The 278,278-nt window shown below is 45.3% G+C and overlaps 3 protein-coding genes across 4 annotated transcripts in view; 1 reads left to right on the forward strand and 2 right to left on the reverse strand.

The window, feature by feature from the left end:
- Positions 1 to 55,190: 55,190 nt before the first annotated feature.
- Positions 55,191 to 114,981, forward strand: TRIM3 (tripartite motif containing 3). The gene is made up of 12 exons (XM_077451301.1): positions 55,191 to 55,282; positions 60,923 to 61,067; positions 77,095 to 77,329; positions 77,420 to 77,571; positions 78,459 to 78,639; positions 80,286 to 81,009; positions 82,347 to 82,450; positions 82,537 to 82,704; positions 82,861 to 83,041; positions 90,640 to 90,710; positions 97,241 to 97,381; positions 100,506 to 114,981. The coding sequence occupies exons 2-12, from the start codon at positions 60,955 to 60,957 to the stop codon at positions 100,656 to 100,658; spliced, it is 2,223 nt and encodes a 740-aa protein (XP_077307427.1). The 5' UTR covers positions 55,191 to 55,282; positions 60,923 to 60,954; the 3' UTR covers positions 100,659 to 114,981.
- Positions 114,982 to 125,747: 10,766 nt separating this feature from the next.
- Positions 125,748 to 235,263, reverse strand: LOC143927298 (FH2 domain-containing protein 1-like). Of its 2 annotated transcripts, none has more exons than XM_077451302.1 (12): positions 234,007 to 235,263; positions 161,969 to 162,574; positions 156,533 to 156,594; positions 156,303 to 156,405; positions 156,140 to 156,225; positions 154,953 to 155,053; positions 145,678 to 145,748; positions 144,423 to 144,530; positions 144,055 to 144,125; positions 143,213 to 143,330; positions 142,927 to 143,091; positions 125,748 to 126,696 (listed from the first exon to the last, which is right to left on the reverse strand). In XM_077451302.1, the coding sequence occupies exons 2-12, from the start codon at positions 162,479 to 162,481 to the stop codon at positions 125,935 to 125,937; spliced, it is 2,160 nt and encodes a 719-aa protein (XP_077307428.1). In that variant the 5' UTR covers positions 162,482 to 162,574; positions 234,007 to 235,263; the 3' UTR covers positions 125,748 to 125,934. The 2 variants fall into 2 exon arrangements, with proteins under 2 accessions (XP_077307428.1, XP_077307429.1); XM_077451303.1 differs by lacking the exon at positions 234,007 to 235,263 and adding an exon at positions 180,094 to 180,147.
- An 18,530-nt stretch (positions 235,264 to 253,793) lies between these two features.
- The window catches only part of ARFIP2 (ARF interacting protein 2), a 141,370-nt gene continuing 116,885 nt past the window's right edge, over positions 253,794 to 278,278 (reverse strand). The window contains 6 exon segments of the mRNA XM_077451304.1: positions 253,794 to 258,430; positions 260,242 to 260,416; positions 267,746 to 267,903; positions 277,728 to 277,883; positions 277,885 to 277,920; positions 277,922 to 277,951. Of these exon segments, the coding sequence (XP_077307430.1) occupies positions 258,275 to 258,430; positions 260,242 to 260,416; positions 267,746 to 267,903; positions 277,728 to 277,883; positions 277,885 to 277,920; positions 277,922 to 277,951 (711 nt within the window). The 3' untranslated portion in view covers positions 253,794 to 258,274.

Genomic DNA, 278,278 nt, shown 5'->3' on the forward strand with positions numbered 1-278,278 from the left:
GACTGTCTAGGAGGAGAGAGAGATTGTGTTCATCGCACCCACCGAGCACTCGCATCGGCTCCGGGGTCTTGTTTTATTGTTCTCTCTCTATTTTCTCTTAACTGCAATGTTTTATTGTTACTATGTTTTATCATGTTTGCTTTTCAGTTATGTAATTATTTTATACTTTACTGTGTTTTATTGTTAACCATTATTTTCTTTTCAGGTACGCCGTTCAGCTGCAGCACTGGTTTAATTATCATGACAGCAACAGCGTTTGCTCTCATAATACACAACTCCATCACTGTAGGAGGTGATTTCACCACCACAGTTTACTATTGTTATTATTATACAGGATTTATAATAGCGCTAACAGTTTACGCAGTGCTTTACAACTTGAGGGTAGACAGTACAAATACAATACACTTTAATATAGTAGGAATCAGAGGGCCCTGCTCCTTAGAACTTACAATCGAAGCCCTTGTACACACGGTCGGACATTCCGACCACAAAATCCGTCAGATTTTTTCCAGACGGATTTTGTCCAAAACTGGTGTTGCATACACACGGTCGGACAAAGTTGTCGGAAAATCCAATCGTTCGGAACGTGATGACGTTCGTTTGCTATGATGGGACTACGTTCAGGCTAGTAGCCAATAGCTTTGGTCTCGTAATTCTCTACAAACGATCGAACAAAGTCTGATCGGATCATGTTGTCGGAAAATTTTATATCCAGCTCTCAAACTTTGTTGGTCGGACATTCCGACGGAAAAAGTCCGATGGAACCAACACACGGTCGGATTATCCGACAACACGGTCCGATTGGACATTTTCCGTTTGAATGTCCGACAGTGTGTACGGGGACTAAGGGGGAGGGTTAAGAGATACAAGAGTTAATAACTGTGGGGGATGTGCTGAAGGCGAAGATAAATGTACAGTTGTTAGGTGGGGGCAGGATAGGCTTCTCTGAAGAGATGAGTTTTCAGGGATCGTCTGAAAGTGGATAAAGTAGGAGAAAATCGGACAGATTGTGGTAGAGCATTCCAGAGGATGGAAGCGGCTCTGGAGAAGTCCTGAAGGCGAGCATGGGAGGAGGTGACAAGGGAGTTTGAGAGCAGGAGGTCTTAGGAGGAGCAAAGAGAACGATTAGGCTAGTATTTTGATACTAGATTGTGATATAATTGGGGGCCAGGTTGTGGATGGCTTTTTGGTGACATTGGTTAGGAAAGGGCATATCTTGGAAATGTTACAGAGGTTGAGGCGCCAAATTTTCAAAGATGGTTGTGTATATATATATATATATTATTTATTTGTATGTTCTATTGTTTTTCTATGCTAACCTTTTCTATTATTTTCTATTCTAATCTTTTCTATTCGAATTCATTCTAGAATGAATTTGAATAGAAAACATTAGAATAGAAAATAATAGAAAATAATAAAATAAAATATATATATTATTGTTTTATTGTATTCTCTTATTTTTTATTCTATTATGTTCTATTCTATTGTAATCTTTTCTATTTAAATTAATTCTATGCGAAATTCGAATTTTGGAAGCCATCTTCCGAAATTCGAATTTCGTATAGAATGAATTCAAATGCGAGCAGAAAATATTAGAATAGAATAGACAATAATAGAATAGAAAAAAAAATAGAAAAAAATTATTTTTTTCTATTTTGTCCTATTGTTTTTCTATGCTATTCTTTTCTATTCTTTTCTATTCTATTCTAATTCGATTTCATTCCATATGAAATTCGAATTTCGGAAGATGGCTTTCGAAAATTGAATTTCGGATAGAATGAATTTGAATACAAAAGATTAGAATAGATTAGAAAAAAACAATAGAACAGAATAATAAAAAATATATATATATATATATATATATATATATATATATATATATTTATTATTTTTTTTCAATTTTGTCCTATTGTTTTTCTATGCTAGTCTTTTCTATTCATATTCAATTTAATTCTGTACGGAATTTGAATTTTGGAAGATGATAATATATATATATATATATATATATATATATATATAATTCGGAATATATATATATATATATATTTTTTTTTTTCTATTCCGTCTATTCTATTTTCTATGCTATTCTTTTCTATTGTAATCTTTTCTATTCAAATTCATACTTTACGAAATTCGAATTTCGGAAAGCCATTTTCTGGAATTTGAATTTTGTATAGAATGAAATCGAATTAGAATAGAAAAGATTAGAATAGCATAGAAAAACAATAGAACATTCTATTCTATTGTTTTTATAGTCTATTTTTTTCTATTTTCTATTCTATTCTTTTCTATTGAATTCATTCTATATGAAATTCGAATTTCGGAAGATGTTATGTATATATATTATATTTTATTCTGTTCTATTATTTTTCTATTGTATTCTTTTCTATTCTATTTATTCTATAGGTAATTCAAATTGCGGAAGCCATCTTCTGAAATTCAAATTTCTCATAGAATGAATTCAAATTCAAATAGAAAAGATTAAAATAGAACATAAAATAATAGAATAGAAAAACAAAAGAATAGAACAGAATAAAATAGAATATATATATAATTTTTTTTCTATTCTGTCCTATTGTTTTTTCTATGCTATTCTTTTCTATTGTAATCTATTCTATTCGAATTCAATTTCATTCTATACAAAATTAGTATTTTGGAAAATGGTTTACTTTTTCGAATGCGGTACATATTTTTTAGAATGCAGAATGTTCCACACGAACATAACAAATGCAACAAATTTAACTAAACAAATTTAGTTAAATAACTAATCGAAACAAATCTAAACTAAACACATTTTTTCATCCTGCACATGTCTACCAGCAGAACATGATTCTTATGCCTTGTACACAAGGTTGGACATTCCGACCACAAAATCCGTCAGATTTTTTCCAAAGAATTTTGTCCTAAACTGGTTTTGCATACACTCTGTCGGACAAAGTTGTCGGAAAATCCGATCGTTCGGAATGTGATGACGTTTGCTCGTTCTGACGGGACTACGTTGAGGCTAGTAGCCAATAGCTTTGGTCTCGTAATTTGATCTGAGCATGCATGGCACTTTTTCTGAATGGAATTCTCTACAAACGATGGGAAAAAGTTCAGATCTGATTTTTTTGTCGGAAAATTTGGGATCCTGCTTTCAAATTTTTTCCGTCGGAATTTCCGACTGAAAAATTCTGATAGAGCCCACAAACACGATCGGATTTTCCAACAATATAATCTGATTGGACCTTTTCCGTCTGAATTTCCGACCGTGTGTACAAGGCATTAGTCTCAATTTCCAGGTAGTTAAAATCCCCAATTATTATTACTGTCCCGGCCTTTTCCATCTGTGTAAGGAGCCGAGTCTCTACCTCCTCATTAACACTCCATATCAACTACTCTGGAACGGAATGTGTATTACTCCAGAACATTTTTAGTTTTTATTGCATCTTAACTGTCTATAGCTCTAGGCCAGTGATGGCAAACCTTGGCACCCCAGATGTTTTTGAACTACATTTCCCATGATGCTCATGTACTCTGCAGTGTAGTTGAGCATCATAGGAAATGTAGTTCCACAAAATCTGAGATGCCAAGGTTCACCATCACTGATCTAGGCTATCTATGGATTATTTTAATGTGATGTTTTTAAAAATGGAAGTAGCGTGCATGGCTTCTGTCCATCAATTTTCACCTAAGCTGGAAAATCTGGTAAATACAGCAAAATTGGGGGGGGGGGGGGGTTGCCACAAGATCTACATATTATAATTTACTTTCTGCCACTCCAAACCCAGTGGCATACTGTATATGGAATTCCACCTCCAATATGCAAAGAGATGCACAATTCCATACAGTCCTGTCGGGGGGGGGGGGGGGGGAGCAGCAGCTAAGGTCTTTGGGAGTCCCGAGTCTTTATTTAAGACTCAGTTCAGTATCCTTTTGGGAAGGGTATTTAGGTAACCAACAGCGCCTGCAAAATCTTTGCTTCACTTTTTGTTGTATATGTAGCGGCGACACTTTTGCCAAAGTGTCCACTATGTGCAAATTTAGTTTTTCCTCAGAACAGTAAAGGGGTTCTGAGGGTTAATAGGGCAGGTTTAAGTTTGGCCTCAGTTTGGCTGGGCTGTGTTAGAGTTCTGTCTGGTCATGTGTACAGTTAGGTGCACATGACAGGACCAGAACTAGGCCTGGTTGGAAGTTTTGGGTATCAGCGTTCCTCTGAGCCAATCAGTGGGTGTGTCTGGCCCTGCTGAGGAGTCTGGGGAAGGGTACTTAAGAGGCTGAAGTCACTTGTTGGAGGTTTGTTCGTTAGGCGAGAGCTGCTTGTTCCTGAAGCTGGACCGTGGTAGCCCCGCGAAGGGTCCCGGGACCGTATGCCACTCCACAACATGGTCAGTTTGACTAGCCCCATTGGACCCGCATGGTCTGGGGTGAGGATCCATCTGTTCCTGAGTCTCGGAAACTGGGTGGTCCAAGGCGCAGTAACTGAGGGAGGATTCAAGATGTCCAGGTGTGCTCTCGCGTTAGAGGGGCACCGCAGCCTGTGTAAGCGATCGGGGGAGGACTCTTTGGAGGAGGGCCAACAAGCTGGCATCCCAAGAAGTGCCTGGTTGCTGGGTTGTCAAGGACATTAACGGATCCACCTTGTCCAGTACTGCCAAGGAGACAGAGAATGTTGCAGGTACTAAGGAAAGGTTCCTGTTCACTTTAGGTTGCAACATGTTCAAGGATAGAGACTTTGCAAGTTCTGGATTAAAGTGCTGACTGCCATGATCTCTGGCTAGAGATTTGTTAAGCTTTGAAATGCCCAGCTGCAAGTGGCTACTCTCTGGTTTGTATTAGAGACTTTCTAGTGACTAGCAGTTCAAGGTGCCCGAGTTTCTTCACCCTTGCCCTCTGTTCCTATACGGGACTGTGTTTGTTGGATGTTACCCCTGCAAATAAAAACCTTTCTAAAGGACTTTTTTGGTGTCAGCGTCCAAGGTTGTTGGGTACTAACTCTGGGAACCCCTAGACATGGAAGAACAAGCCAAGCGGAGGTGACCGGTAAGTCCAAAAGTCAAGGCCGCCCCATTGAGGGTTATGGCCGCTACACATAGAAGTAATAAGATAACTCTGAGATAAGATAAGATTGCTAATTGGTATTGGTAGATTACTTGTTGTAGCAGCTTGGGATTCTATCATGTTATGCCCAGGTTGGCTTTAAGCATTTTGGGAACGCTGTAGAAGAGTTTTGGCAATGCAGTGGAAACGTGTACACACCCATTGGAAGCTTGGTGCTTGTGGGAATAAAGGTGATCGATCAGGTAGGTAGGAATTTTTGTCAGAAATAGGGACAAAGTAAATTAGAAATTTTCCCTTGCTTATATCCAAATATTGTGAGAGTGGTGAGTACTTTTGTATGTATGTTCATATAATCTGCTAAATTTTCTTTAAAGAATGAAAGAAGGTATGGGGAAAATTCAAGTGTGTGTATGTCTTAACTCACAAGTTGCTGAACGACCAAGATCCTCCAATGATTAACAATGAAAACATTGGGAGTACTAGCTACAACAATATGAGCATATACATTGGGTATAGAAAATAATCACATTTTGTTGCTTTGCAGCCTGAAATGAAAACAAAGAAGAAATTGGCCGCCCACCACCACAGAACTGATGCAACTAAAATCTTTTATTGTCCTCACAGACAGAGAAGCAAAGAAGAACAAGCTGTTGATGCGTTTCACACTCAGATCGCATGCTTAACCATAACCATGGGAGAGTCAGAAATATAACTATTTAAATAGTTAGTCCAATGACCACACACCTATGACTACCTAATTATATTAGACACCCTCCTGCTGATCATTTGTAAACAATTATATAAAACCATTCATTTGGACACATAAAACAGATACGAATATGATACAAAATAGAGTTGGCAATCATGCAAAAAATATATATATATTTATAGTGAAAATACAAACATTAATGAAAGACCAAAAAGAACCAAAAAAGAAAAAAGCAAAGAAAACATCCTTACATAAAAAAAAACATAAGTAATATATAAACAAAAGATATCCAAAAATATCAAGAAAATGATATAAAGGAAAATGTCAAAAAGAAAAATTCTGTATAAATAAATAATAATGGAAATAAGTGAAAATGTAGATCCATAATAAAAGCAATAACTGTATATTGTATATGTATACCAAAACACCTAGATGTTGCTGCAAAGTCTTAGCCCTTGTACACACGGTCGGATAATCCGTCGGAATGTGTCCTATCGGACCGTGTCGTTGGATAATCCGACTGTGTGTGGTATACATCGGACTGATTCCGTCCGAATATCCGTCGGACCCAATTTTCCAACATGTTGGAAATATTTCCCGACCAACTGGGCCGGTCGGACATACTCCGATCATGTGTAGCGAATTTTGATCGGACCAAGTGCCACGCATGCTCAGATCAAATTCCTACATCAAAGCTATTGGCTACTAGCCTGAATGTAGTCCCATCGTAACGAAATTACGTCATCACGTTCTGAAAGATCGGATTTTTCGACAACTTAGTCTGACCGTGTGTATGCAAGAGTTTCGGACACAATCCGTCAGACTAAATCCAATGGACAAAATCCGATGGATTTGGTTGGCAGAATCTCCGACCGTGTGTACAGGGGCTAACACTGCTGTCCAATGTCAATAGCGATTCACACTTTTCCATAATAAGAACAAATTCCTCTATCAATATATAAAAATTAAAGATCGAATACACATATGGGTAGTGTGTGCCACAGGCAATGGGCAAGACTGTATGTCACCATCGGACATAAATATAGAGAAAAACTTCGAACTATTGTTAAAATAGAATCTGGAGCAATAACAGAGAATGCTTACATTGGGCATCCAGGAAAAGTGTAATCGAAATAAGTACCAAATAAATGAATAAATGCACTACCCGTCAATCAAACAATTGTGTGGTTCAATCCATGTGGAATATGGGTTTTCAGATTAAAAGTCCAATAAACGTCTGTCACCGCTGTCCCTAGTAAATCACACTTCCCATAATAGGAACAAGTTCCTCTATTAATATATAAAAAGATATATAGATAAAAATTAAAGATCAAATACACATATGGGAAGTGGTTGCCACCAGCAATGGGCAAGACTGTATGTTACCACCGGACTTAAATATAGAGGTAAAATTCGAACCATTGTTAAAATAGAATCTGAAGCAATAACAGGGAATGCTTACAGTGGGCATCCAGGAAACGTATAACCAAAATAAATACCAAATAAATGAATAAATGTATTACCTGTCATTAATACAATGGGTGATATCCCACTCATGGTTCAATACATGTGGAATACGGGTTTTCAGATTAAAAATCCAATAAACTTCTTTCTTACATAATAAACAGAACACCTCTCCCCCTCTCTTTAGTGGTCAAATTTTTTCTATAACCTGGTGTAATATCAACCGGATGTTTGTTATTAAAGTGACATGCAACATTAGTGGATTGTTCCTTCTCTATGCCGTGTAGGTGTTCACAAAAACAATCTCTTAATCACCTGGTTGTTCATCCCACATATTGTGCCTGGCAGATTCTGCAGGAGATAACTTAAATGACGTAGGTGGTGCTGCAATTAAAGAACTCATTTATTTTAAATTCCTTGCCATTTGAATGCCAGTGAATGATATCACCTTTTATTACCTGTGCACATCAGGGACATTGGGAACTATCACAATGATAGTTATCCTTGAAATGAAGCCCTGTGAGGGATTGTACAACTGTTGGGTTAAAATAGCTGGGAGACGAAGTTTGTCCCAATGTGGGGGCAGATTTGGTGAAATCAAGAAAATTATCAATAGACACCTGCCAGTCCTCTTTGGGGATCAGACATGTGCAGAGCTGCTTAAAGATGGGATTGACATTGTCTCTATAAGGGCCCCCACATTGGGACAAACTTCATCTCCAGCCTTTTTTAACCTGACAGGTGTACGATCCTTCACATGGCTCCATTTCAAGAGTAACTACCATTGTGGTAGTTCCCAATGTCCCTGTTGTGCACATGTAATAAAAGGTGATATCATTCCCTCGCATTCAAATGGCAAGGAATATAAAATAAATTAGTTCTTTATTTGCAACACCAATATATAATTTATGTTATCACCTGCAGAATCTGTCAGGCATAATTTGTGGGATGAACAACCAGGCAATTAAGAGATGATTTTTACGAACACCTACACAGCATAGAGAAGGAACAATTCACTAATGTTGCACTTCACTTTAAACATGCGGGTGATATTACAGCAGTAGGGGTTCAGGTTGTAGAGACGATTTGACCACCAAAGAGACGGGGAGATGTGTTTTGTTTATTTTGCAAAAAAAGACGTTTATTGGACTTTTAATCTGAAAACCCGTATTCCACATGGATTGAACCATGAGTTGGAATATTACACAATTGTTTAAGTGACGGGTAGTGCATTTATTAATTTATTTGGTACTTATTTTGATTACACTTTTCCTGGATGCCCACTGTAAGCATTCTCTGTTATTGCTCCAGATTCTATTTTAACAATGGTTCGAAGTTTTTCTCTATATTTATGTCCGATGGTGACATACAGTCTTGCCCATTGCCTGTGGCACACACTACCCATATGTGTATTCGAGCTTTAATTTTTATATATTGATAGAGGAATTTGTTCTTATTATGGAAAGTGTGAATCGCTATCGACATTGGACAGCAGTGTAAGACTTTGCAGCAACAACTAGGTGACTTGGTATACATATATATAGTTATTGCTTTTATTATGTTATGGAGCTACATTTTCACTTATTTCCATTATGATTTCTTTATACATAATTGTTCTTTTTGACGTTTTCCTTATATAATTTTTTTGATATTTCTGCATATATTTTGTTTATACAGTATATTACATATTTTTTATGCCCCTGTGTCTGTGCCTTATTAAAAATGTAGCTATATTCCTGTTTTCAGAGCGCCAATCGGTGCTCACGTGACCCGTCGCCTTTCTTGTCTCTCGGTCTGACAGCTGCAGTGGGTGAGGCCAAGGATCCCCCGCTAATGTCAGTCATGAAGGGAGGAAGCGAGAGGCAGCGGGTCACGTGAACCCCCGATCGGTGCTTTGAAAACAGGTGTCACGTACCTGGTTGGTGAGGCTGACATTTAAAGGAAGGCCTCTTGTACAGCTTTGGCTTGAGGACTACTGATAGTGAGACAGCAGCCACTGGAGCACGGCGGGGTAAGAGTGCCTAGGATCAGTCCAGAAGTCTGTGCAAGTAGTATCCAGGAACTCGCAGGCAGGGAACCAGACTTGGCTGGTAGCAGTTAGATGAGGCAGCAGACAGGCTGGCAGACTTGGCTGATAACAGACTGTGGCTGCACAACAGGAAGCAGGAACCTGGAGGTGCTGAGCTGGACTGAAGGAGCTGTAGCAGGCTGGAGGAGCTGGAAGCAGGGTCAGGCGAGCCGGGTCGGTAACAGACAGGCAGATCAGACAAATGGCAGGCAAAAGCGTAGTCAGGTCACAGGCAGGGTTGGCAACAGATTCAGAGTAAACAGGAGCAGCAGGCAGTGACAGAGTCCATAGTTAAGCCAGAGATCAGAGCAGAAAGCAGAAAGGGGTAGTCGGGAGCAAGCCGGATCAGTATCAGAAGTCAAACACAGGAATCAAGATTCACATAAATGCTGCAGACCAAGCAGCAATTAGACCGAGCTGAAGCTCCATTTAAATAGGATGTTTAGCGCAAGTCCTGGTGACAGGCGCACGCACACGATTGTGCAGCCGCGATTGCGCATGTGTGTTCACATATGTGCCGTGGCTGTTATGCTCATCCCTTGCTGGCACTACACATGTGTGTGTCTGGAAATGGCAGCTGTACAATGCAGATGTATTTCCTGACAACAGGTATATTGCTGCATTTTATTATAACGCACAGACACAGGGGCACATTACATGAATAAACCAAGAGGATACTGTCAATTTGACCCTAATTCCAGCAGCAGGAGAGGGGAGGGCGGGCACAGACATGGAGTTGACAGGCATGTAAACTGACCACAGGCCAACTGAACATATATATAATGAGCCTTTGTCATGTTAGAAGTTATCTTTCTGATAACTGAAGAATGGGGCAGCAGAAAGACACGAGACTTAGAGCTTTAAAGAGAGATAAGAAAACACTGCAGATATATGTGCCTAGCTGAAATTTCATGAATCAGGTTTACATCCACTTGAACTCTTCACTGATTAGTCCACAAAGTATGTGCATTAAAGTGTAGGTAATATGTATAGTCAGGCCCGGACTGGGACAAAAAATAGGCCCGGGAATTTTAGACTGAGCAGACAACCTTTCCAGGGACCGGGGGGGGGGGGGGGGGTTTCGGTAGACATTAGCGGGGGTGGCTGGTGTTGGTCCTCCACACTGTAATGCAGGGACACTGTGATATAAAGGGAACTGCACTAAAAATGATTACAGTGCCCCTTTACAGGGCAGTCCCCTTTATTTTACAGTGCCCCAGTCCTATTGTGGCCATACAATGCCAGTACTGTCTGTCTCCTATTGTGTCCATGGCCCAGTGACACTGACCTGCTCTCTGGCGGTGCGGTAGAGCATGGCTCTCTCTCTGGTTGTGCAGGTACATCGTGGCTCTCTCTCTGGTGGTATGGTACAGCATGGCTCCCTCTGGTGGCGCGGGTACAGGGTGGCTCCCTCTGGTGGTGCGGGTACAGGGTGGCTCTCTCTGGTGATGCGGCTACAGCGTGGCTCTCTCTGGTGGTGCGGGTACAGCGTGGCTCTCTGGTGGTGCGGTGCAGCGTGGCTCTCTGGTGGTGCGGTGCAGCGTGGCTCTCTCTAGTGGTGCGGGTACAGCGTGGCTCTCTCTAGTGGTGCGAGTACAGCATGGCTCTCTCTAGTGGTGCGAGTACAGCGTGGTTCTCTCTGGTGGTGCGGGTACAGCGTGGCTCTCTCTGGTGGTGCGGGTACAGCGTGGCTCTCTATGGTGGTGCGGATACAGTGTGGCTCTCTATGGTGGTGCGGTGCAGCGTGACTCTCTCTGGTGGTGCGGGTACAGCGTGGCTCTCTCTGGTGGTGCGGGTACAGCGTGGCTCTCTCTGGTGGTGCGGGTACAGCGTGGCTCTGTATGGTGGTGCGGTGCAGCGTGACTCTCTCTGATGGTGCGGGTACAGCGTGGCTCTCTCTGGTGGTGCGGGTACAGCGTGGCTCTCTCTGGTGGTGCGGGTACAGCGTGGCTCTCTCTGGTGGTGTGGGTACAGCGTGGCTCTCTCTGGTGGTGCGGTACAGCGTGGCTCTCTCTGGTGGTGCATTACAGGGTGGCTCTCGTGGCTCTCTGGTGGTGCGGTACAGCGTGGCTCTCTCTGGTGGTGCGGGTGCAGCGTGGCTCTCTCTGGTGATGCGGGTACAGCGTGGGTCTCGTGGCTCTCTGGTGGTGTGGTACAGCATGGCTCTCTGGTGGTGCGGGTACAGAGTGGCTCTCTGGTGGTGCGGGTACAGAGTGGCTCTCTGGTGGTGCGGGTACAGAGTGGCTCTCTCTGGTGGTGCGGGTACAGAGTGGCTCTCTCTGGTGGTGCGGGTACAGCATAGCTCTCTCTCTGGTGGTGATGGGGCTATTAGTTCCCCAAGCACAGCCCTCTCTTTCGTTTTCCATGTCTCCTGTAGTAGCTGCTACAAGCACTCCTCAGCTTGTTTCTCGGTTTTCTCTTTCACCCCAGCAGAGTGCATGCTGGGGACTGTAGTCTGCTCCCTGCTGAGACCAATGGTGCCACCTATCTCTGGGACTACAGTTCCCATGATGCCCCTCTAGTTTCTTCTGATTGGCCCTCTGTTTTGGCCAATGGGGGAGGTAAAACGAACATACAGGAAAGGGAGCCCCGTAATGATCCGCCCCAAGGGGAGGGGTAATGGAGGGGCGGGCATGACCTGGTGCCCAAGGAACCAGGAAGATAGAAGAGGGAGTGGCAGGTAGAAAAATAGAAGAAGGGGAGGAGCGGTATAAAAGGGGGGCGGAGCTAGAGCGGGCACCAGTCCACGAGGGAACTCAGCGGAGGAGGCAGCTTTCCCACCCTCCCTCCCTACTGTGGGGTTGTTCTTTAGTGCAAGGGGTTTTTGTTATCTGGCTGGTGTCTTTTTTCGTTTCTGTTTTTCTTGCAGGGGCAGATGGCTGGTCGTCACAACAGTGGAAAACGGCCCTTTTGGGGGGCTGCAGCGGTATCTTTCTGGTGGTCTTTGACGGTGGCAGTAAACGGAGGTGATCAAAAAGGGGTGGGGGGCTCATCGGTAATATGGGCCCCTCCGGTGTATTCCTGAACGGTGGACGGAATACTGGGAGGTTGGGTATTCCTGAACGGTGGACGGAATACTGGGATGTTGTGTATTCCTGAACGGTGGACGGAATACTGGGATGTTGTGTATTCCTGAACGGTGGACGGAATACTGGGTATGTTTTTCACTGCAGGAATTGGTTGTCTCTGAGCGGTCACAGCTGGAGGCCTGGTATGTTAAAGGTACCGCAGTGAGGTTGGTGTTTTGGTTTAAAGTGGGTCACCGTCAGAGATCACCAGACTGGAATTTAGTTTAAAAATGTTGTTTATGGTTTGATATACATGTTTATAGATTTATATATTTATATATATATCTTTGGAGTGAGTAAAAGTTTGGGTTGTGTTAATAAAGGCTGTTGTGGCCAGTTTACTCCAAAGAGAAGGTGTGGTCTCATTATTATTATTAAGGTTGATAAGAAGGTCAAGGTGGCAGTGGGTCAGGAAAAGGGGACCTTTGGGCTACGCAGGTCATGCCTTCTCTTCCCCTGCTGCCGACTTGAGAAGGGGAGGGGGAGCGAGGGGGGAATAGTGACAGCAGCCTGCAGCTCTCCCCACCGTGCAGACACCCATGGCTGGAGGAGGAGAGAGGGACTGTAAGCACGGCTCTGAGGCTGAGTTGTGTGTGAGAGAGACACACAGCTCTGCCCATGCAGCCGCCAGTTCCGCATGACACAGGCACGGCCGCATGGCGGTAGGCGAGCGGTGGCCATGGCATGTGTTACCCACGATCAGGCCGCAGCCACCGCTTACCTCCTGCTGTGCGGCCTGACCATCAACAGGCCACGGGTGGCCCCGGCCCACCGGGAAAATGCCTGGTCTGCCCTATGGCCAGTCCGGGCCTGCGTACAGTATAGCCAAAAGGTTTGGCTATACTCATACACTTTTTGGATGGAATAGGGTAGGGTTGGAAACTCTGTCAGGCCTGTATAGCCACCTGCTAGAGAGATTCACTCCCTCTACTGGAACAGGAAGTGATGGAAAACCAAAATTTTTCAGCGGCCATCAGGATTTGAGGGAAAATCGTCTAATGAGGATACCTGTTCTGTTGACAACCATCTTATTCTTAACAGACGAATTCCCAATAGTGATGGACGAACATCTAACGGGATGGTTCGCGGACGCGCAGAAATGTTTGCGAACTGCGGCGGGTCCCGTTCATTTTAATGGCTGGTGAACATTAAAAACCTCCAGGTCATATTTTCAGCCCCAAAATACTTACTAGCTGTGCACACATAGTCCCACAACATGGACACTGACATACCAGAAGTATTAAGTGAATCTGCGATCGACAACGACAAGCATTCTTATTTTATCTGTGAAATTTTGTCAATTCAGGAGCGCATGAAGGCCGTGGAGGAGAGGCAAGGCCAGGCCAGGCTATGAAGGGGGTGCAGGAGATGATCCTGCTATTGGAAAAGTTGCCATAATTTTTTATTTTTTTTTATGTTATTGTAGCGGGTATCCCAAATGTAGGGGTGACCTGAGCAATAGTTGGCTCGGGTTTTCTAATTGTTTGGACTTTCACCTGGCGTGCAGTTCCCCTTAGATGTATAGGTGGTGCTGACACTTGTACCCGGGGGTTGAACCACAGGTGATGGAGTGGCTATTGGGTGTCCTCTCTCGGCAGCTGTGCAGTGGGCATGGGCTACCTGCTGTGCATCCCGGAAGAGGGTACAAAAGGGGCAGATGCCATTGTTCTGGGCGCGAATACCTGGGGACCTGTACCCGGAGGAGTGTATCCCCTCGAGGGGGGATACAAGCATTGACTGTGGGGTCTCGGGCACCTTCAGCCCGAGGGTACGGAGTTCCAGGTAGTCCCAGTACCTTTAACTGGGTCTACAAAGCCAGAAAGGAAACCCAGGGAGCCCAGGTGAGGGCGACCGCTCTGACTAAGAGGGAGCCAGGGGAGGATCGGTCCAATAACGGGAGGCAAGTGATAAAGGTTGCTGTCTCGGGAGAGGCCTGGTGACCTGTTGGAGGGAAGGATTCCTTGCTCCGCAGAATTCCTTTGCGGAGTGCTGCTAGCCTGCTACCTAAGGAGGGATCTCCTTGACTTTGTCCTTGGAGGGGACTAAGTCACTGTTTGAGCTACATGCCGGCTGCTAGTGCCATTGGGTAACTATCCGGGTGAGCTGTACCCACTCTGGACCTAGTGGCGATGAAGCCAAAAGTGAGCCTGAATCAGTTCTATCTGCTAACTGCTTTCTCTTTTCAACTCTCCGGTTACTGAAGCATAAACGGAAAATAAACTTGTGTTGGAGTTGAAGCGTGGTGTGGACATTGGCCTTCTTTGGGAAAGGTAAAGACTTGCCTCTAAACTCTAGAAGGGAGAACCAGTGGAAGGAAGCAACTCGCTGCGGGACCCAAAAATATGACACCGCTCAACCCCTTCAAACAGGAGGGTACGGGCATATAGTACGGTATGCTTTTTTTCTACAAGTGAGCCAAAGGTAGAAAAAGGGTGCGTGTGCTATATTATATAAATCGTTTATACAGTTATGCATATACATGGTCTACTGGTCACATGTGTTGAATTCCTCCGAGATCCATGCCTCATTCATTTTTATAAATGTGAGCTAGTCAACACTGTCGTGAGCTAGGCGAGTGCATCGGTCACGATCGCCCCTGCTGCGCTGAACGTCCTTTTGGACAGGACACTGGATGGGGGGGCAAGCCAACAGTTCCATTGCAAATTGTGCAAGCTCTGGCCAGAGGTCAAGCCTGCCCACCCAGTAGTCCAGGGGTTCATCACTTCTCAGAGCATCCACATCGGCCGTTAACCCGATGTAGTCGGACACCTGTCGGTCTAGGCGTTCCCTGATGCTGGATCCGGGTGACACCTGTCGATGGGTCGGCTGAAAGAATGATCTCATATCAGAAGTGACCAACACATCTTCAAACCGCCCTCTTCTTGCAGGCGCTGTTGGATTGGTACCCGCAACTGTTTCTCTGGGAGTGGAAATTCCTCTGCCAGCGCACACAAAAGCAGAATGCAGCATTTCTCGAAGCAAGGACTGGAAGTGCTCCATTCTGACAGCCCTCTGTGATGGTGGTAACATTTCCCGCATTTTTTGTTTGTACCGGGGGTCTAAGTACGTTGCCACCCAGTACTGGTCCTTGACCCTTATGCTTTTTATACGGGGGTCCCTAATAAAACACTGGAGCATGAAGGCCCCCATTTGCACTAAACTGGAAGTGGTGTGGTGGCCTGGCTCCTGCTCATCATACAGGATAATGTCGTCCTCTTCATTCTCCTCTCCCCATCCACGCACAACAACAGGGATCCCAGAAAGGTTTAAAGCATACTCTTCTTGCTCCTCCTCATCCGCCCGGCACCATCCTCCTCTGACTCCTCTTCAGACTCCTGTTGTTGACTTGTCTCAGATAGAGTAGCCCCCCTGGGAATTCATCCAGCATTGCGACTTCCTCATCTTCCTGCTCCTCGACGGCTTGATCAATGACTCGACGCAACGCACGCTCCATAGAGAAGGCGTAAGGTACAATGTCACTGATGGCGCCATGGCTGCGACTGACCAGTTTGGTGATCTCATCAAATGGCTGCAGAAGTCTGCATGCGTTGCACATGAGCAGCCACTGGCGGAGTAAAAAAACAAGCTCCCCAGAACCTGTTCTGCCGCAGAGTTCGTACAGGTAGTCATTAACTGCACGTTTCTGCTGGAGTAGCCTATCAAGCATATACAAGGTTGAGTTCCGTCACATCAGGCAGTCACAAATAAGACGTCTGACCGGCAGATTGTGTCGCCGCTGAATGTCAGCAAGGCGAGCCATGGCCGTGTAAGATCTTCTGAAATGGGGCGAGATTTTCCTTGTCTGCCGCAAGACGTCCTGGACCCCAGGGTATTTGACAACAAATCGCTGCACGACCAAGTTTAAGACGTGTGCCATGCATGGCATGTGTGTAATTTTGCCCTGTTTCAACTCGCTCAGCAGATTGGCGCCGTTGTCGCACACCACTTTACCAACTGTCAAATTGAGCAGTGTTAGCCACTGATCTTCCTGTGAACGCAAAGCTGAAAGGGCCAGTGTGGCTCTTGGCTTCCAGGCACAACAGACACAGCACAGCATGGCAACGTCTCACCTGGCATGTCGAATAGGTTCTGGGGATCTTGGGCGGTGCAGCGGAAGAGACGGTATCAGCGGAAAAGGAGGAGTCAGACGAGGAAGAGAGGGAGGAGGATGGAGTAGGAGTAAGAGGAGGAGAAGAAGAGGCAGGCCTGCATGCAATCTGTGGCGGTAAAACCAAATCTACACGGGTGCCACGCTTGACGGCCGTCAGAAGGTTCACCCAGTGGGCAGTAAAAGTTATATACCTTCCCTGCCCGTGTTTGCTAGACCACGTGTCTGTGGTCAGATGTATCTTGACACTGTGTGCCAGAGATAGTCACTTGCTGCTGAACATGGCCATATAGCTCTGGGATGCCCTTCTGTGAGAAATATTTCCTTTCTGGGACCTTCCTTTGTGGTGTTCCAATGGCCACAAATTTTTGAAAGGCCTCCGAGTCCCCCAGTTTATATGGCAGTAGCTGGCGGGCTATCAGTTCTGACAAGCCAGTGATCAACCGTTGGGCAAGAGGGTTATCCGGCATCATCATTTTTTTATGCTCAAACACTCGGTCCACAGAAGCCTGCCTTTTTCCAGAAAAACGTGAGGACGGCATGATGGAAGGTGGAGTGGAGGACAATTGTGAGGAGAGAGGAGAAGGAGAAGTAGAAGAGGCTGGATGGAGAAAGCCTGGAGTGTGGCTTTGTGGGTTCTGACGGCGTTGTTCCCACTGGGCTTGGTGATGAGAGTTCATGTGCCTTCTTAAGGCTGTCGTCCCTAGGTGAGTGTTGGGCTTACTGCGACTTATGCGTTGACTGCAAAGGCTGCAGATCACAACACTATTGTCAACAGGGGACACGTTAAAAAAAGGCCACACTGCGGAGCCATGTGCCGGCGTCCTGGGAGCACCAGATGTGACCGTACATGGTTGATGGCTCGCTTCTGACACATTAGCAGTCTGGTTTGTCCCTCCTGTGCAATGTAAGTTCAGCCTGCTTCTCCTCCCTATCTGCTGGCCCATCTCTCCCTCTGAACTCCCCTCCTCTTCCTCTCTTGTGGGTAACCACGTGACGTCCCTAGACACGTCATCATCAACATCACCTTCCCCACCACTATAATTAGAGAGTAGGCAGCAACAGCGGGGAACAACCTGCTTGGGCTGATCTGGGTACTGTTGTCAGATTGCTGAGTGGCGGTTGTTGCTACCTCCTCTTGCTGATCCAATGTCAAGAATGGCTGCGCATCGGAAATGTCTTGTGATGGATCGGAAAATAATTCCTGTGACTCAAGCGGAGGGTATATGGTGGTGGTGATGGTAGTGTCTTTGGGGGTGCACACAGCAGAGAGTGAAGAGGGTGCAGATAGAGAGGATGAGGAGGGTGCAGAAGAGTAAGCCTGAGTGAGCCACTCAACCAAGTTTGATGTGTCCTTTGACCTAATCGAACGCACCTTCTGCAACTTCCCACTTTAGCTCAAGCCTGAGGCTCCTGCCCTACCCCTACCACCCCTGCGGAAGGGCCTGCCTCTTCCTCTGCCTGTCATTTTTTAAATGACCCTGTGATAAAAGTCTCTAAAGAAGTGCCGTATATGTGGAAGAAGGTATATAACACCCCGCTTCATTCTGTCGTTTTGGGGGGCCACTGGTCTATCACACCAGTTATAATACTTTTTTCTAATTGCGTTTGTCACTCTTTGTAGTATCGCTGCAGAACCGCTCAGCAGTCACAATGCTGCACAATAGAAATGCACTATAATATGCTTTCTATATTTGAAAGTATATTATAAGTGTATTACACCCCTATATACTGCACACCAAACAATAGTACACCTATACCAGTCCTTAAAAGGACTTTTGTGGACCTAATAGCTAGTGATTACAGACTGTCCCTGCTCCACACAGCAACCTCTCCCTACGCTGAAAAAAGACAGAATGTAAAATGGCAACCAGATCAGGTCTATTTATAAGGTAGGGGGTATGTCCATGTGCTGAAATGTCTCAATTGGCTGTCCTGTACCACATGATGGATGTGTCATGGGTCAAAGTTCTTCACAATGTAAAAGAATATGTCGGCCGTGAACAGTGCCATATGTCCGCCAGTTTGGAGAATAGCAAACACGCCACGAACTGACAGCGGGGTGAACCGCAAGGCCATCAAAAATGTTTGGAATTAGAAAGAGATTTCCTCTCAATTCCATTTCAGGAATGGGAATTGAAGAGAAATCTCCTCAATGGGCGGGGGATGACAACATTTCACCCCTTTTCAAAACAAAGAGAAAAGATTTGGCTATAAGTGATTGTAATTATTTTTTTTGTATAAAATAACAAATGTCTATATTTACCTGCTCTGAGCAATGCAAGTGCACAATGCGGCCACAAATCTCCTTATTTCAGGTCCCCCACTGGCGCTCTTGGCTGTGATGACCTCGGACACCCTGACTGGGTATCTCTGCCAAGAAGTTTTGGAGCAAACCAGAATAAGAACTGTTTATTTGAACAAGAATACAGAATATATACACCACAGGAGGACATCCCACCCGATCATATTACCTTAACAATACAAACGGCACACAGGAATATAATTACAATAACCAATGTCATGCCTTTGGCCTATAAGGAAAAATAATATCTTCTGGACTTGCAATACTAACATTGTCCACTAGATGCCACTCTAACAAAACACTACTGATGGGCAGTGTTCTATGGTTATTACACATTTCCACTTATAGCACTTCCTACTACATGTCTCTTTCACCTTCTCCATTGTGACAGCCCGCATGGGAGCCAGCTAAGACTGTAATACGGGTTTCCAAGGAAAATCCCAGTCCTTCTAAGGCAGCATCGGCGTTTCACCGCGTGTACATCCTATTCTTATATGGCCACCACCTGTTCATTGTAATAAAGATCCAAAGTTACAGACAGTCTGGTTATTTTAGGATTTAAGGTTTAAGCTGTATGTTGAGCTACATACACGCCAGGGGCAAACGTGTAGCGAGAACAGAACAACCGGCATATACTATAAACATTACATTAATTAGCCATCTGGATGACTCAAATGTCTCACTGAAGGTCAGACTTGACAGTTCCAAGCTCAGAAGGTACAATATACATTATCATAATTATAAACACAGAACACGTTCAGACAATAGCAGGAGACCCCAGTAGTAGACTGTCCGGCTCGTACATTGAACAGAGGCCAATGTGACCAGCTCTTTCAATTAACGTGTATAGTTCAGAATCAAACAAACCAGGAATAGCCTTTATATAGTTCCTGGAAGATATTGTGGATAAATATTACTGGTCCATTTGAAGTAATCCAAACCCCATTCTCAGTGTCACCCTGTGCCCCTAATAGACACAGGGTTTATTAAACATAAGAGGGCATGAGGAGCTGAAATAAGGGTTTTCCAATCTCTCCAAGGGGAGCTGGGTTCCACAGGCCCCCCACCCAAAGTGGCTCCGGTCACACTGACCCCTTTCCTCTGTCCAGTGCCCCCATGGGAAGCTGCTTCCCATGGGAGCACTCGTGCATGCTCGCACCTGAGTCCCGCTGCTGAATCCATTGACACAGACCCCGCTCCCTCGTCACTGGATTTAATTGGCAACCCTGGAAGCCAGTGGATCCCAGTGCCCCAGCAAAGCCAGGGAGACCCAGAAGGGGAGAGAAGAGCTGCAGACGTGCATGGTGCTGGATTGATTGAGGGCTCAGGTAAGTAAAAGGGGGGGGGGGGGTGAGATGGGATGATGACACCTAAACATGTTTTACCTTAATGCAAGGAATGCATTAAGGTAAAAAAAATTTAGGTTTTACAACCACTTTAAACAATCTGTGCATTATTCTCCCAGGAATCAACCTTCTCTATCTGTTCCTCAAGGACCATTCTCTAATGTGCATTAACCCATCATCAACACAGTCTTTGGTGAATAGACAGAAGTGTATGTCCATGTGCTTATTGGTGAGTGGTCTACAATGTATGTACACCAATTTCTCAGTGACCAGTAGGGATGGGCTATCTGTTCGAGTCGAACACGAGTTCGACTCGAACATTGGCTGTTCGCCCGTTCCCAGAACAGCGAACAATTTGGGGTGTTCACGGCAAATTCGAAAAGCCGCGGAACACCCTTTAAAAGTCTATGGGAGAAATCTAAAGTTCTAATTTTAAAGGTTAATATGCAAATTATTGTCATAATAAGTGTTTGAGGACCTGGGTCCTGCCCCAGGGGACATGTATCAATGCAAAAAAAAAAAAAGTTTTAAAAACTGCTGTTTTTTTGGGAGCAGTGATTTTAATAATGCTTAAAGTGAAACAATAAAAGTGAAATATTCCTTTAAATTTCATACCTGGGGGTGTCTATAGTATGCATGTAAAGGGGTGCATATTTCCTGTGTTTAGAACAGTCCCAGAGCAAAATGACATTTCTAAAGGAAAAAAAAGGAAAAAAAAAAAAACACACAAGAGACAGCTTGGGACTAGTGATGGCCGAACGGTTCGCCCGGCGGTCGTTTCGCGGCGAATTTCCGACATTCGCGGTCCGCACGTTCGAACGCCTTTTTCCGTCGTTCGCCGCGGCGGACTTACGTGTTTAATGTATACAAGAACTTTAACCTTTGGTGACACGTTTATCATGTGATACAGGACAGCCAATTGAGACATGACAGCACATGGACACTTGTACATTCCCCCTAACCTATAAATACACCCGATCCGGTGGCCATTTTACATTCTTTCTTCTGTTAAGATAGGGACAGGTTCCTGTGTGGAGTAGGGAGAGATAAACCACTAGCTATTTGGTACACAAAAGTTCTTTTCAGGACTGGTATAGGTGTTAGGTGTTGATAGGTTTGCTGTGCTGCTGATTCTTGCAGCAGCCTGAGTGTCTTTTGTTAGTTTAGAGAAAGGGAAAGGACGGTGTATGCTACAGGGACAGCCAGATTAGTCTTTCATCATCATCATCATCATCATCATCATTAGCTGTTACTATCAAGGTCCACAAAAGAGCTGTTCCAGTAACCACTAATCGTTCTCTTTTTTTGCCAATTTGTATAGGGACAGGAAGGAAGCAGTGTTGTCAGGCAGTGAGGGTAATTTTAAAGACTTGCTGTTATTATTAGTTCCACAAAGGTTCTTTTCAGGACTGGTATCAGTGGTACAGTAATAGGCTTGTACATGTATAATATTCTTTCTTCCAAATATAGAAAGGATATTATACTTGACTGCTGCCCTTCTGCTGCAGTCTGCTAAACATTCACAACTCACTTGTTCCACAAAAGTTCTTATAAGGACTGGTAACTTGGTATAGGGTGCTACGGTACATAGGCTTGAGTGCGGTACAGTCTGCTGTTCTGTAAGGACCGCTATCGGTCCACAATAGATAGGGTTGACGTGCACCACTGCTGACCGCTGCCCTATACTGCAGCAGTCCTTCAGCGGTATAGGGACTGACGTACAGTCTGCTAATCACTAACACACAACCTGCTTGTTCCACAAAAGTTCTTATAAGGACTGGTAACTTGGTATAGGGTGCTACGGTACATAGGCTTGAGTGCGGTACAGTCTGCTGTTCTGTAAGGACCGCTATCGGTCCACAATAGATAGGGTTGACGTGCACCACTGCTGACCGCTGCCCTATACTGCAGCAGTCCTTCAGCGGTATAGGGACTGACGTACAGTCTGCGAAACACTAATACACAACCTGCTTGGTCCACAAAAGTTCTTATAAGGACTGGTAACTTGGTATAGGGTGCTACGGTACATAGGCTTGAGTGCGGTACAGTCTGCTGTTCTGTAAGGACCGCTATCGGTCCACAATAGATAGGGTTGACGTGCACCACTGCTGACCGCTGCCCTATACTGCAGCAGTCCTTCAGCGGTATAGGGACTGACGTACAGTCTGCTAAACACTAATACACAACCTGCTTGGTCCACAAAAGTTCTTATAAGGACTGGTAACTTGGTATAGGGTGCTACGGTACATAGGCTTGAGTGCGGTACAGTCTGCTGTTCTGTAAGGACCGCTATCGGTCCACAATAGATAGGGTTGACGTGCACCACTGCTGACCGCTCACCTATACTGCAGCAGTCCTTCAGCGGTATAGGGACTGACGTACAGTCTGCTAATCACTAACACACAACCTGCTTGTTCCACAAAAGTTCTTATAAGGACTGGTAACTTGGTATAGGGTGCTACGGTACATAGGCTTGAGTGCGGTACAGTCTGCTGTTCTGTAAGGACCGCTATCGGTCCACAATAGATAGGGTTGACGTGCACCACTGCTGACCGCTGCCCTATACTGCAGCAGTCCTTCAGCGGTATAGGGACTGACGTACAGTCTGCTAAACACTAACACACAACCTGCTTGGTCCACAAAAGTTCTTATAAGGACTGGTAACTTGGTATAGGGTGCTACGGTACATAGGCTTGAGTGCGGTACAGTCTGCTGTTCTGTAAGGACCGCTATCGGTCCACAATAGATAGGGTTGACGTGCACCACTGCTGACCGCTGCCCTATACTGCAGCAGTCCTTCAGCGGTATAGGGACTGACGTACAGTCTGCTAAACACTAATACACAACCTGCTTGGTCCACAAAAGTTCTTATAAGGACTGGTAACTTGGTATAGGGTGCTACGGTACATAGGCTTGAGTGCGGTACAGTCTGCTGTTCTGTAAGGACCGCTATCGGTCCACAATAGATAGGGTTGACGTGCACCACTGCTGACCGCTCACCTATACTGCAGCAGTCCTTCAGCGGTATAGGGACTGACGTACAGTCTGCTAATCACTAACACACAACCTGCTTGTTCCACAAAAGTTCTTATAAGGACTGGTAACTTGGTATAGGGTGCTACGGTACATAGGCTTGAGTGCGGTACAGTCTGCTGTTCTGTAAGGACCGCTATCGGTCCACAATAGATAGGGTTGACGTGCACCACTGCTGACCGCTGCCCTATACTGCAGCAGTCCTTCAGCGGTATAGGGACTGACGTACAGTCTGCTAAACACTAATACACAACCTGCTTGGTCCACAAAAGTTCTTATAAGGACTGGTAACTTGGTATAGGGTGCTACGGTACATAGGCTTGAGTGCGGTACAGTCTGCTGTTCTGTAAGGACCGCTATCGGTCCACAATAGATAGGGTTGACGTGCACCACTGCTGACCGCTCACCTATACTGCAGCAGTCCTTCAGCGGTATAGGGACTGACGTACAGTCTGCTAATCACTAACACACAACCTGCTTGTTCCACAAAAGTTCTTATAAGGACTGGTAACTTGGTATAGGGTGCTACGGTACATAGGCTTGAGTGCGGTACAGTCTGCTGTTCTGTAAGGACCGCTATCGGTCCACAATAGATAGGGTTGACGTGCACCACTGCTGACCGCTGCCCTATACTGCAGCAGTCCTTCAGCGGTATAGGGACTGACGTACAGTCTGCTAAACACTAATACACAACCTGCTTGGTCCACAAAAGTTCTTATAAGGACTGGTAACTTGGTATAGGGTGCTACGGTACATAGGCTTGAGTGCGGTACAGTCTGCTGTTCTGTAAGGACCGCTATCGGTCCACAATAGATAGGGTTGACGTGCACCACTGCTGACCGCTGCCCTATACTGCAGCAGTCCTTCAGCGGTATAGGGACTGACGTACAGTCTGCTAAACACTAATACACAACCTGCTTGGTCCACAAAAGTTCTTATAAGGACTGGTAACTTGGTATAGGGTGCTACGGTACATAGGCTTGAGTGCGGTACAGTCTGCTGTTCTGTAAGGACCGCTATCGGTCCACAATAGATAGGGTTGACGTGCACCACTGCTGACCGCTGCCCTATACTGCAGCAGTCCTTCAGCGGTATAGGGACTGACGTACAGTCTGCTAAACACTAATACACAACCTGCTTGGTCCACAAAAGTTCTTATAAGGACTGGTAACTTGGTATAGGGTGCTACGGTACATAGGCTTGAGTGCGGTACAGTCTGCTGTTCTGTAAGGACCGCTATCGGTCCACAATAGATAGGGTTGACGTGCACCACTGCTGACCGCTCACCTATACTGCAGCAGTCCTTCAGCGGTATAGGGACTGACGTACAGTCTGCTAATCACTAACACACAACCTGCTTGTTCCACAAAAGTTCTTATAAGGACTGGTAACTTGGTATAGGGTGCTACGGTACATAGGCTTGAGTGCGGTACAGTCTGCTGTTCTGTAAGGACCGCTATCGGTCCACAATAGATAGGGTTGACGTGCACCACTGCTGACCGCTGCCCTATACTGCAGCAGTCCTTCAGCGGTATAGGGACTGACGTACAGTCTGCTAAACACTAACACACAACCTGCTTGGTCCACAAAAGTTCTTATAAGGACTGGTAACTTGGTATAGGGTGCTACGGTACATAGGCTTGAGTGCGGTACAGTCTGCTGTTCTGTAAGGACCGCTATCGGTCCACAATAGATAGGGTTGACGTGCACCACTGCTGACCGCTGCCCTATACTGCAGCAGTCCTTCAGCGGTATAGGGACTGACGTACAGTCTGCTAAACACTAATACACAACCTGCTTGGTCCACAAAAGTTCTTATAAGGACTGGTAACTTGGTATAGGGTGCTACGGTACATAGGCTTGAGTGCGGTACAGTCTGCTGTTCTGTAAGGACCGCTATCGGTCCACAATAGATAGGGTTGACGTGCACCACTGCTGACCGCTCACCTATACTGCAGCAGTCCTTCAGCGGTATAGGGACTGACGTACAGTCTGCTAATCACTAACACACAACCTGCTTGTTCCACAAAAGTTCTTATAAGGACTGGTAACTTGGTATAGGGTGCTACGGTACATAGGCTTGAGTGCGGTACAGTCTGCTGTTCTGTAAGGACCGCTATCGGTCCACAATAGATAGGGTTGACGTGCACCACTGCTGACCGCTGCCCTATACTGCAGCAGTCCTTCAGCGGTATAGGGACTGACGTACAGTCTGCTAAACACTAATACACAACCTGCTTGGTCCACAAAAGTTCTTATAAGGACTGGTAACTTGGTATAGGGTGCTACGGTACATAGGCTTGAGTGCGGTACAGTCTGCTGTTCTGTAAGGACCGCTATCGGTCCACAATAGATAGGGTTGACGTGCACCACTGCTGACCGCTCACCTATACTGCAGCAGTCCTTCAGCGGTATAGGGACTGACGTACAGTCTGCTAATCACTAACACACAACCTGCTTGTTCCACAAAAGTTCTTATAAGGACTGGTAACTTGGTATAGGGTGCTACGGTACATAGGCTTGAGTGCGGTACAGTCTGCTGTTCTGTAAGGACCGCTATCGGTCCACAATAGATAGGGTTGACGTGCACCACTGCTGACCGCTGCCCTATACTGCAGCAGTCCTTCAGCGGTATAGGGACTGACGTACAGTCTGCTAAACACTAATACACAACCTGCTTGGTCCACAAAAGTTCTTATAAGGACTGGTAACTTGGTATAGGGTGCTACGGTACATAGGCTTGAGTGCGGTACAGTCTGCTGTTCTGTAAGGACCGCTATCGGTCCACAATAGATAGGGTTGACGTGCACCACTGCTGACCGCTGCCCTATACTGCAGCAGTCCTTCAGCGGTATAGGGACTGACGTACAGTCTGCTAAACACTAATACACAACCTGCTTGGTCCACAAAAGTTCTTATAAGGACTGGTAACTTGGTATAGGGTGCTACGGTACATAGGCTTGAGTGCGGTACAGTCTGCTGTTCTGTAAGGACCGCTATAGGTCCACAATAGATAGGGTTGACGTGCACCACTGCTGACCGCTCACCTATACTGCAGCAGTCCTTCAGCGGTATAGGGACTAAGAGTTTTGTCACAGGGTCATTTAAAAAATGACATGCAGAGGAAGAGGCAGGCCCTTCCGCAGGGGTGGTAGGGGTAGGGCAGGAGCAACAGGCTTGAGCCAAAGTGGGAAGTTGCAGAAGGTGCGTTCAATTACTTTAAAGGATGCACCAGACTTGGTTGAGTGGCTCGCTCAGCCTTACTCTTCTGCACCCTCCTCATCCTCTCGATCTGCACCCTCTTCTTCACTCTCTGCTATGTGCACCCCCAAAGACACTACCACCAACAACACGACCACCACCACCACCACCACATACCTTCCGCTTGAGTCACTGGAATTATTTTCCGATCCATATCAAGAGGACATTTCTGATGCGCAGCCACTCTTGGTATTGGATCAGGAAGAGGAGGTAGCAACAAGCGCTACTCAGCAGTCTGACGCCAGTACCCAGATCAGCCCAAGGAGGAGGTTGGTCCCCGGTGTTGCTGCCTACTCTACTTATAGCGGTGGGGAAGGTGACGTTGATGATGACGTGTCTAGTGATGTCACGTGGGTGCCCACAAGAGAGGAAGAGGAGGGGAGTTCAGAGGGAGATATGGACCAGCAGATAGGGAGGAGAAGCAGCAATGACTTACATTGCACAGCAGGGACAAAGCAGACTGCAAATGTATCAGGAGCGAGTCATCGACCATGTACGGTCACATCTGGCGCTCCCAGGACACCGGCACATGGCTCCGCAGTGTGGGCTTTTTTTAACGTGTCCGCTGCTGACAATAGCGTTGCCATCTGCAATCTTTGCAGTCAACGCGTTAGTCGCGGTAAGCCCAATACTCACCTAGGGACGACCGCCTTAAGAAGGCACATGAGCAGCCATCACCGAGCCCAGTGGGAGCAACGGAACACACAAAGCCACACTGCAGGCTCTCACCGTCCAGCCTCGTCTTCTACTTCTCCTTCTCCTCTCTCCTCACAATTGTCCTCCACTCCACCTTCCATCACGCCAAGCTCACATTTTTCTGCAAAAAGGCAGGCTTCCGTGGGCCTAATGTTTGAGCGTAAAAAAATGATGACGCCGGATAACCCTCTTGCCCAACGGTTGGCGGCTGGCTTGTCAGAACTCATAGCCCGCCAACTACTGCCATATAAACTGGTGGACTCGGAGGCCTTTCGCAAATTTGTGGCCATTGGAACACCACAATGGAAGGTCCCAGGAAGGAAGTATTTCTCAGAGAAGGGCATCCCAGAGCTATATGGCCATGTTCAGCGGCAAGTGAATGTATCTCTGGCACACAGTGTCGGTGCCAAGATACATCTGACCACAGACACGTGGTCTAGCAAACACGGGCAGGGAAGGTATATCAGTTTTACTGCCCACTGGGTGAACCTTCTGACGGCCGTCAAGCATGTAACCCGTGGCACCCGTGTAGATTTGGTTTTACCGCCACGGATTGCATGCAGGCCTGACTCTTCTTCTCCTCCTCCTACTCCATCCTCCTCCCTCTCCTCCTCAGCTGCCTCCTCCTTTTCCGCTGCTAGCGTCTCTTCCACTGCACCGCCCAAGCTCCCCAGAACCTATTCCACATGCCAGGTGAGACGTTGCCATGCCGTGCTGCGTCTGTTGTGCCTGGAAGCAAAGAGCCACACTGGCCCGGCACTCCTTTCAGCTTTGCGTTCACAGGCAGATGAGTGGCTAACACCGCTCAATTTGACAGTTGGTAAAGTGGTGTGTGACAACGGTGCCAATCTGCTTAGCGCATTGAAACAGGGCAAAATCACGCACGTGCCGTGCATGGCACACGTCTTAAACTTGGTCGTGCAGCGATTCCTTGTCAAATACCCTGGGGTCCAGGACATCTTGCGGCAGGCAAGGAAAATCTCGGCCCATTTCAGAAGATCTTACACGGCCATGGCTCGCCTTGCTGACATTCAGCGGCGACACCATCTGCCGGTCAGACGTCTTATTTGCGATTGCCCGACGCGATGGAACTCAACCTTCTATATGCTTGATAGGCTGCTCCAGCAGAAACGTGCAGTTAACGTCTACCTGTATGAACTCTGCGAAAGAAACGGTTCTGGGGAGCTGGGTTTTTTTTCACCGCGCCAGTGGCTGCTCATGCGCGACACATGCAGACTTCTGCGGCCATTTGAGGAGATCACCAAACTGGTCAGTCGCAGCCATGGCGCCATCAGTGACATGGTACCTTATGCCTTCTTTCTGGAGCGTGCATTGCGTCGTGTCATTGATCAGGCTGTGGAGGAGCAGGAGCGGGAAGATGAGGAAGTCGCAATGCTGGATGAATTCCCAGGGGGGGCTACTCTATCTGAGACAAGTCAACAACAGGAGTCTGATGAGGAGTCAGAGGAGGATGGTGCCGGGGCGGATGAGCAGGAGCAAGAAGAGCATGCTTTAAACCTTTCTGGGATCCCTGTTGTGCGAGGATGGGGAGAGGAGAATGAAGAGGACGACATTATCCTGGATGATGAGCAGGAGCCAGGCCACCACACCGCTTCCACTTTAGTGCAAATGGGGGCCTTCATGCTCCAGTGTTTTAATAGGGACCCCCGTATAAAAAGCATGAGGGTCAAGGACCAGTACTGGGTGGCAACGTACTTAGACCCCCGGTACAAACACAAAATGGCGGAAATGTTACCGCCGTCGCAGAGGGCTGTCAGAATGCAGCACTTCCAGGCCTTGCTTCGAGAAATGCTGCATTCTGCTTTTGCGTGCGCTGGCAGAGGAGCAATTCCCACTCCCAGAGAAGGATTTGCGGGTACCAATCCAACAGCGCCTGCAAGAAGAGGCCGGTTTGAAGATGTGTTGGTGACTTCGGATATGAGGTCATTCTTTCAGCCGACCCATCGACAGGTGTCATCCGGATCCAGCATCAGGGAACGCCTAGACCGTCAGGTGTCCGACTACATTGGGTTAACGGCCGATGTGGACGCTCTGAGGAGTGATGAACCCCTAGACTACTGGGTGGGCAGGCTTGACCTCTGGCCAGAGCTTGCCCAATTTGCAATCGAACTGTTGGCTTGCCCCTCATCCAGTGTCCTGTCCGAAAGGACGTTCAGCGCAGCAGGGGGGATTGTGACCGATAAGCGTACTCGCCTAGCTCACCACAGTGTTAACTACCTCACATTTCTAAAAATGAATGAGGCATGGATCTCGGAGGAATTCAACACATGTGATCAGTAGACCATGTATATGTCTATAAACAATTTTTGGAATCAAGCACACAGACCTTCTTAATTCATTTGGCTCACTTCCCTGACCCAAAAAAGCACACCGTACTATATGCCCCTACCCTCCTCTTTGAAGAGGTTGAGCGGTGTCATATTTCTACTGGGGCTGCTTATTATGAGGGGTTCCCACCATCCCTGTGCTGTGCTGACTTCCTCCTGGGTGTTCTTATTATGAGGGGCTCCCACCATCCCTGTGCTGTGCTGACTTCCTCCTGGGGGTTCTTATTATGAGGGGATCACACCATCCCTGTGCTGTGCTGACTTCCTCCTGGGGCTGCTTACGGTGCTGCTGTCAGCGCTGTATGTCACGGAGCTGCTGTCAGCGCTGTATGTCACGGAGCTGCTGTCAGCGCTGTATGTCACGGAGCTGCTGTCAGCGCTGTATGTCACGGAGCTGCTGTCAGCGCTGTATGTCACGGAGCTGCTGTCAGCGCTGTATGTCACGGAGCTGCTGTCAGCGCTGTATGTCACGGAGCTGCTGTCAGCGCTGTATGTCACGGAGCTGCTGTCAGCGCTGTATGTCACGGAGCTGCTGTCAGCGCTGTATGTCACGGAGCTGCTGTCAGCGCTGTATGTCACGGTGCTGCTGTCAGCGCTGTATGTCACGGAGCTGCTGTCAGCGCTGTATGTCACGGAGCTGCTGTCAGTGCTGTATGTCACGGAGCTGCTGTCAGCGCTGTATGTCACGGAGCTGCTGTCAGCGCTGTATGTCACGGAGCTGCTGTCAGCGCTGTATGTCACGGTGCTGCTGTCAGCGCTGTATGTCACGGAGCTGCTGTCAGCGCTGTATGTCACGGAGCTGCTGTCAGCGCTGTATGTCACGGAGCTGCTGTCAGCGCTGTATGTCACGGAGCTGCTGTCAGCGCTGTATGTCACGGAGCTGCTGTCAGCGCTGTATGTCACGGTGCTGATGTCAGTGCTCTGTATTACGGTGCTGCTGTCAGTGCTCTGTATCTCCTGCACCCTCTTGTTTGCCTACCCTGGTCCCTGACCTTCCCTCTCCTCCATTGCCTTCATTAGCTCCATAGTCCTGAATTGTCAGAACAATTTCCCAAATAAAAAAAAAATGCTTGTAGTTATCGATCCCAAATTCACCTCATACATGTATTATGCTATTGTCCAGGTGGTGGGACTACGTGCTACCCCCTAATAATTACCCCGTGGCCGCAAATTCGACCTAAAGGTTTGCGAAATTCGCCTCCCATTGAAGTCAATGGAGCCCGCGGCGAACGGTCGTTTTCGCGAACGTTTGTGTCCGTTCGCGTTTCGCGTTCGCGAAACGTCCCGTCGGAAGTTCGTCCATCACTACTTGGGACAAGTCCTTTATTAAAAATAAAAAAGAGATTCCAGCGATGTAATCCAATAAATCCATGCTCCTACTCCCGCGGTGTAATACAATTCTCGATCTCCAGCGATGGATGATCTCCAGCGAGGAACATTGACGCAGCACAAGCTTGACCCAGTCATGTGAGGGGTGGCCCAGATTGCGATAAGCCCCCCCGCCTTCAATGACTTTTATGTGTATTGGATAGAGAAAGAAAAGCTCTGGACAGCCGCACTCCGGATCGAATCTGGAATAGTTGATGTCTTTATTTTTCAAATAAAAATCACTACATCACACGAACCACAGCAGCAAAGAGGACATGAAACAAGAAAAAATGTTGACGCGTTTCGCCCTGAATTTAGCGCTTACTTTTTCTGCTGTGGTGCGTGTGATGTAGTGACTTTTATCTTTCTCTATCCATTGGTTTGTGCAATTAGCCTGCACCTGGGAATCCCCTTGTCTGGAAACTTCACCGTTTTTTGAGATAGACTGGCCTGGAGCGGTGGTTTTCCCCTCTCCCTACTGAATTTCTGTACTTTTTGCATACTTTTATGTGTATTGTCAGGACCGACAATTCATTAATAGCCGGCAGTAGCGCTAGTACTTTTAAATGACTTTTTGTCCCTTTAGTCACTTTGCTTTGTCACTTTTTTTGTCACTTTGCTTTGGGACTGTTGTAAACACAGTAAACATGCGCCACTTTACAGGCATACTATAGACACCTCCTGGTATGAAATTTAAAGGAATATTTCACTTTTATTGTTTCACATTAACCAGTTCCCGACCAGCGGTCGCCGATGTATGTTGGCAGAATGGCACGGGCAGGCATATTGGCGTACAGGTACGTCCGATCTTTAATGCCGCCCTGCCATCGCGAGCGCACCGCGAGTCCGTGAGTCTGGCCGCGGGTCCCGCGGACTCGATCGCCGCGGCCATACCCGCAATCGTCTCACGGGGTGGCTGAACGGAGAGATGCCGTTGTAAACAGCATCTCCCCGTTCTGCCTAGCAACTAGTGACGCTGATCTCTGCTCCATGTGATTGGAGCAGAGATCAGTGTTCAATAAATGAAAGCCCAGCCCAGTTAGTAACACACCCCTAGGAACACTTAACCCCTACACTGCCACCCACTGGTTAACCCCTTCACTACCAGTGTCATTTACACAGGAATCACTGCATTTATATAGCAGTGATTGCTGTATAAAAGACAATGGTCCCAAAAATGTGTCAAAAATGTCCGATGTGTCCGCCATAATGTCGCAGTCACAATAAAAATCGCTGATCGCCGCTATTACTAGTAAAAAAAAAATTATTAATAAAAATGCCATAAACTATCCCCTATTTTGTAAACGCTATTACTTTTGCACAAACCAATCAATAAACGCTTATTGCGATTTATTTTTACCGAAAATATGTAGAAGAATACGTATCGGCCTAAACTGAGGGAAAAAAATGTTTTTTTATATATTTTTGGGGGATATTTATTATAACAAAAAGTATAAAATAATTAGTTTTTTTTTTCAAAATTGTCGCTCTATTTTTGTTTATAGCGCAAAAAATAAAAACCGCAGGGGTGATCAAATACCACCAAAAGAAAGCTCTATTTGTGGGAAAAAAAGGACGTCAATTTTGTTTGGGAGCCACGTCGCACGACCGCGCCAATTGTCAGTTAAAGCGACGCAGTGCCGAAACGCAAAAAGTGGTCTGGTCTTTGGCCAGCAAAATGGTCCGGGGCCGAAGTGGTTAAGCATTATTAAAATCACTGCTCCTGAAAAAACTGCAGTTTTTAAAACTTTTTTTTTTTTTGCATTGATACATGTCCCCTGGGGCAGGACCCAGATCCCCAAACACTTTATTACAATAACTTGCATATAATCCATTAAAATTAGCACTTTTGATTTTGCACGTTTGTGTCCCATAGACTTTAATGGTGTTCGAATGAATTTTTTGCCTGTTCGCATGTTCTGGATGTGAACCAAACAGGGGGGTGTTTGGGTCATCCCTAGTGACCAGACTTCAGTGTATCTGCATTAACTTGATGGTGACCATACTGCAGTGTACAAACATTAATTAGGCTTTAGTAGCCAGACTCTAGAGCAGTGATGGTGAATCTGCCCCCCCCCCCCCCAGATGTTTTGGAACTACATTTCAAATGATGTTCATGCATTCTGTAATGTAGGTGAGCATTATGGGAAATGTAGTTCCAAAACATCTGGGGTGCCAAGGTTTTCCATCACTGCTCTAGAATATGTGTGTTGCCAGAATATGTGTTAACACCTTACAAAACAATCTTCGGAGTACGCTAAATTACCCCTCATAGGCTAGTCTCCAGTGTGTATAACTCTAATGCCCCATACACACTATCAGATTTTCTGCTGATTTTTTTCTTCAGGTTTACCAAAACCATGTAGTGTGAGGGCCTGCCTGATTGCATACACATTCCTAAGGTTTGACCTCATATTATAGGGTTTTGGTAAATCTGAAGACAAAACTCAGCAGAAAAACTGATAGTGTGTATGGGGCTTTACACCTCAATGTCTAGTTTCAAGAGCATGAGCATTTGCATTACAGTGAAAAGTAAGGGCCCTCAAATAGAAATCCAGGCTGCCAAAGACAAAGTAATTTTTATTCAACCACTCTTGTGATTCATACATTTCTACTCTCCCCAATATTTCTGACAAACTCCAGTTACCTCTTTCAATTTCAGTGTCCCCCATGTAACCAGTGCTGCTGACTTCCAACTACTTTCCTTTTCCCATAATAACCTGGTTCAATTTCAAAGGTCCCAGTTCTGGGACTCTGAATTTGACCACCTCTTCTTCCATAAATGAAGATTCCTAAACTGTCCTGTTCAATTTTACATTGTCTTCTGCTGTTTTCTACATCGTTTTTAAACCTTGGTTTAGATTTTCATTGACTTCAACAAGACTTTGGTTCAGAAATTCCAAAGTTCAGCCAACCCACAGCTGCAGTTACTATTTACTATGAGTCTACTTTGTAAATGGGTGCCAATTGTATTACAGACAGGGCAGGACTTAGATTGGTGGGGGCCCCTGGGCTTGAGTCACTTTCCGGCCCTACCTTCTATACATTACCGCATTTATCGACATATAACAAGCTTAGGAGGGAATTTTAAGGGAAAAAACTTTTAGGGGGGGAATGTAAAAATGACGCCGCTGAGATACAGAGTCCTGTGTATCTCCATGGCTCTCAGGTCCTCTTGGTGGCTCTTGGGTCCTCTCGGTGGCTCTTGGATCCTCTTGGCGGCTCTCGGGTCCTCTTGCAGTCCCAAGCGGAGCCGAGAGTAGCCGAGTGTACTCGGCTCGGTTCACAGTCACGCCCACTCCCTGTGTTATGTCCATTATAGGGCGGGACTGGGCGTGACTGTGAGCCGAGCCAAGCCAAGTACACTCGACTATGTATCTCGGCGGGGGGCCCTGGGGCTTGAGCTCAGTGAAGCCCAATGGTAAGTCCAGCCCTGATTACAGAGCACATATCTCTGCCCCTGTCATTTACCACAAAGGTGGTTAACCAATGAGAAGTATTCCAGAGACCATATTTCAGAATATTCTATTGTTGTAATGATTCCTGAACAACAGAAATTCAAGGTAATTTCAAGTGAAACTGAAGTAAAGAAATATACAAAATTGCTAGGAGATGAGAGTTAGTTTTTTTTGGCAGAAGAGACATGCATAGTGTAGCGTATACTCCCGACATCTGTAAAATATTACAGCCAGGTGACGGGGATGATGTAACTTCTGTGCACATGTGCAGGAGATACATAACCAGTGGCCACCCACAGTAAGAACAACACTAAACCGGGAAGAATAACCAGGGGGGATAATAATGGCAACAGCAAGCCTGGACCAATCCCCAATGGAGGGGGGTGCACTTGTAGCTAAGTCTGGCATAACACACAACATACTTGTACATTATGGCAAGAGCCCAACCAAGTGGTCTGAGATCCGCTTTAAATTAATAAACTGAAAAAAAAATACAACATTGCAGATTCCATAACTATCACCTGTGTGTAGTCCAGGGCATTCAAGTGGCTGTATTTGAAATATACTTGTATCTGGAAGGTCCAACCTTTGATGTGTCAATATCATGACTTAACCTACAACACAAAAAAAGAAAAAGAACATGTCAAGCAATATGCTATACTTAGCTATGCAAGTAAACCATACAAGAAAACGAAGCCCATGAGTGCAATGAAGAAAACAGGAGATTTATATCAAAAGACATACGTACAGTGGTGAGAACGTCTTGATGTGTTTTAGCACTTACTCATAAGAAATAAGAGTTAGTATTATGAGTAAATGCAGTGGCACGAAACACATCAAGGCCTTTTCATCACTGTGTGCTGTGGGATGAAATGTATCAAGGCATTTTCACCATGTTTGTCTTCCTTAAAGCTGAACTCCGGGAAAAATTATATTTGGTCACATAAAAGAATACAAGATATTATGACCCACCCACATAGCCTTCACTGTATGCATTATGTAGCACCAACACAGTTGCTAGTGTAGGTAAATTTAGTTTGGCTCCCCTGTAGGCAAAGGAACATGTGTTAATTGTGTTTAGGAGGCTGGGCAGTGCTTCACAGGCTGTGGCTGCCTTCTGGAACTCATCGTATGTTTCCAGAACATAGTAAGCTACTTTAAGGGACAGAGTGAGTACAAACCAGCCATCACATACAAAGGAAGGAGAGGACACTGTAATGCATTACCTCACATGTCTGGGACCAAGGGGGACAGCTTGAGTGCAGTGCAAGACAGCCAGGAGCACCCCAACATTTCTAACTTTGGGCCTAGAGCAGCCAGGTGCCATTCTCAGAGACTGTGTTTCTACCAATTAAAAACTGTTGTTGCCCATAACAACCACCTGGGGATCCAGCGGCTCCTTCGGGGGTAGCTCTACGCATAAGTATTATTATTATTATATAGGATTTATATAGTGCCAACAGTTTGCATGGGGCTTTACAACATGAGCGCACACAGTATGGTTATGGTACAATTAAATACAGGAGGAAACAGGGGGCCCTGCTCATTAGAGCTTACAATCTAAGAGGGAGGGTCAAGTCATACAAAAGTTAATAACTGTGGGGGATGAGCTGATGGAGAAAATAAATGTACAGTTGTTAGGTGGGGCAGGATAGGCTTCTCTGAAGAGGAGGGGGTTTCAGGGATCGCCAAAAAGCAGACAGGAGTAGGAGATAGCCAGATAGATTGGGGTATGGAGTCCCATGGGATGAGAGGGGCTCAGAAAAAGTCCTGGAGGCGATCGTGAGAGGAGGTGACAAGGGAGCTAGAGAGGAGATCTTGGAATAAACAAAGAGAATGATTAGGTTGGCATTTTGAGACTAGGTTAGTGATGTAGCTGGGGGCCGGGTTGTGTGTGGATTTGTCAGTTGTTAGTATTTAGAATTTTGGGTGAGCAGAAGCCAGGGGAGGGATTGGCAGAGAGGGGTAGCAGACACTAAATGGTTGATAGGGTGAATGAGTCCGGCAGCAGCATTTATGATTGACTGAAGAGGGGATAGCCTATGGAGAGGTAGGCCTATGAGAAAGAATTTGCAATAGTCAAGGGGAGAGATAGCAAGGGAGTGAATGAGTAGCTTGGTGGTTTCATGAGTTAAAAAGGGTCGCATTTTAGAGATTTTACAGAGGTGAAGTCTACAAGCTTTTCACAGCGATTGGATTTGAGACTGAAAGGAGAGGTCAGAGTCTAGGATTATACCTAGTACCCTGGCGTGAGAGGAGTGTTGTGAATTCATGAAGAAATACATTTAATATTCACTGGCAGAGATGAGAGATTTCAGTAGGCCTAAAAAAAAGTGGATGAACTATAATGTTGATATTATTGAACTGTGACCCTCTTGGAGAACTTTAAAGCAAAATACAGGATCTCACATGTTTTTCCAAATGTTCAGGGGATTAGTTATCCTTGTAAGTTTTACAAGCCTGTATTGAGACAAGATGTTGCCTGAACAAAAGGATGTTTTGTCACAGACACCAGAAAAACTCTTATCTATCTCCTTGAATGGACAAGGAAGGCTGTGCAAATATATATGGCAAGGTTTGGGCCATACTTAGGATGTACCTGTGACTAACAGTCATTAAACCTGAATGACCAGAACAAATATCCCATTGTCTCAGAAAGTGAGAGATCAACAAAACCTATTGTGTGAATTGTAGAGACTTGAAGGGCACAGCTAAGATCTAAACATTTATTGGACTGCTCCAAAGTTCATCTCAAAACATGGTGTGAGAGGTATATACAAGTCAGACATATTTCAAAAGTACTTCAAGTAATTCAAACTATATGTGTAGGTCACCAAAGAGATATTATAATTTTAGTATCTAATGATCTAAAGAACTTTGTCATAAAGAAATTATATATGAAAGTGTGATCATAAGTAGAAGTGTTTTAGCAACGAATTAGTATTATGAAAAACATATAATCGTGATTATAACTGTATAAGAATTTAACCTATGTTTAGATAAAGAAATATTGATTGGATACCCGAATTATACATGTATCCATATAGATAATAATTGTATGTGATATTGTTTTATATAGATCTAACCTGTGTCCTTTCTAAATGGACTAAAGATTTAATAGATATATATTGATATACATATATAACCATTTTATACAATGGGGATTATTCAAAATTATGTTAAGCGTATTTTATATTATACCGTTTACTGTCATTCCTGAACACTCGAGATATATTCGTTAGAACATATTTAAAAAAAAAAATACACAATATAAAATTAAATATATCACTTATAGAGATAAACCACAAAACACATGTGAGACACCTGGTGGTTGAAGGTGCAATTACCTTAAAAACATTTAGACTACTGGGAAAGGTGATCATTAAAGTGGAGGGCCGGTTATAAAAAAAAAAAAATAAAAAAAAAAAAAAAAAAGTCAGCAGCTGCAAACACTGCAGCTGCTGACTTAATAAACACACTCACCTGTCCAGGGCGCCCGCGGTGTCGGCCGCCCGAGGCCGACCCATCCCTCGGCTCTCGGGTCCCGGCGCCGCCATCCCTTGTAAGGGAAACAGGCAGCGGAGCCTTATGGCTTCACTGCCCGTTTCCTACTGCGCATGCGCGAGTCCCGCAGCTACTGCGCATGCGCGAGTCCCGCAGCGCTTTCTGAATGGGACGCGCTGTGTTCTGGAACACACAGTTCCCAGAACACAGCGCGACTCATTACCCAGAAGACGCCGCGACGAAGACAGAAGACAGAAGATCTCCGCGGAGGAGGAAGAGGAAGATTAGGAGAAAGTGCCTAGCAACAGGCATTTCTGGTAAGTAAAAAAAAAAAAAAATTTCATTTTTTTTTTTTTAGATTTTTTGTAATTTTTAACATTTTTTTGTTTTTCAGGGTGGCCCTCCCCTTTAAGTCTGCCTGCCAATAGGAAAGGGACACATACCCTCTGGGCAGAACTTAGTATAATTTTATGATCTTTTTGTTTAAGAGGATATTTAATAAACTAGAAAGATGCCATAAGGGAGAGCGCTCAGGGGAGAGCTGAGGGATACCCTAGGGGGGGGACACCTGAAGACTCCCAGACAAACTGACACTCATGCACCATGCATGAATACATATTTTTACATTCATGAAGATCCCTGCTCCTTGGAACTCAGAGGTCACATAAAGTAATTCCTCTGTAAGAGAATCTATGTTGAAAGCCACGGCAGCCATCTTAAAATTCCTGGTAACCAACAATCCACACTAGTAGCCAATTGGAATAGGTAAATAATTGTTTATTATATCTTCTATGTTCTCTTAAATATTGATGTTTGGAATATTCTATTATTGAAAATCGTTCTCCCGAATCAATAACCGCCTTTTAGATTTTCCTCTAAATTCTATTTTTCATTATAAATTTCTCTTTTTGCATAGTTACCAATTTTATTGACAAACAAACGTCTAATTTATTTCATATTGTTAACCACTTACTTACCTGCAGTATAGTAACGGTTGGACGTGTGAAATACAGACATTCTGTTTAATTGTCAATTATCAAAAGGTTATTGATTCTACCAAGAAGTGATAATGGTGATAATTAAGTCCAAAGTACGACACTCCCATGTTGTGGATGTTTCCATTAATTGTCAAGGTGTTCATGTGACGCAATCGATATTTTAATTTCATGTAAATATTTGTCTTTTGTCAACCAATAAATGTAACTATTTTGTATGATCACTTGTCTCCTTGAATACGTTTCACATGTATAGACTGTGCCATATAGATTGATTCTGTATCTTAAAAATATCTTAGTTAAAAATTACTTAATAAATATTGGGCGGGAAAATGTCCTTAAAAAGCACAACAGGAGAGACTGATAGTTGTATTATTGATCTTAATGGAAACAGTCGTGGAGGGGCACGAGCAGGAGGGAGGAAATGTTACCAGAGCGTATCTTAAAGATACCAAACAAATATTGAAGTTACTTGAAGAAAGAATATATACTGGACCATTACTGATGGCAGTAGTGGACATTTCATCTTTATACACTATTATTCTCCTCTATCAGGCATGCAAAGCTACGAAATGGGGGCTTAGGAAATTTACAAAACTCCCCTGTATGCAAAGAAAATTCCTTGTCAAATGTCTCGCTTTCTGTCTTAAACACAGTTATTTTTGGTACCGTCATCAATACTACCAACAAAAAACTGGGGTCGCCATGGGAGCCAAGTTTGCCCCTAGTGTTGCAGGACTTTTCATGGCCCAATGAGAGGGAGAAAGAATTTTTAATGATCCACCAGAAGAACTAATTTTTCACAAACATTATATTGATGATGTGTTTGTTACATAGAAAGGGGATCGAGATCATCTATAAAATTTCTTCAACTTGCTTAACGACGACAATAGGAACATGAAACTATCATGACAAATTGAAGAGGACACCATATCTTTCCTAGATTTGGAAATATCTCAAGTAAATGACAATTATATCACCAAAAACCCATTTTAAGAACGCCGAACAAAACAGCTATTTACCGATCAAAAGTTACGATCATAAAAACTGGCTGTTTAATATTCCAAAAAGACAGATTATGCGACTAAGATGTAACTGCACCAATGTAGGGGATTTTCTTATACAGGCTAATAAGATTGGTGATAAATTTGTACAGAAAGGATATGACAAGAAATGCATTAAAAGGGAAAATCATGGAAGTAACATACATGAACAGGGGAGATTTAATTAAAGATAAGAAATCAGATTGCCAACAAGATTTGGTACCCATAGTGTTGGAATACAATATCCAACACAATAAAATTGAAAAAATAATACATCATTGGCATATTTTAAAGTCGGACAGACTTCTCCAAGCTTTATAGAGACCTAAGTTTATATATAGGAGAGCCTCCACCCTTCGTGGCCAACTAGTTAAAAGTGTTGTAGATCCTTAAAAAAAAAAAGAGTTTTACATTCTTTACCGGTAAAGTTTTTTATTTGTGTAAGAGATGTTTTGCATGCACTCGGAAACTCACAACGAAACATCCTAATGAAAAGAAGTTACAGTTCAAATCTACTACTAATAGCACCACCTACGATATAAAGGAATTTATTGGGTGCAATACTGAAGGAGCAGTGTATGCCTTTGCCTACCACTCTTTTATTAATTTATTCTTAATCTTATGCGATAGTAATGATACATTGATTTTTATTGATTAGTTTGTATTAACCTTGCTATTGGCATTTGCATTTGCTATCCCCTTTATTGTTCCTTATGCCATTCCTGGTACCCCTTTGGCTCCTATCTTTTTTGTCTAAATTTTTTTTAAATATTCCATATTTTATTTATATATATATATATATATATATATATATATATATATATATATATATATATATATATATATATATATTAATTACAATTTTAGACCATAGGTGTCCTACCTCAAGTCTACTACAGTGCGTTTTGTTCCATGTCCATAACCTACCTATACATAATTTTTTTCCCCCTTTCTTGCTAAAATTCATGCTCATTTCTTATCCCCATTTCGGGGGTTTTTAAATGTCCTATATCCTTAGTGGCCTCCATGTCTCTTTACTAATGGCTATTTAGTGCTAGTACATATGGAGACCAATTGAGTATGGCTGCTGTAATGTTAATATATGCAGAAACCAAAGGAAAATGGCCATCATGTTATCATATGGGAGACCAAGGTAAAATGGCCAACGCCATATATCCCAATGGCGGACTACATGAAAATTGCCACTGCCAATCTAATTCAATACACTATTTAAGGACAGTAATGATAGCCTATTGTCATCCCCTGATGAAGTCACGTGATGCAACGATACGCGTCGGGATTGGAGCAATAGGCGATACTGTTGTAATTTTTTTCAAATTTTAAAAAGTGAGTGTATCTACTTGTTTGTTGCAATAAAGTAAATGTTTTTTTAAATGAGATTACGCTATTGCCACCTCTCTTCCCTATTTTTAATTTCCCCATACCGAGTATATTAATGAGGGAAGCTTCATTAACAACAAAGAAGGATCCCCTGAAGACTGCTGCTTGTGATCCATTCATGCTGTAACCTTACGGCAGTAAGATGAGGGGATTTTACGCACACAGGTGCTACCACAGAGGATTGGCCAGGCACCAGCTTTTATTATTCATTCACGGTGGAGGGATTTACTGTTAATTTTGGATAAAAAAATCATTAGACTGTCACAGTATTGTTTGGACTGCATCGTCTAATCGTTATGCCTTGTGCACACGGTCGGACATTCCGATGGAAAATATCCGATCGGACCATGTTGTCAGAAAATCTGACCGTGTATGGGCTCAATCTGACTTTTTCCCTTGGAATTTCCGAGCAACAAACTTTGAGAGCTGGATCTCAAATTTTTCCGCCAACATGATCCGATCGTGTCAATTCCGATCGTGTGTAGCCTAGTCCGACGGACAAAGTGCCACGCATGCTCAAATAAATTCTGAGATGGAAGCGATCGGTCAGGTAAAACTAGCATTCGTAATCGATATAGCACATTTGTCGCACTGCAATGTTAAAAGTAAAAAAATTTCTTTATAATGCTAGAAGAATGAAGTTGTTTTGCTGCTCATATTCACACAGACTTCTCCCAAACTTATTTATTTTATTCTTTTTCCTGATTTCATGAATAGAATATTTTTATTTGTCAGATCTCCCGAATCATTTTGGATTTTTATCTTTTAATTTTTTTGGTCATCTTCGTAATTATTTTGGTGTGTTTTGTGTGTCAACTTACCACAACACCATTATTATCTTTTTATTTTATTGTTTTATTTTTTAATCTCGAGGAAGTTGTTTGGTGTTGGTGGCCCTTGTTAATTTGACTTTGTATTTTTGAAATGTACCTGCCTACTCACAAATAAACTGTCCTTTTTGAAGTAAAACACATAGGCAAGTATTTCTTTAACCAAAAAACAACTTTAATAGGTGTCATAATCAAATCCCGGCTGAGGTCTTCCTGTGTATGAAAATGGGACATAGTTTTAGTTTTTTGTTCATCAATCACACAATTTTCAGCTCATGACTGTTGCAAATTGAATGTCAATAAATAGAACAGACTATCATTCTGAGCCCAGCATTTTTTATTCTTGTCCCAATCATTTTTGGTCACTACTGTCTATTGATATGTAAAACACTTTGTTAAATCAGAACTTACTGATCAATAATAACATCTAGTTAACATCATTAAATGTACGACAATAAATATGTTGAACAATGCTATACCTGTCTCAAGCTGGGCCCCTCCACATGTTGCTGCCTGGAAGGCCCAGGTTGGACATTGGAAGCCTCAGCTGGGGGGAGGAAGCCATGAAGGAAGACGGTAGAGTGGTGGCCTGGGTTCCCTCAGGTCTGCCAGAAAATGCAGCCTGTCATAGTACAGCATCCTGGGGACATAAAGGTCATCTGGATCTCCTGATCTCATGGAAACCCGGACCTTCTTGCTCACTCTCAGATATGTACTCCTCAGGGCACCAATTTTGGGTTTCGCATAGGTGATGTCTGCTGTGGGGACCATCATCTTCACCAAAGCAAGCAGTTTCTCCAGCGCTGCCTTTCTCTTTCTTAGATCCTTATAAAAAGGGTTGCTCATCTGCCACAGGCAGGGCAGCTCCCTGAGCATATCAATGACTAGCCCCAGAAAATGTGGTTCCTTGAAGGGATCCATATTCTCTGCAAGACACAACACAAGACAAACCCTAATGTCAGGCTAAACTCTTCTAATCTTGTCCCAATATAAGGCTCAATCTAGAAGCAGTATAGGCTAGTGATGTACCAAGTTAAAATTGTACCTTTGTTTGAACGATCGGCTCTTCAGTTGCTTCTTCCTCCGCTCACAGATTGTACGTACGACGCATGCGTGTTACGTTTTATATAAAGTGCGCATGCGTGAAACTCCGCTTGCCCCTGACATTCTTTCTAGACTATTCCCTGCCCCTTCTCTTTCGGCGCAGTGGGGAAAGCACATGGTGCAGACACAGCAGGTGTGAACTAATTATTCCACTAACAAGGAGGACGACGAGGAAAGCCCAGAGCCAGAAATGTCCCGATCCCAGAGGAGAAAATTTAAAGCCTCAAATATGTCTTTTGGAGAGATGTTGGATATATTGAAGAGGAACGACTATGATGGGAAGTATAGACCTTACCCAAACCCAAATGTCAGAAAGGCCAAAATCACGACTAAAGTTGTGAAGAGTCTACAGGAGAATTTTGGGGTACGATCCAAGGGTCAACTGAGGAAACACTGGTCAGACCAGAAACTGAGGGAGCACAATCAGTACAGAAGGATCAAGCGAGTTCTTCAAAAAAAGTAAGTAGTTGTTGTGTGTTCATATTATTATTGCTTGCATACTGCTCCATGTGCTTTGATTTAATGTTGTCCCATTTAAAATGGCCACTTTCATGTTCATGGGTTCAATCGTTCGTAGTTAACATAGTTCGTTCGCCCAATTCAAAGACGATGTTTTGGCAAGTTGCACTTAACTACATTTGTTCAGGCCTAGCTCTAGTCAAATGAAGTTTGTTGTCTAGAAGGGTTTGTAATAGAATGAAATGCAAACTTGATTTAGTGTAAAGGAGAGGACACTCAGTACCTATGACACCAGAACACCCTTTTTATTAGGGTGTCCCAAACACGTGCTCCAGTGGATACTATAGGGGTGTCTCCATCTGTCAAACTTGCACAAAACAGGTAAGTATTCCAGCTTTAGAAAGTGTCAAAAATAATATTTTCAGTTTTGAACTCTTTTTTTGGCAGACAATTGTACGACACTTCCAAGCAATGTTTCATATTCCTATTTCTGCCCTCAAATATAAGTGTGCTAAGTATTGTGTGCTAAGTATTCCTTTTTTACATTCTCATAGGGGAGAAAAGACTCAGGATGGCTGGAGGACACCAGGGACCCCACACCTCCCAAAGAAGGGGAAATACCAACACCAGAAGTAGAGGAGAAGGAGGAGGAGAAGGAAGGAAAGGTTGTTGAAATTGGCACCACAACAGGTAAGTGGCTGACACCACAGCTTCAGGTAATCAATGTATGCCTGCATATTTATAATACACAGTGTTTTTTTGGTTTATTTTTAGGTCATGTGGATGTTGTGGAAGAAGAATCGCATTTTACCAGTGAAAGTGCCCAGATCATCATTGGGGAGATAATGGGGTGTAATCGCGATTTAGATAATATCAAGAAAAACATCAATGATGTTCAACAAAAAATAAAGAACATCATTGATGTTTTAGGGAGAATCTGAAACACCCAAAACTAGCTAGCATCCATTTTCATTTTTAAAAAACTGTTTTATATTTTTAGAAAAGCCAAATTTGGAAGATGCACACAGTGTGTCAACATGTGCTTTCTCCCATCATGGAGGATCAATGTTCGTGTTTTGTGGGTGTAACCCCTTTCTTGCTACTAAAGTGGCTGAGATGAAGGGGATGCACCCCCAAAACACATACATTGATCCCCCATGATGGGAGATAGCACATGTTAACATTAGGCATGGGATCAGGAGGAAATGGCCAGTTTGATTCACAATTTGTGAGCATCTTCCAAATTTGGCTTTTATAGGGGTGACACCACATGTGATGAAGGCAATATCAACACAGTTTGTACATACTCATGTCTGATATTGTCTTTACTTTTCAAAGTTGAACTTTGTAAGTTCCTGTGTTCTGTATTGATACATGCCTGTTTCCACAAAAACGGCAAGTTATATTAATGTTACCAAAAATAATGTTATATACACCAAATATGTTGGTTTGTTGTAAAAACCCTTTTATAAACGCACATGTGAATGTGCTTTGAGTAAATTGTTTAATTATGAACAACGTGTGGCTTCCTTTTTCAATGCGCAAAAGCAGTATTTGGTAGTAAAGTTGTTGTTTTCTGTGACAATGGGATTTTCCCCAATTACGCCATTTTCATGACTCCACACATTTCTGTCATGGTGCTGAAAATTAGCAATATTTTTGTCAGTAATGCACTACATACATTAACAAAAACAAGGTGTGTGTGTAGCAGACCCACAACATAATAATATTATCTGAAGAAGAGACTGTCACCTCATCTCGTACAGAAATTGGGTTTGCACTGTTGAAAAAAAAATAATTAAAAAAAAAAAAGCTAGGAGACACCTAAAACAAACCCAAGCAGTAAATGAAAACAAATATTATTGCATTTTGAAATGCCTGTCAGACATTGTCTGGCATATCAATCCCTACCCACAAACAAAGTACTCCATATATCTGTTTCTGACCTCGTGGGCGCTTTGGGGGGGGGGGAAGCCAGGACGGCCAGCTTCAAGGGCCGTCAGGTAGGCATGTTCCGGTAAGTCTGCATCAGGCCCAACTGAGGCCACATAGTTCGGTAAGTATTTTTTCAAAAAATTTTGCAGAATGCAGCACGAAAGCACAATATGATAGAGTTTATATTCCGCCATGTGGATTGGAGTCAAAAATAGGTGTAACTGGCTGGCCATTATCCCGAAAGTGTTCTCTACTACTCTTTTGGCTCTGGCCAGCTGGAAATTAAAAACCCTCTGGTCCGGGGTGAGGGTCCTCATCGGGAATGGCCGCATCAGATGGTTTCCCATCGCAAATGCTTCATCCACAACGAAGATGAGTCCTTCCACATTCTCCTCTAGAGGTGGCAAGCCCAGACTGCCATTCTGAAGATGCCAGTAGAACTCCATCTGCGCGATCACTCCACCATCCGGCCATTTTTCCCCATGTCCACATACAGGAAGTCATATGTCGCCGACACCACCACCAACATCACGATACTATTATACCCCTTGTAATTATAATAGTAGGACCCCGAGTTGGGGGGTGGAATGATGCGGATGTGTTTCCCATCAATTGCACCTCCACAATTGGGAAAGTCCCAACGGGTGGCAAAGCGGGAGGCCACAGTCTGCCATTCCTGTGGCGTTGAAGAAAACTGTGGAGTCAAACAAGAAAAAAAAAATTGTCATTTTGCACATCAACATTGCAAGCACATTAGACACAAACATTTTTGGCCAAGATCAGTATAACATTTTTTGGAAATTAGTATTTAAAGCCAAAAGTATAAAGTCCCCTTAGGCCTCATGCACACGAGACGCAGTTAAACGCGCGTTCAGATGCAGTTGGACAGTTTTTTCAACTGCCCCTGAACTCATTCAATGTTATCCTATGTGTCCATGCACACAGTCTAGTTTTTTTCCGTTTTTATGCAGTTGCGTTTAATCTCGTTTTTCCAGAAGCAAAAAAATGCGCTCAGAAGCAAAAATTTCCACGTTTCAGACGCAAAACGTGGCTAAACGCGGCTAAACGCGGCACCCGCGTTTGCGTTTATATGCGTTTTTAAAGGTGACCTTTTTTTTTACATTAAAAATCTCAAAAATGATTGCAAATGATGAAAAACCATTAGAAAAATATTTTAAACAATTGCAATTGCAAGTGGACAATCCACAACTTGTGGCAAGTGACATGGCAGGTGGTAAGTGACGTGGCAAGTGGACAATCCACAACTTGTGGCAAGTGACATGGCAGGTGGCAAGTGATGTGGCAAGTGGACAATCCACAACTTGTGACAGGTGACGTGGCAAGTGATGTGGCAGGTGATGTGGCAAGTGGAAATCCACAACTTGTGGCAGGTGATGTGGCTGGTGACGTGGCAAGTGGACAATCCACAACTTGTGGCAGGTGGCATGGCAGGTGACATGGAAAGTGGACAATCCACATCTTGTGGCAGGTGATGTGGCAAGTGACGTGGCAAGTGGACAATCCACAACTTGTGGCAGGTGATGTGGCAAGTGACGTGGCAGGTAATGTGGACAGTCCCCAACTTGTGGCAGGTGACGTGGCAAGTGGACAATCCACAACTTGTGGCAGGTGACGTGGCAAGTGATGTGGCAGGTGATGTGGCAAGTCACGTGGCAAGTGGAAATCCACAACTTGTGGCAGGTGATGTGGCTGGTGACGTGGCAAGTGGACAATCCACAACTTGTGGCAGGTGGCATGGCAGATGACGTGGAAAGTGGACAATCCACATCTCGTGGCAAGTGACGTGGCAGGTGATGTGGCAAGTGACGTGGCAAGTGGACAATCCACAACTTGTGGCAGGTGACGTGGCAGGTGATGTGGCAAGTGGACAATCCCCAACTTGTGGCAAGTGACGTGGCAAGTGGACAATCCAAAACTTGTGGCAGGTGACGTGGCAAGTCACGTGGCAGGTGATGTGGCAAGTCACGTGGCAAGTGGACAATCCACAACTTGTGGCAAGTGACGTGGCAAGTGGACAATACAAAACTTGCGGCAGGTGACGTGGCAAGTGACGTGGCAGGTGATGTGGCAAGTCACGTGGCAAGTGGACAATCCACAACTTGTGGCAGGTGCCGTGGCAAGTGACACGCTAAATACAAGTACACTGCAGCTCTCACAGCTGCTGCTACTCACTCTGGTCTCACAAAATTGCTGAAATAGTTAATAATACTGTTTTTTTGAGCTGGGGAGGGTCTATGATGTTAGCTTAACTAAACGCTTCTAGACGCAAACGCGGTAAAACCCCGCTAAATCGCGGCAAAACGCGCATTTCCAACATGTGTCCAGCAGCGTTTGCATCTGCGTCTCGTGTGCATGAAGCCTTATCAGATTTCTCACCCCATCTGATGGTCCATTGCAAAACATTAGAGGGAGGGGGGATGTTTTTGACAGGTAACCCTCTCCACTTCATTGAGAGCTGAATGCATAAATAATGTGTGATACTTTGGCCAGCCCCTCCTTACTTACACTATTGGCAGCCCACTGGACAGGTAAGAAGCATCATAATAAAAAAAAAAAAACACACTGAACAAAGGGAAGCACATTTTTACATTCTGCTATTACCTATCAAGATAATAATAGGAGAAAAAACTTAAAACAGTAGCGTTTGAAAGTATTGAGGCGGGCCCTTGCACTACATGCTTTGGTGAATTCATTCATAAATCTAACCATAAAAGAGGTAGGTATAGTGTGTATTGGGTTTGGCAAAGTCAGCAGATAGAGGATTGCTATCAGCTGACCTAGCAGTTAGGGGAGGGGGGTTCCTAATGAGTTTGGCCCACCAAAAAAAAAAACCTCTCTCACTCTGCGTGAATTTAAGCACACACATAACATTTGTACACATTTTAGGAGATGTTTACGGGAAATCAATACTATGGAGCTGACAAAATACATTGCTAAGTGACTAGGCTATAGGTGTATGGGCCCAGAGGAGCATGTTGGGGAGGTTAGTGAAGGCAAATATGCATGAAGGACAAACATTAAAAACATAGAATGTGATGTTAAAGGAGAAAACTTAATATAGTCCTTCTACAGGACCTGTATGATGGCAGTACAGGTCTCTGGAATAATGATCCGCAGAGCCTGGGGGGAGATGCCTGTGGAGAACTTGAGGTCCTGAAGACTTCTCCCTGTCACCAAGTACTGCAATGTGGCAACTAGCCTATGCTCCGGAGTGATGGCTTGCTCCATGCAGGTATTCCACCAGCTGATATAAGGGGACAACAAAGCCAGCAGACAGTGAAAAATGAGGTCCATCATCCGGAGATAATTCCTGAAATCATCAGGATTATTCTCCCGGATCTCACGAAGCAAAGTCATGTGCGAGAACTGGTCACGCTGGAGCAACCAATTCTTGCTTCATGAACTCCTCCTCGCCCTGTTCATGGACTGGGCTTGTGTCAAAGCTAAAAGCCCAACACCAAGCCCCTGCACAGCACGAACTCTACGACGAGTACGTACATGAAACTTGGCTTCAAAGCGGTCGGCTGGTCAGAATGGACTAACAGAAAGCACCGATAAACAGCAATGCATGAAAGAAAAAACTGAAAACCAGAAACGAGTAGACAATAAGCACTGAACATCAAAGCGTACTATATAATAATAGGTCGCAATGACAAACAAATGCGAACTGCTTACACGCACTGATAATCAGATACGCACCGACAAGCACAAATTGTAGAGCAGTAACGATCTGAAGCACAAGTCTGAAAAGCGCGAATCGTCTCTCACCAAACTTCTACTAACATGCGATAAACACCAGATCAGCAGAAGGAGCCCAAAGGGTGCCGCATGTGGTGCTGAACTTCCCTTTTATAGTCTCATCGTACGCGGTTTAGGTCACCGCGTTCTTGACGACCGGAAATTCTGACAACTTTGTCTGACCGTGTGTAGGCAACACCAGTTTCGGACTAAATCCGTCGCAAATTATCCTACGGATTTGGTGATCGGAATGTCCGACCGTCTGTACAGGGGGCCAAGACTGTCACAGCCTTGCTTGGATCGCACTTATATATTCAAGATTTTTATATAGTGGTGCGCATGGGACTTTTGATACTTTGATTCACTTATTCACATACCTTTATTGGTTTTATGTTTATTATTAAGTTTTCACTTATGAATATTGATGTTCATTATTTTTAGCAAGTTTATTTGTGGTACTTCCCACCAGGCACTGTAACACTTTTAGTTTTATAGAGATTTTGTTTGCGGATGTAGTGTGACAGTCATGTTGGGTGAGGTGAATAGTAGAGAGATAGATTCATGATTTGGCATTCTTATTCTTATCACTTCACGTCAAGGATAAGATTGATGCAATTCCTGGGGACACCTCCACTGTATAGATATCTTCCCCACCTAACATATCCTGTCTATCTGCACATTCAACGCTTTCCTCTTTGAAACCGACTACCAAAACCGGTCTGCAGTGGTCAGGACCCACCAAAAGTGGTCCAAGGAAGGAAAACCAAAGAATCTGTGACAGGGTGATGGACAGCCAAGGCTCATTAATGGAGGTGGGGGAGGGGAGGCTCACTGATGGAGGTGGGGAGGGAAGGCTCACTGATGGAGGTGGGGGGAGGGGAGGCTCACTGATGGAGGTAGGGAGGGAAGGCTCACTGATGGAGGTGGGGAGGGAAGGCGAAGGTGGGGAGAGAAGGCTCCTTGGTGGAGGTGGGGAGGGAAGGTGAAGGTGGGGAGAGAAGTCTTGTTGGTGGAGGTGGGGAGGGAAGGTGAAGGTGGGGAGAGAAGTCTCGTTGGTGGAGGTGAGGAGGGAAGGCTCGTTGGTGGAGGTGGGGAGGGAAGTCTCGTTGGTGGAGGTGGGGAGGGAAGGCTCGTTGGTGGAGGTGGGGAGGGAAGGCTCGTTGGTGGAGGTGGGGAGTGAAGGCTCGTTGGTGGAGGTGGGGAGGGAAAGAAGGCTGTTCTGTGTAGTCCAATCCAATAGACGAGCTACTGTAGATCAAATAGCTGACAAACATAATGCTGATTCTGATAAAAAGGTGTCAAAACACACAGAGCATTGCAGTGTGTCGTTTATGGGACTGTGTGGCCACAGACTGGTCAGGGTAACAATGCTGACCCATGTCCACAGCCAAAAGAGCCTACAACATGCACATGAGCATCAGAGCTGGGCCATGGAGCAGTGGAAGAAGGTGGACTGGCCCGCTGAATTCAAGAATGGTTTGAGGAACACGGCAATGATTTTGAGGTGTTGAACTGGCCTCCAAATTCTCCAGAACAGAAGTTGAGCATCTGTGGGATGTAAAAAAAACTAGTCCGATCCATGGAGATCCCACTTCACAACTTACCCAACTTAAAGGATCTGTACTTATGGCTTGGTGCCAGATACCACAGCGTACCATCAGAGGTCTACTGGAGTCCAATGACGGGTCAGGGTAGTTCTGGTGGAAAAAGGGGGACCTACTTAATATTAGGTGGGTAATCATAAAGTAATGGTTAATGTCACCCTGGCTGGGGGGGGGTGGTCTCATTTAATCTATGGGGGGGGGGGGTTTACTTACACATTATGGATATTGGGGAGAAATCTCAGCACCTATCTTGAAGGGCACAGGGATCGCCAAACGCCTCTATATCCGGCGCTGTGTGAATTCCAAATATCATGGGCTAGTGGGGGAATGGGGTGCTAATATGTGGGGGGGATTGGGGTGCTGAGATGTGGGGGATGAGTGATTTGATGTGGGGGGTGGGGTGCTGATATGTGGGGGGATGGGATGCCGAGATGTGGGGGGGTGGGTGCTGATATGTGGGAGGGATGGGGTGCTGAGATGTTGGGGGTGGGTGCTGATATGTGGGGGGATGGGGTGCTGAGATGTGGGGGGGATGGGGTGCTGAGATGTGGGGGGGGTGGGTGCTGAGATGGGGGGATGGGGCGCTGAGATGTGGGGGGATGAGTGATTTGATGTGGGGGGTGGGGTGCAGAGATGTGGGGGGATTGGGTGTTGAGATGTGGGGGGAATGGGGGTGGGGTGCTGAGATGTGGGGGGGTGGGGTGCTGAGATGTGGGGTGGGGGGAATTGGGTGCCGAGATGTGGGGGGTGGGTGCTGATATGTGGGAGGGATGGGGTGCTGAGATGTGGGGGTGGGGTGCTGAGATGTGGGTGCTGATATGTGGGGGGGTGGGGTGCAGAGATGGGGGGTTGAGATGGGGTGCTGAGATGTGGGGGGTGAGTGATTTGATGTGGGGGGCGGGGTGCTGAGATGTGGGGGGCGGGGTGCTGAGATGTGGGGGGGTGAGTGATTTGATGTGGGGGTGGGGTGCTGAGATGTGGGGGGATTGAGTGTTGAGATGTGGGGGGAATGGGGTGGGGTGCTGAGATGTGGGGGGGGTGGGGTGCTGAGATGGGGGGGTGAGTGCTGAGATGTGGGGGGATGGGGTGCTGAGATGGGGTGCTGAGATGTGGGGGGGGGTGGGTGCTGAGATGGGGGGATGGGGCGCTGAGATGGGGGGGATTGAGTGTTGAGATGAGGGGGGGGTGGGGTGCTGAGATGGGGGGGGGTGCTGATATGTGGGGGGATGGGGTGACGAGATGTGGTGGGTGTGTGCTGATATGTGGGAGGGATGGGGTGCTGATATGTGGGGGTGGGGTGCTGATATGTGGGTGCTGATATGTGGGGGGGTGGGGTGCTGAGATGTGGGGTGGGGTGCTGAGATGTGGGGGGTGGGGTGCTGAGATGTGGGGGGTGAGTGATTTGATGTGGGGGGTGGGGTGCTGAGATGTGGGGGGATTGAGTGTTGAGATGTGGGGGGAATGGGGTGGGGTGCTGAGATGTGAGGGATAGGGTGCTGAGATGTGGGGGGATAGGGTGCTGAGATGTGGAGGGGTGGGGTGCTGAGATGTGGAGGGGTGGGGTGCTGAGATGGGGTGCTGAGATGTGGGGGGTGGGTGCTGAGATGTGGGGGGGTGGGTGCTGAGATGGGGGGATGGGGCGCTGAGATGGGGGGATTGAGTGTTGAGATGTGGGGAGGGTGGGGTGCTGAGATGGGGGGGTGGGTGCTGATATGTGGGGGGATGGGGTGACGAGATGTGGTGGGTGGGTGCTGATATGTGGGAGGGATGGGGTGCTATGTGGGGGTGGGGTGCTGAGATGTGGTGCTGATATGTGGGGGGGTGGGGTGCTGAGATGTGGGGTTGAGATGGGGAGATGGGGTGCTGATATGTGGGGGGGTGGGGTGCTGAGATGGGGGGATGGGGTGCTGAGATGGGGGTGGGTGCTGATATGTGGGGGGATTGGGTGCCGAGATGTGGGGGGCTGGGTGCTGATATGTGGGAGGGATGGGGTGCTGAGATGTTGGGGGATGGGTGCTGAGATGTGGGTGCTGATATGTGGGGGGGTGGGTGCTGAGATGGGGTGCGGGTGCTATGTGGGGGAATGGGGTTCTGATATGGGGGGAAGGGGTGCTGATATGTGGGGGGTGGGTGCTGATATGTGGGGGGATGGGGTGCGGGATGGGGTGCTGAGATGTGGGGGGGGGGGGGGGTGGGTGCTGATATGTGGGGAGATGGGGTTCTGATATGGGGGATGGGGTGCTGATGTGGGGGGGTGGGTGCTGATATGTGGTGGGGATGGGGTGCTGAGATGTGGGGGGGGTGGGTGCTGATATGTGAGGAGATGGGGTTCTGATATGGGGGATGGGGTGCTGATGTGGGGGGGGTGGGTGCTGATATGTGGTGGGGATGGGGTGCTGAGATGTGGGGGGATGGGGTGCTGAGATGTGGGGGGATGGGGTGCTGAGATGGGGGGTGGGTTGCTGAGATGTGCGGGGCTGAGGTGCTGAGATGTGGGGTGGGGTGCTGAGATGTGGGGGATGAGTGATTTGATGTGGGGGGTGGGGTGCTGAGATGTGGGGGGAATGAGTGTTGAGATGTGGGGGGGTGGGGTGCTGAGATGGGGGGTGGGTACTGATATGTGGGGGGATTGGGTGCTGAGATGGGGGGTGGGTTGCTGAGATGTGCGGGGGGGGGGTGGGTGCTGAGATGTGGGGGGCTGAGATGTGGGGTGGGGTGCTGAGATGTGGGGGATGAGTGATTTGATGTGGGGGGTGGGGTGCTGAGATGTGGGGGGAATGAGTGTTGAGATGTGGGGGGGTGGGGTGCTGAGATGGGGGGTGGGTACTGATATGTGGGGGGTGGGGTGCTGAGATGTGGGGTTGAGATGGGGAGATGGGGTGCTGATATGTGGGGGGGTGGGGTGCTGAGATGGGGGGATGGGGTGCTGAGATGTGGGGGGATGAGTGATTTGATGTGGGGGAGTGGGGTGCTGAGATGGGGGTGGGTGCTGATATGTGGGGGGATTGGGTGCCGAGATGTGGGGGGCTGGGTGCTGATATGTGGGAGGGATGGGGTGCTGAGATGTTGGGGGATGGGTGCTGAGATGTGGGTGCTGATATGTGGGGGGGTGGGTGCTGAGATGGGGTGCGGGTGCTATGTGGGGGAATGGGGTTCTGATATGGGGGGAAGGGGTGCTGATATGTGGGGGGTGGGTGCTGATATGTGGGGGGATGGGGTGCGGGATGGGGTGCTGAGATGTGGGGGGGGTGGGTGCTGATATGTGGGGAGATGGGGTTCTGATATGGGGGATGGGGTGCTGATGTGGGGGGGTGGGTGCTGATATGTGGTGGGGATGGGGTGCTGAGATGTGGGGGGATGGGGTGCTGAGATGGGGGGTGGGTTGCTGAGATGTGCGGGGGGGGTGGGTGCTGAGATGTGGGGGGCTGAGATGTGGGGTGGGGTGCTGAGATGTGGGGGGAATGAGTGTTGAGATGTGGGGGGGTGGGGTGCTGAGATGGGGGGTGGGTACTGATATGTGGGGGGATTGGGTGCAGAGATGGGGGGGGGCTGGGTGCTGATATGTGGGAGGGATGGGGTGCTGAAATGTGGGTGCTGATATGTGGGGGGGGGTGGGTGCTATGTGGGGGATGGGGTGCTGATATGTGGGGGGGTGGGTGCTGATATGTGGGGAGATGGGGTTCTGATATGGGGGATGGGGTGCTGATATGTGGGGGGGATGGGGTGCGGGATGGGGTGCTGAGATGTGGGGGGGTGGGGTGCTGAGATGGGGTGCGGGATGGGGTGCTGAGATGTGGGGGATGGGGTGCTGAGATGGGGGGTGGGTTGCTGAGATGTGCGGGGGGGGGGGTGGGTGCTGATATGTGGGGAGATGGGGTGCTGAGATGTGGGGGGATGGGGTGCTGAGATGTGGGGGGATGGGGTGCTGAGATGGGGGTGGGGATGGGTTGCTGAGATGGGGTGTGGTGGGGGATGGGGTGCTGAGATGGGGGGGGTAAGATTGGCACTGAGGGGAAATTAGGTTGTTGGGGATAAGATGAGGATGGGGGAGGGGGAGAGGTGATGAATGCCATACAGGTGACGGTAGAATGGAGGTGAGGTGAGGTGAGGTGTGGCGATGTCAAAGGGTGACGTCGCTCAAACCGGAAGTCTCGGTCCTGGAGGCGGGTCCTGTCACGGTTCTCCTATCGCAGTTCCCGCTCTCCCACCACATCCGAAGCGTCCAATGGGGGCCGAGCGGCCGAGGTCACGGCGTCTGAGGGCGGGGCCAGTGACGTAGGTGGGGTCGTGTGATGGGAGTCGCTGCACTGACGTCGCCGCTCTCAGCTGTTCGCTACAATGGCAGCCGGGGAGGCCTGAACGGAGGAGACCCACCGGTACCGACCAACCCACCCCTCCCCCACCGACCCCTCACCTACCACACCCTGCACCATCCGACTCCACCCACCTGTCACTGTTTCCATCCACCCCGATCTCCACCTGTCAGTGTGTCCTCCACCCATCACCAGCCTCCAATACCTGTGTGTGTGTCCTCCACCCATCTCCATCTATATCCGTGTCTCTTCCACCCATCATCCATATTTCTGTGTCCTCCACCCATATCCAGCTTCCACCCGTGTCTAGTGTCCTCCACCCATCTCCAGCCTCCATCCAGATCTAGTGTCCTCCACCCATCTCCAGCCTCCATCCATATCTAGTGCCTTCCACCCATCTCCAGCCTCCATCCATATCTAGTGTCCTCCACCCATCTCCAGCCTCCATCCAGATCTAGTGTCCTCCACCCATCTCCAGCCTCCATCCATATCTAGTGCCCTCCACCCATCTCCAGCCTCCATCCATATCTAGTGCCTTCCACCCATCTCCAGCCTCCATCCATATCTAGTGTCCTCCACCCATCTCCAGCCTCCATCCAGATCTAGTGTCCTCCACCCATCTCCAGCCTCCATCCATATCTAGTGCCTTCCACCCATCTCCAGCCTCCATCCATATCTAGTGTCCTCCACCCATCTCCAGCCTCCATCCAGATCTAGTGTCCTCCACCCATCTCCAGCCTCCATCCATATCTAGTGCCCTCCACCCATCTCCAGCCTCCATCCATATCTAGTGCCTTCCACCCATCTCCAGCCTCCATCCATATCTAGTGTCCTCCACCCATCTCCAGCCTCCATCCAGATCTAGTGTCCTCCACCCATCTCCAGCCTCCATCCATATCTAGTGCCTTCCACCCATCTCCAGCCTCCATCCATATCTAGTGTCCTCCACCCATCTCCAGCCTCCATCCAGATCTAGTGTCCTCCACCCATCTCCAGCCTCCATCCATATCTAGTGCCATCCACCCATCTCCAGCCTCCATCCATATCTAGTGCCCTCCACCCATCTCCAGCCTCCATCCATATCTAGTGCCCTCCACCCATCTCCAGCCTCCATCCATATCTAGTGCCTTCCACCCATCTCCAGCCTCCATCCAGATCTAGTGTCCTCCACCCATCTCCAGCCTCCATCCAGATCTAGTGTCCTCCACCCATCTCCAGCCTCCATCCAGATCTAGTGTCCTCCACCCATCTCCAGCCTCCATCCAGATCTAGTGTCCTCCACCCATCTCCAGCCTCCATCCAGATCTAGTGCCCTCCAGCCTCCATCCATATCTAGTGCCCTCCACCCATCTCCAGCCTCCATCCATATCTAGTGCCCTCCACCCATCTCCAGCCTCCATCCATATCTAGTGCCCTCCACCCATCTCCAGCCTCCATCCATATCTAGTGCCCTCCACCCATCTCCAGCCTCCATCCAGATCTAGTGCCCTCCACCCATCTCCAGCCTCCATCCAGATCTAGTGCCCTCCACCCATCTCCAGCCTCCATCCATATCTAGTGCCCTCCACCCATCTCCAGCCTCCATCCATATCTAGTGCCTTCCACCCATCTCCAGCCTCCATCCAGATCTAGTGTCCTCCACCCATCTCCAGCCTCCATCCAGATCTAGTGTCCTCCACCCATCTCCAGCCTCCATCCAGATCTAGTGCCCTCCAGCTTCCATCCATATCTAGTGCCTTCCACCCATCTCCAGCCTCCATCCAGATCTAGTGTCCTCCACCCATCTCCAGCCTCCATCCAGATCTAGTGTCCTCCACCCATCTCCAGCCTCCATCCATATCTAGTGCCCTCCACCCATCTCCAGCCTCCATCCATATCTAGTGCCCTCCAGCCTCCATCCATATCTAGTGCCCTCCATCCATATCTAGTGCCTTCCACCCATCTCCAGCCTCCATCCAGATCTAGTGTCCTCCACCCATCTCCAGCCTCCATCCAGATCTAGTGTCCTCCACCCATCTCCAGCCTTCATCCATATCTAGTGCCTTCCACCCATCTCCAGCCTCCATCCATATCTAGTGCCCTCCACCCATCTCCAGCCTCCATCCAGATCTAGTGTCCTCCAGCCTCCATCCAGATCTAGTGTCCCCCATCCATCTCCAGCCTCCATCCATATCTAGTGCCCTCCACCCATCTCCAGCCTCCATCCAGATCTAGTGTCCTCCAGCCTCCATCCAGATCTAGTGTCCCCCATCCATCTCCAGCCTCCATCCATATCTAGTGCCCTCCACCCATCTCCAGCCTCCATCCATATCTAGTGTCCTCCAGCCTCCATCCTTATCTAGTGCCCTCCACCCATCTCCAGCTTCCATCCATATCTAGTGCCCTCCACCCATCTCCAGCTTCCATCCATATCTAGTGCCCTCCACCCATCTCCAGCTTCCATCCAGATCTAGTGTCCTCCACCCATCTCCAGCCTCCATCCATATCTAGTGCCTTCCAACCATCTCCAGCCTCCATCCATATCTAGTGCCCTCCACCCATCTCCAGCCTCCATCCATATCTAGTGTCCTCCACCCATCTCCAGCCTCCATCCATATCTAGTGTCCTCCACCCATCTCCAGCCTCCATCCATATCTAGTGTCCTCCACCCATCTCCAGCCTCCATCCATATCTAGTGTCCTCCAGCCTCAATCCATATCTAGTGCCCTCCACCCATCTCCAGCCTCCATCCATATCTAGTGTCCTCCAGCCTCCATCCATATCTAGTGTCCTCCACCCATCTCCAGCCTCCATCCATATCTAGTGTCCTCCACCCATCTCCAGCCTCCATCCATATCTAGTGCCTTCCAGCCTCCATCCATATCTAGTGCCCTCCAGCCTCCATCCATATCTAGTGCCTTCCAGCCTCCATCCATATCTAGTGCCTTCCAGCCTCCATCCATATCTAGTGCCTTCCAGCCTCCATCCATATCTAGTGCCTTCCAGCCTCCATCCATATCTAGTGCCTTCCAGCCTCCATCCATATCTAGTGCCTTCCAGCCTCCATCCATATCTAGTGCCTTCCAGCCTCCATCCATATCTAGTGTCCTCCAGCCTCCATCCATATTTAGTGTCCTCCAGCCTCCATCCATATCTAGTGTCCTCTAGCCTCCATCCATATCTAGTGTCCTCTATCCTCCATCCATATCTAGTGTCCTCCAGCCTCCATCCATATCTAGTGTCCTCCAGCCTCCATCCATATCTAGTGTCCTCCAGCCTCCATCCATATCTAGTGTCCTCCAGCCTCCATCCATATCTAGTGTCCTCCAGCCTCCATCCATATCTAGTGTCCTCCAGCCTCCATCCATATCTAGTGTCCTCCACCCATCTCCAGCCTCCATCCATATCTAGTGCCTTCCACCCATCTCCAGCCTCCATCCATATCTAGTGCCCTCCACCCATCTCCAGCCTCCATCCATATCTAGTGCCCTCCACCCATCTCCAGCCTCCATCCATATCTAGTGCCCTCCACCCATCTCCAGCCTCCATCCATATCTAGTGTCCTCCACCCATCTCCAGCCTCCATCCATATCTAGTGCCCTCCAGCCTCCATCCATATCTAGTGCCTTCAAGCCTCCATCCATATCTAGTGCCTTCCAGCCTCCATCCATATCTAGTGTCCTCCAGCCTCCATCCATATCTAGTGTCCTCCAGCCTCCATCCATATCTAGTGTCCTCCAGCCTCCATCCATATCTAGTGTCCTCCAGCCTCCATCCATATCTAGTGTCCTCCAGACTCCATCCATATCTAGTGTCCTCCAGACTCCATCCATATCTAGTGTCCTCCAGACTCCATCCATATCTAGTGCCCTCCATCCATATCTAGTGCCTTCCAGCCTCCATCCATATCTAGTGTCCTCCAGCCTCCATCCATATCTAGTGTCCTCCACCCATCTCAAGCCTCCATCCATATCTAGTGTCCTCCACCCATTTCCAGCCTCCATCCATATCTAGTGTCCTCCACCCATCTCCAGCCTCCATCCATATCTAGTGTCCTCCACCCATCTCTAGCCTCCATCCATATCTAGTGTCCTCCAGCCTCCATCTGTATCTGTGTGTCCTCCACCAATCTCCAGCCTCCATCTATATCTGTGTGTCTTCCAGTCTCCATCCGTGTCTTCTACACCCATCTCCAGCCTCCATCCATATCCGTGTGTCCACCCATCTCCAGCCTCTATCTGTCTCTCCTCCAGTCTCCATCTGTGCCACTGTGTTGTCCATCCATCTTCAGCCTCCTATATATCTCACCATGCCCATCCAGCCCCCATCCATTACCAGCCTTTAAACATGTGAGTGTGTTCTCCACTCATCCCCGACCTCTAATACTTCTCACTGTGTCCTTCCACCCATATCTGTGTGTCCTCCACCCAGCTCCCACCTCCATCCATCACTAGCCTCCCATACATCTCCTGTGTGTGCGTGTAAATATTCGTTTCAATCTAGCCTCCATCCATTTCTGTCTGTCCTCCACCCTTTCAGCCTATATGTCCTATGATATCTTTGCATTTTAGAATTCTATACATCCGCCCAAAATTCTCCTTTTACTCTTTCTTATACAGCCTCCACTTCCTCTCTCCACCTGTCCTGTACAGCCTATGCTTCCTCTCTCCATCTGCCCCATAGAGCCTCCTCTTCCTCTCTCCATCTGCCCCGTAGACACTTCTCTTCCTCTCTCCATCTGCCCCGGACATCCTCCTCTTCCTCTCTCCATCTGCCCCGGACATCCTCCTCTTCCTCTCTCCATCTGCCCCGGACATCCTCCTCTTCCTCTCTCCATCTGCCCCGGACATCCTCCTCTTCCTCTCTCCATCTGCCCCGGACATCCTCCTCTTCCTCTCTCCATCTGCCCCGGACATCCTCCTCTTCCTCTCTCCATCTGCCCCGGACATTCTCCTCTTCCTCTCTCCATCTGCCCCGGACATTCTCCTCTTCCTCTCTCCATCTGCCCCGGACATTCTCCTCTTCCTCTCTCCATCTGCCCCGGACATTCTCCTCTTCCTCTCTCCATCTGCCCCGGACATTCTCCTCTTCCTCTCTCCATCTGCCCCGGACATTCTCCTCTTCCTCTCTCCATCTGCCCCGGACATTCTCCTCTTCCTCTCTCCATCTGCCCCGGACATTCTCCTCTTCCTCTCTCCATCTGCCCCGGACATTCTCCTCTTCCTCTCTCCATCTGCCCCGGACATTCTCCTCTTCCTCTCTCCATCTGCCCCGGACATTCTCCTCTTCCTCTCTCCATCTGCCCCGGACATTCTCCTCTTCCTCTCTCCATCTGCCCCGGACATTCTCCTCTTCCTCTCTCCATCTGCCCCGGACATTCTCCTCTTCCTCTCTCCATCTGCCCCGGACATTCTCCTCTTCCTCTCTCCATCTGCCCCGGACATTCTCCTCTTCCTCTCTCCATCTGCCCCGGACATTCTCCTCTTCCTCTCTCCATCTGCCCCGGACATTCTCCTCTTCCTCTCTCCATCTGCCCCGGACATCCTCCTCTTCCTCTCTCCATCAGAAAAGACTCCTTCCATCCTTCTGCCTTGTACAGCCTCCTCTCCTCTCTAGCTGTCCACCTTTCAGAACATTCTCTTCCATTCTGTCCACCGTCTACATCTGTTCTGTGTCTCATTTTTCTCAGGTGTTTCTTTCATTCTCTTGCCTCTTTGTGTTCAGGTTATTAAACAGGTCACTGTGTAAATACGGTCATGGCGAGCCCAGTGGTGCGTCAAATTGACAAGCAGTTCCTCATCTGCAGTATTTGCTTGGAGCGCTATCACATTCCTAAGGTCCTGCCATGTCTGCACACCTTCTGTGAGAGGTAAGTGTGTGTTCCTGAGTAGTAAGTAGACTGTTCCCTTTTATTTCCTGCCTAAACAGCATTCTGCATACCTCTGATGTCATGTAGTACTTAACCGATCTGGCTTGCATTGATTTATTGATGGATACTTGTACTGGGCCTATAGGCAGTGTCATAAACCATGAAATCAGACCGAGGCAGAAGCACAGTTAAATCACACTTGCTTAATAATAAAAGTAAATATAACAAACATAGTCAAAACATAACTGGAGTTCAGGAACCGGAACGGATAGTCAGACAAGCCAAATGTCAGGGAGCCGGAGATGAGCGTAGTAAAACAGCAAGCAGGATCTGGAGCTAAAAGGGATGTCAGCAAAGCAAGGAATGCAGGAGAGCGTCTGTGATGTTGACCAAGGTGAAAGCAGAGATCCTCAGGGATGGATGGCTTAAAGTGGAAGTAAACCCTCCTATCATTTTTAGTCAAGGAAGCCGCCATCTTGGCCTCTAATAATTCTTCAACTGCCATAATGCTGCACATGTGATCAGTTATGACACCAGCCATTGGATGGTTTGAAAGTTTGGTTGAGAGCACAACCAATGTGAAAGTTAGCATTTCCGGCATGCCGGGAATGTAAGTGTTTTTTTGAAACTGGGTTTACTCCCGCTTTAATTAGGCAGGACTGACGAGCAGGATATCATCAACAGCTGAGTAATTGTGGAGAGAGATGAGAGCTGGCGATTAGCCAGAGAAGGAAGGGCTGATCCCAGCCCTGACAGGCAGTTTTCATTGGTTCCTTTATGTGGCCCTCAAACTGAAGGCTGGCTCTTTGGCCAGTATGGAATGTATATGATAGACACAGGTCATGATGTTCTAAGCCAGTGGTTCTCAACTCCTGTCCTCAGGACCCGCTAACAGGCCAGGTTTTATGTATTACCTTGGGGAGATGCAGACTAGAATACTGCAATCACTGAGCAGCAAATGAGATCACCTGTCATGTATTTTGGGTATCTTGCAAACCTGGCCTGTTAGTGGGTCTTGAGGACAGGGGTTGAGAACTACTCTTCTAAGCAGTGCTTTTTTGGAAGGGTCAGACTTCGTTGTAAAGGTGTAGAGAAGGAGGCTGATTATGTCTTTATGGGCGTTTTCACCTTGGTATTGATGTGAAGTAAGACAATGATATCTTCATAGACGTGTACTAGATTATAGTTCCTCAAATACGCACCTATAATAATACACTCACATCTAAAAAGAAATATCTGTATGCAAACACCAAGTGCCAAAAAGTTCTTAACCACTTCCGTACCGCCGCACGCCGATATACGTCCTAAGTTTGAAGAGAAATATTGTTACGGCACCAGCTAGCTGCCATAACCCTGGTATCCTCTTTTTCGTCCGGTTACCGATAAGTGGTCTCTGCGGCGGATTCGATGCAAGATCACTTTTATCGGCGGCGGAAGAGGGGGGGCCTCCTGCCATGCTCCAGTGCCCTCCGCCGCTTACCGGAACCGTCGGCAGTGGCGATCGAATGTTCTTCCATGCTGGGTATGGAGACAATTGAGGGGAAGATGGCCCACCCCCACCCGTCTCCATACCATAGGAGGGCGGAAGCGACGTCATATTTTTTTATGACCATTTTTTATATATATATATATATATATATATATATATATGTGTGTGTGTGTTGCATTTTAGTGTAAATATGAGATGTGAGGTCTTTTTGACCCCCAGATCTCATATTTAAGAGGTCCTGTCGTGCTTTTTTTTTTTTTTTTTTTTTTTTTTTCTATTACAAGGGATGTTTACATTCCTTGTAAAAGGAATAAAAAGTGAACCAATTTATTTTAATTTTTTTTAAAGAACAGTGTAAAAATTAAAAAATAAAAGCTAAAATGTGAATAAAAAAAGTCTTAAACGTGCCCCGTCCCGCCAAGCTCGCGTGCAGCAGTGAACGCATACGTGAGTAGCACCTGCATATGAAAACGGTATTCAAACCACACATGTGAGATATCACTGCGATCGTTACAGCAAAAGCAATAATTCTAGCCCTAGACCTCCTCTGTAACTCGAAGCGTGCAACCTGTAGAACTTTTTAAACCGCACCTATGGAGATTTTTAAGGATAGAAGGTTTGTCTCCATTCCTCGAGCAGGCACAATTTTGAAGCGTGACGTGTTGGGTATCAACTTACTCGGCGTAACATTATCTGTCACAAAAAAAAAAAAAATTGGGCTAACTTTACTGTTTTTATTTTTTTATTCAAAAAAGGGTATTTTTTTTTTTTCAAAAAAAAGTGCGCTTGCAAGACCGCTGCGCAAATACGGTGTGACAGAAAGTATTGCAACAACCGCCATTTTATATTATTATATAGGGCAGTGATGGCGAACCTTGGCACCCCAGATGTTTTGGAACTTCATTTCCCATGATGCTCAGCTACACTGCAGAGTACATGAGCATCATGGGAAATGTAGTTCCAAAACATCTGGGGTGCCAAGGTTCGCCATCACTGATATAGGGTGTTAGAAAAAAATAGAAGAATAATGTTTGGGCGTTCTAAGTAATTTTCTAGCAAAAAAAATAACCTGTTTTTAACTTGTAAACAACATATCTCAGAAAGAGGCTCGGTCCTTAAATGGTTAATCGTACCAAGTCCTCTTTGTGCTGACCCCTCTGTGTGAAGTACTCAAGTATATAACCTTTAGGCTGGGTTCACATTGCAGCAATGTGGGAACGCTGCGAATCTACTGCGGGTTCCCGCATCGCATGCCTCCCGCCAGCAGTTCACACTGCCCTATGCGAACTGCTGGGAGTGTCAGTGAAATGTTAATGACGCCTCCAAATCAGTTCGCATATCGCAGTGCGATCTGCAAACTCGGACAGGTGTGAACACCCATGCGATCCGATTCTGCTGCGGACCAAAAAAATGGGTCCTGTGCGAGTTTGGTTTGGATGCGATTTCAGCCATACTATCTGTATGGCTGAAATGGCATTGCACAGAGATCGCATGTGATTTGCAGTGCGGTGCGAATCACATCCGATCTCGGTACACCACAGCAGTGTGAACCCAGCCTTAGCCAGCGATATAATGCGTCTCTCCTCCAACTCCAACCGTTCCAATAAGATGTCTAGTAATCACTATCCCATCTCAAACCAGCAAGCCAGCCATAGAACAATCCAAAAGGAACAAATCTCATAGGCTACTTTCACACTTTTCGCGCCACTAGTGGGGAGCTTTTGGAAAGGGTTAAAACCGCCCGTGTTGTGCCGCTTCCGAAGTGCTTTTTCAGGTGTTTCAGAAGCTCTGCCCATGCATTCAATTGAATGCATGGGCAGGGGTGGTTTAGGAGCGCTGTGTACAGAGCTGCCAAACTGCCCCAAAGATGCCGCAAGTGCACCGCCCCAGTTTGAGAGCACTCTGGCTTTCACACTGTGGTGTCATGGGAGGCGGGTTTCAGATGCTGTTTTTGTCGCTAAAACGCTTGAAAAAACGCCTTCAGTGTGAAGGTAGCCATAGTGTACTATTGTTTACTAAAATAATTATAAAATTCCCATTAAAATTACACTCTCTCATTGCCAAGCTACCTTTGTGGTACCAACCAAATCAGCCTGTAATACAATGTACAAGAAGAGACTCCTCCGCTCTCACTGGAGTAGACACGCACTCCAATTGCCGGAAGTCGTCGGCCTGGATGTGACATCACAGGAAACCTGTAGTGACGATTGTGGACTCTGTCTCAACGCGTTTCGGCCTATCTTTAGGCGTTTGTCTATTCGGATGGAGAAAAGTGGCATTTTGGTCCCATAACGTGACCGAATAATTCAGGTAGCGGACATCAGAACCGTAAAACCTTATTTGACCTCTTTATAACTCGGGGGGTCAGTCCTTCCGGTGAGTGAGTACTTTTACACCAAGGCAGCTCTTAGAAGAATTGTGATCTACAGCAATGTTTCTCAACTCCAGTCCTCAAGTACCACCAACAGGTCATGTTTTCGTGATTTCCCTCAGATGAAACAGCTGTGGTAATTACTAAGGCAGTGAAACTGATCAAATCACCTGTGCATAATAATGGAAAGCCTGAAAACATGACCTGTTTGGGGGGGAACTCGAGGACTGGAGTTGAGAAACCTTGACCTACAGCACATTGAAAAGAGAAGACGTTGTTTTTTTTTTTTTTTTTATCTATAAGGCTGGGTTCACACTGCAGCGGTGATGAGATTGGCAGTGCGGTGCAAATCACATCCGATCTCTGTGCGATGCGAGTTCAGCCATACAGATAGTATGGCTGAATTCGCATCGCATCCGGCCCAAATTCGCACAGGACCCTTTTTTTGGTCCGCAGCAGAATCGGATTGCATGGAGTGTTCACACCATGCGAATTCGATTCCTGTCCAAGTTTGCAGATCGCACTGCGATATGCGAACTGATCTGGGGGTGTCATTAACGTTTCACTGACACTCCCAGCAGTTCACATAGGGCAGTGTGAACTGCCGCCGGGAGGCATGTGATGCGGGAACCCGCAGCGTTTCCGCATCGCTGCAGTGTGAACCCAGCCTAATACTGGTAGGTATTTATTTTATTTTTTTGTGTAGCGACATTTTGGTTTCATATATTCTGGTTTAATAGGTGCGTATGCATCTCCTTAAAGGGACAGCCACAGATCATTTATCATTGTCTTCATTCACTCGTTGGTGTAACGCCGCTTTTTTGGATTATACTTAATAGATGTGTAGACCACTGTGTTGATGTGACGTAACGCATTGTTGGTTTCCCAGAAATGTACACCGTTGTGTTGATGAGACTCCTGTCTTCATGAAACTGTTGGCCCTTGTGTTAGTATGGAGGAAGACTCTTGTATCTTAACAAAAGTATTACATATTGATGTGGAATTTATTATGATTGTATTGTCACAAAATTGTCATACTTAGGCTGGGTTTACACTGCAGCGATGCGGGAACGCCGCGAATCCGCGGCGGGTTCCCGCATCGCATGCCTCCCGGCGGCAGTTCACACTGCCCTATGCGAACTGCTGGGAGTGTCAGTGAAATGTTAATGACACCCCCAGATCAGTTCGCATATCGCAGTGCGATCTACAAACTCGGACAGGAATCGGATCGCATGGTGTGAACACTCCATGCAATCCGATTCTGCTGCGGACCAAAAAAAGGGTCCTGTGCGAGTTTGGGGCGGGTGCGATGCGAATTCAGCCATACTATCTGTATGGCTGAACTCTCATCGCACAGAGATCGGATGTGATTTGCACTGCAGTGCGGTGCGAATCACATCCGGTTCTCGTAGCCGCAGCGGTGTGAACCCAGCCTAAAAGCTCAAGTCACTTATTTTAACACAAGGATAAGGATCTGTATGTACACTGTGGCTATTGTTGCATTTTATAGGATTCAGCTGAAAATAAATTAACTTGAAAATAAGAATCCGTATTCTGGTGTCCGGGCTTTGTGAATTGAGCTTATGGTGTTGACATACCTGTAAAGGTATATATATATATTTTTTTTTGTCTTAATGGAAATGCCATGTATCTTGCCAATGTGAAGGAGTCTTGTCTTTGTGTCTTGATGGAATTTTCATATAGTGTTGATGAGGAGTAGTGAGATTGCAGGGCAATAACTTCAGTGGCATGCAATGCCAAGCTGCTGCTAACAAAGAAAACAGAATATTGGCATTAAAAAGGGGATCAATTCCAGAGATAAAACGATAATTCTCCCGCTCTACAAGACTCTGGTCCTGCCGCACCTGGAGTATGCTGTCCAGTTCTGGGCACCATTCCTCAGGAAGGATGTACTGGAAATGGGGCGAGTACAAAGAAGGGCAACAAAGCTAATAAAGGGTCTGGAGGATATCAGTTATAAAGAAAGGTTGTGAGCACTGAACTTATTCTCTCTGGAGAAGAGACGCTTGAGAGGGGATATGATTTCAATTTACAAATACCGTACTGGTGACCCCACAATAGGGATGAAAATTTTTTGCGAAAGGTAGTTTAACAAGACTCGTGGCCACTCATTATAATTAGAAGAAAAGAGGTTTAACCTTAAACTACGTAGAGGGTTCTTTACTGGAAGAGCGGCAAGGATGTGAAATTCCCTTCCACAGGCGGTGGTCTCAGCGGGGGACATCGATAGTTTCAAAAAATTATTAGATAAACACCTGAACGACCGCAACATACAGGGATATACAATGTAATACTGACATATACCGTATTTATCGGTGTATATCACGCACCCCAAGTTTAGGAGGGAATATTAAGGAAAAAAACTTTTAGGATGGAAGTTTAAGGAAAAAAACTTACAGTGCCTTGCGAAAGTATTCGGCCCTCTTGAACTTTTCAACCTTTTGCCACATTTCAGGCTTCAAACATAAAGATATAAAATTTTTATTTTTTGTGAAGAATCACCAACAAGTGGGACACAATTGTGAAGTGGAACGAAATCTATTGGATTTTTGAAACTTTTTTTAACTAATAAAAAAATGAAAAGTGGGGCGTGCAAAATTATTCGGCCCCCTTGCATTAATACTTTGTAGAGCCACCTTTTGCTGCGATTACAGCTGCAAGTCGCTTGGGGTATGTCTCTATCAGTTTTGCACATCGAGAGACTGAAATTCTTGCCCATTCTTCCTTGCAAAACAGCTGGAGCTCAGTGAGGTTGGATGGAGAGCGTTTGTGAACAGCAGTTTTCAGCTCTTTCCACTAATTCTCGATTGGATTCAGGTCTGGACTTTGACTTGGCCATTCTAACACCTGGATATGTTTATTTGTGAACCATTCCTTTGTAGATTTTGCTGTACGTTTGGGATCATTGTCTTGTTGGAAGATAAATCTCCGTCCCAGTTTCAGGTCTTTTGCAGACTCCAACAGGTTTTCATCCAGAATGGTCCTGTATTTGGCTGCATCCATCTTCCCCTCAATTTTAACCATCTTCCCTGTCCCTGCTGAAGAAAAGCAGGCCCAAACCATGATGCTGCCACCACCATGTTTGACAGCAGGGATGGTGTGTTGAGGGTGATGAGCTGTGTTGCTTTTATGCCAAACATATCGTTTTGCATTGTGGACAAAAAGTTCGATTTTGGCTTCATCTGACCAGAGCACCTTCTTCCACATGTTTGGTGTGTCTCCCAGGTGGCTTGTGGCAAACTTTAGACGAGACTTTTTATGGATATCTTTGAGAAATGTCTTTCTTCTTGCCACTCTTCCATAAAGGCCAGATTTGTGCAGTGTACGACTGATTGTTATCCTATGGACAGACTCTCCCACCTCAGCTGTAGTTCTCTGCAGTTCATCCAGAGTGATCATGGGCCTCTTGGCTGCATCTCTGATCAGTCTTCTCCTTGTCTGAGCTGAAAGTTTAGAGGAACGGCCAGGTCTTGGTAGATTTGCAGTGGTCTGATACTCCTTCCTTTTCAAAATGATCGCTTGCACAGAGCTCCTTGGGATGTTTAAAGCTTGAGAAATCTTTTTGTATCCAAATCCGGCTTTAAACTTCTCCACAACAGTATTACGGACCTGCCTGGTGTGTTCCTTGGTCTTCATGATGCTCTCTGCGCTTTCAACAGAACCCTGAGACAATCACAGAGCAGGTGCATTTATACAGAGACTTGATTACACACAGGTGGATTCTATTTATCACCATCAGTCATTTATAACAACATTGGATCATTCAGAGATCCTCGCTGAACTTCTGGAGTGAGTTTGCTGCACTGAAAGTAAAGGGGCCGAATAATTTTGCACGCACCACTTTTCAGTTTTTTTATTTGCTAAAAAAGTTTAAATTATCCAATAGATTTCGTTCCACTTCACAATTGTGTCCCACTTGTTGGTGATTCTTCACAAAAAATAAAAATATTATATCTTTATGTTTGAAGCCTGAAATGTGGCAAAAGGATGAAAAGTTCAAGGGGGCCGAATACTTTCGCAAAGCACTGTACATTTAAATGCCCATCAATGCAGCCTTGTCAGTGTCCATCTGCAGCCTTGTCCATCATTGCAGCCTTGCCCAGTGCCTTTGCAACATAGTCTAGTTGCAGCACTGCCCTGATTTAAAATTGGGGCCGACTGAGCGGAGAGGAGCGAGTGCCGACAAAATCCAGAAAGCCGAGTGAACTTCGGGACTGCGAGAGGATCCGAGACTAGCCAAAGTACACTCGGCTTTCTGTATGTTGTCGGCGCTCGCTCCTCTCACAATCAGTGGAGGTGGGCGGGACTGCAAGAGGAGCCGAGTAAAGCCGAAGTACACTCTGCTTTCTGTATCTCGGCTCCGTGCGCTCCTTTCTTCAGAACCAGCGGGGATCGGCGTATAATACGCATTCCCACGATTTTCCCCTGATTTTTAGGGGGAAAAAGTGTGTGTTATACGCCAATAAATACGGTAATCACACACCTAGTTTGGATTTGTCTTTTTTCAACCTCCCCTAATAAAAATGTTATTTTTGTATTTATTGGCATATAACACTCACCTTTTCACCCTGAAAATCGGGTGCAAATAGCATGTGCGTGTTATATGGCAAAACTTCAATTTTAGCTGCCTCGGAAGGGGCAGGGAGAGCGCCGTCAGATTACATACAATGAGAATCTCCTATTTACTTGGCGGCTTCTGTAATAGGAAGTCCGGTCTCCTGGGCCACCATTGGACCTCTGTTCTGCCTATCATAAGGGATTTTCACTGTTTGGAATCTGTCGGCGCTCATGCCTCCCCCTCTCTATCACCTCTAGGCTGCACTGATGGCAATGGTGAGGCTGCTGAATTGATGGCAATGGTGAGGTTGCATTGATGGCACTTGTGAGGCTGCAGATGGGCATTGATCAGGCTGCATTGATGACAATGGTGAGGCTGCAGGTGGGCACTGAGCCATATTTTTCTTCAAAGTTTTTTTTCCTGTAACTTCCCTCGTAAAATGAATGTGTGTGTGTGTGTGTGTGTATGTATGTGTATGTGTGTGTATATGTATATATATATATATATATATATATATATATATATATATATATATATATATATATATATATATATATATATATATATATATATATATATATATAAAATATAATAATGTTTCTCCTTGGGAAAGTAGTTTGAACTTGTTTTGATGTGTATAAAGATTGTGCCTTCATGTAATTGGCATATGTGTTGATATTGAGGAGTGTTAGACATTGTGTTGATGTCGAGGTATACGGTTGTGTCTTCAAAAGGGTGTTCAGCATTGTGGTGTTGTTTGTGTAGAGTTGTGTTTTTTCATGGAAATGATTGTTGAAATGTATAGTTGTGTATTCATGGGAGTTATGGTCAATGGGTTAATGTAGCGATTGTAGTGTTTTTCTCTTCATGGCAGCATTTGGTATTGTGTTAATATTGGGCATATAGTTATTGAAATGAATAGACACTGTGTTAATGTTGCAGTATAGATTTGTGTCTTCTTGGAAGTGTTTGGACATTATCTTGAAGTGTATGGTTGTGTATTTATGGACGTGATGGCCATTGTATTGATGTTAATGTGCAGGGACATGTGCTCATGGAAGTCTTGGACATTGTGTTGATGAAGTGTAGGGTTGTGTGTTGATGTTGGGTTCGTGGAAGTGTTTGCATATTATGTTGAAGTGTATGGTTGTGTCTTCATAGAAGTGCTGGCCATTGTTTTGGTGTTGACTTGTTGGCTTATGTGTTCATGGAAGTTTTGGACATTGCTTGATGAGGTGTGTTCATGGAAGTGCTCGTTGTTGTGTTGATCTTGAGGTATAAAGTTGTGTCTTTTGTGTAAGTGTTTGGACATTATGTTGAAGTGTATGGTTGTGTCTTCACTCTTCATGGAAGCGATGGTCATTGTATTGATGTTGAAGTGTGTGGTTTCATGTTGCTGGAAGTCTTGGACATTGTGTTGATGTTGAAATGTAGGGTTATGTGTTCATGGAATTTTTGGCTGTTGTGTTCATGAGGTGTAGGGTCATGTGTTCATGGAAGTGTTCAGCGTTGTGTTTATTGTTGAAGTATAGAGTTGTGTCTTCGTGAAAATGAAGCGGCAGCGCTGCTAATGCAGAAAGCAGACGGTGGGCCTAGGTGTGGTCAGGTGTCGATTGACCAGCTATAGGTTTGATAATCAGCAGTGGCAATGCCAATACCCACACCCCCCTGCAACATCATCTTCTCCCACGCGATAATGGAAACTCTACCCCGTATTCATAATAAGATGAGCAGCGTTGTCGCTCCATCACAGGAAGCTGCTACAGGTAAACTCCACTGGCAGGATGAACGGTTATTTGTGGGGCTTTGCAGGAAATGGTTAGTGCAGACACATCTATAAATATGTACTGCAGCACTTTATTTTTAATGGGAGGTCGGAGTTCTGCTTTAAACAGGAAGCCATGTGTAGGTCACTACTGAAGTTCTGTCATCTCCTCTAACTTAAGGAACTCTCTGACCAAGGAGGTACAACGAGTATAGCATGCTTCTCCTAAACACAGGAAGTTACTAAGGGAAGTTTAGACAATGAGGGACATTTATAGATACACAGGAGGATCATCTTCAGACTTCCCTTTTTCTGGACTTTTATTTCTCATGAGTATTGATGTGTCACGAGTGCAGTGTGCACCCCTGCTATCTATACAGACTCTGCACACAAGCATTTCTCTTGTCCTATATGCTGGCAGTAATTCTCACTATCTGTTCTAGGCTTGCACCGATACTAGTATGGGTATCGGTGCCGATACCGAGTATTTTCACAGGTATCGGCACTCGTGCAAATGTACCGATACCTGAAACCGATATGTTCAGGCTCAGCTCTTTGAGCTGTCAGTGGGTCTCCCCTGTGTTAAAGAAGTCCGGTAATTGGAGCTGTCAAAAATAAAAGCAGCGGGTGTTCTGTCCAAAAATGTCCGCCTATCAGATAGTGTACGCCCCGTACTACGCAGGCGTAGCGCTTGCGCAGGACGGAGCCCAAGGAGATTTGGAAAATCTCCGAAGATGAACGGCGCCTGCGCCGTGAGTCCAGGTGCAAGCCCCACCATCCAAGTGGACATAGGGCTGCACATAGAGGGCCCCTCGTGGGCTCGCTTCGCTCGGCTCTTTTTTTTATTCTAACTCTATGTCCACTTGGATGGTGGGGCTTGAACCTGGACTCACGCCGTTCATCTTCAGATATTTTCAGAATCTGCTTGTCCCGTGTACTGTGCATGCGCAGTACACAGCGGACGATATCCGATGGGGGACAGTATTTGAAAGGACATTGGCAATGTTTATTAACAACATTACTCAGCACTGAAACACTAAAATAAAAAGAAACTGTTTCTTTTTGTATATTTCTGTTTCTTCATCTGCAGATCAAAGGGATGAACCAACGTTCCTCTGTTTAACCCCTTATTAACCCAAAATTTACTCTAATCAGCCTTAATTAACTCCCTATTCTCCTCCCATTTAAAGCGGAGGTCCACCCTAAAGTGGAGCTTCCGCTCATTGGAACCCCCCCCCCCCCTCCGGCGCCACAATTGGCACCTTTCAGGGGGGAGGGGGGTGAAGATACCTGTACAGTACAGGTATCTTCACCCACTTCCGGCGTAGATTCTGCAGAAGGTACGCCCCTTTCCGCAGAATCTACGCCCCTTTCCGAAGGTCCCCCGCTGCCTGCTGGGAAACACACGGATCCCAGAGACAGCGGGGACCAACCTTATTGCGCAGCGCGACTCGCGCATGCGCAGTAGGGAACCGGGAACTGAAGCCGCAAGGCTCCACTTCCCGATTCCCATACCCAAGATGGAGGCGGCAGCACCCAAGAGACGATCGAGAGATCGGCTTCGGGTGCCGACATCGCGGGCGCGCTGGGCGGGTAAGTGTCATTATTTTAAAAGTCAGCAGCTGCTGGCTTTTAAAAAAAAAAAAAAAAACGGCGCAACTACCGCTTTAATTATTATTTTCCTGCTTTTCTTTTCTTTTGTTCAAGTCTATTTTATAAATGATAAACAATTAAAACTTTTTTTTTTTTTTTGCTTTGTTAGTGAATATTTTTACACATAATATCTCTATCTGAAATATATATATATATATATATATATATATATATATATATATATATATATATATATATATATGAAATTTCACATTGAAAAAGTTCTAAATTAAAAAAAAAATCAATTTATCTCATTTGTAAATAACTTTTCAATGCTTTGTACTAGGGCTGCAACTAACGATAATTTTCATAATCAATTAGTTGGCCGATTATTGTTTTGATTAATCGGTTAATAGCCTTAAAAAAAACTGTAATTTTCCTGTGATTTGCATTTTTACATATTTTTTTTGCCCAATTTGTTGTTGGGCAGACTGAAAAACACAAATTGCCGCAAAAACGCATTATTACATGCTTTTCTGCAGCTTCTCCATTGAAGTATATTGAACCAAAAAAACTAAATAGCACAGTTTTGCGTAAAAAAAAAAAAAAAAAAAAAAAAAAGGCCTTGTCTTTTCCAAATACACAGCAGCTGAAAAAATCATAGATGTGAACGTGTCCCATGGGAAACCATGTAAATGAACTGTAGTGTGTTTCTGCAAAAAGCACCAAAAAACATAGAGGTGTGACCCAGGCCTGAGATGTTTAGTAACATAATGGGGTTAAAAAAACTAAAATTAGTACAAAGAGAGCAAATAATCACTACTGTAAGGGTCCTTTCACACACTGATTCACCCCATGGATATCCGCTTGCTCAGCGGGGATAGCAGGAGCGATCTCCGCTGAGCAGGAAGATGACAGGTCTGTCTGTGCACACTGCGCAGGGGACGGACCTGTCATAGCGCCGCTCTACCCCTATGGGAGATCGGGTGACGATGGACCGCAGTGTCCGTCGTCACCCGATCCGATGACTGATGGAAAAATAGGTTTTTCCTCCGTCGCGCTTTTTCGGATCGGAGCGGGTCGGATGTCAGCGGACATGTCACCGCTGACATCCGACGCTCTATGGAGCATCCGTTCAGGTCCGCCTGAAAAACTGACAGGCGGACCTGAACGGATCCTCCGTGTGAAAGGGGCCTAAGGGGTTTATTTTTTACTACTGGACAGTAAAAGTAATATTTTACAGTAGCGATTTGCTCTCTTTGTAGAATAAAGGGCTATTTTATTTATTTTTTTTAACTGTATTATGTTAGTGGCCAATTTAATCGATTATGAAAATAGTAATCAATTAATTTCATAATCGATTAGTTATTTCGGCACCTACCGTATATACTCGAGTATAGGCCGACCCGAATATAAGCCGAGGCCCCCAATTTACCCCCAAAAAAACTGGCAAACTTATTGACTCGTGTATAAGCCGAGGGTGAGACATGCCTGTCAATCCCTGTGTGTGTGTCCGTCCATCCCTGTGTGTCCGTCCATCCCTGTGTGTCCGTCCATCCCTGTGTGTCCGTCCATCCCTGTGTGTGTGTGTGTCCATCCATCCATCCATCCCTGTGTGTGTGTGTGTCCATCCATCCATCCATCCCTGTGTGTGTGTGTGTCCATCCATCCCTGTGTGTGTGTGTCTCCATCCATCCATCCATCCATCCCTGTGTGTGTGTCTCCATCCATCCATCCCTGTGTGTGTGTGTCTCCATCCATCCATCCATCCCTGTGTGTGTGTGTATCCATCCATCCCTGTGTGTGTGTGTCTCCATCCATCCATCCCTGTGTGTGTGTGTCCGTGTGTGTGTGTGTGTGTGTGTGTGTCCAGCCTACCTGTGTCCCGAGCCTGTGTCCCGAGCCTCCGTCCCTTGCCTTGCCTCCTTGCCTCCGTCCCGTGCCGTGCCTTGCCTCCTTGCCTCCGTCCCGTGTCGTGCCGTGCCTTGCCTCCTTGCCTCCGTCCCGTGTCGTGCCTTGCCTCCGTCCCGTCCCGTCCCGTGCCGTGCCTTGCCTTGCCTCCTTGCCTCCGTCCCGTGCCGTGCCTTGCCTCCGTCCCGTGTCGTGCCTTGCCTCCGTCCCGTCCCGTGCCGTGCCGTGCCTTGCCTTGCCTCCGTCCCGTGCCTTGCCAGGATCGCCGCTCTTCGTCGGCGCCTCGGCGGCCATTCTAAAATTCAAAAGCCGCGCCTCCGCCTTCGCCTGTGATAGGCGGAACACTGAATTTCCCAGCAGCCTGTGTTCCGCCTATCACGGACATCGTCTCATCCTCGTCCGTAGTACGAGGATGAGACGATGTCCGTGATAGGCGGAACACAGGCTGCTGGGAAATTCAGTGTTCCGCCTATCACAGGCGAAGGCGGAGGCGCGGCGTTTGAAGGGTAGAATGTCCGCTGTCTGTCTGCTCGACACGCTGATCGAGCAGGCAGACAGCGATGACTCGAGTATAAGCCGAGGGGGGCACTTTCAGCCTCAAAAAAGAGGCTGAAAATCTCGGCTTATACTCGAGTATATACGGTACTTTGTACCATTGACAGCTGAAGTTTAAAACGGTTACGGTAGGTATTGGCAATTGGTTATCGGTGAGTACTAAAAAAAAAAAACGTATCGGTGCATCCCTAATCTGTTTTTATTCTGTGTGTATGGACTCTGCACAGTGCCACTTCTCTTGTCCTTTCCTACTTAGAATAATAAGCTGACAGATGAGTAAAACAGCGATATCAGAACCGATTCAATCATACAGTTTGTAGTGTACAAAGATTTGCAGAACCATGGGATAAAGGAAGATTGCTGAACTTTGTTTTATCTCATGGTCACTGTGCATTATGTGAATGCATCAATGCAGCACATGCTATCTCAGCTTGGATTCATTGAATGAGTTTACCAAAAATGTAAATATTGCAGAATATACAGCCTCATGCTACATAACTAAGCTTCATTTCATGCTGAATAAACTAAATTATTAATATATCTTAAATAGAAAACTATCTTTTAGATGGCTTTTTAATCCAAAAGCATTTTTTTAAAATACATGTGATAAATTTTAAATAAATAAAAAAAAAAAATCAAATTTTTTTATTTTTTTTTTAAAGCGGGATTCCACCCTAAAGTGGAACCTCCGCTGATCGGAACCCTCCCCCCCTCCGGTGTCACAATTGACACCTTTCAGGGGGGAGGGGGGTGGAGATACCTGTCAAAGACAGGTATTTACACCCATTTCCGGGCATAGACTCCCGTGGGAGTCTACGCCATTTCCTGCCCTACCGCGCTGTCTGCTGGGACACACACGGGTCCCAGTGACAGCGCGGAGATTTCCTATTGCGCGACGCGACTCGCGCATGTGCAGTAGGGAACCGGGAAGTGAAGCCGATTCGCTTCACTTCCTGATTCCCTCACCTAGAATGGTAGCGGCAGCAGCCGAGAGCTGAGCGATCGATCGGCCTCGGCTGCCGGCATCGCTGGACCCCGGGACAGGTGAGTGTCCATTTTATTAAAAGTCAGCAGCTGTTATGCCCGCAAGGCCATTGCGCTCAGCTGGCGTAAGCCCACTCCTCCCCCTCTCTCCCTGTGGAAAAAATTGGTGAACGACAGCCTGCCTCTCTACAAGGACTGCTATGTTAATAGGGGTTGCCCGCAAAAATATGACAAGGTCTGGTCCAGCTGGCTGGCGGATGCCTCCACGGCCTCAGACCCATAGCCTACTTAACGCATTTTCGTTTGTTAATGAATAGGAATATGCACCAGTGGAAATGTTGTATATCTGAGTAGCATGGTTTAGTCCTGAGTCATCCTACTGCACATGGAGTCGGCTCTTTGTGGCCGGTGAGATGCCTTGAATTCTCCGACATGTTTTTTTATGTAATGCACTGTCTTATATTGCAACTCTTTACATGTCACGCCTGTAACACTAATCGTGACCAATGTATGTGTTTTTGTTTTTGTTTTTGTCTGTCTTGTTTTGCTTTTGGTTACTTGTTCACTGTCTGAAATTCCAATAAACAGATTTGCAAAAAAAAAAAAAAAAAGTCAGCAGCTGTAGTATTTATAGCTGCTGGCTTTTAATATTTTTTTTTTTTTGGTGGAATCCCTCTTTAATCATTGTTTATATCCACCCTGCCTCTACAGTGTATTGTTGTGTTAGATGGTTGGCAGCCTGTTTGTACACTCTCATCATTCTCTTGTTTGGTTCTACAGGTGCCTGCAGAGCTACATCCCACCGCAGAGCCTGACTCTTTCCTGCCCGGTATGCCGCCAGACTTCCATCCTTCCAGAACGGGGAGTGTCTGCCCTGCAGAACAACTTCTTCATCACAAACCTCATGGAGGTTCTCCAGCGCAGCCCGGAGAGCGGCCGCCAGGAGCAAAGTGTGCTGCCAGGAGAGGGACACCCCTCTGGTACCTCGCTTTCCTGCCCCAACCACCAGGGCAAGGTAGGTGCAGCACCCTCTGCAGATCTAACGTAGAAAAACGTTCTCCTTTTCCCCCTCTGGTCACTGAGTCTGTTTCCTATCCTCCTGCAGACCATGGAGTATTACTGCGGACCCTGCGAGACAGCCATGTGTGTAGAATGCACGGAGGGAGAACACAGAGAGCATTGCACTGTTCCACTGAAAGACGTTCTAGAGCAACACAAAGCATCGCTCCGCAGCCAGCTTGACAACATCAAGGGCAGGTAAAGGCAGAGGGTGCTCAGATCATCTCTCTGGTGGGCCGTGTCTGAGGTAGATCCACCATCTTTGGACGCAGCAGGGTCTAGCTCATAAACCTATTCACAGAAAGGTCTGTCGCTTCATTGACAAGTCTCTGGAGTGATCTTATGTGGTCACTGCACTTACCAAGACCCAGGTCCTATTTGCACCAAGTGCATTAGTCTGCACTAGGCAACCTTGCCCAGCCTAGTCCCAATGCATGGACACTATTGGTCAGTTCACACCACTTCACTGTCAAGTACTTACCAGTCCATGGAGACCAGCGCTGTCGCTGCGCAGCTCATTTTTGTCATAACTGTAAGTCCACAGTGCCACCATCCTTGATTTGGGAACTGGCTGCGTCTTCTTGATCAATTACAGCCAGGTCCCCACTTTGCATGCATAAGCAGTGAGACTTGTCCTATAGGAGGCTGCGAGCGTAAGGAGGTACCTATCAAAAAAGGTGCATGCTCCCTAGAAAAAAAAAAAAGACATACAGGAAGTAGGGAATAATCGGCAACAGGGGACACAGATAGAAATAAAAATCTGACGGGTTCTAGCTTCTCCCACTCTGCTAAAGCATTTTTTTGCTGCTGTTGGATATTTTTGCTCACCTGACTGGTGAAACGTTATGAACAGGACAGAAAGTGAGGGGAAAGCAGAGCTCTGGATAGCAGTTAAAAACATACGGGGGGGTTCTAATCCTTCCTCATTCCATCTAAACTGGAAAAAAAAAGAGTTTTGGCTGGACCTACACTTTAATGTCCAAATTCAAGTTTCAGCAGTGTGTGCGTGACAAGCTTGAAAGCGGGTAGAAACTGTTGGCATGACACGGGCTCCTTTTTAAGAAAGCTCCTCCTTTCTCTGGCAGAATCCCTCAGCTGACCTCCGCCATCGACCTTGTGACTGACATCAGTCGGCAGCTGAGCGAACGGAAAAACGCTGCCGTCAACGAGATTTGTACGACATTTGATGAGCTGGAGCGAGCCCTGCAGCACAGGAAGAATACTCTCTTGCAAGACTTGGAGGCCATTTCTATCACCAAGCAAAAGGTGGGCATGTCTTTTGGGGGGGGGGGGGGGGTGTTTATGAATGTCAGTATCCATCCAGACCATTAAGAAAGAAAAAAAAAAGTGGCCTTTAAATGTCTGACTCCACCCAGAGAGGTAGATTTACTAACACTGGTGCACTCCAGGTCTAGTGCAGCTGTGCATGGTAGCCAATCTGCTTCAAATTCCACTTTTTCAGTTAAGCTTTGGCAGTAAAACATGTAAACTGATTGGTTTCTATGCAGAGCTGCACCAGATTTTGGATGCTCCAGCTTTAGTAAATAACCTCCAGTGTTTTTAGTTTTGGATAGAGTGGGAAAGAGTTGAAGGAGGAGTGGGAAAGAGTTGAAGGAGAAGTAGGGCCAAAGCTCTGTTGGCCCTGCTTCTCCTGTGGGTCGCAGGAGGGCACTTTGTTCTGCACTCCTATGACCCACATTTAGCTGACAGTTGTCTAAAGTCCATTGTCGGTTGATGTCACTCACCTGTTCCAGGCCCTGGAGGGATCCTGACTTTAATGTCTCACATTCAGCCAGCCGCTAGCACCCCCTTCACAGCTTATCGCTCCAGTGAGTACTGGAGGGGCAGAGCGGAGAGCTGGTGACTTAACAGTCACCGGCTCTCTGCTCACTCAAGACAGAGAACATTGATCAATGGTATAAGAAGTAAGAATCAGTCTTTTTTTTTTTTTTCTATGCCACATTTCTCTTTTAAAACCTCAGCCTGGTTTCTGTTGCTGGCTGTGTCCCTACAGGAAATGAGGGCAGTAGTCCCCAAGAGGGAAAAACATTTCATTGCTCGTTTATTAAGAAACCTAGGGAGCCATCTACTGTCAGTCTGTTTCTACTGCCTTCCTGTAGTCACCTCTGGCCGCCGCCCCTACACCTAGTTCCGGTGGTTGGATTCATAGTACTTCAAGAAGTCATAAACTGTTGGGACTGGTCCCTCCTGCGTCTACAACCAGAAATGTTGCACCACAAAGTGGAAAGCATCATAGCTCAAGGTTTGGCAATGCCTTAAGTACTCACAAACCCAACCGCTAGAAGCAGGTGTAGGGACAGGATGCTAGAGGTGACCAAGTACCTGTTGACAGGCGATGAAAACGGACAAACAGTATATGACTTCTTGTGTCCTGAAAAGGAGTTGGCTACCCTAGGGGGAGACAGGAGACAGTAACTAAAGCTTGAGTATGATCCCAACACAAAAAAAAAAAAAAAAATTTACACTCAATATGTGACCCATGTCTTTGAATGACGCCACGTTTATAATCCAGCCAACTGGTTTGGGCCCATCTTTAAGTGTGACTAAGGGTGCAGACATTGGAGAATACCTGTCCAGACAGGTCACAGCTGTGAACCACCATCGGCAAGAACAGAAGCTTTGCATTTCCCGGGTTATATGGGTTCCATGTTGCAAACATACACTATATTGCCAAAAGTATTGCGTGTAAAGGCGCCTGCCTTTTACACACACATGAACTTCAATGGCATCCCAGTCTTGGTCCATAGGGTTCAATATTGAGTTGGCCCACCCTTTGCAGTTATAACAGCTTCATCTTTTCTAGGAAGGCTGTGCACAAGGTTTAGAATTTGTTATTTAATGATTAAGTTTTTTGTTTTTTCTCATCCTGCATGTTGTCTCTCCAACTCCAGGTTCTTCAGGCACAGCTTTCAGCATTAAGACAAGGCCTAGACAACATGGAGAGCAGCATGCGTTTTACTGAACAGGCTCTTGGCCACGGCTCAGAGACAGAAGTTCTCTTGGTGAGGAAGCAGATGAGTGAGCGATTGAATGAATTGGCTTCTCGTGACTTCCCTTTACACCCTCAGCAGAACCCACAGCTTGAATTCCGGGTAGAGACTGATGGCCTCCGCCGATCCCTCCAGAATTTAGGGGCCCTTCTTACTACTAGCACCGTGGCTCATTCCTCAGTTGCAACAGGGGAGGGCTTGCGCCAAGCCTTGGTGGGACAACAAACTTCTGTCACGGTCACTACTAAAGACAAAGATGGAGAGTTGTTCCGAAGTGGCAATGCCATCCTACAAGCTCAACTGACTGGTCCAGATGGAGCCACCCAGGACGGGGAGGTGACGGACAATAAGAATGGGACTTATGAGGTGCTCTATACTCCACGCCATGAAGGAGAGCACCAACTCTCCCTGCGACTTTATGGGCAACCACTACGTGGGAGTCCATTTAGGGTGAGAGCTGTAAAACCTGGGGATGTACCGGCCTCACCAGAGGATGTCAAGCGCAGAGTTAAGTCGCCCAGTGGAGGGCACATACGACAGAAGGCTGTGAGGAGACCATCAAGCATGTATAGCACCAATAAGAAGAAGGAGAACCCAATTGAAGATGAGATGATCCTGAGAGTTGGTAAGTGACTAGAGGGAGACTTTGAAGAGTGGAGGGTAGATGAGGAAATTGGTTTGGAATTTGTGAGGTGAATGGAAGATGATCTTGATCATCCCAATCTCTATCTAGCTTCCGCTTTGAAGGATTTCTCGGCTTCAAGACCTATAGATTATATGAGCTAAATGGTCCACTGAAGGGTTTTGATGATAAAGATATCTAAGTTAAAAGCCCACTAACTTTGTTTATTTTGGGCTGTCAAGCATCTTTGTCAAGTCCTCAGGCAATGCACATACAAACCAAGGAAAAGCACAGATATTTGAAAGCTTGAAATATAATTTTGCCACGATACCATGAATGCCGGAAATCTGTTCATTTGTATATATTTAATATGTACTAGGGCTGCAACTAATGATTATTTTCATAATCAATTTAGTTGGCTGATTTTATTGTTTTTGATTAATCGGATAATAACCTTAAGAAAAAGTGTGGTGTATAATTTCTAGTTAATATATAAAGATTAAAATAAAGGCCAATTTCTTTATATATATATATATATTAATTATGGTATTAAATACAAATAACAGACAGAAGAGATATACTGTATCAATTATTAGAGGTTGAATCTGGTAAATCTCATCAGACTCGGAGAGCAATTCTTTTTTTTTTTTTTATTTAAAGGAAAAAAAAAATGAAAGACATGTCAGATTTTTAGACAGAAGTGTAATATATTCTATGTATGACAGACTCCCTTGTCATAGGCAGGTGGCTTGATAAAAGCTACCTGCGCCTGCTGTCCCTTATGCTGGCCATAAAAAAAAAAAAAAAAAAAAAGAAGTCTTCCTTCAAAAAAAATTTCATTTTAAGAATGTTTTCACAGAGCAGCCCTAATGCTCCTTTTCTGGGGTCCTCCTCCTGCCTTCAGAGTGCCCCAATAGCAAGCTGCAAATTATAGTATAGAGTGCAAGGTAAAAAAAAACTTCTGCCTTTTAAAACCACTCACTTCCTGCCCAGGACTACATGTCCCATGAGGCATTGCTCCTCACAAATTCACAAGTTCTCAGGCACTGACTGACATGTATGGATGGTGTACTGAAGCTGTATGTGTGCTGCACTGTATTTCCTGATATGTAAAGAAATAATGCATTCTTTATGCAGGCCAACTAATCGGCTGGCCGATTAATCGATTATGAAAATGGTTGACAACTATTTTCATAAACGATTAGTTGTCGATTAATCGATTCATCGATTCATTGTTTCGGCCCTAATATGTACTGTATAATAGTTGTAACATTGGAGATGTATGGTGTAAGGTTGACAATATGCAGGATTTTTGGTTTCATGGCAGATGTGTCTTTCAGGAACCCGTGGTCGAGACAAAGGTGAATTCTCCAACCTGCAAGGCATCTGTGCCTCCAGTAACAATCGCATTGTGGTTGCAGACAGTAACAATCAGTGCATACAGGTGAGGTTGGATGTTACCATTTTCAGTTGGGTTTTTCCTCTCCTGTTTCATCTTTTACTAGGTCTGATGTATTTTCCTCATGGCAGGTGTTCTCCAATGAGGGCCAGTTTAAGTTGCGTTTCGGGATTCGAGGCCGGTCCCCAGGGCAGTTGCAGCGTCCAACAGGCGTGGCTGTGGATACAAATGGTGACATCATTGTGGCGGATTATGACAATCGCTGGGTCAGCATTTTCTCTCCAGAGGGGAAGTTTAAGGTATGCTTACAGGTTGAGCTTTTGTGTTGCTACTGTCCATACACAAAAAAAAAGTTTGCTTCATCGTCAGACGTTTTTCGTTTTATTTTATGCTCCAATGACTTTGTATTCCTGGCTTTTTTCCACCTGTTTCATCTGGCTTTCTTGTAACTACAGAACAAAATTGGTGTCGGCCGTCTAATGGGACCCAAAGGAGTAGCCGTAGACCGCAACGGTCATCTGATAGTTGTGGATAACAAATCCTGCTGCATCTTCATCTTCCAGTCCAATGGAAAATTAGTGGGGAGGTTTGGAGGCCGAAGTCCAGGAGACAAGCATCAGTCTGGAACACTAGACGGTAATCGTGATCAGGATAAAACAAATCGAGGTTCTTGGTGGGAAGGGGGAGGGGAGGCTTAATGGGGCTGCAGATGGGTTGGGAAGCTAGCTGAAGCGTTCTAGAGTTTAACTCTCACCTGGTATTTTCACCAATGACATGCACTTTGTCTAAGCCCTTGTACACACGGTCGGACATTCCGACAACAAAATCCGTCAGATTTTGCCCGAAACTGGTGTTGCATACACACGGTCAGACAAAGTTGTCGGAAAATCCGATCGTTCAGAACATGATGACGTTATTTCGTTACGACGGGACTACGTTCAGGCTAGTAGCCAATAGCTTTGGTCTAGGAATTTGATCTGAGCATGCGTGGCACTTTGTCCGATCGGAATTCTCTACAAATGATCGGACAAAGTCCGATCGGATCATGTTGTCGGAAAATTTATAACCCAGCTCTAAAACTTTGTCAGTTGGATATTCCGATGGAAACAGTCCGATGTAGCCCACACATGGTCAGATTATCCGACAACTCGGTCCTATCGGACGTTTTCCGTTGGAATGTCCGACCGTGTGTACAAGGGCTTGGGGTGCTAGGCTGCTTTCCTGAATCAAATTAGAAACACCTCCTGCTCTCCTCATCTCCAGAGGGGTGTTACTTTTGTAGTTTACAGAAGATGGTTGAGAAAGCTGATTGTTTCCATTTCCATTCAGTCCACATGAAGTGATTAAGTCACTGGATTGTGTTTAGCAGGATCAACGGGTGTTTTTCTGTACTTTCAGAAAATGTACTGGTCCTTGCAGCCACCGCATCTAAGGACTGGTGAGCTGCAATATAAACATTTTTGTTCTTGGGTTTAGATGTTCTTTAACCCCTTGTCCCGATCACGCGCAAATGTGCGTTCATGGCTTGGAGGGGTTAAACCAGGGGGATGCCTGCAGGTGTAAAATCCCGGGAGCGACGTCACTTCCTGTTTACTCGGCTGCCAATGGCGCAGATTTTAGGGAAAAAAATGATAGTATTCAGAATTGGCAATTTTGGCGATCTGAATACTTTTAAGTGCAAAGGAGGGATTTGGGGTCTTTAAGACCCCCCCCCCCCCCCGATCCCTCCATAATGAGTACCTGTCACATGCCTATTACTGTCACAAGGGATGTTTACATTCCTTGTGAGAGCAATAAAAGTGATCAGAATTTTTTTTTTTTAAAGGGGAAATGTAGAAAAATAGAAAATCTGGAAAAAAAAATTGTAATCACCCCCGTCCCTGCCTGCTCTCACAGCAAAGAAAGTGCATACGTAAGTCACGCCCGCAAATGTAAACTGTGTTCAAATCGCACATGGGAGGTATCGCCACGATGGTCAGAGTGAGAGCAATAATTCTAGCAAAAGACCTCCTCTGTAACTCTAACCTGGTAACCCTTTAATTTTTTTAAACCGTTGCCCAAAAAGATTTTCAGGTTCCGCAGTTTGTTGCTATTCCACGAGTGTGTGTAAGCATGACATGTTGGGTATCTGTTTAGTCTGCGTAACATCATCTTTCAATTATACAAAAAAATTGGGCTAACTTTACTGTTTTTAGTTTTTTTTTAATTCATGAAAGTGTGTTTTTTGTCAAATAATTGCTCTTGAAAGACCAGTGGGCGAATACCGCGTGACATAAAATATTGCAACAATCACCATTTCATTCTCTAGGGTTTCTGATAAAAAAAAAAAAATATATATATATATATATATATATATATATATATATATATATATATATATATATATATAACAGATTATAAGAACGTAAAAAAATTCATTCAAAATAATCTAAGCAGCGCTCCCATCAACTCTACATATTCACATAGTTGATTCCTATACTCACATAAATCTCATAAAAATTACAAAAACACATAAATAATAAGTGAAATCAATCGATTGCTGTTGCTAGAAATTACTCAAACAATTCCTATGCTCAGAGTAAAGCAAAAGCTGAGAAGGTCAACAAGTCCATAAAAGGGCCGTAGTGGGTGACTCCAGTGGGTATAGATGGAAAATAAGTGCACTTCACACAAACTCCTCCACACGGTGCTCCACACTCCCCCAGGGGGTTAAACTCACCAGAGATTCAACTATAATGAGCCTTACTCCAACTGTCATCACAATCACTTCAGATTTACATTTCCGTCCTCCGGTAATAAACAGAAGATAGTTGTGTGTGTTGAGCCCACGCTTCCACTCCAGATTTATACCTCCGTTAATCAGCAATAGCAGCAGCACATAGAAAAAAAATAAGCTCCACATCGAGTAGATCCTTTTTTGTTTCAATTTATTCTTATTCAAAACAGTTTCTTATTTGGCAAATGCAGTAGGCACTTAACATAGCCGATGAATCTCTACACAGTTAAAATTGCCAAGCACAGCGGATCCCACAGCAGATCACATAGCCAGATAGGGTACAGTAATGTCCGCCAGCCCTGCTCCACTTAAGTTATCTATTGCACTAATCCAGAAAATACCTGAATCGATATTTAGCTCGCAGCAGGGCTTCTATTACATAGCTGTTTGTCCGGGTCTCAGCGTGCATAGGTGTCACTTCTGGTCGCCGTGAAGCCAATCCCTGACCGGTTTCGTCACTACGACTTCGTCAAAAGGGCGTGGCTTAACGGCGCGGCATCCCGGCTTAAAACGTAAATTAGTCCCGCCCTCTAGCTACCACCTAACCAATCACTCATCCCAAACCCTCCAACCTATCGGATACGAGGGTGGGCGGGGACAGTGCCAGCCGTCAGGCTATGGATCCTCTGCACTGAAAATATCCGCTCCCCATGCAGTTTAAATATACAGCGCATATTTTAATATACAATGTTTCCTTCATTCCTCCTTCATGAATAAATATGATTTGTCTGTATAATGATCTAATTTTAAATTTATTTTTATTTTCACTTTATTTTTATTTTATTTTTTTATTTTATTTTTATTTTCATCTTCACTTTTTCAGTTTATTTTTTGTATTTTATTTTAAGCAGTATATTACGTTTAAAGAGTAGTATGGTAAGATGCAGGTTGGGTAGCAGTATAGTCACTTCATTGGTGAGTGTGACAGGCAGGAGGAGGACAAGGTGCAGCTTAACCACTTTCAGACCGGACCATTTTGCTGGTAAATGACCAGAGGTCTTTTTACACTTTGGCACTGCGCTGCTTTAACTGGTAATTGCGCGGTCATGCAATGTTGTACCCAAACAAAATTTGCGTCCTTTTCTTCCCACAAATAGAGCTTTCTTTTGATGGTATTTGATTGCCTCTGCGATTTTTATTTTTTGCGATATAAACGTAAAAAGACCGCAAATTTTGAAAAAAAATGATATTTTCTACTTTTTGTTATTAGAAAAATCCAATAAACTCAATTTTAGTCATACATTTAGGCCAAAATGTATTCAGCCACATGTCTTTGGTAAAAAAAAAGTCAATAATTGTATATTTATTGGTTTGCGCAAAAGTTGTCACATCTACAAACTAAGGTACGTTTTCTGGAATTTACGCAGCTTTTAGTTTACGACTGCCTATCTCATTTCTTGAGGTGCTAAAATGGCAGGGCAGTACAAAACCCCCCCAAATGACCCCATTTTGGAAAGTAGACCCCCTAAGGAAATTGATAAGAGGCATGTTGAGCCCATTGAATATTTTATTTTTTTGCCTCAAGCGATTGAATAATGACAAAAAAAAAATTTTTTTTTTTTTTTTACACAAAGTTGTCACTAAATGATATATTGCTCACACATGCTATGGGCGTATGTGAAATGACACCCCAAAATAAATTCTGCTGCTTCTCCTGAGTACGGGGATACCACATATGTGGGACTTTTTGGGAGCCTAGCCGCGTACGGGGCCCCGAAAACCAAGCACCGCCTTCAGGCTTTCTAAGGGCGTAAATTTTTGAGTTCACTTCTCACTACCTATTACAGTTTTGAAGGCCATAAAATGCCAAGATGGCACAAAACCCCCACAAATGACCCCATTTTAGAAAGTAGACACCCCAAGCTATTTGCTGAGAGGCATGTTGAGTTCATGGAATATTTTATATTTTGCCACAAGTTGCGGGAAAATTACAAACTTTTTTTTTTTTTTTTTTTTTTTCACAAAGTTGTCACTAAATGATATATTGCTCACACATGCCATGGGCATATGTGAAATGACACCCCAAAATAAATTCTGCTGCTTCTCCTGAGTACGGGGATACCACATATGTGGGACTTTTTGGGAGCCTAGCCGCGTACGGGGCCCCTAAAACCAAGCACCGCCTTCAGGCTTTCTAAGGGCGTAAATATTTGACTTCACTCCTCACTACCTATTACAGTTTTGAAGGCCATAAAATGCCAAGATGGCACAAAACCCCCACAAATGACCCCATTTTAGAAAGTAGACACCCCAAGCTATTTGCTGAGAGGCATGTTGAGTCCATGGAATATTTTATATTTTGCCACAAGTTGCGGGAAAATTACAAACTTTTTTTTTTTTTTTTTTTTTTTCACAAAGTTGTCACTAAATGATATATTGCTCACGCATGCCATGGGCATATGTGAAATGACACCCCAAAATAAATTCTGCTGCTTCTCCTGAGTACGGGGATACCACATATGTGGGACTTTTTGGGAGCCTAGCCGCGTACGGGGCCCCGAAAACCAAGCACCGCCTTCAGGCTTTCTAAGGGCGTTACAGTTTTGAAGGCCATAAAATGCCAAGATGGCACAAACCCCCCCCAAATGACCCCATTTTGGAAAGTAGACACCCCTAAATTTAGGGGTACACTAGTGAGACTAGGTAATAAATGGCGGGTGCCCTGAAACTATAAAAAAATAACTAACCAACCAGCGTCACCTGTAACAGTTATATGGTGATCACTGGTGAAAGGGTTAACTAGGGGGCAATCAGGGGGCTTTATGCGGTAGTATATGGGGGTCCCTGGCGCTATAAAAAGCTGCGGCGAACCTAAATACCTACTTGCCTAACTAGCGTCACCTGTGACACTAATACAGCGATCAGAAAAACGATCGCTTATTAGGCTGGGTTCACACTGGAGCGATGCGGGAACGCCACGAATGCGCGGCGGGTTCCCGCATCGCATGCCTCCCGGCGGCAGTTCACACTGCCCTATGCGAACTGCTGGGAGTGTCAGTGAAATGTTACTGACACCCCCAGATCAGTTCGCATATCGCAGTGCGATCTGCAAACTCGGATCGCATGGTGTGAACACCCATGCGATCCGATTCTGCTGCGGGCCAAAAAAAGGGTCCCGTGCGAATTTGCGGCGGGTGCGGCGGGTGTGGCGGGTGCGGCGAATGGCTGAACTCGAATCGCACAGAGATCGGATGTGATTTGCACTGCAGTGCGAATCACATCCGTTCTCAAACCGCTGCAATCTGAACCCAGCCTTAGTGACACTGGCGACGGGGGGTGATCACGGGGTTAAACCTTTATTGGGGGGGTTAGGGGGGTACCTTAGAACTAAAGGGGGCTAACCCTAACTGCCCTAACAGTTATTAGTCACAAATGACACCCGCCGGGTGATCAGGGGGTTAAACCTTTATTAGGTAATAAATGGCGGGTGCCCTGAAACTATAAAAAAATAACTAACCAACCAGCGTCACCTGTAACAGTTATATGGTGATCACTGGTGAAAGGGTTAACTAGGGGGCAATCAGGGGGCTTTATGCGGTAGTATATGGGGGTCCCTGGCGCTATAAAAAGCTGCGGCGAACCTAAATACCTACCTGCCTAACTAGCGTCACCTGGGACACTAATACGGCGATCAGAAAAATGATCGCTTATTAGGCTGGGTTCACACTGGAGCGATGCGGAAACGCCGCGAATCCGCGGCGGGTTCCCGCATCGCATGCCTCCCGGCGGCAGTTCACACTGCCCTATGCGAACTGCTGGGAGTGTCAGTGAAATGTTACTGACACCCCCAGATCAGTTCGCATATCGCAGTGCGATCTGCAAACTCGGATCGCATGGTGTGAACACCCATGCGATCCGATTCTGCTGCGGGCCAAAAAAAGGGTCCCGTGCGAATTTGCGGCGGGTGCGGCGGGTGTGGCGGGTGCGGCGAATGGCTGAACTCGAATCGCACAGAGATCGGATGTGATTTGCACTGCAGTGCGGTGCGAATCACATTCGTTCTCATAAACCGCTGCAATGTGAACCCAGCCTTAGTGACACTGGCGACGGGGGGTGATCACGGGGTTAAACCTTTATTGGGGGGGTTAGGGGGGTACATTAGAACTAAAGGGGGCTAACTCTAACTGCCCTAACAGTTATTACAGTCACAAATGACACCAATGCAAAAAAAAAAAAAAAAAAAAAAAAAATGACATTGGTGTCACTGTGACTGGGGGGCAGGGGTAATTGGGGGGGTGATCGGGGGGTAAAGGGGGGGTGTGAGTGTGCCTGGCATGTTCTACTGTGTGTGGGATGTGTTGGTGCAACTCACTGATCCGCTCTCCTCCGTGTCGGAACGAAAAATACCGACACGGAGGAGAGAATACATCACTTCCTCTCCTGTGTTTACATTACAGGAGAGGAAGTGATGTCACCGGGGATTTCTATTCGTCGGGAGCGATCGCGAGGGGGTGGCCATGAATGAATGGCCGTCCCCTCGTCCGGGATCGCTCCCGAACGAAAACCGACCGCCGCAGGCACCGGGCGGGGGCCCGATCGGGCCCCCGACCCGCGGGAGGCAAATCACGTACATGTACGTGCTTATGCCTGCCCGTGCCATTCTGCCGACGTACATCGGCGTTAGGCGGTCGGCAAGTGGTTAATTGTGGTCAGATTTGTGGTCATTTCAAGACTGCTTCATTATTTAACTGCCCTTATGAATATTTCCCCTTTCTGGCTGTGTTTCACCTGTGGTGATTATACGCCGGTATTATTTAATTATATTATAGTTTTACTATTGTGACTGTTGATGTTTTCTAGATGGCTCTTACTATCATTCAAAAAAATGAAGGAAACATTGTATATTAAAATATGCGCTGTATATTTAAACTGCATGGGGAGCGGATATTCTCCGTGCAGAGGATCCATAGCTGTAGTATTTATAGCTGCTGGCTTTTAATATTTTTTTTTTTTGGTGGAATCCCTCTTTAAGTAGATAAGTTCTTATAAATATGTTTATTTATTTCTTTGTATATTTTAAAGTAGCTGCTGTCTTGGGTGCAAACCAAATACTACTATAATTTTATGTTGAGTGTGAGTTTTGAAACTTTTAGCGCCGAGGTGGGAGAAATAGAGGAAGCGCAATTTTGAGGTTTTCTCCCTTATTGTTTAATTGATGGATAGGTATATATATATATAATAATTGGGGGTTTTAAGTAAATTTTCTAGCAAAAAATACGGATTTTAACTTGTAAGCAACTGATTACTGACTACTTAATCCTTTCATGCCCAAGCCTATTTCTGTAATCTATAAGACTATAGATATAGGTGTTAGGTGGAATTTTGTTAACAGGCTGCTCTGTATCTGGAGTCTGGACAAGAGAGCAAATGAAGTAGAGTCCTGGCAAAATGTATTTATTTCGTTTTTTTAAACAGCCTTTTACTTTGTTATAAATACATTTTTTTTTTTTTTCTTTAGGGCCACATTTTGTGGCAGTTAACAACAAAAATGAGATTGTGGTGACGGATTTCCACAACCATTCTGTTAAGGTAAGCAAATCCACACCCCGCTGTGCCCCCAAGGAATTATCATATCTGCTGGGTTAACCCTGTTATCATGTGTTAACGCGGTCGCGGTATGCTGCATGATAAAGTGGTAGTTAACAAATTTTGCCTATTTTTACCTACAGCTAAGCTTATAATAAAGCTTACCTGTAGGTAAAATTTTATATCTCCTAAACATGCACCGTTTTAGGAGATATTCCAGCAAGCAGCAGCCGGTGACGTCACCAGCGCATGCGCTCTGAACAGCATATCTGTGCCGCACCTGGTGCTGCCGTGCGCGGCGGCAATGTCATCGCTGCTCAGCCAGCCAGATGACCAGAGCCCACAAACCTGGGTGAAGATAGAAGCTCTGTTTGGTTAAGGTAAGTATTTGTCTTTATGTGTGTATCTCACATTTTAGCTGCTGCTTAGTTTTTTAGTTTTGTTTGTTTACAGCGCGGTATTTCCCTTTTTTTTTTTTTTCAATATCATAATGTGCAACACATACTAGCACATTATGATATTGAAAAAAAAAAGGGAAATACCGCGCTGTAAACAAACAAAACTAAAACTAAGCAGCAGCTAAAATGTGAGATATACACACATAAAGACAAATAGCTGCACTGAAAGTAGTGCTAGATACAAATTAAGACAATATAAAAAATTAGTGGTAAGTAATCAAAGCAATGACTCTCATTTACATAGTGAATGTGAAAAATGAAAATAAAAGTCCAAAGCTGAGAATGAATCAAATAAATTGAATGGTTCAAATAAATTTGAAAACCGTTTTCTTGAAATAGTACCCAAATAGGTGAATAAATAAGACTTAATCTTCCACCACCAAAAAGTGCCAAACGCCAAATGAAATGCACATTTACCAAAAGGCAAACGAATTGAGGGGAATATAATTGAATCCAGTGAGGGACACAGATTACACCGCATTGCATTTATGATCATGCTGTGATGCTGTGTCCTACAAACGGAGGCATGCTGGGTGGAGGAGGGGTTCTACTGGGCTGGCCTACAGAATTTGTTTGCCGATGTCCAAATCCTTCTGTAAGTGGCGGTATACTCCACAATATAACTTCCTGTGTCACTAAGGCTGCATTCACACCCGAGCGTAGCGTTTTCAAGCAGAAAAAAGCTTGTTTTTTACCGCGATTTTGTGCAGGGCAAAAGGTCACCAATGTTAAAAGAAGAAAAACGCCCAAATCTGCTCAATTCGAGCGACAAAAAAAGGGTCCGGAACTTGTTTGAGCTTGAGGCGTTCGGCTTCAGGCGACATGTAGTGGAGATGTGAACCATCTCCATTGAGAATAATACATTTTTTCCCCTCCAGCGTTTTGCAGCTTCAGGCTTCAAGCTACAAAACGCTCAGGTGTGAATGGGGTCTAAATGGACTCCCAAGAATTACTGCACGGAGTGTAAAATCCTATAATTTGGTACATCTCCCCGATACATGTGCATCTCCCCAAGGTTTAGCTCTAAAAACACTGCAAGGATTAATAAAAAATTAAGCTGCCAGAAATCTAGTGAGCACCTAACTTCCTGTTGCTGTCTGATGATGCTGCCGCCTCAGAAAAGGTGTTATTGGCTCTGCCCAAGTTCTACCCTGTTGAACTACTGAACACCTCCCTCTTGCCATAACTCAATGTGCAAATGCCTGTTACAAAGATACGTGTAGCATACAGTCCCTGACAAAAGTCTTGTCGCTTGTGTACAAATTGACCTGAAGTGCCTCTAAAATATATTTCTAATCAAGATTTTGTTACAAGAAATGGGTCATTTTAATCCCAACAGCTTTTGTAATAATGTTTCAGTGCAAAACGAAACTGACAAAAAGTATTCTAATATTCACAGCTTGGTAAAGCCCATTGAGTCAATTTTTGCCAAGACATAAGTGTTGTCGCCTTGTTGTTATATGAGCTTCATCTGTGACTAATAATGGATCAGTTAGGTCTCAGGTGTGTATAAAAAAAACACCAGTACACTAGACCTTCTCAACAGCAACTAGACCTCTGCAAACATGCCTAATGCCGCGTACACACGGGCGGACTGTATGGCGTACTTAGTCCGTCATACAATCCGACGGACAGTCCGTCATACTTTCCACTGAACGGACTTGACCACACACGGAGGCACAAACAGTCCGTCGAAAGCTTGCGCGATGACGTGTACAGCGCGTACGACGGGACTAGAAATAGGAAGTCCAATACACAGCAAAGCACCCTTCCGCCGTGTAAATCCTTTCTGGGCATGCGCCATTCTTAGTCCGTCGAACTAGCCTACTGACGACCGTATTGTCCGCTGAAACCAAAGTACCAAAGTACGACGGACAGAATTTCGAAAAATCCGAAATACTTAGTACGCCAGACTGCACGCTGAAAAAGTCCGCTGAAGCCCACACACGACCGGACTGTCCGCTGAAATGTGTTTCGACAGACTAAGTACGCCATACAGTCCGCCCGTGTGTACGCGGCATAAGATTCACCCGGAGACTAAAGTGTTGATTATCAAGAGGCTGAAGACCAGATCCACTGCTGATGTTGCAGACACCTTCAACGTGTCTCAGCGTCAAGTTCAGAGGATAAAAAAAAGATTTGAAGAGACTGGAGACGTTTTGGACAAGGCCAGGTCAGGCCGAGCGCGCAAGACAACTGCTCAAGAGGACCGTTTGTTGGCTCGAAAATCCAAGGCCAGACCATTTTCCACTGCAGCAGAGCTCCACGAGACCCGGTCACCTGAAGTCCCTGTGTCAACCAGAACAGTTTGTCGGATTTTCTGTCTCGAAATGGCCTCCATGGTCGAATCAGTGCCCATAAGCCAGCACTAAACAAAAGACAATTGAAAAACCGTGTGGCATTTGCCAAGGGCCACAGCCTGCCTAAAGGAAGGACTCTGGAAAAGTGGCAGAAGGTGGATTTTTTCAGACGAATCTTCTGTTGAATTACACCACAGTCGCCGCAAATATTACAGGAAACCTACTGGAACCCGCATGGAGCCGAGATTTACCCAGAAAACAGTGAAGTTTGGTGGAGGCAAATCATGGTCTGGGGTTACATCCAGTATGGGGGTGTGCGAGGGATCTGCAGGGTGGAAGGCAACATCAATAGTCTAAAATACCAAGAAATCTTGGCTACCTCCTATATTCCCAACCATAAAAAAGGCCAAATTTTGCAGCAGGATGGTGCTCCATCGCATACTTCCATCTCCACATCAAAGTTCCTTAAGGAAAAGAAGATCAAGATGCTCCAGGATTGGCCAGCTCAGTCACCAGACATGAACATCATTGAGCATATGTGGTGTAGGATGAAAGATGAAGCATGGAAGACGAAACCAAAGAATATTGATGAACTCTGGGAGGCATGCAAGACTGTTTTCTTTGCTATTCCTGATGACTTCATCAATAAATTGTATGAATCCTTGCCAAACCGCATGGATGCTGTCCTTCAAGCTCATGGAAGTCATACAAGATATTACATTTGGATCTCACAGCACCACTACTTAATTTGCTGACATATTTTTGGATTTTCAGTAAAGTTGTTCAATTTCTGTATAGGCGACAAAACTTTTGTCTTGCCAAAATTTAACCTGTCTGTCTTGATTAAATGATAAATCTTTTTTCAGTGAAACTAATTTTATTTCAGTGCATTAAACATCATTTGGGAGGGCTTTAGCTTTTCATATGAGATATTTCTAACACTAATTGATTAAAGCGGAGGTCCACCCTAAAGTGGAGCTTCCGCTCATTGGAACCCTCCCCCCCTCCGGCGCCACCATTGGCACCTTTCAGGGGGGAGGGGGGTGCAGGTACCTGTACAGTACAGGTATCTGCACCCACTTCCGGCGTAGATTCTGCAGAAGCTACGCCCCTTTCCGAAGGTCCCCCGCTGCCTGCTGGGAAACACACGGATCCCTGAGACAGTAGGGACCATCCTTATTGCGCAGCGCGACTCGCGAATGCGCAGTAGGGAACCAGGAACTGAAGCTGCAAGGCTCCACTTCCTGATTCCCATATCCAAGATGGCGGCGGCAGCACCCGAGAGACGATCGAGAGATCGGCTTCGGGTGCCGACATCGCGGGCGCGCTGGGCGGGTAAGTGTCATTATTTTAAAAGTCAGCAGCTGCAGTATTTATAGCTGCTGGCTTTTAAAAAAAAAAAAAAAAACGGTGGACTCCCGCTTTAATTAGAAGTCAGGTTAATAGCAGGAGTTTCTACAAAATAGAGAAGTGACAAGACTTCTGTCAGGGACTGTATATGCAAATAAAGTGCTATTGTGCTAATAAAATGTCTATTAAATCAATTTGGGTAATCATAACGAGCAACATTCATGGAATAAAGTGCTGTTGGGCTACTGAAACAAAACCTATGACCTAGTAAACAATGGTAATGTCCCACGTGCCTAATAAGTGCTCAATATTTAATGTCCATAGTAAATGATCTTTGCAAAGTTCCAAATGAAGTGAATAAAAGTAGATCCTTGTGATAGTGTTCCAAACCTAATAATAAGTGTCAACAGTCTCGTGCTCCCCTCCTCTTCTCTCCTTTGTAATTATCCTCACCTCAAGGAGCGTGACCGTATAATCCAGTTTGGTCAATACACCCAGCTGAACCACCCCTGGGCTCTGTGTAATGTGGACCTTGCAGGTTCCTGACCAGTTCTGAGAGTGTATCTGCAATGCATATAAGAGAAGACAACTAGATGGTGTTTTAGCATTTAAAATCACAATTTATTAAAAAAAAAAAAAAACATCCAGGGTACTCACACATTTTGAGGTGCTTATAGCGCACCAATATATATCCAGCAAAAAAGTTTATAACCCAATGGAAGCTGTAGGTCCGTTTTGATCACAGCAGGTTGTCCTAACGCTGCTGCTTCTGCATACACCATTCTGTCCCCTCCCCAGTGCGTGTCGACACAGGGAATCACGTGTCTTTCTCAGGGGGATTGCTGTGATTGTCAGGAAGATGCGTAATTCCCTGTAAAAGCCATTTGCTGCTGTCAATCACAGCCAGTGAACCAACAAGGAAAGGACGGGAGCAGGGCCGAGCTGCACTCCTTGTGTGAATGGACATCATTCACGGGAGTGAGGCTCGGGACGAGACTGCTCGTGTGCTCCCATAGCAAGAGGCTTCATAGCAAGAAGCTGGCCTCCATATATCATTTTTTTTTTTTTTTTTGCCTGTGTCCTAGGACAATGGATTTTATTTTATTTTTTCCCCTATAGCTCTGCTGAGGAAAGTCTAACCAGTCTTTGCTAGAGTCCTCATTGTTTTACATTGGTGTACTACATATTTATTTGTGTTTTTGTCTATATATACACTTTTGATTTTGAGAATTATAATGATGTTTGTTATTTATCATGCAAATTGATACATGAGAATGATGCACTTTATGGCCAAAACTCCTACAAATGGTTGGATTCAGGTGTTTCCATTGAATGGTACTGCTATACTGGTACATCGTACAAAGACATTGTAGACAATTGTGTTCTTCCAGTCTTGTGGTTAGGGTTTCGGGGGAAGGCCCTTTTCTGTGTCGGCATGACTGTGCCCCTGTGTACAAAGCCAGCTCCATAAAGACCTGGTTTGAGGAGCTTGGTGTGGTAGAACTCAAGTGTCCTGCACAGAGCCCTGACCTTAACCCTACTGAACACCTTTGTTGGAACATCAGTTGTGATTCAGGTCTTCTCATCCAATATCAATACCTGACCTCAACATTGGGCACTAAATTCCCGAAGACTAACTCCACTAGCTTGGAGAAAACTTCCCTGGGGAGCATAGGCTGTTATGGCCCCACTACATATTAACGTCCGTGACTTGCAATTAAATGCCAATTGTGAGGCAGGTCTTCTCATCCAACAACGGTATCTGACCTCGCAAATGTTCCTATGGCTGAACGGGCACAAATTCCCACAAACACATTCCAAAATCTTAAAGGAGAAGTCCAGCCTTGGTTCGTTTGGCTGGGCTTCACTCCTGTGACCCGTTTTCAGCAGAGAGTGATCTGAAGTCCACTCTCTGCTGACGTCACTGGAATCAGTCCAGGCACCGGGTCATTGCGACAATAAAGTCTGGATCCACCAGGTGCCTGGACTGATACCCGTCTTAGCCTCTCAGCGAGCCGCTGTGATCCTGAGGCGGCCACTCCCTGTCCCTCCGCAGCTCAGCGCTCGGGGGGGGGGGGGGCAGAGCGAAGAGCTGCTCACTGACAGGCAACAGCTCTCTGCTCGGGGAGCTGAGAGAACCGAGCCATCAGCGATGTTTGATCGCTCGGTTCTCAGTGTAGAGGCAGCGGGGGACAGATGCAGCATCGGACTTTGCTGGATTCACCTAGGTAAGAATGATTATGGAATAAAAAATAAATTCATGCCCATGGCTTTGGGATAGGGTGTCCAACAAGTTCATATAGGTGTGATGGTGCACAAATCTTGAAGCAGTTCATTAAATTGTATTTTCATTCCTCTTGAATAATTGCTGTTGGTCGCACATGTGGGTTTTCTCCTCCTATTTCCTTTTTCTTTGCTTTTGTAGGTTTACAATGCAGAAGGAGAGTTCCTCTTTAAGTTTGGCTCGCACGGTGAGGGAAATGGTCAGTTTAATGCTCCCACCGGTGTTGCTGTGGATTCTAATGGGAACATTATTGTGGCTGACTGGGGCAACAGCCGGATTCAGGTGCGGATCTTGTAACGGTCAGAGTGAGAGTGTTTCCTGGGAGGAAGTTTTGAAATATTGTTTTACTCCCTTTTCAGTGTTGCAACGGTTGCAGTCAAACACAGTTTGGTAGCAAACCTGCAAACAAAAGGCACACTGCATGGTCATAGAACCTCTGTAAAGTGTGGATCCTAACTTTAATATAAAAGTTTCCCTCTTGGGAGATACAAATGATAAATATGAGGGTGGGTATCTGTTTTTATATTTTGACAACATGCTGTTTTTTTTAAAAAAAAACCTGTTTAATTGCATGCAAAAATTGAACAAAAAGGTCCGGATGGCCTCTCTCCAATGAAAACGATTTGTATAATCTATGCAGCAAGGATAAAACTACTGACGCGTTTCACACCATTATAGCAGGTACTTATTCACAGCTATGAATAAGCACATGCTATAACGGTGTGAAACGCGTCAGTGGTTTTATCCTTGTTGCGTGGATTTATTATAACAATAAAGAAATTATTTTTAATTGGAGTGCTGCCATCCAGACTTTTTTTTTTTGCATATTGAGCCGCAACCCACGCCTGGAGGAGGGGAGAGATCACTGGGAAGTAGACACCTGGAGCGGGTTCTTCTTCTTTTTTTTTTTTTTTCAGTTGATGTGTCCAGATCTGTTTCATTACCTTATTCATACCCACTGACCGCATCAGGTGTCTGTGCTTCTCTATACAATAAAGTCAGATCATGGCTGGTGTGGGGGGGGGGGGGGGGGGCTGGCAGGGTGCTGTACTTTCTTCCTAAAAAAATAAAATTACAGCACCCAGCCTCAGTACTCCCCTCAATAGCCCTCAGCCCTGCTGCAAGCAGTGGTTTGGCTCTTAAAGCGGAAGTTCCCCCAAAAGAGGGGTCCACTTGTCTGCATCTTCCCCCTCCTCTGCCACATTTGCAACTTTTTTGGGTGGGGGAGCAGATGCCCGCTGCCACTTCTGGTCAGATCGCCACGGCGCTCAGAATATAAGTTGCCCCTTCCCCTGCAATCTTCTTGGACACATCACAGGTCCCAGAGGACTGCGGGACCATTCACAAAGCGCAGAGCGGCTCCCACATGTGCGGTGGGAAACCAACTGGGAGGCCGCAAGGTTTCTGCCAGTTTCCCTTAGCTAGGATGCCGGCGCCTGCACCTGAAGCTGATTGAAGAATCAGCTTGGGTGAGAACAGCGCTGGATCCCTGGACAAGTAAGTGTCTTAATATTAAAAGTCAGCACCTTCAGTATTTGTAGCTACTTACTTTTAATTTTCGGAGGGGAGACTGAAGCTCCTCTTTAGGAGGAGTTCTGCAAATTTCAAACTGCCTTGATGAATGGATATCAATTTGGGGAAGTGAGTGTTCCTAGGCAGGTCAAGGCTTTATGCCAGGGATCCTCAAACTACGGCCCTCCAGCTGTTGCGAAACTACACATCCCATGAGGCCTTGTAAAACTCTGACATTCACAGACATGACTAGGCATGATGGGAATTGTAGTTCCTGAACAAGTGGAGGGCCGTAGTTGGAAGACCCCTGCTTTATGCATACTGGGCGACAAAAATTACACTTTTAAGGGCGTTTTTTTTTTATTTATTTATTTTTCTTCCTCTAAATGCCCCTCTAAGTTAGCCTATGTGTCCTTGAACACACAGCTGTTTTTACAGGTGTTTAGAGGCAGAAAAAAATCCCAGTGGCAACGCATTTCGGAGAGGAGCGTGTTGCCGCCAAAAAAAAAAAACGTTTGACATGTCTGAAGGCAATTAAAGGGGTTGTAAAGGTAAATATTTTTTCACCTTAATGCATTCAATGCATTAAGGTGAAAAAACATCTCGCAGTGCCGGCGCCCCCAGTCCCCCCGTTTTTACTTACCTGACCCCTCGAAAGTCCCGCGCTTGCCCCCGACGTCCTCTTCGCCGCTCAGCCTGGCCGCTGATTGGATGGATTGAAAGCAGCGCAGCCATTGGCTCGCGCTGCTGTCAATCACATCCAGTGACGTGGCGCACCGGAGGCGGGGCCGAGTGATACAGTGAGCGGCTATAGCCGCCAGCTGGATCACGGGAGCGCGCCCGCAAGTGCTTCTCACCATGCGAGGGAGCTCACATGAACGTGAGAAGTACTTGCAGGAGGAAGCAGAGACAGCCGCCGAGGGACCCCAGAAGACCAGGTTCGGGGCCACTCTGTGCAAAACGAGCTGCACAGTGGAGGTAAGTATAACAAGTTTGTTGTTTAAAAAAAATATATAATAATAATAACTTTACAACACCTTTAAGTGCTGGGCACATTTTAGAGCTTGAACGCTCATTTATTCCGATGTCCAGAATAAATTAATATTTTGGCCAGTGGAATGAATGAATGCCCAGACATTTTGGTGCACTGAAACATTAGGTGCATATTTAACAGCACTTTCTTTTTCTCCCCTGGATCAAAGGAGAGAAAAAAAAATGTCCTGTGTGCACAAGGTTTAAAGTTGCATCCAGACTGTCCTAGGTAATACACACGTGTGATGTTGTGCAATCTATGATTGCAAGAACTGAAATCGCCAAAAGGGACATGGCAGGGGCAGCCAGGCTGGAGAGGAAAGGACTGAATGATGCTACGCATCCTCCAGCAAGGAAATGATGTGGGCTCTATTTTACTTGCTGGAGCACCTACTGTAGGACAGGTGAGCATTCGAGATGAGCTTGGGTTTGGTTCGAACTTGGGCTATATAATAGGTCAATGGCATTGTCCATATTGGGTCAATGATATCTGAAGCATCCCCATGTAGATGCAGCTACCGAGAGAGGATTGCCTAGGCCACAGTTGATAAGGTGGCATTGGGGGAGTGACCGCTTTCTTCTGTGTTAGGTCTATACCCAAGTTTGGACCAAAGCTGTGCTCACCTCTTCTTCTTTTATGGGGGGGGGGGGGGGGGGGGTTTGCATATTTGTTTTTTGTTTTTTTTGTTCTTTGAGTTTATCTTTTGGCTAAGTATTAGCTGCTACCCACTGTGATTGGTGCCAGGATGGGCAAAATTAAATGCTCATAAAACCTTCAAGTAGAATTTAGCTTGGAAAGGTCTGTGGATGCTACCAAGAAGCTAATAACCTCTTTTCACTTTTTCCTTCATCCTCCATGCAGGTGTTTGACAGTTCTGGCTCCTTCTTGTCCTACATAAACACCATGGCAGACCCTCTGTACGGGCCTCAAGGTCTGGCCCTCACCTCTGAAGGTCATGTGGTGGTGGCCGATTCAGGAAACCACTGTTTCAAGGTGTACCGGTATCTCCAGTAATCGAATTTAGGGACAGGAGACTCAGCTGGCACCATACCATACTGTCCTTGCCATGCCCGAGATGTCTTCAAGCTCTCTGCCCAGCGCTATATTCAGCCCGAAGTGGTGTTTCCTCTTTGTCTGTTCTAAGCCGCCAGTGCCAGCTGCTCGTCCTAGTGCCAGATGCGATGTGTACAAACGGCTGTAACCTTCTGTCCTCCTGCCAAACAGCTCCTTCTTAGCACAAATGACCTTTGCTGCCCTGCCCAGCTGTTTGTAAAACACCCAGGCTTTGTTCTGTTAATGTCCCCCCCCCCACAAAAAAAAAAACTTTTTGCTTGCTTTCTATATATCCCTGAGGGTCTTCTGCCAACTCTGCAGTTCCCTGTACTGAGAACTTTTATGGTCCCAACGAATCTGCTAAGGACCGCTGCTGAATGTCAATCGGTAACAGAGAATTATGGACTCTCTGCCATCCCTGGTCTATACTTCATTGTTTACAGGCCAAAGTGGGCACTGACCTATGGACTTTACTTATCACTGCGCTTTGCATAATGGTGGTTCAGGGCTGTTCGCTGGCTTTTTGCACTCATGGATGACTGAGGGAATCCATTGGGTCCAACAAAACTTCACCAATGGATCTCTCCCCTACGAGGACACTTTGGCCCTGGATGTCTACCGGATTGCTGCAATGGTAAAGGTGGCTGCTTATGGGGCATTTGCACTGACCGGTTATGGTTTCTGATGAACTGAGACTGAATTACCCCCAAACGTGACAGGTCCTTGCCGCAAGGTATATCGGAGCAGTCCTTCAGGGACCGGTTTCCACACATCCACCCTAATAAGACAGTAATACACACCGGTTCTGTGGCTTTATACACTTTGCATCCCATGGCATCTCCCGGTGTCTTCTAGGTAGATGGTGTTCCCTTCTTCTACCAGAAGGTACAATGGGGAGCCGGGTTTATGAATGTAAATGCCTGAAGGATAAACAGGGTCTACCCAAGATTCATTCGCTTATCATTACCCCTTCAGGGGCTTCTTCATTATTACACAAGATGGCGGCCTCTTCTGCATACGTGGTTTCTTCGAGACCAGAGACTCGGTGGTCTCTCATCCACCCCTGTAGGGAGGGGAACCTCATCTTCAGCATTTCCGAGGTGACTGTAACCCCAGGTCACTTGTACTTGTGGACTTTCATTTTTTTTTTTTTTTTTACATATTTGTTTTATTTATGTCTTAACCTTTTCAGTATGTATGTCAGTGCACAGATTGTCCTGATCTACACAAAGTTTGTGCCAAATGCTGCACCGCCACACTTTTTAAAAGTGATTTCCATGAAAAAAAAAAAAACACTCTGGGTGGATTCTTCCCCTTCCTAGCCATGGGCTTCATTCAGGTTGCCACAAAAAGTGTTCTGTCAGAACTAATGCCAGCCATAGATGGTTTGAATTTCGAGCTAGAGATTCGTACCATGTATGGGCAGGCTGAATGTAGCAAGTTAATCGAATGACCAGCCTGCCGGATTTTATTTGCGATTTATTACTAGCGGCTGTTAGCAATAATCACTGGCTTCCCCCACTGGGAGAAGACAATGGCTTGGCAGGGGAGATTCCCACATCGGCGCTGTCTGTGTTGATGGAGTAATCGAGGAAATTTTTTTTTCCCTGCAACTCGTAGTTGGGCTATCCGTGCAGTTTGTGCCCACCAGCACCACTTTACAGCACACTCATCATTTGCACATTGGCACGCATTTTAAACCAAGCCCAGAAAGTGACATTTGGTTGGTTTCTAACTAGGCTGGTGATAATGGTAGCTTGGCTGAAAAGCCAAATTTAGCATTTCACATTTGTAGTGCTAGTGGTGTAGACTATTCCCCCGGGGTGACATACTGCATTAAAGAACCATTTAGTAGCCAAAGCCTATCTCATGTTGCCAAAATTTAAGGAATGCATTTTGGGGAAAGAACAGCCCGGTAAAAAGTAACCAGATCAGAATTATTATTTTATTTTTTATTTTTATGGAAATCCTCTTTTAATTGTGCATACTGAGAATGGCTAAACTGGTGGCCTAAGCGTTACCCCATCCATCCATCCCCTGCAGTAAGCGTCATGTAATCCATTTTGCTGATGTGCATAGCGCTGGCCAGAGCCTATTAGCATTTGAGATTCCTGAATTTTCAATTTTGCATTTTAAAGTTTTGTATGTGTTATGTTTTTGGTTTTATTTTTCATTTTTTTTAGTTTTTTTACACTATGTTGCCATATAATTTTGCCACACGTCACAGTGCCACAAGTACTAGAGACTGGCGACTGTAATGAGTGATATGATATGCCCTGTCTTTATGATATGGTGACGATGTAGAGGTGGGAGGTGATCTGCCACAGGTGAGTGGTCTCTCGGCGTCAATGGCAGGTCAGTCGGTCACCGTGGAAGGATAGTGGTACCGTGTGACTTATGTCACAGAAGTGTAGATTGTGGTGGAACGTTGGATGGTGGCATGATAGATGGGGGAGTGTGTGTGTGTGCATGGCTCCAGCTGAGGGTATGAGCGGGAGTGACGATGTAGGTTAGGGTAGTGAGAAATGAGGGACGTGGGACAGTGGCAGCTTTATCATACAGAATGTAGTGCTACATGAGCAGGAAAACTTCAGTGCCTTTCAAAGAAGTGCAGCCTTTCTCCTTTAGAAGGTTCCAGTTCTGTGGATGTCATGATGATGCTTCACTTGCCTAAAGCAGAACTAAGCCCATCAATTTAACGGCTTCAAAAAAATGCTTAGAACGCTAACTCACATTTTGCTTATGTCCTCAACCAAACTGTCAAACCATCAAGTGGCTGGTGTCATAACTGATCACATGTGCAGCACCATGGCATTTGCTGATAAAACAGAAGCCAATATGGCGGCTTCCTTGTCTAAAAAGGATAGGAGAGTTTAGTTCCATTTTAAATGCTAATTCTCCTTATAGCAAAATGTTAAGCCTGAATTTAGGACAGCATGCAGGGGTTCCCCTCCCCGGCAGCCACTGTCACTTTTTGAATCAACGTGGTTTTGCTGCAATTCAAGACCCCCCCCCTTATCAGGTGCAGGCATTGTTTGGAAATTCCAGCAGGAGCAGGAGCAGCAGCTGTCTGAATACAATAGCCAACAGGGGATTTTCCTCCATCTGTGCTGTTTAGCATGATAGAGGGAAATTGATCACGTTCTCTGCTTCATCCCAATGGGGCTAACAGGGTATGACCAGCTTGCCTCTCTACTGTCAGGGCCAGTTCACACCTGTGGCTGGGGGGTGGTATAAATAGTTGGTTGAGTTACATTTTTACCACTCCCCGTATCCTAACGCAGAGGCCAGAGGGGTTGTATACATGCTGCATTAAAAATGATACCCCCCTGTTGCGGTCAGTGGGGGCAGTACTGCCTCTGCACACAACCAATTCAAGTGAATAGGACAACGCTGCAACAGTGATACAGGCTTTCAGGGTTAAAACATACACTGAGAAGGCAAGAAATAGACTCCCAGCTGCCTGTCAACCACTATGGATCACTTTTCGGAGGGGCAACAAGGGCTGCCAATAGTGTATAGCAGGGATATGCAACTAGCGGACCTCCAGCTGTTGCAGAACTACAAGTCCCATGAGACATAGCAAGACCCTGACAGTGCAAGCATGACACCCAGAGACAGAGGCATGATGGAACTTGTAGTTTTGCAACAGCTGGGAGGTTCACTAATTGCATATCCCTGGTGTATAGGAAACCCAGGAGTTGGGGATCACCTAAAACAGTGGTTCTCAACTCCTGTCCTCGGGACCCACTAACAGGCCAGGTTTGCAAGTTAACTGGAATACATGACAGGTGATATCATTTTCTGCTCAGTGATTGCAGTATTCTAGTCTCCATCCTCCCAAGGTAATACTTAAAATCTTGCCTGTTGGTGGGTCCCGAGGACAGGAGGTGAGAACCACTGACCTAAAAGTGGAAGTAAACCCATGGATTTAAACAGTTAAAAAAAAAAAAGGCATGCCGGGAATGCTAACTGCACATTGGCTGTGCTCTCAGCCAAACTATCAAACCATCCAATGGCTGGTGTCATAACGAATCACATGTGCAGCACCATAGCAATTGAAGATTAAACAGAGGCAAAGATGGCAGCTTCCTTGGCTGAAAACGATAGGGGAGTTTACTTCCACTTAAAGACTGACAAAACTGTCCCGTCTCCTAGCTGAACATATATGGTGGCATTAAATAACATCCTTTAGGTGGAACATAAACAACCATGATGACAAGTTTTATTCCCCTTGAGCTAACCTAAATCATCCTCCAAAAATGCATGCTAACCCTGATCTGACAGTTCTGCTGTTTGTTTATATTCAGCATCACAAGTCTTTAGTGTTCTGGTCGTGCCTGCATATTAATCCACCATAGACTTGGATAAGGTTGTGTCCCAAGGCCGGACATTCCTATACAAATGTATATCAGGGCGGTGAAGAATTGTGGCGCTGGATGTAAACAAAGAGGGGTCCCCTGGCTGTCCATTCGAGATAAGTATACATCTGTGGGATTGCAGGTTGGGTTCGGGAAGGAGCAAGAAGGGCACTTTGCACTTATCTATTAAAGTGCTATTAAAGGCAATTTATTATTTTTTAAATAACAAACATGTTATACTTACCTGCTCTGTGCAGCGTTTTTTGCACAGAGCAGCCCCGATTCTCCTCCTCTTAGGTTCCCCGCCGGCACTCTGGGCCCATTCCTCCTGCCCCCAGAGTAAGCAGCCTGCAGTTGGGACACCCAAACAGGCTCCCTCCTGAGCTGCTTCTCTGCGTGTCCATTTACACAGAGAGTTGTGTCTCTGCCTCGCCCCCTCTCTCTTCTCGTTGGATCACTGGATGTGATTGACAGCAGCGGGAGCCAATGCTTCAGATAATGAGGCAGCAAAGTCCTCAGAGAGATGAGGCTCTTGTACACATTGCTGGATTGTGATGGGGCACAAGTAAGTATTTGGAAGGGGCTGCTGCACGGCAAAGGTGTGTTTTTTTTTTTTTTTTTTTACCTTTAAGAAAAAAAACAACCTTAAGCCTTTAGAACCTCTTTAATGGTGGCTTCATTATTGGATGCTGCCTTAAAGTGGTTGTAAACCCTTGCAGACCACTTTTACCTTCATGCAAGCCTAGATTAAGGCTCACCTGTAGGTCCAAGTAATATCTCCTAAACCTACACGGTTTAGGAGATATTTGCAAAAGATAGGCAATGCTGTCTACGGTGCATGCGGCGTAGACAGCGGCTCGCAGGCACACTGAGTGTGCCGCTGCTAATGGCGATCGTGCCATTAGTGGCGGCTCCTGCACACATGCGCAGGAGTAACATCGTGGCTCCGACCAATCACATCGCTGGAGCCACGATACCCGGAAGGAAGATGGACGCTTCGTGGAAGAAGGGACAGCAGTGACATCGCTGGCTCCTGTGTCAGGTAAGTGGCACATAATGGGCTACTATGCGATGCACAGTAGCCCATTATGCTTTACCTTTGCAGGTAAACAAAGAGGAAGTAAAACCCATCAGGGTTTACTTCCTCTTTAAACCTGGAAGGCAGATCAGGCTTTAGCTGCCCTTTCACCCTTGACTTTCAAGCAGAAAAGTGAGGTCCCTGTGACCTCTGTACGTCACACTAAGTAAAAATACACCCCAGTGCACTAATACAGTAGGCTGCAGCACACCACAATGCATGTGCATTAATAATACAAGGTTAAATAAGGAGGCAATCATGAGCCCAGTAGTGACGCCATGGGCCGCGGTTTGATTTTCCTGCTCGTGTGACACTGCGTGGATAGGAGAGGTTGGATTAAGGAGGTGAGGGGACGGGCACAATGGGAAGAGAGACGGATCAGCTGGAGCAGAAGAGCGGGCTACAGGAACAGTTAAAGGGACACTAAACTCACAGGTCTGTGTTTGTGCTGTGTGTAGTCATGTAATTTATTGTCCTGTTTTATATGTTAATATTTATAATAGCGTTTCTATTTGGAGACGGTTTACAAATAGGAGGTTGCCTTTTCTAGAGCACAGCTCCTCCTCTTCCTCTCCGCCCCTTCCTCCTTTGCAGCGGAGGAGTCGGAGGAGAATTTTGCATGCCACTTTTTTTTTTTTATTATTATTAATATTTTTTTACAATTTTTATTTGGAATTCTTAATGGCTGTTTGCAAGTTATGTGCCAACTCACAACTCAGCCAATTGTGCGAGTTATCAGCCAAGTAATGGAATCCGGTTACTTGGGTGGGGGTGGAAGGTCTGTTTTCTAACGGTGATTCTGGACTGCAAAATGCAATCTGTGCCCTAGGCTGATAAGTAAATACAAATGAATGCGGCAGATCAGCAAAAGTGTGAAAGCTTTCAGGTAAATTTCCACCCACAACAATGAGGATATCGTAAGTCGGCAGCAGTGCCAGCCTGTACACACACTCCTGGCAGCTAAAGCAGGCAGGAGTTGGTTTACATTTTCATCGCCAACTGCTTTCTTCTGGAGGTGATTCAGCTTTACACCCCATTCACACTTGTGCGACTTGTTATGTAGCTTTTGGACATCAAAAGTTGCATGACTAGTCATACCCCATCTTTTTCATTGATAACCAGTCATATATGTATGACCTAAAGTATGTCATACTTACCTGTTCTGTGCAAGGGTTTTCCTCCTTTTCTGGGGTCCCCTGGCAGCGCTACTGGCTCCTTATCGAATGCCCCCCATGGAGAGCCTCATTCCATGGGGCACCTGTGTGGGCACGCTCCCAAGTCCTGCTGCTGCATCCATTGACACAGACAGTAGGACTCGGATCCACCCTCTGGGTCACTGGATGTGATTGGCAGCAGCAGAAGCCAATGGCTCCTGCTGCTATCAATCTGTCCGATGAGCCCGAGACCAGGTCTCGTGCTCATGGCTGGAGAGATCGGGTTCGGGTAAGAAAAAGGGGGCTGCTGCACCACAGAAGGTTTTTCACCTTAATGCATAGAATGCATTAGCCACTTTAAGACTTGGGCCTATTTTTCAAACTTGTTGTTTATAAGTTAAAAGCATGTTTTTTGGGGTGATTTTTTGATAGAAAATTACTTTAGAACCCCCAAACATTATATATTTTTATTTTCTAACACCCTAGGGCAGTGATGGCGAACCTTGGCACCCCAGATGTTTTGGAACTACATTTCCCATGATACTCGACTACACTGCAGATTGCATGAGCATCATGGGAAATGTAGTTCCAAAACATCTGGGGTGCCAAGGTTCGCCATCACGGCCCTAGGGAATAAAATGGCAGTCATTGCAATACTTTCTGTCACACCGGATTTGCGCAGCGGTCTTACAAGCACACTCTTTTTGGAAAAAATACTTTTTTTGAATTAAAAAATAATACAACAGTAAAGTTAGCCCAATTTTTTCTTTTTTTAAATATTGTGAAAGATAATTTTACACCGAGTAAATTGATACCCAACATGTCATGCTAAGTTGCGCCCACTTGTGGAATGGCAACAAACTTTTACCCTTAAAAACCTCCACAGGTGACGTCTAAAAAAATTCTACAGGTTCCATGTTTTGAGTTACAGAGGAGGTCTAGTGCTGGCATTATCACTATAACAATCGCGGTGATACATGTGTGGTTTAAAAACCGCTTTCAAATGTGGGCGCCACTCACGTATGCGTTCTCTTCTGCACGCAAGCTTGGCAGGGCACGTTTTACTTTTTTTCCCCTTATTTATTTTTACACTGTTCTTTTTTTTTTTTTTTTTAATTGTCAGTTTTATTCCTATTACAAGGAATGTAAACATTTCTTGTAATTAAAAAAAGCATGACAGGACCTCTTTAAATATGAGATCTGGGGTCAAAAAGACCTCTGCTCTCATATTTACACTAAAATGCAAAAAAAAATAAAAAGTCGTTGCTTTAAGAGCTATGACCGGAAATGTTTTCACGTCGCGTCCATCCTGCATTGGTATGGAGCCTGGTGGGGGCCATCTTCCCCTCTCCATACCAAGCAGGAGCATGGAGCCAATCGCTCACTGACTCCCTCCGGTAAATGGCAGAGAGCACGCTCCGCCACCGCCAATTAAAAGTGATCGTGTGGCGAATCCGCCACTGAGACCACTTTTATCTGAAGAAGAGGATAATCTGAGTTATGGCAGCTAGCTACCGTATAATGACGCCGGGTGGTCCGTAAGTGGTTAAGGTGAAAAACCATGAGACTTAAAAGGAGTTGTAAAGTCACAGCAACTTTTAAAGCAGTTCATGCTCTACTTTAGTCCAGCTTTCATCCAAAGTGAGGGTCACAGACTTCAATGTTAACACTGAAAAGTTGCATGAAAGTGGTACCTGAATGTTATTCATGCAACAGTGGGTCCAACTTTGCAGAGAGACAACAAGTCCCATCCAAGTTGCATGCTAAAGTCACCAAGTGTGAATGGAGCCTTACAGCCACCCAATCATTTCTGCATGTGGGATAATTTGCTTTCCCCATGTATCCTAGGCTCATGTATTCCAGGTGGTAGCTGGCAGAGCAGAGAGAGCCTACATGTTTGATGATCTCCTCTACCTAGAACAGTGATGGCGAACCTTGGCACTCCAGATGTTTTGGAACTACATTTCCCATGATGCTCTGGTACCTTGCATTGTAGTGGAGCATCATGGGAAATGTAGTTCCAAAACAGCTGGGGTGCCGAGGTTCGCCATCACTGACCTAGAATGAACCTGGAATCATTAGGCTTTGATCACTTCTGGGTTCACAGCCGTCAGTCCCTGGGATCTGGGACAGGGGAAGAACTTAATTGAGAATAATCTGTACTTGTTTAGTTTCAAAAAGAGTGCAGAGGTGACATTAGGTTATAGAATAGTGCAAGTGACAGGTTCTTCTTATTTTTTTTGTCAGCCCCCTTGTTATGGCAATAAAGTAAAAAAAAAAAGTTATTTACAGTTAAATAAAATTTAAGAAACCCCAAAAGAAAAAGTCCACGTATGCAAATTCACACTTCAATTAAACCAAATGTATTGGGTATTGCCATGCATGTCAAAGTGAGAGCACCCTTATTTTAGGGCCATTAATTGTAATTTGAGCTTAAAAATGTGCAACTTTTTTTTTTTTTTTTAAAAGCAAACCCTGTAAGGCAAAGGCATAATAAGCTAGTATGCATAGCATACTAGCTCATTATGAATAACTTACCTGAGAACGAAGCCCCCGAAGCGGTCCTCCGTCTTCCTCTTCGCCGCTGCCATGGATCCCGGAGCGACTTCCGGGTCTCGCGGCTCCGGAGCTGTGATTCGCCGGAGCTGCGATGACGTCACTCCCACGCATGTGCACGGGAGCCGACACTGGCGGCATATCGCCGCGATCTGCGGCCTGCCCCAGTGCGCCTGCGTGCTGCGGTGACTGTCTTCGGGTAAATCTCTCCTAAACCGTATAGGTTTAGGAGATATTTCTTGGACCTACAGGTAAGCCTAGATTAAGGCAAAGTTGGTTGTAAGGGTTTACAAACACTTTAACCACTTCCCACCCGGCCAATGTACATATACGGCCGGGTGGGAGCTCTCTACTTCTGAGAGGACGTTCAGGAACTTCCTTCAGAAGGAGCGGGCGGCGGTGCGATCCCGATGTACTCGTGTCACCCGGACACGGCGCATCTCGGATCGGCAGGAGGGCTCTGCGATTGGCCCTCCTGATCACATGACAGCCGTGTCCAATCACAGCCATCATGTGATGTAAACAAACAGCCGGTTGCTAGGCAATCGGCTCTCCTCTCCTCACACGGAAGTTTTCGCTGAGGAGAGGAGAGGAGAGCAGATCGCTGCAGCCGGCTGGTGATCAGTGAGTATGAGCTGTTTTTACAGCTTTTTACTAACTGATCACCAGTCTAGTGTAAACCTACAGTGTAAACACACATGTCACCACAATACACATGTCCCCAAATAATAAAAAGATGTCCCACTAAAATCACATGTTCCAATGATTATCTGCACACATCTGTACATGATCATTTGCGTACATATGTCCGTGATCACACAAACCAATTATTATACACTTAACAGAATTTTTTTTTTTTACCAAAAACATGTAGCAGAAAACATTTTGGCTTAAATTTATGACAAAATTTGATTTTATTGGATTTCTTTTAAAATAGAAAAAAGAAAATAGTTTTTTTTCCAAATTTCTGCTTTTTTTGCGCTTATATCGCAAAAAATAAAAAAACTGAGTCGTGAATAAATACCACCAAAATAAAGCTCTATTTGTGCGAACAAAATGATAAAAAATTTCATTTGGGTACAGTGTAGCATGACCGCGCAATTGTCATTGAAAGTGCGAGAGCGATGAAATCTGAAAATTGGGCTGGGAAGGAAGGTGTTTAAGTGCCCGGTATTGAAGTGGTTAATGTGTACAAAAAAAAACGGCTGTGGTGGCAAAAGGGTAACAAATGGGACTGAGTTATATACGTTGTGTTGAGGTGCCATTCATTTTAAAAACACAATCAAGTAGCACAACACACAGATGTGAAACCTCTGCATTATAGGGCTCTTTATTATTAGTGTATGTCCATTTTCCATGTGTTTAGGTGCTCTGGCAGCCCATTCAAGTGAACTGGCTGCTTCAGTTGTAAGAACACACTGTATAACGTGAATGGGGTCTAAAGGGCCGGCGTGGCACTGTCAGCGCACGATCATACTTTATAGAATAAGCGAGCATCTGTGTGCTTCCAATCACAGACTGGTGACTGAGGAGTGCTCAATAATTTTAGTAGTAAAAAGCGAGGCCACAACACTGGCTAAACTCAAACGCAAATCATCAGCCAACTGAAACGGTGTGCGTTTTAGCTGTTTGCCTGGAGTTTTGGCCCCCACCTTTGGGGGGCGCTCTTGCTGCTTGTAGCATTGATCAGACTAGGGCAGATCTTGTGCATTTTGCTTCCCCAGAAAATCACCCCCCTGCACTTACCCCGAACATAGTTTTCTGTTCCTTTTCTGAACAAAAGTTCTGTTTAAACCATTATTACTTAATACATATGATTAAGCACAAGGGAGAGTTTTTTTCTTTTTAAGAAGGGGGTTTGTGCCTTTTAGGATGGAGATAGGTTCTTACATAAAGTAACCTTAGAATGACAGAACAATGGCAACTGCCATTGTTGACTTTTTTTTTTTTTAAGGTGCAAGTTCCAGCGCTGTCCCGACTTCTCTATCTGGAAAGTCATTGACCTGGAGCCAGCATGCAGCTAGTAAATTTCCAGCCTGCATACATGCTCAAGGTCAGCAACTCCAATAGGTAACAAAGCCAAAATCAGACAGACAGCCTATGGAACCTTCAGGCAAGTCGGCAACAGCGGCTCCTGTATTTCTCTCCTAAACGCTAACTTTAAAAGCAACCCTATCACTGTATCAAAACCTTCCAACAAAGGCATTCCTTTAGACTAGTTTCACATCTATTCGGCCATTCAAGCACGTTTTGCGTTTAAAGTTTGAGTACCGTGAATTTTTTTTTTTTTTTTTTTTTTAAAGTCAGCAGCTACAAATACTTCAGCTGCTGACTTTTAAAATAAGGACTCTCACCTGTCCTAGAGTCCAGCGGTGTCGGCACCTGAGGCCGAATCGGCACTCAGATGCTGCTGCTGCCGCCGCCATCTTTGGTAAGGGAATCGGGAAATTAAGCCTTGCAGCGTCACTTCCCGGTTCCCTACTGCGCATGTGCGAGTCTGGCTGCGTAATCTGAATGCTCCCTGCTGTGTGTCCCAGCAGACAGCGCGATGGGATGGCAAAATGCGTAGACTCCCGTGGGAGTCTATGCCCGAAAGTAGGTGCAAATAGGTGTGAACCTAGGATTAAAAGATGAACATAGATAGTTGCCTTTCCTGCTGACCAATGTGGTTATGATCCTGAGAAGGGATCCCCTGAAGTTTATTGGCAAACAGACACCTGCAGGACTGATAGCTATGGGGGACCCAGGAAATTTTCACTGTTTCTTCTCCCTAAACCCCCCCATGTCACTGCTGTATCCTGTAGTAGATCAAAGGCAGAGGGGGGGAAAAAAGGCACAGAGCGCTGTGGAGAAACCCAGAAGGTAGGTAACCCTGTAAGTGTTATTTTACAATCTCCTAGATCATCCACAATTCCCTGTGGTTTCTCCCTTCGACTTACATCTACCATAAGATACAGTAGTGACGTGGAGGTCAGTAAGATGAACAAGCGAAAGCTGTAGGGCAGTGATGGCGAACCTTGGCACCCCAGATGTTTTGGACCTACATTTCCCATGATGCTCCACTACACTGAAGAATGCCTGAGCATCATGGGAAATGTAGTTCCAAAACATCTGGGGTGCCAAGGTTCGCCATCACTGCTGTAGGGGAACTTCTAGGGGACCTTTTGAGATTGGAAAGGTATCTCACTGGTTTCTCCCTCTGACTTGCATCCACCTTTTGGCTATAGCAGTGACATTGAGGTTGGAAGGACAAAAAAAAAAAAAAAAAAAAAACTGTGGCCCCCACTAAATGGAAAAAGCAATGCTTGTGGGTTTTGGTTCTTCCCATTGAACTCTGACTGTCACTGCTGTAACCGTGTAGTAGTTGGTAGAGGAAGGAATCTACAGCCAACCCAGAAGCTTGGCAATCCTGCAAATCTCGCTCTCCTATCTCATGGGTTCCCCACAGCTCTTGCTGCATTATAGTAGTTGGTAGGCAGAGGAAGTAAGACTACAAACTACTACATGATACAGTAGTGCTGTGGAGGTCTGTGTGACACTCAGGAGGCCTTCAGTCCAGTAAGTGTCAGTTTCCCAGCAGACTAATGGGGATCCCTTCTCCCGATCAGGACAGTCGGTGCTGCAGAAAAGTTGAGTATTTGCATTCTTCTTGGATAGGCATGCCTTTACTGGGACATATTGATATAGCGGGTTGCATTAAAGACAATCTGCCATCAGGAACGCTTCTATTGCTGCCTTCTTCTAGACGTGTAGATTTGGCGTTATGACTAATTTTGGATCTGCTTGTTAGTTCCAGGTCAGTTGGGAGGTATTGGTGCCATAGACAAGCAAGGAACTAGCATTTTCTAAAGGGGCTCAGCACTAGAACATCTTGTATTTCTCTACTGACAGGTTTTTCTTGAGGTAGGCTGAACAAAATATATTTAGTGCCCCTCTCGGATTTAGTTTACTGTTAGTGGGTAGCAGACTGTCTCTTGACTTGACGGTGAAGTGCCAAACACGGCACCCTTATTGGCCACTGCTTCGCCATGAAGGCAGAGAAAAGCAAGTGACAATATGAAGTCAAGTCAGAAAGGGGACACAGAAGACACATTTCTGGCTATTGGGGGGGGGGGGGACAAAAATAGTTGGAATGTACATAAAATACTGTCCAGCGATGCAACTCCCCAATTTATCTATCCTAGTGCAAGTTTACATGTCTGTGTGTACAGGCCCATTAAAAACAAGACGCTACATTTAGATAAGTTAAAACAAAAAAAATATAGCATTTTTAGGCATCTATGGGCATTAGGCCTAAAAAGGAGGCCTGTCAAGAGGGAAAAAGAGAAATAATCAGGGCCATGACTTCCTTTTGAATGTTCAAGCACTGTCTTCTTTATCCTTTGTTTCTCTGACCTGGACGAGCAGGCAGCAGACAAAACAGTGGCATATCCAGCATGAATCTATTATTGGCAGATCACCAACTTGTCAAATGATGAACCATGCCATACATATAACAATCATAAAGAACTTCAAAAATTAAATCATAGTCTGCCCTGTCAATGTCATGGTGCCACCAGAGGCCTGGCACACGGCCATAACAGCAGCCTTATGGGTATAAGTACAAAATGATACGTAGCTTAAATATATATTGGGGCTTCCATCAGTTTCTGCCTGCTGCCTCTTCTCCAATGAGCAGAGGCCCTCTGTGAGATTTACATACAAGGCGTCTGTTCTTAGGCCATTGCACAGGGGCTCTTTTATACTAGATATACGTCAAAATGGGTGCTGGGACCCCTCTCATGGCCATGAAGACCTGGACACAGCTCACAGTCGATATACAATGAATTAATTTGTTTTTTTTTTCTTGGCCGATAGTTGCTTTGGAGGCTCAAACATTGGTCTTACATGAGGGCTGCTTTGATGACTTGGGTCAGCCCAGCATCACAGACTTGCTGGACTATTATAAAGGTAGTATGAGTTGACGATGGGAAGTGCTGATGGGTGTGTGAGGAGGTGTCATGGAATGATTGGCAGATAAGATTCAGGGAGATGACGAACTTAGGCAGCTGATTAATGCACCACTGTATTATAAAATGTTATATGGAAAGACACGACTGAACAGCTCACTGCAAATAAAAACCCATATCACACCACCAAGTGTCTATTTACTGCCGACCATCTCCATTGCACACCACAAAACACCAATACGCGATATAACAAGCCAGCGGGCCCAAGAAAGACATCACAAAAGTGAGCTCCTGGGTAGGAAACTCTTGGCTTCATCACTAGATCCACCTGGAGTTGTAGCTATTTAAAAGACTAGCAACAGACACAATGTTTTAATCTAGTATGTTAATGTCATCTACATCCCTATTGGTAAGTAAAATATAAAAAAAATCTATGTATTCATCAACAAACTTCTATCAGGCACACAACTTTAAATGATGGGTTCTAAAGCAGAGGTCTCAAACTAGCGGCCCTCCAGCTGTTACAAAACTACAAGTCCCATCATGCCTCTGGCTGTGGTAACCATGATTGTAACTGTCAGCCTTGCAATGCCTCATGGGACTTGTAGTTTTGCAACAGCTGGAGGGCCGCCAGTTTGAGATCCCTGTTCTAAAGTGTTCACATAAACGAATGGCACGTCCATTAAAAAAAACAGTCTCTCTCAACTTGGGCTTCCAGAAGTTCCTTGAGTAGTGGTGGGTAAAACTACCTCCTGATGGCACTTGCATAGTTCTGGCACCAACACCACTCCACAAAGCCAGTGGAGCTTCTGCCTCTTGGAGACATAATATTGGCGATTAGTGAATTGCCTCCATATGTTGGGGGGGGGGGGGGTGTAAGTGGGAATAATGCACCTAACATAAGTGGTCACGTAAAAATGCCCCCCCCCCCCAAGATATTTGGTGGCAAATTTGGATCACCAAATATCTTGGGGGGGGTGGCATTTTTACGTGACCACTTATGTTAGGTGCATTATTCCCACTTACCACCACCCCCCCCCCCCCCAACATATGGAGGCAATTCACTAATCACCAATATAATGAGCACTCTTCCCCAACAACCACCAATGTAACAGTAGTTACAAACAAGGGTTCCTCTGTGGTCAGTAGGTAGATGTCGCCATCCCTACTTTAATGCTCAACAGCAGTTTTCGTTAGTTACACAGACTACCACCTATTTATCCAGGGTGGGACTCGGAACTATATGTTGAAAGCTCTCTCCACCACTCAGCTTTGACTCTATTCAGGCACTGCCAGATGGAGTGTTTTTTATTTTAGTTTTTTTTAATATAGTTTCAGTGGTGATGTTACTACTCAGGCAGATATGTGGGACGAGGATGTTTGCAGGCACTCTCAAACTGAGCGCCACCTCTTTAACCACGTCCAAATCACATACCTGGTGCGTCATTTGACTTCAAGTGGTTCTACCAGAAGGATGCCTGCAGCTAAACAATCGTCCTACACATGTGCGGGATCGCCGCAAACATCAGCTCATGGGCAGTAATTCTAGCACTAGACGACCCCCCCCCCCCCCCACCATAGATATAAAGTGCTAACCAAAGGCTTTTAAAGCATCGCCTATGGATAGTAAAAGTAACATCATTTGTTGCCACTGCGCAGACATGCTCAATTTTAAAGCATGACATGTTTGTTATCTATTTTCTTGACGTGATGCAAAAAAAAATTAGTTTTTTTTTGTTTCTCAAAAATTTAATTTGAAAATCCACTCCGCAAATTTCTTGTGACATTAAAAAAATAAAAATAATTGCACAACCCAACTTATTTGCTAGGGCTTCTGCTTTTAAAAAAAAAAAAAAAAAAGTTATATTATATATATAAAAAAAAAAATTATATATAAAAATATACAATACTAATATCACTGAACAATATGAACTATTCCTCACTGATCCCAGCGCCCAAAAGGAAAGCAAGTTCTCAAAATCTCATCCAATTAACAGCTGCTATCATTAATTAAATTACCACTAATATAGACATAGTATAAATCAACCCTTATCCTTCATGACATTACACTATATTGACAGCGCTAAAATAAAAATATTTTACAATCCAATGTGCATAAAAAGTATATAAAAAAACAGAAAAAAAAAAAAAAAAGAGATGACAGTTTCTCAAGGAATAGAATGCACCAGAGGAATCTGCACAACCAATCAAACCAAATGCCAATACGGTTGTCAGCACTAATAGTTTATGCTGAATGGAGTACTATTGAACCAAAGACAGAGCGAGTTTAAACTATTAGTGCCGACAACCGTATTGGCATTTGGTTTGATTGGTTGTGCAGATTCCTCGTAATAATGCTTCCAATGTGCCTGTAACCCTTTAAGTTCTGGTAAGTGCTTTACCATAAGGGGTGTCACTTAGTGTGAAGTTACTACGCACTGGTGTCTTTCACTGGGAGATGGACTATCTTTTTCATCACCTCGGGAATACTGCAGTGGATGACATTTAAACACCTGTGTTTGGACTTTCAAAAAAAACTTTTTTTGGTGCATTCTATTCCTTGAGAAACTGTCATCTCTTTTTTTCTGTTTTTTTTTTTTTATATACTTTTTATGCACATTGGATTGTAAAATATTTTTATTTTAGCGCTGTCAATATAATGTAATGTCATGAAGGATAAGGGTTGATTTATACTATATGTCTATATTATATATAAAAATATAATATTTATTGTTTTGGGGTTCCAAGCATTTAAAAAAAAAAAAAAAATAAAAAAAAAAAAAAAACCACAAAAAAAAAAAAAACTTACATGTGAAACACAGTGCCAGAAAAAGCCTGGGTCTTCAAGTGGTTAAACTGCAGATTTTTTTTTGAAGAACTACTGTTAAAGTGGAGGAGTGTCTCCTCCAATCAAAAAACGGAGAAGACTAAATTAGACATATAGGGGTTGATTTACAAAAACTGTAGCGTGCAAAATCTGGCGCAGCTGTGCATAAAAACCAAATAGGCTTCCAATTTTTTTTTTTTTTTTTTTTTTAAATCAAAGCTTTTTTTAGGCCCCTTTCACACCTACCTACAGTTTGTTTCATCTGTTCAGTCACGTTTTTTTTTTTCAAAGAAGGGGGAGGCTCATTTTTTTTTTTTATGACTATTTGGGGAGGGGGGGCTCAACAGAGTAGTATACAGTGAGGAGGAAGTCTGTACAGAGAGGCTCCATCACTTGTCAGCTTTTTTTTCTTCTATACTTCATAGAGCGAAGAAGAAGCTGTCATTCAAGCCAGACACTAAATTAAACACAGGGGCTGTATCACCCAGGGACCCCGCCCCTTCATTTAACTTATTGGCTGCTCGAATGACCGCTCCTTCTCAGCACTATAGAAGTATAGGGGGAAAAAAAAAAAAAAAAAAAAAAAAAGCTGACCATTAAAATTTAAAAGCTGACAGTCGGCATCGGTAATTGAGGGAGCCTGTCTGTACAATATCTGAACTACTAAAAAAAATAAAATAAAAATCAATTTCTCCTTACTACACAGCCTCAAAAAGGAATTTGTGACTGGTGACAACCATTCTGAAGTCCCCTCTATGTTTGAGGTTATAGCTCCTCTTGCTTTGAATTGTACCAGGAACTACAGGATCCATGTCCAGCAACTTCTGCATTCCTTAAAAGGGGTTGAAAAACCTTGAGGGTTTACACCTTAATGCAGTCCTGCTGTCTGTGTCAATAGACGACGCAGCAGGACACAGAAGCGCACCTGCAAGAAAGGGAGAGCAGCTCTCCAACGGGGCACTCGAGAGGAGGAGGAGCCGGGAGCAGCGCTGAGGGACCCCAGAAGAGGAGGACTAGGGTTGCCACCTGTCCGGGGATTCACCGGTCCGGGTTTCAGGTGGACCGAAAACCAGACACATTAATCAGACAGGAATGTGGCTCAGAGCAGGGCTTGACAGGAGGGGGAGGGGGCACTATGTACACTGCATTACTATTCGCTTTGGAGTGCCCAAAGGCGTCTGTTACAATCCTATAGTGCAGGGATCTGCAATTAGCGGAACTCCAGCTGTTGCAAAACTACACTTCCCATCATGCTCTGCCTCTGGGTGTCATGATTGTGGCTGTCAAAGTCTTGCTTTGCCTCATGGGACTTGTAGTTCTGCAACAGCTGGAGGTCCGCTAATTGCATAATATTGCATATTGCTCTAGTGTATACTAGTACAAAAACATTTTTTGCTGCGCACCGCTAAATTGTTCATGTTTGGCTTGAAGAAAAAGTGGCAACCCTAAGTGGGCACAGGAGGAGGCAATTTTTTTTTTTTTTTTTTTTTTTTTTTTAAATGAACCTTTAGTTACCCTTTAACCACTTCCCGACCAGCGCACAACGATTTACGTCGACAGAATGGCACGGGCAGACATATTGGCGTACAGGTACGTCCAATATTCGATGCCGCCCTGCCATCGGGAGCGCTGGTCGGGACCCCCGTGAGTCCGGTCGCGGGACCCGCGGACTCGATCGCCGCGGGCATTCCCGCGATCGTCTCACGGAGCAGCCGAATGGAGGAAATGCTGTGTAAACAACATTTTTCCATTCTGCCTAGCAACTAGTGACGCTGATCTCTGCTCCATGTGATTGGAGCAGAGATCAGTGTACACTAAATGAAAGCCCAACCCCCCCACAGTTAGTAACACTCCCCTAGGAACGCTTAACCCCTACACTGCCACCCACTGGTTAACCCTTTCACTGCCAGTGTCATTTACACAGGAATCACTGCATTTATATAGCAGTGATTACTGTATAAATGACAATGGTCCCAAAAATGTCCGATGTGTCTGCCATAATGTCGCAGTCACAATAAAAATCGCTGATCGCCGCCATTACTAGTAAAAAAATAAATAAAAAATTATTAATAAAAATGCTATAAAACTATCCCTATTTTGTAAACGCTATAACTTTTGCGCAAACCAATCAATAATCTCTTATTGCGATTTTTTTTACCAAAAATATGTAGAAGAATACGTATCGGCCTAAACTGAGGGAAAAAAATGTTTTTTTATATATTTTTGGGGGATATTTATTATAACAAAAAGTAAAAAATAATGCGTTTTTTTCAAAATTGTCGCTCTATTTTTGTTTATAGCGCAAAAAATAAAAACCGCAGGGGTGATCAAATACCACCAAAAGAAAGCTCTATTTGTGGGAAAAAAAGGACGTCAATTTTGTTTGGGAGCCACGTCGCACGACCGCGCAATTGTCAGTTAAAGCGGCGCAGTGCCGAATCGCAAAAAGTGGTCTGGTCTTTGACCAGCAAATTGGTCCGGTCTGAAAGTGGTTAATAATACAGTACTGAATGTGTAAGGAAATCTCTGTGCGAGTTAGTGTTTAAAATAAGATCTCAATAGCCACCTAATGGGGCCCCCTTCTAGAACCAGGCACCGTAACAGCCATATTGGCTGATGTGATGGTACACAGCATAAGGAAAATCCCATTGACACAAAAGGCCTCAAGCACAATGGACGTTTGGCGCTTGAGCGTTAAATTTTTTTTATTATGGCCAATTAAATAAATTAATGACCAACCGCTTGACATGCCTAAAATGCATTACAAGAGTTTTTTTTTTTTTTTTTTTGCCAAAACTCTGTTTCCAGGAGGAAGGGCGTCTAGGAGAATTAGCAAAATATCCAGTGTGAGGCCTAAATGACCAGCATGTACAGAAAATAAAATGAATATAATCTAAGTGATCATACAGCAAGTTCAGTTTACTATTAAACACCCTTATTGCTCACTTGCCTTCGATCTATGGGTCCCGGTCTCTTTTGTCCCATCCTGGATAGTTAGTTTATCGCCAGTCAACCATCCTGGGAAGCAAAAACACAACCAACTGGTACTTTCATGGTCTGGCATCTTCCCGTTAAGGAGTTACACCATGAAAAAAGTGCTCTCGGTGATTAGTGGACATGGCGTTAGGTGGGCAAATCTGATTTAGTACTTTTTTGGAGCTGAACGAGATTATTTTTTGCTATGTGAAAATGTGGAATTGCCTAAATAAAGCACAAATAATACACTCTTATGGTGCAACTTGTTCCGGATCCTACTACTGCAAGACCACCTACCTACTTCCCAAAATGTCATTTATCGATTAGTCTCTAAATCTACACAACGGATGTGGGCAAGAACCTGCAAAACCTCTTGCAATGTACATACCTCTCTAGGCAATGCTTATACCCACTTATATAGCAAGTGGCGGCCAGCTGATTCAGCGCTGCAGTAGACTGGCTGCCTCCTACTGAGTTCATCAGCCACTGCGGTCCTCAAAAGACTACTACTACATCATTAGACAATGGGAAGCATCCATGTTACCCATGCAGTAATGCGGACACCCAAAAAAAGGAGGATACTACTTTACTGCAAGAAGAAGACTAGGAACCCAGGCCTGTCAAATGACCACAGGTTTAGGCAAGTATTTCAGACATTAAAAAGTGTTACTAAATCCAGGACCCTACAGTCAATATATATCTGCTCTCACACAATACACAGAACATAGAAATGCAATTATTTTAAATATAAACTGATCAATACCTTTTCTCATCAGCAGCATATAGCAATCTTGTGACTTCTATCAGTTCCTGTTGAAGCTTGTATGAGTTTTCATACTGCACTGAGCTGTCCTATGAGGCTGCAGAGCTCCTGACCCTCTGTCTGGACAGTGCTGATTGGCCCTGTCTTGATCACATGCACTGTCCCAGGAGAAAAGAAAAAAAAAAAAAAAAACACACCCCTCTAGCAGTACACACACTAAACTGAGCGTGTGCAGCCTGACTCCAAAGGCTCTGTCCTATCTGGACTTACCCAGGGGGAACAGTGCAGCGAGGGGAGGATCTGTGCATACAGGATCAAGCAGCCTTTATACCAGTGATAGGGAACCTTGGCACCCCAGATGTTTTGGAACTACATTTCCTATGATGCTTAACTACACCGCAGAGTGTATGAGCATCATGGGAAATGTAGTTCCAAAACATCTGGGGTGTCAAGGTTCACCATCACGGATTTATACAATGCAGATTAACCCCTTGGGTTCCACAGTGAGTATAATAAGCATGCTTTACTGCACACAGACTGATTTTAGTGTTGTGGGTCTTTTAATACTTTAAGATTAGAGGGAGAGGAGAAAGAAAAAAAAAAAAAAAATAATAAATAAATAAAAACAACACACACACCACCCCTCCTGTGTGTATATGTGGGGGGGCCTGTAGGACCTGCCACCATCATTATACTGCAGCAGGTCGGCACGATCCCACGAGCCGTCATAACTATGGGTCATGAGTATCAGGGGTGAGCATGGGCACGAGAGGCAGAACTGACGCGTGTGTGTGTAAAACACACAAATCCCTGTTCTGGGAGGAGATGCAGATCGTGAGTTCCTAATAGCTAGGAACCAAGATCTGTCATCTCCTATAGTCAGTCCACTCTAGTTAGAGCACACAGTCAGGGAACACAGTTAACCTTTTGATCGCCCCCAAGCGTTAACCCTTTCCCTACCAGTGATATTTATACAGTAATCAGTGCATTTTTATCCACTTGCCGACCAGCGCACGACGATGTACGTCGACAGAATGGCACGGGCAGGCAAATGGGCGTACATGTACGTCCCTTTAAATTTGCCGCCCTGCCATCGGGAGCGCGCCGCCGGCGGCGGGCTCCCGCGCTGGTCGGGAACCCCGTGAGTCCGGTCGCGGGACCCGCGGACTCGATCGCCGCGGACATCCCCGCGATCGTCTCACAGAGCGGCCGAATGGAGAAGTGCCGTTCTAAACAACATTTCTCCATTCTGCCTAGCAACTAGTGACGCTGATCTCTGCTCCATGTGATTGGAGCAGAGATCAGTGTTCACTAAATGAAAGCCCAACCCCCCCCCACAGTTAGTAACACACCCCTAGGAACACTTAACCCCTACACTGCCACCCACTGGTTAACCCCTTCACTGCCAGTGTCATTTACACAGAAATCACTGCATTTATATAGCAGTGATTACTGTATAAAAGGACAATGGTCCCAAAAATGTCCGATGGGTCCCCCACAATGTCGCAGTCCCAATAAAAAAAAAAAAAAAGCTGATCGCCCCCACTACTAGTTAAAAAAAAAAAAAAAAAAAAAATTAATAAAAATGCTATAAAACTATCCCTATTTTGTAAACGCTATAACTTTTGCGCAAACCAATCAATAATCGATTATTGCGATTTTTTTTACCAAAAATATGTAGAAGAATACGTATCGGTCTAAACTGAGGGAAAAAAAAAAATTTATATATATTTTTGGGGGATATTTATTATAACAAAAAGTAAAAAATAATGCGTTTTTTTTCAAAATTATCGCTCCATTTTTGTTTATAGCGCAAAAAATAAAAACCGCAGGGGTGATCAAATACCACCAAAAGAAAGCTCTATTTGTGGGGAAAAAAAAAGGACGTCAATTTTGTTTGGGAGCCACGTCGCACGACCGCGCAATTGTCAGTTAAAGTGACACAGTGCCGAATCGCAAAAAGTGGTCTGGTCTTTGACCAGCAAATTGGTCCGGTCTGAAAGTGGTTATAGTACTGATCGCTGTATAAAATCTCAATGGTCTCAAAAAGGTGTCAAAAGTGTCCACCATAATGTCACAGTCACGATAAAGAAAATATATAAAATAAAAAACTATCCCCTATTTTGTAGACGCTATAACTTTTGCGCAAACCAATCAATATACGCTTATTGCGATTTTTATTACCAAAAATAATATGTAGAATACATATCAGCCTAAACTGACAAAAAAAAAAAAAAAGGAAGAGGAGGAGGAAGAGGCAGAAGGGCATATTTATTATAGCAAAATTTTTTCAAAATTGGCTCGCTTTTTGTTTATAGCGCAAAAATAAAAACCGCAGAGATGATCAAATGCCACCAAAAGAAAGCTCTATTTGTGGGAAAAAAAAAAAGTAGTCAATTTTGTTTGGGTACAATGTTGCACGACCGCGCAATTGTCAGTTAAAGTGACGCAGTGCAGAATCGCAAAAGTGCTCTGGACATTGAGCAGCCATATCTTCCGGGGCTGAAGTGGTGAAAATTATGGCCATGAATGTTCACCACCAAGCTTCAGGTCCAACCACCTACAGAATTAAAAGACCCGATGGGGTAATTTCACTGAAAGGTTTTTTTTGTTTGTTTTGTTTTTTCCCCACTTTGGAAATATCGCACAAGATAAAAAAAAAAAAAAAAAAAAAAAGTCAGTTCATCGAAGTAGAATATCAAATGGGAGGTTAAATACCAAACAAAAATAAATAAAAAATCCCAAAATGAGATAAACCATTAAAGTCTCTTCACTAAAAAAACTACACACATTGGTTATTTATTTATCAGCTGGTGCTTGCTGGCAGTTTTTTTTTTTATTATTTTTTTTAGAATTGTACAAAATAAGCCCCTAGTCACACCAATAGCGATATTGAAATCATGCCACTTCACCTAAAGCAACACAATTTCAAAATGTAGTGCTAATTGGAAGACACCTGCAACTTCATGCACAGATGTCTTTGCAAGTTTAGGTGCGACTTGCAAAATCAGTGCAACTCCGATTGGACCACTTTCAATGTGGACAATAGGTTGTGTCTTGTCATGCGATTTGAAACTGTCAAATTACATGAAAAGTCGCACCAGTGTGATCAGGGGCTTAGAGGAACTCTGCACTAGCCAGGAAATGAAAAGTATACAATGTATCAATGTGAAAGATTTTCTCCTCTGAGCTCAGGAATGAAAAAAAAAATAAAAAAAATAAAAAAAAAAAAATTGTAAAATTTTAGCAGAGGGAGCTCATTTTGGGAATGAAAGCCCCCCAGAATGTTTTCATAGTTTCACAATATTGCTGTGTGTATTCTGGTGCAGTGCTAGCTTGCAAACACACACACACACACACACACACACACAAAACCCCTCCCCCGAAAAGTGCCAATATGGCAGCAGAGGAAAAACACAAGCCTTTTAATATGAAATACCTCTTGTTCTGTATGGATCCAGAAGTTTTACTGACTTACGACTATAGCTCCATGTGGTAAAGGAGCTTTTTGGCCTCAATCCCCCCCCTTGGCTCAAATACTGAAAATACTTAAAAAAGTGGCTCTCCACCCAAAAAGGGAATGCTCGTGTGCACCCTTTACTGCTATAATTTGCCACTCCTAGTTTTGGGGGGGGGAGTGGGTACCTGGTTTTGACAGGTACCCACTCCCGCCTCAGATCACCATGGCAAGCTAAACTGGAAGGTCGCCCTCCCTCCTCCTTCCCCCGCAGTCTTCTAAACACACACACAGGCCCCAGAGGATTACAGGACCATTCACAAGGCACAGCGCTACTTGCACAGTAGGAAACAGGCTGCGAGACCCCAAGGCTTCACTTCCCTTAAAAGTCAGCAGCTACAGTAATTGTAATTTTTTCTGAAGGAGCCTGGACTTCCTCTTTAATGCACCAGAAGGCAAAGGTCATCAGGTTCTACCATCACTTGCCGTATACAGTAATTGCACCATCACTCCAGTGTAAATCCCCTTTATTAAATCCATTAACAAGCCATCCTGTCTGCACATTAAAACAAACATTTTGACGCTAGTTAAGTGCATGATGGGAACAGTAAGATTAAAGCAGAACAATCTGGCTTGGCCCATTAAAGAATTTCTATCACAATAGATAAAATGCTGCTTCTGCATATCTTTTCCAGTCACATCCCAGGCTCCATACAAAGTGCTTCTATCAGGGTATCAGTCCTCTAACCCACCCTTCCTTACAGCCCCACTCTGACACTATATGGGTCCAGGTCTTCTCTACTGGAGAGTGTCAAATGCCTAGCTCCTTGTATAGGAGATATGCACCATTATGAAATTTACAAGATTAAAAAAAAAAAAAAAAAAAAAAAAAAAAAATTATAAACAAAACAAAACAAAAAAAAACACACGACAGCTACATTGTGTGCCCCTCCCTCTGTGGAGACCATATCCACCAGCCTTCTCAGCCGACTGCCACAGCCAACATTTGGAGGGTTTACAACCCAGGAGATATAGTCTTTCCAGAGATCAGAAATCATCAACCCAGATGCACACATTTCTAATTAAACTTTAAAACCTTCTGAATAGAGTTAGTCTTCATTTAGGGGAGCGCAGAGCATTATCAACCCGTCTGAAAAAGGTGGCGAGGGCAGAGGCTTCACTGCCCCCTTGCGGGGAGATGTCCACTCCTTGCATTAGTAGAGATTCTGAACTTTTCAAACTTCCTCTTCTTTGAAATAGTCCTCCTAAGCGTAATGAATTTGGGGAGCCCGATGTAGGAGAAGAGTCCTTTCGCACAGGAGTGTCCGTATTTGAAGACCTCAGGATTTGGCTGAGGGAAATGCTGGTGGTTGGGGTACTTGGAGTAGAGACAGAAAGGTTGTCCGACTCCCCATCGTAGCGAGAGAACTCCTGGGAACGTCCACTGGGAGAGGTAACAAACACTGAATGAATGTCTAATTCACCCCTGTACGGAAGGCATGCCAATGTGTGCCTCCTGTTCATTTTCCCAGGAGTATCCTGTTGTCCATCACTCCCTGTGCTGTCCTCCCGTGGCCTCCTTAGCCCTTGTTGTGGCTTCTCAGGCACAGGAGATTCCTCTTCTCCGATTGGCTCTGAAACTTTGGCTGTGGTGGAAGCTGGAGATTTGATTGGGGAGGAATTAAGAACCTCAGTGGAGTGGCTACGAGGCAGAGGGCGTGGTCCTCTACTAGGACGTCTTCTGCGGGGAAGTCGAAGAAGTAAAAACTCCAACTCTACATCCTGAAGGTCTTTATCTTGTAATGAACAGCTGGCAATAGAACGTCGTTTTTCCAGGCGTTCCTTGCGGTGTTCTGCCTTCTCCCTTTCCTTGTTGTCCTGCACAAACAGAAGAGATTATTGTCTAAAATGATCCTTTGGTTCTCCAAAAGCAAATAAAAAAAAATAAAAAAGGGAGGGGGGGGGGGGGGGGGGAAGAAATTACAGGTGCATATCAAAAGATTGAAATTAACTTTTTGATAAGTCTAATCTAGTCATTCAAAAAGTGAAACTGATATAGTTCAAGCATTTCTTTTTAATTTTGACAATTATGGCTTACAGCTAATGAGAACCTAAAATTCAATATCTCAGAAAATTTGAATATTGTGAAAAAACTTGAATATTGTAGACTCATGGTGTCACACTCTAATCAGCTCAAAATAACTGTAAAAAAGGAGCCCTTAAATGCTCTCAGTCTGGTTCAGTAGGTAACAGAATCATGGGGAAGACTGTGGACTTAACAGTTGTCCAGAAGACAATCATTGACTCCCCCCACAAGAAGGGCAAGTCTCAAAAGATCATTGCTAAAGAAGCTGGCTGTTCACAGAGTGCTGAATCCAAGCATATTAATAGAAGGTTGAGTGAAAGGGGAGAGAGAAAAAAAAAAAAAAAAAAAAAAAAAAAAAGTGCGATAGCAAAAAGGTGCACAAGCAACAGGCTTGTCCACGGCAAGGTGGGAACATGATGCGATTTAGACCCCTTTCACACTGGGGCATTTTTCAGGATTTTTTTCAAGCACTTTAGCTTTAAAAAAAAAAAAGCGCCTGTAAAGCGATTGAAAGAAGCCTCATCTGCAATCCCAATGTGAAAGCCCAAGTGCTTTAAGAGCCCTTTCACAATGTCAGCGCCCGAAAAACACCGCTTAAACTAGCAGTGCTCTACCAGCGTTTTTCGAGCGCTATTGGGGGAGCTTTAAACCCCTGCTAGTGGCCAAATAAAGGGTTAAAAGTGCCCACAAAACGCTGCTGCCAAAAGAGTTTCAATGGGAAGGGGCGCTTTAGGAGCAGTGTAATACACCGCTTCAAAAGCGCTACAAAGAAGCCGCTTGCAGGACTTTGATGCCCTGCCAGCACAGCGCCTCAGTGTGAAAGCACTCGGGCTTTCACATTGGGATTGTAGTTGCGGCTTCTTTCATGCGCTTTTTTTTAACGCTAAAGCGTCTGAAAAACGCCCCAGTGTTAAAGCACTTGGGCTTTTACATTGGGATTGCAGTTGTGGCTTCTTTCAAGCGCTTTACATGCGTTTTTTTTTTTTACGCTAAAGCGCCTGAAAAATGCCCCAGTGTGAAAGGGGCCTCATGGTAAACTGTGTGCCTGCTCTATCCTTTTACAAAAGGTATATTGATGATGTACTATTTGGAGTGGGGATCCTACCTCTCTCCATTTTATGGAATTTCTTAACCATATGAATATCAAGCTGACCCACACTTTTAGTCAACATGAGATCAATTTTCTGGCTTTGACCATTATGGCAACAGATAATAGAATTGCCATAAAATCATTTTTATTTTTTTTAAATACTGATCATAAACAAAACAGTTATATGCCTCTGACTAGCTGCCATAATCCAGTCTGGCTGAACAATATCGCTAGGACAGTTTGTGAGAATGAGAAGAAATTATAGCTCACTAGATGACTTTTACACACAAAAACAGGACCCCCCCCCCCCCACAGCCTACCTGATGGGGCCCCCTTCAGTCCAACCCTCAACCCCACCCCTGGCCTCTCACCAGACCCTGCCCTGAAACAATTTTTTTTTTTTTTTTTATTTATTTTTTTTTTTTATGCACACACCACACACACAAAACTGACAGGCTGGTTGTACCTAGGTCATTCACTTGGGTACAATCAATCACCCTCTCTATAGATGCTTTGAATCTTAGTCAGTGTCTGCTAAACAGGGAAGATTCTAACCATCTATGTCTTAACTGACATCCAGTGGCGGAATTATCAGGGTCGCAACAGTCGCAGTTGCGACTGGGCCCTGGAATTCCATCACTGTGGGGGGGCCCCGGCGTGGTTGCTATCCACAGGGCTGTGAGTGGAGAGCGTGTCTCATGTAAACAGCAGCACAGAGACACCGGGACTTGGGAGTGAAGTTTCGTCCGCTCTCGCAAAGCACACAGCTGATCCTGCTCCCCCTTCGGCCCCCCTCCCCTCCTCTCTCGTGTGTTCTCTGCTCTCTGCGGGCATTCAGGTGTGAAGCGAACAAGCTCACATTTCCCGCAGAGAACACAGGAGAGAGGAGAGGAGAGGAGGGGAGGGGGGGGCCGAAGGGGGAGCAGGATCAGCTGTGTGCTTTGCGAGAGCGGACGAAACTTCACTCCCAAGTCCCGGTGTCTCTGTGCTGCTGTTTACATGAGACACGCTCTCCACTCACAGCCATGCTGACCCCTCTCCAGTGTGTGTGTGTAGACTCAGGAAGATCCCGCCGTCCATCAACATCATAGAGCTGCTGATCGCTGCCTCCCCCCAGGTGGGGGGGGGGGGGGTACAGAGATCTGCTGGGGGCCAAGGTGCACAGCAGAGTCCAGCAAGGTACAGAGAAACCTCTTTAAGGGGGGTGACTGTCTAGGGACCCTAAAGTAAGGGGGGGTATCTGGGGATCCTGATGTCCAGTACCACCGCCACCCCTCCTCCAGTACCACCACCCCCGTGCCACCCACCTCCAGGACCACCACCCCCGTGCCACCCACCTCCAGTACCACCGCCACCCCCTCTCCAGTACCACCACCATGCCACCCACCTCCAGTACCACCGCCACCCCTCTCCAGGACCACCATGCCTCTCTAGTACCTCCACCCACCTCCAGAACCACTATGCCGCTCCAGTACCATTGCCACCCACCTCCAGTACCACCGCCACCCCTCTCCAGTACCGCCACCCCTCTCCAGGACCACCATGCCTCTCCAGTACCACCACCCACCTCCAGAACCACCATGCCGCTCCAGTACCATTGCCACCCACCTCCAGTACCACCGCCACCCCTCTCCAGTACCGCCACCCCTCTCCAGGACCACCATGCCTCTCCAGTACCACCACCCACCTCCAGAACCACCATGCCTCTCCAGTACCACCACCCACCTCCAGAACCACCATGCCTCTCCAGTACCACCACCCACCTCCAGAACCACCATGCCGCTCCAGTACCATCGCCACCCACCTCCAGTACCACCGCCACCCCTCTCCAGTACCGCCACCCCTCTCCAGGACCGCCACCCCTCTCCAGGACCGCCACCCCTCTCCAGGACCGCCACCCCTCTCCAGGACCGCCACCCCTCTCCAGGACCGCCACCCCCCCTTCAGTACCACCACTGCCACCCACCTCCAGTCCCACCGCCACCCACCTCCAGTACCACCGCCACCCCTCTCCAGGACCACCATCCCCCTCCAGTACCACCACCACCCCTCTCCGGGACCACTATTCCCTCCAGTACCACTACCACCCACCTCCAGTACCACCACCACCCCTCTCCAGGACCACCATCCCCCTCCAGTACCACCACCGCCACCCACCTCCAGTACCACCACCCCTCTCCACGGCCACCACTGCACTGGTGACACAAGTTCCACTCGGGACACAGGCTGCACAGAAATGTTTTACTTTGTTGTACAGTGGAAAAAAAATATAGTATCAAAATCATGCTTTTCGGGGGGGGGCCCTTCCTGATTTCTTGCACCGGGGCCCTGAGGTTTCTAGTTACGCCTCTGCTGACATCAATAGTGACACTAATACAGTGATCAGCTAAAAATATGTACACAGTGTACAAAATATTAACGGCACTGGCTGGGTTAACATCAATGGGCAATGAAGAAGTTAACAAGTGTAATGTGTGTTGCTTTTACTAACGCATCTGGTGGGTTTTTTTTTTCCTCCCTGCTTTGTAGGGAGAAGACACAGATTGCTGATCTGTGTACGGAGCCCTGTGTTTGTGAACATAGGGACTTTAAGCTGTGATTGGCTACAGCTGATCAGTAGGTCTCTGCCAGAAATCATTGGCCAGGACCTGCTGACAAAATCCCACTGTAGCCAGTGACAGAGTGGGTTAGCAGCAGGCGCATGCATACACGTCCCTAACCTGTATGTGATCTAGTCTAAAAAACGTTTTGGAAAACAGCGCTGTCCAAACGATAACTCAATTAATCAAACCAAGGCCTAAGCCGGTGAAAACAAACTCTAAAAGTGATAATATAAATAATAACAGTATAAATTCCTGCTGCAACCCAATGTGAGATACCCACACTAGACACAAACCCAAAATATAAGGCTGCGCTAAAACTTATACATTACAGTATTAACAATGTGACGTGTTAAATTCTAGTATTAAACAATGTATACTATCAAGAAAAATTGTGTATAAAAAACATCAAACTTGAAGCACATAAAAAGTCCAAAGAGAGGGAAGTACGAAGGTATGGAATAAGTCCCTTGAAGTGACTCTTTACAAACACCCTTCAGATGTATAGCAGGTGCGCCCAAAGAGGAAGTTCTATCCACCACCTATTTCAATGAGGCTTACCAGCTGCCAAGATCTCTTTTTAGGGAGATCATACAGGCATGAAGAAAAAACGATCGTTCCTGGTCTCTCCGATGGGTTCTGCTGGCGTCTCCACCTCTTATATCTCTTTCTTACAACGTCTCACATTCCACCTAATTTTTTAGATAAGACAAGAAAGAAAGGCTCCCATAGCGTAATTCCGCATTAAAAATTTAATACGAACGAAGTAAAAGTAAAACAAACTCACAAATTCCAGTTGAGTACAAGCGTAAGTACAATCATGAGCCGGCCAGCTCTCTCCTATTATCACTGCCCGTCCTTCCTGGTCAACGGGGAATGGCGGTAACGTCAGCACGCCGCTCACCCTACGTCGTTTCGTCAAAAGTGACTTCTTCCTGGGGTACGGGCGGCGCGCTGACCCACCGCCTAAATACTCACTAGCTACAGAACGTAACTGGCTGATTAGGAGCTGTAGCCAGGAGCTCGGAAGTGGGCGGTTACGTTCTGTAGCTAGTGAGTATTTAGGCGGTGGGTCGGCGCGCCGCCCGTACCCCAGGAAGAAGTCACTTTTGACGAAACGACGTAGGGTGAGCGGCGTGCTGACGTTACCGCCATTCCCCGTTGACCAGGAAAGACGGGCAGTGATAATAGGAGAGAGCCGGCCGGCTCGTGATTGTACTTATGCTTGTACTCAACTGGAATTTGTGAGTTTGTTTTACTTTTATTTCGTTCGTATTAAATTTTTATGCGGAATTACGCTATGGGAGCCTTTCTTTCTTGTCTTATCTAAAAAATTCGGTGGAATGTGAGACGTTGTAAGAAAGAGATATAAGGAGGTGGAGACGCCAGCAGAACCCATCGGAGAGACCAGGAACGATCGTTTTTTTCTTCATGCCTGTATGATCTCCCTAAAAAGAGATCTTGGCAGCTAGTAAGCCTCATTGAAATAGGTGGTGGATAGAACTTCCTCTTTGGGCGCACCTGCTATACATCTGAAGGGTGTTTGTAAAGAGTCACTTCAAGGGACTTATTCCATACCTTCGTACTTCCCTCTCTTTGGACTTTTTATATGTGATCTAGTCTACCCATGCCACTCTGCTGCAGTAAAATGTACTGAGGGCGAGCAGCAAGCAGTTAAAGGAAAATGGTTGGCGTTGGGTTTACACGATAGGTCTGATCAGGTCCGCCTGTCCATTTTTTCAGGTGAACCTGATCTCACTACTATAGAGCGATGGATCTAAAACTGACTTGTGTCCATTTACACCTACCTACCTCCCACCAATCCGATCTGCTAGACAAAAACGTAAAGGGATCCGTTCTTCCTCCATCTAGCGGATCGGATTGGAGGGCATTTGGGTGTAAACAGACAGCAAGTTTGCTTACATTAGTTGCCCTTAGAGCAGAGTGGGCTGTGTCCTGGACTAATAGGCGTGCGCGCGGGGTGCACACCCCAATAGCCCGTGCAGTGTTTTTGTAGCGTAGCGTTTGCGCCCGGCTGTCTCCCGAGATCTGCCCGCTGGGCTGATATGAAATGTTGCTTCCAAGCAACTGCCTGCGAAACTGCTGCACACTGAGCAGATCCTGCTGTTGTAAGATCTGCTCAGTGTGTGACACATGTAATGTAACTGCATGCACAAAGAGAGGAGCTGTCAAAATTTATTGGTGATGGGTCAGGGGATGGGTGGGACCGAGCAGGTATCAAACACCAGCCAATGGAATGGGGTCTGGGCGGACTGCTACGTTATGTGGCCCCACCCCCTTTAAGCAGCCCAATCATTGGCTGGTGTCGGTCCCGTCCACCCCCGACATCACTTCTGAATTTTGACACTGTCATGTAATGTAACTGCATGCAGGGAGAAAGACCACACACCAAGCGGCTCTTACAAGTGGCATGATCTGCTCAGTGTGAAACGTCCTCCTTTGTCAGTGCTTCCAATCAGTGCCCTCTGTCAGTGCTTCCAATCAGTGTCACCCGTCACTGCCAGTCAGTAACAATAAGTGCTGCCCAAGTATCCAGCAGTGCCATCAATCAGTGCCAAGTGTCAGTAAAAGGCCTGCTGCTAATAAGCAATGTTACGTGTTCCCACACCACAAAAAAAAAAAAAAAAAAAAAAAAAAAAAAAAAAAAATAAAAAAGTTTTAAAAAGTGCAGTGCTACCTTTCTGATCAATGACTTAATAATGGTGGAACCCTCTAAAGTATGGAAATCTCAATAGACTTCAATTTTACCACAATACCAGTCTCTGCGATACACAACTTCACATATAATACAAAAAACTGAAAATAAGACATACTGTGTAAAATGAGCAGGGATGGTGGAAACCCCTCCTATAGATATTTGACATACAGATTACCTTCAAGTGCAACAACATTTTAGTTGGGAGGTTCCCACCATTATAGCACGTTGGAATTTTTTTATTTTTTAGATTGTTTCCCCTAATTTTATATGTTTTAGTTACTATGGTAAGGTGAATTTTTGCACTTAAAAGTAAATTTTCCACCACCCTTGCTCAGTCCATGTCTTTATGGACCTTGCTTTGTACACTGGTGGGCAGTCATTTTGGAACAGGAAGGGGTCATCCCCAAACTGTTCCCACAAAGTTGGGAGCATGAAAGTGTGCAAAATTGTCGTGCTCTGCTGACGCCTTAAGAGTTCCCTTCACTGGAACTAAAGGGCCAAGCCCAACCCCTGAAAAACAACCCCCACACCATAATCCCCCTTCTACCAAATGATTTGGACCAGTGCACAAAGCAAGATCCATAAAGACATGGATGAGAAAGTTTGAGGTGGAGAAACATGACTGGCCTGCACAGCCAGGCCTTCTTATCCAAATCAGTGCCTGACCTCTCAAATGTGCTTCTGGAACATTAACACCTTGTGGACAGCCTTCCTAGAAACGTTGAAGCTGTTATAGCTGCAAAGGGTGGGAAACTCAATATTGAACCCTAATGACCAAGACTAGGATGCCATTAAATTTCATGAGTGTGTAAAGGCAAATGTCCCTATACTTTTGAAATATTATAATATAATATAATATTACACACACACACACATACGTGTTTGAGCTTTGGGGTGCACACCCAAATGCCTGGACTGATGTTCTGGCAGGTGCGCTATCATGGCTGGCTCTGTCACAGTGTTTTGCATAACATGGCGGTTCGGTGCTGACCTTGTTAAAGTGGATGTTAACCCGCTGAGGTGTTTTTTCCTACCCGCAAAGGAAAAGGCAAAATGAGCTAGTATGCACCGCATACTAGCTTATTATGAAATACTTACCTTAGAACGAGGCCCCGACCTCTGGTACGATCCACGCCAAGGGAGCCGACATGTACCCTCTGTTTCTTCCGGGTATCATGGCTCCAGCGCTGTGAGTGGCCGCAGCATCGTCACTCCCATGCATGCACGTGGGAGATTTCATCCCGCAAGGGTCTGGCGTTTGCCGGGTTTTCAGCCGAGAATCCCCTGTGCGCATGCGCCGCTGCAGTCAGTGGCGCATTGCGAGGGGAATGTCTCCTAAACCGTACAGGTTTAGGAGATATTTTTATTTTTTTTACCTACAGGTAAGCCTTATTATAGGCTTTCCTGTAGGTAAAAGTCCCAAAAAGGACTATAAAACCACTTTAACTTATGACCAATAAAGTTTTCACAAAAAAAAAAAAAAAAAAAAAAAAAAACACACAGCACCCAACAGCAATGTTATGTAGAACACCGAGAGCCAGCCATGATAGAGCACCCGCCTGTATGCTGTAGATGGCGACATAGTAACGTACATTGCACTGCAGTATATAAAAGATAACATACCACCCACCCCCGGCACCTCTGTGCTGCCTGCAGCAGCCACAATGAATTCTGGCTTCCCTCTCCTCCTGGACGCTAGTAGGAGCAGCTGAGCAGGAGTATAATTTGGAAAGCACTTTTTTTTCTACACCGACTGAGGCTAGTCACACACCCACCCCCCCCCCCCATACCCCCCACGCTGAGCTGAGGATGCTGGGCCCGGTACAACAGGGTGGCTTGTACTGGTCTATCAGTGGCCCTGCACACAAAACCAAGTAATTAAAAAAATATTTTTTTACAAAAAAGGTTATGGAGGCACGTCCTTGATAGGATCAAAGACGTGGCTGAATGAGATAGGTCATAATTTTTGATGAATCCCACAAGAGAGAATACTCCAGGCATTATCTGTCTTTTCATAACCAACTTCTCCGCCACCCAACATTGGCAAATCAAAACATATTATAAAATTGCCATTGGGGCATAAAAAAAAAAAAAAAAAAAAAACACCCAACAAGACCCCATTCTTAATACTATTTTACCAAACACTCCAGCTGTTTTTTTTTTTATTTTATTTTTTTTTAACATAAAAAAAAAAATAAAAAAAAAAATTGGATTTTTCTTACAGCTTCCCTCTAAAATCTTTTTTCTTGGAGTACATCACAGGACACAGAGGCAATTAAAATAATAAACAACAACAGTTTTGGTTATACGCCACCTATAGGTGAATGGACATTGGTAGTTCAAACAGGAAGTCCTCCCCAATATAATCCCTCCTACACAGGAAGTACCTCCGTTTTATAGCAAGCAATACATTTCCCAGACAAGAGGGGAGGGACCTCTGTGTCCCATGATGTACTCCGAGAAAAGTATTTTACAGGCAAGCTGTAGGAAGAATCCAATTTTCTTAATCATACACAACGGGACACAGAGACGGTTATTATAATAACTACCATTTGGGACATCCCAAAAGCAATAACCTTGAGGGGAGGGAGACACCAGCACAGAAACTGCCACCAGAGAAGGACCTACACTGCTGTTTGTAATACGCCAAGGACAAAAAGGCAGCATCCTCCATGTTTTTTTTTCACATCTACCTGGTAAAAACCCTGTAGCTGTATAAACCAAAAGACAAAGTAGTGGTCTTCCACACCTGGGCCACTGACACCCATTGGCAGATGGTCCAAGATACTCCCACACACCTGGTAGAGGATCTCTATTTGGCCCTTTAAAACCATTCGCATCAATGAAAAACTAGCAGATCCACTTTTAATTATTCGAACTGGATACCGCCTGCCCCTCCTGGGCTCTTCTGGCAGCACAAACCAGGATTCCTGGCCTGTGCCGACAACTCAGATAGATCCCGAGCGCCTAAACTACCCCGGAGTATGTAGCAATCTTTCTCCTGCCGACTGTGGATTAGGAGACAAATAAAAGGCAAGACACTGTGCCGATTCAAGTGAAAACTAGAAACCACTCTAGGTAATAAAGATGGATGGAAGACACAACATGAACTTATGATGCAAGACCAAGAACGGCTCCTTGTATGAAAGAGCTGCCAGCTCTGACACTCCACTTAGTGAAGTGATAGCAACCAAAGAATCCACCTTCCTAGATAAAGGACTAACAGTCTTCAAGTCCCAAGGACACAAGAGTGGCCCGACAGGCGGGACTGTCTACATTACACACTGTATGAAATATGAATATAGGAGTGAGAATCTACGGCCTCTGGAATAAATAAGAAAAAAAAAAAAAAAAAAAAAAAGAAGGGGGATAGGGATGAACCTACCCTGAAATAGTACTAAAGTGGATGTAAACCAGATTTGACATTTGAGCTGGGCACATATCTGCTGTGTTTTGTTATCTCTCTCCAAAGCACTATGTCCCATAGCTGTCTCCTGCTCGGTTCCTCCGTTATCCGCCTGACACCCTTTGACAAGCTCTCTGAGACGGGAGATAGAAGTGTGTGTTGGTGGAGGTTGGTATGGTATGTAGATTAGCACACAGCTTGCCATCTAAGAACAGAGCTATGCACATGCCTTCCTTCCTTCGCCAATGAGGAGGGGGGGTGCCTTTCCTCCAATCAGCTGTCTTTGCTGTATGCACAGGCTTCACTGCAATGTTAAACATGAAGATACATTCGAACACAAACAGCAATTTCTAAAGGAGATATATATATATATATATATATATACACACGATTGAAGACAGCAGATGCACATGTAAAAGTTATATAGGGAGATTGGTTTCATTTGTGTGAAGCATCTGAGGCCGTTCATTTCACTGGGCATATGTGAGGTTTTACATCCACGTTAGAGCAAGATCCTTTCCCTTACCGATTGGAGAAAGGGAATAAAAGTCTCCCACTCATATTTCTGAGGGTGCCACTTCCTGGCTTCATCCCAAGCATAAAATATTTCCAAGTCCTGTATTTGACGTTCCAACGCCAGCTTCCAGGGGCTCAACAGTGTGGAGATACAGGACACAAGACAATTAGGTCACGCTGGACTGGGAGTGTCCAAGGAGCGACCCCCGCAAGACTCGCTAGGTCAGTGTCCCAAGCCTTCCTGGGCTAAATTCAGCTAACACTATTATCAGTGTTACCACCTCCCGGATTCTTCACAAAAGATGCATCGAAAAAGAGGAAAAGCGTCGCAGACACAACCTGTAGAACTTGGAATCTAGTAGATCCACCTGCAGAGTTCCCCCTGCCACTATCCCATACCTAGAATACGCACTGGCGATAGAGACAGCACGTTGTGCTGTCCCAGACAGAATGTGGTTCACCACCTTGAGGTGGGTGCCGCCCTGGTGATCGATAAAAATATATATATGCCCCTGCCCAGAGGCATTTCTAGATTGAACCTACAACTGTGTTGTCCCATAATCCAGAGCAAGGTGTACTGGACAAAAGTTCCAAGGATATTCATGGGCAGTATTCCCTCCTGTGGAGGCCAAGTGCACTGAACTGTAGCCACCTTCAAACCAACTGGAGAGCCTGGCATCAGTGGTTATCTTCCAAAGCCCTGAAAAGGAAGAATTTCACCTTTTCCAGATTTTGAACCATCAAACACCAAAATTTTAGCTCTGCAATACCCCAGGAACAGAAGCCCCCATGCAATCCAATGCATAGCTGCTCAAGTTTCATACAGAGAAAACGATCCTCTACAAGAGACCTGGAGTAGGACGGTACATAGAGAATGTGCTGCGACCTACTGTAGATACAACTTCCTCCTGCAGAAATGTACCAAAGGAAACCCTGGAATTGACTGCTTCCTGAACAAAGACTATTGAAGTATATGAAGATTGACACCCTGTGTCTTCACCAAGTCCAGCCCCAGAGCCATGAGCTTTGTGAACCCTCAGGTGCTGTGGCCAGCACGAAGGGCAGATTCACAAAAAAAAGAAAAAAAAGAGGATTGGGCGCCATCAGGGTGATGTGGCCGTAGGCTTTGGAGTCAGACACTGGGACGGTAGAGTTTGAACCCTTTGTTCCAAGCCGATATGCTCCGTTTCATTCGAGAAACCGTATCCTAAGAAACAACCTCGAATGAAGCCACCATCTTTCCCAACAACCTTGTGCAAAGTTGAATAGAAGAAATGCTTGCTTCAACCACCTAAATCAGTTCCTTTATGGCGCTGATCTTTGCCTGGGGTAAGAATACCCTTTTCTGGGTGTACCTATGATCGGACCCAAGTATTTTAGCCTAACTTCATGGTTTTAAAGAAGAAGATTTCTCCTAGGTTGAGAATCCGACCTAGATATTCCAGGTAGTTGAATGTGGTGACCATACTTTGGTCTCAGCGGGCTACCGACTGGTCTATCAAGAACAGATTGACTAGGTACACCAGAATCGTTTTACCTTGGGCCCTTAATCTGACTAGAAGAGGGGCCAGAACCTTTGTAAACGCTCAAGGTGCAGTAGCTGGACTGGAAAGCAGAGCTACACACTGAAAATGACGATTTTCCACCTTGAAAAAGTAGATATTACTAGTGAGCAAGGAAATGGGCATATGAAGGCATGCATCTTTGCTGTCAATTGACGCCAGAAGTTCTACTCCTTGTAGGATGGATATAACTGATTTGGATTGACTCCATACAAAACAAGAGTGGTTATATTCAGGAATTGAATTTAGATCATCATCAAGTTCCTTTTTATTTGTTTAGATGCGGCATTCTTCATTTTGGTTAATTTGCAACTAAATATAAACTCGTATTTGTTACGTTCACCAACTGCCAAATTTGAAAGGAAATTAAAAAATACCTATAATTTAATAGTCGTTTTGAAATTTCAGATTTTCCTTTTTTTATCATTTTAGAATATCCAAATAAAAACAACGTTTTTTTTTTTTTTTTTTTTTTTTTTGGCAGTGCACATGTTCATTTCATTCTATTACTAGTGTAGGACCCACTGATGAGGTACTTTGACGCAGTAAGTGGTCTTAGCACTTCATGACCATATAGTTTGAACAAATCCCCATATTTTTTGAATACGCTCAGGTGTTTTTAAATAGCCTTGCAGGATTAAAATGTAATTTTTGTATGTGTGCGCTGTAATCCATTTTGTACTGATGATTATGGACCCTGAAATCTAACTCTTACAGAGAGTTAATCACAGAACAGACCAACTATCTCAAAGGATGCCTGGCGGCTTGAGATCTTAAGATAGACCTCATGTCCCTATTTGAGAAGTACACAGAGCATTACCAACAGCACACCGCCCCCAGTGGCAACTGGGAGAAAAAATAAAAATAAAAAAATAAAATAAAAAACACCCCACACAGACAGTCAAATCTCTTTTTTTTCTTTTCTAAAGAGAAACTGCAACATGCAGACTTACCATTCCTACCGCAGTACTCCGAGTCGGTCTTAAAAGACCTTCAGGGACTGGGTTCCCCTTAATCTGGGGTCCACTCCCCTGGATCTGTATAGCACCCTGCAGGAAAGCACCTTGATCAGAACAAACAGTGCCGCAGGTTTTATTACGCAGGGTACAGCACCATAAAGCAGAGGAGCACATGTATCACACGAGTGACCACCACCTTACAGACACTGGCAAAAAAAAAAAAATCCACACACACAAAAAAGACTCGGGTACTTCCTGTGTAGGTGGGGGTTCTATAGGGGAGGACTTCCTGTTTGGGTTATATGCCACCTATAGGTGAATGGACGCTGGTAGATCAAACAGTTATAATAACCAGCTCTGTGTCCTGTTATGTACGATAAAGAAAGACTAATTTAAAAAAGGGATAGACTGGCCCCTAATGTGGTTAACCCATCCTGTAGACCTAAACTTTTTTCTAACATTAAAGGATTTCACCTGCAACAAAAATGTGCAATTTGCAATGTGAAGGGTAATAAGTGTAAGGAGATTCACCATTTTACCTCAAACAGCATAGGAAACGTTTACAATCTCAATAAATTTATATCAGTGGCAGCTGGTGCTGTATTATATTTGGGGGTGTCAACAAGACATCTTGCTGCTCACCCAGTCAGTTGATCCCACAACTACCCCATCTAGGTCCTCCTCAAAGGTTTCCCTTAGTGGGGCAGCAAATACGATCGCTTCTCCTCCCGGACAATCAGGTCTCAGGACCAGCCTCCCGATTTGTCAGGGAGGAGAATTGGGAAGACGATAGCGAATATTAATTTGCTATGGTCACACAATTGGATGGTGCTCTGCGCCCCAAGCCCAGTTGGGATTTCTGACAAAAGTACATCATATGTGTGTTGCTGCAATCAGGATGATGTGCCTTTGTCAGAAATCCCAACTCTGTCCCATCTATGATGATCGCCTGGACCATATAGCTTATGGCAAGTGCAGAGGAAGAGCTTTCATCACACCTAGCAGGGTTCAACCCACAAGAGGTGATTGGTCAAGGAGGACGATTCCATCATCACAGTGCAATTACATGCACTGTACAGTATGCTTTATATATGAAATCTTCTGTGATCATTCAACTACAAGTGACAGTGTAAGCAAAGCAGCAGGCTTGTCCTGACCAACTGACCCCTTATACAATTAGCATGCACCACTTACCTTGTGTGTCCACCCACCTTGCACGAGGGAGCAGCACGGTGTCAGCATCAGGGCAGCCATCAGAAATTGTGCAGCCCCCCCCCCTTACACAGCTTTAGGCCTGGCCCCCCCCCCTGAGCCTGACAACCAACATTCCCCAGGGGCTGCAGACTAGTCTTCCCACTAAATCCACCCACCAAGTCATTCAGTGCCTCAGCCCCCCCCCCCTCACGTGTGTGTGTTGTGTGATGTATGTATATTATAAACACACACACACACACACACACACACACACTTCTGCAACAACCCTTGTTAGGTGGTCCTCCTAGTTTCAGCTAGTTTCCACATGTGGCCGAGACACACATAGGAGCTGCAGTCCAGAATACAGTACACGGAGTACAGACAACTCACACAAGGGGTGCACATGCAGGAAATGGCCATGTGGCAGCAAAGGGCCCAATATGAGCTCAATGACACAAAGCAGCAGCTGCCGACACACACATACAGAAGCATTCGCATAGCTCCTCTGCACCTGCCTTCTCCCATCCATGCCAGTCGGTCAGGCTCATTCAGATACTCGGCCCCCTTAAAAAAAAAAAAAAAAAAAAAAAAAAAAATGTAGGCTGTAGCCCCCTGATGACCGCTCTGGTCAGCATCCCTTCCCATGGGCAAGCTGCCCAGGAGAGGAGAGCCTGCAGAGAATGTGCTACAAGCTGTCTACTATGGGGGAACTTAAAGCGTTACTGAACCCAGGACCATGCAATCACTAGATCTGGTCTCCTACAGTACACAGAACATGAAAATGTAATATTATATTATACATCAAAAAGATCTGTAGAATGCAGCATACCCACACGAGGCCAGGACCTAATGAGGACACCATTTTTGATCTGGTATACCCCTATAATACCATCTACGAGGAGCGGATTCATTTTCCACCAGGCTTCCATACTAGGAATTCTATCTACAGCCTCAGTGGGTCTGGATATCCCATGTTCAGGGGAGCCTCTTTGATGCTCCCTTGATAGACTTGCAAAACAAATTTTGTTTTTACTCAAATCCACAATATAATCTGCCTGATACTTGGAGATGAAGGAAGCATCAATTCTTTGGGGCAGTGTTCATACACGACTGACGTGATTAGAATTGCTATCTCCTAAACATGTGCAATGACAAAATTGTGAAAAAAGTATTAAATTATAGGCATTGGAATTTCCTTTCAAATTGTGAAGGTAACGAATACAAAATGTATCTGAAGTTACGAATTATCAGAAATAACGAAATGCCGCATCTAAACAAATGCAACAAATTAATAATAATGTTTCATTATTATAAGATCATTACGTTCAGTTTACATACAGCATTTGTTATTTCAAATAATTCGCAACTTTGGATAAATTCGTACTCGTTACGTTCACTAACAGCCAAATTTGAAAGGAAATTCCAATATCTATAATTTAATATTATTAGTTAGGAATTTCAGATTTTTGAATTTTCAAAATTTCGAAAATTCTAAAATTTCCAGAAATTCTAAATTCCCGAATTAAAAAATTTGTCAAAATTCGTTAAAAAACAAATTCAGAACTAAATAAAATTGCACATGTCTAATATCTTCCCTACCCCGAGGAAGGAGATAAAACAGACTGAAACGTGTCAGGTGAATGATCTCTTCTGTATTGTCAGTCATGTTACAGTTGGTACATTCTCAGTTGCTTATTGCCATGTACATTCCTTGTTATTTTTAATCATGTGTTAGTAATAAATTATTTTTCTACTCTACGATTGTTATAGGAGTTTAAGTGCCTTTAAAGTCCAATTCCAAGGGGAATTTGGTTTCTAGTTTAGGAAGCCTCACTATATAAAAAGTAATCATTGATACCCTCCATATTTCGATAAAATATTTTATGTATAGAGAGTCAAAAGAAAAATTGGCAATATTTTCTTAGATCCAAACATAATACATATAGCTATAGATTATTAACAAAAGCTTCACTTACGTGAGCGGCAGCCAAGAACTTGGCACAGAAAGTAGTGAAGATGAGGCAGAGGTCTTCCAGTCTGCACGTAGATTCATCTTCACAGAAGTAATCCATCACAGCGCACCTGGTGTCCCGCAGACTCTGCAGAGAGCACAGAACCTCGCACAGCTCCACCTCCGCTACCTGCCAGAGGGAACAGCGTTATTCTCTGGGAGTATATTATATAAAAAAAATGTATACATACATACATATATGTGTAAGGAACAGGAGTCCTTTTAGCGTGCTACACTGGGTCGCTGCTCACCTGCAGGAAGGGGGCCATCTCATGCTTCAGATCTGGCTGGTCCCGGAGGGCTTCCCTAGTACTTTGAAGCCGCTGAGTGAGAGTCTCCAGGTCACTCTCCACTTCCAGGGATGTAATGCTAGAGGCAAAAAAAAAAAAAGGGGCAGGTAGAAAAAAAACAATATGAGATGCTGAGTCTAGCTAGCAGTAGCTAGTCACATTCAACTGAACTTGTTCTGTAATGTCAAAGAGGTCTTTTTGTGTCTCCCAGCCATATCTTCAATTTAGAACTAAAGAAATGACACAATGGCTACAAAACATCTTCGACATTACAAAACAAGAACAAGTCCAATTGAATGTGAACATCTACTGCTAGCTATACCAAGACTTGGATAAATGAGAACCGTCCCAAATAGAATGACTGAGCATTACTAATTCAGACACAAAATAAAAACATAAAAAATTAATAGCAATAAAACACACAGGGCAGCCTGGAGATAAAAGTAAAAATAATATTCTTGGCTAGGTCCTCTGGTATCCAAAAAGGTAGAAATTGTACCTCACCGTGCCTTCGTGAACAGTACAATGGAAAAACATTACAGCCATTGTTCAAAGAACCTAGAAGTTTCAACCTTTTGGTCCTTCGAGCGCAAAAAAACAAAACAAAAAAAAACAAAAAAAAAAAACACAACACTTCATTTGGGGTTTAGAATGAGATGGAGAGATCTCTATATATCTATATCTAAATCTAAATCTATATCTATAGATATATAATCCTAAAATCTGAGGGTGATGAATGTGGCCATCTCCACAGTCAAGAAAGTAATAGAATATTTGAATAAGTTGATTATGGAGCTACTTACCGAGATGCCTGGCTTATGTGAGTCAGTTTCTCCGGAAAACTCATAAGTGCCTGATTATTCTTCTCAGCTTCCTGGATGGAGCAGAAAATAAATAAATAAAGTAAGTCAAAGCTTTTCCAGTCTACTGGCAGTGGTGGCCTTTCCCACACTACCCATTTCATTGCCAAAGCAGGCATCACCAATAGCCTCTCCCATCATTCTACCACCCTCTTCGGAGGGTCCAAGCGGGACTCTGCTGAGTAATCTGCTAGAGTAGTTGCATACCATGCCACCACCCAGTAATTGTCTGTCGGTGGAACTACTAGCCATGTCTTGCCTGTCATCCTGTAGTTTGGGGGGGGGGGGGGGGCCAAAGTCTCTCTTCTTACCTGGACTACAAAGTGCATAAGGTTCATTCCAGGTTTATTTGCTTTAGTGTCTGCCAGTTTCAGAAGAGATCCCATTCGAAAACCAATGGCACTCCCAGCGTAACCACCCTGTAGACAAACCAACAATATCAATAAGGTAAAACCTTCCAGACAGGGTGGAAGTAACAATATAGAAGGGTGCAGAAGAACCAGGCAACTTCACAGAAGGCGGCAAAAGAAACCAGGAAGCCATACTGAAGGAGTAAGTGCCCCGGGAAGAACAGCATCCTGCAGACCCACCTACTGTATAAGCTTAGAAAATGTACTGACTAGAGGATAAAGCAGAGGAAACTTATGAGTGATCTGCTCCTCATTTATTGTCCAGTCGGAAGAGGAGAGGACAGCTCTGTATTCTTCAACTCAAAGAGAACGTTGTGTCACCTTCACAGGTCTGCTGCCTGGTAAAGAAGTGGCTGGACAGAAGTATAAATCCTCTGGTACATAAGACCATTAACTTTGTGACTGCTCTCCTCCCTCTATTGGCCCTCCCTGATGGTTGCCTTCCTCACTTTTGCTTTCTACTCCAGTGAATCTCATCCTTCCGAGTGGCTTCACCCCTTACAATGCCCTTCCCTCAGCGACTGTTCTCTTCCCTTCATTGATCCTTCGTTTGCGTCTGCCTTGTTACCAACCCAGTGACTGCACCTTGCCCCCCCCCCACCACCACTTCTCCATCCCCAGTTTCCCACCCAAACCTCCATAAGTGACTGCTTCTTCCCTCCCCTGACCCTGCCTGGTGGCTTCCCTGCTCATCAGTATCCTAGTCATAGTCTATACGCCTCACCACCCCCCCCCCCCCCCCCCCCCCAAACATTAGCCTTCCAGTGGAGCTACGCCTCATCTGAGCACCATAAACTCAAAATGCGATTTCATTAATTTTTTATATTCAAAGCAAAACCCCGCCCCCCCATCTGTGTCTCCATGCTTTATTTTGCTGGGAAATCACTTTGAGGGCAGACGATTCACATAGCAGTTACAAATCCTGGAATCCAGTTGCCCTTAGGTCAGGCATTCAAGCAGGAGGGCATGCTTAGCCCCACCTCCATTCCTCCCCTACTGAAGACTCCTGGGATGTATGACATAATTTGACTAGGCATGGAAACCAGAAAGTAACAGCAAATACAATACACTTTTCTATCCATTTACTAAGGCTAGCAGAAGGATTAAAAATAATCAATATTGATTGAGAGAATGAAGTTCCGCTTTAACAACTCACAGCGTTCATGTAGTTCCCGGCTTTCAGCACTAAGTGGATGATGGTGTGAAGCTCCTCACACTGCAGAAGCTCTAAAAACACAAGACAATTAGATGAATCTGTGAATAGGGCAAAGATAAATACAATGATATGACAACTTAGTCATTAAAATGACATGAGCCCACTGGAATGTGTGTAGGAAGGACTGCAATGAGGCTGGGGAGTTTTTATTCCCATTTACTCCATACTAAAAATAAGATTTTTTTTTATAACAGCTTACCTGTAAAATCCTTTTCTCGGAGTACATCACGAAACACAGAGCCACAGTATTTACGGATGGGTTATATAGGCACCACTAGGTGATGGGCACTGGCACACCCTAGACAGGAAGTTTAGCCCCCTATATAACCCCTCCCCCTACTGGGAGGTACCTCAGTTTTGTAGCAAAGCAATATACGTGCATTAGAAGAGAAGAGGGACCTTTGTGTCCCCGTGATGTACTTGAAGAAAAGGATTTTACAGGCAAGCTTCTATAAAAAATCCTATTTTCTTTTTCGTACATCACGGGACACAGAGCCACAGTATTTACTGGTGGAATGTCCCAGAGCAATGCTGAGGGGAGGGAGACAACAAAAGTAGGGTGCAATCAGACCTGAGGACCTTGTACCGCTGCCTGCAGTACACTGCGCCCAAATCGATACCCTAAAAGGCTTCTCACATCCATCTGATAGAATCTAGTGAATGTATGGACTGAAGACAAAGTTGCGGCCTTGCAGATTTGAGCCATGGAGGCTTGGTGATGCACTGCCTGTGAAGAAACAACAGCCCTGGTGGAGTGCGCTTTGATTTGAAAAGGTGGAACTTTCCTCTTCAAAACCATAAGCTTGAACAATTACCTGTCTAATCCACTTAGCAATGGTAGATTTTGACGCCGCTTGTCTTATTTTATTAGGACCTTCAGGCAACACAAACATCTCTCTCATCATTCTGCTCTGTATTGGAAGCCATCTTCTTGAAATACCATCCTCCATGCCCATAGTGCTCACCCTAAGCCTGTCAGACAGCATTCCTTTCAGGAAATATCTAAGAATTAAAAAAACGGAACTGTACTTCCGAAATTGACTTCATTAAAGCATCACGTGATTTATACACAAGATTAAAAGATTGTGGATACAGCCACTCTTAAAAAGAGCTTATAACAAAAGTAAAAAAAAAAAAAAAACGAGATAGAAAAAGAACGTAATTTTTTCCAATATATCACCTGATGCTTTACAACCCGTTCGTTTAATCACTTAATTTTCAAAACATGCCCAAATTAGGGAGGTTTTGAACAAATTTTGGCCCTTACTAACGGCTGATCCAGTTATTAGTAAATACGTCAAGTCATATTCTGACCTAACTTATTGACGGTCCCCCTCCCTAAGGGACCGCCTAATAACTAGTCATCACTCTTCCCGAAAATTGCAGCCTCAGAAAGAAACATTGGCACTTTCCCCTTGTGGCCAGTGTGACGTGTCCTTTTGTCTCCAATTCCAGGGAATTTTTCCTTCCCAATGGATGTACCAACATCAGACAGACATCGAGTTAATTGCCAACAGTTGGTGTCGTATACCTAGCGTCTTGCCGATGTGGTTCCTTCTACGTCAGCAAGACCAAACGCCCCTTTCATGTGCGCATTAGGGACCATATTAAACCGATGTATAAACAAATTACAACTACAGCTATTAACAGGCATGTTGGAGCTCAACACAATCATGATCCACATGCTGTCAGCTTCGCGGCCCTGGAACATGTACCCATGCATGCAGAAGGGGGCGGAATTGACCGTAAACTACTTCAACTTTAAACCAAGTGAATCCATAATTTGGATGCGATTCACTTTCCTGGGTTAAATGAGTAAAAGTTTCAAGTCTTTTTTTATAGTTTATTGGTGAAGAATTAATTTTGTTATGAATTTATCTGCACTTCGCCCTTTTTTTGTTTCAGAGCACACATGTTCAGCAATTGTGGCAATGCTGTGGAGCCATGCCCTCACTCCCCCCTTTGATACTAGGCTGATGTTGGGGGGCATCACATGGCCCACATCTCGTTACGTGGTGGACCTTTCCCTGCCCCGACCCTTGATGCGCCCTGTTACTGGCCCCCGGGCCGTATACCTGTTTGGGATGCACGGGTTCCCTATTTCGGTTGTTCACCGTGCCGCCGTTTGCTGCATGGACACCCAAGGGCTGACGCTGATTTCTCAGTATCAGCCCGCCTTTAGCTTCTGCACATAGCCCGATCTCCTCTCATCTGACTGCTCGCCCTTCATGAGCTGGCAGTGGGGACCCATCCTAGTTGTCACATTAGCCGTTTGCGGATTGGCCGCCTGGTTGTGATAGTGTTCCGTGGTTGTCAGTCATGAGACATTTCTTCACACTGTGCAGTCTGGGGATCGCAGGCCTGCAGCCGTATGTTCACTGGCGCATGCGCAGAAGCTCTCTGTCTGCTCACTGATTGGCTTGATTGCGATCAGGTGTGGGGGGGGGGGGGAGGGGCCCTATAAAGCCAGTCAGTTCATTTTAAGTTCTGTTGGACTCAGGGTCGCTGTTATTTGTTGCTGCTTTAGGCAAGGTACTTTTTAAATTTTTGATTATATGTCACATTATTGAACTTCCATCAAAATTCTTTACAACAAACGTTTTTATTCGGTTTTGTATCTTGGCTGTCTTATAGCCCAAATATTCAGCTGTGGCATACAGCCTGGTTTTGATAACCAAAAGAACCCCCAATTAGGTGAGTCTTCTCATTTTTTCCCTTTTTGTTTTTAATTTTTATTTATTTTTTTCCTAATTTTTCTTTTCTGGTACACGTTGCATCCTCACTGTTTGGTAATTAATTGGATTTGCTCTCCTTCTCCACCCACCACCCTCCACCCCCCCCCCCCTTAGATATTTTTGCCAACTTGTGACAATTGCTGTTCTTTGCCAAATTCTTAATTACTAAACCTCCCCTCTCAGTGCCCCTGCTTTAATACCGATTTTAATCTATAAAATTGTAAGTAATTGATATGTGATATGTTAGCCCCACATATTTGGGATTTGGTTATCCCAATTATTCTGTAATATTAATTTACTCTTTAATGCTTTGATTGCTAGGTCTTTGTTCGCCCTCTGTAGCAATAGAGGCGGTACTGAGCCAGTGGTGCGTTTTTTGGGTCCCTTTCTCCCGTTCCGGTGCTAATTTGTAGATCGGGGGTAGGTGGGGGGGGGGGGGGGTATATGACCATGCCGTGCATTCTGAATTTACAAAAAAAAAAAAAAAAAAAAATTATATACAAACCTGTAAATGTATTGTAATCTTATGTTATCTTTGTGTTTTTTATTTCTAGTACAGACATATCACTTCCCTGAGGAAGCCAATGGTTTGGCAAAACATGTAGGAGTTGATATCCTGAACTATGAGCTTTTATATGATCTAGGCCTGTGTTTCTCTTATGTTTACCATCTTAAATCCATTTGCTATGTACCCATCTATATTATTGCCTGTCAAACCCTTGATGTCTTTTGTCACTTTTTGTACTGTGTATCCATAATAAAAGTATATATATATATTTTTTTTTTTAAACAAAACACTGAGCAGTCTCTTCCAAATTGAATGTAGTGAGAGCTGTAAAAAACAACCTGAGAATGTAATGACCATGCCGTGGGGGGGGGGTCTATGACCATGCCGTGCATTCTGAATTTACAAAAAAAAGAAAAAAAAAAAAAAAAAGAAGAAGAAGAAAGAAGGTAGAACCATATCCTGGTTTAGATAAAAACCTGAAACCACCTAAGGTAGAAAGCTAGGATGAGCATGCAATACTACTCGCTCCTTATGAATAATATGGCTCTTTACAAGAAAGAGCCACCAATTCTGATACCCTTCTTGCAGAAGATATGGCTACCAGATAAATTAGCTTCCTTGTCAAAAAAGGACCAAAGGGAATACATCCTATTCTCAAAAGGCTGTTTCTGTAATGCCGACAGAACTAAACCCAAGTTCCAGAGGTTCAGGGGAGCTCTAACCAGTGTATTAAGCTGCATTAACCCCTGTATAAAGCGTTGGACTAAAGAATGCAAAGCAAGCGGACGTTAAAACAATAATCGACAAGGCCAAGATCTGGCACTTGACAGTACTCAAGGCCAGCTTCATCTCTAACCCCATTTGCAGAAAAGCATGGATTCTCCCTTTGACATACTTTCTGTAATGCCAACCCCTGGATTCACACTAGGAGACATATGCCTTCCAAACGCTATAATAAATGACTCTGGAACCTGGCTTCCTTGCATTAATCAAGGTAGAAATTACGGAGTCTGAAAGACCACGACTCTTCAGAATGTGGGTTTCAATAGCCAAACCGTTAAATTTAGCATTTGTATGGTAGGATGGAACACTGGTCACTGCAATAGCAGGTCAGGATGTGATGGTAGGGTCTATGGGGACCCTACCGCCATCGTCCCCATTTATGCATACCAAGATTTTCTGGGCCACTAAAAGCACCAATTTCTTTTACCGCTTGATCCTGCAAAGAGGTCGTGGTAGTAGCAGAATGAGAGGGAATGCATAAATCAGTGAGAACTGATGCCACAGAGTCACCAATGCATCTGTCCCACATGCAAGTGGATTCCTTGTTCTTGACACAAAGTTGTCAATCTTTTGTTGAACCTGGATGCTAACAGATCTACAGCCAGGATCCCCATCTTTGGCATATAGTCAGGAAGATCTCAGGGTGAAGAGACCGTTCCCCATGGAACAACTACTGGTGACTTATGTAGTCCGCCTGCCAGTTCTCTACCCCTGGAATGAAGATTGCCGATATGCACGGCATATGCTTTTCTGCCCAGATTAGGATCTGGTTTACCTCTCCCTGGGCTGCATGACTCCTGGTGCCCCCTTGGCGATTGATATAAGCCACTGTTGTGGCATTGTTGGATTGGATCCTGACAGGACAACCCTGCAACCTGAATGTCCGGGCCTTTAGGGCTAGGTACGCCACACAAATCTCTAGAATGTTAATGGCTAAGGTCCACTCGGTTTTGGATAATTTCCTCTTCCAGAACTGCTCCTCAAACCAAAAAGGCAGATATCTGTTACCACCTTCCAGGTAACTGGTAAAAAGGATTTCACTTTCCGCAGATTCTCGGGTACCAACCACCAACTGAAGTTCTGATGTACTATTGGTGGCAAGCGCATAAAAAAAAAAAAAAAATAAAATAAAAAAAAATCTAGCACCCGGACTTTGTTCCAGGCAAACAGGATACTGTTTTGCAGCAGTCTCAAATGAAACTGAGCACCTGAAGCAGTTCCTTTATGGCACAGATTTTTACCTGGGGTAAAAACACCCTCTTCTGGGTTATATCTATGACCAGACCCAAGTACTCTAGTCTTCTTACTGGTTTTAAAGAAGACTTCTCTAGGTTGAGGACCCAACCTAGGTATTGCAAATAGCTGCCTTTGGTGACCAAGCTTTGGTCTAAGTGGGCTACCAACCGGTCTATTAAGAGCAGGTCATCTAGGTTCACTAACAGTTATACCCTGGACCCCTGATCTGGCCAGAGGAGGAGCCAGGACCTTTGTGAACACCCGAGGTGCAGTAGCTAGACTGAAAGGCAGAGCTACAAACAGAAAATGACGTTTTTTCCCACTTCGAAATGCAGATATTGCTGATGAGTGGGGAAAATGGGTACATGCAGGTATGCATCCTTGATGTCTATGAATGCCAGGTGTTCTCCTTGTAGGATGAAGACTATTGATCGGATTGATTCCATGTGAAAAGATTGAATTTTTAGGAACTGGTTTAGATCCTTGAGATGTAGGATGAATCAGACATCTCCATTTGGCTTTGGCATCGTGAAAAGGTTTGAATAAAATACCAATCCCTGCTCTTGCATAGGAACCACCATGATTACTTTTTTTGACGAAGTCTCTTTCAAGCGTTGGAGCAACTTTTTTTTTTTTTCCCCTCTGGGTCTTTGGGAACATTTGGTCTGAGGAAACAAGGAGACGGGAATTCTCGGAACTCTAGTTTGTAACCTAGAGTTATTGTGGAGACCACCGATCTGTCCTGAAAATCCTCCTGCCAGACCCTTGAGAACTGTAGTAGTCTTTCCCCCACTCGAACAATCGGGACGCCCTTTCATAAAGAGGCTTTAACGTTTGGAAATTTCCTCCCCCAGGACTTTTTGTCCCCGAGTTTGACTTCTTGAACCTGATGGTGGAGGGTGTCGCAACTGCCTGGATGCTGATGCCCCAGCACTGGAGAAAGAGCCCATTTAAATGAGGGACATTTATGCCTTTAACTGGCAAAAGGGTACTTTTCCCCACTTGAGATTTTTTTTGGATATAATTGTCCAAATCATCCCCAAACAGCCTTACACCATGGAAGGGAAAACCAGCCAGGAGCTTTTTGCATGCCGTTTCGGCTGACCAATTTTTCAACCATAAGATTCTACGCATCAACCCAAGTGGAAAGCGAGAGGTCTGAAAGATAGAATCTCTGATTGCATCAACTGCAAAACACAAAGCCGCTGGCAGGTTGGCTAACTCTCGGGCCTGATGTTCAGGGAAAACCTTGAGCACCTGCTTCAAGTGGTCTCTCAAGGATTGACATACCCCCAATTGCCGCAACTGCAGGTTGAGCTACTGGACCTGCCAAAAAGGAAAAAATGTTTAACAGGAATTCCAATTTTTTTATCAGTTGGATCCCCAAGCATTTGAGCGTTGTCAACAGGACAAGTCAGACTTTTATTCACAGAGGATATAGCGGCATCAATTGCCGGTATACACCCACATCTTTGTGAATTTTTCCTCCATAGGATAAAGCGTTGAAAACTTTAAGGATTGAAAAAAATGTTTATCTGGGTGATCCCACTCAGAATAAATAAGCTTTTCCAGCAAGAAATGAACAGGAAAAAGCATGCGCAGCTTGAGGAGGCTTCAGTGAACCCAAAGAAGTGGGTTTTTCAACCGACTCAGTTACGGGTAACTTAAATGTGGAGCGGACCACTTCAGTAAGAAAGATTGCACCAGCAATTTCTCAGCCTGTGAAACGGATTCCTTACCCACTTGATTCCTCAGAAGGAGTCATCAGTCTCATCTCGGTCCTCTGAGGGGGGGGGGGGGGGGGCGGAATTAGTCTCCCCTTTCCCAGAGTTCCTGTCTGAGGGTCCTGGGTGGTAGTTTTCTTCCACCTTGTGAAGATGTGATTAAGGCCATAAATTATTCCTCTAATCCACTTATGGTTGAGGAAATACCCCCTCAGTAACATATACAGGGGCTGAAATGCCAGGAGCAGTTGCAGCCCCTGACAGCTCACTCTGATCAGCCTCCCTTGGTCTTTCAGTGAAAGATGGTACTGCGGGCGGGGGTCCTCTGAGCATCTTTTTTTGGGGTATTTCTACCTCCCCTTCTGGCCATAGTGCCAAGCACAAATGCAGGGGTACTACCAGAAATGCACCCACTGCTGAGCAAAATGATCTAGCAACTGTCACCACTATCAAGGTGCAGTCTGATGCCTTTTAAATGATGCCTGGGAATGCCTGTGTCACTCCATCCATCTGCTCTGTGTCCCTCCTTGAGCTTAGTTCACCATCAAAAGAGTACTTTATAGCCTTGTTTAGCCAGTTTTGCGGGCGTTAAACCACGCCAATGTCGCGCTAATGCTCCGCACGCCCTCCTCTAACCACCCCTTCTGCCTCTCTCCCCCCCCCCGCCGTAATGGCAACAGTAGGAGGCGGTGTGGCCGAATGCTCTATGGCCTCTAGCCTGAAGGAAGCTGTTGGGGGTACATTCCTGAAAATAAAAAAAACCCTTCCCACATCCTACCTGGATCATGGGCTCGGAGGAGCATGCAGCTTGTACACAGAGTGAGACTGACAAGCATGGAACAGGTACGTGCTCTTGACAGCCCCCGGTTAGGCATGATAACATTTACTTATTATAATACAGTATTTATATAGCGCCGACAGCTTACGCAGCGCATTACAACATTGGGGCAGAAAGAACAATTACAATACAATTCAATACGGGGGGGGGGGGGGGGGGAGGAGAGAAGTCAGGGAGCCCTGCTCGTTAGAGCTTACAATCTAGGAGGGAGGGCCAGGTTATAGAAAAGGGTAATAGCTGTGGGGGATGAGCTAATGGAGAAAGTAGTGCAGTTGTTAGATGGAGGCAGAATAGGCGTCTCTGAAGAGTAAAGTTTTCAGGGATCGCCTAAACGTGGATACATTTGGAGACATTCTGACAGATTGGGGTAGGGAATTGCAGAGAATGGGCGAGGCTCGGGAGAAGTCCTGGAGGCGGCTATGGGAGGAGGTGATGAGGGAGCAGGAGGTCTTGGGAGGAACGAAGAGGGTAATTAGGTTGGTATTTTGAGACTAGGCTAGTGATGTAACTGGGGGCCGAGTCTGGCAGCAGCATTCATGATGGACTGAAGGGGGGGATAGTCTATTTAAAGGTAAGCCAATGAGGAGGGAGTTGCAGTAGTCAAGGCGAGAGATGACCAGGGAGTGAATCAGGAGCTTTGTGGTTTCGTTGGTTAGAAAGGGACATCGTTTAGAGATGTACTTAAAAAGGAGAAAACCCACAAGAATTAGAAAAATTCCTTAAGAACCTCCCTTACTTTATCCAGCCACAGGGTTCTGTGGTAACAGAACCAATCTTCACCTCTCACGGTGGGCTCTGTTTATAAAACCTTCGGGGACTGGGGACTTTTTATTTATTTTCCTTTTTTTATATTTATTTATTTATTTTTAAATGGGGGACCCACAGCCCTGGGCCTGTAAAGCACCCCGCCAGGAATATGGCTGAAAAAAAAACAAAAAAAACAAACAAATACTGGATCCTGGTCCAGCTCTCTAATAAAAAAAAAAAAAAAAAAAAAGAGAAGCGTTAAGGTAAAACCTTCCTTCTTCGGACACGAGGCTCAGGTACCATTCAATTCAGCCTGGAAAAGGCACTTTGAATGGATCCAGTTGCATTACTTGACCCAGTAAGGAATATCCCAGCGGAGCTCAGCACAGCACATCTTTACTCGTGACCAACACCTAAGACACTGGCAAAAAAAAAAAAAAAAAAAAAAAAACACTCCCAGTAAGGGGAGGGGTTATATAGGGGGCTAAACTTTCTGTCTAGGGTGTGGCAGTGTCCATCACCTAGTGGTGGTGCCTATATAACCCATCAGTAAATAAATACTGTGGCTCTGTGTCCCACGATGTATGAAAAAGAAAAGGTCACTTCTTCTACCAATCATCATCAGGAACACCATACACACTTACCCGTTGCTGCTACGGTCTGAATTTCTACTGAATGTTTCAACGAGTTGAGCTGTGGGAAAAATTCCTCCTTCAGTATCATGACCTGCAGCCTCTGTAAATAGCTGCAATAGAAGGAACACAAAGCATGATGATAGAGATGCTATCACTTTTGTCCTCAATTTTATAATGAGTCACAGATCACATGCATTGAATTTAGAGGAGGACAGACTAAGACCCCCATACACACTATAAAACTTTTGTGGCTGTATACAAATTGAAACTCTTAAGGTTTGACTTCATATTATATGGTTTTGGTAAATCTGAAGGGGAAAAAAAAAAAAAAAAAAAACACACCCCTACAGAAAATTGCTTAAAGCTTCAATAATAAAACTAAATAAAAAAATGTGAACATTGGGGTTAAGCCCATACAGTATATGCCATGGCTTGCATTCATGCAGGGCCGTCTTTAAGGCAGGGCAAAAGGGGCAGCTGCCCTTGGCCCTGTCGTTGTGGGGTCCAAAGCAGCTGCCTCATACTTGCCAACTATCCCAGTTTACATTCCCTTGAAGTTTTAGTCCTGTGCTGCTACTAATGCTGCCCAGCTCTGCCCTGTTGTTGTGTACAGATGACTCACCTGCAGACCTGGGTTTAGATGTAAATACTGGGATTCATATGTAAATAGCAGTGACATGCACATGTAAATAGCTGAGGCCAACTGCATTGATATGTAAATAAAGGCAGCATTCATAGGTATATCATGCCCCCTTGCAGTGAGGAGAAGATGTGCTGTAACCTATAGCAACCAGCGAGCAGTATTACTGTACAGCAATCTCTAGTAGCCAATCAACAAGCAGAAATGTACTGTAACCTCTAGCAACTAATCAGTGAGCCTTAAGGAGTGCTGTAACCTCTAGCAACCAGTCAGTAAGCAGTAATGATATGCTGTAACCACTGGCAACCAATCGCAATCGCTGACTGATCTGATACAGTGTAAAGACACATTTAAATTCTAATTATATTTGTACATATTTAACAGGCAGGTTTTGTTTTAGTAGATAGGTGGAAGATGGTGCAATCAAAAGAAAAAATCCAAAGTCAGTGACATTTAGATTGGAGATGCCATTTAAAGGTCTTTGAGTGATCCTTGATCAGTTTCCTTATTAGATTTGAAGGGTTTCACAAGCTGTTGGCGTTAATAAGCGTCTCACCTGGGAATCTCCACCAGCATCACCATGAACAGTTCCGGATCAGACAAGCGACTCCGGTCTCCTTTAAAGGCCCGTAGCCTCTTCATCTAAGTGGGATAAAGAAAATGATATTGAATACGCACACACACACACACACACACACACACAGTATGCAAAGGATTACCTCATCTTTCTCTGGAAGAAGTCTCTGCAGCTCACCCAGTTTCTCAGCTCCAAAGTTTGATCCAACTCCTCTCCTAATATCTTCTACCATCACATGTATGGGCCTAAAATAGAGAAAAGCTTTGCGTTAGAACAAGCGTTCAGAGCAAAAAAACGTAAAAGTCAATCAAAGACCCAGAAGGCTCAACAAAAGGCAAAAAAAAAAAAAATTTTAAAAAAAAAACCCCTCACCTCTTGAACTGTTTCAAGAAAATCCCCAGGTTCATATTTCTCTTGGAATCCAGTAATGTCATCTGCAAAGAAACACATTAGAACGGACAAAGCCACCATCACTATTGATCATATTTAAGTTGATTTTTGCAAGAAAGTATTGTAGCTGTACCCTCGTGAGGGCTGCTGAGTGTTGTGGTCCGTCTGTCACCCTGCCCAAGCAGGCACACAGTTCTCATTCACCCTCAGGCAGAAAACCAGTACTACTTGTTTTTGCGATTCTTGAGGGGGAATAAACTTGGATAGGGAATTCAGGAAAGTGCCCAGATTATGAACAATTTTTGCAGATCATCACTTGCTTGCAATTTCCGGAACAGCTGGCACTATATTTTAGGCCTGACACTGGCCTAAGATGAATGCCCTTTGCAGGCAGAGACAGCAAGTCCCTTTGATGTAGGTAGTTCTAGCTGTCCAAATGGCTACTGAGCCCAGTACCACATCTTCAGGCCCTGCCAACCCTCTGGGCTGCAGGTGCCTCTCTCCACAGTTCACTCCACTAGCTCTGCACCCATCCCAGACTGCAATCTCCCAGTCTGACTGCAACTCATCAGCCCTCTTGGCTGTGACTGGTTGTTCCTCCCTAGAGACTAGCCTAGCAGTACTCTGTTCTGCTGTCCTCGCCTTGCTCCCGTGCCTCCTTTACAGGACACCTCCACGTGTTCTTAGAAGGTCCCAGCCACTTCGGAGCCCAGGCATCTTTATGCGACGGGCTGTGAGGCATAGTATGTACAAGGTAGAAGTTATTGGGCATCAGACACTTCTTGAATGCAGAAGAGATGTTTAATTTCGACTACAAACTTTTGGGGGAAAGAGGGTTAGGGCCAGGACACTCGAGTAGATGCAAGTTCAATTAGAAGACTCAGACTTTAGGAGGACAACAGCCGTGCAGGGAAAGGCCTCCAGCAAGAAGCCATATCTACACATGCAGGAATGCTGTCTCCTATGGCAACAGTCTTTAACGGTTCCTAACACAAAACATAACAGTTCTTCACCTTCACTACAACTTCTCCTGAAGTTCTATGATTCACTGCCACCGAATCCCTTGAGCTCCTCCAATCTTCACGGTGGTATCTTCCTCAAGCGTCACCCCCACCTCTCTACTGGGTCTCTAGCTTGGCACTCCAGATAACCCTCAAGCTTCACCCCTGCTGGTCTGCTCAGTCCCTAGCTTGACACACAAAGCTGCTCTGCAAACGCAACATCCGCTGGCTGGGTCCCTGACTTGAACACATTCTAAAATTTCCCCAATTCTCCACCGTGCCCATTCAGTGAGAATACTAGTCCGGTACTTGCTTCAGTTGCTCATTATGGTCCCTGGTAATAAGGTGGATGGTCCCTTTGTGGCGACAGCTTCCCCTCTACCTCTGACAGGTTCTCCAGCCAGCAGAACCTTCACTTCTGGTTGGACGGCGAGCCACAATCCCAACCCTGCACTGCTCTCTTGCTTCTAGATAGGCCACCAGATAGCCTAGCAGCCAGATGCCCCCAGGATAGGCCACATCTCTGGCCTAGCAGCCTGGGGCAATATGACAAACGTCCACCCAGACAGGCATCCAGGTGGTACAGAACATAGATCACCTGACTCCACCCGGCACGCCACGGAATCCAAGAAAACCTATGCCCATTGGCTGAGATACCCCATATACCCATAACCCGACCTTGAGTTGCCCTTCTCATAGCTAGTACCACCAAGTACCTGCCCACCTAGTGGTAAAAGAGAAAAGTGAAATAAAGCCAAACTTAAGGAGAAATCAATAGATCTTTATCAACCAGGTTGACTACTCTACTGGAAAGTACATTTCTGAGGAGCCTAAACACCAGAGTGCTACACAGGTAAATTTAGGCAGGCTTGGCTGGCAGCCAAGCCAGTCTGCGTTTTGTACAGGGAGAGCTGAATGACTCACAAGCAGCATTACTAGGACCTCCCCCCATTTCTCGAATGTTCTGGTGCCTTCTAGAAGAATGGGGGGGGAGTAAGGTGGAGCTGCCCGAAGTATTCTGAGGGCCCTAACCAATCTCCAACTTGGATTGGCAGGCCTCCTGAAATACTCAAGGTCAGCCTAGCTGAGGAGTTGTGTTCGGGTGGAAGCTGGAGATGAAGTGTAACGCCACGTACACACGATCGGACTTTCCAACAACAAAACTGTGGATTTTTTTTGCATACATCCGGTCACACAAATGTTGGCCAACAATTATGAGCGTAGTGATGTACAAGACGTATGTAATATCTCCATTACGAACACCAGTTTTACAAGACCGAGAGCTTCCGGCTTGAATTCGATTCTGAGCATGCATGGACTTTTGTACACACGATTGGAAAGTTCGCCAACAAACATTTGTCGGCGGAAAATTTGAGAACCCGCTAGCCAACATTTGTTGGCGGAAATTCCGACAACAAAATGTCCGCTGAAGCATACACATGGTCGGACTTACCGCCAACAAGCTCAAATCCAACATTTCCCATTGGAAAATCCAATCGGGTGTACGCGGCTGTCATTGCCTTTGAGGGAGCTCCTCAGTCTGGGGGGGGGGGGGGGGAATGGGGGTGACCTTGGGCCTGTGCTCCATATAAAAATGGAGGCATCCTGGCCAGGAGGCACAAGAGTAAGGAGGACAGCGGAAGAACACCACCCGGCAAGTCTCCAGGAAGAACAAGGAAAAGCCAAGCTGAAAAAGATGGCTGGCAAGTGACTCAGTCAGGAGGACTGGGAGGCATGCCTGAGAGAGGACTGGGATGGAGCAGTCTGGGATGGGTGCAACTTGGAGGTGTCCAAAATGTTATGTGTAATAAACAGAGCAAGGACCAGTCTATGGTATGGCGTCCTATGGTTAATCCCAGGTAATGGTGGTTTACGGGAAGTTGTGGAAATGGAGGTGTCAGCGGAAAATTTGTATGGTCCTCGAGCCAGGGTTTTGTGACTAAGGACCCTTAAGTGGTTCTGAAGAGACAATTTCGTGTGGTTCGGTATTGCCTCCAAGGATCGACAACCTGGGGGGGGGGGGGTCATTGTCATACTATACATTTCTATTCTAAGGAATGTTTAGGGCTAATAAAATGGCCGCTATAATTTTACTCCAAAAAGAGTGTCGATCGTATCTTTTTAGTTAGAACTTGGATGTGGGGTTCAGAGATCTATAGCAGACTATGGGAGTACATTTGGCACCACGCACTTTTCAGATATTTGTAAAAAAAAAAAAAAAAAAAAAAAAGGGAGGTTGAACCATTTTCCAGTTACTTCACAATTATGTGCCACTTTGTGTTGGTCCATCATGCAATATATTTATGTTTTTGGTTGTAACATGACAAAATGTGGAAAATTAAGGGGTATGAATACTTTTTCGAGGCACTGTAAAACGCCCAGAGTTGACTTTTGCATTTTGGTTTGAATGAGAGCTCATTTCATCCAATCTACTTTCTGAGCGCCCAGGCTTTCCATGGATACACGGAGGAAGGCGATCCAAATATCTCTATATAAATCTTTGTTTATTACTAGAGGGGTCCCCAGCAGGAGGAAAGAGGTCCAGATTCCTCTATATACAGCATTTCACAGAAGTGAGTACACCCCTCCCATTTTATTATACCTTTTCATGTGACAACGCTGAAGAAATGACACTTTGCTACAATGTAAAGTAGTGAGTGTACAGCTTGTATAACAGTGTAAATTTGCTATCCCCTCAAAATAACTCAACACACAGCCATTAATGTCTAAACCGCTGACAACAAAAGCGAGTATACCTCCAAGTGAAAATGTCCAATTTGGGCCCAATTAGCCATTTTTTCTCCCCGGTGTCACTAGTGTTACAAGGTCTCAGGTGTGAATGGGGAGCAGGTGTGTTACATTTTGTGTTCTCACTCTCTCATACTGGTAACTGGAAGTTCAACATGGCACCTCATGGCAAAGAACTCTCTAAGGATCTGAAAAAAGAATTGTTGCTCTTCATAAAGATGGCCTAGGCTATAAGAAGATGCCAAGACCCTGAAACTGAGCTGCAGCACAGTGTCCAAGACCATACAGAGGTTTACCAGGATAGGCTCTACTCAGAACAGGCCTTGCCATGGTTGACCAAAGAACTTGAGTGCATGTGCTTAGCGTCATATCCAGAGGTTGTCTTTGGGAAATAGACACAAGTCCAGCCAGCGTTGCTGATGGGGTGGGGAGGTCAGCCTGTCAGTGCTCAGACCATGCGCCACACTGCATAAAATTGGTCTGCATGGCTGTCATCCCAGAAGGAAGCATCTTCTAAAGATGGTGCACAAGAAAGCCTATAAAACAGTTTGCTGAAGATAAGCAGACTAAGGACATGGATTACTGGAACCATGTCCTGTGGTCTGATGGGACCAAGAGAAACTTATTTGGTTCAGATGGTGTCAAGCGTGTGCAACCAGAGGAGTACAAAGACAAGTCTGTATTGCCTACAGTCAAGCATGGTGGTGGGGAGTCTCATGGTCGGGGGCTGCACGAGTGCTGCCAGCACTGGAGAGTCATTGAGAATGCCAACATGTACTATGACATACTGAAGCAGAGCATGATCCCTTCCCTCTGGAGACTGGGACGCAGGGCAGTATTCTAACATAACGACCCCAACACACACCTCCAAGACAACCGATGCCTTGCTAAAGAAGCTGAGGGTAAAAGTGATGGACTGGCCCAGCATGTCTCCAGACCTAAACCCCATTGAGCATCTGTGGGACATCCTCAAATGGAAGGTGGTGGAACGCAAGGTCTCCAACATCCACCAGCTCCGTGATGTCGTCATAGAGGAGTGGAAGAGGACTCCAGTGGCAACCTGTGAAGCTCTGGTGAACTCCATGCCGAATGAGTTAAGGCAGTGCTGGAAAATAATGGTGGCCACACAAAATATTGACACATTGGGTTCAATTTGAACATTTTCATCTAGGGGTGTACTCATTTTTGTTACCAGCGGTTTAGACATTAATGGCTGTGTGTTGAGTTATTTTGAGGGGACAGGAAATGTACACTGTTATACAAGCTGTACACTCACTACTTTACATTGTAGACAAGTGTCATTTCTTCAGTGTTGTCACATGAAAAGATAGAATAAAATATTTACAAAGATGTGACAGGGTCTTTTGAGAGATATGGTAGATCTTAATCTCACTAGAGGGATCACCAGCAGGAGAAAAAGAGATCCCCATGCCTCTATATAGATCTTGATCTTTATCACTAGAGGGGTCACCAGCAGAAGGAAGGAGGTCCCAATTCCTCTAGTTAGAGCTTTATATCACTAGAGGGGTCACCCTCTAAATCCCGCATGGGGTTTCAAAGAGATACGGTCCACTTCAAAAAAAAAAAAAAAAAAAAGAAGAAATACTAAGAATTTTGATCAGCAAATAATTCTACAATTATGAACTTTTAACATTTCACCACATCTCACCTCTGGTTCAGTTTCCCCTTGGACCGGTTGTGCTTTGAAGCTTCGTTGCCCCCTCAGTTTGCGTGGCTCCTCCTTCTGCCCGAACAACTCCTCCATGTGTGCGACATCTATCTGTAGGCTTGTCCCCTGAGGGCCACAGGTCCAGAGGTTGCGTCCTCCCATCACTCGCTCCACAGGCAAAGCGTCCCAGTTGAAGTTGCGCAATTTGGGTCTGCGTTGGTCTCCAAAACGTAGTGGGGCAGAAGGGATGGTGGAGGAAACTGACGTATTGTTGATGGACACAGGAATTAAGGAGCCTCGCACAGGCGGAGGGGGAGGTGGGGGCAACAAAAACCTTACCGGAGGTGGTGGAGGAGGGGGATTGGAATCTCCGGTGGATGACGAAGGAGGTGGTGGCTGTGTGGGAAGTCCACCAGGTGGAAGTGGAGGTGGACATGGAGGTGGGCATGGAGGTATTGGCGGTGAAGGAACATTTCTGGAGGTCACCATGTTTACAGGAGCTGTCTCATCCATCTGCCCCACGGCAAACAAGAGAAGGGTAACTTGGAAGCAATTGCTATAAAAACAGGGTCAATCGGGGCATTTTCATGGTAACCGAAGATCAACCTGAGAAGGAAGAAGAGGAATTGCAAGTCAGAAAACAAACCACAAACTTGTATGTTCCTGTAGGAAAGTAGAATGTACCCTGAACTCAACATGAACACCCCGATACATGTGGATTTAGTGAGAGTCACAGGACATCTCAACTCAGATTTGGGGAAAGGACACAGACCCCCCCCCCCCCCCCCCCACCCAAGTTGGTCATAATTTAAAGTCACCATCATTTCATAATTTAGTCTCCATTCATACTTTTATGACCACACACAGGCAGTGAGACATTCCCCGATCTCTGCAGCCACACATCGGGGCAATGTCTCACTGCCTGCGATTAGCGCAGCGCTGGGCCGACTTCCTGGCAGGCTCTGCACGTGTTCCATGCGAAAACGCCTGAGCTCATCCCTAGTGTTCACACATATGTGATCCGATTCATGTCCGAACTGTCAGCTCGCAGTGCGATACGCGAGCTGAAATGGGGGTGTCGTTAACATAATGACACTCCCCAGCAGTTCGCATATGGCAGTGTGAACTGCTGTGCGTGTCGGGTGCGATGCGGTAACCCAAAGTTGATTTGCAGGGTTCTTGCGTCGCACTAGTGTGAACCGGAACTCAAAGCTAAATAGAACACGCTGAAGTTAGAAGCTGATTGGCTACCATGAACAGCTGCATCAGACTCGGAGTGCTTCCGCTAAAGTAAATGTTTCCCCCCCAACACTCAATTACTGGACTGCCCCTATCAGGAGCAGGGCTGTGACCGTAGGACAGAGCACTTGATTATCTTCACCAAAAACCTTGTTGGATTTCTGGCAGGATCAAATATTTTTTGTGCTAATTAAACAAATTAAAAGCATTTTGAATACTTTCTATAACATACTAAAAAGGGAGAAAAATAAGAGGCAGTGACCTGCAATTTTATGCACAGAATACAAAATAGTTTCCTATGTGCCCCATTCATGCTACAACACTGTATGGATGTGCAGAAAAATAGCATGCGGCAAGTGTCCGTTACGGACTAAAACACACTTTTCTGCTATGATGGATTGCCGTAATACACACGTGTAGGGATGAGCTTCGTGTTCGAGTCGAACGTACGTTTGACTCGAACATTGGCTGTTCGGCCGTTCGGCGAATTCCGAACGTTTGGGCCGTTTGCGTCAAAATTCGAGTGGCGCGCGGACCACAATGCACTGCGGTGGCGCAGTGCATTGCTGGCTCATGATTGGCCAAGCATGCACTGTGGCCCCCGCATGCTTGGCCAATCGTAGCGCCAGCAGCGAGGAGAGCCATGATTGGCCACAGGCATCCTGCCTGTGGCCAATCATAGCTCAGGCTGTGTAGTGCACGCCCCACACTATATAAGGCCGCCTTTGAGGCGGCCTCGTGTAGTGTGTTGGCATCTGAAGCAGTGGGTGTTCTGTGTACCTTCAACACAGTACACACCGATCGTTTTTGGCTGATTTCCTATCTTGCTGCTGTGTAGTGGTTGTTGTCTGTGCCCTGACCGCAGTATACACCGCTATATTCACCTCACCTATATAGCTAGTGATCTAGCTTTAACCACTTAACAACTGCCCATTGCCGATTAACGGCTTCAGGGCGGTTGTTTAACTCTGAGAGGCCGTTAATTAACGGCCTCCCAGAATTCTGCTCTCACGCGCCCCCTGGGGCGCGCACTCGAGAGCATCCGTGACCGCCGGGTCCACAGGACCCGGCGCATCACGGATCACGGTAAACGGCCGCTCGTCGCGGCTGTTTACCACGTGATCGCTCCGTCAAATGACGGAGTGATCACTTGTAAACAAACCGGTGTCATGTTATGACGCCGGTTCCTCCCTCCCCCTCTCTGTACCGATCGGTACAGCGGAGGGGAAAGAGATCGGTGTCAGCAGCGATGTGGGCTGCATCTGCAGTGCCCACATCGCTGCTCACCGAATTTAACCCCTCAATTCCCTGCCAATAGTGATGGACGAACTTCCGACGGGACGTTTCGCGAACGCGAAACGCGAACGGGCACAAACGTTCGCGAAAACGACCGTTCGCCGCGGGCTCCATTGACTTCAATGGGAGGCGAATTTCGCAAACCTTTAGGTCGAATTTGCGGCCACGGGGTAATTATTAGGGGGTAGCACGTAGTCCCACCACCTGGACAATAGCATAATACATGTATGAGGTGAATTTGGGATCGATAACTACAAGCATTTTTTTTTTATTTGGGAAATTGTTCTGACAATTCAGGACTATGGAGCTAATGAAGGCAATGGAGGAGAGGGAAGGTCAGGGACCAGGGTAGGCAAACAAGAGGGTGCAGGAGATACAGAGCACTGACATCAGCACCGTGACATACAGCGCTGACAGCAGCTCCGTGACATACAGCGCTGACAGCAGCTCCGTGACATACAGCGCTGACAGCAGCTCCGTGACATACAGCGCTGACAGCAGCTCCGTGACATACAGCGCTGACAGCAGCACCGTGACATACAGCGCTGACAGCAGCTCCGTGACATACAGCGCTGACAGCAGCTCCGTGACATACAGCGCTGACAGCAGCTCCGTGACATACAGCACTGACAGCAGCTCCGTGACATACAGCGCTGACAGCAGCTCCGTGACATACAGCGCTGACAGCAGCACCGTGACATACAGCGCTGACAGCAGCTCCGTGACATACAGCGCTGACAGCAGCTCCGTGACATACAGCGCTGACAGCAGCTCCGTGACATACAGCACTGACAGCAGCTCCGTGACATACAGCGCTGACAGCAGCTCCGTGACATACAGCGCTGACAGCAGCACCGTGACATACAGCGCTGACAGCAGCTCCGTGACATACAGCGCTGACAGCAGCACCGTGACATACAGCGCTGACAGCAGCTCCGTGACATACAGCGCTGACAGCAGCTCCGTGACATACAGCGCTGACAGCAGCACCGTGACATACAGCGCTGACAGCAGCTCCGTGACATACAGCGCTGACAGCAGCTCCGTGACATACAGCGCTGACAGCAGCTCCGTGACATACAGCGCTGACAGCAGCTCCGTGACATACAGCGCTGACAGCAGCTCCGTGACATACAGCGCTGACAGCAGCACCGTGACATACAGCGCTGACAGCAGCTCCGTGACATACAGCGCTGACAGCAGCTCCGTGACATACAGCGCTGACAGCAGCTCCGTGACATACAGCGCTGACAGCAGCTCCGTGACATACAGCGCTGACAGCAGCTCCGTGACATACAGCGCTGACAGCAGCTCCGTGACATACAGCGCTGACAGCAGCTCCGTGACATACAGCGCTGACAGCAGCACCGTAAGCAGCCCCAGGAGGAAGTCAGCACAGCACAGGGATGGTGTGATCCCCTCATAATAAGAACCCCCAGGAGGAAGTCAGCACAGCACAGGGATGGTGTGATCCCCTCATAATAAGAACCCCCAGGAGGAAGTCAGCACAGCACAGGGATGGTGTGATCCCCTCATAATAAGAACCCCCAGGAGGAAGTCAGCACAGCACAGGGATGGTGGGAGCCCCTCATAATAAGAACACCCAGGAGGAAGTCAGCACAGCACAGGGATGGTGGGAACCCCTCATAATAAGCAGCCCCAGTAGAAATATGACACCGCTCAACCTCTTCAAAGAGGAGGGTAGGGGCATATAGTACGGTGTGCTTTTTTGGGTCAGGGAAGTGAGCCAAATGAATTAAGAAGGTCTGTGTGCTTGATTCCAAAAATTGTTTATAGACATATACATGGTCTACTGATCACATGTGTTGAATTCCTCCGAGATCCATGCCTCATTCATTTTTAGAAATGTGAGGTAGTTAACACTGTGGTGAGCTAGGCGAGTACGCTTATCGGTCACAATCCCCCCTGCTGCGCTGAACGTCCTTTCGGACAGGACACTGGATGAGGGGCAAGCCAACAGTTCGATTGCAAATTGGGCAAGCTCTGGCCAGAGGTCAAGCCTGCCCACCCAGTAGTCTAGGGGTTCATCACTCCTCAGAGCGTCCACATCGGCCGTTAACCCAATGTAGTCGGACACCTGACGGTCTAGGCGTTCCCTGATGCTGGATCCGGATGACACCTGTCGATGGGTCGGCTGAAAGAATGACCTCATATCCGAAGTCACCAACACATCTTCAAACCGGCCTCTTCTTGCAGGCGCTGTTGGATTGGTACCCGCAAATCCTTCTCTGGGAGTGGGAATTGCTCCTCTGCCAGCGCACGCAAAAGCAGAATGCAGCATTTCTCGAAGCAAGGCCTGGAAGTGCTGCATTCTGACAGCCCTCTGCGACGGCGGTAACATTTCCGCCATTTTGTGTTTGTACCGGGGGTCTAAGTACGTTGCCACCCAGTACTGGTCCTTGACCCTCATGCTTTTTATACGGGGGTCCCTATTAAAACACTGGAGCATGAAGGCCCCCATTTGCACTAAAGTGGAAGCGGTGTGGTGGCCTGGCTCCTGCTCATCATCCAGGATAATGTCGTCCTCTTCATTCTCCTCTCCCCATCCTCGCACAACAGGGATCCCAGAAAGGTTTAAAGCATGCTCTTCTTGCTCCTGCTCATCCGCCCCGGCACCATCCTCCTCTGACTCCTCATCAGACTCCTGTTGTTGACTTGTCTCAGATAGAGTAGCCCCCCCTGGGAATTCATCCAGCATTGCGACTTCCTCATCTTCCCGCTCCTGCTCCTCCACAGCCTGATCAATGACACGACGCAATGCACGCTCCAGAAAGAAGGCATAAGGTACCATGTCACTGATGGCGCCATGGCTGCGACTGACCAGTTTGGTGATCTCCTCAAATGGCCGCAGAAGTCTGCATGTGTCGCGCATGAGCAGCCACTGGCGCGGTGAAAAAAAACCCAGCTCCCCAGAACCGTTTCTTTCGCAGAGTTCATACAGGTAGACGTTAACTGCACGTTTCTGCTGGAGCAGCCTATCAAGCATATAGAAGGTTGAGTTCCATCGCGTCGGGCAATCGCAAATAAGACGTCTGACCGGCAGATGGTGTCGCCGCTGAATGTCAGCAAGGCGAGCCATGGCCGTGTAAGATCTTCTGAAATGGGCCGAGATTTTCCTTGCCTGCCGCAAGATGTCCTGGACCCCAGGGTATTTGACAAGGAATCGCTGCACGACCAAGTTTAAGACGTGTGCCATGCACGGCACGTGCGTGATTTTGCCCTGTTTCAATGCGCTAAGCAGATTGGCACCGTTGTCACACACCACTTTACCAACTGTCAAATTGAGCGGTGTTAGCCACTCATCTGCCTGTGAACGCAAAGCTGAAAGGAGTGCCGGGCCAGTGTGGCTCTTTGCTTCCAGGCACAACAGACGCAGCACGGCATGGCAACGTCTCACCTGGCATGTGGAATAGGTTCTGGGGAGCTTGGGCGGTGCAGTGGAAGAGACGCTAGCAGCGGAAAAGGAGGAGGCAGCTGAGGAGGAGAGGGAGGAGGATGGAGTAGGAGGAGGAGAAGAAGAGTCAGGCCTGCATGCAATCCGTGGCGGTAAAACCAAATCTACACGGGTGCCACGGGTTACATGCTTGACGGCCGTCAGAAGGTTCACCCAGTGGGCAGTAAAACTGATATACCTTCCCTGCCCGTGTTTGCTAGACCACGTGTCTGTGGTCAGATGTATCTTGGCACCGACACTGTGTGCCAGAGATACATTCACTTGCCGCTGAACATGGCCATATAGCTCTGGGATGCCCTTCTCTGAGAAATACTTCCTTCCTGGGACCTTCCATTGTGGTGTTCCAATGGCCACAAATTTGCGAAAGGCCTCCGAGTCCACCAGTTTATATGGCAGTAGTTGGCGGGCTATGAGTTCTGACAAGCCAGCCGCCAACCGTTGGGCAAGAGGGTTATCCGGCGTCATCATTTTTTTACGCTCAAACATTAGGCCCACGGAAGCCTGCCTTTTTGCAGAAAAATGTGAGCTTGGCGTGATGGAAGGTGGAGTGGAGGACAATTGTGAGGAGAGAGGAGAAGGAGAAGTAGAAGACGAGGCTGGACGGTGAGAGCCTGCAGTGTGGCTTTGTGTGTTCCGTTGCTCCCACTGGGCTCGGTGATGGCTGCTCATGTGCCTTCTTAAGGCGGTCGTCCCTAGGTGAGTATTGGGCTTACCGCGACTAACGCGTTGACTGCAAAGATTGCAGATGGCAACGCTATTGTCAGCAGCGGACACGTTAAAAAAAGCCCACACTGCGGAGCCATGTGCCGGTGTCCTGGGAGCGCCAGATGTGACCGTACATGGTCGATGACTCGCTCCTGATACATTTGCAGTCTGCTTTGTCCCTGCTGTGCAATGTAAGTCATTGCTGCTTCTCCTCCCTATCTGCTGGTCCATATCTCCCTCTGAACTCCCCTCCTCTTCCTCTCTTGTGGGCACCCACGTGACATCACTAGACACGTCATCATCAACGTCACCTTCCCCACCGCTATAAGTAGAGTAGGCAGCAACACCGGGGACCAACCTCCTCCTTGGGCTGATCTGGGTACTGGCGTCAGACTGCTGAGTAGCGCTTGTTGCTACCTCCTCTTCCTGATCCAATACCAAGAGTGGCTGCGCATCAGAAATGTCCTCTTGATATGGATCGGAAAATAATTCCAGTGACTCAAGCGGAAGGTATGTGGTGGTGGTGGTGGTGGTCGTGTTGTTGGTGGTAGTGTCTTTGGGGGTGCACATAGCAGAGAGTGAAGAAGAGGGTGCAGATCGAGAGGATGAGGAGGGTGCAGAAGAATAAGGCTGAGTGAGCCACTCAACCAAGTCTGGTGCGTCCTTTAAAGTAATTGAACGCACCTTCTGCAACTTCCCACTTTGGCTCAAGGCTGTTGCTCCTGCCCTACCCCTACCACCCCTGCGGAAGGGCCTGCCTCTTCCTCTGCCTGTCATTTTTTAAATCACCCTGTGACAAAACTCTTAGTCCCTATACCGCTGAAGGACTGCTGCAGTATAGGGCAGCGGTCAGCAGTAGTGCACGTCAACCCTATGTATTGTGGACCGATAGCGGTCCTTACAGAACAGCAGACTGTACTGCACTCAGGCCTATGTACCGTAGCACCCTATACCAAGTTACCAGTCCTTATAAAAACTTTTGTGGACCAAGCAGGTTGTGTGTTAGTGATTAGCAGACTGTACGTCAGTCCCTATACCAATGAAGGACTGCTGCAGTATAGGGCAGCGGTCAGCAGTAGTGCACGGCAACCCTATGTATTGTGGACCGATAGCGGTCCTTACAGAACAGCAGACTGTACTGCACTCAGGCCTATGTACCGTAGCACCCTATACCAAGTTACCAGTCCTTATAAAAACTTTTGTGGACCAAGCAGGTTGTGTGTTAGTGATTAGCAGACTGTACGTCAGTCCCTATACCAATGAAGGACTGCTGCAGTATAGGGCAGCGGTCAGCAGTAGTGCACGGCAACCCTATGTATTGTGGACCGATAGCGGTCCTTACAGAACAGCAGACTGTACTGCACTCAGGCCTATGTACCGTAGCACCCTATACCAAGTTACCAGTCCTTATAAAAACTTTTGTGGACCAAGCAGGTTGTGTGTTAGTGATTAGCAGACTGTACGTCAGTCCCTATACCAATGAAGGACTGCTGCAGTATAGGGCAGCGGTCAGCAGTAGTGCACGGCAACCCTATGTATTGTGGACCGATAGCGGTCCTTACAGAACAGCAGACTGTACTGCACTCAGGCCTATGTACCGTAGCACCCTATACCAAGTTACCAGTCCTTATAAAAACTTTTGTGGACCAAGCAGGTTGTGTGTTAGTGATTAGCAGACTGTACGTCAGTCCCTATACCAATGAAGGACTGCTGCAGTATAGGGCAGCGGTCAGCAGTAGTGCACGGCAACCCTATGTATTGTGGACCGATAGCGGTCCTTACAGAACAGCAGACTGTAACGCACTCAGGCCTATGTACCGTAGCACCCTATACCAAGTTACCAGTCCTTATAAGAACTTTTGTGGACCAAGCAGGTTGTGTGTTAGTGATTAGCAGACTGTACGTCAGTCCCTATACCAATGAAGGACTGCTGCAGTATAGGGCAGCGGTCAGCAGTAGTGCACGGCAACCCTATGTATTGTGGACCGATAGCGGTCCTTACAGAACAGCAGACTGTACTGCACTCAGGCCTATGTACCGTAGCACCCTATACCAAGTTACCAGTCCTTATAAGAACTTTTGTGGACCAAGCAGGTTGTGTGTTAGTGATTAGCAGACTGTACGTCAGTCCCTATACCAATGAAGGACTGCTGCAGTATAGGGCAGCGGTCAGCAGTAGTGCACGGCAACCCTATGTATTGTGGACCGATAGCGGTCCTTACAGAACAGCAGACTGTACTGCACTCAGGCCTATGTACCGTAGCACCCTATACCAAGTTACCAGTCCTTATAAGAACTTTTGTGGACCAAGCAGGTTGTGTGTTAGTGTTTAGCAGACTGTGCGTCAGTCCCTATACCGCTGAAGGACTGCTGCAGTATAGGGCAGCGGTCAGCAGTAGTGCACGTCAACCCTATGTATTGTGGACCGATAGCGGTCCTTACAGAACAGCAGACTGTACTGCACTCAGGCCTATGTACCGTAGCACCCTATACCAAGTTACCAGTCCTTATAAGAACTTTTGTGGACCAAGCAGGTTGTGTGTTAGTGATTAGCAGACTGTACGTCAGTCCCTATACCAATGAAGGACTGCTGCAGTATAGGGCAGCGGTCAGCAGTAGTGCACGGCAACCCTATGTATTGTGGACCGATAGCGGTCCTTACAGAACAGCAGACTGTAACGCACTCAGGCCTATGTACCGTAGCACCCTATACCAAGTTACCAGTCCTTATAAGAACTTTTGTGGACCAAGCAGGTTGTGTGTTAGTGATTAGCAGACTGTACGTCAGTCCCTATACCAATGAAGGACTGCTGCAGTATAGGGCAGCGGTCAGCAGTAGTGCACGGCAACCCTATGTATTGTGGACCGATAGCGGTCCTTACAGAACAGCAGACTGTACTGCACTCAGGCCTATGTACCGTAGCACCCTATACCAAGTTACCAGTCCTTATAAGAACTTTTGTGGACCAAGCAGGTTGTGTGTTAGTGTTTAGCAGACTGTGCGTCAGTCCCTATACCGCTGAAGGACTGCTGCAGTATAGGGCAGCGGTCAGCAGTAGTGCACGGCAACCCTATGTATTGTGGACCGATAGCGGTCCTTACAGAACAGCAGACTGTACTGCACTCAGGCCTATGTACCGTAGCACCCTATACCAAGTTACCAGTCCTTATAAGAACTTTTGTGGACCAAGCAGGTTGTGTGTTAGTGATTAGCAGACTGTACGTCAGTCCCTATACCAATGAAGGACTGCTGCAGTATAGGGCAGCGGTCAGCAGTAGTGCACGGCAACCCTATGTATTGTGGACCGATAGCGGTCCTTACAGAACAGCAGACTGTACTGCACTCAGGCCTATGTACCGTAGCACCCTATACCAAGTTACCAGTCCTTATAAGAACTTTTGTGGACCAAGCAGGTTGTGTGTTAGTGTTTAGCAGACTGTGCGTCAGTCCCTATACCAATGAAGGACTGCTGCAGTATAGGGCAGCGGTCAGCAGTAGTGCACGGCAACCCTATGTATTGTGGACCGATAGCGGTCCTTACAGAACAGCAGACTGTACTGCACTCAGGCCTATGTACCGTAGCACCCTATACCAAGTTACCAGTCCTTATAAGAACTTTTGTGGACCAAGCAGGTTGTGTGTTAGTGTTTAGCAGACTGTGCGTCAGTCCCTATACCGCTGAAGGACTGCTGCAGTATAGGGCAGCGGTCAGCAGTAGTGCACGGCAACCCTATGTATTGTGGACCGATAGCGGTCCTTACAGAACAGCAGACTGTACTGCACTCAGGCCTATGTACCGTAGCACCCTATACCAAGTTACCAGTCCTTATAAGAACTTTTGTGGACCAAGCAGGTTGTGTGTTAGTGATTAGCAGACTGTACGTCAGTCCCTATACCAATGAAGGACTGCTGCAGTATAGGGCAGCGGTCAGCAGTAGTGCACGGCAACCCTATGTATTGTGGACCGATAGCGGTCCTTACAGAACAGCAGACTGTAACGCACTCAGGCCTATGTACCGTAGCACCCTATACCAAGTTACCAGTCCTTATAAGAACTTTTGTGGACCAAGCAGGTTGTGTGTTAGTGATTAGCAGACTGTACGTCAGTCCCTATACCAATGAAGGACTGCTGCAGTATAGGGCAGCGGTCAGCAGTAGTGCACGGCAACCCTATGTATTGTGGACCGATAGCGGTCCTTACAGAACAGCAGACTGTAACGCACTCAGGCCTATGTACCGTAGCACCCTATACCAAGTTACCAGTCCTTATAAGAACTTTTGTGGACCAAGCAGGTTGTGTGTTAGTGATTAGCAGACTGTACGTCAGTCCCTATACCAATGAAGGACTGCTGCAGTATAGGGCAGCGGTCAGCAGTAGTGCACGGCAACCCTATGTATTGTGGACCGATAGCGGTCCTTACAGAACAGCAGACTGTACTGCACTCAGGCCTATGTACCGTAGCACCCTATACCAAGTTACCAGTCCTTATAAGAACTTTTGTGGACCAAGCAGGTTGTGTGTTAGTGTTTAGCAGACTGTGCGTCAGTCCCTATACCGCTGAAGGACTGCTGCAGTATAGGGCAGCGGTCAGCAGTAGTGCACGTCAACCCTATGTATTGTGGACCGATAGCGGTCCTTACAGAACAGCAGACTGTACTGCACTCAGGCCTATGTACCGTAGCACCCTATACCAAGTTACCAGTCCTTATAAGAACTTTTGTGGACCAAGCAGGTTGTGTGTTAGTGTTTAGCAGACTGTGCGTCAGTCCCTATACCGCTGAAGGACTGCTGCAGTATAGGGCAGCGGTCAGCAGTAGTGCACGGCAACCCTATGTATTGTGGACCGATAGCGGTCCTTACAGAACAGCAGACTGTACTGCACTCAGGCCTATGTACCGTAGCACCCTATACCAAGTTACCAGTCCTTATAAGAACTTTTGTGGACCAAGCAGGTTGTGTGTTAGTGATTAGCAGACTGTACGTCAGTCCCTATACCAATGAAGGACTGCTGCAGTATAGGGCAGCGGTCAGCAGTAGTGCACGGCAACCCTATGTATTGTGGACCGATAGCGGTCCTTACAGAACAGCAGACTGTAACGCACTCAGGCCTATGTACCGTAGCACCCTATACCAAGTTACCAGTCCTTATAAGAACTTTTGTGGACCAAGCAGGTTGTGTGTTAGTGATTAGCAGACTGTACGTCAGTCCCTATACCAATGAAGGACTGCTGCAGTATAGGGCAGCGGTCAGCAGTAGTGCACGGCAACCCTATGTATTGTGGACCGATAGCGGTCCTTACAGAACAGCAGACTGTAACGCACTCAGGCCTATGTACCGTAGCACCCTATACCAAGTTACCAGTCCTTATAAGAACTTTTGTGGACCAAGCAGGTTGTGTGTTAGTGATTAGCAGACTGTACGTCAGTCCCTATACCAATGAAGGACTGCTGCAGTATAGGGCAGCGGTCAGCAGTAGTGCACGGCAACCCTATGTATTGTGGACCGATAGCGGTCCTTACAGAACAGCAGACTGTACTGCACTCAGGCCTATGTACCGTAGCACCCTATACCAAGTTACCAGTCCTTATAAGAACTTTTGTGGACCAAGCAGGTTGTGTGTTAGTGTTTAGCAGACTGTGCGTCAGTCCCTATACCGCTGAAGGACTGCTGCAGTATAGGGCAGCGGTCAGCAGTAGTGCACGTCAACCCTATGTATTGTGGACCGATAGCGGTCCTTACAGAACAGCAGACTGTACTGCACTCAGGCCTATGTACCGTAGCACCCTATACCAAGTTACCAGTCCTTATAAGAACTTTTGTGGACCAAGCAGGTTGTGTGTTAGTGTTTAGCAGACTGTGCGTCAGTCCCTATACCGCTGAAGGACTGCTGCAGTATAGGGCAGCGGTCAGCAGTAGTGCACGGCAACCCTATGTATTGTGGACCGATAGCGGTCCTTACAGAACAGCAGACTGTACTGCACTCAGGCCTATGTACCGTAGCACCCTATACCAAGTTACCAGTCCTTATAAGAACTTTTGTGGACCAAGCAGGTTGTGTGTTAGTGATTAGCAGACTGTACGTCAGTCCCTATACCAATGAAGGACTGCTGCAGTATAGGGCAGCGGTCAGCAGTAGTGCACGGCAACCCTATGTATTGTGGACCGATAGCGGTCCTTACAGAACAGCAGACTGTACCGCACCCAAGCCTATGTACCGTAGCACCCTAGACAGACCAAGTTACCAGTCCTGATAAAGAGCTTTGTGGAACAAGTGAGTTGTGAATGATTAGCAGACTGCAGCAGAAGGGCAGCAGTCAAGTATAATATTCTTTCTATATTTGGAAGAAAGAATATTATACGTGTACAAGCCTATTACCGTACCACTGATACCAGTCCTGAAAAGAACCTTTGTGGAACTAATAGTAACAGCAAGTCTTTAAAATTATCCTCACTGCCTGACAACACTGCTTCCTGCCTGTCCCTATACAAATTGGCAAAAAAGAGTAGGCTGGAACGATTAGCTGGAACAGCTCTTTTGTGGACCTGATAGTAACAGCTAATGATGATGATGATGATGATGATGAAGAAAGACTAATCTGGCTGAGCTGTCCCTAAAATAGCAGCATACAGCGCTCTGTCCCTTTATCTAAACTGACAAAAGAAACTCAGGCTGCTGACCTAACACCTATACCAGTCCTGAAAAGAACTTTTGTGTACCAAATAGCTAGCGTTTTCTCTGTCCCTACTCCACACAGGATCCTTTCCCTACAGTGACAGAAGAAAGAATGTAAAATGGCCACCGGATCGGGTGTATTTATAGGTTAGGGGGAATGTCCAAGTGTCCATGAGCTGTCATGTCTCAATTGGTTGTCCTGTAACACATGATAAACGTGTCACGAAAGGTTAAAGTTCTTGTATACATTAAACACGTAAGTCCGCCGGGGCGAACGACGGAAAAAGGCGTTCGAACCCGCGGACGGCGAAAGTCGGAAATTCGCCGCGAAACGACCGCCGGGCGAACCGTTCGGCCATCACTACCTGCCAATACTCTGCAATACCAGTGCATACTCTGCAGTACCCCGCCAATACTCTGCAATACCAGTGCATACTCTGCAGTACCCCGCCAATACTCTGCAATACCAGTGCATACTCTGCAGTACCCCGCCAATACTCTGCAGTACCCCGCCAATACTCTGCAGTACCCCGCCAATACTCTGCAGTACCCCGCCAATACTCTGCAGTACCCCGCCAATACTCTGCAGTACCCCGCCAATACTCTGCAGTACCCCGCCAATACTCTGCAGTACCCCGCCAATACTCGGTGATACCCTGAAATACCCAGCCATAGACGCCCCCCACCCCTCACCGCCCTCCGGTGCTTCTACCAACTCGCCAGTACGATCAAAGCCAGAATCTTTTTTTTTTTTTTTTTTATTTCAGGCTTCCCAGCCTAGAGGTGAGATGTGGGGTCATATTGACCCCCAGATTTCACTGTAAAGAGGACCTGTCACCCCATATTCCTATTACAAGGGATGTTTACATTCCTTGTAATAGGAATAAAAGTGATCAAAAAAAAATTTTTGGGGAAAAAAATGTCAAACTAAAATGAACAATAAAAAAAAAAAAAAATTTTTTTTTTAAAGCGCCCATGTCCCCATGTGCTCGCATGCAGAAGCGAACGCATGCGTAAGCCCCGCCCACATATGAAAACGGTGTTCAAACCACACATGTGAGGTATCGCCGAGAACGTTAGAGCGAGAGCAATAATTCTAGTCCTAGACCTCCTCTGCAACTCAAAACATGTAACCAGTAAAAAAAAAAATTTTAAGCGTCGCCTATGGGGATTTTTTAAGTAGCGGCGTTTGGCGCCATTCCACGGGCATGTGCAATTTTGAAGAGTGACATGTTTGATATCTATTTACTCAGCATAACTTCATCTTTCACTTTATGCAAACATTGGGCTAACTTTACTGTTTTTTTTTTTGTTTTTTAAGCACAAAACTGTTTTTTCCCCCCAAAAAACGCGTTTGAAAAATTGCTGTGCAAATACCGTGCGAGATAAAAATTTGCAACGACCACCATTGTATTCTCCAGGGTCTTTTGGTATGCATATGCTGTGTGTGTGAAATAACCTGATAATATGACAATTTTGTGGAAAAAATAAATAAATAAATAAATAAAAAAAAAAAAAAAAAGGGAAATAGGCCGTCAGTACTTCAGGTGTGATCAATTTTCAGATATTGGCACCATAGCTTGTGGACTCTATAACTTTCACAAAGACCAAATAATATCCACCAATTTGTACTTATTTTTACCAAAGATATGTAGTAGTATGAATTTTGGCCAAAATTTATGAAGAAAAAATTACTAATCTGCTAAATTTTATAACAGAAACAAAGAAATATTCATTTTTTCGCAGAATTTTCGGTCTTTTTTCTTTTATAGCACAAAAAATAAAAAACTGAGAGGTGATTAAATACCACCAAAAGAAAGCTCTATTTGTGTGAAAAAAAAGGACAAACATTTCCTATAGGTCCAGTGTTGCATAACTGAGTAATTGTCATTCAAAATGTGAGGGCACCGAAAGCTGAAAATTGGTCTGGTTATTAAGGGTGTTTAAGTGCCCAGTGGTCAAGTGGTTAATAATAGAGCTTGCAGTCAGTAGTGTTAGGAGTGCGTGCTGTCTGCGTGCTCTGTACCCAGTACATACCGCTATAATATAGGGCAGGCCCCTACTTTCAAACATCCAACTTACAAACATCTCCTACTTGCAAACGCAAGGAGACAGCAGCAAGTGAGATGAAAAAAGATGGACGACAAAACAAATTATACAGGGGTGATAACCCTTCCCTATGTTTTTTTTCCAAAAAGCTTAAAAATAGTTTTTTTGACTGGAGCTACACTTTAAAAATGTACCAGTTGAAAATTACAAACAGATTCAACTTAACACAACAAACCTACACAGTCCCTGTCTTGTTTGCACCGCCTGTATACTGCTGTTCTGAGTATATAGGGCCTGGGGGCCACACGCATTTCCTTATTTTAATATGGGTACGGGGTTCCCCTTAATATGCGTACAAGACCCAAATAGGCTGGTAATGGGCAGGGAGGGCTACCCATGCCATGTTTCTCAATGATTTTCAACCATATTGCAGGAACCAGATATAACATTAAAACCACAAGCAGTTTTAAATGGTGTTATTTCCGTTTAATGTCATTTTGTGCAGGGACTGTTCTAAACACGGGAAACACGTGGCACTTCACAGGCATACTACAGACACCCCCCAGGCACCATATTTAAAGGAATATTTCACCTTTTTTTTCACTTTAATCGTCATTAAAATCAGTGCTCCCGCCAAAACGGCAGTTTTTAAAACTTTTTTTTGCAGTGACCCATGTCCCCTGAGGCAGGAGGCAGGTCCCCAAACCCTTTTTAGGACAGTATCTTGCATATTAGCCGTTAAAATTAGCACTTTCCATTTCGAACGTTCGAGTCCCATAGATTTCAATGGGGTTCTAACGTTCGTTTCGAACGCGGGGGTCGTTCGCAAGTTCTGGTGCGAACCGAACCGGGGGGTGTTCGGCTCATCCCTACACACGTGTTACTGCAACACATGTCACATGGATTTTTGAATGACACACTAAGGCAAACATGTTATGGGGCATTGCCAAAGACAGTGCATGTCCATTTTTTTGACAATTTGGCACATTGCTAGCCCATTCATTTGAATAGATTGCCTTAATGCAATTAACACATCGCACTACGACTCACCGAATGGGTTGCCAAGGGAGCCTCTGTAACACACTGACAATTAAGGCTAAAAAAAATGTCTGGTAAATAGATCCTCCCCCATCTTTGGTCCATGGGAGACCAAAGGGGGAGGGGAGGGGAGGGGAGGAATAAAAATCCTTCTTGACCCCTCAAGGATAGTCATATCCATTATCACAAGCAACCGATCGCTCTTAGTCATAGCTTCAGATATTATTAAGTTATAAGAAAACCATACAGTGATTTTATAACAAATTCCATTATTGTTCTACCTTCCGATAATGAAACATTGCACAACTTTAATGCTCTTACTGTAAAGAATCCCTTCTTAAAAATCTTCATGAAGACGATCCTGTGGCAAACTTCTTGAATAGGTCCAAGACCTAGCTGTGATGTCTGGAGCACACCAAACAGCCCCAGGGAGATAGCTGACGACATGAATGTTTAAAAAGGACCCATTTACACTATTTTGCTTTAATGCATGTGTTACAATCAAAACACATGCGTCCAGGTTCCTTATAATAATGTCTGTTCCCATCATTTTACTGTATGATGAAGCCAAAAAAAAAAAAAAAAATGTCAGGGCATTAAGGCTAGATTTCCACTATTGCGACCCCCAAAATCTCACAATTTTTGATGTGATGTCATGCAACCGGTGAGAACAAGTCCCACCTAAGTGTGCAAAAAACTTTTTCCGGCATCGCTGTGAAATTTTTCACACCAATTAGAACGAGGACCATTGAAATACATGGATTTGACATGCGACTTGACAGTTTGGATAGCGTAAGGGCGCGTTATACCCCGGTCAGATTTTAAAAATTTTGCCATCTGTGTCCCAATTTGCAGATATCCCTGCACTTCCTGTTATATAGCCAATCAGGAATTGAGAGGAAATCCCTGTCAATTTCTGGGGGACCCCCAGGTCACCAAACCTAGTGTCCCCATTGGAAGATTTCTCCCTTAATTTTCTGGGGAAAACCCAATATACTTGGGATTTTCTTAACTTTTACTTTCAATAACGGTAAACAGGACAAATAGAGGAAGGGGGGAACACCACACACACACACACACACACACACACACACACATTGATGCATGACAATGCACCTACCTCTACAACAAATGCGCATGCATAGATCTCATCCATGCCACCCAACCTGGGTTCCCCCAGATTCACCCGGGTGGCCCAACCCCTGAGCCTCAGATTCAAACAGCTGATTATTTCCCTGGAGTTCCAGGCATTATAAAAACGCATATACATACATCCCTCATCAAGTAGCTGCTGCTACAAATTGCTCCAGGCCGTTGTAACTAACCATAGTGATCAGTAGTAGACATAATACAGCAATACACATCCAGATCATAAAGTAAGAAGAAAACCCAATTAAACATGTCCTGATGTTATATAAAAGAAATAAATAAATTAGGGCACATAAATCCTGCACCGAAACCCCCAGCAACTCCAATAGAAAACAGGAGCACCTGTAGGAAGATGGGATCTAATGGCTAATCCTGGACAGAACCATCCATCTAGTTTAGAGATACATGCGGCACAGAGGAGCCTCACACAGACCTCAGATTTTGCAGTTTCATTAATGCCAAAGAGGTTCACCCCTCCTGAGTACAATCAGTACATACCTTCATCACAAGGAGTCCTCATTGTCCAGGTAAACCTGCTAAGACTTCCAGGTCTGTCCTGACCCAAACTTCAACTTTAAATGGCAGGAAACCCAGATCCAGGATCCACATTTGTCCTGTTCCACAGTCCTGATCCAGTGTCACTCCAGATCCAGGAGACCGATTCACACACCTCCTGATCCACAGTCCTAATGGTATCACTCCAGATCCAGGAGACCAGTCCATACTTATCCTGATCTACAGCCCTGATCCAGTGTAGTGCCAGATCCAGGAGACTGGTCTATGCACCTCCTGATCCAGAATCGTAGTCCAGTATTACTAAGGTGACCAGATTTTTAAAATGAAATCCGGGGACATACTTTTTTTTTTTTTTTTTTTACTAGTAATGGCAGCAATCAGCGACTCATAGCGGGACTGCGATATTGCGGTGGACAAATAGGACACTAATGCCGCATAAACACACGACTGGTTTTCCCGTCGGAATAAACTCAGAAGATTTTTCCGACAGAGTTCCAACGGAGTTCCACTGAAACTGTCTCGCCTACACACAATCACACCAAAGTCCGACCATCTAGAACGCGGTGACGTATAAAACGTACGACGGGACTAGAAAAGGGAAGTTTAATAGCCAGTAGCCAATAGCTTCCGTCTCATAGTTTCTTCAGAGCATGCGTTGTTTTTGGTCCGTTGGAACAGCATACAGATGAGCGGTTTTCCCAATAGGAAATATTTAGAACATGTTCTATTTCTAGGTCCGTCAGAATTTTCGAAAAAAAAAAAGTCAGATGAGGCACCCACATGATCGGAATATCCAATGAAAAGATTCTGTCGGACTTTTTCTGTCGGACATTCCGCTCGTGTGTACGCGGCATTAGTGACACTTTTGACACTTTGTGGGAACCAGTGACACTAATACAGTGATCAGTGCTAAAAATATGTACTGTCACTGTACTAATGACACTGGCTGGGAAGGGGATAACATCTAGGGCAATCAATGGGTTAAATGTGTGCCTAACAAGTGTTTTATCACTGTGGGGGGAGGTGTTTTTGCTAAGGAAAGACATAGATCCCTGTACTTGCTTTCCTGTACCTGCAGGAACACATGATCAATGTCTTCCACACTGACAGAATGGCGAACTGCCTTGTTTACATAGGCAGACCACTAGGCGAGTCCGCCGGATCCGCTGATTGGCTCTGATACCCAGAAATGCAGGACCACGTATATACGTGATCTTGCCCAGCGCGACCCCCCTGTAGCAGTAAATCTGCTATCAGACGATCGGCAACTGGTTAAGATCATCAGAATTTTGATAACTCACAGGCAGGGGGCGCTCTATCATGGCTCTGGCTGGCTCTGTCACAGTGTGTCGCATAACATGGCTGCTGGGTGCTGATTTTGTTAACTTATGACCAATAAGTGCCCCCCGCTGCCTGTGAGTTCTGATATCATCTGTAGCATTGACCCCCGAAGGAGCGGCTGATTTAATTGGGCTTACCGTTACCTTCTTGACCTTGTGTATGTCTAGGTTTTCATGAGGTAGATGGCCCAAGAACTGCAGAGACTGACACCAGATCCGCTTAAGGGGTTTTTATTTGCAAGAAGAATAAACAAAGCACAGTCTCTCAAAGTAGGGTAAATTGCGCATACACGCGATCCAATTGCCTGGTATACTGTGGTCCGGTGGACTCAGTCCGCCGGACAATTTGATCGTGTGTATGCGGCATTAGAGGGTTTAGGTAGAAAAGTCCAGGTACTCTTGGAACTAAGTCAAGTAGGAAAAAGTCTCTCACATTAGGAAATCCAGAGAACCCTTGTACGGTACCGGTATCTTGCAGCCGGTCCGGCGATACCATACGAGATCAGATTCGCTTGGGGTCTTTCAACTCAGCCTCCAGGCTTCTTCTGAGAAGCCAACCTTTGTGTGGCCTTCTCCCAAAGAGTCCTCCCCTGGATTCTTCTACAGTTGCTGGGCCTCTTCACAAACTGAGACAGCACCGGACCACCTCCGAATCCTTCCTTCAGTTACTTTGTCTCAGGCCAGCCAGCCCCGAGGCTTGGAATCCGGTGAATCCCCACCCCAGACCATGAGAGCCCCGGGGGCTGGCCAGGAGGACCAGGACAAAACGCTCAGAAACCACTTCTGGACCAGAACCCCGAAGCACGTGATGCCAGCACCTTAAGTACCCCCTCCCAGAATGCACAGCAAGAGTGACACTCCCACTGGGCTGGCTCCGAGAGAGAACTGGCACTCAATGCACCCAACTGGACTGCATTCTGGCACTTGCCAGAGATGACAGCGCCACCTATGGTCAAGCAGAACACAATGCAATCCAGCCAGACTGGTACTGAGACCAAAATTTCGTGTAATTGGACCCAAAACCAAACTGCGTTTCCAGGAATATTAAATGACAAAAACACATAGCGGGTGCTCTTCAGGAGCCAGCACTACACATACATTATGCCAGAGAGACAGACACAGTGCAATGTAGTCTATTCACAGACACCCCCAAAGCACACCTGTGTTGAAACCTTGAAGGCACTGGCAGCCCCACCATTGGATCTGCTTCCCCCCTATTCCTGCTGCTGGACATCATCAGCTGAGCTCAGCTCCTCTCTCTGCCCATCGCCTCCTCCGCCACCCGCCTCACAGCCTCTCAGGTCTCACTCTCCAGGCCCCGGCTACTACTGGGTGGGGAAGGCAAGGGGATAAGCAGGCAGGCGGTTGGCTGGGATTTGAGCGGAGCTGAAAAGGCCGGAAACTGAAGAAATAGTCCATCCGCTCCGACCAGCACATCATCATCAGAAAGGGACACAGATAATGGAAAAAATACACCCCTAAGCTAGTAGGAGCGGGGGGGGGGGTGTAATTCCGATTTCTGAAATGGGGGACATCTGGTCACCCTAGTATTACTCCAGATCCAGGAGACTGGCCCACGATTGTCCTGTTCCACAGACCTTATAACATGATTTTCAAGATCCAGGAGATCAGTCCACCCTTGTCCTGTTCCATAGTTCTAATCCAGTGTCACTCCGGAGCCAGGAGACTAGTCCATACTTATCCTTATCTACAACCCTAATCCAGTGTTGTGCCAGATCCAGGAGACTGGTCCACACACCTCCCAATCCACAATCGTAGTCCAGTATTACTCCAGATCCAGGAGACTGGTCCACAGACCTTATAACATGATTTTCAAGATCCAGGAGGCCAGTCCACCCTTGTCCTGTTCCATACTCCTAATCCATTGTCACTCCAGATCCAGGAGACCAGTCCCCACACCTCCTGATCTTCAGCCCTAATCTAGTGTCACTCCAGATCATAGGCATGCACAATACCCTATGCCTGGGCATACCCTAATCACCCCCATGCGGCATAGATTCCCCTTACTGCAGTAGGGGGCGTTTACCGGATGCTTCCTTTTCTGAATGAGCACAGTGAGTAATTGGTACATATCACTCATTGTGTTCATTCATAACTGAAGCCTAATAAACTGTGTTTACTAGGCTTTAGTTTGTGAATGAACATGAAGCCGCTCAGTACAGAGCACTTCCCATTCATTCACTGTCCAAAGCAGCTGGCACTGCAGAGAAAGGGGCTGGGGAATCTTTTGACGTGATCACGCATTAAGTAATTTGATTGGATGCTTCCTTGTTGATCCATGGTGTGCTGGCAAACATTTTCCTTGTCCTTCTCCCAGCGATCGTGGAGGAGAAGAGGAACAGGAGAGCCACCCGGATGATCGGAGCGCAGGGAACACCGCAATAACAGCTTTCATTTCACATTGCCGCGTTCCCCGCCGCTCGCTGTCACATACAGCCCCTCCTCCTGGTCCCGGGACTTTGATAGACAGATCACCCGTCCAATCCCGGCAGCGTAGATATAGGTCCACAGGGTGGTTCTGCAGAACCGATTTATTTTTCAGGCCAACCAATACCATGGATAATAACCAAAGTGTGACACTCCCAAGCCGATTCAGTTCTAGGCAGAGCAATACTGAAAATTACCAAAAGGTGGCACTGCAGAGGCAATTCCCTTCCAGGCAAAGAAGTACCAGTAATGACCACAGGGTGGCACTACAGAGCCTATTTAGTTCTAGGCAGAGCAGTACTTCTAAAGGCCACAGGGTGGCACCGCAGAACGGATAAATTTTTCAGGCCGAGCAACACTTATGATGACCACAGCGTGGCACTGCAAAGCCGATTCGGCTCCAGTCAGAGTAGTACCTGTAAATGGCCACAGGGTGGCACAGCAGGTCTGATTCAGTTCCAGGCAGAGCAGAACTGGCTCTGTAGAATAGAGTTAGTTCCAGGCAGAGCCGTACCGCTAGTGGCCACAGGGCGACACTGCAGAACCAATTAATTTTTTAGGTCAAACACTATCACTGATAACCACAGTGTGGCACAGCATAGCCAATTCGGTTCCATTCAGAGCAGTCTTGCTGATGGCCACAGGATGGTACTGCAGACTAATGCCCCATACACACGATGAGATTATCGGACGAATGAACGTCCGTTTTTTATTGCATGCTAATCTCAGATCGAATCTGATGAGTTTACTAAAGTCACGAAAATTCCCGCACAACATAAAAAAAATTTGTACGTGATGTCATGTGTTGTAATGCATTTGTATTGCATTTTCGAACGATAGCTGTACTGATTACACGAAAATCGTACGATCTAGCATCGTACGAAAAAAATTTCCGTGCACGTCCGATAGAATAATATCGGATGTACTGTTCGAATCGGCTCTCGAAAGCTCTGTACTAACGATCCGATTATCGTACGATCGCATCGAAAGCGGTATTTTCCGTACGATTTTCGTATCGTGTGTACGGGGCATAATGGCTACGGTGTGTCACTTCAGATTGGAATAATTTTGAGGCTGAGCAATACCACTGATGACCACCGTGTGGCACTGGAAAGCCAATTTGTGGCACTGGAAAGCCAATTTAGGCCCAGGGAGAGCAGTACCAGTAATGACCATAGGGTGGCAGCGGCACTGCATGAATTATACTAATCTAGACAGCACTGCGTTGCTTTAACTGATAATTGTGCGGTCGTGCGACACTGTACCAAAGCAAAATTTGTGTTCTTTTTTTGTTCTCACAAATAGAGCTTTCTTTTGGTGGTATTTGATCACCCCTGTGGTTTTTATTTTTTGAGCTATAAACAAAAAAAGAGCGACAATTTTGGAGAAAAAAAAACAATATTGTTTACTTTTTGCTATAATAAATATCCCCGTAAATGTTTTTAAAAAAAACTAATTTTTTCATCAGTTTAGGCCAATATGTGTTATTCTACATATGTTTGGCTAAAAAAAAAAAAGCAATAAGTGTATATTGGTTGGTTTGCGCAAAAGTTATAACATCTACAAAATAGGGAAAAGATTTATGGCATTTTTATTATGATTTTTTTTACTAGTAATGGCGGTGATCTGCGATTTTTAGCGGGATTGCGACATTGCGGCCGACAAATCAGACACTTTTGACACTTTTTTGGGACCACTGACATTTATACAGCGATCAGAGCTAAAAATAGCCACTAATTACTGTATAAATGTCACTGGCAGGGAAGAGGTTACCCCTAGGGGGCGATCAAGGGGGTTAAGTGTGTTCCCTGGGTGTGTTCTAAATGTAGGGGGGGATGGGCAACCAGGGACATGACAGAAATCGCTGTTCCCGATGACTGGGAACAGATGTCTGACAGGTCACTAGACAGAACGGGGAAATGCCTTGTTTACAGTTCCCCGCTCCGCCTCTGTATACCTTGATCGCGGGTTGCCGCTGGACATCGAGTCCACAGCCACTGTTCTGCCCCGCCCCCTCTCTCCTCATTGGTCGACGGCGCTGCTGCTGTGTCTCAGCCAATCAGGAGGGAGAATCTCAGACAGCCGAGACACACGTGGACTTTGCTGGATCGAGATGAGGCTCAGGTAAGTATTAGGGGGAGCTGCACACAGAAGGTTTTTGATCTTAATGCATTAAGATAATAAAAAAAAAACCTTCTGCCTTTACAACCACTTTAACTCCTCCAATCCATCCAGGTCTCTGTGCTTTATTTTGCTGAGAAATCACTTGCAAAAACACACCTCTAGCATTTCTGGCTGTGGCCATCTCGAATAAGGGCAGATAAGCCCTTGGCTTAGGCATGCATGCAGGAAGGTGCGCTTAGCCAAGGAAGCCCCTCCTCCCCTCCTGAAGACTCCTGGGACGTATGATATTTTTTGCTTAGGCCAGAAACCAGCAAGTACCTGAAGAAATGTAAACATGATATACTTTCCTATATATTTACTAATCCTATCAGCATAAGGATTAGAAATACGTTGTCAGTGTTGATTGAGAGAGTGAAGTTCCTCTTGTTCCCGGCAGAGTAATACCGGTAATGATCACATGGTGGCATTGCACAGTGGATTCCAGGGAGAGAAGTACCGCTAATGACCACACTGCGGCGCCAGTTCAGTTCCAGGTAGAGCAGAGAGTTGTCACTTTGCAGCAAGTCGCTAGCTGAGAGGCCGCAGCAGGGGGCTGATCTGTGTCAAACATTTGTGAACACATTTGTTTTTCCAGCCATCATCCAGGCTCACCATATATTTCCTGGACCCAGGTAAGAGTTCAGAGATGACGCAGTTATAAATCCTGGTGCTCGTGCAATTCTTGGTTGTGTTCACAAACGTCTGACATAGATCAGCCCCTCTACCATTATCTCTTCCATATATACAGCATTTAGCAGCACTGTTCTTTGCTGAGAGCAAATTCACTGACATGCTCCCAGCACAGCACCTGAGCTGTCACCCGCTCCTGATCCCTCTTTATGAGTAGGCGCTAATTGGATGGTCCCTAGATCATGTGACAACGGTGAGCCAATCACAGAGATAACAAGATTGGGAAGTCTGCCCCTGACTCCCATTAAAGAGCTACTGGCAGCAAGGGGGCAAGACCCATGTGCAATGGGAGGGAGTGCCGGACCAATCATCTACCAGCCCAAAATCTTTAATAATTAAGGGTGTATATATGAATAATTCCCATAGCCGTTCGTTCAACGAATATCCATTTACATTCTGTAGGAATTGGGTGAAGACGAATGCTCTGCAGTCTATATTCTCTGAAGGAATGTCCCTTAAAGAGATTGGAAAGGTTCGTTTTTTTTTTGTCATACATACGAGTCCCACTGCTGCGTCCATTGACACAGACAGCAGGACTCAGCCCCGCCCCCAACTCACGTCTTCACTGGAATTGATTGACTGCTGCGGGAGCCAATGGCTCCTGCTGCTATCCATCTATCCAATAAGGACCCAAGACAGAGGCTGGGCTTGTGCACATCGCTGGAACAATTGGGTTCAAATAAGTAAAAGGGGGCTCTGGGGGGGGGGGGCAGGTTTTTCACCTTAATGCACATAATGTATTAAAGCGGAGTTCCACCAAAAAGTGGAACCTCTGCTTATCTGATTGCCCCCCCCCCCTCTGGTGCTTCTATGGCCGCTGCTGCCACCCCCTATTCAGGTGCCGGCTCCTCTTTGGGGCGCCTGAATTACAGCGGCTGGGGTGTGTTTTTGAAGCACCTTATTAGAGCCAAAGGCTCTAATAGGCGTCAAAAAAGGTGACCTGCGGTAGTCATGCCGGGGCGCTCGCAGGTCACTCAGCTATGTTAGAAAAGCAAATGAATATTCTCTTTCATAACACTAAACCGCATCTCCGCCAATCAGGTGCTCAGATCTGTTACCCGTCACCTGATTTGCTGAAATGACGGGCGCCACTATTGGACGCCTATCAGGAGGAGAGGACGGAAGGAGATGCATGAGGCACCCTGCTCATCGCCATCACCCGCTGCCCCACCAACACAGGGTAAGTGCCGGGCAGACGGCGAGCAGACGGGGGTCACACTGGGGGCATTCAAGGGCACACTGGCAGCATTTGATGGGCAAACTGGCAGCATAGGATGGGCAAACTGGCAGCGTTTGGGCACACTGGCAGATTTTGATGAGCACACTGGCAGATTTTGATGAGCACACAACATTTGATGAGCACACTGGCAGCATTTGATGGGTACACTGGCAGCATTTGATGGGCACATTGGCAGCTTTTGATGAGCACAATGGCAGCGTTTGGCACATTGGCAGCGTTTGAGGGCACAATGGCAGCGTTTGATGGGCACAGTGGCTGCAATTGATGAAACAGTGGCTGCGTTTGGCACATTGGCAGCGTTTGAGGGCACAATGGCAGCGTTTGATGGGCACAGTGGCTGCAATTGATGAAACAGTGGCTGCGTTTGAGGGCACAGTTGCAGCATTTGATGATTTTTTTTTCAATTTTTTTTGCGCCCTCCCCCCCCCCCCCCCCCCAGGAATTTTGAGCACCAGCTGCCACTGCCCTGTCATCACTTCCGGGAGACCGGGCCGCGGTGAATTACGTCTGCAGCTCAGACCCCCTGCTCCTCCCCTTCTGCCGGGCCAGTGAGAGAGTGCAACGCACATCCTGCATGCGCAGTAGGAACCCGGCCGAGAAGCTGAAAGGTTGCCCTGTCGAGCTCCCTTACCCACAATGGCGGTGGCAGCACCCGACCAGCCGATGAAAACATCGCTGGACTCCAGGACAGGTAAGGGCGGGCGGAGTTCCTCTTTAAGGTGAAAAACCATGAGACTTTGCAACCCCTTTAAAGTGGTTGTAGACCCCGCTTACACCACTTGTACTATATTAAGGCTTACCTGTAGGTACTGTAAATATCTCCTAAACTTGCACGGTTTAGGATATATTTACCATATGCGCTTGCGACGACGTCATTGGCGCATGCGCACTGAAGAAACCTCTCGATCATGCTGTTTCTAAAGGGCCTGTGCCGTGACTGGCTGCTCCCACACGCATGCCAATCACATCGCTGGAGCCCGCGAACCCAGAAATAACTCCGGGAGACATGTCGCCAGTCACAGCCGTGTACAGGGACCGCTGCAATAGCTTCGATCTAAGGTAAGTATTTCATAATGAGCTAGTATGGGCAGTAATAAAATACCACATTATGCCCACTAGATGGAACTCATGAGCATGGGAAATCCATAGGTAACAAGAGATACAATGTAGCAATTCTAGAGAACCTTTGGTTCCATCTTTTTGCTAATTACCTCTGGCGCTCTCTAGAATTGTTACATTGTATCCCTCATTACAAAGATGTATGTATGTCTTACAGCAGGGGTGCCCAACCAGTGGCCAGGGGGCCACATGCGGCCCGCGGAGCCCTCTGATGGGGCCCGCAAACTCCTTCTGTTGGATGGCAGATTGGCAAGCCCAGATCATGGGTTGTGGACCCGCCATCCCAAAGCATCTGTGTTGTGTGCCATCGGATACTGTCCGCCCCGTACTGCGCAGGCGCAGCGCTTGCGCAGTACGGAGCAGAAGGATCTTCGGAAAATCTCAGAAGATGAACGGCGCCTGTGCTGTGAGTGGAGGTGCTAGCCCCACCATCCAAGTGGACATAGGGCTGCCGATATTAAAGGGCCCCTCGCGGGCTAGCTTCACTCGCCACGCTTCAGGCACAGCCTCGCTGCGCTCGGCAATTTTATATTCTAACTCTATGTCCACTTGGATGGTGGGGATGCAACCTGGACTCACGGCGCAGGCGCCGTTCACCTTCGGCTATTTTCGGAATCTGTGTGTGCTGTGTGCTGTGTACTGCGCATGCGCAGTCCACAGCGGACACTATCCAATGGGGGATACAATATGATAGGACACCGGCAAAGCAAGCATCTGTGGAGCAGAGCTGTATAAGCTGATGCTTCCTGTATAGCGCCGTCTCTTGTCACAAGCGGAGTGATGCCAAATGCACTCTGCTGGGGACAGCAACAGCAGGCGATACCTGAATGGAAGACCGTTGTTAAAGGTCGGTTTATTACTAAAATTGCAGTGTATATATGGGCATATCTGTGCAGTGGTTACTGGGCTGTTTTCAAACTGATCCTCAGGTGCAGGGCACCTTCAGGTTACCTGCACTGAGGCATAGACTTCTGTTATTACCTGCGGGTTTGGTGAGCTTTCAGAAAGTGCCCCACACCTGTAGGATATAATAGAAGTCTATGGCAAAATGTAGCTAACCCACAGGAAAGACACAGGTGCAGTGCACTAGATTAGTGTGAAAGGCCCCTTTCACACAATCGGTCCAACTCAATCGGACCCTCCATTCACCTCTATGACACGGCAGATGTAAACAGATTTGTGTCCTTTTACACCTGCCTACCTCCAATCTGACTCGCAAAAAAAAAACAGAAGGGGATCAAACCCCTTCCGTCAGGGCGGATGGGAGGACCCATAAAGTAGAGTGGTCTGTGTCCGCTCTGCACGGACCTGTCATCCACCTGCTCTGCTCATTGTGGCCCGCGACCGGTTACCAAGTGTCTTATGTGGCCCTCGCTCTTCAAAAGGTTGGACACCCCTGTCTTACAGTATGTCCCCCAGCTCCATCTAGTGGTCACATTGTGATATTTTACTGTAGCAAGATCCCAGGCCTCCTTCAGTCTAATGAGAACCTCCAGAGCCAGAGATAGCTGACATCCTTCTCTATATGGTGGGTTGTGAGGCATAATGGGTGAAAAGTGGTTAAAGTCATTGGGCGCCAGACACTTCTTGAATGCAAAAGAGATTTTATTTCTCTTAATCTTTTTGGGGGAAAGAGGGTTAGGGCCAGGACACCCTTAAGTAGTTCAATTGGCAGACACCGAGACTTCAATAGGAGGACAGCCGTGCAGAGAAAGGCCCCAATAAGATGCCACATCTGCATGTTTAGGAATGCTGTCTCCTATAGCAACAGTGGAACAGTTCCTTCACTTCCACTACAATCACTTCTTGTAGTTCTTCAGCCTGCTGAGCTCCCGGCCTCTCACTAGACCCTCCGATTCACTGCCCTTGAGCTCCTCCAATTTCCACAGTAGTATCTTCCTCAAGCATCACCCTCGCTTCTCTGCCGAGTCCCTAGTTTGGCATTCCAGATACTACTCAAGCTTCACTCTGCTGGTCTGCTCGGTCCCTATCTTGACACACAAGGCTTCTCTTCAAGCATCACCTGCACTGGTTGAGTCCCTGGCTTGATACCCACTGAAGTTTCCAGGTTCTTCACCGTCCCCGGTTGGTGAGAATGCTGCTCCGGTACTTGCTTCAGCTACTCACTGTGGTCCCTGGTAAAGGTGGTTGGTCCCTTAGTGCTGACAGCTTGCCTTCTACCTCCGACCACGAAGGGTTCTCCACCTCCGACCACGAAGGGTTCTCCACCTCCGACCACGAAGGGTTCTCCACCTCCGACCACGAAGGGTTCTCCACCTCCGACCACGACGGGTTCTCCACCTCTGACCACCGACAGGTTCTCCGGCTGGCAGAACCGTCACTTCTGGTTGGACTGCAAGCCGCAATCCCAACCCTAAACTGTTCTCTTGCTTCTGAATAGTCCCTCAGACAGCCTAGCACCCAGATGTGCCCAGGATAGGCCCAATCTCCACTTTAGGAACCTGGGCAATACAACACACGTCCACCCAGACAGCCGTCCAGGTGACACAGAACCCTGATCACCTGACTCCACCCGAATATATAGGTTCTCCCAGCAGGTCAAGGGATTCAAGAAAACCCCTGCCCATTGGCTGATATACCCCAAATACCCATAACCTGACCTTGAGTTGCCCTTCTCATATCCAGTACCACCAAGTACCCGGCCACCTAGTGGTAAAAGAGAAAAGTGCAACAAGGCCAAACTTAGGGAGAAATCAACAGATCTCTTTTTTTAAACAGATACTTTTTATTGAAAAACAACACAAAACAAACAAACAAAAACTTTTTATTTTCCAGCTTTCAAACATAACATATATCATATATCTGTGAAGGGCACTTAAGGAGCAATGCTGGATGGCCTTGCATTCTGTTATTTTCCTTGCTTATACATTAATAACTGTAGAGATAATTTCAAAAATATAGAAATCTATGTATATTAAGGCCACTGTGATTGTAATTCTTTGGTCATGTGTGTCCTTCGTGTATCATTTACTCCCCTTCCGCTCCCGGCTACACCGCAGCCATCGAGCAGAATAAGGTACCGCTATCCCCTAACCAGCGGGCAGCGGTGTGTAATTTTAACAACAAACATTAACCGTTGGGTAAAAAAACTTTAACCATTTTAATTTCTGCAGGACCTATTATGTGCATAGTATCTCCCTTCCGAGTTATTCTAACAAATAAAACAGCTTTGTCTCCCCTTCACCCATTCTTAGTTAATTTAATGGTGTTATTGTCGGTGCTGTTCTGCCCCCTAAAATTCTATTGTGGACCAAACGTAATGGAACCAGACTAGGAGTGTCCAGCCAGGGCTCCCATATGTTCTCAAATTTTCTCGAGCTGCCTCGGTGTTTGTATGTAAGTTGCTCTCTAATAAGAGAGTTGTTCAGGGATGTTATCTATTCTGCCTGTGTGTGGGCCGTTGTAGATAGCCACTTTCTACCTATTAGTTTCCTAGCCAGGAATAATACTCTAATGCCACGTACACACGACTGGACTTTTTGACAGCAAAGGTCAGACAGAACTAGTCCGTCGGACAATTCGATCGTGTGTGGGCTCCATCGGACCTTTGTTGCCAAAAATCCGGCGGACTTTAGAAATAGAACATGTTTTAAATTTTTCCCACCAGAACTCCGCCGGATTCAGAAATCTGCTAGTCCGACGGACAAAAACCGACACTAGGGCAGCTATTGGCTACTGGCTATGAACGTCCTTATTCTAGCCCAGTCGTACGTCATCACGCTCGAATCCGTCTGACTTTTGGTGTTATTGTGTGGGCCCAAGTCCATTCATTTGGAAAGTCCATCGGAAAGACCGTCGGACCTAGTCCCTCGAAAGGTCCGGTCGTGTGTACGCGGCATAAAAATGGCAGTGTATGTGTGTGGTATGTATTGTTCTTCATCCAGTCAGCCCAACAGACTGTTGCGTTGGTTGCAAGTTTGAGGTTCCATATGTTATTGACAGTATTCACCACACTTGCCCAGTACCTTTGTAGTTTCAGGCATTTCCACAACATATGGACAAGTGTACCATTGTCAATATTATTATTATTATTATTATTATTATTAATAATAATAATTGTCAATAAGACAGCGGGGACATAAGGGATCATCTCTTCTATGCCACTTGTGTAGTTTCTCAGGTGTACGGTAAGTTCGGTGGATAATGAATAGTTGGGTGAGTTTTTAAGAGGAGGATAGTGACACTTTAAGTACATTGTCTAGTATGGTATTCCATTCCTCATCCGAGACATGTCCTATGTCATCTCCCCATCTGGCTCTACAAGGTAGAGTCATTGCTTTAGATACTTGGCAGAGAAGGGAGCTATAGATAGAGGAAATTTGTCCCTTCCGGGATGACATAATTAATTGTGTAAGCACTGTGGGCCTGGACAGTTCCCAATTGGATGTCGTGGCCTGTGCCGTTATAACATGTCTCAGCTGTAGGTATTGGAAAAATTAGGTATTTGTTAAATCAAATTCTGCACAGATTGATTGGGAGTCTCAGGCCGCGTACACACGCGCGGACTGTTGGCCCAACTTTGTCCGTCCAACAGTTTGAGCGAACAGTCCGCTCAAACTTAGCATGGACGGACATGGCCACACACGACGGACGAACAGTTTGCTGAAACCGTGCGCGATGACGTGAACGGCACGTACGACGGGACGAAAAATACGACGTCCTATACACTGCAATGCAACCTTCCGACGTGGAAATCCTTTCTGAGCATGCGCGAGACTTAGTTGGCCGAACAAGCCTACACACGAGCGAACAGTCCGCTGAAACCTTGTTTCAGCGGACAGTTTTTCGGAATTTCCGTAAGACCTTGTTCGGCCAACTGTCCGCTGAAACTGTCCGCTGAAGCCCCACACACGAGCGGACTGTCCGCCCAAACACTGTTCAGCGGACAAGGTTGGGCGAACAGTCCGCGCGTGTGTACGCGGCCTCAGAGTATACCCCCACAATATAATTGTGGAATGAAGTTCACTCCTTTCCTTGACCAGTTAGTGACATTTTGTAGTTTGTTTAGTTCTGGGTAGTTTCGGTTGTTCCAGATACGTGACCAGTTTGTATAGCCAGTGTATTGCAAGTGTTGTTTGGTTTTGTTCCATACTTTATCTATGAGCAAGAGTGTAGGGTATTGGGTCAGTGCTCCCAGTTCTCCCACCTCTATGCACTCCACAAGTCCATCTCCTGAAACCTGAGTGTTCACAATGTTACGAATGGGGTCAGAAGACTCAGGGTAAAGCCAGCCTGTTAAGTGCTGCAGCTGGGCTGCCATAAAGTAATAAAATGGATTTGGTACCACCAGGCCACCCGAGTCCTTTGCCTTCTGTAAGGTTTCCAATTTAATTCTTGGAACCTGTGTCCTCCATATCAATGTACGGTAGGTGGTATTACACCTCTTAAATACATGAATGGGTATCCAAATAGGGGCATTGTGGAGTACATACAGTCTGTGGTTTCCAGACCATATTTATTATAGCACTGGCCCCCGAAGGAGCTGCTGGTTTTATTTGGGCTTACCGTTACTTCACTTGTTTGCTTCTCCGTCTTGGGGTTCCCGTGGTAGATGGCCCAAAGAATGTGGAAACTGACACTGAATCCTCTTTTGGGTTATTTATTTAGAACAAAACAAAGTCTCTCAATAAAGGGTAGAGGGTTAGGAGTGAGTTCAGGTACTTAGATTGCGAGATGGAAGTCTTTAGAGAAAATCCAGAGAATAAAAACTGTTTCACAACTGGATTTAACAACCCCCAGATAGACCTCTCTCCCTAGGCGTAGCAGCCAGTAGGATGCTCGGTAAAGTCTCTGCCACAGACTTGTGAGATACACTTGAGCGTTACTGAGGGATGTGGATAAATTTAAAGAACTGACATACGGTACCAGTTTCTCTCAGCCGACCCGGCAATACCATATTGATCCAGGTTGCGTCCTTCAAATAAGCCTCCAGGCTCCTTCAGAGAAACCAGCCTTGTGCATGGTCTCATCCTGAAAGAGTCCTTCCCTGGGGTTCCACAGTTGCTGGGCCTCTCCCTTCAGATGAGACGGCACCGGATCATCCTTGGATCAGTAGGCCTCGAAATTCTCTCGGGCCCATCCCTGCAGTTGCGTCGCCTCAGACCAGCCGGCCCCGAGACTCAGGATGCATGGTTCCACTCCCCAGGCCAGGAGGACCATGAGTGCTAGGTCAGTAGGACCCCCCAAACCAAAAAGACAGAAAAAAACTCCCCCCGCCAACGTGGCGTCGGTACCTTAAATACCACCCCCCAGAATGCCCAGCAGGAGAACACTCCCACTGGGCTGGTTCCGAGAGATAAGTGGCATTCAATGCACCCAGCTAGACTGCGTTTCTACTCTTGCCGGTGGTGACAGTGACACCTGCGGTCAAGGAGAACCCAATGCAACCCAGCTGGACTGGTACTGAAACCAGAAATTTAGAGAAATAATCCCGAAACCCAACTGTGGCTTCAGGCAAATTAACTTTTCAAAAAGCATAGCGCCTGCTCGTCAGGAGCCAGCGCTACATTAAGTTGCAGCGACCAACTACGGAAAGCGGCAACCTAATCCAGCTAGTTGTATTTTCCTGGAATTGTTTGAGTAGTGGTTCTATATTAAGCTTAATATATTGGGCTAGATTAGGGTGTATTGTAATGCCTAAATATTTAAAATTGTCCACTACTTTTATCTGTTCGGGAGTCTGAGGTAGTGGTCCTGTTATTGGGTCCAAGAGTAATATCGTGGACTTGTCCCAATTTATTCTGAACCCGGAGAAGCTTCCAAATGTGTGGATCAATTCCATGAGTTTTACCAGGGATGTAAAGGTATCACATAAAAAGAGAAGTGCATCGTCGGCATATAATGCCAACTTGTCTTCCATTTCCCCCCTTTTAAATCCGGTTATTTCTGGGTTCCCTCTTATGGCAGCTGCCAGGGGTTCTATGGCTAGAGCAAAAAGTCGTGGAGAGAGGGGACACCCTGCCTAGTTCCCCTATGTAAGTCAAAGGAGGGTAATAGGGTGTTGTTTATCCTAATGTAAGCTCTTGGTTCCTTGTGTAGTAATTTGATCCAAGAAATTATATTTTCACCCAGATTCAATTTTCCTAGTGTTTTCCATAGGTATTCCCATTCAACGCGATCAAACGCCTTAGCGGCATCTAACGAGAGGATAGCTTTTTGTCCTTGATTGTCATTGGGTATTTGCATATTGAGACAGAGGCGGCGGATGTTGTTCGCCGTGGACCTTTTCGGTATGAAACCGGATTGATCCGGGTGAACTAACTTGGTTATCACCTTTGAGAGTCTCATGGCGATAATTTTGGTGAGAATTTTCAGGTCTGTATTTAAAGTGGTTGTAAACCCTTACAACCAACTTTGACCTACAGGTAAGCCTAGATTAAGGCTTACCTGTAGGTCCAAGAAATATCTCCTAAACCTATACGGTTTTCGGAGATATTCACCCGAAGACAGCCACCGCTGTCTATGGCGCATGCGCCGTAGACAGCGGCGCGCAGGCACGCTGGGGCAGGCCGCAGATCGCGCATGCGAATCACAGCCGTGAGACCCAGAAGTCGCTCCGGGATCCATGGCAGCGGCGAAGAGGAAGACAGAGGACAGAGGACCGTTTCGGGGGCTTCGTTCTCAGGTAAGTTATTCATAATGAGCTAGTATGCTATGCATACAAGTTCATTATGCCTTTGCCTTACAGGGTGTGCTTTTAAAAAAAAAAAAATGTTGCCTTTACTTCCTCTTTAACAGTGAGATAGGTCTATAGGATTCAGGTTTATCTGGTTCCTTTCCTGGTTTTAGGATACTACTACTACCGCCTCATACTCCACCGCCTGAGTGCCATCCCTGGCCCATTGTCTGTTCCTAGTTTTAATTATATTAATTTCTTTTATGCATATACCTCTAAGCCTTTGTACACACACGGTCGGAGATTTCGACAACCAAATCCGTCTGATTTTGTCCGTCGGATCTTGTCCGAAACTGTTGCATACACACGGTCGGACTAAGTTTTCGAAAAATCCAATCATTCAGAACGTGATGACGTAATTTCGTTACGATGGGACTACGTTCAGGCTAGTAGCCAATAGCTTTGATGTAGGAATTTGATCTGAGCATGTGTGGCACTTGGTCCGATCAAAATTCTCTACACATGATCGGAGTATGTCTGATCGAACCAGTTGGTCGGGAAATATTTCCAACATGTTGAAAAATTGGGTCCGACGGATATTCCGACGGAATCAGTCCGATGCATACCACACACACAGTCGGATTATCCGACGACACAGTCCGATAGGACACATTCCGACGGAATGTCCGACTGTGTGTACAAGGGCCTAGAGGTACGTGTTGCCACCTCATCCCTTTAAACCTGAACACATATGAATTACACAGGTTCTGAGGCTAATTTAATGCAGATAAGGCACCAAGTGAGTTTAATTACCGCCTTAACCAGTTGTGGACCAGCCGCCATCATTAAGGGTGGCTCCGACCGTGTGTACAAGGGCTAATAAATGCCTTACGAGTATCCCATACCACCCCCGGTGAACAGATCTCTAATAATCAACCAGAGTAATTATTCCTGGCAAGTAAATTTGTGAGGAGCAACCCTGCCTAAACTCCGGGGTGCTACATTACTATTGTCTGTAATAAAAGAACATTCGTTTAGAAGAGAACAGAGCACACACAACATTCATCATTGTCCAATTCCCTCAGAACGAATGTACAGGCAGATTCATTGGATGGATAGATGGCTATGATTTTTTATTTATTTTTTCATAAGCAGATCCCTTAGTATTTCCTAATAACAAAAAAACATAAAACATCTGTTTCGGGGTCCTGACACCCCACCTTATCACATTTGGCTTGAAAACAGGACTTGATTTGAGTTGATAATAAAACAGGCAAGTGGAATGATCCAGGGGTTAGACAGCTGGTTATGAAAGCATGACACCCCAGCATGGCTCCGCAGCATGGCTTCCTAGCATGACTCCGCAGCATGGCACCCCAGCATGGCAACCCCAGCATGGCACCCCAGCATGGCTCCGCAGCATGGCTTCCTAGCATGACTCCGCAGCATGGCACCCCAGCATGGCTCCGCAGCATGGCTTCCTAGCATGACTCCGCAGCATGGCACCCCAGCATGGCAACCCCAGCATGACACCCCAGCATGGCTCCGCAGCATGGCTTCCTAGCATGACTCCGCAGCATGGCACCCCAGCATGGCTCCGCAGCATGGCTTCCTAGCATGACTCCGCAGCATGGCACCCCAGCATGGCAACCCCAGCATGGCACCCCAGCATGACTCCGCAGCATGGCAACCCCAGCATGGCACCCCAGCATGGCTCCCCAGCCTGGCACCCCAGCATGGCTCCCCTAGCATGGCACCCCAGCATTGAACCCCAGCATGTCTCCCCAGCATGGCACCCCAGCATGTCTCCCTAGCATGGCACCCCAGCATGGCACCCCAGCATGGCTCCGCAGCATGGCTTCCTAGCATGACTCCGCAGCATGGCACCCCAGCATGGCAACCCCAGCATGGCACCCCAGCATGACTCCGCAGCATGGCAACCCCAGCATGGCACCCCAGCATGGCTCCCCAGCCTGGCACCCCAGCATGGCTCCCCTAGCATGGCACCCCAGCATTGAACCCCAGCATGTCTCCCCAGCATGGCACCCCAGCATGTCTCCCTAGCATGGCACCCCAGCATGGCTCCCCCAGCATGGAACCTTGGCTGTATTGTAGAATTGCTGTGTCTGTAGCGGTTCTGGATTTTATGTGACGCCAATCCTTCATCTGATGACAGCGTTTGCACCTTGAAGTCTTGTTTGTGCAACGGGGCTGGTTTATGGCTCTCCCTCTTCTTATAAAAGTGTTATTGTCAGGTTTACAAGCCGTGCTTCCCTGACTAATCATCAAAGGACGGCTCAGTCTTCGGTGTCACCGGATTATCCTTACAATGTGTTTACAGGTGACTACAGTGTAATCCTGTAATCCAACATTTATTGAGGATCTAAAAGACACCATGGCGTCTGGAACCACCCAGACTGAAGATCCGCAGACCCTCCGCTGCACCACCGGGGAGCTGGGACAGCAACATTCCCGGAGTTACCGTACATCCATTCCTTGCTCCATCCAAATTCATGTTTTGGTTGGAAGGATGCTTTAGGAACTGGCCTTCTGCAGAGGAAGGATCTGATGATCGAGGTCACAAGAGTTCCTCAGGGTCCAGGATTGCCCCTGGAAACAGGTGCAGCTGCTGACTGTGGCTCTAATTTTCTTTTGCATCCTGGTTCCTGTTAAAGATGAAGTGATGAAGAAAAGATAAAATTGATCTATGGGGGGTGTTTTATCTGCTAAAGGATTTGTATTTCTATCCATCCAGTCCTGAAACGTACACAACTCTGTCTCGCAACACACATCCCCGTTTCACAGGAGACCTCATCTTACTGTGCTGCAGTTTCACTTTCTTTTTACTGCTCCTTACACTACTGCACACCTGATTGCCTCTTTGTGTCACTTTTTCCTCTCCCCCCACAGTCTGAGCTCTGCTGTACAGACATCACAAGAAGCCGATCTCAGGTGTTTACACTGTCTGTGTGACGTATCTTCCCTGCTGCATATAACCTGATCCTAATGTATGCAGATGACACCTGCCCATGCCTACTCCTGGGAAATTTAGTGTGACCCAACAGAGTGACATCACTATAAAATATTTCCAGAACCATCTGAAGAGACGCCATGGTAGATACCAGATGACTCATGGTTCCTGGCCGGTTCATTAGGGAATCAGGTCAGAAGTGATTAATGCCTGATTGTAGTGCAGGAATGAGAACAAATCTTGTAAAATAGATCACCCCAATTCCCAAACCTTAACACCTCAGATCAACCCCAATTCATGAACCTTCACACCTCAGATCAACCCCAATTCATGAACCTTCACACCTCAGATCACCCCAATTCCTGAACCTTCACACCTCAGATCACCCCAATTCCTGAACCTTCACACCTCAGATCACCCCAATTCCTGAACCTTCACCCTTCAGATCACCCCAATTACTGAACCTTCACACCTCAGATCACCCCAATTCATGAACCTTCACACCTCAGATCACCCCAATTCCTGAACCTTCACACCTCAGATCACCCCAATTCCTGAACCTTCACACCTCAGATCACCCCAATTCATGAACCTTCACACCTCAGATCACCCCAATTCATGAACCTTCACACCTCAGATCACCCCAATTCATGAACCTTCACACCTCAGATCACCCCAATTCCTGAACCTTCACACCTCAGATCACCCCAATTCATGAACCTTCACACCTCAGATCACCCCAATTCCTGAACCTTCACACCTCAGATCACCCCAATTCCTGAACCTTCACACCTCAGATCACCCCAATTCATGAACCTTCACACCTCAGATCACCCCAATTCATGAACCTTCACACCTCAGATCACCCCAATTCATGAACCTTCACACCTCAGATTACCCCAATTCCTGAACCTTCACACCTCAGATCACCCCAATTCATGAACCTTCACACCTCAGATTACCCCAATTCATGAACCTTCACACCTCAGATCACCCCAATTCATGAACCTTCACACCTCAGATCACCCCAATTCCTGAACCTTCACACCTCAGATCACCCCAATTCATGAACCTTCACACCTCAGATTACCCCAATTCCTGAACCTTCACACCTCAGATCACCCCAATTCCTGAACCTTCACACCTCAGATCACCCCAATTCATGAACCTTCACACCTCAGATCACCCCAATTCATGAACCTTCACACCTCAGATCACCCCAATTCCTGAACCTTCACACCTCAGATCACCCCAATTCCTGAACCTTCACACCTCAGATCACCCCAATTCCTGAACCTTCACCCTTCAGATCACCCCAATTACTGAACCTTCACACCTCAGATCACCCCAATTCATGAACCTTCACACCTCAGATCACCCCAATTCCTGAACCTTCACACCTCAGATCACCCCAATTCCTGAACCTTCACACCTCAGATCACCCCAATTCATGAACCTTCACACCTCAGATCACCCCAATTCCTGAACCTTCACACCTCAGATCACCCCAATTCCTGAACCTTCACACCTCAGATCACCCCAATTCCTGAACCTTCACACCTCAGATCACCCCAATTCCTGAACCTTCACACCTCAGATCACCCCAATTCCTGAACCTTCACACCTCAGATCACCCCAATTCATGAACCTTCACACCTCAGATCACCCCAATTCCTGAACCTTCACACCTCAGATCACCCCAATTCATGAACCTTCACACCTCAGATCACCCCAATTCATGAACCTTCACACCTCAGATCACCCCAATTCATGAACCTTCACACCTCAGATCACCCCAATTCCTGAACCTTCACACCTCAGATCACCCCAATTCATGAACCTTCACACCTCAGATCACCCCAATTCCTGAACCTTCACACCTCAGATCACCCCAATTCATGAACCTTCACACCTCAGATCACCCCAATTCCTGAACCTTCACACCTCAGATCACCCCAATTCATGAACCTTCACACCTCAGATCACCCCAATTCATGAACCTTCACACCTCAGATCACCCCAATTCATGAACCTTCACACCTCAGATTACCCCAATTCCTGAACCTTCACACCTCAGATCACCCCAATTCATGAACCTTCACACCTCAGATTACCCCAATTCATGAACCTTCACACCTCAGATTACCCCAATTCCTGAACCTTCACACCTCAGATCACCCCAATTCATGAACCTTCACACCTCAGATTACCCCAATTCCTGAACCTTCACACCTCAGATTACCCCAATTCCTGAACCTTCACACCTCAGATCACCCCAATTCCTGAACCTTCACACCTCAGATCACCCCAATTCATGAACCTTCACACCTCAGATCACCCCAATTCATGAACCTTCACACCTCAGATCACCCCAATTCCTGAACCTTCACACCTCAGATCACCCCAATTCCTGAACCTTCACACCTCAGATCACCCCAATTCCTGAACCTTCACACCTCAGATCACCCCAATTCATGAACCTTCACACCTCAGATCACCCCAATTCATGAACCTTCACACCTCAGATCACCCCAATTCATGAACCTTCACACCTCAGATTACCCCAATTCCTGAACCTTCACACCACAGATCACCCCAATTCATGAACCTTCACACCTCAGATCACCCCAATTCATGAACCTTCACACCTCAGATCACCCCAATTCCTGAACCTTCACACCTCAGATCACCCCAATTCATGAACCTTCACACCTCAGATCACCCCAATTCCTGAACCTTCACACCTCAGATCACCCCAATTCATGAACCTTCACACCTCTGATCACCCCAATTCCTGAACCTTCACACCTCAGATCACCCCAATTCATGAACCTTCACACCTCAGATCACCCCAATTCATGAACCTTCACACCTCAGATCACCCCAATTCATGAACCTTCACACCTCAGATTACCCCAATTCCTGAACCTTCACACCTCAGATCACCCCAATTCATGAACCTTCACACCTCAGATTACCCCAATTCATGAACCTTCACACCTCAGATTACCCCAATTCCTGAACCTTCACACCTCAGATCACCCCAATTCATGAACCTTCACACCTCAGATTACCCCAATTCCTGAACCTTCACACCTCAGATTACCCCAATTCCTGAACCTTCACACCTCAGATCACCCCAATTCCTGAACCTTCACACCTCAGATCACCCCAATTCATGAACCTTCACACCTCAGATCACCCCAATTCATGAACCTTCACACCTCAGATCACCCCAATTCATGAACCTTCACACCTCAGATCACCCCAATTCCTGAACCTTCACACCTCAGATCACCCCAATTCATGAACCTTCACACCTCAGATCACCCCAATTCCTGAACCTTCACACCTCAGATCACCCCAATTCATGAACCTTCACACCTCAGATCACCCCAATTCATGAACCTTCACACCTCAGATTACCCCAATTCCTGAACCTTCACACCTCAGATCACCCCAATTCATGAACCTTCACACCTCAGATTACCCCAATTCCTGAACCTTCACACCTCAGATCACCCCAATTCATGAACCTTCACACCTCAGATTACCCCAATTCCTGAACCTTCACACCTCAGATCACCCCAATTCATGAACCTTCACACCTCAGATCACCCCAATTCATGAACCTTCACACCTCAGATTACCCCAATTCCTGAACCTTCACACCTCAGATCACCCCAATTCATGAACCTTCACACCTCAGATTACCCCAATTCCTGAACCATCACACCTCAGATCACCCCAATTCATGAACCTTCACACCTCAGATTACCCCAATTCCTGAACCTTCACACCTCAGATTACCCCAATTCCTGAACCTTCACACCTCAGATCACCCCAATTCCTGAACCTTCACACCTCAGATCACCCCAATTCATGAATCTTCACACCTCAGATCACCCCAATTCCTGAACCTTCACACCTCAGATCACCCCAATTCATGAACCTTCACACCTCAGATTACCCCAATTCATGAACCTTCACACCTCAGATTACCCCAATTCCTGAACCTTCACACCTCAGATTACCCCAATTCCTGAACCTTCACACCTCAGATCACCCCAATTCATGAACCTTCACACCTCAGATTACCCCAATTCCTGAACCTTCACACCTCAGATTACCCCAATTCCTGAACCTTCACACCTCAGATCACCCCAATTCCTGAACCTTCACACCTCAGATCACCCCAATTCATGAACCTTCACACCTCAGATCACCCCAATTCCTGAACCTTCACACCTCAGATCACCCCAATTCATGAACCTTCACACCTCAGATTACCCCAATTCCTGAACCTTCACACCTCAGATCACCCCAATTCATGAACCTTCACACCTCAGATTACCCCAATTCCTGAACCTTCACACCTCAGATCACCCCAATTCCTGAACCTTCACACCTCAGATCACCCCAATTCCTGTACAACTTCACACCTCAGATCACCCCAATTCCTGAACCTTCACACCTCAGATCACCCCAATTCCTGTACAACTTCACACCTCAGATCACCCCAATTCCTGAACCTTCACACCTCAGATCACCCCAATTCCTGTACAACTTCACACCTCAGATCACCCCAATTCCTGAACCTTCACACCTCAGATCACCCCAATTCCTGTACAACTTCACACCTCAGATCACCCCAATTCCTGAACCCTCACACCTCAGATCACCCCAATTCCTGAACCTTCACACCTCAGATCACCCCAATTCCTGAACCTTCACACCTCAGATCACCCCAATTCCTGTACAACTTCACACCTCAGATCACCCCAATTCCTGAACCTTCACACCTCAGATCACCCCAATTCCTGTACAACTTCACACCTCAGATCACCCCAATTCCTGAACCTTCACACCTCAGATGACCCCAAATCATTCACCTTCACACCTCAGATCACCCCAATTCCTGAACCTTCACACCTCAGATGACCCCAAATCATTCACCTTCACACCTCAGATCACCCCAATCCCTGAACCTTCCCACCTCAGATAACCCCAATTACGGAACCTTCCCACCTCAGATAACCCCAATTCCTGAACCTTCCCACCTCAGATCAGCCCCAATCCCTGAACCTTCACACCTCATATCACCCCAATCCCTGAACCTTCACACCTCAGATCACCCCAATTCCTGAACCTTCACACCTCAGATCACCCCAATTCCTGAACCTTCACTGCTCAGATCACCCCAATTCCTGAACCTTCACTCCCAGATCACCCCAATTCCTGAACCTTCACAGCTCAGATTAGCCCAATCCCTGAACCTTCACACCTCTAATCACCCTAATTCCTTTACCTTTACACTTCAGATCACCCCAATTTGTAAATCTTCGCACCTCTGATCACCCCAATTCCTGAACCTTCACCCCTCTGATCACCACAATTCCTGAACCGGAACATCTCAGATCACCTCAATTCCTGCACCTTCACCCTTTAGATCACCCCAATTATTATACCTTCACACCTCAGATCATTCCAATTACTTCACCTTCACACCTTAGGTCACCCCAATTCCTACACCTTCACACCTCAGATGACCCCAGGTTCTATACCTTCACACCTCGGAGCACCCCAATTCCTGTACCTTCACACCTCAGATCATCCCAATTCCTGCAAATCTCAGATCACCCCAATTACTGCACCTTCTGAAACACAGAGGTTTTAGGCTGGGTTCACACCATTGTGAAATGGATGTGGGTTTTGACCGGCTCTCTGTGGAGCTGGTTCACTTATCTCCGCTGCGGCTTCAGTGTGAACTTGCATAGGAGCCCTGGGTGTCTTTTGGTCTGTTTCAGGTCCAAATTCAGCCAAAAATTCAAGCTGAAATCGGACCTCAAAGGGTGAACCAGGGCGCATCGGGCCCCTTGCTGGGAGCCGCATGTGGCGATGGTGTGGACCCAGCCTTAGCCCTTGTACACACGGTCGGAGAATCAGTCGGAATGTGTCCTATCGGACCGTGTTGTCGGATAATCCGACTGTGTGCGGTATGCATCGGACTGATTCCGTCGGAATATCCGTCGGACCCAATTTTCCAACATGTTGGAAATATTTTCCGACCAACTGGTCCGATCGGACATACTCCGATCATGTGTAGAGAATTCAGATCGGACCAAGTGCCACACATGCTCAGATCAAATTCCTAGACCAAAGCTATTGGCTACAAGCCTGAACGTAGTCCCATCGTAACGAAATAACGTCATCACGTTCTGAATGATCGGATTTTCCGACAACTTGGTCCGACTGTGTGTATGCAACAGTTTCGGACACAATCCGTCGGACAAAATCCGACGGATTTGGTTGGCAGAATGTCCGACCGTGTGTACAGGGGCTTAGACTTGCTGCATTTGGCAATTCATGGTTCTAGGAGGAGGAAGAGATTAGGAGGGTGGGCTTCTTCACATAAAAACATCTGCAACCACAAGACCAATGCTGGTTCTTAGAACAGGGTCAGCATTTTAATGTCTATGATGTCAGACGAGCCTTTCTAAAACCTCATGGAGGGGGTGGGATGCAGTGCAGAGGGGCAGGCCAGGCTTTGTAATTGGAAGTCTAGCGATCTATCAGTTAAAGCCTATAACCTGTTTCCCCTAATATAAGATCTAGCCTGATTGTCGGTGTTGGCTGCAATATAAGCCCTACTACCCAAATAAGCCCTACCCTGTTTCCTCAAAAATAAGCCCTACCCTGAAAAGAAGACCTACAAGGACTTTAACTAGGGCTTATTTGGGGGGTAGGGCTTTTATTGCAGCTATCACCGACAATCACACTAGGTCTTATTTTAGGGGAAACAGGGTATCAGCGTACCACGGGCCAGTCCAAACCTGTTCACATGCCATTTGACAATCTACTGGGTGCCACTGAAAATGGTATCATTGTGTGTCCACCCTGTTATGCATGCCTTCCATTGGATTTCCAACATTTGTCAATTCACACGTAAAGAAGGCACAAAAAACAAGAAAAAAAGCCTCATGCCGTGTACATGCGACCGGACTTTCCGGCAGAAAAGGTCAGACGGAATCATTTCATCGGATATTCCGATCGTGTGTGGGCTTCATCTGACTTTTTTTTTTTTCGAAAATCCTGACGGACCTAGAAATATAACATGTTTTAAATCTTTCCAACGGAATCAATTCCAAAAATGACGCAAGGGCAGCTATTGGCTACTGGCCATTGAACTTCCTTTTTCTAGTCCCGTTGTACATCACCACGTTCTAAACAAACAGACTTTTGTGTGATCGTGTGTAGGCAAGTCTGTTTCAGCGGAACTCTGTCGGAAAGACCGTCAGAGTTTATTCTGATGTAAAAAAACGGTCGTGTGTACGCAGCATTAAAAGCACCAAAATGCTAAAGCTGGAAGGGGGGCTAATTTTTGAGTAATCATTGTGGAAATATTGTCCATCTTTTGGTGAGTGTAGGAGTCTTATAAACTGAAAACACTAGTAGATTTTTGAAAGAATTATTAAAATTTCCATCCTGCTCCTTTGAATTTTCCAATCTCTGTCAAAAACTAAAGCCGCGTACACACGGGCGGATTGTATGGCCTACTTAGTCCGTCATACAATCCGACGGACAGTCCGTCCTACTTTCGAATGAACGGACTTGACCACACACGGATGCACAAACAGTCCGTCGAAAGCTTGCGCGATGACGTGTACAGCACGTACGACGGGACTAGAAATAGGAAGTCCAATACACAGCAATGCAACCTTCCGCCGTGTAAATCCTTTCTGAACATGCGCCATTCTTAGTCCGTCGAACTAGCCTACTCACGAGCGGATTGTCCGCTGAAACCAAAGTATGACGGACAGTATTATGGAAATTCCGAAATACTTAGTACGCCAGACTGCACGCTGAAAAAGTCCGCTGAAACCCACACACGAGCGGACTGTCCGCTGAAATGTGTTTCGGCGGACTAAGTAGGCCATACAATCCGCCCGTGTGTACGTGGCTTAATATTAATCTGAGCTCATTAAAGATTGGAAAATTGGACAAACAGTCCTAAAAAAAAAAAAAAAAAATTCAAACAAAATCCTACTAGTGTATGGCCAGCTTCCCCTGTTTTGGTCTATTAGATACTTTGTGATACATAGGGGGTATCTGTTTTTGACATTACAGCAGCTACCATACTATAGCTAACAAATGACACTTCTAGTCTAGGTTCTTTTTCTGTGCATATTCATATTTTTTTGTTGTTTTGGATTTGGAAAGAGAGACCGAAATTCTCCCTCTGGATTTTATATCCGTAGGTGACCCCCCATTGTGGAGATTTCCTCTTACTTCCTGTCCCTTATAACCTGTATAAGGAATAGAGGGAGTGGCTGTCACACGGAGCGGAAAGGACCAGACAGGACTAAAATATTGTCAACCGCTTCCTCACTCTGCTAAAAATGTGTCCCCACTGGAGAGATCTCCCATCACTTCCTGTCTGGAACTAAATGCATCCTGCAGCGGTATATTTTTATACATTGCATAAACATTTAATGCAATTTGAACAGTGTGTATGGACCCAAAAGGTTTCGATTTCAGACCCATTTACTTCTTTGCAGTGCGTGAACACTATGTTCAGTTTTAATGTGTGTTGCATTGAAATGAATGGGCTGCCAATGTACCTGGATGTGATAAAGAATCACACAACCCTTTATATCTAATGCAGTGCACTTGTGTACATTGCAGCGTTCTGCAGTGCAGGCACGATTCGTGGAGGTGCATTACACATGGTGTGTGTGTTACCACAATGCAGAGGTGTGAATGGAACCTAGAATTCTTTATCCTAGCCTGGTCTGTGAGCTCTTTGTCGGTGTTGTCAGTGTGCCATAGCAATTTGTACATTTAATCTGTTTTAAAGTGTCAGTTTGCAAGTTTCTCTGTGGCAGTTTGCAGGTTTGCTCTGTGTCATTATGCAGTAGCAATTTACAGGTTTGCTCTGTCAGTACACAGTGGCAATTTGCAGGTTTGCTCTGTGTCAGTGTGCCATGGCAGTTTTCAGGTTTGCTCTGTGTCAGTGCGCAGTGGCAGTTTGCAGGTTTGCTCTGTGTCAGTGTGCAGTGCAATTTGCAGGTTTGCTTTGTGTCAGTGCGCAGTGGCAGTTTGCAGGTTTGCTGTGTCAGTGCACAGTGGCAGTTTGCAGGTTTGCTCTGTGTCAGAGTGCAGTGCAATTTGCAGGTTTGCTGTGTCAGTGCGCAGTGGCAGTTTGCAGGTTTGCTCTGTGTCAGTGTGCAGTGCAATTTGCAGGTTTGCTTTGTGTCAGTGCGCAGTGGCAGTTTGCAGGTTTGCTCTGTGTCAGTGTGCAGTGCAATTTGCAGGTTTGCTTTGTGTCAGTGCGCAGTTTCAGTTTGCAGGTTTGCTTTGTGTCAGTGCGCAGTGGCAATTTGCAGGTTTGCTGTGTCAGTGCGCAGTGGCAGTTTGCAGGTTTACTCTGTGTCAGTGTGCAGTAGCAGTGTGCATGTTTGTTTTATGTTGGTGTGTCAGTGTGGTAGTTTGCAGGTTTGCTGTGTCAGTGCGCAGTGGCAGTTTGCAGGTTTACTCTGTGTCAGTGTGCAGTAGCAGTGTGCATGTTTGTTTTATGTTGGTGTGTCAGTGTGGTAGTTTGCAGGTTTGCGCTCCTTAGATGAGTAGTGAATTGTGTTTTGGGCGGAGAGATCTGCACTGTGTTGTTCTTGCTGGGAATACACAGAGCCGCCCTCCTCCTGTAATAACAGCTCATTGTATGCGGTTCTCTCAGCAGCAGGGACCCGTGAGCTATTTCATCGCCGTTTGTACAAGCTCTGGGTGTGGGACACACTTATCCCATCAATGGAAGCCACGTGCTGCAACAGGTGTCTGCTGACACCGAGACAATGACACCCGAAGGTGCCCCCCCACCTGCACGACACCGCCCTACATGTCAGGGGCAGTCACCCAAGACGGGGTCACCTGCGCCATTCTATTCCTGGGGTGCCATTGTGCAAAAACATTTCTCATTATAAGAAAATATTTAGGAATGTTTTTATGCCGTCATGAAGGGCACACGGGAAGAGTACCTGTTCCTGTAAATTGTCAGCTCTGGTTATAACCTATAATATAATATGATATAATATATAATAACCACTGTACAGGTGGTTATTATATACAGAGTACCTGTCTCTTTATATAGCCAGCTCTGGGTATGACTTACAGTACAGTACAATATAATAACCATATACTGTATGGGGGAAGAGTACCTGTCCCTTTATAGAGCCTGTATAACACATATAACACACAGTCATACAATATTAGAGTAGAATAGAATAGAATAGAATAGTCATGGACTATACAAAGGAAGGGTGCCTGTCCCTGTATATACACTGAGGGGAAAAATGTATTTGATCTTCTGCTGATTTTATACATAAATAATGTAAATAAATGATCAGCCTATAATTTTAATGGTTGGTTTATTTTAACAGTGAGAGACAGAATAACAACAAAAATATCCAGAAAAACACATTAAAAAAGGTTATAAATTGATTTGCATTTTAATGAGTGAAATAAGTATTTTGTCCCCTATCAATCAGTAGGCTTTCTGGCTCCCAGATGTCTTCTATACAGATAATGAGCTGAGATTAAGAGCACACGTCTAGAGGGAGTGCTCCTAATCTCAGCTTGTTACCTGTATAAAGGATACCTGTCCACAGAGGCAATCAATCAGATTCCAATCTCTCCACCATGACCAAGACCAAAGAGCTGTCCAAGGATGTCGGGGATAAGATTGTAGACCTACACAAGGCTGGAATGGGCTACAAGACCATCGCCAAGCAGATTGATGAGAAGGTGAGAACAGTTGGTGCGATTATTCCCAAATGGAAGTAACACAAAATAACAGTCAATCTTCCTCGGTCTGGGGCTCCATGGAAGATCTCACCTCGTGGAGTTTCAATGATCATGAGAACGGTAAGGAATCAACCCAGAACTACACAGGAGAATCTTGTCAATGATCTCAAGGCAGCTGAGACCATAGTCACCTAGAGAACAATTGGTAACACACTACACCGTAAAGGACTGAAATCCTGCAGTGCCTGCAAGGTCCTCCTGCTCAAGAAAGCTCATGTACAGGACCGTCTGAAGTTTGCTAATGAACATCTGAATAAAACAGAGGCGACTGGGTAAAAGTGTGTCAGATGAGACCAAAATTGAGCTCTTTGGCACCAATCAACTCGCTGTGTTTAGAAGAGGAGGAATGCTGCCTATGATCCCAAGAACACCATCCACCACAGTCAAACATGGAGGTGGAAACATTATGCTTTGGGGCAGGACAACTTCACTGCATCAAAGGGACAATAGACGGGGCCATCAAATCTTGGGTGAGAACCTTCTTCCCTCAGCCAGGGCATTGAAAATGGGTCATGGATGGGTATTCTAGCATGACAATGACCCAAAACACATGACCAAGGCAACAAAGGAGTGGCTCAAGAAGAAGCAAATTAAGGTCCTGGAGTGACCTAGCCAGTCTCCAGACCTTAATCCCATAGAAAATTAATGACTTGAAGAGGATCTGTAAAGAAGACAAAATCCCTCCTGAGATGGGTGCAAACCTGGTGGCCAACTACAAGAAACGTCTGACCTCTGTGATTGCCAACAAGGGTTTTGCCACCAAGTACCAAGTCATACTCTGTGAAGGGGTCAAATACTTATTTCACTCATTAAAATGCAAATCAATTTATAACTTTTTTGAAATGCGTTTTTCTGGATATTTGTGTTGTTATTCTGTCTCTCACTGTTAAAATAAACCGACCATTAAAATTATAGACTGATCATTTCTTTGTCAAATGTACAAAACCAGCAGTGGATCAAATACTTTTTCCCCTCACTGTAGTAAGCTCTGGGTATAACACACAGTACAGTATAATATAATAGCCATGAACTATGCAAGTGGGAAGACTGCCTATCCTGATATATAGTTACTTCTAATGTCGTGTACACACGACCGGACTTTCCAGCAGAAAAGGTCAGACGGAATCATTTCATCGGATATTTCTGATCATGTGTGGGCTTCAGCGGACTTTCTTTTTCGAAAATTCTGATGGACCTAGAAATAGAACATGTTTTAAATCTTTCCGACGGAATCAATTCCTATCCGACGGAAAACCGTTTGTCTGTATGCTATTCCGACGGACCAAAAACGACGCAAGGGCAGCTATTGGCTACTGGCTGTTGAACTTCCTTTTCTAGTCCCGTCCTACGTCACCACGTTCTAAACAAACGGACTTTTGTGTGATCGTGTGTAGGCAAGTCCGTTTCAGCGGAACTCCGTCAGAAAGACCGTCAGAGTTTATTCTGATGGAAAGTCTGGTGGTGTGTGCGCGGCATGAGTATAACACATGGTATGATATAATATAATATAATATAATAACCATTGACTGTGCAAGTGGGAACAGTATATGTCTCTGTATATTGTCAGCTTGTGGTATAAAATATCATATAATAGCCATAGACTGTACAGGGGAAGAGCACCTGTCCTTCTATATAGTTAGCTCTGGATATAATGTATAATATAATTTAATAGCCATTGACTGTACAAGGGAAGAGTACCTGTCCCTTTATATAGTCAGTTCTGGGTATATAACACACAGTATAGTAGAATATAAATCCCAGGGGCTGTACAGGGGAAGAGTACATATCCCTTTATATATTCATTTTTCATTATAACACAGTGCAGTGTCTTTCTTTTCTTAAAGGGCCTCCTCGATCTGTCGGAGGGAACTACCATTGCTGCAAACTGTTGGATGGCGACGACCCCAGGTCTGCTCTCTGTAGGTAAGTGCAGGGTGCTGTTGTGACATTGAGCTGGCTCCTCTTCCTCTTTATTTCTCACTCTCCATCACCCAGTAGGATAACATGAAAGGTTACACTTCTTTCCCAGTTCCCATTCCCTGTATCAGCATGTTTTCACTCTCTTCAGAAATAAATCAGACCAGACGTTGTTGCTTAGGCTCGGTTCACACAGGGGGCGATGCGAGGCGACACGACTTGCCTCGCCGCGACCTGCCGCGACCTCAGCGGCGACTTGCAAATGACTTCTGTATAGAAGTCAATGCAAGTCGCCCGAGGTCGCCCAAAAGTAGTACAGGAACCTTTTTTCTAAGTCGGAGCGACTCGAGTCGCTCCTCTTAGAACGGTTCCGTAGTACAGAACGGGGGCGACTTGTCAGGTCGCGGCACGGCAAGTCGTGTCGCCTCGCATCGCCCCCTGTGTGAACCGAGCCTAAATCAGAACTTCCTTTACTTCAATTAAAAGACATTCAACTAACGGTTCCACTGTATCTCCACATCACAGTTTTCCAATTGTTACATGAACAAGGCAACATGTTAGTAAACTTCACTGTTATTCCCCGTACACGTGTTCAGATTTTCCAACAAAAAATGTTGGATGTGAGCTTGTTCGGCGGAAAGTCCGACCATGCGTATGTTCCATCGAACATTTGTTGTTGGACTTTCCCCCCCAACAAATGTTGGCTAGCAGGTTCTCAAATTTTCCTCCAACAAAAGATTGTTGTCGGACTTTCCGATCAACAAGTCAGTCGGACAATAGTCCTCGCATGCTCGGAATCAAGTACGATCCGGAGATATAACTAGCGTTTGTAATGGAGATATCACGTACGTCTTGTGGGTCACTATGTTCGTAATTGTTGGTCAACATTTGTGTGACCGTTTGTATGCAAGACAAGTTGGAGCCAACATCCTTCGAACAAAAATCCACGGTTTTATTGTTGGAAAGTCCGATCGTGTGTATGGGGCATTTTGTTGTCGGAAAGTCCGATCGTGTGTATGGGGCATTTTGTTGTCGGAAAGTCCGATCGTGTGTACTGTGCTGGACTCGGGCTATGAGGTGGTACTTGTACCTTTAGTTTGTGATAAATCCCAACTGGTAGTAATACGGTTCTAACTTCTCTGTCCCGTTCTGGGTCCTGCCAAAAGGTAACTGCACTCTAGGTGCAATTCTATATCTCCCAGTGTATGGACTTTCCAACTTCCAACGCCAACAACCTCCAAGGCCAACCTTCCCCACCACGGGAAGCACCACAGATCAAAAAGGAGTGACAAAACTCCCAAAAAGGAGTGGTGTTGTAGATGACAACCTGGCAAAAAAATATCAACTTAAAAATTTGATAGTGAAAACAAGAGAGACTTGGACATATTCTCAGAAGACTAACCTGGGACTGAATGCCATAAACAAAGCCAAGGTAGTGACATCCACACATTGAATACAAAGAGGACCATGTTTGAGGAAGCTTTGAGTATTTTAAAAAGAGTGAATGGAAAAAAAAACACTGTCCATGAATAGGAAGATACTGTATGTCCTCATATGGAGGTTCTATGCTCCCCACAGTATGATGGATTTATATGTAAGCCAAAGCAAAAATTTGCTCAGGTTTACATATACATCTGTGAATATGTGCCTCCCTGGTCCTGCAACCATGGATCACCAGCAGTCGGTGAAGTGCTCTCTTGCAACCATGAACCACCAGTCAATGAAGTGCTCATCTGACATCATGAAGTACCAAGAGTCAATGAAGTGCTCACCTGCAACCACGAAGCACCACCAGTCAATGAAGTACTCACCTGACATCATAAACCACCACCAGTTAATGAAGTTTTCACCTGACACCATCTAACACTACCAGTCAATGAAGTGCTCACCTGGCACCATGAACCACCAGTCAATTAAGTACTCACCTTCAACCATGAACCACCACCAGTTAATAAAGAGCTTACCTACAACCATGAACCACCAGTCAATGAAGTGCTCACCTGTCAACTAGGCATGTGCGATTCGTTTCGTACAAATCTCAAATTCATACGAATTTCCCTAAATTCGTACATTCGGGAGGATCCGAAATACAAATTGCCATGCGTCCGAATTTTGTACGAAATACAAACTTTTGTTTACGAATCCCCAGGAGGAAGTCAGCATAGCACAGGGATGGTGGGAGCCCCTCATCTAACGAAAATTTGTTTTTCGGATAGGAAATTCTTCAACGGAATTTCGTATTTCGGATAAAAACCAAACTTCCATCAGCATCGACTGTCATATTGAGGTATATTTTTGCCTTTAAATTAATCGTAAAGAATGTTCAAAGTTAACAAACCTAATGACAATTCGTATTTCATACGAATTGAAATTGAATTTCGGACACGAAATACGAAGTAAGAATTAATTTTAATACGAACCGTAATGGAACAGAACGAAACAATTTTTTTGACGGCGCCCATGTCTACTGTTAACATGAAGATCCACCAGTCAATGAAGTGCTCATCTGCAACCATGGACTACCAGTCAATAGAGTGCGAACCAGCCACTTAAAACCACCAGTCCATGAAGTGCTCATTTACAACTATGGACCACCACCAGTCAACGAAGAATTAGTTCAATGCATATAAATCCACTGTGGTCTCCAGTAGAAATTAGATTCAGGTTTGAAATCGACCTGAGTTCAAGGTGAACCCATGCTGTACGAACTGGTTCAGTTTGCCCAACTGATTCCCTGACTGCTGAAATATAAACAAGGAACAATATGAAAACTCCTTACAGGTAGCGTCTTGGCTGGAATTAGAAATAAGGACCCCAAAGCCGCAAGCCATAAGTGCTAACCTCTAAGCCACTGTCCAAAGTAATCTGTCCTAAATAAATAAAATATTTTTTTTTCTTGGCGAGGGTGTGTTCATTTACATCTCACTCTTTCTGGGAATGAGTAATAGGGTGCACTAATGAAGATATCTGGAGCCACCTTTATTTTAAAGAAGGCTTTCAGATACCACTAAAAGTCCTCTTAACAAACCCCTACCTCTTATTTGCAAGACCATATATAACAGGGATATGCAATTAGCGGACCTCCAGCTGTTGCAAAACTAGTCCCATCATGCCTCTGACTCTGGGTGTCATGCTTGTGGCTGTCAGAGTCTTGCTATGCCTCATGGGACTTGTAGTTCTGCAACAGCTGGAGGTCCGCTAATTGCATATCCTTGATATATAAGGAAGAGGACCTTGTCCCTCAAAATTGGGACAAGGTGGCTTGCAAGGGGGATTTGGCTTTGGGAAAGGCATGGTACCTTGTCTGGCACAGGTAGACACATGCTCATTGCCCTTCATTTCCTGGCCTCCCAGGTTGCAAACCTGGATAAGGGACAGGTTAGAATATTGAGGGAACCCTCTTTTTTTTCCTTTTTTTGTTAAATGTCATTTATAACATATGTAACCATTATATCATTTTATGTAAAGGACTACATCATGCTATTCTGCAATACCATCTCCTAAGCATGGTATTTAAAGAATGTGTGTATTATCAATGTTGAATTATCAAAGTGGAGTTGATGGGCTCTAATCACAGCACATCTAACCCACTTGGGTCTAAAACATAACTCTTATTTAATTAAAAATGTTTAAATTTAGATTTTATATGAATTTCATGATTCAGAACCAACGTGGCCTATTACCAACAGGGGGAGTGTAAGTAACTGCTTAAAATCCTCTACCTTGTCTGCCCAGCAAAGGAGTACATTTTCTAATCTAAGCCCCCTGTTGTCGAAGACTGGAACTCTAATCTAGGCTGCCCCATTTTGAGATTGTCTTTGGTCTCTCAAACCAGTCAGAGCAAAGCTTTCTCAGCTGTCCATTTCTGGTACCTCCAAAATATATATAAGACCCCCCCCCAGAAAAGGTAAAGTCTATATATAAGACCCCCCCCCCCCAGAAAAGGTAAAGTCTATAAAGTGCTCAAAACTAATTTCCCAAAAGTGAAATCAAACTTAACATATTTTGCCTCCAAGAGGCTTTATCAAGGAGGATATAATGTGATCAACAAAAAATTATGAAGAGCAACAATATCATGAATGTCACATGGAGAATGGCCATCCTATTTGAGGGACCATATATGGGGAAGAGCACCCTGGGCGCCTCCCATTGTTGAAAGGCATGTGGCCTGGTCTGGTAGAAGAAACCACATGCTCATTGCCCTAATTTCATGGACCCAGATTGTATGCCAGGATACGAATCAGGTTAGAATATTAAAGGAATCCCTATGCCATTTTTACATTTTGTTGTTAATTATGTAATAATATGTAAAGGACTGCATCATACTATTCTGTAACACCATGTGCAGCTTTAAGGCATTTCCCAAGTTGTTATTTAAGGGATATGTGTTTATTTTCAATGTTGCCATTTAGGTGACATAAAAAGACCCTGCCTGTTGAATGTTATTTATTTTTTTGCATTGGTACATGTCCCTCATGGCAGTGCTCTGTTCCATATGCCCTTTTTAACAATAGCGTGCCCTTTAACCTTTAAAAAGGCCAGAGGAAATAGCAAGTTCCAGCTCCTATAGACTTTAATAGGGTTCGCTGGTAAGTTTGGGTTTGTGGACTTCCAGCTGGGTTCGCCAAATCCGGCTTGAGCTGAACCTGGCCAGATTTTCTCATCCCTGGCGTCCAGCATCATTCACTTTTTCCCTTGAAAAAGTCACGTGTCTAGAGACGCAACGCATCGGGAGGACGTCACCCACAGTGCTTTGTGTGTACTGGATGGGGAGTGAGGAGAATCTAGCTGTATGCAACTGACCTACCTATATGCATTCTAACTGTGGGATATGTGTGAGTGAAATCACCCTAACCCTTAATGTATTTTTAGGTATACTATCTGCTCAATGATTTTGTCCTTTTTCTTCTGAGAATTGTGGCATATTATTGACGCTTGAAACAGCCCAGCACTTGTGAATAGTAGCAGAGACTCTGATGTGACCATCTGGGTATCGTACTTTGGATTTTTTTTATCAATCAAGAGATGCGTCTGTTTTTTTTTACCCTACCACAGCATTTATTCATTAACTTTGGGAATAGTTGGAATCACTTTAATGGTGGTGGATGGTTTATTGGACACTTATTGAAGGCCATACATGGTCGAATTTCAAACTTTTCTTTTCAAAATCAGAAAATCCGTTTTTTTTGTGATCCGATGATGCCACCATTGATTTTCCAAATTCGGCCGACCAAGTCTTCAATTTCACCTCATTTTGCTACAGAAAAGAATTTTCGTGGCTGGGAATCTTCTTTTCTCTCCGCAAATTTTCTTTTCTTATTACATTTCTTGCACGATTCTCCCATCATTGATTAGAATATCGTTTGTTTTCCAAAAAATTTATAACATGTCCGATTTCTCAAATTTGATTTCCACACGAAAATCGGCTGTTGCTACAGCCCACTAATGTAACGAAAGTCATACGAAAATTCTTAGATACGATTTTGGAAAGAAAATTCTTTCGAAATTCGAACTGTATATGGCCGACATTATTTTAAAGTGTATTTATATATATATATATATATATATATATATATATATATAATAGTAATTTGTCGGAGCACTGTGCAATATTAGAAGGTTGATATTAGCGCATTATAAACCCTATATATAACCAATTTTTTTTGTGATATCATTACACATATTACACAAGACAATAATTGCAGCAATTATCATTTGATTATCTTTTAATATTTTTCACTTTTAGTCGTATAACAATTTTTTTTATATTCACATCAGGGCTTTAGTAACATTGCAACAATCATTCACTATCATAGCCTGGCATTATATGTGGTGCTTTGCTCAAAGCTTTGCTTTATACACGAGAGTTGATTTACTAAAGGCAAATAGACTGTGCACTTTGCAAGTGCAGTTGCTCCAGAGCTTAGTAAATGAGATGAAGCTTCGCTTTGCACAGAGTACCCAATCACATGCAAGGAAAAAAAAAAAAGAAGCTTTTACTTGCACATGATTGGATGATGGAAGTCAGCAGAGCTTCCACTCATTTACTAAGCTCAGTCTATTTGTTTTTAGTAAATCCACCCCAAGGAGACCACATTGCAGCCATTTAGTTTGATGTTCTTATTATCTGAGCTCCAATTATGTCTAAGCTGCAAGGGTGATTTTTTTTAAAGAAATGGAATAGCGTTATTAAAATCTCTTTGGATACAATGGTAGCAGGTTGGAACCCCTGTTTATGCCTCTGCGAGAAAGATTCACCCTCTCTGGTTTTTCCTGGTGACCATCACCTTGTGGATGGGACTCAAACATTTAGAGTTGTCACCACAATAGGTTTGGATGGGAAATCTCCCAATAAGCTAAGTTGTTCCCACTAGTACTGTCCAAGATTGGATTTCTCTTACTTTGGATGGACTTCCTATCAATTCCTCTTGTGTCTACGGGACAAAAAACGAAGGGAAAGCTTCCTGATAGGTCACAGATGGCAAAAAAAATAAAGAATCTGAAGGATTTTGGTGAATACCCAAACTTTGGGAGCAGTGCCTATAAAAAGAGGACACAACACTAGTCTTCCGTAGTAATGAGCTACAGTTTGACCCAAACCCACAGGAACTTGTCACATGATAGCAGGATGCAGGCCCAATTGGCTGAGGCCTGGGAAGTCCCTTTCCCACAAGCATATAACAAAGGAATGCCAATGACATCACTAACCTAATATGGACACAAAGCCTTTTAGTTACCCTCTCCTAAAATAGTAACACTGCCCCCTGTTAGTTACACCGCTGCTGGCAATAGTGTCATTGTATCCCATTAGATATGCCCTCACTGCCAATCGTAACATTGTACCTTATTAGTTATATTGCTGCTGACAATAGTATCACCGCATCCTGTCAGTCATACACCTGCTGACAACAGCAACATTGTAACCCATTAGTCATACATCTGCTGACAACAGTGCCATCGTACACAGTCAGTTATACCTCACTGACCATACTACCATCGTACACAGTCAGTTATACCTCACTGACCATACTACCATCGTACACAGTCAGTTATACCTCACTGACCATACTACCATCGTACACAGTCAGTTATACCCCACTGACCATACTACCATCGTACACAGCCAGTTATACCCCACTGACAATACTACCATCGTACACAGCCAGTTATACCCCACTGACAATACTACCATCGTACACAGCCAGTTATACCCCACTGACAATACTACCATCGTACACAGCCAGTTATACCCCACTGACAATACTACCATCGTACACAGCCAGTTATACCCCACTGAGAATACTACCATCGTACACAGCCAGTTATACCCCACTGAGAATACTACCATCGTACACAGCCAGTTATACCCCACTGACAATACTACCATCGTACACAGCCAGTTATACCCCACTGACCATACTACCATCGTACACAGCCAGTTATACCCCACTGAGAATACTACCATTGTACACAGCCAGTTATACCCCACTGACAATACTACCATCGTACACAGCCAGTTATACCCCACTGACAATACTACCATCGTACACAGTCAGTTATACCCCACTGACCATACTACCATCGTACACAGCCAGTTATACCCCACTGACAATACTACCATCGTTCACAGTCAGTTATACCCCACTGACCATACTACCATCGTACACAGTCAGTTATACCCCACTGACCATATTACCATCGTACACAGTCAGTTATACCTCACTGACAATACTACCATCGTACACAGTCAATTATACCCCACTGACAATACTACCATCGTACACAGTCAGTTATACCCAACTGACCATACTACCATCGTACACAGTCAGTTATACCCCACTGACAATAGTGTCATCGTACCCTGTTAGCTATAACAATGCTGAACACGGAGTATACGCTGTATATGAACTCTAGGGCCACCAGTTATATCATTGCCATCCCTTGTTTTCTGAGTGTTCATTGTCACCAGGATGGGAAGTGAAGGGAGATCTCTTGAACAGGGACACAATGGCAATTAAAAACAGGATAGAGGGTGGGAAGAATGATTTTTTTTTTTATTGCTGTCTTCATTGGAGATTTTTCTTCACCTCCTTCCATAGTGACAACATTGTCATCCAGACAGTAAGTTAGGGTACACAGGACATGGAGAGCAAAAAAATAAATAAAAAAAAACTGATAGGGGCTCTCACTAATACATTTTCTATCCAAATGTAGAGGAAACATGTTTTTGGTAGAGTAAGCCCTTGTACACACGGCCGGACATTCCGACAACAAAATCCAACGGATTTTTTCCGACGGATCTTGTCCGAAACTGGTGTTGCATACACACGGTCGGACAAAGTTTTCGGAAAATCCAATTGTTCAGAACGTGATGACGTTATTTCGTTACGACGGGACTACGTTCAAGGGGAGTAGCCAATAGCTTTGGTCTCGTAATTTGATCGGAGCATGCGTGGCACTTTCTCCGATCAGAATTCGCTACAAACGATCAGACAAAGTCCTATCGGATCATGTTGTCAGAAAATTTTATACCCAGCTCTCAAACTTTGTTGGTCGGACATTCTGACGGAAAAAGTCAGATGGAGCCCACACACTGTCGGATTATCCGACAACGCGGTCCAATCGGACATTTTCCGTTGGAATTTCCGACCGTGTGTACAAGGGCTTACACTTGAATAAATTTTTTTTCACATGCACATCTAAAAAATCTGATTCTTTATTGGATATCATATATGAGGACAGACCTTATATACAGTAGGATATTATATATAGTATATGATACTGTACATAGGATATTATACAGTATGTAGGATATGATACTGTATATAGGATATTATATATAGGGTATTATATGCATGATGTTAAATACAGGAATTTTATATATAGGATATGTAGCACTGACCGCCGAAGGAGCGGCTGAGATTAATGGGCTTACCGTTTCCCGAGGTAGATGGCCCAAGAACTATAGAGACTGATGACAGATCCACTTGAAGGGATTTTTATTTGAAAAAAATAGTTAACAAACAGTTTCTCAGTATAGGATCAGAGGGTTTAGGTGAAAAGTCCAGGTACTCTTAGTATCAAAGTCAGTATGAAAATAACTCTCTCACTTTGAATAAATCCAGAGAATTGCCATTCACAGCTGTATCCTCACCCTAGTTGGATAGTCCTTCTCTCACCAGGCCTAGCAGCCAACAGGGTGCCTGAGTCAGGAACAAGTCTCTACCACATATTTTGTTATAGAACACGAACAAGGAAACTTGAACACTTGTAGAACACTCGTGTGGTACCAGTATCTTACAGCTGGTCCGGCACGAGATTGGATTCATTTAGGTCCTTCAACTTTACCAGGCTCTTGTTGAGAAGCCAACCCTTGTGTGGTCTTCTCCCGAAGATTCCTCCCCTGGATAACTTCGAAGTTGCTGGGCCTCTCCACAACCTGAGATGGCGCCGGACCCCCTCCGAATCCTTTGTTTAGTTTCCTCGCCTCGGGCTAGCCAGCCCTGAGGCGTAAAGTCAGGTGGATCTGCACCCCAGGCCATGGAAGTCCTGAGGGCTGGTCAGGAGGACCAGGACCATGCAGTCAGAACATACTTCTGGACTGGAATCCCGACACACGTGACATCCGCACCTTAAGTTCCCCCCCTCCCAGAAAGCACAGCAAGAGGGACACTCCCGCTGGGCTGATTCCGAGAGAATGTAACCTTAAAGCACCCAACCAGACTGTGTTTCCATACCTGCCAAAAGTGACAGCGCCCCCATTGGCCAGGCAGAACACCCTGTAGTCCAGTCAGTTTGATGCTGAGGTCAAAATTTGGAGCAATTAAACCCAAAGCAAACTGCGGTTCAGAGGTAATATTACATTTCAAAAAAACATAGCACGTGCTCTACAGGAGCCGGCGCTACAGATATTTTATATAGGATATTTTATAATTCTAAAGACAAATAGAAATATTTATCACACCTGTAATCCTCTACAGTTCCCAGTTTATGAATAGCTACGGCAATGATTCATCAACACCAATAAACTTCTGATGAAACATTTAATAAGCACTTTGTAGAATGTTCCGGAAGCTGTGATTTAGCTTGGTTGTCATTCATGTATTTGGCTGTAAACTCTATCTTCAGGACAACACGAGTGTCATGAAGGATTCATGTGCCATCTACACTATTCTGGCAAAATCCGTAAGTGGATGACACTTGGCTGTTCCTTGATTACCTGCACCCACTCCCCCTCGCTGTCACTCATAAACCAGCTACTTAAAGGAAAACTCCACCTTCATCCCTTTATTCCAAGATCATCTTTCTATAATCATATTCTCATTGTACCATGGTGCATTAAAAGCATACATTTTCTTGACCACTCAGGAAAGTTCCAGAAGTGTATGTGTAGCCAAAACTTTTTTTTTTTTTTTTTAGTTTGGCATAGAGCAGTGTTTCTCAATCTTTTTTTTTCGATCAAGGCACCCTTTAAAATTATGGTGCAAAATCTCAAGGCACCCCATTCTAAAATGTGAAAAATGAATCCAACAGATTTAACACAGTAACATCCACACACGGGATACCCAGTTTTATAAGTTATGTATTCTTCCAAAGCAAATCCACCTTTGTACACTGGTACTGACTAGTACTCCAATGTTTCTCATCTCCCACAGTTTCCCTCCATCTTTCAGCTAATGTGACCCCAGTTCTGACAAAGAGGAGCAAACAGGGATCCTGTGCACATCCTCCTTATCATCTGAGGACATCATTGGTTGTTAGGACACTGGTAGCTGGGAGGATGTAATGGTGCACCATGAAAACCTGTGGCTTTGTGTAACTAAAAGGCATGCTTGGTCCACCCACTGGCTTGTATACAATTTTTGGGGCAATTTTTTGGCTTTTGCCAGGGCACACCTGAAGAAACCTGAAGGTACCCTGGTTGAAAAAGGCTGGTGTAGAGTATGGAAGGGTTAAAACTAGGGCTGTTACTGATTTAAAATTTTGTGTTCGATTAATCGATTTTTTTTTTTAATAGACTAATTCCGATAAATTATAACGCACATCCAGATCCAACTACTTTTAGCTGATCTCCTTGCATTGCAACTCTGCATAAGTCAGTGGTAAATGTGGTATACACTATATACAATCACCCGACACTAGTTAGGCCGCGTACACACGGGCGGACTGTCTGTCCAACTTAGTCCGCTGAAACGTGTTTCAGCGGACAGTCCGCTCGTGTGTGGGCTTCAGCGGACTTTTTCAGCGGACAGTCTGGCGGACTAAGTCTTTCGGAATTTCCATAATATTGTCCGTCCAACTTTGGTTTCAGCGGACAGTCCGCTCGTGTGTAGGCAAGTTGGACGGACTAAGTATGGCGCATGCTCAGAAAGGATTTACACGGCCGAAGGTTGCATTGCAGTGTATTGGACGTCGTATTTCTAGTCCCGTCGTACGTGCTGTACACGTCATCACGCAAGCTTTCAGCGGACTGTCTGTTCATCGTGTGTAGTCAAGTCCGTTCATTCAAAAGTAGGACGGACTGTCTGTCGGATTGTCTGACGGACTTAGTTGGCCAGACAGTCCGCCCGTGTGTACGTGGCTTTAGTTTCCACAATCCATGACTTAACTTCACAGTTCACACAAACACGTTTTAAATTCAAACTGTAGCACTGACGTAAGTAATTTTTTTTTTCCACAGTAGCGTGACAGTCCCTCCACCTCCGGTCTAACTAATCACTCTCACCTTATGGCATGGACCCCTGTGCAAACAGGTGGTCATGCATGCGGGTATCAAAAGGGTTAACACGGACCATAAACTTCTCTCACAATCTCAGGTCATGGGTAGAAAGAAAAGATCAAAGTGCTCAACGCTTAAGTATTAGATTAAATTTTTATGTTCAAATACAAACTACTCACATAAAGATAATAAAAAACACAGCATGTAAAGCCGACAATCGTGTTAGTTCCATAGGGCAACAGCGGGTGGCGTCATGCGTAGCTCCTCCCCCGTACACGTTATGTGCAATCAGAAACTTCAAAGTCACCGGACTCCTCCCCCCTTCCCTTCGTTAGCAGACTGAGGCACTTGGCGAAGGGGGGAGGGGTCCGGTGACGTCACCGGATCTCCGGCGGAACTCCCTGAAGACCCGGGAAGTCGGCGGAGAGGTGAGTACCGGTCAAAAGAATTTTGATCAATCAAAAGAAATTTGGATCGATCAAAAAAATTAATGATTAATCGAGGAATTAATCTTTAATTTTCACAGCCCTATTTAATCTGTGTCCTGCTAGGTGTCACACTCACTCCTCCCCAATTCAGCACCCTGTCCTCACTTCGACATGTAGCCATTGGCACTTCATGGATTCTCCCAGAGCACTGGGGCTGTGGCCAATCAGGAAGTGGCACTCCTAGTCAGTGCTCTGGTCAATCAGGAGACAGCACTCTTGATTGGTGCAAGTTCCAATTTAGAAGTGGCACTTAGTTTTGTGTTCCAGAAATGCGTCACTTTGCTTAAGTTAGGCCCACTGATGTGTTACCCTTATACTAACAACTACGTACAAAGCCATCCACAATTTCACCCCCAGCTACATCACTAGCTTAGTCTCTAAATACCAACCTAATCGTTATCTTCGTTCCTCTCAAGACCTCCTGCTCTCTAGCTCCCTCATCACTTCCTCCCATACTCACCTCCAGGACTTTTCCAAAGCCTCTCCAATCCTATGGAATGCCCTACCCCAATCTGTCCGCCTATCTCCTACTTTATTAGCTTTTAGACGATCCCTGAAAACCCTTCTCTTCAGAGAAGCCTACCCTACCCACACCTAATAACTGTATTTTAATTTTCTCCATCAGTTCACCCCCCCCCCCCCCCCCCACAGTTATTACCTTTTGTTTCCACTTGACCCTCCCTTCTAGATTGTAAGCTCTAACGAGTGGGACCTTCTGATCCCTCCTGTATGGATTTGTATTGTAACTGTACTGTCTGCACCCATGTTGTAAAGCGCTGCGCAAACTATTGGCGCTATATAAATCCTGTATAATAATAATATGTCTCCTTGTTCCTCATATCCTCCATGCCAGTCACCAGTCTTCATTCCTAGTGACTCCAGGGCATCCTGTGTTCCCAGTGACCCTTCAGAATTTTGTGTCACTCAGTGACCTCAGAGTATCTCGTACCACCCAGTGACCCCAGAGCATACTTTATCACCCAGTAACCTCACAGCATCTCATACCTCCCAACATTCTGAGATGGGAATGAGGGACACCGATCAGCATTTGTATGCAGGCATAGGACATGCCCCTTGCCACACCCCCTTAAAGGAGAAATGTACAGAAAAATAAGATTGGTTAAACCCACAACCGTTTTTTTTACCACTACTATTCCTTTATTTTGGCTTTTGACATCTACAACTGCAGCAATTTAGAAATCAAATGAAAGGTTTAGCATTGGGAAACACTTTTTGAAAGATAAAAAGTACATTTTATATACAACTATATAGATCAGACCAAAATGAGGGACAAATGTGGAGGAATGAGGGACAGAGGGAGATTGCTCCAAATCAGGGACAGTTCCTCGAAATCAGGGACAGTTCCTCGAAATCAGGGACAGTTGGGAGCTATGGAATCCCGTGTTTCCAGTGACCCCTCAGAATTTTGTGTCACTCAATGATTCCAGAACATTATGTGCTCCCAGTGACCCCAGAGTATCTCATGCCATCCTAGTGACCCCTAAGCATCCTGTGGTACACAGTGACCCCGGAGCACCCTGTGTCACCCAGTAACCTCACAGCATCCTGTTTTCTCAGTGACGCCCAAGCATTCTCTGACACCTAATGACCCTAGAGCAGGCATGTCCAAAATCCGGCCCGCGGGCCAATCGCGGCCCGCGGCCTGGTTTTTGAACGGCCCGTCTGTTTATTTAAACATATACATCTTTTGTGGCCCCCGGCGATTCCCCAGCGCGGGGGTCACAAAAGATATATAGTCCGGCTTTCTCGGAGGCGGGACGAGTGCCTTGCACACAGGAGGAGAATTTCCTGTTTACACGGCAGCTGTAATAGGAAGTCCCATCTCTGCCATTGGACGACTGTTCTGTCCATCAGAGGAGGCGGGACTTTCTCTTAAAGAGGCCGTTGTGTAAACAGGAAATTCTCCTGTAGGATGTCTTTGGCGCTCGTCCTGCCCTCCATGGCTGCACTGATGGTAATGGTGGCTGCATTCCTGGCAATTGCAATTGTGGGGATGCATTCCTGGCAATGGTGAGTGAATTCCTAGCAATGGTGGGTGCATTCCTAGCAATGGTGGGCGCTGCGTTCCTGGCAATTGTGGGTCTGCAGATGGGCACTGACTCTTATTTTGCTTCACAGTTCTTTATTTAAAAAAAAAATTTTTTCCTGAAGCTTCCCTCTTAAAGTGAAGGTGCATGTTATACGCCAATAAATACGGTATATCCAAATAATACACTTGAGTTCATCTCTTCACCACACACAGCCACAAAGGCAAGAGAATTCTTGTCGGGCAGTGTATAGTGCTCGGACGAACACACTTGGACAGAATTTTAATGGTTCAAAGAATGTCAGGCAAAATGGTCGGCCCTCGCGCATGTTCAGTTCATCAAATCTGGCCCTCTTTGAAAAATGTTTGGACATCCCTGCCCTAGAGCATCTTGTGTTCTTGGTGAGCCCCAAGCATTCTCTGGCACCTAATGACCCTAGAGCATCCTGTGTTCCCAGTGATTCCAGAGCATCCTGTGTTATCCAGCGACCCCAAAGCTACCATTGCATCTTGTGTCGTCTAGTGACCCCAGTGTGCTCTATGCACCTGTGTGACACCTGTGTCTCCATGCTGTCTCAGGCTCCTCTAATCTCCTAAAATTCCACTCTCTCAATGGGAATAGACCCCTGTCTGTGACACCAGGGAGATTTCCCTTCAGTTCCTGTTTGAAGATGCAGCAGTAAAGCTGGCCATACACTAGTAGATTTTTTAACAAACTTTTGTACGAACATCCTCAGTACATTAAATGACCTCGAAAATGTCCTTTGAAAGTATTTCAAAATGTCCTTTGTTTTTATAATATAATTTTAAAATGAATGGACTGACCTGAACAAAAACCATATTCACTGTTAGAAATTTGTTAAACATTTTCCATCCTACTCCTTCAAATGTTCTTCAGTAGGGATGAGCTCGGTGTTCGATTTGAACATCGGCCATTCGTCTGTTCGGCGAATTCAGAACTTTGTGGACCGTTCGCACCAAATTCGTGTGGCACGAACGGTCCACAATGCACTACGCCATCGCAGTGCATTGCTGGCTCATGATTGGCCAAGCATGCACTGTGACCCCGCATGCTTGGCTAATCACAGCGCCGGAAGCGAGGAGAGCCATAATTGGCCACAGGCAGGATGCCTGTAGCCAATTATAGCTTAGGGGGTTTAGTACACACCCCACACTATATAAGGCCGCCAACGTGGAGGCCTTGTGTAGTGTGTTGGCGTGCAGGGAAAGAGCTAGATAGGCAGGGGCAGTGTGTTCTTCTCTCAGCCATCTGCAGGAGTTAGTGGGTGTTGTGTGCCTCCAGCACAGTATACACCTGTATCTACTCTTTATGCTGGTGTTCTCTAATACAGGCATCTGCAGGAGTTAAAGTGGGTGTTGTGTGCCTCCAGCACAGTATACACCTGAAGATACCCCTTATTGCTGGTGTTGTCTGTTGCATAACTTGCATATTAGCCTTTAAAATTAGCACTTTTGATTTCGAACGTTCGAGTCCCATAGACATTAATAGGGTTCTAAAGTTCCTACGAATTTTAGGTCTGTTCAAAAGTTCTGGTACGAACCTAACCGGGGGGTGTTCGGCTCATCCCTATTCGTCAGTCACTGTGGTCAAAAACAAACACCAATTTGACTCCACTGATGATCAGAAAATGGAACAAATGTTCTTATAACAAAAGTTGAAAATTTGAATAGAATTCTACTAGTGTATGGGTAGCTTTAACCTCTTGACCTCCGGAAGATTTATCCCCCTTCATTGAACAGACCATTTTTTATGCAGAACGGCACAGCGTTACTTTAACTGACAATTGCATGGCTGTGTGACAATGTACCCAAATAAAATTTGTCATTTTTTTTCCCACAAAGAGAGCTTTCTTTTGGTGGTATTTGATCACCTCTGCGGATTTTATTTTTTGCGCTGTAAACAAAAAAGCGTCGACAATTTTGAAAAAAAAACAATGTTTTTTTTACTTGCTCCTATAAAACATATCCAATAAAAAGTAAAAAAAAAAAATCAAATTTCTTCATAAATTTAGACTAATATGTAATCTGCTACATATTTTTGGTAAAAAAAATAAAAAATCCCAATAAGCGTATATTGTTTGTGCAAAAGTTATAGCGTCTACAAACTATGAGATATTTTTATTTATTTTATTTTTTACTAGTAATGGTGGCGATATTTGCGGCAGACAAATCAGACACTAACTGACACTTTTTGGGGACCGGTGACACTAACACAGTGATCGGCGCTAAAAATATACACTATCACTGCATAGCTCCCAACTGTCCCTGATTTGGAGGGACTGTTCTTGATTTGGAGGGACTGCTCCTGATTTCGAGGGACTGCTCCTGATTTCGAGGGACTGCTCCTGATTTCGAGGGATTGTCCCTGATTTCGAGGGACTGTCCCTGATTTGGAGGGACTGCTCCTGATTTCGAGGGACTGTCTCTGATTTGGAGCAATGGGGTTTATTTACTAAAGGAAAATCCACTTGGAAGTGCAGTTGCTGTAGATCTGAGGGGGACATGAAGAAAAATAAAAAAACTGCATTTTTGCTTGCACATGATTGGATGATAAAATCAGCAGAGCTTCCTCTCAGTTCAGATCTTCCTCTCAGATCTAAAGCAACTTCACTTCCAATTGCACTTCCAATTGCATTTGCAGTGCACTTGTAGTGCAAAGTGGATTTGCCTTTTGTAAATCAACCCCAATGTCCCTCTGTCCCTCTTTCCTCCTCATTTCTATCTATCAAAAAGTGTTTCCCAGCGCTAAACCTTTCATCCAATTTCTAAATTGCTGCATTTGTTTTTTTGTTTTGTTTTTTAAAGGTGTTTAATACTTTTCTTTTCAATTATTGCAAAAGCTTAACACATTTTTACAGGGATGCGCAGATATTAAACAACAAGCCATAAAAGACTGACTAATGGTGATATAGCACAAATATCTCCCAATAGGGAGCAATAGGGCATTCAGTAACAATTCTAAACTAATTTGATTGGACAAAACAGAACCCAACATATTGCTCCTTTAGCTTCCTTTTTGCATTTGTAAATACCAAAAACCAATATAAAGGAATAGTAGTGGTAAAAAAGCACTTGTGGGTTTAACCAATCATTTTGTTTTGTACAATTCTCCTTTATGGGGCGTGGCAGGGGGAGTGTCATATGCCTACATACTTTTGCTAATAGGTGTCCCTCATTCCCATTCCAGAAAGTTGGAAGGTATGTCACTGTTATGCCCTGTACACACGGTCGGACTTTCCATAGGAAAATGTACAAACGTGTGTGGGCTCCATCTGACTTTTTTTGTCGGAATTTTTCGACACACAGAGTTTGAGAGCTGGATCTCAAATTTCCCGACAACAAAATCCGATCGTTTAAATTCTGATCGTGTGCAGACAATTCCAACGGACAAAATGCCACGCATGCTCAGAATAAATTACGAGACGAAAGCTATTGGCTATTGGCCCGTTTATTGTCCCGTCGTACGTGTTCTACGTCACCGCATTCAGAACGATCTGATTTTCCGACAATTTTATGCGACCGTGTGTATGCTAGACAAGTTTGGGCCAAAATCCGTTGGAAAAAATCAGACGGATTTTGTCGTCGGAAAGTCTGCCCGTGTCTACAGGGCATTAGGGTCGCCACTTTTTCTTCAAGCCAAACCCGAACACTTTAGCGGCACACAGTAATTATTTATTTATTTTTTTTAGCATACACTATAGGATTGTAACAGGCTCGGACACCTTTGGGCATGCCAAAGGGAATAGTAATGCAGAGCACATAGTGTCCCCTCACCCTCCTGTCAAGCCCTGTTCTGAGCCACATTCCTGTATGAATAATGTGTCCAGGTTTCAGGCAGACTGAAACCCAAACACATGATTCTGAACCCAGGCTGTCCGGGTGAATCCTGGACCGGTGACAACCCTAGTCACTGTACTAATGACACTGGCTGGGAAGGGGTTAACATCGGGAGTGATCAAAGGGTTAACTGTGGGCCTTGCCTGTGTTTCACTGTAGTGGGGGAGGTGGGGGAAGACATGGATCGGTGTTCCCGCTTTAAGCCCCATACACACTATCAGTTTTTCTGCTGAGTTTTTCCTTCAAATTTACCAAAACCATAGAATAGGAGGACAAACCTTAGGCGTTTCAATTTGTAGGCAATCTGGCAGGCCCTTGTACTACATGGTTTTGGTAAACCTGAAGGAAAAACTCAGCAGAAAAACTGATAGTGTGTATGGGGCTTTACAGGAACCCAGGATCCATGCCTTCTGTACTGACAGAACAACAATCTGCCTTGTTTACATAGGCAGACTGCCGTTCTGCCTGTGTGAACCGAAGCATCGGCGGGTGCCGGTGAACATTGAGTACCCGCCGATCATCTACCGCTATGTATAATCACAGTAGGAGCGGGCCGCTGGCAGCGTGCACGAACCACAGACCTGGAAGCACAGGATCACGTACTACCTTGCCGCCGTATATGTAAGTTATGCGGTCGGCAAACAGTTGATCAGAGAAAATCTTTCCAAAGTGAAGGGAATTCCACTCTTCAACAGGTGATACCAGAACATTTGGCCACATCTGAAGATTTCTCCCTCGCCTTTTGCTCTCATGACAATGCAAAAATGTGGGATTTCCTATCTCCCTCTGTCTTGGGGACACCTGCCAGTAAAACATTTTTTTTTCTAAAGTGACAATGCTCTCTCACTGTACTGTCTCTATAGAGGTGCAACATTAACCTAGGATAGGACTACAGAACACCACTTCTGTATAATATAGGAGAAAGATGTTCTGTAGTCCACAGAGAGAACTGGGAACAAAGTACCTTATAACAATTGACAGAGAGCACAGGAAGTTATCAACTCACAATAACTCCGGCAGCAGCAATAGCCATTTTTTTTGCATTTATAGATATAACAAAATGTGATATTTAAAACCAAACTGAGATCAAGTAAGAAAAGTTAATTATTAAAGGAGTTGTATAGGCAGAAGATAAAAAACCTTCTGTGTGTAGAAGCCCCCTAATCACCCAGCCGATCTTACCCCCATCTCTCTCCAGCGATGTCCACGGATGTCTAAGCCGTCCGGGATACTCCTCCCGATTGGCTGAGACACAGCAGCGGCACAATTGGCTCCCACGGCTGTCAATCAAAATCAGTCAGGGGGAAAGGGGGCTGAGCCAGGTTGGGGGTTTCGTGTCTGAATGGACACACGGAGCTGTGACTCGGCTCCGGTGCCCCCATAGGAAGCTTCTGACTGTGGGGGCACTCGATAGGAGGGAGGGGCCAGGAGCAGCAAAGAGGGACCCGAGAAGAGGAGGATCTGGGCTGCTCTGTGCAAAACCAACTGCACAGAGCAGGTAAGTATAACATGTTTGTTATTTTATTAAAAGTTTTTTTAAACAAGACTTTACAATCACTTTATAGTTTACATGTGTATATAATGCCACAGGAGACAATAATGCTATATAGAGGATTAATAATAAAACACAACATCAAAGTAGAACCTTAGCAAAGGGAATTAATACAAGTTACTCAGTATAGCTGGTGTGTCAGCACATAGTGTTCACCAGCAACTTTATAGAAAATAAAACAGAGAACTGAGAATGACAGAATAGTGACGGGTAATAAAGGCTGGCATCCTGCCTGGTGTGTTGTCCATGGGCATCTCCATGTTAGTGAGAACTTTACCTTCACCATGACATGATATATGAGATATAGAAAAACATGGAGCACAATTCACTGATGTGGCACCACATCCATATACATATGAGAAGAGCAAAATACAAGCAGCTGCATGAGAGGATCGGGAAGGCGCGCTGTTGGACCAGCTAACATATCTTGAAACGTTGAAAGTATACTCTGTGCTGCTTGGATTTGGCCATTGTGGGGGGATGGTTTACTTATGAAGATACTTTGTGTACAATCTCTATCTATTGGAACATTGTTTTACATTGCCCTTCTGCGGTTCCTACTAGCTGTTTTTTCTACATGTCCATTCCATGTTCTGAGACTACCAGGTGCATCATACTTATGTGGATTTAGCTTTACCAGATCTTGGTTATACGGTCTCCTGAGAAAGCCGGTTAATGGTGAAATGCGCAGAGACAGGCGCCTAATTGTTTTCTGTAGCCTAGCCTTAATATAGTTATTAAACTATATGTACATTTAACATAATTTTTTTTAGATGTATATCTATGGGCTATGGCTTAGCAGAATGAGTGCCTTTCTTAGGGAGCCTCCTACAAGAAATATATAAACTGCACTGAAATGTTTTTTTTTTATAGATATGTGTAAGGATTTTTTGTAAATGAATAAAATTATCTTTGTGTTTTAAATTAACAGAGCATTCACTTTTTTGGGGGTTGGGAATGGCACCTTTAAAATCAAATATATGAGATATGTTAACAATGTTAGGGCCTATGGCAACAGCTTTGAGCATGTGTCAATGGCATCAGTTTGACATCAATTTGTGATGTTTCTAAGATCATCCATAATTCACAGACAAGTGCATTTTACCTCCAGTTGACCTCCTTGGAACCTCTACTTGACCTGCTTCGAGCAGATTTTGCATTCCTGTCGACTTGTATAGAAACGCAAAACCTGCTTGACATGAACTCAAGCCGCTGTCACTGGCTCCTATCTTGGTAAAGATTCAGTGGCTTTAGATACAACACTTGGAAATTACACAAGATTTCACAAAAAAAATAAATAAAAAAACACACTTGACAAATTAATAAAATTCAATCAGATCAAAGGCTGCTACAAAAATCTCCAGATATATCGATGATTAGCAATTCTGATTTGACTCTAATAACATAAGTGCACCACTACCACTGAAACTAGATGTCAGTTTGACATCAGTTTGTGATGTTTCTAACATCATCCATAATTCACAGACAGGTGCATTTTACCTCCAGTTGACCTCTTGGAACCTCTACTTAACCTGCTTCGAGCAGATTTTGCATTCCTGTAGACTTGTATAGAAACGCAAAACCTGCTTGACATGAACTCAAGCCGTTGTCACTGGCTCCTATCTTGGTAAAGATTCAGTGGCTTTAGATACACCACTTGGAAATTACACAAGATTTCAAAAAAAAAACAAAAAAAAAAAACACACTTGACAAATTAATAAAATTCAATCAGATCAAAGGCTGCTACAAAAATCCCCAGATATATCGATGATTAGCAATTCTGATTAGACTCTAATAACATTAGCGTACCACTACCACTGAAACTGGATGTCAAATTTTTATGCACTTACCCATCAAACTTGACTGTCTGAGAAAAAACTCTTTTAGAATGGGCGTCCCTTTTGTGCTTCACAAATTTAATCTGGACTGAATTCTTCATCGATATTAAACGGATAGGCAAATCAAGGTGTTCACCTCATATCTATAGATAAGCCATGAATATAGAGTAGGGTGGCTTACGAAACAGAAATTGCATCATGTATTTATAAGAATGTCTTGACTGGACCGTTTCTTGATGACCAATTAATTTTCTCCTTGGCTAATCTCTAATGCTTTATTTCTGGGGTCTGTCTCTAGGATGTTATTGTACAATGTAAGCACTCTTAGAGGGTATGATGTCTCAAGAGGCTCTACTATCCACTGTAACCAGAACACCAGAGTATTTTTATAAAGTGTAACTCATTTCCATTATACATCCAAGCAAGAACATACATGAAGTTCTTTCACAAGTGGACCTTTTGGCTGAAGGATGGAGTAAGTCATGCAGCCCTTCCACCGAATGAAGATAGACGGATGAAGGTTGTCTCTTGGAATCTCTTTAGAGGAAAATTCTGATGGACTACGGCTGTCTTTTTTAGTCCGGCTTTATAAAATTGAGCTGGGCAGAAAGAAATTGTCTTCTGGGGTCTCGCTCGTTAGCCGATGGATGGAGACTCTTTCTCGAGGTCTCGCTCCATAGAATGGATTGAATAGATATAGCACAGATGTATCTTAGACTCTCTTTCTCTAGAATGAAGCTGAAGAGATGGATTCTGTATTTTAAACTCTCACTGGAGAAGGTGGATGCACGGAGGTTCTGTCTTGAAGTCACTCTAACGAATGACAATGGATGGAAATGTTACTTGTAGGAATTCTTTCCAGAGTAAAGTTGGAGGGATGAATGGATGTTCTCTCTCTCGGTGTAGAAGAAGCTTTCTCTGGAAGTAGTTGTGTGCAGAGTGTGAGGATGCAATGTGTCACAGCCAGACCGGTCCCTCCCGTACAAGTGGGCGGCTCTTCCTACACTAATAATCTATATTTATATACGGCTTGTTAAGCCTGTCATACCTCAGTCTCCTCACTTATAACTGTCTCACATACATTATCTTCCCCCCACCCCCAAAGACTCTTTTTATCCTGCATAATACATATCTGTGGGTGGCTAACTTATTAATACTAATTATCTCTCTGTATAACGAGTTTTACAAGTATTGCCAAACTATAAACCTCTCCATTCCGACATTACTAGTGAACTATGACAATGGAATCTCTCTATTACAAAACTATACTCCTCTCTCATCACCTCTCTATTACTGAACTATACTCCTCTCTCATCACCTCTCTATTACTGAACTATACTCCTCTCTTGTCACCTCTCTATTACTGAAATATACTCCTCTCTCATCACCTCTCTATTACTGAAATATACTCCTTTCTTATCACCTCTCTATTACTGAACTATACTCCTCTCTCATCACCTCTCTATTACTGAAATATACTCCTTTCTTATCACTGATCTATTACTGAACAATAATCATCTCCCATCACATCTCTATTAGTAAACTATACTCCTCTCTCATCACTGATCTATTACAGAACAATACTCCTCTCCTATCACCTCTCTATTATTGAACTATACTCCTCTCTCATCACTGATCTATTACAGAACAATACTCCTCTCCTATTACCTCTCTTCTATTAAACTGTACTCCTCTCTCATCAGCTCTCTGTTACTAAACTATACTCCTCTCTTATCACCTCTCTATTACTGAACTATACTCCTCTCTTATCACCTCTCTATTACTGAACTATACTCCTCTCTTATCACCTCTCTATTACTGAACTATACTCCTCTCTCATCACCTCTCTATTACTGAAATATACTCCTTTCTTATCACTGATCTATTACTGAAATATACTCCTTTCTCATCACTGATCTATTACAGAACAATACTCCTCTCCTATCACCTCTCTTCTAGTAAACTGTACTCCTTTCTCCTTACCTCTCTGTTACTAAACTATACTCATCTCTCATCACTGATTTAATTACTTCTCTCCTATCATCTCTCTTTTACTAAACTGTACTCCTTTCTCCTCACCTCTCTATTACTGAACTATACTCCTTTCTCATCACTGGTCTATTACTGAACTATAATCATCTCCCATCACATCTCTATTAGTAAACTATACTCCTCTCTCATCACTGATCTATTATAGAACAATACTCCTCTCCTATTACTTCTCTTTTATTAAACTGTACTCTTTTCTCCTCACCTCTCTGTTACCAAACTATACTTATCTCTCATTACTGATTTAATTTCTTCTCTCCTATCACCTTTTACTAAACTGTACTCCTTTCTACTCACCTCTCTGTTACTAAATGATACTCATCTCTCATCAGTGATCTATTGCTGAACTACACTCCTCTCTCATCACCTCACTATTACAGAAATATACTCCTTTCTTATCACTGATCTATTACTGAAATATACTTCTCTCTCATCACCTCTCTATTACTGAACTATACTCCTTTCTCATAACTGGTCTATTACTGAATTATAATCATCTCCCATCACCTCTCTATTAGTAAACTATACTCCTCTCTCATCACTGATCTATTACAGAACAATTCTCCTCTCCTATCACCTCTCTATTATTGAACTATACTCCTCTCTCATCACTGATCTATTACAGAACAATACTCCTCTCCTATTACCTCTCTTCTATTAAACTGTACTCCTCTCTCATCAGCTCTCTGTTACTAAACTATACTCCTCTCTCATCACCTCTCTATTACAAAACTATACTCCTCTCTCATTACCTCTCTATTACTGAAATATACTTTCGTATCACTGATCTATTACTGAACTATACTCCTCTCCTCTCTATTAGTAAACTATACTCCTCTCTCATCACTGATCTATTACAGAACAATACTCCTCTCCCATCACCTCTCTATTATTGAACTATACTCCTTTCTTATCACTGATCTATTACTGAACTATACTTCTCTCTCATCACCTCTCTATTACTGAACGATACTCCTTTCTCATCCCTGATCTATTACTGGACTATAATCATCTCCCATCCCCTCTCTATTAGTAAACTATACTCTTTTTCTCATCACTGATCTATTACAGAACAATACTCCTCTCCTATCACCTCTCTTCTAGTAAACCGTACTCCTTTCTCCTCACCTCTCTGTTACTAAACTATACTCATCTCTCATCACTGATTTAATTACTTCTCTCCTATCATCTCTCTTTTACTAAACTGTACTCCTTTCTACTCACCTCTCTGTTACTAAACTATTCTCATCTCTCATCACCTCTCTATTACTGAACTATACTCCCCTCTCATCACTGATCTATTATTGAACTATACTCGTTTCTTATCACTGATCTATTACAAAACTATACTCCTCTCTCATCACCTCTCTATTACTGAACTATACTCCTTTCTCATCACTGGTCTATTACTGAACTATAATCATCTCCCATCACATCTCTATTAGTAAACTATACTCCTCTCTCATCACTGATCTATTATAGAACAATACTCCTCTCCTATTACTTCTCTTTTATTAAACTGTACTCTTTTCTCCTCACCTCTCTGTTACCAAACTATACTTATCTCTCATTACTGATTTAATTTCTTCTCTCCTATCACCTATCTTTTACTAAACTGTACTCCTTTCTACTCACCTCTCTGTTACTAAATGATACTCATCTCTCATCAGTGATCTATTGCTGATGCTGAACTATACTCCTCTTTTATCACTGTTCTATTACCGAACTATACTCCTCTCCCATCACCTCTCTGTTACTAAACTATACTCCTGTTTTATCACTAATCTATTATTGAATTATACTCCTCTCCCCTCCCTTTTATTAAACTGTACTCCTTTCTCGTCACCTCCATATTAATAAAGTATACTCCTCTCCCCTTACCTCTCTATTACTAAGCTATACACCTTTCTGCTCACCTTTCTATTACTAAATTATACTTTTCTCACATCATACCTCAGATACTAAACTGTGCTCCTTTCTCCTCATCTCTCTATCACTTATGTATGACTTAACTATTTACTCTCCTTCACCTCTCCATTACTGTACTACTCTCCCCTCATCTCTCTATTACCAAATTACACTTCTCTCCCCTCACCTCTTTTTCTAAGCATTACTCGCCAACTTTCTCTTCTTTCCTGGCCTCACTAAACAATACTCCTCTTTTGTTACTTTTCTATTTCTAAACTTTCCTCACTTCTTTATTCCTAAGCAATATTCCTCTCACCTCCCCTCTCTACTCCCAAACTATCCCCCTCTCTCCAGCCCCTATATGCAACGCATAGCATGAATCTATCACTGGCCGCCGTGGCCACCCCCTATTCATGCGTCTGGCCCTTTCAGGTCGCCGGGCGCATGAATTACAGCGGGCAGTTTTTTTTGACCACCTGATTAGAGCCAGAGGCTCTAATAGGCTTAAAAATAGGATGGGCTCGGGTCACAAAGGATGCATCTGGAGCCCACCCAGGTGTGTTGCAACAGTGAATCAGGATTCGCTGTTGCAACACTGATCCTCCCCCCAGCCAATCAGGAAGCGAGTCTGATACCCATCACCCAATTGGCTGAAAAGACAGGCTATCCTGGATGCAAGGAGGAGAAGTGCCAGTGGACCGACTGGCTGACAGAAAGGGGGGGGGGGGTGAGCTGGCATGGAGAGGTGGGGGGTTTGATTGTTTGCCGCCCCCCCAAACAAAAAACACCAGTTGCCACTGTACTAAACTATCCCCCTCTCCTTGCCTCTCTATTCTTAAACTATCCCCCTCTCTCCTCTCTACTTCTAAACTATCCCCCTCTCTCCTCTCCTCTCTACTCCTAAACTATTCCCCTCTCTCCTCTCTACTTCTAAACTATCCCCCTCTCTCCTCTCCATTCCTAAACTATCCCCCTCTCTCCTCTCTACTTCTAAACTATCCCTCTCTCTCCTCTTCTCTCTTCTCCTAAACTATTCCCCTCCCTCCTCTCTACTTCTAAACTATCCCCCTCTCTCCTCGCCTCTCTATTCTTAAACTGTTCCCCTCTCTCCTCTCTACTTCTAAACTATCCCCCTCTCTCCTCTCCTCTCTACTCCTAAACTATTCCCCTCTCTCCTTCTAAACTATCCCCCTCTCTCCTCTCCTCTCTACTCCTAAACTATCCCCCTCTCTCCTCTCTACTTCTAAACTATCCCCCTCTCTCCTCTCTACTCCTAAACTATTCCCCTCTCTCCTCTCTACTTCTAAACTATTCCCCTCTCTCCTCTCTACTTCTAAACTATCCCCCTCTCTCCTCGCTTCTCTATTCCTAAACTATCCCCCTCTCTCCTCTCTACTTCTAAACTATCCCCCTCTCTCCTCTCCTCTCTACTCCTAAACTATCCCCCTCTCTTTTCCTAAACTACCCCCCTCTTTCCTCTCACCTCTACTCCTAAACTATCCCCCTCTCTCCTCTCTACTTCTAAACTATCCCCCTCTCTTCTCTCCTCTCTACTCCTAAACTATCCCCCTCTCTCCTCTCTACTTCTAAACTATCCCCCTCTCTCCTCTCTACTCCTAAACTATTCCCCTCTCTCCTCTCTACTTCTAAACTATCCCCCTCTCTCCTCGCTTCTCTATTCCTAAACTATCCCCCTCTCTCCTCTCTACTTCTAAACTATCCCCCTCTCTCCTCTCCTCTCTACTCCTAAACTATCCCCCTCTCTCCTCTCTACTTCTAAACTATCCCCCTCTCTCCTCTCTACTCCTAAACTATCCCCCTCTCTCCTCTCTATTCCTAAACTATCCCCCTCTCTCCTCGCCTCTCTATTCCTAAACTATCCCCCTCTCCTCAAATAAATTACTGAAAAAAGCAATTTTACCTTGTGCTGTCCTAAACTAACCCCCTCTCTTCTTGCCTCTCTATTCCTAAACTATCCCCCTCTGTCCTCTCTACTTCCAAACTATCCCCCGCTCTCCTCGCCTCTCTATGCTTAAACTATCCCCCTCTCTCCTCTCCTCTCTACTCCTAAACTATCCCCCTCTCTCCTCTCTACTTCTAAACTATCCCTCTCTCTCCTCTCCTCTCTACTCCTAAACTATAACTCTCTCTCCTTTCTACTCCTAAACTATTCCCCTCTCTCCTCTCTACTTCTAAACTATCCCTCTCTCTCCTCTCCTCTCTACTCCTAAACTATTCCCCTCTCTCCTCTCTACTTCTAAACTATCCCCCTCTCCCCTTGCCTCTCTATTCTTAAACTATTTCCCTCTCTCCTTCTAAACTATCCCCTCTCTCCTCTCCTCTCTACTCCTAAACTATTCCCCTCTCTCCTCTCTACTTCTAAACTACCCCCCTCTCTCCTCTCCTCTCTACTCCTAAACTATCCCCCTCTCTCCTCTCTACTTCTAAACTACCCCCCTCTCTCCTCTCCTCTCTACTCCTAAACTATCCCCCTCTCTCCTCTCTACTCCTAAACTATCCCCCTCTCTCCTCAAATAAATTACTGAAAAAGGCAATTTTACCTTGTGCTAACATTAAAATATTGATATTATACTGATAAGTATTGTTATAAAGGTGACCCTTTATCTGTAGACACTATATGAATGAAGATCTAATGTTTGCCCATTCAAATGGACGTACTTACTTTTTCACATGACTGCAGTGGCATATCTAGGGTATGGCACATATGGCAAGTGCCATGGGCGCCATATGAAGGGGGCGCTCCTGAGCAGGGACTAGCATTACAGTTTTTTACTTAATTTAAAAAGTAGAGTTTTCTAAACTTCTCCCCGTTTCCATTTGCTTATTGGGGGGGTGTAATTACATTTTCCTGGACCCCATCAGGTCAACATAGGGGCCCAGGAGTGGAGCGTAAAGGAGGAACTTTTTCTTAATTTTCGGGCGCATGTACATGTGGCCGTCCTGCTACTCAGTTAGTCCCGGCTGGCGGAGTGATTCTCTGCCCTGCTCCCACCCTCAGGTGCTGAGATGTGAGGTGGAGTGCTTCTTACAAGGAACATCTGGAGGAGAGAGTGGATGCATGTGCTGAGATCTATACAGGTTATCAGTGGAGAGACAGTCAGTCTGCATGAACAGGCACAGTGAGGCTGCATGGACGGGCACAGTGAGGCTGCATTGACGGGCACAGTGAGGCTGCATTGACGGGCACAGTGAGGCTGCATTGATGCGCTCAGTGAGGCTGCATGGATGGGCACAGTGAGGCTGCATGGATGGGCACAGTGACGCTGCATTAAGTGACCAGGCCTGTCTACTGTGTGCTAAAACTGCCTCTAAAGCCTCGTACACACGATGGGATTTTCTGACGGGAAATGTGTGATGACAGGCTGTTGGCGGAAAATCTGACCGTGTGTACGCTCTATCAGACAATTGTCGGATTTTCCACGGACAAATGTCTGTTGTCGGTTTTCCCGAGCGTGTGTACACAAGTCCATCGGACAAAAGTCCAAAGTACAAACACGCATGCTCGGAAGCGAGGACGAGACAGAAGCGGTCGGTCTTGTAAACCAATGTTCGTAATGGAGAATTAACATTCATGACGCGGCAAATTATGAAATCTGGAAATGCAGCGCACAATTCTCTTCTTCTATAATGGGATAATAATGAAGCTGCTTTGCTGGTGATACTGATAGAGTTATGGCAAACTGATTTTCAAAGGCTTTTTTTTCTAGTGATATCAAGAATAATATTATTATTATGCTTGTTTTTTTTATGTTTTGGGGGGGCAAGTTACCACAACACCATTATCCCGTAGTTTTTAAGATCAAAGATACAATATGTTGGTGTCCCTTGTCAATTTTACATTGTATTTTTTTTTTAAATGTAACTGCCGACTCCCAAACTGTCATTTGAAGTAAAACACATAGCCAAGTATTATTCTCCACAATTTTTTTTTATTATGCATTAAAAAAATAAAATTAGACATGCTATCTGCCAATAGAACTTAACCAAAAAGTGCATTCTATGCATCCAAAAATATAGAAAATATACCAAATCAAATCATTATTCAACCAAAAAATAAAATAAAAGCCCCATGCATGTGTCCTGCTTTTTTAATATAGGGGGTCAGCAATGCCAAGAGTTGGTGAAAGCAGGGGTCCGTCGTCCGGAGATAACATCTGGATTATTCTCCTGGAGCTCCCGCAGCAAAGGCATGTGACATAATTGATCACAGTTAATAAAGCAACCAATTTTTGGTCCAAGAACTCCTCCTCCTCCTGGGCTGGACTTGGATTAAAGCCGAGGCCAATAATAATTAACACATTATCTCCTCTGATTCCGCAACATGGCTGGTTAATGAACGGCTGTTTAGAAGCGAACCAAAAAGCGCAAAATGAAAAGCACAAATCAACACTCACCAAACTTCTATTAACACAAAATTAGCAGAGGGAGCGCAAAGGGTGGCGCCTGATATTTGAACTTCCTCTTTTTCGGTTCGTAGTACGTCTAGTACGTCACTATGTTCGTGTTTGTTGGCTGACAATTGTGTACCGTTTGTATGCAAGACAAAATCCAGGCACACGCCTTCGGACAAAAGTCTGAGGTTTTGTCTGCGGAAAATCCGATCGTCTGTATGAGGCTTTACAGTCTCCAATGGCGGTCTGTGTGACAACACTGGAGAACAAATGGAACAAGTGTCTGAACAAGGACCTTCATGGCAGCATCACTAGGGATTTTTTTTTTTAACCGCTTAACCACTTCGCACCCGCGTTATAGCCCAAAGACGGCTACAGCGCGGACACTAACTGCCGGGAGGGCGTCCCTGGACGTCCTCCTGTTTACTCCCCCTCTGCGTGCCACCGCGGGCGCGCATTGGGGAAGTTCTGTGCTGACCGTGTTCCCTTGGACACAGCCAGTCACAGATTGCTGTAAATGGCCAATCACAGCGGCCGTTTACAGTGAGATCGGCGTGTCCAATGAGAGATGATCTCATATGTAAACATATGAGATCATCTCTCATCGCCGGCTCTCCCTCCTCACACAGAGACAGCATGTGAGGAGGGAGAGATGAACTGCTGAGAGATGCAGCGGTTAGTGGAAAAAAATAAAATAAAAATAAAAAAATGAAAATAAAGTGCCCGTCTATCCCCACTGCCACCTGTCAGTGCCAACTGCCCCCAGTGCCACCTGTCATCAGTTCCATCTGCCCCCAGTGCCACCTGTCGTCAGTGCTATCTGTCCCCAGTGCTATGTATCAGTGCCTTCTGTCATCAGTGCCACATAGTGCCATCTGTCATCAGTGCTACGTTTTATCAGTGCCACATGGTGCCATCTGTCATCATTGCCATATCAGTGTCACATGTCATCAGTGCCACATATTAGTGCCATCTGTCATCAGTGCCACGTATCGTGCCACCTATCAGTGTCACATTTGTTATCAGTGTCATGTGTCATCAATGCCAGGTATCAGTGCCACCTGTCATCAGTGTCACGTATTAGTTCCATCTGTCATCAGTGCCACATATTAGTGCCATCTGTCATCAGTGCCACATATTAGTGCCATCTGTCATCAGTGCCACGTATTAAAAAGTGTAATAGGTAGTCAACAAGTTAGATGTGTAATTTATGCTCCTAGAACACATGATGGCGCTCCCTGCATGTTGGGCCTCTCTAAGTGGCCAGGCTGTGGAAAAGTCCCACACATGTGGTATACTCAGGAGGAGTAGCAGAATTTATTTTGGGGCATTATTTGTGGTATAAACATGCCAAGTGAGATAAATAACCTATTACAATGACAATTTTGTGGAAAAAATAAAATAAAATAAAAAATCTTCATTTTGCAAAGAGTCGTGGGAAAAAATGACAACATCAAAAAGCTCACCATGCCTCTTACTAAATACCTAGGAATGTCTACTTTCCAAACAAAGGGGTCATTTGGCCGGTACTTTGTACTTTCCTGGCTTGTTCGGGTCGCAAGAAATTAGACTCTCTAACTTTCACAAAGACCAAATAATATCCACTAATTTGGGTTATTTGTACCAAAGATATGTAGCAGCATAAATTGTGGCCAAAATTTATGAAGAAAAATTAATAACTTGCAAAATGTTATCACAGAAATGCGTTTTTTTTCAAAATTTTCGGTCTTTTTTTCATTTTATAGCGCAAAAAATAAAAACCCAGAGGTGATCAAATACCACCAAAAGAAAGCTCTATTTGTGGGAAAAAAAAGGACAAAAAATTCATTTGGGTACAGTGTAGCATGACTAATTGTCATTCAAAGTGTGAGAGCACCGAAAGCTGAAAATTGGTCTGGGCAGGAGGGGGGTTTAAGTGCCCAGTTGTCAAATGGTTAAGGACCACCTCACGCCGATGTACATTGGCAGAATGGCACGGCTCTGCACAATCACGTTCCTGTACGTTCCCTTTAAGTGCCCAGCCGTGGGTTCTGAGTGCGCCGCCGGCGGTGCACTCGCGACCCGGTCCTGAGCTCCGTGACCATGGCCGTGGGACCCGATCACCGTCGGTGTCCCGCGATCGGGTCACAGAGCTGAAGAATGAGGAGAGGTAAGTGGTTTACACTTTACAAACCTCTCCTTGTGCTTCCTACTGAGGCTGTCACTGATCGTCTGTTCCCTGTTATAGGGAAAGATGATCAGTGACATCAGATGCCAAGCCACGCCCCCCTGCAGTTAAAAAAACACACACAAACACACACACACACTTAACCCCTACACTGCCCCCTAGTGGTTAAACCCTTAACTGCCAGTGACATTTTTACAGTAATCAGTGCATTTTTAATTGCACTGATTGATGTATTAATGCCAATGGTCCTAAAAATGTGTCAAAATTGTCCGATGTGTCCGTCATAATGTCGCAGTCACAATAAAAAAAAAAAAAAAAAAAACGCTGATCGCCACCATTACTGGTAAAAAAAAAAAAATTTAATAAAAATGCCATAAAACTATCCCCTATTTTGTAGACGCTATAACTTTAGTGCAAACCAATCCATAAACGCTTATTGCGATTTTTTTTAATCAAAAATATGTAGAAGAATACATATTGGCCTAAACTGAGGGAAAAAAATGTTTTTTTATATATTTTTGGGGGATATTTATTATAGCAAAAAGTAAAACATATATTGTTTTTTTTTTTTTCAAAATTGTCGCTCTATTTTTGTTTATAGCGCAAAAAATAAAAACCGCGGAGGTGATCAAATACCACCAAAAGAAAGATCTATTTGTGGGGAAAATAAAGGATGCAAATTTTGTTTGGGAACCACGTCGCACGACCGCGCAGTTGTCAGTTAAAGCGACGCAGTGCCGACTCGCAAAAAGGGGCCTGGTCCTTTAGCTGGAAAATGGTCCGGGGCTGAAAGTGGTTAACAAAAGCTGCATATTTATAAAATATTGAAAATGACTTTTGAAATTTCATTACCATGTTAAAGCTTATGTGAGATTTTATTAATTAGCCTTGCATCTATTTGAAGCCAATTCAGGTGAGATTAGAATAAACAGGAGTGCTGCTGGATAGTACAAATTATCTAGGTGGAGCCTCTAAATATTCTCAATACAGAACAGATGACACAAGTGTAGACAGAACAGCCCTGACAGGAAAGCATGCCAGAGCCTTACATATTAAAGGAGAACACACATCTGACATGTGACAACACTCGTGCTTTTTAACTAAAGTTATAGAGAAAAGTCATGTGTAAATGAATGTGCTTAAAGGAGAAGTACAAACCAAACAAGCTTTGCTTGTTCTCCTGTGTATCACAGGAGTGCAGTTTTTTCTGTACTCCTGTGACCTGTTCTCAGCAGACAGCGGGCCCAAGCCCGCTGTCGGCTGATGTCACAGAGCCGGTTCAGGCTCCGGCAAGATTGCAACAATGATGTCGGGATCTGCCCACATGCCTGGACCGGCACCCAGCTCAGCCTCTCAGCGAGCCACTGAGAGCCTGAGCCATGGGGGGGGGGGTCAGAGAGATGGTGACTGACAGTCACCAGCTCTCTGCTCAGGTAACTCTGAGAACCCAGCAATTGGCGGGGTTCGATTGCTCCGTTCTCAGTGTAAGCCCTTGTACACACGGTCGGACATTCCGACAACCAAATCTGTCGGATTTTCTCTGACGGATTTTGTCCGAAACTGTTGCATACACACAGTCGGACAAAGTTGTCAGAAAATCCGATCGTACTTAACGTGATGACATTATTTCATTAGGACGGGACTACGTTCAGGCTAGTGGCCAATAGCTTTGGTCTAGGAATTTGATCTGAGCATGCGTGGCACTTTGCCCGATCGGAATTCTCTACACATGATCGGACAAAGTCCGATCGGATCATGTCGTCGGAAAATTTTATAGCCTAGCTGGAAAACTTGGTCCATCGGACAGAAACAGTCAGATGGAGCCCACACACAGTCAGATTATCCGACAACACGGTCCGATCGGAAATTTTCCGTCGGAATGTCCGACCGTGTGTACAAGGGCTTAGAGGTACGTGTTGCCACCTCATCCCTTTAAACCTGAACACATATGAATTACACAGGTTCTGAGGCTAATTTAATGCAGATAAGGCACCAAGTGAGTTTAATTACCGCCTTAACCAGTTGTGGACCAGCCGCCGTCGTTAAGGGTGGCAAGTTGGCTCCCCTGCTCAAATCGCCGTAGCTGTATGACGGAAACTTTAAGGGGTGGGGGCATGTGTGTGCCCGCAGCATGATGTAGGAACTGATGCACATGGCTACCGGGCATCTGTGATGGCTCCTGAGAGAGACAGAACGGAGGTCTGTCAATATAAACAGACAGATCTCCGTTCTGTCAGGGGAGAGGAGATAGATCTGCTGTTCATACTGGTTATTAACAGCATCTGTCTCCTCCTCCAGACAGTCCCATCCCCCCACAGTTAGAAACACTCCGTAGGACACACATTTAACCCCTTGATCGCTCCCTAAAGTTAACCCCTTCCCTGCAAATTACATTTATACAGTAATTCCCAAAAAAGTGTCAAAAGTGTCCGATCTGTCGCTGCAATGTCGCAGTCCCGCTAAAAATCACAGATCACCGACATTGATAGTAAAAAAAAAATAATAAAAAAATGCCATAAATCTATTCCTTATTTTGTAGATGCTATAACATTTGCGCAAACCAATCGACCTAAATTGAGGAAGAAATTATTATTTTTTGTTTGTTTTTTTGGGATATTTATTAAACAGAAAGTAAAAAAAAAAATTTCAAAATTGTCGCTCTTTTTTTGTTCATAGCACAAAAAATAAAAACCGCAGAGGTGATCAAATACCACCAAAATAAAGCTCTATCGGTGGGGGAAAAAATGGACATCAATTTTGTTTGGGGGCAACGTTGCACGAACACGCAATTGTCAGTTAAAGCGACGCAAATACTGCCCTCCAAATGGTGGGGTTCAGGAGATTCCAGTAAATGGCACTGTTAATACTACAGCACAGAAAGACATTGTAGACAATTGTGTTCTTCCAACCTCGGGTTAACAATTTGGTGAAGGCCCTTTTCTATTCCAACATGACTGTGCCCCTGTGTACACAGCCAGCGCCATACAGTTAGGCCACATAACACCCATGAATGTGCCCGACACTTTGTAAATTCAAAAACCCCGGCGGGGGTTCCCAATCATTGGCTGGGAGAGGAAGTCCCACTGAAAGCAATAGGAGGCTGCAAGCTCGTGCAGCTAATCGAGGCCGCTCCCTTGTAACTGTTCATGCAGCAATCACTTGCAAGTGATTGGCCCTGGATACAGACAGCCTGCGTCCATGGCCAATGATTGGTGATTGATGCATTAACGATTACATGTGAGCGGCCTCCTATTGCTTTCAGTGGGACTTTTAGAGGAAAAAAGGAGACAGAATCCACAATACGCGGCACCACATCCAATGATATGAACAAAAAAAGGAAAGAAACCGAAAAACTGAACTTTAAGGCTGCCACTATAATCCCAATAGGGAAAGAGAAGTACTCAAAAGGTAAAATAACATATCAAAATGTATTTAAATATCATTATAAAAACTTGTTACAAAGATGAATGCATGGGTATGCCATAATGTGTCCATCCTCCTATATTAGACCGATATGGCTGGACAAGTAAACCTGTAGGGGTGGCCTTGGGAATATTGAGTATGCTGTCATAACATTAGTGTTCCATCTGAAGGCCAGCTGACAGGATCACAATGCCAGCACCAATGGATCACCACGCGTTTCGCTGTAAGCTTCCTCAGGAGATCCTATTGGTACGTGATCAAAGACCTGAAAGGTATGGGGCATCCAAGTCACCATGGAGTAAAAGAGGGAAAAGGAAGAAGGAAGGATAGAAACACTCGCCCAACCGGCTCTGATGGAGATAAAAGAGGGTACCAAACAGCCTTATGAAGAGCCTCATTCAATGTGGAAGCTTATAAATGATGCTATCCTAGGACGACTATTCCAGATCACAGCCAGACTTCTTTTCTGAGCGGAGACCTTCACCTTAAGTAAAGGTAGCCGGAACAGCCAGCAACCGAATACAACAACTCCTTCCGCATCCATATAGGCATCCCCTGATCAACTTGCGCGCTAATAGCCTCAAGCACGGCGGCAAGTCTGATACCTAGCCCCTCCTCAGGATAAATACCCTGATCAGGATCATCATCTTAGGCCCATAGTACCATCAACAGCATCCACAAACCATGTGCTACTTCAAATACTCAGCTGAAGTTCTGCACAGACTAAGGAACATCAACACCACACTGCCATCTTCCATACAAAAAATACTTCAAAGAGAACAACTATTAAAAACTGGACGACAAGCAGCTCCCAACCACGGGAAGATTTCTACTCGACCACTACAATTAGATTGCGCCTTGATTAATGCCAGGTCTGCAGTCAAACGTAGACTGGAAGTACACGACTTCATCATTGAGAACAATGTAGACTGCCTCTTCATCACCAAAAGCTGGTTAACCTCTGACTGCAACACCATCCTCACCGAATTGGTGCCGGAAAACTACAGGATCCTAACTGAACACCGGATAGGGAAAAAAGGAGGAGGCCTAGCAGTGATCTTTAAAGGTCACCTGGATCTCACTAAACCATCATCTCAGAACCCAGTGCCTTTTATGGAAACCCTGACGCTACATCTTCAACCAACACCCCATGACACCACTCATATTCTACTGTGCTACAGACCAACGGGACCAAAGTCGAATCTTCTTTCACCCCTCACGGAATCCTTTGCAATGCACACCCTAAAATTCAAAAATTTCCTGGCACTCGGAGATTTCAACCTTTGGGCAAATGAGCCTAAAGACCCCATTGCGACTGCCTGCATCAATCAACTAGAAGAACTGGGTCTCCAGCAACTGATAAAGACTCCCACGCATGGGTCTGGACACACCCTGGACCTCATTTTCAAACAGAACATTGACGTCAACATAACTCTGCCATGGACGGATCACCACGCCATCAAATTCAAAATAGCTACCAACATCACCAACGAAAAACGGAAACCCGTAACAACGCACTGGACCAGATCGCATAAAAAAACTGTACTCCGAATCCCTTAAATCCACTCTGTCCAACAAGATAACTACAATAACCTTAAACCACTCTACGGAGGAAACACTCAACTCCCTGAACAGGGCATTGCTGCAATCAGCAGACTCGATAGCACCAAAACGCAGGGCTCTCATCAGGAAGAAAAACTCTGGATGGTTTAATAGCTCCCTCGTCGTACTAAAGCAAGAACACAGAAGAGCAGAAAGAACATGGAGAAGATATACCACAGAGGAAAACCACTTTAACTACAAAGATCTCACAGAGAATTATCGGAAAGCAATCTTCAAAGCCAAAAAGGACCACTTCTCATATACAATCTCAACGGCCGCAAACCAACCACGGGAACTGTTTAAACTGGTTAATCAATCAATGAATCCGGTGTGCCTAGAACCCCCAGAAAGTGAATCCCAGGATTACTGTGACAAACTGTCTGATTTTTTCATCGATAAAGTCAAAACCATCAGGGAAAGAATTTGTCAGAAGAAAACATCCAACCTCAGCCAGCAAATACATAAAGAGGATGTCTGCACCAACATACCGCAACCACCAAAATTTTCACTATCCCCAATTACCGTAGACACCGCAAAAAACATCATTAATAAACTGCGTGACAGTACCTCACAAAACTACTGAAAGAATGCTCCGACATCGTGGCTCCAACCATAAACCCACCTCATAAACCGATCATTCCACGAAGGGATTGTTCCCAGCATCCTCAAACAAGGCATCGTCAAATCTCTACTCAAGAAACCAAACCTGGACCCTCAGGATCCTAACAACCGTAGGCCAATTACAAGGCTTAACACCATTTCTAAGATCATGGAGAAAGCTACATAGCTACAACTTCACCTGGATACTCACAAACTCCTGGACCCGCTGCAATCAGGCTTCCGCCCGGGTCATGGAACAGAAACAGCTCTCCTCAAGATTTGGGATGACGCCCTCGAAGCAGCAGATGACGGAGAGCCGTGTCTCCTCGTACTGCTAGACCTAAGTGCAGCGTTTGATACAGTAGATCACAATACTCTACTCGTCCGACTCACAGAAGTAGCCGGAGTCCAAGACATAGATCTCCAATGGTTCGCGTCCTTCCTAGGAAATCGGTCACAGACAGTGAAACTAGGAAAATTCCTCTCCGAAACTCGGGCAGTCACCTGCGGAGTCCCTCAAGGCTGTTCTTTATCACCCGTTCTCTTCAACATTTACATTCGCCCACTTCTCCAAATCATCAGATGCTCAGATCTCTGCTTCCACTCTTACGCTGACGACACGCAACTTTATTTCCGGATCAATGGAAAAAAAGATCACCAACAACAACTTGAAAACTGCCTCAAATCAATAGAGGACTGGATGACCACTAACTCTCTCCAGCTGAACGAATCAAAGACAGAGCTTACACCCAAATCATAAGCCCGCAACCAAAACCTCCTGGTCGCCACCAACCGTCTTTGGGCAGACTATCTCCCCAAAGACCAAAGCGAAGAGTCTCGGGGTTATTTTAGACGCACAAATGTCAATGGATGCGCAAATAGGATCTGTAGTAAGTGGATCTCACCATCTGCTGCGCATGCTTCGCAGCCTCATCCCTTTTATCCCAAAGAATGACAAAGCAGTGTTAGTTGGAACAATCATTAATTCACGACTGGACTACGCAAACTCGCTTTACATAGGATTACCACAATATCAACTTGCGCGATTACAACTGATCCAAAACACGGCGGCAAGGCTGATAACAGGGAAAAAAACCCTGGGAATCCATCTCTCCTTCGCTGAGGAGCCTACATTGGCTAACCGTAAAAAATTGGATCACGTTCAAGACCCTTTGCCTCACCCACAAATGCGTGCATAGAGAAGCTCCGCAATACCTAATGGAGAAAATAAATCATTACACACCAAACCGCAGTCTTCGATCAGCCAACAAAAACCTCCTCCTCGTGCCCAAAGCCCGGTATAAATCCAAGGGGGATCGGAGATTCGCTGTCCAAGGGCCTCGGCTATGGAATGCTCTACCAATCAACATCCGCCTGGAAGAAAATCACCTGGCTTTTAGGAAAAAACTCAAGACCTTCCTCTTTTAGCAGATGATCAAAGCTCGCCACAGCGCCTAGAGGCGATTCAGTTTGCATTGTGCGCTATACAAGTATTTCATTCATTCATTCATTCATGCTCTGGGATGGGTAGTTACTAGACAATTGAATGGTAGATAGCAAAACTTTATTTGTTCCCTTGGGCTAGACAGGGTAAACAATATAATATACCCTATTTTGATATTCCTGATGGAAATGGTCAAAGGTGCTATCCCCTCTGATGGAAATTGTATATCCCCGGGTGCTGGTCCTCATTCCCAGGGTCACCCCTGCTATAGGGTGAATGAGACGTCTGCATCCATTGCTGATGACTTGTAGGTGATCCATTCATGTATGATTACATGTGAGCGGCGCCAGAGATCAGCTGCAAGAGCTTGTAGCCTCCTATTGCTTTCTGTGGGACTCCCTCTCTCAGCTAATCACTAGGAACCCACGCAGGTGTGCATGTAACCTTACATAGGGTTGAATAAGGAACCCATGGTGCAGTTTACAATTAAACCGCTCCTCATACAGTTTAATACCATGTGTCTTCTTTAGATTAAGATCATCTTCTGGATACTGGAGTCACCATTGATAGATATTGTGATCATATCCTCTCTTAAGCGCCTCTTCTCCAGGAAGAATACAATTCATTTTTGTAGTCGTTCCTCATAACTTAGGTCCTCTAGCCTTCTTATTCATTTTGTTGCCCTTCTCAGGACCCTCTCTAGTTCAAAGACATTCTTCCTGAGGACTGGTGACTGGAAATTAATTTCATACTTAACCTCTTCAGCCCCAGAAGATTCCACAACCATTTATTCATAGGTCCTTCAGTTTATAGTCCATATAAAAAGATTATAGCAATGTGATAGGTTGTGCAACCATAAAATGTCCATTCACAAATGGAAGCCTCCACAAGGTGATTAGAAGCTAAATTCAGCAGGAGCTCCAGAGTATTAACGAGAAGAGAGGCGCCTCCAGGTGTAGAAATATGTTGCTAAATGTTGTACCTTCATTAAATGTGCCCGTATTGCTACACTTAGAGGCGCCTCTCTTCTCTTATATACTCAGTTGGAACAGGACGCTACTTGTATATCAAGACATCGCTTGTATATGAAGTCAAAATTTATTTGAAAATTTTGCTCGTCTTGCAAAACGCTCTCAAACCAAGGTTTTACTGTGCATGTTTTGTTTTTCCATGTGCATATAACCCTTTTTTGTCAGGGCATGGAAGGTTTGGAAGAATCTCCTGGGTCCTAGTCCTAGTAAAAGGTTGAAAACCACTGGTTTATAATTTCGTAGGCCCCTTTAAGATGGAGCAGAAGCCATCAAGCGGATCTGCCTGCTCAGCAGGGGATCTCTCCGCTGATCCTTGCTGAGCAGGCGGATGACAGGTCCATGTCCGCTCCGTTATACAGAGTGGGCTCAGACACAGCCTGTTCTTCCCTATGGGGCGGAACTACCTGTCCATTTCCATTCAACTGTCATCTGATCTGATTCACCGGACAGATGGGGAATGGATCCCGGAGTCGGATGCCCGCAGGTGTCAGCGGACACATGTCTGCTGACATCCACTGCTCCTTAAAGTGGTTGTAAACCCTTACAAACCACTTTGACCTACAGGTAAACCTAGATTAAGGCTTACCTGTAGGTCAAAGAAATATCTCCTAAACCTACACGGTTTAGGAGAGATTTAGTAAAAGACAGTCAACCCATCAGGGTTTACTTCCTCTTTAAAAGAACAATGGGTGGTCCGATTGGTTCCACCTGGAAAACAGCCCACTGGTGTGAAAGGGGCCTTGTATCCTGTAGCATCAACATTATCCTTTATTGGAAACATCTGAGCTTGTGGCAGAGGCGGTGAAAGAGATAAACGTGTATAGAGATGATAGAAGAATGAAAATAAGATGACCGAGATATAGGCAGCAGAGTTGACACAGTACAGAGATGAATGGCTCGGGGCAGAGAAGAGGGAACATGCAAAGAAAATAAGATACAGGCCAGAGAGTGAGACTGGGGATAGAAGAAACACAGGGGAGGGACAATATAAGGATGAAAGGCCCCAGATAGGGGACAGAGGTACAAAAGAGGCCAGACAGTATAAAGGAGGAAAACATGACATGGTAAAAGGACAGGGAACACAAAACATCTAGACAGAAGCCATATCTGGCTAAGGCATCTAAATTGTGTTCTGGAAGTCATAATAACAGACCACACATTACTAGTGTCTTCATTAGTTTAATTCAGATTTACAGAAATGTTCCCATAACCTTTTGCTCCTGAAAATGAGACGACCTCTCAGGCCAAATGCACTTAAATTCAAACCGGCATTCCGCTATGAAATCTGGACCATACTATCAATACATACAGGGGGTTAACCACTCTTCATAAATAACAACCGTACAGCTCTACGCACACTACAGGGCAGGTGATAGAGCACGCATCCCAATCTCACATACACAGGGCAGAGCTAGTTAGTAATATTACGAGTTAGCAATGTGCACGTTACCCCATGTAAATATTGCAAATGTTGTGAAGTGGGAAGCATCTGTAGTTCTTGAGTATTGTACCATTATAGCCTGGGACGGGACAGAGTGTTACTCACGCAGGATGCGAACACACATACACTCGCACACGCACACACACACACACACACAATCATATACACATCAGGGCAGAGAGCTATGCTGGACATACACAATGTATTATTATGGAGATTTCACATCACAGGTCCAATGCAACCTCTCATTCTGCCTTAGAATGGTTGCAATGATTGTGAGTGATCCAACAGACAAGATCATTAGCCAAGGTACAAAAAACAAAAAAAAAACAGCTGGCAGATGGCCTCTCTTGATTGACCAGGATTTGGATTGGATGTGTGGTCATCCTTAAGCTGCAGCCGTTGATGATACTGTAAGACATTTAGCTGCTCAGGCAGAAGACCAGCAGTTGGGTCTTGGTAACTCATGCGGCAGGATTGGCCCATGTGTGCACAGCATAGCACCGGTGGCATACACACGCAAACTTGGAACCGGATTAGAGAGACACTCTCCCAGGATAAACACTATACACATTTATACTGGGTATAGACACATACGACTACAGGACAAATCTCTATACGAAATCAGGCTGAAATGTCTTATGCGGTCACACTCACCAAACTTAGGTCTATATTACACCTTTGCAGAGAACGTTGATTATACCTATGCCTGAACGTTGACTAGACCTCACACAGTGGTTTCTACCATGTCACTGGCACACATGCCAATAACATAATCCACCCTCAGATACACCGGTCTCTCATGGAAACCACCACCCACATCGACACTGCTAGGGAGCCATCATGAGCACCCCCCTTTTTTGTGATTTCCTGCCAGCAGTGGAGTTACCAATGGCTTACTACTCACATCCCATGATAATATATCATCATTCATTATATGATACAATTAGAAGCATAACTGTGGGGGGGTAAAGGGTATAGCCGTAATTTCTGCACTTAAAATAATCCATGAAAGGAAAGTGTGAGGAAGGTCTATCAGGGGAACACAGATGAAATTACAACTATACCCATCAGGCAAATAAAAATAACCTAATATCAATAAAATAAGCTGGAAAGATGATATAACAGAAAACGCAAGTTTTCACAGTCATGTAGTCACGCCTCTACTATTTTCAACAGCTATCTACTATGAATTTAGCTCACAAGAGTTTGTGGTTTAGCTCCAGATCTCCTGACCCAACTAGGGTTTTTCTTGGGGACGTAGGGAAATATTTTTAGAGTTTTATGACCTGGGCTAAAGGAGTGTTGAGTAGGGGGGTGATGTGTGTGGAAGAGGAGAGTGTAAAGATGAAATGCATGGTAAATAATCTATGGAACATTGTAGTGTAGAGAGGATATGACATGTGGAAAAGTGGAGTGTAGAGTTTATGAGACGTATGGAAGAGTAGAGTTTGAGGGATAAGATTAAAGGAGAATGGACTGTAGAGTAGATGAGCTTTTAGAAGAAAGGAGGAGTGTAGAGTGGATGAGATTTTATAAGAACGGAGTGTACAGTGGACGAGATTTTATAAGAACCGAGTGTAGATGATGTTTTATAAGAACCGAGTGTAGAGTGGATGAGGTTTTAGAAGAAAGGAGTGTAGAGTGGACGAGATTTTATAAGAACCGAGTGTAGATGAGGTTTTATAAGAACCGAGTGTAGAGTGGATGAGGTTTTAGAAGAACGGAGTGTAGAGTGGATGAAGTTTTTAAAAGAACGGAGTGTAGTGCAGATGGGATTTTAGTAGAACAAAGCATAGAGTAAATGAGGTTTTAGAAGAAAGGAGGGTAGAGTGAATGAGATTTTATAAGAATCGAGTGTAGATGAGGTTTTATAAGAACCGAGTGTAGATGAGGTTTTATAAGAACCGAGTGTAGAGTGGATGAGGATTTAGAAAAATGGAGTGTAGAGTAGAAGAGATTTTAGAAGAAAGGAGCATAGAGTAGATGAGATTTTAGAAGCATGGAATGTAGAGTAGAAGAGATTTTAGAAGAAAGGAGTGTAGAGTGGATGAGATTTTAGAAGAACCGAGTCTAGAGTGGATGAGGTTTTAGAAGAACTGAGTGTAGAGTGGATGAGGTTTTAAAAGAATGGCGTGTAGAGTGGATGAGGTTTTAGAAGAACCTAGAGTAGAGTGGATGAGGTTTTAGAAGAACCTAGAGTAGAGTGGATGAGGTTTTAGAAGAACTGAGTGTAGAATGGATAACGTTTTAAAAGAACGGCGTGTAGAGCGGATGAGGTTTTAGAAGAATGGAGTGTAGAGCGGATGAGATTTTAGAAGAATGGAGTGTAGAGTGGATGAGGTTTTAGAAGAACCGAGAGTAGAGTGGATGAGGTTTTAGAAGAACTGAGTGTAGAATGGATAACGTTTTATAAGAACGGCGTGTAGAGCGGATGAGGTTTTAGAAGAATGGAGTGTAGATCGGATGAGGTTTTAGAAGAATGGAGTGTAGAGTGGATGAGGTTTTAGAAGAATGGAGTGTAGAGTGGATGAGGTTTTAGAAGAATGGAGTGTAGAATGGATAACGTTTTAAAGGAACGGCGTGTAGAGCGGATGAGGTTTTAGAAGAATGGAGTGTAGAGCGGATGAGGTTTTAGAAGAATGGAGTGTAGAGTGGATGAGGTTTTACAAGAATGGAGTGTAGCGTAGAAGAGATTTTTGAACAAAGGAGCATAGAGTAGATGCAATTTTAGAAGAATGGAATGTAAAGTAGAAGAGATTTTAGAAGAAAGGAGTGTAGAGTGGATGAGATTTTAGAGGAACAAAGTGTAGAGTGAATTAGACGCCACAGCAAAGCGCAGACTCGATAAGATCTATGAAAGTGAAGCGTGGATCAGATGTATGAAAGAGCACAGGGGGGGAGAGAATAAGAGGTTTTGAAATAGAGTGCATAGTAGAAGAGATGTATGAAATAGCAGAGCATGAGCTGTGTGAAATTGGAGTGTAGAGTGGATGAGATGTGTAGAAAAGCGAAGTGTGGAGTGGAATGGGATGTATAAAAAAGCAGACAGTATAATATGTATGGAAAGGGGAAGTATATAGTAGAAGAGATGTATGGAAGAGAAGAGTGTATTGTGAAGGAGATGCATTTACAAATGGAGTGTAGAATAGAATGAGATGTATGAAGGAGCAGAAAGTAGACAGCATGAGATGTATGGAAGAGAGAAGTGTACCTTGGAAGAGCAGAGTGTAGAGTCAATGAGATGACTGGAAAAGCAGAGTGTAGAGTGGCTGAGATGTAAGAAAGTGCAGAGGGGCAGAGAGCAGGAGATATATGGAGGAGCAGAGTATAGACTGGATGGGATGTGTAACAGTAAAATGTTGCTGGGATGAGATGTAAGGTAGAAAGGATAAGATGTAGAGAGCAAATGATGTTTGGAGTCTAATAAAGTGTAGAATAGATGTGATGTTTGGTAGGCAGCATGAGATATAGAGAGTAAAACGAAGTGAAAAAGTAGCTGTGATGTGTTGTACACAGGACTGTAAAGTCCATAATAAAGTTGAGTGAAGAGCAGGTGAAGCTTTGGGAAAATGAAGCCCACAGTGAAATAGGACCTCCTGAGAAGGGAAGTAGAATGATCTTTGGAAGAGAAGAGAGGGTACTGGATGAGGCCATTAGTGCAATGCAGTAAAGTGGATGAAATCTTCAAATCTGGGAATGGACAGCAAATGTTTTTTATGAAAGAGTGCAGAGCGGTTTGACAAATATGACAAAAAGTTAATGGGAATTGAGAAGGAGTGGACTGGAGCAGATGAGACCTTTAGAATGGTAGGCACAGACAATATTTATCAGGAAGGGTTCTCTTCTAGTTAACCAGGAACAATTGTGTGTGAAATGTACACATGATCCACAAAAACAATAGAATTGGGCTCAGGGTCATTGACTAACACTGGCCCAGATCACTCAAAGCAGCAGAAATGGGTTTTAATGGACAACTTCATTAAAAAGTAAATATAAATTCTTGTGATCTGCACTGCGAGCTGTAAAACGCCAACTGTCAGACTCAGTAACACATGGATCACACACTCTTCGGAACCTGAACAATACTCTACTCATACATCAACACTTGCATTCCCACACAGTACTCCTATCCTTCATGCACACCAACTATGACATATATATAACACACGCAATCACAAATGTACAGACGGGGGGAGGGAGTCACTGCTCCTCCAGCCACGAGGGTTTGTCACTGGCCGCACTGCTAAGCTTGATGTTAAACTGCTGCAGTGAAGCTTCCAGTTGTTGTTGATTCCCAGCAAAATAAGAGGAGATGGCGTTATGGAAGAGAAGCAGCTGCTTGTGCATGACCTTCACCTGTTCAAAGAGAACGAGCAGCGTCAATCAAATCTTTTATATCTGTATTATGAGGTCAATATATTTACTGTTGATCATGGTGAAGTCGGCAGAGGAAATGAGGGTTATGGTGGGGTTTGGGGGGGGGGGGGGGGGGACATGGTGAGGTTAGCATAGTTATCAGCTATGATTGGGATGTTGGACCAGAGTCCAATGGCAATAGACAGAACAGTAGAGCAAGTGATACTTATAATGAATTATGCTGAATGATTGATTTTCATTGTAAGGTTGGCAAAATGACTGGTGGTCTTGAAGAGTCACTTTAATGTCAACACAGTCAATTGTGGTCATGGTAAGGTTAGTGGGGCAACTAGGGATCATGGTGATGTCATCAGAGTGACTAGTTATCATGGGGAGATCAGCAGCGTGACTGGCAGTCATTGTGAAGTTAGCTAGACAACTGGCTGTCAGAATGACTAGCAGCCCTGGCAAATCTGGTACTACGTGAAGTCATGGTGAAGTCTATACAGTCAACTACGGTCATGATGACCAACAGAGCAACTGGCGGTTAAGTTGAGGTCAGCAGGGTGACAGGCGGTCATTGCGAGGTCGGCAGTGTGACTGGTAGACATTTTGAGGTCAACAGAGGAATTTTGTTATTCTAAGGTATTGGTGAGGTCTGCAGAATGACTAATGGCACGTACACACGACTGGACTTTTTGACAGCAAAGGTTCAACAGAACGAGTCCGTCAGACAATTCGATCATGTGTGGGCTCCATCGGACCTTTGCTTGCCAAAAATCCGGCCGACTTTAGAACTAGAACATGTTTTAAATTTTCCCACCGGAACTCCGCCGGACCGAGAAATCCGTTCGTCTGTATGCTAGTCCGATGGACAAAAACGATGCTAGGGCAGCTATTGGCTACTGGCTATGAACTTCCTTATTCTAGTCCGGTCATATGTCATCACGTTTGAATCCGCCGGACTTTGGTGTGATTGTGTGTGGCCAAGTCTGTTCATTCGGAAAGTCAGTCGGAACTCCGCTGAAAGTCAGTCGGACCTAGTCCCTCGAAAAGTCCGGTCGCGTGTACGCGGCATTACAGACACTGTGAGGCCAGTAGAGTTAATGCCAGTCATAATAAGGTCAGCAGAATGCCTGACTGTCATAGGGAGGTCAGTAGAGTTACTGGAGGTCATGAAGAGTTTAGCAGAGCTACAGGCAGGCATGGTGAAGTTAGCAGTGTGACTGGCAGTCATGGTGAAGTCAGTAGAACAACTGGCTGTCAGAATGAATAGCAGTCTTGGAGAGTCTAGCAGTCTTAGCGAGTAATGTCATGGTGAAGTCCGTATAGTCAATTAAGGTCATGATGTGACCAGAGAAACTTGCGGTGAGGGCAAGGTCGGCAGTGTGACTGGCAGTCATGTTGAGGTCAACAGAGCAATTTTGTAATTTTAAGGTAATGGGTGAGGTCTGTAGAATGACTGCCAGTCACAGTAAGGCCAGTAGAATGACTGCCAGTCACAGTAAGGCCAGTAGAATGACTGCCAGTCACAGTAAGGCCAGTAGAATGACTGCCAGTCACAGTAAGGCCAGTAGAATGACTGCCAGTCATAGTAAGGCCAGTAGAGTGACTGACATTCATAGTGAGGTCAGTAAAGTGACTGGCTGTCACAGGGAGGTCAGTGGATCGACTGGAGGTCATGAAGAGTTTAGCAGAGCTACTTGCAGTCATGGTAAAGTCAGTAGTGAAGTCAGTTGTAAATGGTAGGGAGGCTGTACAATTTGGCGTAAATTAGCCATTTCTAAAGCGATAAGAGTTTTCCCCATTACCTTGTTTTCCTGCAGGAAGCGCAGTTTTATGGTTACATCTCCTCGCAGCTTCTCATATTTGCTACGATGTATCTGGAAGTTTTGTTGGGCGATCTCAATGCGGCACAAGGTGGCTGCATCCCGCGGACCCAAACTCAGCTCCTCCAAGTCAGCTCGATAAGCATCAAATTCAAGTCTAGGAGACACAGAATTACAGAAAATGTATATGGTGAACCTATTGTGAAGGTTCTGTATTGTTTGTGCAAATCATCATTAGAAACCACAGAGTTCACCTAGAAGTAATTTGGAGGTATATGTACTCACTGCATTTTTTACTACACACAGCCGAAAGGGTGATTGCAGATGCAAACTGTCCCAGACAAAAGAAGCCCAGGTGTAACTTTTCTTCCAGTCCATTACTGCTCTCTATTGTTGGCGCACAAATTATGGTATGACCATCTGTTGCACTTTTGTATGAATGTTTTAAGGGTAGCACAGTAGCCAAAACCAAAAAGGTATTCACATATCTCATTCCATCCCATATCCCCCAAATAGGAGGATTCTTCCTTTCAAGAGACTGGATGGAGCAATGGATTTAATTAATTTAATGATTCAAACAGCCAAATGCACACCCAGAACCGCTGGTGAATGGTGCCCATATTGTCTAATAATACAGAGCCAATTATTCCAAGCTGCATATAGCTTTTTCAGGTGTTTTGGCCATCATCAGTGCAGTGTATGGAAACAATGGCTTCTATGGGGCACGTATGTAGCCCAATATAATGAAAATGATACTGCTCAAATGCCCCACAAGCCTCTGTCAGTCATATAAGCATGTGAATAGATGGGTGCAAGACAGGATCGGCTCGTAAGGGTCTAGTGGACTTCTACAAAATGCTCCACAAAATCATACATACAGACAGTCCTGATCCCTTCCTCCCGCCCCATGCTGGTGACGTCATTTCCGCTTCCGCGGTGCAAGCTGGTCAACGTGGAGCTGACCACTTCCTGGTTCCTCTGAAGCACAGCCATTCAGCACAACACCGATCAGACTCTTTCCCAGCAATCCGGATCATGTGTGGAGCCTGTGGGACGCATTAGAACTGCCAGGACTGCAAACTTCCACTTATATCTTGTAAGTGTTTTTAATCTTGTGCAATAAATGTTTCCATTTTAATACTATACTTAGCGTGGCGCAGCTCCCCCCCCCCCCCCCCCCGTTTCCTTTACCTGATGTAAATTATCCTAATTTAAGGTCATTACCTCTTGGAGCGCCAGATGCCCAATTTACCTCTTACTTCAACAAAATGGTGGCCGTCAGCACACAGAAACCGAGTTCCAGTTGCAAAAAACGTGAATGAGATGAGTAAAGAATGGTTTCAGCTCCTGTTTTCCAACTGTAGAGAACTCCTCAGATGCATTTCACCCTTTTTGGGGCTTATTCGTAGAAGTCAATGCGTCCGAGGAATTCTCTACAGGTGGAGAATCTCTAATTCTCTTATTTTTGGTATATGGCATTGAATGAGACATGTGAATACCTTGAGTTCTTAGAAGATATTACTGTGTTACCCTCAAAACTTTTGGTGTTTATGAAATTATGGTCATCATAACCATCTGTGTCCCAGTAATGGACTGAAAGAAAAATTACAAATGGAAGACAAGTTACAGCATTTTCTATTTTTTTTTTTTTTGCATGCGCCCACTCTTCTAAAACACTGTACTCATGTTTATGGGAGCACCAGTGTATGCTCCACAGCAATTTAAGTCTATAGGTGGCTCCATGCAGCACCTGGGCTTCTGGGTGGGGGAAACATGCTAGAATTTACATTGCAAGGGCTCAAATTCCTGCGTGCAAGAATCCTAGATAGAGATGTTCAACTTATAACAGACCAATTTTAAATAAAAAATGTAGGGCTTAAAGTAGGGTTGCACTGATACCGAATACCAAGCATTTGCACTAGTATTGGTACTCATGCAAATGCTCCAATATCCAAAACTGATACTTTCAGGCTTGGTTCTTTCATCTGCCAGTAGGATCCCCCCCCCCCCAAAAAAAAAGAAAAAAAAAGTCGGCAATTATTGGTTGTTAACTGCTTCCGAACCACCCACTGCATATATACTTTTGTGTGCCCCAGCTGCACAAAATCACGTACCTGATTCTGTGCACACGGTGTAGGGGGCGCAGGAGCTCCACTCCTGCTGCGATTGGACTAGAGCTGCAACTAATGATTAATTTGTCTATCGATTATTTTTTCGATTAGTCAACGACTATCCGATTATTTTTTTATTTTTTATTTTTAATGAATCTAGTGGGTTTTTTTGATTAGCTAATTAATCCTTTGGATAACCTTGAGAGTATTGTATTGGCTGGCAGAGTATTGTATTGGCTGGCAGAGTATTGTATTGCAGAGTATTTTGTATTGCAGAGTATTGGGTATTGCAGGGTATTGTGTATTGCAGAGTATTGGGTATTGCAGAGTATTGTATTGTATTGCAGAGTATTGGGTTGTATTGCAGAGTATTGTATTGTATTGCAGAGTATTGGGTATTGCAGAGTATTGGGTATTGCAGAGTATTGTACTGTATTGCAGAGTATTGGCTGGGTATGAAGGGATGGCTGCTTCCATCCGACCTCTCCCCTCCACTGCACAGATCAGTACAGAGAGGGGAGAGAGAAACCGGCATGTCATGACGCCGGTTGGTTTACAAGTGATCGCTCCGTCGGAGCAATCACATTGTAAACACCTGGGTGTAGAAAGATGGCCGTCGCTTCGGAGCTAGGCCGAAGCCGCGGCCTCTCCTAAGGCCGAGACCGCGGAGCGCGGCATGTGCCGATCTGAGCGGGGTGACCCGTTCGGATCACGGTGACGATCCGTTGCACCCCTAGGGACGGCGCCACGGAGGGGGCTGAAGAGAGGGGGACGGTGGCACGGAAGGGGAGAAGAGAGGGGGACGGCAGCACGGAGGACAGCGGTAGATACTAAGCACTGTGACTAATTGAGGCCCTGCACACACGTCGACGTATTTTTGTAGTCGACGTAATCGATTACGTCGACTCGTCGTGGCAGCTCTAGATTGGACACAGCGGGAGCCAATCGATCATTCAGTGGAGAGACAGAGTAGCAGCGTGCCTATGAAAACAAGGCAAACCGCTGATCTGTCAGGGAGCAAAAGAGAGATCTTGTGTTTCAGCTAAGCTGAAATACTCATCTCTCTCTTTCTCCAGTCTATCTGTCCCCCACACAGTTAGTAAGCACCTCCCAGGGACACACTTAACCCCCTTGATCACCCCTGGTGTTAATTCCTTCCCTGCCAGTGTTTATACTATGACAGTGCATTTGTTTTTTAGCACTAATCACAGTATTGGTGTCACTGGTCCCCAAAAAGTGCCACTTAAGCCCCGCACACACAATCAGAAAATCGTCTGAAAAATACCTCTTTTGAAGCGATCATGCGATAAATCGGATCGTTAGTACAGCGCTTTTGAGAGCCAGTCATGACAGTTCATCAAATATTATCTGATCAGACATGCACGAACATTTTTCTTGTACAATGCCAGATCGTACTATTTTTGTTTAATCAGTACCGCTATCGTTTCGAAAAAGCAATACAAATACACCACGACACATTACATCCCTTCCGAATTTTTATTCGGTTATACGAGAATTTTCTTGACTTTAGTAAACTCTTCAGGTTTGATCCGAGATTATCATGAAAAAAACCCCCCAAAAACGGACGATCATTCATCCGCGATCTCATCGTGTGCACAGGGCATTAGTGTCCAATTTGTCCACCCTCCCGATAAAAAATTGCGTTACTAGTAAAAATAACAATAAAATAAAATAAAATAAAATCTAAATCTATCCCACAGTTGTAGACGCTATAACATTTGCGCAAACCAATCAATATACGTTTATTGGGATTTTTTTTTACCAAAAATATGTGGCAGACTACATATTGGCCTAAATTGGTGAAGAAATTTGATTTTTGATATTTTTTTTTACTGGGAATGCTTTATAGTAGAAAGTAAAAAATATTGTTTTTCATTTGAAATTGTCGGTCTTTTTTTATTTATAGAGCAAAAAATAGAGGAGGTGATCAAATACAGGGGGGAAAATAGGGGGGGGGGGGGACATACATTTTATCTGGGTACAGCGTCGCACGAACATGCAATTGTCAGGAGAAGCAAAGCAGTGCCGTATCGCAAAAAATGGCCTGGTCAGGAAGTGTGTAAAACCTACGGGAACCGAAGTGCTTACAGATCTGGGCCGCCACGTCCTCACAAACCAATAACTCGTTCAGCTGTCAGTGGGGTTCCCCTGCTGACAGCTGAAGTGTAAACAAAGTCCCAGCAACAATTGGAGCTGTCAAAAAAAAAAAAAAAAAAAAAAAAAAGAAGAACAGCCCAATGTTTATCAACAACATTGCTCAGACTGAAACAGAAAGCTGAAAAAAAAACATTGTTTCTTTTTGTATCTTTCTGTTTATCTACAGATCAAAGGGATGAACTTCAATCTGCAGATGAAGTCAGTTTAAAGCAGCCTGTCAAGTAAGAAAAAAAAAAAACATTTTTATTAAATGTTCCTCTGTTTAACCCCTTATTAACTCTTAATTTACTCTAATCAGCCTTAATTCCTTTATCTACTTTTCCATTTAATTACTTTCCTGCTGATTTATTTTTTTTGTTCACTTTTATTTTCTAAACTATTAATAATTAAAACTTTTTTTTTTGGATTGCTTTGTTCGTTATTTTTTAACCTTTAAAATATATTTACACGTTTCACATTGAAAAAAATTTCAATTTGTAAACTTTTCAGTGCTTTGTACCATTGCCAACAGCTAAATTGCAAGCAAAACAGTTGCGGCAGGTATCGGTAATTGGTATCGGCGAGTATTAAAAAAGTAATTGGTACTCATTGTAACGGAAATTGTAATCGGTGCATCCCTAGTTTAAAGTTCAAATAAGGACTGTCTCTCTAGAATAGGGATACTTATGAACTATGGGTTCAATAGTAATCTGTGAACAGATACCGGCACAAGAGGATTTAGGAACCAGCCTGCCATCTAGTGGTTAAAATGACAAAACTGCTATCCATTAAAAAAAAGCCAGAAATACATTTCCCAATACCAGCAGCTCTTCTAAACTAAAGTGTATTTATAACCCTAACAACCACCTTATGTTATTGGCTTCCTTTTCTCAGTTAAATATACCATGGGAAGTGTTTTGTTATATCTGTTTGATAAGTGCAAAAATACTTGTTATAACTGCCAGTGAGCCAGTGAACTGATAACGTCCTGTGTTGCCCTATTGTAAATATACAGGATTTATTTAGCGCCAGTAGTTTGCGTAGCACTTTACAACATGAGGGAAGACCGTTACAGTTACAATGCAATTCAATACAGGAGGAATCAGAGGGCCCTGCTCATTAGAGCTTACAATCAGTTAGTCTATCTTTGTGAACTACAGAAAACCTACCCCCTATATTACGAAGAAGAGGACATGTGTTCTGCAGGCCTAACACACTTCCTGGCCCTATGGTGAGAACGTTTCTGACTCACAGATAAGATATGGTGGATGAGCGTGGTCACCCTGGGGACAGAAAGCGTGTTTTTGGCAGATCTACCATTTCTGTTGCTGGATTTAGATATACTGTAGCATCGCCCCTGCTTCTATGATGCGTGGCCACGTGCACTTCCAGGTTTTGCTGGGAATGGTTCCGTTTCATCCTATCCCAGGTTCTGACAGCGCCCAGCAATCACAACGCCCTTTTCCCTCTGCATGGCCACAACCTATTAGCCCTTGTACACACGGTCAAAGATTCCGACAACCAAATCCATCGGATTTTGTCCGAAACTGTTGTATACACACAGTCGGACAAAGTTGTCGGAAAATCCGACGTGATGACGTTATTTCGTTACGATGGGACTACGTTCAGGCTAGTAGCCAAAAGCTTTGGTGTAGGAATTTGATCTGAGCATGCGTGGCGCTTTGTCCGATCGGAATTCTCTACACATGATCGGAGTATGTCCGATCGGAGCATTTTGACGGAAAATATTTCCGGCAAGTTGGAAAAGTTGGTCCGACGGATATTCCAATGGAAACAGTCCGATGCAGACCACACACAGTCGGAATATCCGACAAAACGATCCGATCGGACACATTCTGTCGGAATCTCCGACCGTGTGTACAAGGGCTTAGAGTGGTCTCTTCCCCATTAGAGCCGCACCCAGTCACAGAGGTGGATATGATAGTTTGCAACATTGACAGGGTCTTCCTTCTGTCATAGTTGCACTCTTTAGAGCCGACCTCCTCTCTGTCAAAGCGTCCTTCTCCCTTTGGCCGGCTCCTACAAACTCCGCACAGCTTTTAGCTCATTGCCCAAGCAAAGCATTCACAAGCTAGATGCCATGCCTCTGGCGAGCTTGTATCCTTCTGGCTTGTATCCTAATTGTGTCCTCAGCTAGCACTGACCTCCAGACTGTTATCTGTTGACCCATTCCACTCCACTGTTACCTGCAGTACTATGACCTGCTCCAGTCCTACTTTCTAGTGCCTACCTGACTTGTGGTCCGTGGTGCTAAAGCAGGGTATATCTGGAAAGTGTGATCTTGGTTCATTACACCACTAAATCCAAGACCCAGTGAGGGAATCCCTGGTGAACACTGGCTGGCTCTTCAGACTCCACACCCCCCGGGAGATCCTGAATTTCTTGCTCTCCCATAGGACCATCTTCATACTTTGGTGATCTAACTCCTCGCGGTCATCCATTCCAATGTGATCCAGATGCAGTATACAGGTCTTACTTTCACCAGTGTGGTCCAATGTGGTTTCTTCTTCCCAGTTCCCTGCTCTATGTGTCCTGCGCTGCTTTGTCCTATGGAAAGCCGGCCATTGGCCTACACTTTTCAGGTACACATACAGCCTCTCTTTATAGTTTAGCTATAGAGTCCACATTATCGCAGTCGTCATCCTGACACTTTCCTTCTCACCGTGTATACTGCCTTCTTCCATTTTGCTTTGTGTCCAGCTGTCACTTAACGAATAGGATGTCCAGTAGCAAGAGGTTATTGTACCTTTATTTATTAAAATAATCCTGAATGCTAAATCAATCATCAAGCTAGGAGTTTCATATAAACCTAGAGAAAGGAAAAATGCTACCTTGCAGTGGTGCTGCCGCTGCACTGCAAGGGCTCACACTATTGCGATGCGGGAACCAGTGCGATTCCAGTGCCGGTTTTCGCATCTCCCTCGCAGGCAGTTCACACTGCCCTCTGCGAACCACGGCGGGTGTCAATACAAAGTTAATGACGCCCTCAGATCGGTTCACAGATCGCAGCGCGAACTGTGAATTTGAACAGGAATCGGATCGCATGGGTGAAGAGAACGCTCAGCACTTGTTACATAGAATCAGGAAAAAGTTATGGTAGGATCATAAGGGAGAGTTGAATCACAATCTAGTTTCTTTCATGATTAATCATGCAGCTCTATTGTATGACATGGCTAAACAGGATTTGTAAAATGTACCTGGCTGTCTCGTAATGCTTGACGGTCATCAGGGTGTCTTCCATGGTCTTGTTGATGAGGGTGTTGATACTGGACACAAAGAAGTTAATGGCCCCCAGCAGGGTCTCCCCGTTTTTACACAGGAGCTTCTGAGTCTCTGCATTGTAGCCAAACTCTTCCTGCAGAGGGGTAAAATAATAACATGAGTAAATTATACAAAAACCTCACACCAGGAGCATCTGAAAGCCAGGAAGAAATGACGTAATAAGGATACCATCACTGAGAGTACACTGCTAAACTGTGCAAAACGAGGAATGTCACTGTGAGGAGGGCTGATAATCCATTTACCGGGAAGATATAACTGGAAGGGAAGACTGGGGGGATTTCACACCAGGGCTGGATGGTGCTGAAGTAGCTCACAGCTCATGAAGGAAGGGCGCATTTTGACCTTTTTGCTTGGTGCCAACAGACCTTGTCCTGGCACTACACCACATGCCTGACGAAGGGGTCCTGTGTGACTCCGAAACGTTGCACTCTCCTTGTGTTGTGATCATGCAATAAATAATCCATTTTGGACGCTACTTTGTGTCGATCCATGGTGTGCTGGCAAATATCTACTTCTTGTCCTGGCACTGTCACACATGTATCATGTAATCACTGGTCATTTCACCCTACTGAGCACTGATAATATATGTAAGGAAGAGAGGAGTGTCTCACTTACACATACCTTAATTATCACCTGCCTTGAACCTCTCCGCTGACTGCAAAGTGTGCTGCTATACAGAGCAAGTAATGTGTATCTATGGTCAAAATTTAAAATGATATATTAATTTCCACATTGTATTTACCGTATTTATCGGCGTATAACACGCACCTCTCCCCCCCCCCCCCATTATATGCCGACAGCGTACCTCGAAGGGGAACAAACGCCACCGCAACTCACGAGGCGTCATCTCCCGTTTACTCGGCTCTCACGTCTCACACACACAGTCCCGCCTCCACCACTGGCATTGGACCAGTGTTCTGTCTATAACAGGAGCTGGTCCAATGCCGATGGCAGAGGTGGGACTGTGTGCGTGTGTGTGAGAGCTGAGTAAACAGGAGATGACAGCTGTGATTTCCTGCACTGTCCAGGCTGCACCGATGGTGAGGCTGCAGATGAGCATTGAGGCTAAAAATGGGTATTGATCAGGCTGCATTTATGAGATGGGCTGCAGATGGATGGGCATTGATCAGGTTGCATTGAGGCTGCAGATGGGCATTGTTCAGGCTGCAGATGGGCATTGATCAGGCTGCATTGAGGCTGCAGATGGGCGTTGTTCAGGCTGCATTGAGGCTGCAGATGGGCGTTGTTCAGGCTGCATTGAGGCTGCAGATGGGCGTTGTTCAGGCTGCATTGAGGCTGCAGATGGGCGTTGTTCAGGCTGCATTGAGGCTGCAGATGGGCGTTGTTCAGGCTGCATTGAGGCTGCAGATGGGCGTTGTTCAGGCTGCATTGAGGCTGCAGATGGGCGTTGTTCAGGCTGCATTGAGGCTGCAGATGGGCATTGTTCAGGCTGCATTGAGGCTGCAGATGGGCATTGTTCAGGCTGCATTGAGGCTGCAGATGGACATTGTTCAGGCTGCATTGAGGCTGCAGATGGGCATTGTTCAGGCTGCAGATGGGCATTGTTCAGGCTGCATTGAGGCTGCAGATGGGCATTGTTCAGGCTGCATTGAGGCTGCAGATGGGCATTGTTCAGGCTGCATTGAGGCTGCAGATGGGCATTGTTCAGGCTGCATTGAGGCTGCAGATGGGCATTGTTCAGGCTGCATTGAGGCTGCAGATGGGCATTGTTCAGGCTGCATTGAGGCTGCAGATGGACATTGTTCAGGCTGCATTGAGGCTGCAGATGGGCATTGTTCAGGCTGCAGATGGGCATTGTTCAGGCTGCATTGAGGCTGCAGATGGGCATTGTTCAGGCTGCATTGAGGCTGCAGATGGGCATTGTTCAGGCTGCATTGAGGCTGCAGATGGGCATTGTTCAGGCTGCATTGAGGCCGCAGATGGGCATTGGTCAGGTTGCATTGAGGCCGCAGATGGGCATTGGTCAGGCTGCATTGAGGCCGCAGATGGGCATTGGTCAGGCTGCATTGAGGCTGCAGATGGGCATTGGTCAGGCTGCATTGAGGCTGCAGATGGGCATTGGTCAGGCTGCATTGAGGCTGCAGATGGGCATTGGTCAGGCTGCATTGAGGCTGCAGATGGGCATTGTTCAGGCTGCATTGAGGCTGCAGATGGGCATTGTTCAGGCTGCATTGAGGCTGCAGATGGGCATTGTTCAGGCTGCATTGAGGCTGCAGATGGGCATTGTTCAGGCTGCATTGAGGCTGCAGATGGGCATTGTTCAGGCTGCATTGAGGCTGCAGATGGGCATTGGTCAGGCTGCATTGAGGCTGCAGATGGGCATTGGTCAGGCTGCATTGAGGCTGCAGATGGGCATTGGTCAGGCTGCATTAAGGCTGCAGATGGGCATTGTTCAGGCTGCATTGAGGCTGCACATGGGCGTTGTTCTAGCTGCATTGAGGCTGCAGATGGGCATTGTTCAGGCTGCATTGAGGCTGCAGATGGGCATTGTTCCAGCTGCATTGATTGGAGATGAGGAGGCTGCAGATGGGCACTGACCCTTATTTTAATTCAAAGTTATGTTTACAAAAAACATATTTTTTCCTGAAACTTCCCTCTTAAAATTAGGGTGCGTGTTATACACCGATAAATACTGTAATTTTATATATCGCCTACTCCTTTTAATCTGAAAAATCTTCAATGTAGTGACACATATTTAACATTCCGTGTGAACGTGCACCGTCATGTGTCACACATTCCATGCGCCTACCTTATGAACTACAAAGGTGCTGCAAAAAGGAGGTTCAGGAGGTGGAGTCAGTACAGGAATCGCTGCTTTCATGCAGCATGGTACCATGGGATATGTAGTTCTTAGAAATCAAAAGTAAACCAAAGGAATGAGCAGAGGAGAAGCTGCAAAGCATGAAGGGAATCCAGTAAGTTGTGGGAAGAGACGGCCAGCAGACAGGCACTACTCATAACATGAAAGGAGATTTTTCAAGTGAGCTTCTATTCGATTGTCAAACAGAACTATTTGCTACTTCAGTAAAATGAAAGTGTACGCTGTGACTTTATGTCATTTAGTGATTGTAAACGATTACCTTGTAAAACAACCCATTCAGTTTGAAATAGAAATGGCAAAACATTTGTGTATAAATATCAAAAAACATTATAAATACCTTTTTTCCCCCCTTTTACAGAGCACTCGGAAAGTATTCACAGCGCTTCACTTTTTCCACGTTTTATGCTATGTTACTGTCAGTGCTGGGCTCAGCCCTTCCTTTTAAAATCTGGCCGCTCAGCTGTCGGCTAATTGCCAGCTCCTATCTCTCCACAGTGACTCACCTGTTGATGATATCCTGCTCGTCAGTCCTGCCTAGCCATCCAGTCCAGAGGATCTCTGCCTTCGCCTTGGTCATATCTCTAGAGACGCTCTCCTGTGTTCCTGCTAAAGAATTGCTTGGCTGACATTCCTCCTGGCTCCAGATGCTGCTTGCTGGTCTACTACGCTCAGCTCCGGCTCCCTGACATTTTGTCTTGTCTGACTATCCGTTCCGGATCCTGAACTCTGGCTATGTTTTGACTACATTTACTCTGTTTACATTTTTATTATTATTATTAACCACTACAATACAGGGCACTTTTGCCCCCTTCCTTCCCAGCCCAATTTTCAGCTTTTATCGCTCTCGCACTTTCAATGACAATTGCACGGTCATGCTACACTGTACCCAAATAAAAATTTTTACATTTTGTTCGCACAAATAGAGCTTTATTTTAGTTGTATTTATTCACGACTCCGTTTTTTATTTTTTTGCGATATAAGCGCAAAAAAAGCAGAAATTTGGAAAAAAAACAATATTTTATTTTTTCTATTTTAAAAGAAATCCAATAAAATCTAATTTTGTCATAAATTTAAGCCAAAATGTATTCTGCTACATGTTTTTGGTAAAAAAAATTCAGTTAAGTGTATAATAATTGGTTTGTGTGAACACGGACATATGTACGCAAATGATCATGTATATATGTGTGCAGATAATCATTGGAACATGTGATTTTAGTGGGACATATGTGGGGGACATGTGTTTTTTTATTTGGGGACATGTGTGTTTTGGGGACATGTGTATTGTGGTGACGTGTGTTTACACTGTGTGGTGATGTATGTTTACACTAGACTGGTGATCAGTGAGTAAAAATCTGTAAAAACAGCTCATACTCACTGATCACCAGCCGGCTGCAGCGATCTGCTCTCCTCTCCTCAGCGATGACTTCTGTGTGAGGAGAGGAGGAGCCGATTGCCTAGCAACCGGCTGTTTGTTTACATCACATGACGGCCGTGATTGGACACAGCCGTCATGTGATCAGGAGGGCCAATCACAGAGCCCTCCTGCCGATCCGAGATGCGCCGCGTCCGGGTGACACAAGCACATCGGGATCGCGCCGCTGCGCGGGCGCGTGCGCGATCCCCCTCCTTCTGAAGGATGTTCCTGAACGTCCTATCAGAAGTAGACGGCTCCCACCCGGCCGTATATGTACATTGGCCGGGTGGGAAGTGGTTAAACAAGTTTGATTTAACTGTACAGTACTTCTGTCTCAGTCTGATTCATGGTTCTGACACTTATGTCCCATACATACGTTCCGATTATCGTAAGACAGATTGTTCACATTTTGTTGTATACAACCAAGATCGAATACAACAGTGCAAAATGTGTGTAAGATTTTTGTCGTACGATTCTGGAAAAATCTTCCGTCGTGCGTAGCTACGTATTTTAAATGATGTCAAATACGTGTGACCTGTGTGTCCTTCTGGTTTATTTTCGTGTTTCCGATCATGCGTGGTGTTTGAATGACTTTTATCGGACGCATACTGTACTGGCTACACGATTGTCGTACGATGGGCTGTCATCCGACCAAAGTTTTCCTGTTTGTCCCTTTGGATTTGGTTGGACGGACTGTTGTGATCGGCTGTCAAAAGCTGCGTACTATCAGATTATCGAACGATCTGTCCGAAAGCAAACTTTTGTGGTCCGATAATCGGAACGTGTGTACGGGACATTGGGGCCGGTTTCCAGTGGTGCGATGTCCGAGATTGGATGTGATTAGCACCGCACTGCAGTGCAAATCACATTTGATCTCTGTACGATGCGATTTCAGCCATACAGATAGTATGGCTGAATTCACATAGCACTCGGACCAAACTCGTACAGGACCCTTTTTTTGGTCCGCAGCAGAATCGGATTGCATGGGTGTTCACACCAGGCAATCAGATTCCTGTCTGAGTTTGCATATCGAACTGCAATATGCAAACTGATTTGGGGGTGTCATTAACTTTTAACTGATACTCTCAGCAGTTCGCATGCGATGTGGGAACCCGCAGTAGATTTGCAGCGTTCCTGCATCGCAGCAGTGGGAACCGGCCCTTACAGCCTTATTATAAAATGGATTCAATTCATTATTTTCCTCAAAATTCTACAGACAATACCCCATAATGACAACATGAAAGAAGCTTGCTTAACCACTTCCACCAACCTCCAACCTCACATATACTGCGACTCAGCTATGCGAACTGACGTACCTGTACGTCGGTCTGTGCATTAAATACAGCGGGCATGCGATGCGGGGCCTTGCTATGTAAACAAGGCAGATCCCCGTTCTGACAGGGGGAGAGAGATCAGCTCTCTCTATTCCCAGTGAGCCCCCCCCCAGAAAGCACCTCCCTAGGGAACACATAACCCTTTGATCACCACTAATATTAACCTCTTACCTGCCAGTGCCATAATCAGTCCATTTTTGTGTAGTACTGATTACTGCATTGGTGTCACTGGTCACGAAAAAGTGTCACTTGGGGTACATGCACACTGGCTTAACCACTTCAATACAGGGCACTTTTCGCACCTTCCTGCCCAGGTCAATTTTCAGCTTTCAATGCTGTCACTGTTTAAATGACAACTGCGCGGTCATGCTACACTGTACCCAAACCCACAAATAGAGCTTTCTTTTGGTGGTATCTGATCACCTCTGTGGTTTTTATTTTTTGCTAAATGAATAAAAAAAGCCTGAAAATTGAGAGGAAAAAAAGGTTTTCTTTGTTTTTGTTAAATAAAATTTTGTAAATAAGTAAGTTTTCTCCTTCACTGATGGGCACCGATAAGCTGCACTGATGGGCATGGATAAGGCGGCACCAATGAGGTGTCACTGATGAGGCATTAACAATGGGCACTGATGGGTATTCATAGGTGGCATTGGTGGGCACTGAAACGCTGCACTGATGGGTACTTATGGGTGCCACTGATAGATGGCACTGCTGGGCACTGATAGGCGGCACTGATGGGCACTGATGGAGTTAACTGATAGGCATCACTGGCAGGCATTTTGATTTGGCACTGATTGGCAGCTGCCTGGGCACTGATTGGCATTTCCCTGGTGGTCTAGGGTGGCATATCTGGTAGTCCAGTGTGGTGGCCAGCCCTGTGGTCTGATGGCATCCCTGGTGGTCTTGGGTGGGCATCTGAGGGGGCTGCACTGATAAACAATCAGCACAGACCCCCCCTGTCCTCTACTTGCACCTGTCAGACACGAGTGAAGAAAAAAAAAATCAACGGCTCTTCCTGTTTACATCGTGATCAGCCATGATTGGACACGGCTGATCACGTGGTAAAGAGTCTCTGTCAGAGGCTCTTTACTGAAATCGGAGTTGCGGTGTGTCAGGCTGACACGCCGCAACAACGATCACCGCGAAGCGCAACCCTGGGGGCCCGCAGTGGCTTGATATCCTGAAAAATGTCATATGACGTCTGGTCAGGATATGGCAACCACTTTGCCGGAATCATTTTGTTATATAGCGGGCGGCAAGTGGTTAAAAAAATGTTGCTTTACAAGAGTTTTGTGTTCTGCCTGTAGAAGCAGCTCAGTGTTATTCTATGTGTCAATGCATATTTTGAGCTCAACATTTAGAGGTAGGAAAAAGAAAAACTTCTGATTCTGATTGGAGTTTACTGGCAGAAAAAAAGTAAAACTCTCCTAAACTCGTCTAAACTCTGTACAAAAAATCCTCTATATGACCGTTTTTTTTTTACTCCCAGGAGAACGGACGTTTTTTTTAAGCCCAGTGTGCATGGAGCCTTAGGGTCAGATTTGTCTGCCGCAATGTCCCGCTAAAAATCGCAGATCGCTGCCATTATTAGTACAAACAAACTAAACTGTCCCTAAATCTTTCCCTCCATTTTGTAGACGCTATAACTTTTGCACAAACCTATCAATCTATGCTTATTGAGATTTTTTTTAAATAAATATATGTAGCAGATTACATATTGGCCTAAATTGATGAATGCATGTTATTTTTATATATTTTTTTTTAAAATATGTACTATAGCATAAAGTAAAAAAATACTGTTTTTTTTTCAAAACTGTGAGTCTTTTTTTTTTGTTTATATCGCAAAAAATAAAAACCGCAGAGTTGATCAAATACTACCAAAAGAAAGCTCTAGCTCTGGGAAAAAATTACATCAATTTTGTTCGGGTACGGTGTCACACGACTGCGCAATTGTCCGTCAAAACGACGGAGTGCAGTATCACAAAAAATGACTTGGTCATTAAGGGGGTAAATCCTTACAGGGCTATTAAAAATAAAAAAATCCCATGTACATGAGTATCACCGCCTTTGCCATGACACTCAAAATTGAGCTCAGGTGCCTCCTGCGTCCACTGATCACCTTTGAGATGTTTCTACAAGTTGATTGGAGTCCGCCTGTGGAAAATTCAGTTGATTGGACATGATTTGGAAAGTCATACAGTTAACAGTGCATGTCAGAGCACAAACCAAACCATGAAGTCCAAAGAATTGTCTGTAAACCTCCGAGACAGGATTGTATGGAGGCACAGCCCACCTGGAGTTTGACAAAGGCACCTGAAGGACTCTCAGACCATGAGAAACAAAATTCTCGGGTCTGAGGAAACAAAGATTGAACGCTTTGGCCTGAATGGCAAGCGTCATATCTGGAGGAAACCAGGCAACGCGTATCACCTGGCCAATACCATCCCAACTGTGAAGCATGGTGGCGGCAGCATCATGCTGTGGGGATGTTTTTCAGCGGCAGGAACTGAGAGACTAGTCAGGATCGAGGGAAAGATAAATGCAGCAATGTACAGAGACATCTGATGAAAACCTGCTCCAGAGCGCTCTGGGCCTCAGACTGGGGTGAAGTTTCATCTTCCAACAGGACAATAACCCTAAGCACACAGTCAAGATAAGTAGTAGCTACGGGACAAACTCTGTGAATCTCCTTGAGTGGCCCAGCCAGAGCCAAGACTTGAATCCGATTGAACAGCTCTGGAGAGATCTAGAAATGGCTGTGCACCGACACTCCCCATCCAACCTGATGGAGTTTGGGAGGTCCTGCAAAGAAGAATGGGAGAAACTGCCCAAAAATAGGAGTGCCAGTCTTGTAGCATCATACTCAAAAATACTTGAGGCTGTAATTGGTGCCAAAGGTGCTTCACCAAAGTATTGAGCAAAGGCTGTGATGTACCGTATTTATCGGCGTATAACACGCACCCCAAGTTTAGGAGGGAATGTTAAGGAAAAAAAAACAACTTACATTTAAAATGCTAATCAATGCAGCCTTATGAGTGTCCATCTGCAGCCTTGTCGACCATTGCAGCCTTGTCAGTTTTATTTTATTTTTTTAAATGCCGCCGCCGAGATACAGAGCCGGATGTCCTGTGTATCTCGGTGGCATGCGGTAGTTCTCTGCGGCCTCCGGCTGCCTTCGGCCGTTCTCTGCAGCTTTCGGCCGCTGAGAACGGCCGGAAGCTGTCGACAACGGCCGAAAGCCGACGAGATGAGCCGAAGGCAGCTGAAAGCCGCCCAGATGCTCAGAATTGCGGGGGATCGGCGTATAACACGCACCCGCAATTATCCCTTGCTTTTAAGGGGAAAAGGTGTGTGTTATACGCCGATAAATATGGTAAATGTGATTTTTTTTGCTTTTTTTTTTTTTTAAACATTTGCAAAGATTTCAAACAAACTTCTTTCACTTTGTCATTATGGGATATTGTTTGTAGAATTTTAGCAAAAAGGAATACGAGCGCACAGGCTCATGGTGCAATAACGTCTTTTATGGGAAATAAAAGTATAAAATCGATACACTCACAAGTGAAGGTGAATAAACAGCGTCAAAAAGTTCCTCCAATAGAGAGCCTTAGCGAGGGACACAACCGTGCTTCAGAGTAGATGAGAAAACCACCCAATGGATGGATGGGCTGGCTCCACAGACACAGGCTCATCGAGTGAGCCGCTCACTGGAGAGGGCTGTGGGGCGCCTCCAACACTTGTCCCAGGGAGAGCTCTACGTTACAGAACTTAATCCATTTTGGAATAGGGCTGTAACATCACAAAATGTGGAAAAAAGTGAAGTGCTGTGAATACTTTCCGGATGCGCTGTATATAAGTGATCCCATTCCCTCTGTTCTCAGCTGCAATAAGAGCTGGTGGGAGGAGAAGCAGCAGCACACTGAGCTTCCAAGTAAAATGCTGCGCAGCAGGGGCGCGTGAGGACAAGTCTGATCATTGAAGGAGAGCAGGCCGAGTTCTTAGCATAGTTAGAGAACTGACTATGCTGTGCTCTCCTGCTTAGTGTGGTCAGTTTTTAATAGAAAGGCAGAGGGACTGGCAGGAACACCAGGGATTTCACACAAAGGAAGCAATACAAAAAGTTACTTTCTCATACAAGTGCATGGTACAGCAGGCACATATCAGGAATATGAAATGTTGGGGTAACAAACGCTTTAATGCCGGGCAGTGTGTAGAAAAGGAGAAGAATGTGTCAGAGGTGGCACTTTATGTAACAGTTGTGTCCATTACACAGAACCTTCTCAATGCTTTAGATAACCAATCCTAACCTGCAACTCTGGTGACTTCTGACTGAGGTCGGAGAAGGCGTCTCCCAGCGCTCGCTGCGTCTGAACCAGGCTGTAGAAATGAGAGGTCAGGGCTCTGGCCAGCAGCAAGACTCCTTCGTATTTCCTTTTCGTGTCCCTTAAGAGTTCAATTCTGAGTCTCCAGCTCCAAATCCACTGTGCGAGAGCCACGGCCCAAACCGCTCTGAGATCAACTGCTTTGTGCACTGCCAGAGAGAAAGGTTAGTAGAATCAGAGAAGACAGCAATGGGTGGCAGGCAGAGAGAAAGGGGACAACAACTGACTAACAATGAAGGGGCAATAATGTTTCACAGAAAGAGATGATAACGAACGACAGAGCGAAAAGACGAGAACGAGGAGAGAGATGAGAGATGGGTGAGAGAGAGATGGGCGAGAGAGAGATGGGCGAGAGAGAGATGGGCGGGAGAGAGATGGGCGGGAGAGAGATGGGCGGGAGAGAGATGGGCGGGAGAGAGATGGGCGGGAGAGAGATGGGCGGGAGAGAGATGGGCGGGAGAGAGAGATGGGCGGGA

The sequence above is a fragment of the Lithobates pipiens genome, unplaced genomic scaffold (assembly GCF_037356315.1).
Source record: "Lithobates pipiens isolate NorthernLeopardFrog02 unplaced genomic scaffold, aLitPip1_a1.2 Scaffold_23, whole genome shotgun sequence".
NCBI lineage: Eukaryota > Metazoa > Chordata > Amphibia > Anura > Ranidae > Lithobates > Lithobates pipiens.

Coding starts and splice junctions, on each gene's coding strand:
- TRIM3 (XM_077451301.1), top strand. CDS start 60,955: ATGGCGAGCCCAGTGGTGCGTCAAATTGACAAGCAGTTCCTCATCTGC. Junction 77,572..78,458: donor CTTGACAACATCAAGGGCAG/GTAAAGGCAGAG, acceptor TTTCTCTGGCAG/AATCCCTCAGCTGACCTCCG. Junction 82,705..82,860: donor CTCCAGAGGGGAAGTTTAAG/GTATGCTTACAG, acceptor TTGTAACTACAG/AACAAAATTGGTGTCGGCCG.
- LOC143927298 (XM_077451302.1), bottom strand. CDS start 162,481: ATGGATGAGACAGCTCCTGTAAACATGGTGACCTCCAGAAATGTTCCT. Junction 156,406..156,532: donor TTCTTGAAACAGTTCAAGAG/GTGAGGGGTTTT, acceptor TCTCTATTTTAG/GCCCATACATGTGATGGTAG. Junction 143,331..144,054: donor CACATAAGCCAGGCATCTCG/GTAAGTAGCTCC, acceptor TTTTGCCTCTAG/CATTACATCCCTGGAAGTGG.